This window comes from Taudactylus pleione, unplaced genomic scaffold, assembly GCF_031769625.1.
Source record: "Taudactylus pleione unplaced genomic scaffold, aTauple2 ptg000609l, whole genome shotgun sequence".
Taxonomy (NCBI): domain Eukaryota; kingdom Metazoa; phylum Chordata; class Amphibia; order Anura; family Myobatrachidae; genus Taudactylus; species Taudactylus pleione.
The window spans coordinates 14,944,142-15,232,499 of record NW_028285011.1 but is presented as its reverse complement, the minus strand read 5'-3'; the positions used below and the strand labels follow the sequence as shown (position 1 = coordinate 15,232,499).

General features: G+C 45.1%; 1 protein-coding gene, 1 long non-coding RNA gene and 1 pseudogene across 4 annotated transcripts; 2 read left to right on the top strand and 1 right to left on the bottom strand.

Moving 5' to 3' along the window:
* Positions 1–56,199: 56,199 nt before the first annotated feature.
* On the bottom strand, positions 56,200–122,530 carry LOC148480668 (uncharacterized). Of its 2 annotated transcripts, none has more exons than XR_015871957.1 (4): positions 122,339–122,530; positions 116,836–117,002; positions 80,340–80,439; positions 56,200–57,073 (listed from the first exon to the last, which is right to left on the bottom strand). It is a non-coding gene; the product is annotated as an uncharacterized LOC148480668 (long non-coding RNA). The 2 variants fall into 2 exon arrangements; XR_015871956.1 differs by lacking the exons at positions 56,200–57,073; positions 80,340–80,439 and adding exons at positions 109,719–109,844; positions 110,271–110,609.
* A 4-nt stretch (positions 122,531–122,534) lies between these two features.
* On the top strand, positions 122,535–272,183 carry LOC148480667 (uncharacterized). Of its 2 annotated transcripts, none has more exons than XM_088454077.1 (12): positions 122,535–122,639; positions 189,863–190,552; positions 200,845–201,027; positions 208,895–208,982; positions 218,078–218,253; positions 227,837–228,050; positions 228,386–228,464; positions 230,255–230,337; positions 236,220–236,342; positions 242,832–242,985; positions 268,339–268,569; positions 272,033–272,183. In XM_088454077.1, the coding sequence occupies exons 2-12, from the start codon at positions 189,923–189,925 to the stop codon at positions 272,088–272,090; spliced, it is 2,019 nt and encodes a 672-aa protein (XP_088310203.1). In that variant the 5' UTR covers positions 122,535–122,639; positions 189,863–189,922; the 3' UTR covers positions 272,091–272,183. The 2 variants fall into 2 exon arrangements, with proteins under 2 accessions (XP_088310203.1, XP_088310204.1); XM_088454078.1 differs by lacking the exon at positions 122,535–122,639 and adding an exon at positions 186,893–186,974.
* A 3,422-nt stretch (positions 272,184–275,605) lies between these two features.
* LOC148480666 (protein CFDP2-like) lies at positions 275,606–276,360 on the top strand (annotated as a pseudogene).
* The last annotated feature ends 11,998 nt before the right edge of the window (positions 276,361–288,358 follow it).

Below are 288,358 nucleotides of genomic sequence, written 5' to 3'. Positions count from 1 at the left end.
TGCTCAAAGCTCCAGAATGTTTGTGGGCAGATGACTTTCTGGATTTGTCCATCTTCCCTGAATGGTGTGACGACCTGTCACCGACCCCCATCCACGAAGACTGGCTTCTGCGGTGAGGAGCACCCAATTTGGAATCAAGAATGGATGACCTTTGTCCAGATGATCCTTTTGTAGCCACCAAGAGAGAGACAAACCTCCAGAACGATAAGGAGCCTCCGGTACCATATTAGATGATACTGTCCATTCCAACGGGAGAGAATCAATTGCTGCAGTGGCCTGGAGTGGAACTGAGCATATTCCACCATGTCGAAGGTGGATAACATTGACCCCGAGACCTGCATTGCAGATAGAATGGATACCCTTCAAAAATTAGGGCCGCAATCTTGTCCCCTGGCAGAAACACCCTTTTGGGCCTGAGAATCCAGAAGTGCCCCCAGATGTACCCTCCGCTGTGTTAGAGAAAGAAAGGATTTCTTCCAATTAATGACCAGCTGTGCATCTGTAGGCAGGCAATGGTCAGTTGGAGATGGTGTTGCAAAACAACTGGAGAATGTGCTAATATCAGAAGGTCATCCAGGTATGGAAGTATTCTGATTTCCTGACCACTGAGGCAGCCCATCATAACTGCCATTATTTTGGTGAAGACCCGAGGGGCCGAAGATAGACCAAAAGGGCAGTGTCTGAAATTGGTAATGTTGCTGCAGGACAGCAAACCGTAGAAATTGTTGGTGGGATGGCATAATGGGTACATGCAGGTACGCATCCTGAATGTCCAGGGAAGCCATAAAATCCCCAGGTTCCATTGCCAAAATAATTGATCGGAGAGTCTCCATACGGAACTTGGGTACATGGATAAACTTTTTGAGGGTTTTCAGATTTAGAATAGGGCGATAAGATCCATTTGGTTTGTGAACCAAAAATAGATTGTAATAATCACCCTTTCCTTGTTGAACAACAGGTACCAGGATTATCACTCCTGCTGCCAGCAGGGAGTAAATGGCCTCCTGTAGGGCCCAGGCCTTGATAGGCACCAATGGGGGAGTTGTACAAAAAAACTGCTGGGGAGGATGCCTCCAGAAAGTGAGAGCATACCCCTAAGAGACCACTTCTCGGACCCAGGCATCTGTTGTTTGATGACAGTAGTCCACAAATTGAAGAAGTCGGCCTCCCACCCTGTGATCCCCCAGGAGGAGGCCAGCCCCATTAGGCAGAGGGTTTGTTGTCCAGCTTAGAAGCTGGATGTCTGGCCAGCCGGGATCTTTTAGTTTGCTGCTTGATAGTCCTGCGAGAAATAGATGGCCTGGTGAAAGACTGTCTTTATGCTTGTCCCTGAGGACAAAAGGACCGAAAAGAGGACTGTCTAGACTTTGATGTACTGTAGCTGTTGATGGCAGACCTCCAGATTTTGAAGCTGCCAGAGTAGCCACTATCTTATCTAATTCTGCTCCAAAAAGTATATTTCCCCCAAAAAAGTAAGGATTCCAGAGCCTTATTTGACCCCGTATCTGCTTTCCAGGATCTTATCCAAAGGGCTCTACGAGCTACAACTGAGGCTGCCGATGCTTTAGAAGCTAGGAGCCCCACATCTATTGCAGCTTCTCCCAAATAGAAGGCCGATTCCCGTATGTGGGAGATATAGGTCAGCAGTTATCTGGTAGCATTTGGTAAAGTATCTTCCAATGCTCCCATCCATTCTTCAACAGCCTTGGATACCCAAGCCCCAGCCATAGCCGGCCGAAAAATGGCTCCAGACAATGAAAATATGGCTTTAAGACATGTTTCAATTTTTCTATCTGTAGAATCTTTAAGAGAAGATGCTGACAGAATAGGCAACGTAGCACTCTTGACTAAATGTGTCAGAAGAGCATCCACAGTAGGAGGGATTTCCCACTTAGTGCATTCAGTAGCTGGGAAAGGATACAAAGAAAGCTAATCTTTTTGTAACATGGAACAGTTTATCCGGGTTACTCCATGCCTCTTCCATAAGTTCAGTGAGCTGCTCAGATTTAGGAAACTCAGCTTTTACCACCTTCTGGTGTTTAAACTTTAAACACTGGAGCCTTCCATCTAGGAGCCGGCTCATCATCCTGTATATTTAGGATTGATTTGACTGCCCTTACCAAAGAAGGGACATCCACTGTAGAAGGATGGTCCTCCTCTCCCAAGATAGATCCGGAGAAGAACCCAGCACATCATCCAATTCCTCCGATGATGTGTCTGAATCTACATGCTGAGCAGACTGATAAAAAGAGAATGCCTGTTTAGGCGCCTTAATGACTACCAGTCTGTTTGCAACAGCCAACTGAGCCATATTCTGGGCATAAACATCCGTCCAGGAAGCATGTATAGGTGGGAGCAAACATAGCATGCTGAAACTGCTGTGGGTATCCCATTAAAGGAGGCTGTGTGGGAGTAGCGAAATGATCCACTAACTGCTTCATCACCTGAGACAAGGAGGACACCCAAGATGGCTCCTGTACAGGGGCTGGTAGATTGGACTGGTGAGGTGGTTCTTTATAACAGACAGCACACAAACCATCCTGTATAAAGTCCTGAGGGGACAAGCCCGCCAAACAGGATTTACATGAAACCAGCACAGGGGCCTCCCCATCCTGTTTCCCTTTATTTTTTGACATATGAATTATAAAGGTAACAATACAATGTAATGTGACAGCCTTCACAAATAACTAGTAAATGTTAAGTATAAGGAAAACACCTTAACAGAGGGATGAGGAGAAAAAGTGATAGTTATAACTGACAGTTTAGAAATAAAAGGCAGTATCAACACAGCATCTAGCAATTTAGTTGCAATGGGCTCTGAATCAACTACTCAAATCATGGTAGGATATAGAGCACAATATACCTGACCCAGGGGTGAGGTATACAGGAAGACTAACCCAAAACATCCTGAGACCAAACCGATAGTGGGCTGTGTGCACCAATAGTGGGCTGTGTGCATCTCATATGCACGAAGAGGGTAGGAGGAGTGACCCAGACACGCAAAAACCTTTGATGGATCGGCGTCTGAGTCAGGGGAGGAGCTGCCGGGGGAGACCCTACCTCGCCGAAACTGTGTAAATCGGCCAGGTATGCTGGCCTCATGGCAGCAGAAGCGTCTGCTGCCAATCCCCGGCATCGCATGATAAGGCCCCGGTGGTCTAGTGAGGGAGCGGATGGCCTCGGTCCCTCACTGCAGTGGCTTCCGGTGCGTCTCCAGTGCCGAAAGGAATTGCCTTACCCGACATCTCCGTACGTCCGGTTGCAGTCCAGGCCCTGGCGTCGCCGCTAGCAAGCTCTGTCGTGACCCGCCAAAATCACCAGAGACGTTACTGGTGTTGCGGCCCAGAGGAGGTAGACGGAGTCGCAGTGCAGGCGTCTTTGTACGCTCAGCACTGCTAACTCTAAGGGTTCTATTTACTAAGCAGTGTTAGGAGACAGAGTGAAAAGTGATAATTAAGTGATAAGGTGCCAGCCAATCAGCTCCCAACTGCCATCTCAGAGGCTGTGTTGGAAAAATGACAGTTGGGAGCTGATTGGCTGGCACCTTATCACTTTCACTCTGTCTCCTAACACTGCTTAGTAAATACACCCCTTAAACATAGAAATAAAACAAAACATAAAATGAAAGCTTGGGACTGCCTGAGCAGTCCCCTTGTTAAAAAGGTGCGTCCTGCCACACCAAAGTAACAACTCAATGCCTGTGGCCAGGGGCGGGGTATATGTGGAGGAGGACTTGGGGCATCCTGGGAGCTGAAGAGCTTAACTGTTTGGTGCCTGGATCACTCCAACCACATTATCCACATTGTATTCCTGTGGATCCATATGGACCCTGAAGAAGAAAGTTAAATTTGCACTGTGCAATGCCGCAAATAGAATGAACACATAAGTGTGAATGCAAAATAGCTTGCATCTGGTACTTGTGAATAATTATGGCTGGAGAGGTGGAATGGGGGAGGGAAGGAGTGAACACACAGGGGTCGATTCAGACCCAGATGCTAAGCCACGGACGCAGGCTATGGCCGATTGTCGCCCGTCTGTGCATGCATCGCAGTGCACGTGCGCGAACAAGTCAATGCGTTCGGGAATCATGCGCTCTTAACACAAAGTCTGAGCATTACTTTGAGTGACAGATAGTGCCATTTGTGGTGGTAAAGGGAAGGTGCTTGTGAACGGGGGAGTGGTGCTGTCAAAGCAGTTGTGTCTGGGCGTCAAAACGGAGTTTTATGGATGTGCATAATTAGCATGGAAGAGTCATTGTACACGTCACTTGGTTGTATTTCAGCCTGCAGTGGTCGCAGTTCTTACGGTGCGGTAGAGTCTACCTCAAGCACTGCGTGCAGCTCCGATGGTTCTGATTCTGGTTCTGATCATACACTTCCTGGAGATGACGTGTGCTAAGAAAGAAAAGTGGGCGTCGTTATACCGGTGTGCGTTCGCTCTGCTGTCTCTCTCTAAAACATAGAGGGCGTCCTTATACCATACAGTGCCATTGCGGAATTTGCATACCTGGCCCCTTTTGGCAGCGAGAGAGCGCAGCTTAGCGTCCGGGTCTGAATCGCCCCCACAGTCCATTAAGGGCTTTCTTTGCACGCAGATGCAGACAGGAAAGGACACGCAGACACACCTAACAGTAGTCATATCTTTGCCCTGTGTCTGGTGCAAAGATCATCATAAACACAGACCTTTACTTTGTTTAAAAAAAGTATGGATAAGGTTAGCTAGCATTCACCCCCCACCCACCCCAAAGTGCTGGCAGCACCAGCCAAGACTGTTGTTTGGGGCTACACACTTAAAGGTCAATCCGACGACTGATCTAGCGATTTGGCAAGGTTATGCACAAACTACCTTGTACATACACACTTACCAATCAGCTGCACAATATGTCTGGCCAGAAGAACCAGATATGATGTCATTATTGCTGGTTACTGTGGCCAGCATATGGGTTGGTCAGGTGTACACACAAGCAGATGTGAAAGATATATCAGAAAGCTATGCCAGGCTAGGCCACTGACAGTTTAAACTGACAGCTCTAGACTGTTCAACTCAGGGCAAAACTGCCTAGAGGAATCAAGCCCACAGTAATACGAGTCCCCTATTTGACACAGCCATTTTTTCTTTTCACTGCACCTCAGCACATACATGTGGCTACTAGCGCTACTGCAGAGCTGCCCTGACCGTCCAAGGGACGCTCTGGACAGGCATCTTGCAGCCTGTGGAGCTGCAAAGAGCATCCACTCCGGGCATTGCTCTACTTGCAGCCCCTCCATCACTGGTTTAGGGGCCAGGGCCAGCACAGGGCGCCATAGAGCCCTGTTACAGCACTTGTCTGCTCTCTGCTACCATTGTTGTGGTGACACCATGCAAGCTCTTCTTTTGTGCCACCTTGGTTGCTCCTCTGCTGCCACCTGCCTTAATATAGACCTGTAGCAATTTATAGTTTTTAAAGATATGGTCACATGAACAACCATGTAATGAGTCTTGTCCCCTTGTCCCTGGGAGAGCTATTTCTCTGTGCACTGCAAAGTTACCACAACATTAGTTTAGGTTACTCAGGTTCCTACAGGTCCTTTTGGCTCACTAAGGATTTTTTTTATGAAACTCTGCTCATGTCCTTCCTTACTCTGTTTGGTAGGGCTGACCTAGGGGCACGGAGTCTAATGAGAACTCTGGTGTTCGCCAAGAACTGCCATCGCAGCTGTGATATCACACGGAATGCAGCTGTGAAATTATGCTAATACCTGTCCAGCATAGCCGGCATAAAGATGCCCACTGCTGCTTTCTCATATCCATCCAATGTCGCACTCCTGAGTAAACATTGGTACCATTGACACACATCAAGCAGTCACACAGAATGTATAGCATGTCTGACTAGCCGCAAACACTGCAAGTCTTCTCGCTTAGAGAGCTCTCGTATGCAATCGCAGTGGCTAATTTATGCATGCCCATGAAACCGCATTCAAATGGACAGGTACACCTGCGTTTTTCTGACTTTGCGATAGATTACTCTGTGCATCCGTAATCGCAGTGTAATCGCTGCGTGTGCGGCTTATGCACAATAGCAAACAATCGCTCGATCTGTGCAAATCGCAGAATTGTGTCCACTACTGAATCAGGCCCTGAGTTAGTAGTAATTGGTGATGTGCTTGAAGAAGCAGTAAATGCAAAAATAGGTGGAATGCTGCAATCTGACTAGGCAACAACAGGAGCTGCAGGAGCAATGACTGGAGGAATACAGCACCAGCAACAATGATGTCATACAGCACGCCTCATACATTGTCTGGGGCCAGGCATGCCCTTTGCTGCCCTCACTGACACAGGCAAACTCTTCTGCAGCACAATGTTGTTCCTCTTTTGCTGCTACCTTTTCTGTTATAGCAGTGGGCAAGTGACAACTTTAAAGATACGGTGACATGACTACCTGCAACCCAGGGCCCACCCCTTCATTCTACAATAAGCTATTTAAACTCACTCTGTGCACTGTAAAGTTGCCAGAACTTTATGCTGGGTACACACTGGCCGATATATCGACCATTCAATTTAACAGCTGATATATATCGTGGGCACATCGGCGGGTGTACACCAGCGATATGTCTGTGAATGACATCGTTCACAGACATATCACATCGGCTGTGCAGCACAGCCGATAGGCGATATACAGGAACATTTAGCATACCTGTTTGCCACATTGTGCCTCCGTCACGGATCGCTCAGCCGTTCACCCCAGGACAGCAGTCATTGGCGAAACACTCCTTAGAATCATATGAGGGCTAATAGCATCACGGGGAAACACGAAGGATAGAGTCGACGTCCGCAAATACTAGTGCCAGGTGGCTACGCAAGTGCTGTTCACAGGACACAAATATATTCTGGTGTACCGGAGAATACTCGGATTTACAGTTTATACATTAAAGTTATTATGGCGTGTTAATCACTATTACAGCAACATTGCAACTTTCACTGGCTGCTTCTTTTTACCTTATATAGGAACACTGCTACCAAAGCTAAAAGGACAATCATTCTTATTCCTTCATTGAAGTGTATCTGTTTACAATATCATATAGGCAATACATTGTATAAGTGTTACTACAGAAACAAATATACGTTAAAAATGGGAGAATATAGTGTTGCAATATACCGGATTTAGGGCCCGATTCAGATCCGCTCGCTAGGATTCGTTGGCGAGCAGCCTGCCGATGTTTGTAATGTGCGCATGCATCGCAGTGTGCGTGAGTGAACCAGTCCATGTGATTGCCAAGCGATCGCCCCTTGTGCATAGACGCCTCGCTAGCTTGAGTGACAGGATGAGGCTTTTGTGGGTGGTGACAGGGGTTGGTCGATGAAAACGGGGGAGTGGTGGTGCGAACGCAGGCGTGCCGGAGCGTCGTAATGCCGTTTCAGAGGAGTGCATATTTAAGACGCAGTGTCATAGTACACGTCACATGGCTGAATTTTACACTGAAGCACTCGCAGTGCTTGCGGGAGGGTACGGTCTGCCACAAGTGCTGCGTATGCATCCGATGGTTCTCGATGTTACCGATTGTTGCATACACATCCTGAAGATGACATGCATAAGTGGGCGTCTAAATACACACCACGATCGCACGCTAAGACATAGTGGGCATGCTAATGCCTTGCCCGGCGATTGCAGGATTTGCATACTTTTGGTGCATACACACGATCAGATTTTTCCTTCAGATATGAACGATAACGATTTAAAAATCGTTCAGTCGTTCATATCTGAAGGAAAATCGTTCATATCTGACATGCCTGAACGATGGACGATCAACGATGCGCGTTCCCGATGGTCAGATAACGATTTCTGATATCTGATGTGTTTGCAGTCAGACTTGGACGATTCCATTCATTTTAATGCAGTCAAAAATCGTTCAATCGTTCAAAACTTTGGTAAAATCGTTCAAATCGTTCAAATCGTTCAATCGTTCAGTCGTTCATCTGACAAATCTGACAAGTCTGACAAATCTGACCGTGTGTACGCTCCATTTGGCTGCGTGCTAGCGGGTCTGAATCGGGTCCTTAGTGCAATGCTTATTTAATCCATTTCAATACTCAGACTTTTTATATACAGGTTTTTTCTGTTGCACTATGCAGAATGTTATTTACGGATGTTTCTTATATTATATCTTTGATTTTATGCAATTGACATATGATTGTATTAATAACTATTGAGACCTTAAATAAATGTTTTAATTGATTCATCTACTAAACTCAGGGTAAACGCTTCACTTTTTTCTTTTGTATGATTTTTTGTGGGGAGCAGACCCCACTGTGTTAGCAGCTACCTGGCTTAGAGGTATGTGAAGTTAATACTGTCACGGCCAGGGTATTTCAGCATGGCGCTAGGCGGGTGTTACCTGTGAGGTCATTGTGGCGCGGGCTGTCTGGTGACGGAGCTGGTGTCTGGCGGGGGGCTTTGGCTGCACGCGTTGTTGTGCGGGCCTGTTGTCACACTGCGCTGGTAAGGCCTGGCGGCGTCTCCATTCCGTTTGGCATGGGCGCCGCCATCTTGCCTTCTGGCCATGTGATGCGACTGGCCAATCCTGGTGAGTCACATGTTCCCTCCGGCCAGTAACAGCATGGCATGGGGTATTTAGGAAGGGTCAGTGCCTTCCTTCTTTGCCAGTGCAACGTGTATCTCAGCCTAGCTGAGAGGGAGTTTACTGTGCTTATCCTGTTCCTGTGAATTCGCTGTCTGCCAGTCTGCCTGTCAGCTCCTAGCTTCCGCTGGACTACCCCGCTTCCTCCATCACCCTTGCCCATACCTGAGTGCCTGAGCCTGCTGACATCCTGCTCATTGCCCTAGTTCACTACCTGCATACCTGGCTTATTATTTCCTGCATACCTGCTTGATTATTTTCAGTCTCACTACCTGCACAGCTCTAATTGTTTCTACTTGGACATTAACCCATTACTCCCACCACAGAACTTTAGTGCACGTTTATATATACCTGGACTTTTATTTACTGCCATACTTTATGTCTTCTCAAGCACTTATTAAAAAACCTAGGGCCTGATTCAGAGCCGTTCGCTATTTGCGTTCGTTCGTTCAAAAACAAGGGGTGGCTATTCAAATGATCCGTTCGCACATTGCAGTCTGTTCACACCTCTAAGTCTGAACGAGCGAGCAAAACATACGCTCTTTTATTTCTTAAAAACGCCCCCTGGCCGCTCGCACCATACGTCATGTCCGCTATTTATTAGATTAATCGAGTACATCGAACAGGATATGAACTGCTCGCTATTCTTGTGGTTGGTTTTTTCAACCGCTATTTTGCGAGCAGTTCTGAGTTAAAAAAAAACAAATGACGTGGTCATTGACGCTGCTATATTAATTATGCACACCCATAAAACGCCCGTTTTGACCTTTAAGCACGCCTGCGTTCGGATCTCCACTCCCCGTTTTCAAGCACCTTCCCCTGTTACCACCCACATACGCCTCATTCTGTCACTCAAAATAGCAGGCACTCGCTATATTGTGTACAAACGATTTTCGGCCGCACTGACTGGTTCGCGCATGCGTACTAAAAAACGTACGCATGCGCAGATGTGCGAACATCGCTCGGAACGAGCGTACTGCCGCTAGCGGGTGGCTCTGAATGAGGGCCCTAGTTTTATTTTTAAACCCGCTTCTGTGATCGCTCCTGCTTCCACCCCGGGTCCACAAACAACCCCGAACATAACAAATACAGAGCACACCATTACCTCTTGTACATTGGCACATCATGCAGTGTGTGTGTGTGTCTGTGTGGGGGGGGGGGGCGGGTGACTGCAGAGGCCGCCAGTGACTGACATCACAACTTGTAATTGCCCGCCCTGTTGTGACCTCAGGCAGGATACAACTTAATATTTCCAAAACAGAATTAATTATATTTCCAGCAGCCAAAAACAGTAACAAAAACGATCTCTATATCACTGTTGATAATGCGACAGTCTACCCCGCCTCACAAGCTCGCTGCCTAGGTGTCATCCTCGTCTCTGAACTGTCCCTTATTCCCCACATTCAATCTGTCTCAAAATCATGTTACATACATCTAAGAAACATATCCAAAATTTGACCATATCTCACTCAAGACACTGCAAAAACTCTAATCCATGCACTCATTATTTCCAGCATTGACTGATGCAATAGTCTCCTTACTGGTCTTCCCAAAAACAGGCTCTCGCCATTACAATACATTATGAATGCAGCTGCGAGGTTTATCTTCCTCGCCAAGCATTCATAGTCTGCTGCTCTGCTCTGTCAGTCCCTTCATTGGTTGCCGGTTTTGTACCGTATTCAATACAAAATACTGTTACTTACACATAAGGCTATTAACCAAACCACACCAACATACATCTCTTCACTCATCTCAAAATATCTCCCAACCCGACCTCTCCGCTCTGCACAAGATCTGCTTCTCTCATCCCCACGCATTACTTGCTCCCATTCATGGTTACAGGACTTTTTCGGGCTGCACCCACTCTATGGAATGCCCTACCACGCACAATAAGACTTTCCTCTAGTCTCCAAACCTTCAAGCGGTTCCTTAAAGCTCACCTCTTCAGGCAAGCTTATCAGATTCAGATTCACAGTCCACACATAACCTCACACATTGTCTTGCTTTCACATCCTCCTGACATTTGGCCGACATTCCTGTGTGAATGGATCATGCAGCCCACCAAGAAACTCTGCATTCTGGCTGGACCAAAATGTGTATTAATGCCTATTCCTATAGATTGTAAGCTTGCGAGCAGGGCCTTCCTACCTATATATCTGTCTGTCTGTCTATTACCCAGTTTTTATTCTATTAATGTTTCCAATTGTAAAGCGCAACAAAATATGTTGCGCTATTTAAGAAACTGTTAATAAAATAATAAATAATCAAATACATTAGGCCGAAGATTGGTAAGTATGTATGCACTTCCCAATTGTCAGATAGGACAGCGGATCGGCCCAAATGACTGATTCGTTCTAGTGTGTACCCAGATATAGTCTAGGTTACTAAGGTGCCTAGTCACTCCACTAGCAGCCTACTGGCTCATTGAGGAGCATATTTAACAATTATCAGGTTTTAAATTCTTATTTGCGGCAATAAGAAATTATTTGCCGACCAAATGTATAAGAATGTTATCAGTGAAGTAATCGCATTAGAGGTCACTTCACTACAATATTGGAAATTGAGGAACCCTCTCCTGGTAAATTTGTGAATCGGCTAACGCCATCTTTGGCATTCTGGAGCTTGGTAAATCTGACAGCTTTGCAGCCCCCATAAAAACCAATGGGGACTGTAGCTGCTGTTGGAGTGGAGAAACTGCACCAGATATGGATATATCTACTGTGGTACCTCTTTCATACATTTGGGGGGTCCTTAACATTTTGCCGGTAACCCCCAAAAATGTGTGTTTTCAGGGCATATGTCACAAATATTATTTGATGAATAGGCCCCTAATCTTTGTTCCAGGATTTTCTATTGTAATTTTGTCCTTGCTTCCTTTATTACCGGTTCGGCATCCTGACCCCCACAATCCTGAAGGTAAGAGGACGGATAAGTATGACACTTAGCCTGGGGATGGGGTGGTTAGCTTTAGGCACCCCAGGGAGGGTTAGACTAACGGGAGGGGGTATTAGGCACCATCTGGGGGAGGTTAGGGTTAGGCACCCCTGGTGTGAGGGTTAGGTTTAGGGTTAGGCACCACTGGGGGGAGGTTAGTGTTAGGCAACCCCCGGGGAGGCTATTGTTAGGCACCACCAAGGGAGGGTTAGGCTACTTACCACCCGTCGGGATTTCACTCTATCGGGCTTCCGACATCGGGATGCCGGCATATCATACCCAACCCCAATTTCAGATGCTCCCTGGGGATCCTTTAGGGACTGCATAGAAAACATCATAGTGCACTACACCACTATACAAAACCGACCTCCATACAATACAGCACAAGCACCCACACAAAAAAACTCAAAGCATTTGCTCGAATGAGTTCAATTATAATACACCAACAATAAAAAAAAATTCCAGACCAAAAAGGACCTGAAAACTGCTAGGAAAAAGATGAATACTGCTTCTCATCAAACTACAAGCAGGAATAAAACACAAACTAGCAAATTTATCAATTCCTAAATGGCCCAAAAAATGCACAATCAACCCAATCTTATGAAGACATGGTCATTTATTTAAGAAAAAAAAAGTATATTAAAATGACCAAAACAATTACAGCACACAACAAACTAATTTAGAAATTCAACGTACTCATTAGGATGGGCAAAAAATAGTAAATTAAATATATGGCAGGAGTTTTACAGGCAGATATTCTCAAATACCTATTCTATGTAACTGAAGGGTGATAAAAAATTATGTCAACATCCATTTAGTAGTATACAATATTCTCCTTCCTTTCATCCAGAAGGGGTATAGGATACCGATATATAGATCGTTAATAAACCTCAGTTTCATAAGTAGCTGAGAATATGAGTCAACAATTGCTGAGACAGAGGCCAGACATCCTCAATAATATTATCATTCTCACTTCTTTCTCACAGAAGAATAGAATGAAAATATGAAGATGGATAATAGCTTCAATTTCTTCAAACAGCAATAAATATAAACTAAGCTCAGAGGTAATAAACTAAAATATTTATCCATATCAGATTATTCAGGATAAGCAGCCCAATATAAAGAACATGTAGTAGTGATTCACAGATGTGCATGCGAATAGAGTATGTTACATTGTTTGATCCAAATCTCATGTTCAAGGTGTCCAAGGTTAACTCATGAGGGTCTTTAATTGGAGTATTAACCGCCAATAAGAGGGAATAACTAGAACAACAGGATTTGGAGGCAGTGCCGGATTAATAGGGCAGCCAGGGCCCCCCACAACCAGGGCCTGATTCAGCACGGATCGCAAGTTTGCACACGCATGTTGCAGAATTATGCAAATGAATGTGATCACCACTTTATAAAGCCGCCCACTTTCCATTACTTACATCCGCAATACCTTTGCAAGTCTGCGTAAATATCGGTAACATCGAACCCATACGCACAATTGTGGTTGAGCTGACTTGACTCAGAAACTACTAAACTACCTGTCGGTATCTAGAGCTCTGGCTGTGTATGCAGTGGCGGTGGCTTAATTATACACGCCCCTGTAACGGCATCCAAAAGCACAGGCACACCTGCGTTCCTCTAACCACCCCCCATCACCACCCCTAAAAGGCACTTCCTCTCAATCAATGCTCAATGGGTCTGTGTACATACTTTGATCCCTTTCCCGATCGCAGTGACTAGTTCGCACACTGCGATGTATACGCATGCGCAGAAGGCAAACATTGGCCGGTTGCGTGTGTGCAATCTTGCGTTCCAAGCTGAAACAGGCCCATAGTTCCATCACCAGCATGGGGGGCACTTTGGCATAATGTGAACTGAGGGCACTACCAGTGGCCGAAGTGGGGCGGTATGACATACCGCCACTTCCTGGCCCCACTTCATTTTAGCAGCAGAAGAGAATGTACCAGCATGTCCCAGTATGGGACCCCAGCGCTGGAACAGTGGCGGCAATGTGTAGAAATGTGCAGGGGACACATCTCGATTGGCGGAAAGGGAGATCGATAATAGTACTGAGGCTCTGATATTCTCCCCTCCTATATGCATTGCCAGCATATCATATTTTATTGGTAGGGGTCCCAAAAAGTTAGTTGTCCTGCGACCCCCACAAACATTATGGTCTCTACTTAATATCGGTCTAGCAGTTGCACATAGAGAGGAGGCCCCTCATAGCTCCCAGTGGCTGCTAGGTACAGAAGGACAGCAAAGAGGATGGGTCCCAGGAGAGAAAGGGGTTTATGTATCAAGCAGTGAAAAGTGTGGAATAGTGAACCAGTGGTGAAGTTGCCCTGAGCAACCAATCAGCTTTGAAATAGCACTTAAGTACAGTCTATAAAATAATAGGTAGGAGCCGATTGGTTGCTTTGGACAACTTCTCCACTGATCCACTTCTCCATGCTTTTCACAGCTTGATACATAAACCCCAAAGAAAGAAGGAACAGGGACAAGTTGACTGGGCAGAGAGGAAGGGTTCAGAGATAAAGAGATAGTGCTCCATTTACAAACGAGTTTTATTCAGGCTTGCCGACATCCTGGCAGCCCCCTCCAGGAGTGGGTAGCCAGGTCGGACAAGCAGGGGGATGTAGCGTGGTAGAATGGCTGGGGATACTACCAGACAATGGCACGTGGATACGGAATAGTGTCATTTTGGCCTCTCCCCTGCTACATAATACTGAGATTTTCGGCATTGTGAAGCAGGATGCGAGGCTACGATGACGCAATCCACTGCAGGGGTTTTATAGTAATCGCGGGGGGAGGTGGGGGCTGGATGGGTCGGCGGCCACGAGGAGGCTCGCCTGCCTTTCCGGGGGGCCAGGAGCGGCACCCGATTTTGGAGAGGGCAGGAAAGTATGGTTTTATTCTTGGTGATATTTTACATTTGCGCTCACCGTGGTGTTTTGCTGGTATTTAACACCCACCTGCTCGACGGCGAGCGGTAGTGTTAAAAACAGTCAGCGCTGTCTTTCTGTCCGAACAGTGCTGACGAAAGAAGGGGGTTTTTTTCAGTAAAGGGCACATGCGCAGTGAGAGCAGACAGCGACATTGTTGTTTGTTTTTATTTTTGTGGTGGGTTAGGTTGTGTGGCATGCTTCCCGGCTGTGCATGGAACCACTGCACTCTACGATCCATGCTTGGCAGCAGAAACAACCTCTCTTCCCAGCCCAGCACACAGTGTTGTTTGCTGTATCTGCCTTGCAGAGATGATGCAAGACGCGTTGTGTGCTGGACTGCTGCAGGAGGGTATAGGGGGGGGGAAACCACCGCCTGTTGTACACTGGGAGGAGGGAGGGAGGGCTGTCAGATGCTGTCCACAGCAGGGGGAGGGTTGCACCGGGTGCTGTACACTGGAGTGAATGGACAGGATGGACCACAGCTCTTGCAAGTGCTGTTTAAAGGAAGCAAGTGCCTGGAGAGTTAATTTTAGGAAAACGAGCAGTAAGTTTTCATTAGCATTCGATTATAAAAAAGTTTTACTATCTGGATTTCATTGGGAAATGTTAAAAAATAGTGTTTCTGTATCCAAACCTATAATAAATATCAGGAACACTTGTTTACCATCCAAAATGAGTTGAAACACCTGAAACTTGTTAGTAAATGGAGCCCATAGAGAGAGAGCAAGGTGACAGGGCAGAGACGAGGGTTCCGCGAGAGAGAGAGAGGAAAAAGGTGACAGAGCAGAGAGGAAGGGTCCCAGGAGAAGAGGGGACAAGGCGGCAGGGTACAGGTGTCCCTTGAAAGACAGAAACATTACACAATAGTAGGTACAGTGCTTCCGGAAAGTATTCACAGCACTTCACTTTTTCCACATTTTGTTAAGTTACAGCCTTGTTCCAAAATGGAATAAATTAATGTTTGTCCTCAAAATTCTACACACAATACCCCATAATGACAATGTGTAAAAAGTTTTGAGACTTTTGCAAATTTAATAAAAAAAAAAAATAAGAAATCACATGTACATAAGTATTCACAGCTTTTGCCATGAAGCTCAAAATTGAGCTCAGGTGCATTCTGTTTCCACCGATCATCCTTGAGATGCTCCTACAGCTTAATTGGAGTCTACCTGTGGTAAATTCAGTTGTTTGGACATGATTTTGAAAGGCATACACTTGTCTATATAAGGTCCCACACTTGACAGTTCATGTCAGAGCACAAACCAAGCATGAAGTCCAAGGAATTGTCTGTAGACCTCCGAGACAGGATTGTCTCAAGGCACAAATCTGGGGGAAGGTACAGAAAAATATCTGCTGCTTAGAAGGTCCCAATGAACACAGTGGCCTCCATCATCCGTAAATGGAAGAAGTTCGGAACCACCAGGACTCTTCCTAGAGTTGGCCGGCCATCTAAACTGAGCAATCGGGGTTGAGGTGCCCTAGTCAGCGAGGTGACCAAGAACCCGATGGTCACTCTGTCTGAGCTACAGTATTCCTCTGTGGAGAGAGGAGAACCTTCCAGAAGGACAACCATCTCTGCAGCAATCCACCAATCAGGCCTGTATGGTAGAGTGGCCAGACGGAAGCCACTCCTTAGTAAAAAGCACATGGCAGCCCGCCCGAAGTTTGCCAAAATGCACCTGAAGGACTCTCAGACCATGAGAAACAAAATTCTCTGGTCTGATGAGACAAAGATTTAACTCTTTGGCATCAATGCCAGGCGTTGTGTTTGGAGAAAACCACTCACCGCTCATCACCAGTCCAATACCATCCCTACAGTGAAGCATGGTGGTGGCAGCATCATGCTGTGGGGATGTTTTTCAGCGGCAGGAACTGGGAGACTAGTCAGGATAGAGGGAAAGATAAATGCAGCAATGTACAGAGACATCCTGGATGAAAACCTGCTCCAGAGCGCACTTGACCTCAGACTGGGGCGACGGTTCATCTTTCAGCAGGACAATGACCCTAAGCACACAGCAAAAAGAAATCTAAGGAGTGGCTTCAGGACAACTCTGTGAATGTCCTTGAGTGGCCCAGCCAGAGCCCAGACTTGAATCCAATTGAACATCTCTGAAAATGGCTGTGCACCGATGCTTCCCATCCAACCTGATGGAGCTTGAGAGGTGCTGCAAAGAGGAATGGGCGAAACTGCCCAAAGATAGGTGTGCCAAGCTTGTGGCATCATATTCAAAAAGACTTGAGGCTGTAATTGCTGCCAAAGGTGCATCAACAAAGTATTGAGCAAAGGCTGTGAATATTTATGTACATGTGATTTCTTAGTTTGTTTTTTTAATTAAATTTGCAAAAATCCCCCAAAAACATTTACACATTGTCATTACGAGGTATTGTGTGTAGAATTTTGAGGACAAAAATGAATTTATTCCATTTTGGAATTAGGCTGTAACATAACAAAATGTGGAAAAAGTGAAGCGCTGTGAATACTTTCCGGTTGCACTGTAGAGAGAGGAGGAGTAGAGAGAGATGGGAAGGCATTGGAAGAGAGAGGGAAAACACTTGCACAGCAGCTAGTGACCTGGAAAATGGTGTTTGGAGTATGTACACATTATATTTTTTAATAACCTCACCAGAATATCATATTGACAATTTTATTGGTAGGTGCCCCCACAAGTGACTGGTTTAAATTACTAGTGATTACAATAATTTTGTTGAGAGAGAGACCACCCACTACAGAAATAGTAGAATGGGTAGTTGTACAGTAGGTGCACAAGTCAAAGGAACAGATGCAGTAAATTTAGTTGATTGTTAAAATGTTGACGTTCATCATGTCGACATGAGAATATTGACATGGTCATAATGATGACATGTAGCATGTCAACATTCACCATGTCAACATTGTGCACTGGTGAACATGCACTGGTGACCTCCCACAATCGGCAATGTTGCAATGGACCAATGGTAAGTAGAAATGTGCACTGACCCCTGTGTTCTGGTTCTAAATAATAGTCTTATTTTGGTAAAATCACACTCAAGTGTTTGGTATTGGATCTAGATTTCTTTAAAAATTGATAAAAATAACCAAACAGCTAAAACCATGTAATGTGGACCTGTTTTTGTTCCTACAGTATTATCAATATCAGTCATTTACAGTGCATTTTGACCACCTCACAATATTGTTTTCACGCATATTGGTCAAAGGCTACAGCAAGACTTATATGCAATCCAAACACGCGAGATCCATTAATTCTGGGTAAATTATGTTTTGCCTCGTTTTGAGGCCCGAATTTGACTGTACAAACCGAGACATCCTTGGTTCGACTCGGCACTCAGATATTCTGTTCTGTCAGATTTCTCCAGATTCAAACTGCTCATCTCTAATGGCAAGTACCCTAAGCCTAACATAACCCTAATCCTGCGGCTGCCACCAATGTCCCGGTGTTTTCTGCAGAATTTCTGCTACATTATCCACATCCTGTGGTTACGGCAGTATGTCCCTATCCCTAATCCTAACATCGGCATTTCGCAAAATGAAGGAATTTCACTTATGAACACATTTACAATTTTTACATTGTGAACATGTCGACATGTCAGCTGCCGACATTTTCAACATCATAACTGTCGACATTATGATTTCGACATGGACAGCATTCCCAAAGAAAAAATAAAACATTTTGCGGTTCTTAAAAAAAAAAAAAAGGATGCAGTAAATTGCCAGTGAAGCTCATCAACAGCCTCGAAAAGGTGAAATATGGTTTTGTTCATTAACGGCCAGGATACTTGGCTGTATACCTTTTTTGCATCCAAGGCAGAACACTTCTTAGCATTATACATGTTAATCAGATTAATTGTTCTACTAGTCTACTATTATCTAGGTATTGGAGGCTAGAGGGTATATTTACTAAAGTGCGGGTTTTTAGAAGTGGAGTTGTTACCCATAGCAACCAATCAAAAAGGCCGATCTAAAATTATCATAAAAATGTGCCTAAAAAAATGTGTTTAGTGACCCATGAGATATTTAATGGGAGAGGAAAGAATCCGTGAGAGCGGTCAATCTCCAGAGTTAGAAGACTGGACTAGAATGCCACCAAATGTGGTTGAAGGAGTTATCTGTGATGTAGCCTGTGACCAACAACTGCTCCACATGAACAAAGAAAATGTATGTCATCTTCATTTCTGTTCATTGTACATCCTTACAGTATAAGTGCTACTGTTAATGTTCTCTCGCTATAACATATAGGGCCTGAATCACAGTTGTACGGTACTCCGATGTTCACGCAGTTGAGAGATTACCGGTGGTCTGCGCATGCGTCCCAGTCGCAATGCGCATGAGATGTGACTGAATTGTGATTACGGGTGCAGTGAGGATTCCATCACATGTGATTGACAGGAAATTAATGTTTTGTGGGAGGTAACGGGGAGTGACGGCTAAAACGGAGCCGTGTTCTGGACATTTTTGGGGCGTGTTTTCAGCAGTGTCTGCGAACATGGCTCCAGCGTCTCAGGTACGGCGGCAACGCTGCTCGACCATAGACCCACTAAAGAAGTCGATGTTTGCCTGACCTGCATCTGATGCTGCGTATGTGTAGGCTGATGCGGACAGCTACAAAGGCTCAATAAAAGTCTCGGCAGCTGTTGCATTGGCATATTTTCACACATCCACAGCCGCGAAAATCGCAGCTGCAGAAGCAATAGGGCACAGCTCTGAATCATAGTACGGTGTGTATGATACTGTTTGGTATCTGCCATTTCCTTTGAAATAAATATAAAGATAAAAACACTCTGCCCCATATTGGGGTAATAGACACAGACACAACAGTGAGAGATAGCTGGCTGCGTTGGGCAATAATAATATTATAGCGATCTTGAGAATCAGAAATGTATTTATTACCAGTTATTTATATAGCGCACACATATTCCACAGCGCTTTTCAGAGAATATGTGGCCATTCACATCAGTCCTTGCCCCAGGTGAGCTTACAATCTATATTCCCTACCACATGCAAACACACATACACACTAGGGGTAAATTTGGAGTGTGGGCAAGTGTGAGCAATCGGCAAACGTACGCTCGCTGCGCATAGACAGCCCCGCTGAATGAGTGACTGGAAATGCCATTGGTGGGTGGTTACATGTGCTGGCCAATAGAAACAGGGGAGTGGAGGTCTGAACGCAGGCGTGCCTGAGCATCTTAATGCTGTTTCAGAGTTGTGCATAAGAGGCAGCGACATAGTACACGTCACTTGGTTGTATTTCACACTGAAGTGATCGCAGGGCTTGTGGCAGGGTATAGTCAACCACAAGTGCTGCATTCGCTTCCGATGGTCCTCTATGTACCGATGGTTACAAACACTTCCTGGAGATGACGTGCGCAAGTGGGCGTCTTTAGACTGGCTGGTGGGCGTCTGCATACACAAAGCAATTGCGCGTCAAGACATAGTGGGCGTGCTAATGCCTTGCGATCGCCTGCCTTGCCGAATTTGCATACGCATCGAGCGAGCGGGTCTGAAACAGGTCCACAGTCTGACAGCAGACTGTCAGTGGTCGTCGTCGTTGGAGGAGAGACAAGAGGACAGGATCTCCATCAGCTGACGGAGATTTCCTGGCCTCTTTGTTGTATCTGCGATGGCCAGCTTGCGTGACCCCAGGGGTCGCTCAGCCAGCCGATGTTATGCCACAAGGGGGGAGGTTAGTGGAAGATAGTCAGATGTACTAAGGGGCAGGGCACTGTATATGCCCGGTGTTTGACTGAGGGGGGGGGGGGGGAGAAGGGTGTCAGTGGGCGGGGCTTCAGCTGGACGGGGAAAAAAAGATTCCGGTCAGCAGCACAGCAGTTTAATAGGTGCTGCGGACCCATTTTTCCTGTCTCTGACCCTTGGGGCCCACTATATGTGTCCAATCCCCCCCATCCGTCGCCAGGCCTGCACAGTTGGGATCAGACGGCTTAAGTGGGGTCTTTTTCTATTTACAAAACAGTATAAAAGTGGTGGTGTCATTTTCTTTGTGCCCTTACAGTTAATGTAAATAAATAAGATCAGGGCTGAATTAAGGGGTGTGGAAACAGGAGCGGTCGCCCTGGGGCCCCTATACACAGAGCGGCCCCACACAGGTTCAGTGTGACCCTGCAATTGCAGAGAACAGGCACCTGTTTCCGGACGAGGGCTGCCACTGCGCTGCATACAGCCATAGGCGTGCGTAGCATATTACATTAGGGTGTGCTCCACCAGAAAAACATTCCTAGCTCTGCTTATGTGGGTGTCTAGAACCAGTCAGGGTGCAAGTCTAGCATTATCTAATAGTCATCAACTCACTTCTTATTATAATTAAATCCAATCATTCAATCATCATGTCCCACACAATATTCCCACATTATTCCACATCTTGCTTACCCATGACCTTGCAAGCGGCTACTGCTCTCTTCTACAGTACTGCGACAGATGTGTACAGTACGCTTTGCATCTTCATCTCAGGCAGTTTCTTACACTTTGTTGAAATCACAAAGTGAATGTGAAGTAATGCTGAAGTGTGTGAAGTAGGCTTTGCTGATCTTTAACATACAAACTTGAGGATTGCAGTTCAGTTGAGAACCACTGCAGTTATTGTGGTCCTTTTATTATGTCGCTCACCAGCTGTCAATGACTTCAATTCCTCAATCACATCATTGTAATTTACTGACAAAGCCAATTCTTACAATGTACAACAACATGAGTAAATCAAGGTGCTGTTGGGACATTGGGCCTGATTCAGACCCGTTCGCTATATGCGTGCGCTCGCAAGCGGCCCGATGTTCTGCGTACGCGCATGTGCACACTTCGATCTGCGCGTGCGCGAACTACTCACTGCGATGGCAACCGCTCGCCCTGCAAAAGACAGCCCAGTGTAATGAGTGACAGGAGAGGCCGTTTGTGGGTGGTAACAGGGGCAGGACACTAAAACGGGGGGTTGGAGATGCGAACGCAGGCGTGCCTGAGTGTTTCAACCTCGTTTTAGAGGCGTGCATAATTAACAGGCAGCGTCATAGTACACGTCACTTGCCTTTTTTTTACACTGATTTCCTCGCAATACTTGTGGAAGGGTAAAGCAACCACAAGCACTGCGTTCACATCCGATGGTGCTCGATGTACCAATGGTTTAATACACTTCCTGGGGATGACGTGTTGCTGGTGGGCAGCTCTGCCTGTGCGATTGGGCGTACGCATACACAAAGTGGCCGCTCGCTAAGACATGGTGGGCGTGCTTATGCTTTGGCAAGCGATCGCTTCCGGTGGCGTCACTTTGACAAATTTGCATACGCATCCAACGAGCGTACGCAGATAGCGAACGGGTCTGAATCAGGCCCATAGTACATAACAGCAGTTTACTTACAGAAGTCACTCACACACACAGAGCCTGAGGCAGTGCACAGTACTGCTGACAGCTGCTGCCTGAGTCAATGCCGCCTTCCACTGCCAAGTAAGTGCCAGTGCTACGCAATTGAAGGATGTCTAATCCTCCTAAGAGGAGCAGCATGCTCCTGCACCTCCTCATAGCCTAGCACAGGAGGTGAGACAGCAAGCTGGTGAGCGGCCATGCCCGTGTCATCTCGTCACATACTCTGAATCAGAAGGCACTGGGAGGAGGAGCAACTGTGCCCATGTTTAGCCCGGTCAGTAATCAGTCCTAACCAGGCGCTGGGCGCAGTGGGGAGGGGGGACATTAACGGCGGCAATCACGCCAGGCACCACCCCATGCGCACGCCTATGCATACAGGGCAGAGCAGCTCCAGAGTCGTCTCATCAACGACACATCACGTCCATGACACTGTTGAGGGGACTCGGGAACAGCCCTGCTGTGCATGCATATGCAGTATACACTCACTGTGCAAGCAGAACACAAAACTGTCAGATTCACCCTCAGGGGCACTAAGGGTATTGAGAGGGGGCACGGGGGAGGGGGGGGGTGAGCAGCATTACTGTGTGGCATGCAGAGAGGGGCACTGTGGGGCAAGGTTAGGGGTATAGTGGCAGGGTGTAAATTTTATAGTGGGGTCCCCCACAACCAAGTTGCCCGGGGTTCCCACAACTAACATGCCCCATGGTCCACAAAATACTTAATCTGGTCCTGCTTAAGATACAAATCAAATAAAATACCTTTATTGCAGGATGTATGTTATGGTGTTGTGGTCCAAACTCCTCCCTCTTAGAAGAGAAGTCAAATATTAACACAGGTGACTCTGCACAAAAGATAAATAACTGTTGAACATCACTGACAATAGAGTCACTCGCTGGTAGACTGTAATCATAGAAACACATCTCCAATGTCCCTTGGTGATTAGATTGAAGGTTGTTAAATTGTGATAGAACAATCTAGATTATACATAAAAAATTATAATAAGCCATGTATATTAGAGGAGGAGGCGTTGATTGCAAAAAATCCAAAATCAAAACTGAGGACAGTGAAATGCTGAAGGTGGGGTGAGAGCTCCCTCTAGTGTGTAATGAACAAAATAACAGACTGAAGACTGCAAACATAGAGCCTGATTTAGCAAAGATCGCTGTTCTGCTAATACGCACGCAACGCAGTTGCCAATATCAGCAGTAATATGTAAATAATTGCATTCGTATTGCGATCGCAGCCTACTATAAGGACACCCACTTCCACTTACTCACATCCGAATTCTTTGGCAACATAGCAAAATAATCGGTAACATCGGACCCATACGCACAGTTAAGGCAGGTCAGACCTCACTCAGGAATTGCTTACTTCAGCGCACGTATGAGGCCACAGGCTGCATATGGTATTGCAGTGGATACTTTATGCATGCCCATGCAACGTCGTTCAAACATACTGGCATGTCTGCATTTCCCCAACCACAGGGCACCATTAAAAAGGCAGGGCCCAAGATTCACACTCCTGCCAATCAAAATTAGCAGCTGGGTTAACAGATCTAATTTTTTATTGTGTGAAATGAACGTTTAATATACTGTATAGCATGTTACAGTTTACCATGTAGTTGTAAAAAAATAACCAACTATAAGTCAAACCAGTGGTAATAACTTAAGATAAATGTACTTTTTTTTATAATGTCATACCTAGCAACTATCCCGCTTCTGGTAGGACAGTCCCGTTATTCAGTTACTGTCCGGTGGTCCCACCCATGCAGTGCTACATGGTGGAGGGAAGTTAAAGGAGAGCACTCTTACTACAGGGCACAGCATCTCTTTACTGTGCGAGGAGAGCCTGGGGTGTCGGTAGGAAGGGGAGTGTTATACAATTTACAGACTTTCCTGCGCTTGAAGTATATGTTAGCTGCTCAGTTAATTAAGATTCAGATTGTATATTTAAGAATGAGCGCTTTTATCTATGTATAAGCAATCCTTCAAAAACAATAATAAAAACAAATACTTAAAAATATTTTAAAATATATTCTAAAAACATATCAACATATAAAATGAGTATAGCTCTTAATAGAATGGGCGGTAGGACGGATGGATAGATGGTTATTGGCAGTGAACTTAAATTAATCTGTCCCCGTCTTACCCTATGTTGCTAACCTTTCTCCTCCTGGATGCGGTCCAGGAAGGTGAGTGTGTCTGGGTGCTGCTGGGGTTGGGGTGTTGGTAGGAAGGTGAGTGTGTCTGGGTGCTGCTGGGGTTGGGGTGTTGGAAGGAAGGTGAGTGTGTCTGGATGCTGCTGGGGTTGGGGTGTTGGTAGGAAGGTGAGTGTGTGGGTGCTGCTGGGGTTGGGGTGTTGGTAGGAAGGGGAGTGTGTCTCTGGGTGCTGCTGGGGTTGGGGTGTTGGTAGGAAGGGGAGTGTGTCTCTGGGTGCTGCTGGGGTTGGGGTGTTGGTAGGAAGGTGAGTATGTCTGGGTGCTGCTGGGGTTGGGGTGTTGGTAGGAAGGGGAGTGTGTCTCTGGATGCTGCTGGGGTTGGGGTGTTGGTAGGAAGGGGAGTGTGTCTCTGGGTGCTGCTGGGGTTGGAGTGTTAGACGGGGAGCAGTGTGTCTGTGGGTCCTGCTGGAGTTGGGGTGTTGGTAGGTAGGGAAGTGTGTCTCTGGGTGCTGCTGGGGTGTTGGTCGGGGGGTGAGTAACTCTCAGGATTTAAGAACACTATAATAACACACAGTACACTCTACACAGGTTGAGCTCTGTCTACAAAACCTCTTTTTCGTATGTGATTACTAACAGAGACTGGACATCTCTGGTACTTCGCTGCTCCTGCCCTCACACAAGTCCTATAGAGTGCTGTTCACACACAACTTTTGAAAGACTCTTCTTGAAGTAGCCTAGACATAGACACCCCAAAGGGTGCAAAACTGAGAGAAACTTTGGTATTGTATCTATGGAAATCCCACCTGTCAACATACACAGTGTTAAGGGGCACAAGTAACATCAGAGTTGATAGGAAGCTGGTGAATTGTTCTTTCATGTTACTGTTTGATGTTTGTGACCAACTTAATGCAATTTTAACAAAGGTAGTTCACTATTATCACTTTGTATTTGGTGGGCAATCCTCAAACCCTTCACTTTCATAGGAGACATTTTTCTTTGGAGACTACATTCAAGAAATAAAATTGAGCAATCAAGAGAGATGAGAAATTCCATTTATGAAGACGTTGCTATAACATTGCCTGATTTGTTCCATTAAGCAAAGTGAGTTGAACACAAGGGCTGGTTTGCTGTGCACACTTTGGTGTTTTTATTTTTATAAAATCCCTTTCACTTAGAAGAAAATCTATAGTCACCAGTGTGGCTAGGATGCCAGCTGATAGGTCCAACCCCACACAAAGTGGCAAGAGGACAGAGATCTGCAAATATGAGCCAAAGGTAGTGTTTAATGAAAATAGTCCAAACAGACAGTTTCAGCAAGCTGAGGATGACCAGAAGCTTTTTAGTGAGAAGAGGCATTTAGCAAATTGTATCCTTCATTATTGGTGAGGTTACCCCAACAGTTGTGCACGGAGCTCCAGAGTAGCACATATAACTGCAATGACTACCAGGCCGTGCTCTTTGCTTATACTATTTTAGCATTTACCAGGTTTTAAGAACATGTGTTAAGTGCAGATATTACTCCTGTATGTATGAGTACTAATAGGAATTTATAAGGTTTGAAGTTTTTTTTTCTGTTTTGTAAAATGAAAAAATAAATAAATAAAAGAACTTGTATATCAATAAGTTTTTCAATTATATATAGGTGTCCTATATGGTCTGTACAATAAAAACATATGATGTTTACTTACCGTAAAATCTCTTCCTTGGAGTCCATCTGGGGGATGCCTTACATCTGGGTTATGTATAGTGATGGGTGGAGTCAGACACTAGCTAGTTGAAAACTGGCTCCCACACCCTATATAACCCCTCCCTTTCCACCGTAAGCTCAGTCTAATGTTTAACAAAGCTGAAGGAGAGCCACGGAAAGGACTAAGAAACTAGATACCGCCAGGTATCCAGTATGAAAAACCAAACATGTGAGGGACTTTGATAACGTAAAATCTCTTCCTTGGAGTCCATCTGGGGGGTAAGTATAAAAATCGTATTTCCTTTTTCACGCATCTGGGGGATGACTGCTCTAAAAATTTTCAACCCAACGCTGGCATCCCTTGTGCCGAATGAATGGAAGCTGTAACATTTTGTGAAAGTGTGTACGGATGACTAGGTAGCTGCTTTGCAGAGCTGCTCAACTGAGGCACCATGTCGTACAGCCCATGAGCACGTGTCGATTTAGCTCAAATTGAGGCCGAAACAGTCACATTCGAGGACAAATATGCCTGCCTAATGGTGCATCAATCAACACCAACAAGGAATCCTTATGCCTCAAAGACGCAGTACGGTCCAAGTAAATGCGTAACACACGTACCACATCCAACAGTGCCAAGGAAGAAGCTTCACTACACACTGAATCCTGGCAGAAAGCCGGAAGGACAATATCCTGGTTAATGTGGATACCACCTTTGGCAGAAAGGAAGGTTTAGTGCGTAACACTATCCTATCCTCATGAAAAATAATCAACTGAGCTTTATAGGAAAGAGCCACTAATTCAGATACCCTTCTGGCTGAGGCAATGGCCAAAAGGAAAACAACCTTCAGAGTGAAATATCGCAATTCTACAGACTCCAAAAGCTCAAACGGTGCCTTTTGGAGTGCCTCCAAAACTAAATTAAAATCCCAAGGATGAACTGGAGGTATATAAAGGAGTCTGTATGCAAAGAACCCCTTGTAAGAAGGTCTGAACTTCTGGAATGGTGGCCAATATATTTTGAAACAGAATCGACAGGGCCGAAATTTGTCCCTTAAGAGTGGACAATGTCAGACCCTTACCTTAGCCCTCTTGTAAAAAAGACAAGAGGCAAGATACTTGGAATATTTCAGGCCTGAACTTCTGTTGTTCAACCAAGAAATTTATATCTTCCATATCTGATGATAAATCTGGGAAGTAACTGGTTTACGAGCCTGTATAATGGTTTTCAACACAGACTCTGAAATCCCTTTCGCCCTCAGAAGTTTGGATTCAAGAACCATGCCGTCAAAGCCAAGTGATGCAAATTGGGGTAACAGCATGGACCCTGAAGCAACAGATTTGGATGCAGAGGCAGATGATACATCTGCCAACATGGTCTGAAGAATTGCATACTAATGATGCTGTGGCCAATCTAGAGCCACCAGAATAACCGGCCAGCCTACCTGTCGAATCCGCTGAATTACCCTTGGTAACATTACCAGAGGAGGAAATATGTAACACAGCTTTGTAATAAGAAATATGTAACTAGGTGCTAACATGGCATCCACCAGAGATGCCTGAGGATCCCGGGACCGAGGTCCGTACCTTGGAAGCTTTTTGTTGAGACACGACGCTATTAGATCTATTTCTGGAGATCCCCATCTGGCAACTATTTCCGCAAACACCTCCTGGTGTAATTCCCATTCCCCTGGGTGCACACTGTGGCAACTTAAGAAGTCTGCCTCCCAGTTGTCCACACCTGGAATGAAAACTGCTAAAATAGCTGGAATCTAATTTCCTGCCCAATGAAGAATGTGAGAAACCTCCTACATTGCTTGCCAGCTGCGTGTGCCACCCTTTTTGTTTATGTATGACACTGCTGTGGCATTGTCTGATTGGATTCGTACTGCTAAATTCTTTAGATAGCATTGAGCCTGAATCAATGTATACCGAATTGCCCTTAGTTCCAGTATATTGATAGGAAGAGCTATTTCCTGGACGGACCCAACACTCTGTAATGGTCTGTCCAGAACAACCACTCCCAGCCTGTTAGGCTGGTATCTGTGGTGACAATGGTCCAGTCTCATGCTGACAATTGGCAACCCTTGTTCAGATTTGCATCCTGCAGCTACCACCAGCGAGACCGCCAGGTCTGTGGTGATAGCCTGAACATCTGATTGTTTAATCGAGGGTCTGGTTTTACCCATCAATGTAGCATTCGGTTCTGTAGAGGTTGGGTGTGAAATCTAGCAAAAGGAACAGCTTCGATTGAAGCTACCATTTTCCCCATTACCTGCATAGCCCTTAGAACCGAGATCTGAGACACCTGTAAATCTTGAATTTCTCCAGATGAAGATACACATTTAACCCACTGAGAATGGGTCGGAATGAGTCCAGTTTGTCTATTTAGAAAAGATTGGAGTAGAACCCCAGACCTTCCTGTAGTAAAGGAACCGGAATAATTACTCCGGATTTGGAAAGCGCAAAAATTGCCTGCATGACAGCAGTCTTTCTGCAACCATCCACAAGGAGAGGAGTGGAAAAGAACCTTCTTGGAACAGGACCCTCCAAATCCAAAATGTAACCCCTGGTGACTATTCGACTTACCCAAAAATCTGTATTGAATTAAATCCAAGTTTCCCCGGAATTTGAGGACGGGTCCCAGTCCCGTGACAGTCATGTGGATCTACCTGCTGGCTTAGCTGCAGGTCAACTGGTGCCGAGACGACCCTGTTCCCTAAAGGTCCCACTTCGGAGACCTCTAGGCGCACCTTGGAAAGCGTGAAAGCTTCCCCTGCTTTCATTCTAAAAGGAACTAAACCTATGAGTTTTTGTTTTAGGTGTAGTTACAGGAAGGTAAGGACTTTTATCTCCTGTAACCTGTAAAATAATTTTTGTTAATTCTGGACCAAACAAAGACCTTCCTTTAATAGGCAATGCCTCTAGAGCATGTTTTGATTCTATGGCCCGTATTCAATTAGCCACGAAAAGTCCCAGACTTTTGCCTGTTGTACTTTCCGTCCCATTGGCCTGTTTGGGACGCAAATTCGTGGCATGCGCATCTCCGCGTTTCGCCCTATTCAATTGCAAAACAGGCGAAAACACAAATTGGTGAATGCATAACAGTCGGAAAGTACTGAATAGAATGGGGGAATCAGTCTGTACCCCAAAATAAGATGTATTGACATTGGAAATCATTACAGATGTGTATCATTAGCCCTAATAAATGTACTTTGTGTCCTTAAGCTGTGTTAATTGCTTTCTTGAAGCTTTTTTGTAAAAGTGATGAAGAATGATAGAAAACAGTATTTTTGGTGAAAATAAACAGTCCAGTCAAATTTGGGGTACTTGAAAATGGGTGCTAGCATATTTTTGTGTCTATAAAGTGCACTTTTAAAAAAAAGTGAAAAATCTACCTGCAATCCTAAAAACACCTGGCCCATCCAAACAGCCCCCAAGAAACCTACTTTAGGGGGGAGGGGGGTTCCAAAGGGTTCTGAATCAATTCCCCACATTTGCACCCCAGAATAGAGATTTTGCATTTTTTTCCGCCTGCCATTCATGGAGATACTTTTCAGCCTGTTTCAGTGCATTGAGTTTCCGCATACGCGAAAACATCCTGGAATTTAATTTGGAGATAAGATGCAAATAAGCAAAACGCGCCAATAGGCAAAACTTTTTCGCAGATTATGGCTTTTCGCATCTGATTGAATCCAGCCCTATGTCTGCCTTCCATGTTTTAAGCCAAAGTAAACACCTGGCAGAAACAGCTATGGCTCAAATATTAGACTGCATCTGAATGGTATCTATATAGGTTAGAGCTTCTAAAATCAAGAGTTAGCTTCAGATTCATCCCCGGATTGAAAAACAGTAATCATCTGATTTATCCATGGGCCGATAACCTTAATCACCCTGGCGCTGGCCAGAATTGGGCGCAGCGGAACTCCTGACAAGGTGAATAAAGGTTTAGGAACAGCCTCCTTCTTTCTATCCATAGGATCTTTCAAAGTTACATACTGAGTAGTGGGAATAACCATATTCCTGACAGAGCTAGCAATAGGGGCATCCACCATGGGTGGTATTTCCCATTGGTTGGTATCTTCTTCTGAAAAAGGATAAAGGACATTACATTTTTTCAGAATGCGAAATTTTGAATCCAAATTTAGCCAGGCTTCTTTCAATATTTCCTCAAATGAGAAAATTCTGGGAAAACTGAAACATGTTTCTTCTTATGTTTGAAGAAAGAAACTGCACTAGTCCCTGGCATAGCTGCTGTAACTGCAGAGTTTCCCTGAACGCATCTATCAACATAGAAACTCCTGAATCTTACTGGGAGTCACCCTCCCAGTTTGAGGTGTCCTCCCAGTCATAATCCAATTCCCCTTCTTCCTGTGAAGTAGCTGAAGCCTCTTCTCCAGCAAAATCTAAAGAGGAATGTGACCAATTTTGAACGGCTCTGGCCCCTACAGATGATGCCAATTTATTTAGAGACTTCGCCACCTGACCCATATTTTGGGCCCATCTGGACTGAGAGATTAGCCAAAGGAGGAGCTTGAGCACAGGGTATCATATAATTTTCCTGAAAGTGACAATTCACCTATGGCATCCGCCATAGAGCTGGCCCAGTCAAGCACCATTGACTGTTCAGCCGAACATCCTGGTGATGGATTACCCTGTGAACAACCAGCAATGAGCAACCCTTGGTCCGTACCTATTGCCAATTTTTTCTCACACTTTGTACAAGTATAAACAATTATTTGTTTCTTAGAACCCTTGCCTGGCTTATCCATACTGAGAAAAAAAGACAAATCTACTCCAAAAACAAATAGCTACCTAATTTCCCATAGAAAAGGCATAGCCCTGAATGAATAGAAAAGACAGAGATAAATGTAGACTCGTATTTACCCATTTGTTTAAATGTAAAAAAAAATCCCTGCCCCAAAAGACCAAATTCTGTGCCATTAAACCAAAGTTAAATAAATTGTCATCCACACACACACACACCTGTAAGTTACTGCCTGACTATCAATGACAACAGTGCAGTAATTGTAATAAAAAAAAAAATTATATATATATATATATATATATACATACATACACACACACACACACACACACACAGGCAGGTGCATAAGTATTGATACATTGACAGAATTTTCATATTTTGGCCTCTATTCACCACCACAATGGCTTTGAAATAAAACAAACAAGATGTGCTTTAACTGCAGACTTTAAGATTTAATTTGAGGGTAATTACATCCAAATCAGGTGAACGGTGTAGGAATTACAAGTGTTTTTATATGTACCTCCCACTTTTTAAGGGGCCAAAAGTAATGGGACAAACTAAACAATCCTAAATCTAACTTTCACTTTTTAATACTTTGTTGTAAATCCTTTGCAGGCAATTACAGCCTGAAGTCTGGAATACATAGACATCACCAGACGCTGGGTTTCATCCCTGGTGATGCTCTGCCAGGCCTCTACTGCAAATGTCTTCAGTTCCTACTTGTTCTTGGGGCATTTTCCCTTCAGTTTTGTCTTTATCAAGTGAAATGCATGCTCAATCAGATTCAGGTCAGGGGATTGACTTGGCCATTGCATAACATTCCACTTTTTAGCCTTAAAAAACTCTTTGGTTGCTTTTGCAGTATGCTTCGGGTCATTGTCCATCTGCACTGTGAAGCGCCGTCCAATGAGTTCTGAAGCATTTGACTGAATATGAGCATATAATATTGCCCGAAACACTTCAGAATTCATTCTGCTGCTTTTGTCAGCAGTCACATCATCAATAAATACAAGGGAAACAGTTCCATTGGCAGCCATACATGCCCACACCATGACACTACCACCACCATGCTTCACTGATGAGGTGGTATGTTTTGGATCATGAGCAGTTCCTTTCCTTCTCCATACTCTTCTCTTCCCATCACTCTGGTACAAGTTGATTTTTGTCTCATCTGTCCATAGGATGTTGTTCCAGAACTGTAATGACTTTTTTAGATGTTGTTTGGCAAACTCTAATCTGGTCTTCCTGTTTTTATGGCTCACCAATGGTTTACATCTTGTGATGAACCCTCTATATTCACTCTTGTGAAGTCTTCTCTTGATTGTTGACTTTGACACATATACGCCTACCTCCTGGAGAGTGTTCTTGATTTGGCCGACTGTTGTGAAGGGGTTTTTATTCACCAGGGAAATAATTCTTCTGTCATCCACCACAGTTGTTTTCTGTGTTCTTCCGGGTCTTTTGGTGTTGCTGAGCTCTCCGGTGCATTCTTTCTTTTTAAGAATGTTCCAAACAGTTGATTTGGGCACACCTAATGTTTTTGCTATCTCTCTAATGGGTTTGTTTTGATTTTTCAGCCTAATGATGGCTTGCTTCACTGTGAGTGACAGCTCTTTGGATCTCATATTGAGAGTCGACAGCAACTGATTCTAAATGCAAATGTCACACCTAGAATCAACTCCAGACCCTTTACCTGCTTAATTGATAATGAAATAATGAGGGAATAGCCCACACCTGTCCATTAAATAGATTTTGAGTTGATAGTCCCATTACTTTTGGCCCCTTAAAAAGTGGGAGGCACATATAGAAACAGTTGTAATTCCTACACCGTTCACCTGATTTGGATGTAATTACCCTCAAATTAAATCTGAAAGTCTGCAGTTAAAGCACATCTTGTTTGTTTAATTTCAAAGCCATTGTGGTGGTGAATAGAGGCCAAAATATGCAAATTCTGGCAATGTCCCAATATTTATGCACCTGACTGTATATATATATATATATATATATACACACACACACACACACACATACATACATATATACCCAGAACACCAGGTTAACTACACATAGTAAAAAAGTAGAGATATGGTAGGTCCACAGGGTGACCATGGGGCAGAGTCATCCGGGCAACTTACGCAGTAAATTCTTCTCCCAGGATCCAACGGGTCTCCCTCTATACCCCACCCCCGGGCCAGAGGCTCCTCAGTTATGTAGCAAGCCAAAGGCCGGAGGATGATAAAAGAGAGAGAGAGAGAGAGAAGAAAGTCTGGAACACACTAGAATCACATTTTCACACAGAAGGAGATGGAACCTCGTAGAAAAAGAGATAACAAGGGTATGTTCTTACCGTATCTCTACTTTTCTACTTCAGGATCCATAGAAGGTCCACAGGGTGACCTTGGGGATTCCCAAAACAGTATCCTCAGGGGAGGGGATGCTCCTGTGCAGAAAGGAGAATCTGCCGCCCAAGGGAAGCATCCTGATTGGCAAAGGTATCAAAATAGTAATACCTCAAAGAAGTCTAAATATAAGACCACTTGGCCGCTTTACAAAGCTGTACAGCTGAGGCACCATGACGAGCTGCCCACAAAGGGCCCACAGACCAAGTAGAATGAGCAATAACAGAGGGCGGTACTGGAAGGCCCTCATGAATGTAATAGTCAGAGATAGTCATTTGAAGCCATCTAGCCAAAGTTTGTTTACTGGCTGGCCAACCCCTTTTGTGGAAACCATTAAGAACAAACAAGGAGTCAGATTTCCGAAGAGGACTGGTACGACCCACATAAATCCTGAGGGCACGTACCACATCCAATGAGGCCTCCCCTGCCGAGAGGTCTGGGGAATTAAAGGCCGGAACAATAATTTCCTCATTAATGTGGAAACTAGAGATCACCTTAGGAAGGAACCCAGGGCAAGTTCGAAGCACTGCCCTGTCCCTGTGAATAACTAGAAATGAGGAACGACAAGAGAGCACCTAAAATCGGAAACTCTTCTGGCAGAAGCAATGGCCAGAAGAAAAACAGTCTTGGCAGTAAGCCATTTGAGATCCACTGAGCCCAGTGGTTCAAAGGGAGGGCTCTGGAGAGCCTTAAGGACAACAGCCAAACCCTAAGGCGCTACAGGAGGGACAAAGGGAGGCTGGATACGAAGGACCCCCTGCAGAAAAGTGCAGATGTCAGGAAGAGGAGCAATCCTTTGCTGAAACCACACTGAAAGGGCAGAAATATGGACCTTCAGTGTAGCAAGGCGGAGACCAAGGTCCAAACCCACTTGCAGGAAAGCCAACACTCTGGCTATCCTAAACACTAGGGGGTCATAACTTCTAGGAAGACACCATTCAAAGTAGGTATGCCACACCCTGTGGTAAATCCTGGCAGAGGCAGGTTTTCTTGCTCTGAGCATGTTATTAACCACAGAGCTGGAAAACTCCTTGGACCTTAGGAGGGATGTCTCAAGAGCCACGCCGTCAAAGACCTATATCCGGGTGGAGGCAAGGACCTTGGGACAACAGGTCCGGACGTTGAGGCAACAGCCACAGAGTGTCAATGGAGAGACTCTGAAGATCTGAGTACCAGGGGCACCGGAGCCATGCTGGAGCCACCAGCAGGGACCATGTCTCCCTCTTGTTTGACCTTTTGAAGAACGCAAGGAAGAAGGGATAACGGGGGAAACAGGTACACAAACCGGAAGAACCACTTGACTGACAGAACGTCCACCAGGAAAGCCTTGGCATCCCTTGTCTGGGACTTGCACAGTGACAGTTTGTGATTTTGTCGAGAGACCATGAGGTCCACATCTCGAAGGCTCCACTTGTCCACTAGGAGCTGAAACACTTCTCGGTGAAGAGACCATTACCCAGGATGCACGTCGTGATGGCTGAGGAAGTCCGCTTCCCAATTTAGCACTCCTGGAATGAATACCGCCGATATGGCTGGTAGATGGCCCTCCGCCCATGTCAAGATGCGTGACACCTCTGTAATAGCCGCCTGACTTCGAGTTCCCCCTTGATGGTTTGGTTAAGTCACCGTCGTGGCGTTGTCTGACTGCACCTGCACAGGTTTTCCGTGAAGCAGCAGCCTGGCTTGCTGCAGGGCCCTGAAAACTGCCCGCAGTTCCAATATATTAATTGGTACTGCAGATTCCTCTGCAGTCCACCTTCCCTGAAAGGGGTGTGGACCTGTCGCTGCACCCCAACCCCGAAGACTAGCATCCATCGTCAGAAGGACCCAGTCCGATATCCAAATGGGAAGCCCCTTGGTGAGATGGATCGTCTGTAGCCACCAGGTTAGAGACAGGCGCACCTCCGGAAAGAGCACCTTCATTTGAGCCCATATATGATGGGGAAATCCATCCCACTTTGAGAGGATCGATTTCTGCAGAGGCCGGGAATGAAAGTGGGCATATTCCACCATGTCGAACACAGACACCATAGATCCCAGTAACTGCATCGCTGAGTGGACCGATACTCAGCAACTGTGAAGGCATATGCGTACCCGCATCTGCAAAGTGGAGATCTTTTCTGTGGTCAGAAAAATCCTTTGCTGTTGTGAATCCAACAGAGCTCCCAGATGGAGCATCCTTTGAGACGGAATCAGTGAGGACTTCTTCCAATTGACCAACAACCTGTGTACCTGGAGCACAAATATCATTAGCTGCAGGTGGTGGTGAAGAACCTCTGGGGACCCTGCTAACAGTAAGAGGTCATCCAGGTATGGTAACAGGCAGATCCCCTGCAGCCACAGATGGGCTGCCATTACCGCCATGACCTTTGTAAACACCCGAGGTGCAGTTGCAAGGCCAAACGGTAGAGCCTGTAACTGGAAATGTTGTTGTGACACAGCAATTCTGAGAAAACGTTGGTGAGTTAAACTAATCGGAATATGCAGGTATGCATCCTGGATATCCAAAGACACCATAAAATCCCCAGGTTCCATAGCCAGTATAACTGAGTGTAGGGTTTCCATCCTACAATTGGGTACCCTGAGAAATTTGTTCAGGGACCGGAGATTGAGAATAGGACGGTAAAAACAGTTTGGTTTCTGGACTAGAAAAAGGCTGGAATAATACCCTGTTCCTCTTTGGGACATTGGGACTGGTACAATGACTCCTGTCTGCAGCATGGATTGTGCCACCTGTTGAATAGCTAAAGCCTTGTCCGCATTTTTCGGCAGTCGTGGTCAAAACAATTGATGGGGAGGCCTTCTGCGGAAGGAGAGGGCATACCCCAGAGAGACCACTTCCCTCACCCAGGAATCCGTAGTAGTCTGACACCAGTACTGGGCGAACTGAAGAAGTTGGCCTCCCACCCTGGGTAACCCCAGCAGGAGGCCCGTCCCGTACCGTCAAGTGGAGGGCTTGTCATCAGGCTTGGCAGCCGGATGTCTGGTACTCCAGGGCTGCTTCTTAGGCCTGGCAGATTTTTTGGTGGTGGATGGCCTTGGAAAGGACTGAGTTCTAGCATTACCTGGGGCCTGATATGTCTGAAAGGATGGAGTCCGAGCCCCCGAAGAGGCTGTAGCAGAAAGCAGACAAGCAGACTTAGCTGCTGCTAAGGTATTCACAATTTTGTCCAAATCAGGGCCAAACAAGACTTTACCGTTATAAGGCAAACACTCCAACCCCTTCTTGGATTCCACGTCGGCCCTCCAAGAACGAAGCCACAGAGAGCGGCGAGCCGCAATGGCCGCCATAGAAATCCTGGCATTTAGTAAGCCCATATCCAATGCTGCCTCGTTTATATAGGTAGCAGAATCTCTGAGGTTTCCCACAAGATTCAGCTGCTCTCTGGTAGCATTTGGGCTAAGGACATTTTCCAGGCTATTAGCCCAGTATTCCATGGCCCAAGCCACCATGCAAATGGCCATAGCTGATCTGCACGCAGCCCCTGAAAGGAAATAAACAGATTTAAGGCAAACCTCTATCTTCCTAACTGTAGAATCCTTCAGGGACTACATGGAAGGCATAGGAAGCATTGCACTTCTTACCAAGTGCGTGACATCGGAATCCACGGCCGGTGGAGTCTCCCATTTGGAAAAATAATTCTCAGCAAAAGGATAAGTAGAGACTAGATGCTTCTGCAGTTGGTAACGCTTTCCAGGCATTTTCCAAGCTGCCTCCAAGTGATTCACCAGTTGGTCAGACAATGGGAATGTAGCCTCAGTCACCTTTTCTTCCATGAAATATGCATGCCTAGACTTAGGTGCAGGAGGCTCATCCTCCTCAATGATCAGGACTGCCTTTACAGACTGTATCAGACCTGGAATATGTTTTTGACTTGACCTCTGCCTCTTGAGGAGGGGGCTCAGAGTCAGACTTATCCAGAAGCAGTCCATCATCAGATGACACATCATCTTCATCCCATACAGTAGATTGCAATGACAGCAAGACCCTTTTAGCTGGTCTGCTGATGGGTGCATCAATCTGCCGTACCTCAGTCACACCCTGCAATATAGCAGGAACTGTATTAACCCACTGTAGGTGCAGATGGCTGCAGCAGGTTTGGAGCTGGCAAACAGTGCTGTTGAAAACCGAACTGTGGAAACACACGAGGGCCTGCCAAACGCCCCGCCATGGTTGTTGGCAGAAGTCGCAGAGGGACTCGGGGGAGTGTAACACTGCAAACATAACTCCTCAGAGGCTATGTCCCCTGCCCCTAACACTGCTGTACATATTTTACAGAGCAGCTTAGTAGGGGCTAAATTAGGCATATCACTCTCACTGCCAGACATAGTAAAGAGGATACTCTATAAATGTTAGTAAATTAGTAGGAAATGCTGGTTCTAGTAGTGCTAGTTGGAGTTCCCAGGGGTGACTCCCAGGTAAGCTGGCTCTCAATTTGGATGCATTTATGTATGTGCCTTTATCAGGAGGCCTTACATTTGACAACATTTATATGTGCCCTTATCAGGAAGCCTTATAATTGGTATATTTTACATTTGGGGTGAGCGTTTGGGCGTAGGGCCACCGGGGCTGGTCTGGCTGGGCCTCCTCTGGGCATCACCACTTAATACATATAGTTGCTTTTCACATCACCTGTTATGTTTGTATTTTATTCATGTAATATTTCACATATATTTTAACCACTTTTTTCAACACTTATTAATTAGTCTTACACATCTATACTTTACACTGCACTGTCACTCTTTTTCCATTTTTCGTGTGATGCCCTCGGGGGGACCTGGGCTGGACGTTTTTCGGGGTGCACTGCGCCCAGGACGTGAACCCTTTAGTGTTAGGGGCTGCTAGTGACAGAGAAGCCATGATGTGGCCTAGCGGCTTCCCATGTATTTGCAAATGCATGCAACTAATATCTCTGAATTTCTATGACCATATAGGGCTCAGTTCAATTCGACGTGATATTGCCGTTTGTGGGAGTTTGGAGAAGTTTTGTTGAGAAAACCAATTCCCACCAATTCAATTCTTGATGATGTTCCTATTTTAGTTGGAGAATTGTGATTCTAGTCGTCGATGTTTTGTAAACTCCTGACTGAACTTTTCTCCATAGGTTATAAGGGTGGAACCAATTCAATTAACTGTCTGTGTTTTTGCGAGTTAGAATTCCTGACAATTTATAAGTAAAAACTTTGCTGGTTTTTGTTTTAAACTCTCCAAATTTACTAAATTAAGTTTATATTAATAAATGTTGAAGAGTGATCCCCCTGATGCAGTGCCCCCAGTAGTAGCCCCCTATGCAGTGCCCCCAGTAGTAGTACCCCAAGTTGTAACCCCCTATACAGTGCCCTCAGTAATAGTTCCCTATACAGTTCCCCAGTTATAATCCCCCCTATGCAGTGCCCCCAGACGTAGGCCCCCTATGCAGTGCCCTCAGAAGTGGACAGCCCCCCACCTCCTATACAGTGGCCCCCCACAATACAGTGCCCATAGTAGTTTCCCCCCCACCCCTCCCTATAAACTGCACCCAGTAGCTCATAGGCTCTGCCAGTGCCCCCATAGTAGCGCCCCCACGCCATATGCTGAGACAGTGCCTGCTTAAACAAAAAAAAAAACTTACCTGATCAATGCTTCTGCCGATCACCGCCGCTGTCTAGCCGCTCCTCCACGCCCGCTCTCGCTCTGCACCATGCATAGGATGGGAGAGACGTCATGAAGTGACGTCTCTCCCATCACCCGCAGCAGAGGGAGCCGGAAGACGGAGCTCATGAGTGAGCTCCAGCCGGCTCCCTCCGTGCACAACGCAGCAGCCATGAGAGTCTGACTGACTCTCTTGCTGCTACAAACACATATGCCGCCGCTGGCAGCTGTGTGTTTGTAAACAGTGTAAGGCAGACCGCTCTCACTGCGGTCTGCCCTACACTTGTGGTGCTCGAGGGAGTAGCGGCGGTGCAGGGGCAGCTACAGAGCGGGCCCCGTGCTGCACCGCCGCTTGTTCCACCCCGGAGGCTGCTGATACAGGCTGCCGCTGTGTGTTACGCACGTGGCAGGAGGGAGAGAGAGCGCCTGAAGTAGCTGACCAGCATGCTGAAAATAAAATATACTTACCATCCACGTGTTTGCTCCGCTCAACTTCCGACTGCAGCTTTTTCTCCATCAGTCCCCCTTTATATCACATCGCGCATAGAGCACGAAAATAGGTCGCCGCCCTAAACTCCCCTACAATGCCTATTAAGGTGACTTAATTAAAATATAACGCCCCCAATTGAATACCAACTAAAAAACAACATTCCCGCCTACTGAAATCCCGCGATGAGCGCGAAGATCACTAGTCGGGGGGGGGAAAAAAAATTCGCCCTGAATTGAATTGAGCCCATAGTCTTCATATATTGTTGCAAGTATTATTCAGTGTGCTGAGGAACAATAGGGGGTTAAACCCCCCTCCTTTTTCTACTTAGTATCAGGGGCGTATCTACCCATTGGCCAGGATGGCACTCGCTAGGGGCGCCGACCAAAGAGGGGGCGCCGCCCAGCAGTGCCACCAGTAGCCAAGGGGTGGACAAGTCCCCCGGGCACCACAAGTGTAGGGCAGACCACAGTGAGAGCGGTCTGCCCTACACAATTTACAAACAGACAGCCGCCAGTGGCGGCTGTGTGTTTGTAATAGCAGCCAGCCAATGAGAGTCTGCCTGACTCTCATTAGCTGCTGCGTCGTCCGCGGAGGGAGCCGGCTGGAGCGCACTCATGAGCTCCATGTTCCGGCTCCCCCCGCAGCATGTGATGGGAGAGACGTCATACGTTATGACGTCTCTCCCATGAGAAGAGCGGGCCGGGACTCGGACAGCGGCGGTCGCGTCAGAAGCGGGGACCAGGGAAGTTTAATTTTTTTTTGTTCTTTGTGTGTGTGTGTAAGCCTGGCAAGGGGGGGGGCACTGAAATAGGGGTGTCCGCTACTTGGGGCACTTTATGGGAGGGTGCCCACTACTGTATTGGGGTGGCCACTACTGGGGGCAATTTAGGGGGGGTGGCCACTACTGGGGGCACTGTATAGGGGGTCTACAACTGGGGGCACTACTACTGGGGGCAATGTATGGGGGGTACTACTGGGGGCACTGTATAGCGGGGACTACTACTGGGTACTATTACTGGGGGCACTGTATAGGGGGACTACTACTGGGTACTATTACTGGGGGCACTGTATAGGGGGGACTACTACTGGGTACTATTACTGGGGGCACTGTATAGGGGGGACTACTACTGGGTACTATTACTGGGGGCACTGTATAGGGGGGACTACTACTGGGGGCAATGTAGCATAAGGGGATTACTACTGGGGGCACTGTTTAGGGGGGACTACTACTGGGTACTATTACTGGGGGCACTGTATAGGGGGGACTACTACTGGGGGCAATGTAGCATAGGGGGATTACTACTGGGGGCACTGTATAGGGGGGTTACTACTGGGGGCACTGTATAGGGAGGACTACTACTGGGGGCAATGCAGCATAGGGGGGATTACTACTGGGGGCACTGTATAGGGGGGCTACTACTGGGGGCAATGCAGCATAGGGGGGATTACTACTGGGGGCACTGCATAAGAGGGGTAGGGGGGCGCTAGTAGATTACATTGCCAGGGGCGCTTGGATCCCTAGATACACCCCTGCTTAGTATGTCCCCTCCCTTTCATGCACCTGATTAGTACTGCTAGATTGATTGAGCAGCTGCCATTTTTGTTTACTCTATAAATGTGATTGCATCACAGACTGCGACTTTAGAAGCACCCGTACAACACCAGTGCTATGGCTCAGAATAGCAGACTAGATACAGGCATAAAAAAAAAATGACAGTTTTAAAAAAGAAACCAGACAGACAGCGCTAGCTGGCACTTACTTAGGTCAACTACAGAGATTTAGCGTCTAGTAGGACAAAAGTGCTACATATACTAACCACCATCCAGAGGAGAGATATGTAGGGGGACCCGTACTCCGCACCTCCAGACGAGATCTGCGAGACACAGCCAGGAGAATGACAGTCGAAGAACTCATGGGGGGCGGAACTGGAAGAACTAAACTGCCAGACCGCAGTGGAAAGTAGCGCTAAGCAGCGGAGAGGAGCCAGCTGTTAGACAGGGAAGGCTGCCTCCCCATGCCTGCGTTTAACCCCTGGGATGCTGGAGTGTTCCAGAACTCCAGTCCCAAGTCCCAGATGGCTTAGTGTGGATGCAGGACTCAGGACCTCATTCAGAGTCGGTCGTTGCGGCCGCTCGGTCGTAAACCACCGATGTTCGCTAAACTGCGCATGCGTAAAATTCGCAATGCGCGTGCGCAAACTAGCTATTACGATCAGAAATTGCTCTCTCCTTGAACACAGCCAGGTCGTTAGTTTGAGTGACGGGATGAGGCATTTGTGGGTGGTAACAGGGGAAGGTGCTTGTGAACGGGGGAGTGGAGATCCGAACACAGGCGTGCCTGACTATGCAAACGGCGTTTTATGGGAGTGCATAATTAACTAAGAAGTGTCATGGCACATGTGACATGGGAGTTTTTTACACTGACTAGATCGTAGTGCTTAAGAGAGTGTATGGTCAACCTTAAGCTCTACGAGCAGCTCCGATGGTCTCGATTAATCCTTATATGCCCGTAGATGACGTGTAATGCGAACGAGAAGGGGACGTATTTTTAGTCTTACGGCCGCATCCTCCCCTCGCTCGTCCAGCTAACAATCCCATCTAAACAACGTAACTTGCGAGCGCTTCATTTGCATATCCGGCCCCTTTTACCTTACGACCGTCCGGCCGCAACGACCGACTCTGAATGAGGTCCTCAGTGTCTGGCCACACTTGCTGTCATCCCCAGGGTGTCCCCCAGTCCTGGAGGAAAAAGACTGCGACTCGGCACTCACCACCGTGGTGCATGTCGCTTACCGGTGTCCCCATAGCATCAGGCTGCAGTCTAGGGACCCTCCGGGGTCTCTCCTAGCCAAGACCCCAGAGGCCTGCCTTATACCCGGATCAGTACCGGCGTCTCAGCACCAGCGGGGTGATGACGCAGCAGTGCGAACTTCCACTGGACTGTTCGCGCTGACCGCATTTAGAAGAATCACATTTTCAGGGGCTGTTAGTAACAGCCCCACTGCACGTTCAGTGACACGACTCCGACCGGGCACCCAACGAAACTGAAGAGACTCCGGCCCTGGGGCGTGGTATAGAGGGAGACCCATTGCATCCTGGGAGAAGAATTTACTGCGTAAGGTGCCCGGATGACTCTGCATCACCTATTCCCCAAAGTCACCCTGTGTTACGGACACGGACCCCTAACCACATCTAACTAAGAGTCACTAACCCGCATTTCAGCTGCACTGACCGCGGACCCCACACATACAGATATCCTGATGCGAAGTGGGGACTACCAGTGTTAGATAACAGGAGTCACAGGACTTTAATCCATTCAGGACACAACAGGAACCCTTTACCGGTCTCTGCTTATAGCCTCTATACAGGGCGAGTAAAACGTGTTTTCTTACTAGTGTCTATGTTTTATGTTATGTGTTGTATTATGTATACCGGTATTAGTCCCGCTTTTGATTGATCGTGCAGTTTATGTGTATCCCATTTATCCAGCTGCATAGACTTCCTTTATTCACTATTTTTAAATATTTTTTATATGTTTATCATAGACTTACGGTATTATCCTTGAACGTTGATCCATATTTATTCTGACTGATTCAATAAATTGACTTGTACCAGGCACATATCGTGCATGTATTGTAATCTATTTATATGAGTGTATATTTTTCACCATATACCCTCAGCAATGCGTGAATACACTTTGCTCCCACTTATTTTTAGACTTCAGGCTAGTGTATGCGCTTAGTGTCCAGACCTACCCTTTCACTATATATATATATATATATATATATATATATATATATATATATTGTGATAGGATCACTGATAAAGTGGTCTGTGACAGGGACATTTATCCCAGATTCCTGTCCTATGTGTTTAAAATCCCCAGGAGAAAGTCTGCAGTGTAGCAGGCTTGAGTTTCGGCTTTTTGAAAAGCCGGTTTGGGACCTGGGGGTTGTGGGTGAGAGGAGAGGGAGGGCTCCACCCACGGCCACTCCATGTTTTGGATCTCGCAGCCTGGTAACAGGTTGTTAGGGTTTCCACCTGAGAGTGGCCAATATAAGCCTAGTGTGTTGAGGGCTGATTGTCTCACCTGGGAGAGCAGACAGGGAGTTTGCTCAGAGACACTTGAAAACCTAACTGTAAGTGTTGTGCTGTGCTTTTGTTGCTGGTGAGGGCATTAGGCCCTGCCAGGTTCTGGTAGTGAGGGAACTACCTGTGAAGTTAGTGCCCCGACAGGGCTAGGATTTAGGTTTATGTTTTCTTTATGTTATTGCTGACATTGTACAATAAAGACTGGCGCCGACCAGCTTGTACTTGCATCCAGACTGGTGTGCTGCTTCCCTGCTGCTGTGTGTGTGTGTAAGGAAGGAGTCCTCTACCCAGGAGAGGGACCCCCTAACCTAACTGTGTCACAATATGGTGGAGAATGCGGGCAACCCACACACACTGAAGTTGCAGCAAGAGGAAAACTTTCCATTTAAAAATTAAAGGGACAGACACCCAATTTGTGAGTGTGGAAATAACACTGTGTCCTTGGAGTCCCATAGAGGAGGCGTCAGCCAATGCTCAGAGAGGCAAGGTTCAGCTTCCAACCTACACCCCAGGACAAAATGGAGGACATTATTAAGGCCTTGCTCCAAGCTACAACAGCTCAGCAGGAATCTACCAGAGCTCAGCAGGAGACGAACAAACTTCAGCAGGAATCTACCTGGGCTCAGCAGGAATCTACCAGGGCACAGCAGGAATCCACCAGGGTGCAACTGTTGGCCTTGGAGACAGCCCAGAGGCAACAACAGGTCGCCATCGAGGAAACCTGCCAGGCCATAAAAGTGGTGTTACAGCACCTGGTCGCCCGGCCCAGAGATGTTGCTACTGGTCCTCCCACCACCACTCACTCCGTACAAGCCAGTCACTTCCTTCAAAAGATGAATTCAGGCGATGATGTGGAGGCCTATCTCGCCGCATTTGAAAGAACGGCCGAAAGGGAGAGTTGGCCCAAGGAGCAGTGGGCAAGTCTGGTGGCACCTTTTTTGTCTGGGGAGCCACAAAAAGCATATTTCGACTTATGCCTGGCTGATGCCAAGGACTATAAAAAAACTAAAACAGGAGATCCTAACTCGCTTGGGAGTCACCACCTTTGTTCGTGCCCAACGGGTCCACCGCTGGGAGTTCCATATGGACAAGCCTCCACGTTCACAGATGCATGACCTCGTCCATCTGTCCTCAAAATGGCTACAGCCCGAGACGCTGACGGGACCACAGATCGTGGAAAGGGTCGTGATGGACCGGTACCTGCGATCATTACCTGTGACTCTGCGCAAGTGGGTGAGCCATGCAGACCCTAAGTCCGCGGACCAGTTGGTCGAGCTGGTGGAGAGGTACGTGGTGGCTGAGGAGTTGATGAGTATGCCCCACCGAGCCCCGATGGCGCACCGTCGAACTCCCACAGACACTGGTAAGACTGTTCCAGGGGAGAAGGGTGCTGGGCGGTGGGATGTACCTAAGACTGAGGGTGTAGAACCTGGAGACAGGCCTGCCAGGCCAGGAAGGTTCTTGCCCCGTAAACGACCAGACATTAATATGATTCAGTGTTTCCGGTGTGGTGACTTCGGCCATATTTCCGCTAATTGTTCACTTACATCTGAACCTATGCAATGTGATACTGCTCATGTCTACCGCAGGGGGTCTTTCTTTGCACAGACAGCCTGTACGGCTGACCGGCAGGCTGAGACTGATAAGCACATGTGTGTACTCACTGTAGATGGCAACCGAGTAGAGGCACTGTTAGACTCTGGTAGCTTGGTGACACTTATAAAAGCTGAGCTGGTGAACCCCTTGAGGCATACAGGGAAAACTGTTGGTGTGACCTGCATACATGGGGATACTCGATATTATGTTACTGCCGAGGTGAACATCGAGACACCATGTGGTTCTGCTATAGTTTCTGTCGGTTTGGTGCATGGTCTGATGTGCGATGTAATATTGGGGAGAGACTTTGCTCACTTCTGGAAGTTGTGGGAAAGCCGTTTTGTTCCATAAGTGAACAACCCCGATCCATTTGAGAAGGTTGTCGATGTAGTGGAGGAGGGAGTTTCTTCTGAGTCAGAGGTACTCCCTTTTTCTACTATGATTGGCGAACTAGAGAATGCGGAGCATGACGGTGGCCCGCCAACTGATGTGCCTCCCATTGAGGTGGGACGTGTTGTTGGGCCAGTTGATCGTCTGCCTGATTTAGAGGTCAGAAGAGAGGTCTTTGCCATGGAGCAGTTGAAAGACCCTACTTTGGTAAAAGCCAGGAAGAATGTAAAGGTAGTTGATGGTAAACCCGTAGACCCTGATAGTCCTTTGTCCTATCCCCACATGGCAATGTGTCAGGATTTATCCTGCCCTGAGTGTCAGTATCATGCTCCCAGACCATGTTTTAAGGGTCCACTAGTTCCATTGCCTATTGTAGAGGTGCCAATAGTGAGAGAGCACCTGAAACAGGCTCAACAAGCACAGCAGAGGGTATACAACCGCAATGCTCGGTTACGCAGCTTTGCTCCTGGGGACAGAGTGTTAGTGTTGGTTCCCACTGTGGAAAATAAACTTTTGGCTAAATGGCAAGGGCCCTTTGAAATCTTAAAAAGAGTGGGACAGGTCAATTACAAAGTTTACCAGCCGGGGAAAAGAAAGCCGGAACAGATATACCATATAAATCTGTTAAAGCCCTGGAAAGATAAAACGGTACTGTCGGCCGTCCGAGCCCCTCCAGTAAGTCCAGGGCCCTTAGTTCCCAAAGTGACAGTGGCAAAAACCCTGTCGGCAATTCAACAACGAGAGGTCAAGGAGTTTCTGGTTAGAAATAGGGTGCTGTTCTCTGACGTACCTGGGAAAACCTCGGTCGTTAAACATGACATCATCACTGACCCAGGGGTTAAAGTTAATCTAAAGCCCTATAGGTTACCAGAAGCACCAAGAGCATCGGTGTCGAAAGAAATTAAAAATATGCTAGAGTTAGGGGTTATTGAAGTATCACATAGTGAATGGTCAAGTCCCATTGTGTTGATTCCAAAGCCCGACGGGAGTGTACGTTTCTGCAATGACTTCCGAAAGTTGAACAGTGTTTCAAAATTCGATGCCTACCCGGTGCCACAGTGGAGAAGGAGGCATTGGCCATAAAGTGGGCGTTACAAACTTTAAAATTTTCGGTGGAACACAGGCCAGGGGGCCTGCTGTTTAAAGCAGACGCGTTGTCACGCGTTCATTGTTTGGGGGCTTCAGTTGTTCCGCCCCATAGGTCGAAACAAAGGGGGGGGATATGTGATAGGATCACTGATAAAGTGGTCTGTGACAGGGACATTTATCCCAGATTCCTGTCCTATGTGTTTAAAATCCCCAGGAGAAAGTCTGCAGTGTAGCAGGCTTGAGTTTCGGCTTTTTGAAAAGCCGGTTTGGGACCTGGGGGTGGTGGGTGAGAGGAGAGGGAGGGCTCCACCCACGGCCACTCCAGGTTTTGGTTCTCGCAGCCTGGTAACAGGTTGTTCCACCTGAGAGTGGCCAATATAAGCCTAGTGTGTTGAAGGCTGATTGTCTCACCTGGGAGAGCAGACAAGGAGTTTGCTCAGAGACACTTGAAAACCTAACTGTAAGTGTTGTGCTGTGCTTTTGTTGCTGGTGAGGGCATTAGGCCCTGCCAGGTTCTGGTAGTGAGGGAACTACCTGTGAAGTTAGTGCCCCGACAGGGCTAGGATTTAGGTTTATATTTTCTTTATGTTATTGCTGACATTGTACAATAAAGACTGGCGCCGACCAGCTTGTACTTGCATCCAGACTGGTGTGCTGCTTCCCTGCTGCTGTGTGTGTGTGTAAGGAAGGAGTCCTCTACCCAGGAGAGGGACCCCCTAACCTAACTGTGTCACAATATATATATATATATATATATATATATATATACACACAGTCAGATCCATAAATATTGGAACATTGACAGAATTTTCAGATTTTGGCCACTATTCACCACCACAATGGTTTTGAAATGAAACAAACAAGATGTGCTTTAACTGCAGACTTTCAGATTTAAGTTGAGGGTAATTACATCCAAATCGGGTGAACGGTGTAGGAATTACAACAGTTTCAATATGTGCCTCCCACTTTTTAAGGGACCAAAAGTAATGGGACTATCAACTCAAAAGCTATTTCATGGACAGGTGTGAGCTATTCCCTCATTATTTCATTATCAATTAAGCAGGTAAAAGGTCTGGAATTGATTCTAGGTGTGACATTTGCATTTGGAATCAGTTGCTATCAACTCTCAATATGAGATCCAAAGAGCTGTCACTGTCAGTGAAGCAAGCCATCATTAGCCTGAAAAATCAAAACAAACCCATCAGAGAGATAGCAAAAACATTAGGTGTGGCCAAATCAACTGTTTGGAACATTCTTAAAAAGAAAGAATGCATCGGAGAGCTCAGCAACACCAAAAGACCAGGAAGACAACGGAAAACAACTGTGGTGGATGACAAAAGAATTATTTCCCTGGTGAAGAAAAACCCCTTCACAACAGTTGGCCAAATCAAGAACACTCTCCAGGAGGTAGATGTATATGTGTCAAAGTCAACAATCAAGAGAAGACTTCACAAGAGTGAATATAGAGGGTTCACCACAAGATGCAAACCATTGGTGAGCCACAAAAACAGGAAGACCAGATTAGAGTTTGCCAAACAACATCTAAAAAAGCCATTACAGTTCTGGAACAACATCCTATGGACAGATGAGACAAAGATTAACTTGTACCAGAGTGATGGGAAGAGAAGAGAAGGAAAGGAACTGCTCATGATCCAAAACATACCACCTCATCAGTAAAGCATGGTGGTGGTAGTGTCATGGCGTGGGCATGTATGGCTGCCAATGGAACTGGTTCCCTTGTATTTATTGATGATGTGACTGCTGACAAAAGCAGCAGAATGAATTCTGAAGTGTTTCGGGCAATATCATATGCTCATATTCAGTCAAATACTTCAGAACTCATTGGACGGCGCTTCACAGTGAAGATGGACAATGACCCGAAGCATACTGCAAAAGCAAAGAGTTTTTTAAGGCTAAAAAGTGGAATGTTATGCAATGGCCAAGTCAATCCCCTGACCTGAATCCGATTGAGCATGCATTTCACTTGATGAAGACAAAACTGAAGGGAAAATGCCCCAAGAACAAGCAGGAACTGAAGACATTTGCAGTAGAGGCCTGGCAGAGCATCACCAGGGATGAAACCCAGCGTCTGGTGATGTCTATGCGTTCCAGACTTCAGGCTGTAATTGCCTGCAAAGGATTTGCAACAAAGTATTAAAAAGTGAAAGTTAGATTTAGGATTGTTTAGTTTGTCCCATTTCTTTTGGCCCCTTAAAAAGTGGGAGGCACATATAGAAACCGTTGTAATTTCTACACCATTCACCTGATTTGAATGTAATTACCCTCAAATGAAATCTGAAAGTCTGCAGTTAAAGCACATCTTGTTTGTTTCATTTTAAAGCCATTGTGGTGGTGAATAAAGGCCAAAATCTGAAAATTCTGTCAATGTCCCAATATTTATGGACCTGACTGTGTATGTATGTATATATATATATATATATAGTGAGGTACGTAGTGCCCCCACTACACTCAGCAGCTACCAATATAACCTGCCATCGTGGAAGAGCACATTTCCTTTCCATCTGTTTTATGGTATAACATACCTTTGTTAACTCTTTTTCTTCGAGGTTCATAGGGTCTACAGGAATTACCTTGGGGTATGTGGTTGGAGTGATTCAGGCACCAAACGGTTAAAAGCTTTAGCTGCCAGGATGCACTGGGTCCTTCTCCATGTATACCCTGCCTCTGGCTACAAGCACTTAGTTACCAAGCCCAAGGCAGGAGAAGGAAGGACAATTGTACATCAGAAACACTCTCTCTAAATACAAAATAAAAAGATTACCCAATAACACCAGGTGCATTAGGGTGGGTGCCCCGTGGACCCTATGGACCTCGAATAAAGAGAGGTAAAAAAGGTATGTTATACCATAACTCTTATTTTCTTCTTCGGGTTCCACAGGAATTACCTTGGGGATGTCCCAAAGCAGTTTACTTAAGAATGGGGAAGGGATGCTCCTGTTTAACAGAAAGCAGAATCCGACGCCCAAAGGAAGCATCCTGAGAGCCAAATGTATCAAATGCGTAAAATTTGAGAAAAGTGTGGACGGAAGACCACGTGGCAGCCTTGCACAATTGTTCAGCAGAGACGCCACAATGGAACACCCACGATGGTCCCACAGATCGAGTAGAATGTGCTGTCACTGTGTTTGGAACAGAGAGATCAGCTTGTTTGTAAGCCTGAGAAATCGTAATATGAAGCCATCTAGCCAGAGTCTGTCTGTTAGCTGGCCAGCCTCGCAACACACACAAAAAAATAAATAAATCAGATTTTCTAATGGAGTTGGTGCGATCTACATAGATACATAGGGCCGCAACCACATCCAGAGAAGCTTCACCTACCGAGAGATCTGAAGACTGGAACCACAATTTCTTCATTTACATTAAGGTGGGATACAGCCTTAGGAAGGTAACCCACCCTGGTACGAAGAACAGCTCTATCCTGATGAAAAATCATAAAGGGAGAGCGGCAAGAAAGGGCTACCAAATCAGAGACCCTGCGGGCAGAGGAGATACTGTAGCAAGAAGAAAAACCTGTCTTCACTGTCAACCACTTAAGGTCTACTGATTTCAGATGTTCGAAAGGGGGAGCCTGTAGGGTTTATCATCTGACTTGGAAGCCAGACATCAGATTGCCCAAGATCTCTTAGTTTGCAGTCTCTGACGAGAACTGGATTGTCTAAAGGAAGACTGACCTTTCGCTTTTCCTTGTGGGCGATAGACCCAAAATGACGACTGCCTAGGTCTAGGGGTAGTCGTTGAAGGCAGACCTTTGAAGCCACCAAAGTAGCTACAATCTTATGCAATTCTGTGCCAAACAGAATGCCTCCCGTAAATGGCAGGGAGTCCAAAGCCTTTTTGGACCCTGCATCTGCTTTCCAGTCCCTTAACCTTAGGGTTCTGCGAGCAACAACTGAGGCACCTGATGCCAGAACACCAGCATCTAATGCCACCTCTCCTAGATAGGAGGCTGCCTCCTTCATATAGGAGCTGATCATCAGCTGCTCTCTGGAAGCCTCTGGAAGAGTATTTTCCAGTGCCCCTGTCCATTCTTCAATGGCCTTAGATACCCAGGCCGTAGCCATGGCCGGGCAGGTAACTGCTCCTGACAGAGAAAAAAAGTGCCTTGAGACAGGCTTCAAGTCTTCTATCTGTGGAATCCTTGAGAGAGGATGCAGATGGTATGGGCAATGTGGCGCTCTTAACCAGATGTGCCACATGAGCATCCACATCTGGCGTAACTTCCCACCTAGTGCATTCATCAGGTGGGAGGGGGTATAAAAATGTAATCTTTGTTGTAACATGGAATAGTCTATCCGGAGAACTCCATGCTTCCCCCATAAATTCAGAGAGTTGCTCAAATTTAGGAAACTCAACCTTTACGACCATCTGGTACTTGAACACCGGAACAATCCTAGGTTGTGGCTCTTCAATATCCATGTTTAAAATAGTTTTGACCACCCTAATTAAAGAGGGAACATCCATTGTTGCTAGATGGTCCTCCTCTCCTGAGAGAGACTCTTGAGAGAAGCCCTGTACCTTTTCAAATTCATCTGAAGATGCATCAGAATCTGCAGGCTATATTGACTGATAGGAAGAAGCCAACCGTCTGCTGGTTGTAGGCACTACCGGCATGCCTGCTTGCAGCATTTGCTGAAATGCTGCTGGGGATGGAGCCATTCTCTGGCATGAGTGGCCAAAAACATAGTAGGTTGTAGCTGCTGAGGGTACCCCATAGTAGGGGTCAGCATGGGTGTAGATAAATGGTTCACAACCTGTGCCATAATCTGAGAAAAAGAAGCCCAAGGGGGTTCCTGTCCAGGAGCTGGTAGGCAGGACTGATGTGGTGACTCCTTATAACAGCGACCACATAATCCATCCTGTATGAAATCCCGAGGGGACAAGCCCACCTGATAGGACATACATGAAGACAAAACTATGTAGAAGGTATGGGTGTCGAGGAAGCCAAAAAGGATGCAAAATGGATAAATTGTAACAAGATTTAATTCACAATATCATAAGACAAACAATATGAAGAAATATGTCCCCTTGGGGATGTATACATGTATGGATGCCTGCTGTTACAAGTCTCTCACCCTTCTCGGATGGTTGCTGTGGGCTGGAATAACAGTCAGGTCCCGGGTATCAAACCACGGCACCACCGCAAAAGTTCAAGTAATGAGCAGGTTTGCAATCAGGTCCAGATAAAATCATTCAGCATGCCGTCAAAACTACGCGTTTCGAAGCTAATTCTCCTTCCTCAGGCTTGGATCCAGCAGGCATCCATACATGTATACATCCCCAAGGGGACATATTTCTTTGTATTTTCTTCTTCTCCTTCACTGGAGTTGTGGCGCCGGCAGGGGTAGATGGAGCAGCAGCACGGGTGTCCATCCCTCTGGACACCTAGTGCTGCTTGCTCACAAAAAAATCTTGGGACCGCCTGAACAGTCCGTGGTTACAAGGTGCACTGATCCTACGCACAAAACAAAAAGCCTGTAGCCAGGGGCAGGGTATATATGGAGGACCCAGTGCATCCTGGGAGATAAAGCTTTTAACTATTTGGTGCCTGGATCACTCCAACCACATACCCAAGTTAATTCCTGTGAATCCTATGGAACCTGAAGAAGAAAATTCCAGTTTACTGCTTAGCTTGTCAGGCTTCCATCCAAAAGTGCATGCTCTGACTTCCACCAGACCTCAGCTGCTGTGGCTTTGCAGCAGCCTGTATTTTAATAAAAATAAATACTTGGGGGAGTGGAGGCGTGGCCGGCCACCGGGTCCTGCTAATTCAGGACACCTGTGAACATAGCCTCCGGCGTCCACGGCTCTGCCTGAAAATATCACCGCTGTGCAACTACACGTGCAGCGATAGCCTCCAGTGCTTGCCAATGACCTGGAAACTACTTGTTGCCCTACCTGATGACGTCACCGCTGTGCTCTTGCATGTGTCAGCAGTGCCCTGGAACCAGCAAAGCACCTCTCTCCTTTAAAAGCAGCATGTTGCTGCTTTTGTAACCCTCAAATCGAATGGCTAGAGCTGAAAAATGAAGCAGTATTGTGCTAAACAGCCCATGGACGTGCGAGACAAGCTGGCTCTACAGGAGTGTTCCGGGAAGCAGCATAATGGCAACAAGATTTATATATATATATATATATATATATACAGTGGTCGAAGTGGGAATTTTGAAGTGGGGGTATGGAAAAACTAAGGTTGTACTTATGTGCGTGTCGAAAAATGGGGGATGGCCACTCATCAGTGTAGTGTACCCTATCGTAGTACCCGTTATACGCATTATGCTACACAATAGTAGTGCCCCTTATACAATGCTCATAGTAGTAGCACCCCCTATACAATGCACACAATAGAACTGCCCCTTATGAAATGCCCACAGTAGTATTGTACCCTATAGTGCCCCTATGCAATGCCCACAGTACTAGTACCCCATATAGAATGCACACATTAGTAGTGCCCCTTATACAATGCCCAGACTGCATTGTACTAGCACCAGCAGCAGCTGTAGAGGGCACTTGTCCAGACAAAATTACAGTCACAGGTGAAGAGGTGGGCATGGAGTGGAGGCAGACAGGGAAGCGGGTGCGTAGGTGAGAAAGAACAGAAGGTGGGTGAAGATTCTGATATAGGCAAGGATGCATGGTAGTAGCTGGTAGAGGCCTGGAGGTGGGCAAGGACTAGATGCAGGTGAGCAGACGAGTGTATAGAAGGGAGTGGACTGGAGGCAGGTGAAAAGGCGGGCGAGTAGGCAGGAGACAACTAAAGGCAGGTGAGGAGGTGTCAGAGGAGTGGATGGGGACAGATGCAGAGGCGTACTGGTAGGCAGGAGAGGACTGGAGGTGGGTGAGTATTGGAGGCAGGCGGGTGGGTAGAAGGGAGTGGACTGGAGGCAGGTAAGGAGGCGGTTGGGTAGGCAGGAGAGACTAGAGCAGGCATTAGGCAGTGAGAAGGTGGCTGGGAGATGACTGGATGGAGGCAGGGAGACGGACGAGGAAGCTTGCTAGTAGGCAGTACAGTACTGGGGGTTGATGATAATTAGGGGCAGGTAAGGAGGAGGTGGGTATGAGGGGAGTTCAGCTTGTAAAGTGAAAAGTTTTAAAAAAAGTAAAATTTCCAGATGCTACAGTACCTGTCTGGATTATTAACACTTCGGATAGTCCGGATATCAGGTCCTCTGAGTAGTAATATTTACTCACCACATTGTGTCAGACCTCCATTGCAGCTCCCTGTGCACTAATAAGCTAATGCTGGTGACAAGCATTGGCTGCAGCTCCACCATCTCCCGCTCGTGGCTATACTCCTTCCCCCCTCCCCCCGCAGCCATACCCCCCCCCCCCCCGCTCCTGGCCCTACTCTTCCCCCCTCCGTGGCTGTACTCAGGAGTCCCGACTCCCCCCGCGCAGCTCGCGGCAGTACTCCCGACCCCCCGCTCCTGGCCCTACTCCCTCCCCCCGCGGCTGTACTCATGAGTCCTGAACACCCCCCCCCCCCCGCTCCTCCATGGCTGTGCTCCCGAGTCCTGACCTCCCTCGCTCGCGTCAGTACTCCCGATTCCCCGCTCCTGGTTCTACGCCCGCAGCTGTCCTCATGAGTCCCGAAAGACCACTCCCCCACCCTTTCACGGCTGTGCTCCCGAGTCCCAACAAAAGTGGCAGTACACTCTTGCGGAGGCAGTATAGCACAGGCTGCCTGCCCTGTCAGGATGCAGGTAGCTGTGGTAAGAGCAGCTGGCTTTAGGGGCTGAGGCTGTACTACACTGACACTCTGACAGCCTATGAGCAGTGTCAGTGTATCGGGCGGGCGGAGGCATGTAGCCTGCTGTCCTTTGAAGTAAAAAAAAAATGGTTTAGTGCTCAAAGTGCCGGTATACCATACCGTTGTATACCGGCACACTTCGAGCACTGTATATATATATATATATATATATATATATATATATATATGTAACAAATCTTACCTTTTTTGCCTGAGGCTCCCTCAGATGTGTGTCTGGATTGCAGAGAGACCCAGGGACATGTTAGTTTGGTGACTCTCTCAGGGGCAGTCTCTTAGAGTGGGGTACAGGTTCACAAAAACCCTCTAATCTATATAACTACAACTCTGTTGGTGCTTGTTGCCTATCTCCAGAAACTAAGCACCAAAATCCAAAACATTAAAATAAAGAAAGCAACCTAACTAAAAGCTAGGACCTTACTCCAAAGGCACTAAAAACAAGACTGAGTTTACGGTGGAAAGGGAGGGGTTATATAGGGGGTGGGAGCCAGTTTTCAATTAGCTAGTGTCTGACTCCACCCATCACTATACATAACCCAGATGTAAGGCATCCCCCAGGTGGATGAAAAAGGTAATACGTTTATGCTTTTTTAATAATCCAGTTATCTTGCTTTCACTTATTCATTTGGTTCTTAGTTAATGCACAAAAAGACAAAATATTGCATTAAAAAATCCAGCACAGACAGAACCTACTGAAATTACTACTGCACTATTCTGTATAGAAGCTGGACAGACTTTCTGTCGCGACATTGTATCATTGATGTAACCACAAGATTAACCTCTATTAATCTTGCGGCTACGATGTAGCGGTTCCCACCATAGACTTCAATGGGGATTTCTCACGATAGCAGTCTATGGGACACACAGCCTGGCCGCATTCAGCTAATCAGGGAGCTGCTCCGACGGAGATGCTCCCTGATTGGGTGGCGGCCCTTTCACTGATGGGGCACACGTGTGCCCCGGTCATTTACGCAGAGCAAAGGTATGTGTACACACATACCTTTGCTCAGTCCGGCATGGATCGGGTTTTTTGCATGGACGTGATCTACGCATAGGAGAGGTGAGTATGGATTTTTTTTTTTTCAGGTACACCCCTATGGATTACTTCGGATACTAGATGAGTATGTGTGAGTGTGCATGTATGTTTTAACAAAATTTTACATTCACGGTGTATGTTTATTTATGTATTTCTTTAGTTGTGGAACTACAAGTGCCAGTGGGCCCGTAATGCCCCGCATGCTGGTATTTGTGGTTCTCCAAATACCAGCATGCAGGGAAGGCTTGCTGGTACTTGTGGTTCTACAACTAAAGACAATATGGAAACTTCATTTTTACACTTTACACTAACACAATCAACCCGGCACCCACGGCCATAGGGTGCCGGGGATAGCCCCGGGCTATCAGTCTAGGCCTGGGGTGCCCTGGAGAGGGGTACCCCTTTATTGAGGGGTACCCAACTCCCCAGGGATCCCCGGCCTGGACTGACTAGCGGTCAGGGATAATGCTTTGGCCGGGGAAACCGGTGAAAGGTTTCCCTGGCTGTGGCATTATCCCCCCCCCCCCCGCTAGAAAGAGTTCGGTGCTGGTTCTGGAATTTTCAGGGGACCCCTACTCGTTTTGTCCCCTGATTTTCCAGAACCAGGACCAGCTCAACAAAGCCCTGTGCTGGTTCTTAATATACAGGGGCCCCCTACGCATTTTGGCCCCTGTATTTTTAGAACCAGAACAGGCTTTATAAAGCCCGAGGCTGGTTATGCTTTTGGGGAGGGGATGCACTTTTTTTTTTTTAAAACACACACAGAACCCATCACGGATCTTACTGATCTGTGATGGCTTCTCTAAAACTCGCACCTTTTAATGCTACTCGCATTAAAAGGTATCAGTTTACATAGTCCTAAACTCGCCTAAACTCGCAAATGCAGTTGCCTCGAGCTGAAAAGTTCGCAGGCTATTGAATTTGCGAGTTTCAGTACAAACTCACACTTTTTAAAAGTGCGAGAAAGTGCGAGTTTGTACTGTTACTAAAACAGACTACCTATTACATTTGGCCCTCTGTTTTTCAACAGCAAACTATACCACTTTTTTATTTATAGAGTCAATAAAATGCAAATCAAAAAGTCTGTTTGATGTTTTTTGCAGACTACCTTGTTGCTACTCTATTTCATTTTGTGAGATTGTTATAGATCAGTGAAAATTATGTTCTGTTTTAATTAGAAATGAGCAAGTTGTGCATACAAATAGTTCACAAAACAACTGACTGGAGGTTGCTAATTATATAGTAAGGAAAAAATAAATCAGTTTCTGTTGTGCAAAGCAGATACATATTGTTCAATTTTCTAATCATGCAAATTGCATTTTTGTCATTCATATACTGCTTATTTTGCAATTTCCTCTGTACTTTGGTGTCACATATGAATATGCAATGTAGTGGCTAAGCAGTATTTTAATACATTATCATTTCTGCAGACACCTACAGTATTTGATGATATTATCAAAGTGAGGATGGACTTCAAAGGGTATATTTACTAAAGTGCAGGTTTTTAGAATTGGGGATGTTGCCCATAGCAACCAGTCAGATTCTAGCTATTAACTTCTAGAAGGAGCTAGCTAAATGTTAAGTAGAATCGTATTGGTTGCTATGGGCAACATATCGACTTCTAAAAACCTGCACTTCAATAAATATACCCCCAAGAGTCATATATAACCTACACAAATATGGCCGTGTAGCAGTAATGCCGTTTTTGTCTTGAACCTATTTTATACAACAAATTTCTTGCATAGGTTTGTGCATGAGTTAGTGCATCATTATAATGAATGATAATGAAAGCGTTTCGTTTTCTCTAATGAAAAGAGCTAGGAAGATTGGAGGAATCTTTGTAAAAGAGCAGGAAAGTTTCTATGCTTTCTACTTTCTTTTTGTAACTCCGGCACGAAGACTTGGTGGAGAACAGCACAAAGAAAAAAAGGTGCTGTTGGGCAGGAGCGCGTCTAGCAGTTGAACAGACAATATTGGCCAGGTGTGGAAGAGCAGTTGGAGGAGCATTAGAAACAATGCTCTGGGAGTCAGAAGGAGAAGTCAGAGCAGCTGTCCACTTCTGTGGTCCCCACACAACATCACAGAATAGGAAAGAGAGGAACTGCAGGAAAGAGATAAGAAAGAATATTAGAACCTGAGGGCTGTCAGAGAGAGAAAGATACAATGTTCCCCTGATTAACCCATACAAGTACAGAGAGCGAAATATACTGTATATTGTACTGTGTATCCCTCTGTACACATTGGGAATTCACATATTTCAGACTTTTCCTGCAAGAGACTGCATTAACTGGAACATTACAACCCAAGTTTACCCTTCACTACCAAAGACATCTGTAGCCCATGTTAATGATATTAAGTGCACCAACGGTACCACTACAATCAGCAGTATTGCACTTTAAAATATAATGTATTTTTAGCTATGGAAGTGCGGAGTGGTGAGGCATGGGCCAGTACTGTATCCATATAGTACTAGTTAATTGCAATAATTATCTAGTAATGTTCAACTGAAATGGAAATGGACATATTATTCCATTCTGATGCAATTTGCTAAATGTATTACCCTCATCTTTTACTGAATGATCAATTTGTTGGTAAGCATAAGAACAATTTCATTTATAACATCCTACTTATGAAATAAACATACTGTAATGGATTGCTTTTAAGCATGGTCTGAAGATTTCAGTTGTAAACACAGAAGTTTATTTAGTATCCATGGTAAACCACAACAAAAAGACTACACAAATGAACAGCAATTCCGGTGCTAATCTACTAACTTATGTATATTTGATTGCTGTATCCAGTAAATCCTGTTACTTTTGATTATCTTTATAAACTTGGTTACATTTTGTCATACAGTAGCATACTGTGTGGTTTATTATGGTCTCAGTTTCACACATTAGAATCAGAATTAGTTGGCAATTCAATTCGAAACTGTCAGAGTAAGTGGAAGTAAGGGGACTGAACCAGGGTAATATAAAGGGAATATAATAGAAAGAAACAGTTTGACGAAATAGGAAGGGAGGAAGTAAAAGGGAAAAGAAAGGATAATAGAAGAGATAAAAGAAAAAAAAAAGGCTGTTAGAAGAGCCCAGAAAGAGGTGAGTATTGAATACGATACCACAGGGACCACACTTTATGAAAGGTAGCCAATGTGTGATTTTGTAAGCTCATTATTATTACATGGAGGCCACAAAAATAACATGAGTACGTAGGGCTGTTGATGTGGGTGCTGCTGAAGATTTCCAATTTTTGGCAATCAAGATTTTGTGGCATTAGAAATATGGACTGTGAGCTTGTCTTGATGTTTTCTAGTGGACTGGGGCTCTCAAGAGCGCTTCAGTAGTATCTCACTGCAGAAACATAAGTATAACCTGTGATATCAGGTTCCACACTTTTCCCCAATAAGTAACAATAATGGGGCAAGACCACGATGTGTGGAAACACATACCCTCATCACCATAATTTATTCAGTAGGAGCTAGGAGTCTATGGAAACAAGGTGTGAAGCTTAGACGGCACCAGGTACCATCTCATATATACCTTATAACACGTTTCCCTTACAGCCACACTAGCCTCCCAAGAAAATTCATGAGGTTCCAGGTCAGGAGCAGTTGGGGGCAGAATGGAGTGATTTAGTACGGAGATGTTGCCTTTCCAACCTACTGAGTATACACAAAGGCGTTCAAACAGAGACAGCATCCGTAGAGTACCTGCAATATTGGTAGTGACAAGAAAGGGATTGAGCAGCGAGTTTGAAGGTTCGCAAATAATAAGGGAGCAAATTTACCCTTCACCTGCCTAAACCTGTCAATCTGTATCCCCTGACAAGAGGAGGCCATAGAGCCGCCACAACCTGAAGGATATAAAAGGAGGATTCCAAATACTGTAGGTGACATAGGAGATGGGTGTGGATCTAGATCTTGGGATATACAAAGTCTGTCCCACACCTTGAGAGTGTACCTTACAGTTGGGATCACACAAGCAGAGGATGGTTTAAGCGATTTAGCTGGAGTTGGGCACTGCCAGCCTTACCTATATGGACCTTGGCTACTACCTTTGCAGATAAGCATTTTCTCTCTTCATATCTCCTATTAATTTTGTCTATATGTATCCATTGTATATTCCCCTTTAATAAAGCCCCCTGTTTTAAAATACACCACTGATGATGGGTCTTTCTTTGATTCAAAAGACCACCATCTAAAAACGTGGAATACTTTGGGGTGAGAGGAATACAGGAGTACAGACGAGTAAAGAACCTACCTTTATATTCCTATACAAGACTAATTGGTCCCCTGTGTGGCACCAAATATCCGTATACAGCTATAACCGCATCCGGCTGACAAGACCACTCAGATAAGCATTAAAAAGATACAGTGTTAGTATAATCCCCCCAAAAATTCAATGGACTGAGCCAATACCAGAACAGAAACATGGTGAAATAAAATACATTTAAAAATGAATAAATGGAGACAACAGGTGAAAATGGTAGCGCAACTGATATCTCACATATGTGAGCATGCCCACTACGGTGTACCTGTTCTCCTAGTGAAAACTGCTAGATGAAATCATGAAACATCTTACGCGTTTCTTTGCACAAAAGCTGTTTCCTCAGAGGTAAAATAAAAGGCTGAATACAGAGGCAAAACTGCAGTATTATTATAAGGGTGACAACAATATAACATTTATGGAAAGGTTAATCTAAACTCAAAAGTTCTTCTTGGGCGTAGGTGAACCAGAAATTATAAACATCTGTCTGTTATAAAGTAATTTCCAGCCATTAAGCGAGAAAAAGTTTTGTTTCTTATACCAAATGATTCGTAAATGTCATTCCATTTCCTCAAAAACATGATGCATTTTGCGGGTCACAGCCCACTTCATCAGATAAATTTTAGCATTATGATAAAATGTTCTACTTTTTTTTTTTTTTTTAAAAAGGAAGTATTACAAAAATAGAAATTAAAAATAAAAGTGGATAGCTAAAAACACTTATTTATTTTTTGTGGTAATTTTTTCTCTTGCATCTCAGTTTAGATAATTTATTCTAGCTTGTGTCAGGTGATGTTCCAGGGGTACGATAGCTGATGTGCATGGTGGGGGTCTTGTGTTTTACAGCCTATGTGCCTCAAACCAGAAAGCATACTTTGTTTAAAATGTGATAGCAATGGTCATGTGTAACATTCTGAGTGTTTAGAGTAGGACTAACCTGATGTGGGGGTGTGGCATGAAAAGTTCACAATCAGAACGTCAATATGAACTTCAAAAATGTCGATATGGTTAAAATGTCAACATGTTCAAAATGCTGACATACAGTTTTTTGCTTATTTTAGCCTAACCCTAACCCCCCAAAAAAAGCAAAAAATGGTATGTCAACATTCTGGTGTATGTTGACATTTCTGAATATCGACATATTGGTCATCGACCTTAAGTCCATATCGACATTCTGACTGTCAACATTCTAAATGTCAACATTGTGACCAGTTCCCAGATGGGGAATACTTTGGTGCAGTTGGTCAGCTTAACTGCAATATTTGGAACCAACATTCCCGGATTTGATATAGAACGCAGTTGTAAGTGTTCAAAGTATTCAGTATATGGTGAGTGCAGAGTTCCCATTATTTTTTATTTGCAAAAACTTTCACATGCTACATACACCCCAGATATAGTACTTTTGTCGCAAAATAATTGGTATTAATCATAGATTAAAAATAGCGAAGGTAAGGCATGGTACGGTTGCTCATATTGGAGCGGTTTTGCCTCATTTACCCATATTCACAACAGAGTAGCACAAAAAAGGAGACATGTCTTACCTGGTTAAGTCCCTTTCTTCAAACTCCATAGGGGACACAGGGACTACACTGGGATATAGACTGGCAGATGGAGGATGGGCACCAAACAATTAAATTCCTCAGACTTGAGCAGCCCCAGCTCCTCCACCCCTAGATCCCGACCAGAGCCCCAGGTAGGCCAGTCAAGTTAGCAAGCCCAAGGCAGGAGCGGTAAGAAGGAGAAGGAATACCGGCACACAAACAGAAACAAACACACAAAGAGACAGGGAAACCATAAAACGAGTAGAACTCAGAGTGGGTGTCCTGTGTCCCCTATGGAGTTCGAAGAAAAGACTTCACCAGGTAAGACAAAAGTCTCCTTTTCTTCATCGCGTTCCATAGGAGACACAGGGACTACGCTGGGACGTCCCAAAGCAATTACTCTAATGAAAGGGACACTCCTGAACTGCACTGAGTACCCGTCGCCAAAAGGGCCACATCCATGGAGGCGAAGGTAGCAAATGCATAAAAGTGGACAAAAGTGTGAGCAGAAGATCACGTGGCTGCCCTGCAAAGCTGCTCCGCAGAGACGCCACAAGGCGGATGGTTAAATGGAGCCATATGGCCAAGGTCGGCTTTGAAGGTGGCCAGCCGTACTTATGGAAACCATAGGAGGATGAAAAGGGAATCAGACTTCTGGATATCCCTGGTACATTCTACGTAGATCCGGAGGGCCCTAATAACATCTAAAGAGGCCTCCTCCGCTGAAGCCTGACTGAAAAGCCAGGACCACAATCTCCTGATTGAGGTGGAATCTGTAAACAAACTGAGAGTGATACGACAATCCTGGACCCCCTGAATGAAGACTGCCAACAAAGCTGGTACATGAGGCTCCGCCCAGCGAAGAATGCAACAAACCTCCTTCATGTCGCCGAGACTGAGGGCCACCCTGATGTTTTATGTAAGCGACGGCCGTCGTGTTGTTGGACTGTACTTGGACAGGGCGATGCCAAAGGAGCTACTGAGTCTGACAGAGAGCCCTGAAGACAGCTCGAAGTTCAAGGACATTGATTGGGAGGCGGCTCTCCTGAGCTGTCCATCGTCCCTGGAAGGACTGCTGGCAGGTCACAACCCCCACCTGCGAAGATTTGCATCCGTGGTGAGGAGTGGCGACCCTTGTCCAAATGGGAGCCCTGGAGCCACCGTGTGAGGGAGAGATGACCCTCCCGAGATACAGTAGGATGATTGTCTGCAGCTTGATCTAGAGAGGGGATCCATTCAAACTAGCCAGAATCTCCACCTGGAGAACCCAGAATCCGCATGCAGGCGTGTATTGACACCTGGCGATTGTCCACTGGGAGGAAAACTCTCTGGACCCTGGAATCTAACAAGGCCCCCAGATGGAGCATCTCCTGGGATGGAGTTAGGGAGGACTTCTTCCAATTGATGATCCACCCGTGCGATTGGAGAAGATCTATTGTCAGACGGAGGTGCTCCCTAAGCATACCCGGAGATCTGGCCAGTATAAAAAGATCATCCAGGTTTCTGATACCCTTGTGCTGCAAGTGAGCTGCCATGACTTTCATGAAAATATGAGGAGCCATGGAAAGACCAAAAGGAAATGCCCAAAACTGGTAGTGCTCCTCCCTTACCGCAAACCGGAGGAAGCGCTTGTAACTGTACCAGATAGGAACATGTAAATTGGTGTCCTGGATGCCCAAGGAGGCCATGAAATCCCCCACAAGTATGATCAAGCGCAAAGACTCCATGAGGAACCCGCAAATACTTGTTGAGGGATTTGAGGTTGAGGTTCGGACGGAAGGAACCCTTCAGCTTTTGAACCAAGAAGAGATTGGTGTAGAAAGCCTGAGCCCCTCTGAGCCGGGAGGACAGAACCTATTGCCTTGGAGGCTAGCAGAAAGTGAATGGGCTCCCGCTGTGCTTTTGCTTTTCCCAGATCCCGTGAAAGGTCTGTGGAAAAAACCTTGACACTTCCAGGTCAGAGCATAGCCCTGCAAGACTACACTGCGAACCCAGGCATCGGTCGTGGTCGCAACCAGGCCTCAGAGAAAAGCAGAAGCCTGTCTCCCACACTGGGGTCCCCCAGGGAGATATCCGCCCCGTCAATCGGCAGTCTTGTAGGCTGATTGCTCCTAGGTTTGGAAGTCTTAGAGGAAGAACTTCTGAACCTTGAAAAGGACTGTCCCTTGGCCTTCCCTTGCGGGCAAAATGAGCAAAAAATAAGAGTTATGGTAGAACATACCTTTATTAACGCTTTTTCTTCGAGGTCCATAGGGTAAACAGGAATTACCTTGGGGTATGTGGTTGGAGTGATCCAGGCATCAAAAAGTTACAAGCTTTATCTCCCAGGATGCACTGTGTCCTCCTCCATATATACCCCGCCCCTGGCTACAGGCATTCAGTTTGTTACCAAGCAAGGAGAAGGAAAAACAATTGTACCACAGAAACACTCTCTCTAAGAAGAGGGAATCATAGAATTACAAAAGAAAAAGATTACCCAATAACACCAGGTGCGTAAGGGTGGGTACCCTGTGGACCTTGAAGAAAAAGTTAACAAAAGGTATGTTATACCATAACTCTTATTTTCTTCTTCGGGTTCCATAGGGTCCACAGGAATTACCTTAGGTATGTCCCAAAGAAGTTCCCTTAAGGGTGGAGATGCTCCTGTTTAGTAGAAAGGAGAAACCGATGCCCAAAGGAAGCGTATCATTTGAGAAAAGTGTGGACGGAAGACCATGTGGCTGCCTTGCACAATTGTTCAGCAGAGGCACCACGACGAAACACTCCCACGAATCGACTAGAATGTTCTGTCACTATGTTTGGAACAGAGAGACCAGCTTGTGTGTAAGCTTGAGAAATCGTCATATGAAGCCACCTAGCCAGAGTCTGTTTGTTAGCTGGCCAGCCTCGCTTATGACAGCCATGCAACCTGAAAAACCTGAGACCTGAAACCGCCTGTTAGGAGCAGTCCAAGCTTCCACTAGCATTTCTTCAAGTTGTTCAGATTTAGGGAATTCTACTGAAACCTTTTTCTGATGCTTGAAAACCGGCGCCTTGGATCTAGGGGCCTGCTCCTCGTCCTCAATAGAAAGGACTGATCTATCCGCCCTAACCAAGGCGACAACAACGTCCACCTGACTGAGAGGCACTGGATAAATCCTCTTCCTGGTCGTCGGAGATTTCCGAATCCAAAATGGCCGCTCAGCATCTGTCTGAATGAAGACAGAGGAGTAACCCGATAGCAGGTAGCTTGCGTGAGGGATCACATCCTTATTTCATCCCCAGCATCTCCTGGCCTCCCCTATCTCTTCCCTGGCCCTTCCCCATGAGGCCATGGCCCTTTTTTGGGTGCATCAAGTCACTTTGAAAAATGAGGGGGGCCCCAATGCTCTTTCTGGCACAGGGCATCAAAAAGTCTGGTTACAGCTCTGCGGTACTGCATTCTGTCAGATCAGGCCCACCTTACCCGACCAATCAGCACTCTCAGCTCGCTGAAATTTTTTTACCAGCGGGCGCCCGGCTCCTTCCCCGTAGCGGCAGTCGGAGGCTGGAGCTCACTCCTGAGCTCCGGCTTCTGGCTCCGCCCACAGGCACTATGGGAGAGACGTCATGACGTCTCTCCCATAGTTACGAGGAGCGGTCGGACAGAGCAGATGGCAGCGGATGCAGGAGCAGGGCTTAAGGTAAGTATTGTGTTTGTAACATACATACATACACAAACACACATACATACATACATAAAGTCAGACAGAGATGTTCTGTTCTGGCACTAATAAACTTGCTTATGGAAATATTACCTTGGTGAATTTCCATATAAGACATGGAACTGTAGATGGGGCAGGTGGCGGTACTTGGGTATGACAAAAATGCTACAGCAGATGTTAGATCTAATATCTGCAGTGTTTTTTGTCAGACCCAAATGACGCCATCCGCCCCTTCTACATTTTGTACATGAAAACAGTGGTGTGGGATTGCATGCTTTATACAGGATGAACAAATGGATTGAAATATTAGAGATTTCTTTAATGTATTTTTACATTCTCAGCTCTTGTATTCTCAGATCTTATGTTAGCATACTGTATATCTCAGAGATACCTTCACCCCTGCATTGCTTGCAAGATTCCCAAATTAGGAGAAAACCTCCCCGGACTCCCAAGACAGCAGCAGATTCTACCTGGAGTACTTACCTGTTGCAAGATGGGTAGGGTCCTGATTTGCGGTCAAGTGAGGCAGAGCCTTTCCTATCATACTTAGGTACAGGGGCGTAACCAGATGTATTAGGGTCCCATAGCAAAATTTCCTCGGGCCCCCAGTCCCATAATACTTACCTCCTCCTGAGCACGGCTCCGCTCCACTGAGGCTGGGAAGAGGAATGGCCGTGGTCCGAGGATGTCATCATAGCCACTCCTCCTCCCAACTTCTAAGAGAACTGATGTCATTTTTAATCAGGTGCCGGTCGAGAGCCAATCGGAACCTGCAGACCAGCAGCCGCTGCTGATTGGCTGCTGGTCCGCGAGTTCCTATTGGCTGGCGACCGGCTCCTGATTAAAAATAAAAAAACACATCGGCGATTGCTGTACTTGGCAGGGTGCAGGGGGTTACTTGCTGGGTCGGCAGGCCCCTAAGCCGCGGGGCCCCATAGCAAGCGCACACTTGCACCCTCTATAGTTATGCCAGTGCTTAGGTATACTCCACAGTCTTGACTATAAAAGTTATAAGAAAAATGTTAAGAAAATATTATAAATAGTATCTTCTTTGTATTATTCTAATCCTTTTTATAGTCAAAAACTCTGGAGTAAAAAGTGCATGGCAAGTGAGGCTCTGCCTCCCCTGTCTACCTTTTCTGTACATCCCTGATCAAAATAAACCAAATTTCCAGCACTATATACTGCTGCACCTTTGTATAATGCCCATATGAACCCTCAGGTCCATATATGTATTTGTAAATCTGGCTCCGATACTAGCCAGTGCCTCCCCAGCTATTTACCTCACCGCACACCACTGGTCCTGATTCTCCTCTCCCGGGAAGGGGGGGACAGACTGTAACTTAATAGTACCTTAGCTCCACAGACAGCTCTTATCTCAACAAGTCCCATGTGAAAGGGAAAGTTTGAGATTTGTTGGATGATTGGCTTTCAATAGTATTTAGAGTTTTAGAGTTTCAGAGGCCTTGTCAGGCTGCTAGAAATATAATATTCTATATGTCAACCAGTTGCAGTTGGTCTAAATAGTACTGACACAGAAAGCCACTTATTTCACAGCAGGCACCGAGCACCATGCAGTTGTTTAAAATGTCTTGCTGCCAGGTAACTACAGGCATATGCACATGTATAGTTGACATCTCAGTCTTGCCAGTTCTTCACAGAAAATGTCCTAAGCCCTCAGATAATATACCTCATTCTCCATTGCTCATTCAAGACTGGATTAATACTGTATATTCCCCCACACATACTTCATAAATATTCCTTAGTGTTCTCTTTTTTTCTGGGAAGTTTAAATTGAAACACTTTGAAATTTCTTTTAAGAATCACAGCTGGATAAATGGTGTGATTGGCATTGTGGAACTCAAGGGAAATAGCCAACAGTGTCTGTTCCTATGGTTACCGGTCCCAGAGGAACACGGAAATGCTTTAGGATTGGAAAGACAGAGGGTAGATAACACACTCTGTTTCAACCACTGCTTCATACTGAATAGCATTTATTGTCAGTACTTGTAATTAGTGTGTGTCATTGCTCCATAATGTTTCAGTACCAACACAAATTGCAAATCTACACAGAAATGCGGGTTTTTATTTTTACTGTTATGGAAACTAATTAAGATGATTAATTTTGTTAGTACTTTTTCTAATATTAGTTAAAACACCCCTAAACCAAGGGAGGAACATGGCAGTGCAAGGGCCCACAGTAACATTTGTGGGATGGCACTCCAGAGGCCACCGGAGTGTATCGGGGGCACTGGAAAATCAAATTTAGATGTAATTAAAATTATAGTGATACACACATAGCGACCAGCCAATGCGACGCCTGATGGTGCTGATGAACGATATATTAGGCGGTCAGTAAACACTGCATGGTTCGGGGAACGGCTGCCCAATATATCGTTCACTGGCACCATTGACCTTGCCAGCGTTGGCAACTGGGTTGCTCCATCGGCCATGCATGCAGGCCGATGGAACAACCCAGACGAACGACTCGCAGGAGTGCGCACAGAGCCGTAACTAGACTTTTTGGTGCCCTGTGCCAGAAAGAGCATTGGCGCCCCCCTCATTTTTCAAAGGGACATAATGCATCCAAAAAAGGGCCATGGCCGCATGGGGAAGGGCCAGGGAAGAGATAGGAGAGGCCAGGAGATGCTGGGGATAAATAGGGACATAATATAGTGCACCTGAGAGAGGGCCGTGGCCTCATGGGGAAGAGATAGGGGAGGCCAGGAGATGCTGGGTATAAATAGGGACATAATATAGTGCACCTGAGAGAGGACCATGGCCTCATGGGGAAGGGCCGTGGAAGAGATAGGGGAAGCCAGGAGAAGCTGGGGATATATAGGGACATAATATAGTGCACCTAAGAGAGGGCCATGGCCTCATGGGGAAGGGCCAGGGAAGAGATAAGGGAGGCCAGGAGATGCTGGGGATAAATAGGGACATAATATAGTGCACCTAAGAGAGGGCCATGGCCTCATGGGGAAGGGCCAGGGAAGAGATAGGGGTGGCCAGGAGATGCTGGGGATATATAGGGACATAATATAGTGCACCTGAGAGAGGGCCATGGCCTCATGGGGAAGGGCCAGGGAAGAGATAGGAGAGGCCAGGAGATGCTGGGGATATATAGGGACATAATATACTGCACCTGAGAGAGGGCCATGGCCTCATGGGGAAGGGCCAGGGAAGAGATAGGAGAGGCCAGGAGATGCTGGGGATAAATAGGGACATAATATAGTCAGGCTTGCCTACCCTCCCGATTTGGCCGGGAGCCTCCCGATTTTCGGGTGCCGTTCCCGGCCCCCCGGAAAGGCAGGCAAGCCTCCCGGAAGTCTCACACCCTCCCCACCTCCCCCCTGAAAAAAACATAAATCCCCGCAGCGGGGGGCCCGGTGACGCGATTCGCGCAGAATCACGTCATTGTGGCCCCGCCCCCTGCTTCACAATGCCGAAAATCACGGCATTGTGAAGAGGGGGCCGAGTCACGATGACGCGATCGTGTGGCTCCGCCCCCAGTGTGACCCAAAATGTCCGCCCTGCCCCTGGCTCCGACCCCAATGGCCGGCCCCGCCCCCCGCTATTAGCTGACAATCAGCTCCCTCCCGGAAGGCTGGAGCTGATTGTCAGCAAGTATGAATATAGTGCACCTGAGAGAGGGCCATGGCCTCATGGGGAAGGGCCAGGGAAGAGATAGGGGAGGCCAGGAGATGCTGGGGATAAATAGGGACATAATATAGTGCACCTGAGAGAGGGCCATGGCCTCATGGGGAAGGGCCAGGGAAGAGATAGGGGAGGCCAGGAGTTGCTGGGGATAAATAGGGACATCATATAGTGCACCTGAGAGAGGGCCATGGCCTCATGGGGAAGGGCCAGGGAAGAGATAGGGGAGGCCAGGAGATGCTGGGGATGAAATAAGAGGAAACTACAAGTGAGAATGATAATAAACAGAAATTTGACAGGCCCAAACAGCGCCCCCTGCCCTGTGGTGCCCTGTGCCAGGGCACCGGCCGCACTAACCTAGCTACGGCTCTGAGTGCGCATAGTGGATACACACTAGACGATGTGCCTGATATGTCGTCCCAATCCGCAGGATCGGAAGACATATCGTCTACTGCAGGGATGTCAACCTCGTGGCTATCCAGCTGCTGTCGGACTACATATCCCTCAGCATGCTCTTATAGCAAAACTGTGCAGTGCATGCTGGGCTGTGTAGTTCCACTGCAAATGGAGGCCCACAAGTTTGACACCACTGGTCTAGTGTGTATCTGGCTATGAGGGGTATTCAATATGAAAGGTTAACTTCCCTGGCGAAGTTAACGTTTCATATCAGAGTTTTTTTTCTGCGTAAAGGTATGGTGCGCGCTCCCGCTTATCCCCGTATTCAAAATAAAATTAACGAAAACGGGAAACTCCAAAGTTGGATTTGCGCAAAGTTACGAATTTTTCCTTAAAATAATTGTAAGACCCCCTTAAAGTTGTAAAAACATGGGGGAACACTATGGATACCCCCGTTTTAGCCTTTAATTGAAAGTCGGGGATTTAAATAGCCGCAGCAGGTGCTTTTTTCCCGACATTGAAGAAGTGATGCAGAAGAGCACTTAGGTTATTTTTTTCGTTTTTTTAAGTGGTCCCATCAAATTTGGGGTACATGAAAATGGGTACTAGTATATTTTTAAGTCCCTAAAGTCAGTTTTTAAAAATTCTGCATTTGTGCACCTGCCGCTATAATTCTATTCTAGAAAACATCTGCCGCATACTTGCAGAATAGCCCTGAACCTATTTCCCTATTGTTTAACAATTTTTTCCCACCCCAATTTTTAAATAAATTTTTTGGGGTGTCGCTATTTTTTTTTAAAACTTTTTTTGACACAGTTCTTTTTTAAATGTCAATCTCAGGGGTGCAGGCTATTTTTTTTAAGCCTGCACCCCTAAACCCCAATTCTGCACTTTTTTTCGACACCTATTCAATGGTGAAAAGTTATCACCGTTTTTTATCAAAGACTTTTGAAAACTGCGATAAGTCTTTCAAATTGAATACGGTGTAAAACTAAAACAAGTGATATTAACGCAAAAACGTTAAAAAGTGCGATATTAACGCAAAAAACGATGTTATCGCACCCATATTGAATACCCCTATAAATCTTTCTGTAACACTATACTGATCAACAGGGCTGCTGACAGCTCTGCCTGGCCCTGGTACTGGGAGGGGGTGTGGCCAACTCAGGCAGGTGTGCAGGACCCACTCTTGCATAAAAGAAAAAGTAGCGGGCGCATGTGCAGTGCAGGCGGGTGCCGGTGTCCAGGGGTGAGGGCAAGTGAGATCGCTTCCCCCTCTTGCACACATCACGCAGGGAAAGTGAGGACTAACTGCTGCAGAGGCAGCTGCGTGTGTACTGGGCTAGGGAGAGAGGCTCCTGCAGCAGCAGTCAGTCCTCTCTCCCTGTCCAAAGTACCGCATACTCAAATGATGGGAGGGGGATCCCCGCCAGGCCCAGGCCCTGGCAAAGAATACCCACTCCCCCCTCCGTACCCCTGCTGATTAATAAAATAAACAGATTTTTTTATTTCTTTATTGAACGCTATACTGATTAGCTTTTGTTTTGTGTCTATATGAAACATACTTTATATGTGTGAAAAACGTTTCCATATTCTCCTCCACTTAGGAGAGCATAATATATCGGCATGTGTCGGATACGGTCACTGGACCTCATTCAGACTCGCTCGCAGGTGCCTGAGTGCTTGCAAGCGGGTCGATGTTGAGGCCCTGCGCTCGCTCCAGGGCTCACTACAAAAGGGGCGGCTGTTTTGTAGGCGTGGCGGGGGGTGGTTTCACAAACGTAGGCGTTCCCATGCGAACGCTTGCAGTTTGTGGGCGGCCCCACTGACATCACCAGTGATGTCAGTGGGAGAGCTTCCAGCTCTATAAGAGCCGAAAACTCTCTGGGGCTTGCGGCAGACGCAAGGGTCTCGTCGCAGGCCCAGATAGTCGCGATGGTCTCGACCATCGCGACCATCAACCTGGTCACTCGCTAAGGCTGTGGGTGGTAATCCACAGCCTAGCGAGAAGACCAGGAGGCCGGAACATTTTTGACATGCGGCCGCGGGAAGCTTCCACCTACAGTTCATGATTCTGTAGGTGGAAGCTTTCTGGTTCCCCCTCCACAGTTGTTAAAAAAAAAAAAAAAAAAAAATTATGTATATATATATATATATTATACATACACATACATTATATTACAATATATATATATATATATATATATAAATATATATATAATATAATCCATTGCGCAGTCAGTTAAGCAGCCAGCCAGGGGTTTGTCAGTCCCCAAAGGTATATATTATGAAAGTGATTAGAAACCAGCGCTATATGATGTTGTAGTTAAATGGACAATTAAATATGTATTAAATTAATGCACATCATTTAAATAGTATTTAAAACAATAGTAGCCTGGAAAAGCACAAGCAATGGGTGCTATCAATTTATTATTGATGTAAATGTTCCGCTGCTATGGGAGCTCATAAATCCATGGTTTGCATAAATGGACACTAGCTGTTAGGACCAATTGATAGTTCCGTGTGGATAAGCACAGCAAATATTTACCAAGTGGAATATTCGTATGTCACAGTCCTGTTAGCGATGATCGCAGATGGATTGACTGGATAGGTATTCACTTGTAGCTGTATCCTAGATAGAGTCGATGTATAGGTCCCAAAACAGCAATATCATGTGTCCAAAAGAGTCCAATAAAGGTGATATGAATGGGAGTCACCCCAGGTCAATGCAGCGGTGTTCAGGAGGGCTTGAACATTTACATCAATAATATATTGATAGCACCTATTGCTTGTGCTTTTCCAGGCTACTATTGTTTTAAACACTATTTATATGATATATGATATGTATTAAATGTGTTTTAGTTAATTTTACATCCGTTTCTGAGGTTTCATTTAACTGTCCATTTATGTACAACATCATATAGCGCTGATATATATATTTGTAAAGCTGACATCATGATGGTTACAAACAAAACCATTCCAAGTCATGTAATTTAATTTGATTATATGATCGAACAGAATGCCAACGACTAACCTTATAAAAAAATATAGGTTCATTTAGTGCTGGAGTGGGCAATAAGCGGCCCTACAGCTGTTGTTGAACTACAAATCCCAGCATGAATTGCAACATTTTTAGCATGGCCAAACAGCAAAAATGTGGCAGGGCATGCTGGGATGTGTAGTTTTATAAAATCTGCGGGCCGATTATTGCCCACCCCTGATTTAGTGTGTGTGTGTGTCTTTTAGTTATACAGGATTAACAACATGGATAAGAAACACAGTAGAAGTCAGGGGCGGATTGGGCCGCCGGGACACTGGGCCGGTTCCCGCTGGGCCGGTCCCTACATTGGCCGGTGGCCGCCCAACACTTATACTCACCCCCACTGCCGTGATCGGAGCTCATCTCCAATCGGGCAGCACAACAGCTAATAGTAAAAAAAAAAAAGGATGACGGGAGAGCCGCTGCGCGGGCGCAGCAGGTCCTCCCACAAGCCTTTGTGGAGCGGAGTCTGTCAATCTCCACTGACGGCTCTGCCTCCGTCCAGCTCCTCTGCAGCCCGCCCGACCCCCCACCTCTGGGACAGGACAGCAGCATGCACATGGATGCCGCGGTCGAGAGAAGCAGCGGGCAGCCAAAACAAGCAGCGGCAGGTAAGTTGCGACAGCGGCGTCTGCGCAGGGGGATGGGGGGGTAATGAGGCTAACACATTGGGGCTGAGGCACACAGGCTGAAACAGGTGCTGGGGGAATGAGGCTGACACATTGGGGCTGAGGCACACTGGCTGGGGGGAATGAGCCTGACACAGTGGGGCTGAGGCACACGGGCTGGGGGGAATGAGGCTGACACATTGGGGCAGAGGCACACAGGCTGGGGGGAATGAGGCTGACTCATTGGGGCTGAGGCACACGGGCTGGGGGGAATGAGGCTGACACATTGGGGCTGAGGCACATGGGCTGGGGGGAATGAGGCTGACACATTGGGGCTGAGGCACACGGGCTGGGGGGAATGAGGCTGACACAGTGGGGCTGGGGCACACGGGCTGGGGGGAATGAGGCTGACACATTGGGGCTGGGGCACACGGACTGAGACACTGGTGCTGGGGGGAATGAGGCTGATAGTGGGGCTGAGGCACATGGGCTGGGGCACACGGGCTGGGTGGAATGAGGCTGACACATTGGGGCTGGGGCACACGGGCTGAAACAGGTGCTGGGGGGAATGAGGCTGACAGTGGGGCTGGGGCACATGGGCTGGGGGGAATGAGGCTGACACACACTGGGGCTGGGGAATGGGGTTGGGACACACACCTGGGCTGGGGAATAGGGTTGAGGCACACACTGGGGCTGTGGGAAATGAGGCTGACTATCAGACACTGGGGCTGGGGAATGGGGCTGAGAAACACACTGGGGCTGGGGAATGGGGTTGAGACTATTAATACTCCTTAATCCTTATACCTAAATGTTGCTAAATAGCGCTGCAAGTCGCATAAGAAATAATTGCTTTCCAATCCAATTTTGGTTCCAAAGCACAAAAAGTTATATTATTCAATGAAAAGTATAACGCGCTATGAGCTAGACAATTAGCGCAAAAAGCAAGTAAATACAAAGGTACAAGCCGATACATACGCGTGCGCACTGGTCCCAGTATCCAGTCATCAATTCAGAAGCCTGTGGTCATCCAAGAAGAATGGCTGCATACTATAATCAGTACTCAGGTTATGTACCTTACAGACTTCAGCTCTAACAAAGAAACTAGTTGACGGATTTCCATTGGTTCTTGCTCCTGGACATTCTGGTACGATGCAGGTCATAGGTCAGTTCATATAGTGTCACTAAGGGTATGTCCCAGCGGTATACAATCGGGAATCCGGCTGCCCTAATACCGGCAGCCGGCTAACCGACTGTCATATCCCGGCGAGGGTGAAATGCCGGGCATCTAGATGTAGACGCCTGACATTTCCCCAACGCTGGGCGCCGCGAGCGGACAGCCACGGGGGGGGAGAGGGTTAGGTTTAGGGCACCCGGGGGGGACTTAGGGTTAGGCTAGGGGGAGGGAGGGTTACAGTTAGGCACCCCCCCGGGGAACTTAGGTTTAGGCAGCGGGGAAGGGGGGGGTTAGGGTTAGGCACTTAGAGGGGGATTACGGTTAGGCACTTGGGGGGAGGTTAGGGTTAGGCACCCCTAAGGGAGGGTTAGGGGGTTAGGTTAGTCAATACTTACTAGGGATGTGCGCCGGACCATTTTTGCCGGATTTGGATTTGGTTCTAATTCGTCGTCCGGCTTTGGATTTGGATTTGCCAAACTGCGGTGACTGGCTTTGGATTTGGATTTAGATTTGGATTTTTTTTACAAAACTTGACAAAAAAAGCTAAAATCACATAAATTGGTCTTTTTTTTCTTCCTAGAGTATTATTAACCTCAATAACATTAATTTCCAGTCAATTTAGACCATATCACAGCTTATAATATTGTTTTCAACATTATTGGCCAAAGGTTGCAGTGAGCTGACTGGTTACTAAGCGACGACACAGCGGCACAACGACACAGACACCACAGTATAAAGCACATCTGTGACACATTGCCACACAGCAGTGGCAGAAATGAAAAGTAGTGCACCCACCCAGTGGGGTACGGCCAGCAGAATCACAGTTCTTGTTTACATAGTGGGCTACGGCCCAAAGAGTCACAGTGCACAATCTTATTCACATTACACCGCACATAGGGCCTGATTCACATTACACCATAAAGTGTCTCTTATTTATGTTACGACACACAGTAGTGCCCCTTTTACACAATGCCCACAGTAGTGACCCTTTTACACAATGCCCACAGTAGTGCCCCTTTTACACAATGCCCACAGTAGCGGTGTCCCTTACACAATGCCCCCAGCAGTGGTGGCCCCTATGCAGTCCCCTTAGTAGTAGGGTCCCCTATGCAGTGCCCCCAGTAGAATGCCCCCCAGTAGTATGCCCCCCATTAGCAGGCCCCCCCAGTAGTATGCCCCCCATTAGCATGCCACCCAGTAGTATGCCCCCCATTAGCAGGCCCCCCCAGTGGTATGCCCCCCCCAGTAGTATGGCCACCCCAGTAGTATGCCCCCCCAGTAGTAGGCTGCCCCAGTAGCAGCCCCCCCAGTAGTAGCCCCCCTGTAGTATGGCCCCCCCTGTAGTATGCCCCCCCAGTAGTAGTAAGCCCCTCCCCAGTAGTATGCCCCCCCAGTAGTAGTAAGCCCCCCCCAGTAGTATGGCCCCCCCAGTAGCAGGCCCCTCAGTAGTATGGTTCCCCCAGTAGCAGACCCCCCCAGTAGCAGACCCCCCCCAGTAGTATAGCCCCCCCCAGTAGCAGGCCCCTCAGTAATATGGACGCCCAGTAGCAGACCCCCCAGTAGCAGACCCCCCCCAGTAGTATAGCCCCCCCAGTAGCATGGACCCCCAGTAGCAGACCCGCCCCAGTAGCAGACCCCCCCCAGTAGCAGACCCCCCCCAGTAGCAGACCCCCCCAGTAGTATGGCCCCCCCGCATCCCCAGTAGGGCCCCCGGCCCTTGCACAAGTAAAAAAAAACAAAAACAAAAAACATACCTGTATCCCCGCTCCCGCGCCGTCCGCTCTGCTGTCACACGCTGAGGAGGGAGCCGGAAGACGGAGCTCATGTGTGAGCTCCAGCCGGCTCCCTCCGTGCAGCAGCCAATGAGAGTCTGTGTGACTCTCATTGGCTGCTGTAACAAACACACAGCTGCCGCTGGCGGCTGTGTGTTTGTGTCTGTGTAGGGCAGAGCGCTATCACAGCGCTCTGCCCTACACAATAGGAGCCCTGATGTCGGATTGTCTAGTGAGAATCCGACATCAGGCGGCCTCCGTTCGGCCCCGAACGGAGATCCGAGTCAGGCAGTGAACACCCGAACAGGGTTCAGGTGGACTCGGATCCCCAATGTTCGGAACGGTTCGGATTCCACAGAATCCGAACCGCTCATCTCTAATACTTACCTATCGACGATTGGGATTTCCAGCGCTGTCAGGCTTCCGCTGCCGAGAACTCTGCTGTGGTTGGCCAGGCGCTGGGAATCGAACCGCCGGCCGAATCAATTCCGTCCCAGCTCCTCAGAAGTTTCTTTGTGTGGTTTTCACTCCGAAGATCTGGTTTAAACTAGCCAAAAGACACTACATACAGATGCACATTCTAACCACTAATTCCCTACAAATCATAACTTGCAGACGCATGATGCGATCTCCTTGCCGATAGAACCAGAGATCTGCGAATAAACAGTGATTTAGAATGGTACCAAACATGACATGTCTACTAGTTCCTGTACCTTAAATATCATATACATTACATTTCACAACATAAGTATTAGCTATTAAAACCTCTAATATTAACCTCAATGCTTAGGAACCTTGTTATAAGTGGTTGCATGTGTGGGTGTGAGAATATTGTGTAAATTCGCTAGTATACAGTACGTTGTGCGTCTATGTGTTTTCTACTTATCTGTGCTTTGATGTACAGCACAACTGTGCGTTTTGTATATTTTATATGTATTATCTGATGTGCGTATAGGTTTTGATTGGACTTTCAACAATATGCAGTAGTTAAGCCGATGCACGACGCTAATAACCAAGTATAGCGTCGTACCCAATGGTATTGTGCTGACGACGCAAAATGGAGTCGTCAGATATTAGTTTAAAAGATTTGGTCTCAGTCAATCATCCGGCTTTGACAAGACACACAATGGGGCTGGGGAATGGGCCTGAGATACACACTGGGACTGGGAGGAATGAGGCTGACAGACACTGGGGCTGAGACACACACAGGCTGGGAGGAATGAGGCTGACAGACACTGGGGTTGAGACACACATTGGGGCTGGTGGGAATGGGTCTGAGAGACACACACTGGGTCTGAGAGAATGGGGTTGAGAGAGACACTGGGTCTGGGGAATGAGGCTGAGACACACTGGGGCTGGGGGGAATGAGGCGGAGAGCTACATGTGGGCCTAGGTATGGAGAGACACAGGGGGTCCTGGAGAGAGACATGGAGGCCTGGAGATGGAGAGACACAGGGAGCTGGAGAACCACAGGGGGCCTGGGGATGGAGAGACGTAGGGAGGTCTGAAGTAACATGGGGGCCTGGAAAAACACAGAACTTGTTCAATCAGGGAAATTCACATTTTGCCCTGCACAAACACTTTACTGTTACTATACATTATCTAGTTATAATGAATATTTCTACGTAAACAGGCATCTTCCAGACAGTGTGATTTACATGAGTAGTGAATACCGGCTGAAGATGCTGTCCAGTGATGGTCAAACTATTTAGAGGTTCCCCTGTTGCAGAGGAAACACCATATCGGTAAGAAAAAAGGCTTCCAAACTGACTGCTTCCAAGGCTTCCTAGTGCAGAGGGATGGGGGGCCCCAAAAAGAGTGTATAATTCACCAAGATCTCTGTTGCCGACCCTGCTCCTCTCAGTGGCTTGAAAAAGCCACTCCAGGCCCTAAGAGGAGGGAGTATCCTGCCCTCCTCCACAGACCCCGCCCCTCCACCAACCCACCCCCTCAACAGACCCGCCCCCATAAGGGCTGCTTCCAGAAATTTCCCAGGCTGGTTTTCCATCCCAATCCACCCCTGGTAGAACTGAAAACTACACATTTAGTTACATGCTGTAGCATCCGCAGGAGCGCCGTGGACAACTGGAGCCGGCGCTGGTGGTTGAAGGGGGAAAGGGCCGGAGAAAGGGTGGCAGAAAAGAAGGGAGACCGCTCTTAGTTAGGCTCAGATGGGCCTGCCTCATACTCCCTCTCTGTTGGCTCTTTCTCCTCTTGGGCACGTCTTTCTGTGAAATACACCCCAAAATTTGAGTTATTGTAGGTGATACTCATGTAATATAAGCATCAAGTCAAATAGACGTCCAAGAATACAGAAATTTACCAATTATATGACAGGAGCCTAAAAATGAGTTATATACACACAGAATGAGTCCCCTCCTACAGGGGAGATGTATCAAACCTTAGAGAGAGATACAGTGCCAACCAATCATCTTCTGTCATTTTTCAAAGTGATTGGTGGTAATTTATCTATCACTTTGAAAAATGACAGAAGATGATTGGTTGGCACTGTATCTCTCTCCAAGGTTTGATACATGTGCCCCACAGTGAGGTGCAGGTTATATATTTGAAAAACATACATTGATATGTTGCCATAAGAAGGACCTGTTTGGTGTATGGCTTCTGCTTCATATACCTAACCGTATTTATTCTCACTATCATGACTCGACATTCACTATTGTAAAAGACCTAGTAAAATGGACACGCCATATGCTGAATCACTTCAGCCTGTATGTAGGCATTATGTCAACATATGTGGGCATATTATCGACAAGGTCATTAAGTCGACATTGTGAATTTCAACAGTCAGAATGTCTACATGACAAGTTTAGGATAGGTCTAGAGCTCTAACAGCAGGCAGATGTTGTGCAGACATGCTGACCGTTGACGTGCACAATGTCGACATAACATATATGTTAGCATTCAGACCATACTTGCCTACTTTTGAAAATGAGTTTCAGGGAGATTTTAGTCGGTTGTAGTGTGTGCGGCGCGCTATTGAGGGGTGTGCCATGCTCCACTCAAAGAAGTGTCTAGCTTCATTAGGGTGTGCCCTGCTGGAGTGGCATGTCTAGCACTGCCTATAGGGGGTCTAATAACACCGATTGGGCATGTCTAGCACTATTTTGTCTTTAATCCCCCATCTCATAATATTCCACCCAATAAATTAAATGTCCCTCATTATTTTACCCAATCATATCCCCCATCCCATGTTTTCCCCAGCCAGACTGTTTAATGTTAATGGAGCTCGTGGCAGAGCCTCTCCCACCCGACTCAAGACAAGGAGCCCTGCCTGGCCGTTAGTGTGGCCAGAACATTAGAGGGACAGTGACATGTGGGTCCGGCAGGAACACAGCCGGCATGCGCTGGGGGCGCAGTGGACCATAGGGAGCCCTGGATTGAGAGACTGACCGTGGCTGCGCTGCCGTCATTGCTGTGTTTTCGGAGGCAGCAGCGCTGCAGCTGAGCAGTGCGAGGGACCTCCGGTGTTTTAGTGACAGGCAGCCGCCGGTGAAGTAGGAGCCGGGGCGGACCAGGGTAGACCAGCGCCGCCCATTCCTCCAACACGTGCTGGAAGCAGGCAGTCTGGAGGCGGGTGTGGGGGCTGATCAAGGCGGCCCAGGGGAAGACAAGTGCATGCCTTCACTGCATACCCCTCAGTGCCAGTGGGAGGTCCAGAGGCAGGAGCAAAGACAGATCTAGGTGGACTTCTCTCTGGAGGTGGGACGGTTAGTACTCAGACCTGTCACCTGATTTCATATGAGTCAGTGGGGAATCCGGGGTTTTGTTAAACATTCCGGGGTAGCGGGAGACTCTGCAGTGAAGCGAGAGTCTCCCGCAGGATTCGGGAGGGTAGGTAACTCTGATTCAGACTGTGTTGACATTCTGGTGCATTTGTAGCACATCCCTTCAGTCTGCCCCTGCTTCACAGTGTCCCCCATTCCTCCTATCCTCTCCTGGAGGCTGGCTGGCCTGTCTCTGGTAGTGGGAGACATTGGAGGGTCTCCCACTGTGCACGTCAGAGACATAACTGCAATTCTACCCAATTATATAAATTACTGACTATGCAAAGTACTGTCGACAACGACATAAAAATAAGCATTTTACGCATACCTAAGTAATCTTACTTTGGAGCCTTTCTCGGGCTGCCTCACACTCAGGTAGCTTCAGCAACGTTCTAATTGTACAACTCTCCTACTATATGCGCTGCTTTGCGGCCCGGTATGCTGCTATTTTTTGGACGTTACTGAAATAGGACACAGCCATACCCAACTGCTGGTTTCTGTGGGCATCAGCAGCTTTCACTTGCTAAACCTTGCTGCTCTCATCTTTCCAAGTGAATGAAGGAGCGAATGAACATTTGCTCCACTGATTGGCTTGCTAACATGATGCCAGTTTCTCTTGCACTATGCAAGCAGTTGCAGAACAACCAACATCTCTACAGTAAAAAGGCCACTAGGAGGACTTTGTTATCCAATACTGTGTTACACTAGTGCACACACTAAGAATTCTATGCCATAATGAGTAAAATTGTGGAGGGAGAATTATTATTATTTTTTTTTACAGAAAACCACTATATAAAAGCTTACACACATGCTGCGCATTGTTTTGCATTCATAAATGGCATTAATGTTTCCAAGGCTCTTGGTACCATGTATAATATGGGTAAAACTGAGCATATTTCTTTTTGCTTTGATTGATTTTTTTTGTTTTGCCTAATGGATGTCTTTCCTGCTGTCAATCAAGGCTACAGTATATAAAGCCTTTGTGTGTGTGGTTCACATGCCAACCCTGGTCTAAATGTTATCATCTGTGTCTGAGACGTGATTACATTTTAACATAATGCTGTTTAAAAGATATATGGTAGTGTAAGACCATGCAGAAAATGAGGAACACAAGGCTGGGCTGCAAGCTTACATTTTTTGAAGAAAATACATTATGAACAAATTCTTCTTTCTTTTCCTAGATACACACAGATTTGCATTGGTGGCAACAAGCATCAGCAACAATTATCTTTCTATAATGTACTCTTGCTGCACATTGTTTCTGACCGTTTTGGCAAAATAAATAAAATAAGTCCCCATTTGTCACAGTCGCCAGGGACCAGTGCTCCTTAATCCAATGCTCCTAGACCCAGTGACTCTGGATCTAATACTGCCAGACCCTGCCGTTTCCCCACATAGTGACACCACCCTAATTTGGACACAGGAAGCAAGATGTGCTGGTGTTACCTGTGGTGGGACAGCTCCACGACACCAGCAGGGAGATGTAGGCTGGGCCAAACCATCCATCTGGGAAGGCCTCACTGGTGAATGCTGAGGTCCCACTGATCTAAAAAGTGATGCAAAAGATGAATTACCTTTTTAAAAAGTGGTCATATCATATATTAAATCCACAGAAAGAAAGGCAAGCAATATATTTCACAGTAAATCGTTAATAAAAAAAAAAATTATATAGGCCAGTATAGAGTGATCTATAAAAAGAATAAATCATTTTATACATATGCCAAAATGTAGGCTCACGAAACATTAGAAACTGCATATTCTACACCTATTTGGTGTCAGGAAAATGTTTTTAAAAAGCAATAATAGTTTTTGCAAATGTGAGCACCACAAAGCTTGCAGTTACACTATTCAAACCAAGAGTTACAAAAACATATATGGGTAACAATTGTTTGCTATGTTACAAAGTGACAATTAGCAATTCCTGTATACAGTTTTTAAAGTATAACCTGCCTTATTATTTTCTCAGTAAATAAAATTTTGCATAAATTCCTTTTGCTGTTGATAGCCATGCATACTGCAGGGGTCTTGTGGCCCGTGAAGCTGTTCCCTGTGGCCCACTGATGGCTAGTGTAGTACAGACCTCAGTGAGTGCGGTCCGCCCTACACAGAAACAAACCCCAGAGCCGGGTAGTACACTCGTATTACCCGGCGGCGGTGTGTTTGTTTTAGCAGCCAATGAGAGTCAGTGCTGGTGCTGCTGCACCCACGGCCGGAGCTCACTCTTGAGCTCTACCTTCCGGCTCCCGCAGTGGGTGAAGGGAGAGACGTCATGACGTCTCTCCAATAGCGCAGAGCGGGGCGGGAGGACGGAGGAACGGGCAGCAACAGGCGTGGGGATTCAGGTAAGTGTTGTTTTTATTTTGTGGGATTTTTTTGTGTCTTTGTCTTATATATGTAAGGGGCACTGCATAGGGGTAGGGTACTACATAGTGGAGACTACTACTGGGGGCACTATATAAGGGACACTACTGGGGCCACTACATAGAGGGGACCACTACTGGGGGCAATATATAAAGGGCATTGCAGAGGAGGGCAGTTATGGGACAATTGTTTGAGGATGGGGCAACTATCTGACATAATTATTGGAGGAGAGACAGTGTTATGGGGCATAATTTTAATTGTGGGAGGAGGGGGTTGTTCTGGAACCTAATTAAAAAATTGTAGAAGGGGCAGTTATGGGACATAATTGTGTGAGGAGAGGGCAGAGTCTAAATACCGCAGTATAACTTAGTGAATTCGTTGAATTTTTTAATATGGTCCACACTATCTTAAAGGTTGACGACCCCTGTTCTAGGGAGTATATTTACTAAAGTGAGGGTTTATAGAAGCAGAGGTGTTGCCCATAGCAACCAGACTCTACTTAGCATTTATCTAGCACCTTTTAGAAGAGAATAGCTAGAATCTGGTTGCTATGGGTAACATCTCCACTTCTATAAACCCACACTTTAGTAAATATACCTCTAGTAGTCCATTCAAACAGCAACTTCTCATATGCATAAGCACAATTAAGATTATAAAGCAAAATCAGGTCAAGTTACAAAATCTCAGTGGAATTTTTTTTTTTCAGAAAACACAGAAGTGCAACTCTAAGGACCACAGGGCATGTGCCATTGAGAATATCCATCTGGGCATAAGGGTTGGAATCGCACACTTTTGAGAATAAGGGGAGATTGATATTTTTGATAGGAAGTACCTGAACCTCAAGACCTCAATGAGAGTGTTAACTATTCAGCATTCCTGGTTTTAAATATTCTACAGGAGAATTCAGAAAATCCATTTATGGAGTGATGCTCTACAGAAGTTGGGTCTTGCAGAAACACATTGACCTTAACACAGAAGTCAATTTACCAAAAAATAGTTTAGGCAGAAGAAATCGGGGGCGATTCAATTGCATAGGCGGCCTTTTTTTTTTTAAAGCGCCCAACAGAGAATTTCAATTGTTGCTCCGCCTGAGCGAGATAGCCGCTAGCATTTCTGCTCGCCCCCACAGGAGGGTGTGAGCAAACATGTGAGATAAACCCCTTACTTAGGACTAACCAGAACTTTAGATGCCAGCGTTCCCAGTAATGCAGTGTGAGGGTGCGCTGGTGACGCCATGATGTGAGGAGCCTGCGCGCCTGCTGGATCCAGTTTGATCCAGTCAGTGGGAGCAGGAGCCCTAACAGCATGGAGTGGTGCCCAGCGTGAAGTCAGGTAAGTTCTGCACAGGGGTGTGGGGGCTGTTCTGCACTGGTAGAAGGGACTACTACTGGGGGCACTGCATAAGGGGCACTACTACAGTGTGCATTGCATTATGGGTACTACTACAGGGGACATTGCATAAGGGGATCTACTACTGGGGGCATTGTATAAGGGGCACTACTACAGTGGACATTGCATAAGGGGCACTACTGTGGGCATTGTGTATAAGGGGCACTACTGTGTTTTGTAAAGTGAATAAGGGACACTAATATGTGGTGTAATGTGAAGAAGATTGTGCTGCTGTATGGCATAATTTGAATTGTGGATACTATGTGTAATTTCGGAAGGACAGACCCCCAAGCCTGTTGCTGAGAGGTCATGCCCCATTTTTCGGGCTCAGTAGATCACAAAAGGATTTTAGCCTTAAAAGTAGATCGCCAATTCCAAAGTCTGGCCAGCCTTGGTTGAGAGGATTGTTAGCTCCCAATGGTGCCTTGTGTATATACTGTCAGATCGTCCATACACACTATTAACAACTTATCTTTCAGCTATATTGCATCCAGGGGCGTAGGGAGGGCGGTTCCACTGGAGTGAGCGCTCTAGGCCAGAGGGCGCCCTGCAGTCGGACTCCAGAGCAGCTGTCAAGTAGCTGACAGGCTGCCGGGCCCACAGCAGCAACAGCAGCTCCTGTCCTGCCTTCCTGCTCTAGTGAGAGACTCCTGGTCACTAGAGGAGCTTGTGCTGAGCCCTGATTGGTAGAGCTCAGCACATGTTCATCTGGCCCCAGCAGGGGGCGGGGCTACAGCAGCATGTCGAGGAAGAAGCTGCAGGATCCACATTAAGGTGAGAGAGGTTATACCCCAGTAGTTATGTCTATCACCCTCCCTGCCAGTATGTACTGTATGTGTGACCGTCCCTGCCTGTATGTACTGTATGTGTGACCCTTCCTGCCTGTATGTGTGTATGTGCTGTATGTGTGACCCTTCGTGTGTGTGTGTGTATGTATGTATGTGACCCTGCCTGTATGTGTCTATGTATGTATGAATGTGTGACCATTCCTGTATGTGTATATGTTTGTATGTATGTGTGACCCTGTATGTATGTTTGGACATACGTGTGTGACCCTGCCATATATGTATGTGTATATACAGTCAGGTGCATAAATATTGGGACATTGACAGAGTTTTCATATTTTCGCCTCTATTCTCCACCGCAACGGCTTTGAAATAAAACAAACAAGATATGCTTTAACTACAGACTTTCAGAATTAATCTGAGGGTAATTACATCCAAATCAGGTGAACGGTGTAGGAATTACAATGGTTTCTCTATGTGCCTCCCACTTTTTAAGGGCCAAAAGTAATGGGACAAACTAAACAATCCTAAATCTAACTTTCACTTTTTAATACTTTGTTGCAAATCCTTTGCAGGCAATTGTAGCCTGAAGTCTGGAACGCATAGACAGCACCAGACGCTGGGTTTCATCCCTGGTGATGCTCTGCCAGGCCTCTACTGCAAATGTCTTCAGTTCCTGCTTGTTCTTGGGGCATTTTCCCTTCAGTTTTGTCTTCATCAAGTGAAATGCATGCTCAATTGGATTCAGGTCAGGGGATTGACTTGGCCATTACATAACATTCCACTTTTTAGCCTTAAAAAACTCTTTGGTTGCTTTTGCAGTATGCTTCGGGTCATTGTCCATCTGCACTGTGAAGCACCGTCCAAAGAGTTCTGAAGCATTTGACTGAATATGAGCATATAATATTGCCCGAAACACGTCAGAATTCATTCTGCTGCTTTTGTCAGCAGTCACATCATCAATAAATACAAGGGAACCAGTTCCATTGGCAGCCATCCATGCCCACACCATGACACTACCACCACCATGCTTCACTGATGAGGTGGTATGTTTTGGATCATGAGCAGTTCCTTTCCTTCTCCATACTCTTCTCTTCCCATCACTCTGGTACAAGTTGATCTTTGTCTCATCTGTCCATAGGATGTTGTTTGAGAACTGTAATGGCTTTTTTAGATGTTGTTTGGCAAACTCTAATCTGGTCTTCCTGTTTTTGTGGCTCACCAATGGTTTACATCTTGTGGTGAACCCTCTATATTCACTCTTGTGAAGTCTTCTCTTGATTGTTGACTTTGACACATATACACCTACCTCCTGGAGAGTGTTCTTGATTTGGTTAACTGTTGTGAAGGGGTTTTTTTCACCAGGGAAATAATTCTTCTGTCATCCACCACAGTTGTTTTCCGTGGTCTTCCGGGTCTTTTGGTGTTGCTGAGCTCTCCGGTGCGTTCTTTCTTTTTAAGAATGTTCCAAACAGTTGATTTGGCCACACCTAATATTTTTGCTATCTCTCTGATGGGTTTGTTTTGATTTTTCAGCCTAATGATGGCTTGCTTCACTGATAGTGACAGCTCTTTGGATCTCATATTGAGAGTCGACAGCAACTGATTCCAAATGCAAATGTCACACCTAGAATCATCTCCAGACCTTTTACCTGCTTAATTGATAATGAAATAACGAGGGAATAGCCCACACCTGTCCATGAAATAGCTTTTGAGTTAATAGTCCCATTACTTTTGGCCCCTTAAAAAGTGGGAGGCACATATAGAAACCGTTGTAATTCCTATACTGTTCACCTGATTTGGATGTATTTACCCTCAAATTAAATCTGAAAGTCTGCAGTTAAAGCACATCTTCTTTGTTTCATTTCAAAGCCATTGTGGTGGTGAATAGAGGCCAAAATATGAAAATTCTGTCAATGTCCCAATATTTATGGACCTGACTGTATGTAGTGGTTATATTTTATAGCACACACGCTTTTGTTGGGGAGGGGGGTGCTCCGGGCACCCTGGCCACATGCTACACCTCAGATCGCATCTGCTGTGCAGACACAGCCGATGAAATATACCTTTTGTAGACGTCTTTGAAAAACGAAATTGGTGTACACACTAAAAGACGGTCAGGTTGATTTGTTGTTGATCGTCTATACACACAATATATTGTCTATTGTGTACCCAACATAAAACAAGATAAGGCAATTTATACAGTATATATAGATACAATATTTGTGTTATTACAGATCACTTCTTCCCCCACTGCAAACAGACCTGCATTGGATGCTCACAAGAGACCTTGTTAATGATTCTGATAAACATCATGTTTTACTTCAAGCTTGTCCAGCTTATATTCCTATAGCAGCATGGTTAACATGCACATGCTCCAGAATGTACTTTGGAAAAAAAAATGATGGTCTTTCTGGGTGTCTAGGTATAAAAGGTGTTACCTACATGTTCCCAAAGCTTCAGATTCATCAATTTCAAATGTGAATATGAATAATGTAGCCACAGTACCAAAGCACTCAATTAGTATACAAGCTCCACTGAATCGGAAAAATCCTTCTTTAAGCATCGTGTTTTAATGGCAACAGTTTCATTATACTGTATGTGTGCGCCAACGTGTGTAATTCCTGAATTGCATTCTAGAAATTCTGCAGAAAAAATTAATTTACTATTATTGGATTTCTGTTAAAAGGAATAGGATAAAAAGAACAAATTATTCTCATTCGCTTAGATAAAAATGTTAATATTGTTAGTATTTTCTTTTTGCCATTGACTCACATACACTGCTGAAAGGGACTCCTGCCTGTGATTCCCGTAGAGTGCTGAAAGGGACTCCTGCCTGTGACTCCCGTACAGTGCTGAAAGGGACTCCTGCCTGTGACTCCCGTACAGTGCTGAAAGGGACTCCTGCCTGTGACTCCCGTACAGTGCTGAAAGGGACTCCTGCCTGTGACTCCCGTACAGTGCTGAAAGGGACTCCTGCCTGTGACTCCCGTACAGTGCTGAAAGGGACTCCTGCCTGTGACTCCCGTACAGTGCTGAAAGGGACTCCTGCCTGTGACTCCCGTACAGTGCTGAAAGGGACTCCTGCCTGTGACTCCCGTAAAGTGCTGAAAGGGACTCCTGCCTGTGACTCCCGTACAGTGCTGAAAGGGACTCCTGGCTGTGACTCCCGTACAGTGCTGAAAGGGACTCCTGCCTGTGTCTCCCGTACAGTGCTGAAAGGGACTCCTGCCTGTGACTCCCGTACAGTGCTGAAAGGGACTCCTGCCTGTGACTCCCGTACAGTGCTGAAAGGGACTCCTGCCTGTGACTCCCGTACAGTGCTGAAAGGGACTCCTGCCTGTGACTCCCGTACAGTGCTGAAAGGGACTCCTGCCTGTGACTCCCGTACAGTGCTGAAAGGGACTCCTGCCTGTGACTCCCGTAAAGTGCTGAAAGGGACTCCTGCCTGTGACTCCCGTACAGTGCTGAAAGGGACTCCTGCCTGTGACTCCCGTACAGTGCTGAAAGGGACTCCTGCCTGTGACTCCCGTACAGTGCTGAAAGGGACTCCTGCCTGTGACTCCCGTACAGTGCTGAAAGGGACTCCTGCCTGTGACTCCTGTACAGAGCTGAAAGGGACTCCTGCCTGTGACTCACATACAGTGCTGAAACTGACTCCTGCCTGTGATTCACATACAGTGGTGAATGGGACTCTTGCCTGTGACTCCCATACAGTGCTGAAAGGGACTCCTGCCTGTGACTCACATACAGTGCTGAAAGGGACTCCTGCCTGTGACTCACATACAGTGCTGAAAGGGACTCCTGCCTGTGACTCACATACAGTGCTGAAACTGATTCCTGCCTGTGATTCACATACAGTGCTGAATGGGACTCTTGCCTGTGACTCCCATACAGTGCTGAAAGGGACTCTTGCCTGTGACTCCCGTACAGTGCTGAAAGGGACTCTTGCCTGTGACTCCAGTACAGTGCTGAAAGGGACTCCTGCCTGTGATTCACATACAGTGCTGTTACGATTCTCACTCGATGATAAGATCGCAGGACTGCTGACCTTGGACAAGACTAGGTAGAGGTGTAGCAGTCCTTCCACAACTGGAGCTAGCTGGAGTGAGGCTGCAGAAAGATGACAACAGAAGCAGCTGCAGGTCTGGACTAGATCGACATGGATAAAACAGGCATGACTGGACTGACAAGGACAAGACAGGCAAAATGGAACTGCCGGGAGGGCCATGGCGAGACAAGAACTAGATGATGCAGCCTTGAGGGCTGAAGTGCGACTTGAGACTGGACTTAAGTGACCTTGAGGGTCAATGTGCAACTTGAACAGGACGGAGCAGCCTTGAGGGCCATGATGACTGAAACTAGGTGCAGTGACTGAGACAGGACGGACCGGCCTTGAGGGCCGTGGTGACTGGAACTTGGTGATGCGGCCTTGAGGGCCAAAGTGCGACTTGAAATATGACGGAGCACCCTTGAGGGCTGTGGTGACTGGAACTAGTTGCGGTGTGACTGAGACAGAACGGAGCAGCCTTGAGGGCTGTGGCGTGGCTGGAACTAGGTGATGCGGTTGTGACAGGATGGAGCGGCCTTAAGGGCTGTGACGTGACTGGAACTAGATGAAGCGAATGAGACAGGACAGTAAACAGACGAACTTTAAATACGGCAGGAAATGTGACTGGAAGCAGCACGGATGAGAAAACTGCAAACATGACTCTGGTGAACATAAACAGACATGGCTTGATAGTCAATGGCTATGCAGGCTGTGATGCGGCCTAGCAGGCTGTGATACAGGAACCAGATGGCACACCGGTGCCCGATGCAGATGGCACCGTGCAGGAATACAGGCTGGATGACACACAGGCAGATCCAGATCAGACAAATGGGCACTGGGAACTGGAACAGCAGAACTTGGTAAACCGGCTAGAATTCAGGTTACTGAGTACATGACCACATACTCTAGAAGTTGGGCAGTATAACCAGCATGGAGTGAAGGGCTGGTTGCAACTTAACAGATGCAGGATCCAATCAGAGCAAAACCCTGCAAGCCTCCCTAGTGTGCAGCTGGGTTCAGCACAGAGAAACAATTAGTGTGCAGCAGAAATCTGCACACAGACAGGCAAGATGCGGCTTAGCTGAAAACAGACTAGACAGGATTTCCAGCTGCCTGCAACAGCCAGAACAAGGACAAGACACGATGCAGTGTCCCAGTAGTAACTATGACTGGGAACTGCCACCAAGATGATCTGCTAACCGCAGATCCTAACAAGTGCTAAAACTGACTCCTTCTGTGATTCACCACAAATTGCATTCTATGGTTCTACTTGGATTAGCTGTTCTGAAATGCATTACATTTTCCCAGGCTAGTTACAGCAGGAGATTGATCGATCTAGGGGCCTGATTAAGAGATGGACACTAATGCCACCACAGCTGTGAATTTGTACGCAGTGGCTGTGCGAAAATATGCAAATGTCACAGCCGTCTGGAGTTGTATTGAAGCATCCACCGGCAGCTTCGCAAATCCAAGCCACTGCATACCAAGACGCAGCATTGGACACAGATCAATCAATAATTAGATCTCTGAGTAATCTTATGGTTGCACAGAACAGACACAGGAATGGATATGCTGGAGCCATTTTTACAGGAGTACGGGATCGAGGTTGCAGGCTGAGACATGCCCCAAAAACGGTGGCAACACACTTGTGTTTGAGACGCCACCCTCTGCCTGTCAATCACTTTGCGAAGCAATCTTCACTGCAAGCAACAACAAAAATAAAACTCGACTTTGCACAGTGCAACTCAGATTACATATAATCGCCCCCTGTCAACAGTTGATGTGCGCCATCTACTGGAGCAAAGCACCTACCTTTTTTTTCTAGAGCTTTAGTTCAACTTGCCTTACTACATAAGATGAAGTGTCATATTCTTTTACATGTTTTCACCTCATGTACTGTAATAAAAATCTAATTTTACGGTTTTCTTTTTATTGGCTAGCTAGATTATATTATTATTAGGTAAATATGCAGACCATTCTTAAGTCATATGATGTTGTTAATGACCTACTTAAATCAATGATTAATTATTTTAATATTGCGCACGGCATCTCTTCACTATTCCGGGAGAGCATATTTTGTGGAAAGTATTTTCCGAACAAGTCACTTAGCAGTGTTACATAAGGTGCTCTTCAATAGATTATAGGGCATAGTTTATCAACGAGTTTTACCATTCACAGCCAGTGATAAAACTCGTTGCGTATGATAAATGTTGCTACAACAAATCAGCTCCCAACTGTCATTTTTTCAAACAAATGACAGTTGGTAGCGGATTGGCTGGAGCACCATTATCATATGCAACAAGTTTGATCGTTGTGAATAATAAAACTCATTGATAAATGAGGCCCTAAGTTTGTTAGGCAAATCAACCTCTTTGGATGTAATGAACTGTTAATACACTGGGAAACAGTCTTTGTCACCATCTTCATTTTACTTCTCCATAATAGTAACTTTTTTTCTGAAGGCTGAAACTTTTTCTGCAAGTTTTAAAATGTGTGTTACTTCCCTGCAGAGAGAGTCAGCATATAGAGTGTTTCAAAAAGATCGCACTGGTATGCTAATTTAGATAACAAATCTGTATCCAAGAAATATTTAGCACATTCATGTTCTTCTTCTTGAATATTAGAGTAGAATTCCTGACATAATTGGAACGGGATGTCAGGGGTATATCTAGGGATCCAAGCGCCCCTGGCAATGTAATGTACTGGCGCCCCCTACCCCCGTTATGCAGTGCCCCCAGTAGTAATCCCCCAGTAGTAATCCCCCTATGCTGCGTTGCCCCCCTATACAGTGCCCCCAGTAGTAATCCCCTCTATGCTGCATTGCCCCCAGTAGTAGTCCTCCCTATACAGTACCCCAGTAGTAGCCCCCCTATATAGTGCCCCCAGTAGTAATCCCCCTTATGCTACATTGCCCCCAGTAGTAGTCCCCCCTATACAGTGCCCCCAGTAATAGTACCCAGTAGTAGTCCCCCTATACAGTGCCCCCAGTAATAGTACCCAGTAGTAGTCCCCCTATACAGTGCCCCCAGTAATAGTACCCAGTAGTAGTCCCCGCTATACAGTGCCCCCAGTAGTAGTCCCCCCCATACATTGCCCCTAGTAGTAGTCCCCTATACAGTGCCCCCAGTTGTAGACCCCCCTTTACAGTGCCCCCAGTAGTGGCCACCCCCCTAAATTGCCCCCAGTAGTGGCCACCCTTATACAGTGCTCCCAGTAGTGGCCACACCCATAAATTGCCCCCAGTAGTGGCCACCCCAATACAGTAGTGGGCACCCTCCCATAAAGTGCCCCAAGTAGCGGACACCCCTATTTCAGTGCCCCCCCTTGCCAGGCTTACACACACACACACACACACACACACACACACACAAAGAACAAAAAAAAAATTAACTTCCCTGGTCCTCGCTTCTGACGCGACCGCCGCTGTCCGAGTCCCGGCCCGCTCTTCTCATGGGAGAGACGTCATAACGTATAACGTCTCTCCCATCACATGCTGCGGGGGGAGCCGGAACATGGAGCTCATGAGTGCGCTCCAGCCGGCTCCCTCCGCGGACGACGCAGCAGCTAATGAGAGTCAGGCAGACTCTCATTAGCTGGCTGCTATTACAAACACACAGCCGCCACTGGCAGCTGTCTGTTTGTAAATTGTGTAGGGCAGACCGCTCTCACTGTGGTCTGCCCTGCACTTGTGGTGCCCGGGGGACTTGTCCACCCCTTGGCTACTGGTGGCACTGCCGGGCGGCGCCCCCCCTTTGGTCGGCACCCCTGGCGAGTGCCATCCTGACCAATGGGTAGATACGCCCCTGCGGGATGTAGTCAGCATCCCGGCTGACGGGATGGCGACTGTCTAAATACCGGCGCCGGAATCCCAACAGCAGTCAGGGACCCGGCTCCAGAATACCGACCGTCGGCATCCCGTAGGGAAGTTTTGGGGGTAAGGGGAGGGTTAGGGTGCAGGGTTAGGTTTAGGCACTAGGGCAGTGGTCCCAAACTTTTCCGAATCATGGCTCCCTAGAGTATCAGCATTATTTCCACAGCACCCCTGGGCCAAAAGTTTTCTTATTGAGAAATTCAGCAAAAATTTAAAATGAAGTAAATTGTGCTTATATGTCACATTTAGGTTCAGTTATGTGTTGGTCGACAGGGCTGCGCTTCTTTTTGTCCACATATTTTTTGATTGGCAGCCATTAGCACTTGTTTTGCCTATTACACTGACAAAAAATTATTTTATTTGGTACTTGACCACCAAGCCGAGGCACCCCTGCAAGTGCCCTGAGGCACCCCATGGTGCCATGGCACACAGTTTGGGAACCACTGTATTAGGGGGAGGGTTAGGATTAGGCACTAGCGGGAGGGTTAGGTTTAGGGTGCGGGGAGGTTGGGGTTAGGTTCAGGCACTGGGGGGGGGTTTAACCCTGTCGGGACTCTGACTGCCGGCAACACATACTTAACCCATTGGACCACATGGGACAGAACATAGCCACGGAAGGGCCATTGCGTGCTACAGTAGTACAACATAGATGTGTGTTCAGATCCCATATCCTCTTACACATTTTTTTTTCTTCAGTGGCTGAGCTTTTATAAAGTTCACCATTTTTAATTTTGCAGGACTAGGTTTAGTGGATCACTCAGGTGCTTTTATGTGAAGGCTTCCCTGTGGATTATGCAGTGGGTCCACAGTGCATCAGGACCTTTTATTCATGAGTGCCTGCAAATTTACATAACAACCAGATATGCTTATGGGAGTCAGGTGCTCACTTCCTATGGGTGCAGGTCAAGGGATTGTGATTGGTGTGGTGAACCGTGTTGTGTAGAATAAAGATAGACTACACGGTTCATCACACAAATCACAACATCATGCCCTACACCCATAGGAAGAGCGCACCCGACTACCATAATCTACAAGATAGCAGCGCCGATAGTCTGGGCTATGTATGAACGGTCAGGTCGACTGACCGTTCCGCCCCCGCAGCCAGATATCGACAGCTGCAGTTTGGCGATGCCCTATCCCCACAGCAGGGACAGCGCATGCTCAGTGGAGCCGGCCAGGACTGAGAGACAGTGCATCAGCACTTGGCTGATGTGCTGTGGGCTCTAGCGGGAATCGCCGGAGGGAGGAGTTAACATCTCATTGGCTGGAGCGGGGGAGTGATAATACATCTCATCGTTAGTGCTTCCTGCTTCGCCTTGGTAAAGAGACGAAGCATGAAGGCTATAGTGGGACGTTATAGTGGGACGATAAATTTTAGATTGTGGCAGTGCTGGGAGAGGACAGGCCCACAGGTTGGGTCAGAAAATAAGAGAAGCACTCACTTGTGACAGTGCTGGGATGGGACAGACCCACAACAGAAGGAAGGATGCACTGACGACCGTGTTGGATAAGAAAGGCCTACAACAGAATGAAGGATGCATCGATGACAGTGGCGGGAGACGACAGACCCACAAGCTGGGTCAGAAAACCCATGGGCTCACGACTATGCTTTTAGAGAACAGGACATAGGCTATGTCAGATAACAGTAGAAAAACAGACAGTTATGGGCAAGTACAGACTCAAGGTCAGACTACAACAGGATGCACTTGTGCTGGTGTTGTAAGTTGAAAGGCCCACAGGTGGGGTCAGAAAATAATCGTGCACAGAAAAACAGTAAGGGCGGGATGAACTAAGCATCGCATACTGCCAATAATATCTCAGTAAGAGCTGTCCTTTGCTATAGAGGGACTTCCGGGTTTACGACCCAGAGGTTCCCCTGGCATCATTCGGTGCATGTGCAGAATGATGCGCATGCCGTGGGTGGTGCTGGGAGGGATCAGATTGGATATCTCTCAGAGGGCATTGCGAAAAGAAGACTATAAGCTTCTATTGGGTAACGCCATCTATTGTGTCTTCTTTCTAATGCCGATGGGCGTCCTACTGAATCTGACGATGTGCATACAAAGACACACTACCAGCGCACCATAGGACATTGCACCTGCCCTATGGCAGAAGCAGAATGTCCGACTGAACATGGCTGCAGGTGTCAGTGCAACTGTGTCTGTAGATGCAGTCACCGACACTAACACGACTTCATCTAGTAGCCACCCCCCAGTTACTATATACATATACGAGGGCTGACTGAAAAGAACAGAAACTGCCTCTGTTTTTGTCCCATAGGTAGACGTGGAAATGCTATGCTGGTTATCGCAAAGCTCATATATCAGCGGTTGGACTGCCGCAGTCTTCTCTGTTTGGTCACAGCGAGTGGAAGATCTTCGTACGTTTCGTCATGGCGGATGAGGAAAACCTGTATGAGATTACATCAGAGATGCGTGATTGAATTTTGTGTTAAACTTGGAAAAGAGGAAATTAAACTCATGAAATGTTACGGAAAGCATACGGTGGAGAAACAATTAGTCGTGCTGCAGTATTTCGGTGGTGGAAGCACTTTAAAGATGGTAATACGCGAGTGACTGATGAACCGCATTCTGGGAGACCATCCACTGAGGTTACAGATGTCAACATTGCCAAAGCTGCGTAGATGTTGCAAAATGACAGGTTAACTTTATGCAAATTTTCGGCTTCACTTGGCATCTCATTCGAACGGGTTCAGAATATTGTGACAAAGGAACTGAAAATGTATCGCGTGGATGCCAGGTGGGTACCCAGAAATCTCACATAAGAGTAGATGTGAAAACTAGTTGAATCGTGTAAGAACTAGGGGTGTGCACCGGCCACTTTTCATGTTTTGTGTTTTGGTTTTGGATCTGGATCTTTCTTCGTGTTTTGGATCTGGAATGGTTTTGCCAAAACCACCCTTCCGTGTTTTGGGTTCTGGGTTTTGTGTTTTGGATCTGTATTTTTTTTAAAAAAAGCATAAAAGCAGCTAAAATCACAGAATTTGTGGGTTTTTCTGCTCCTATGCTATTATGAACCTCAATAACCTTAATTTCCAGTCTATTCTGAACACCTCACAATAGTGTTTTTATGTCCAAAAGGTTGCACCGAGGTAGCTGGATGACTATGCTAAGCGATACGAGTGGGCGGCACAAACACGTGGCCCATCTAGGAGTGACACTGCAGTGGCAGACAGGATGGCAGTTTGAAAAACTAGGCCCCAAACAGTACATAATGCAAAGAAAAAAAAGAGGTGCAAGATGGAATTGTCCCACCCACCCTTATGTTGTATAAACAGGACATGCACACTTTAACAAACCAATAATTTCAGCGCCAGGGTCTGCCACACGACAAGGTTCCCAGCTGCACTAAACACTCTTACGGAGTACACACTGGAGGGGGGGCAACTCAGGTAAAATAGAGCCAGTTTGTACAGGGGCCTCCAAATTGCCTCTTTTTCCTGCCTGTACAGGTACGGACTGTCTGACATGCCTACTTGGATGCTGTCACCGATGTAATCCTCCACCATTCTGTCAATGGTGACAGTATCATATGCAGTGACAGTAGACATGTCAGAAATTGTTGCCAGGTCCTTCAGTCCGGACCAGATGTCCAAACTTGGTCCTGCCTGCCCTGCATCACCGCCAGCGGGTTGCTTAGGATACCTAAGTTTTTTCCTGGCAGCCCCAGTTGCGGGAGAAAATGAAGGAGCTGTTGACGTGTCACGTTCCGCTTCAGCTGGCAGTGTTTTCACCAGCAGGTCTTTGCACCTCTGCAGACTTGTGTCGGCCGGAAAGAGAGACACCAAACAGGCTTTAAACCTAGGATCGAGCATGGTGGCCAAAATGTAGTGGTCTGATTTCAACAGATTGACCACCCTGGAATCCTGGCAAAGCGAATGAAGGGCTTCAGCCACAAGTCCCACATGCCGAGCGGAATCGCTCCGTCTTAGCTCCTCCTTCACTTTCTCCAGCTGTTTCTGCAAAAGCCTGATGAGGGGAATGACCTGACACAAGCTGGCAGTGTCTGAACTGACTTCAGGTGTGGCAAGTTCGAAGGGCTGGAGAACCTTGCACAACACGGAAATCATTCTCCACTGCGCTTGAGGTGCATACCCCTCCTTTGCCTATGTCATAGGTGGATGTATAGGTTTGAATGGCCTTTTGCTGCTCCTCCATCCTCTGAAGCATGTAGAGGGTTGAGTTCTACCGCGTCACAACCTCTTGCTTCAGGTGATGGCGGGGCAGGTTCAAGAGTGTTTGCTGGCGCTCCAGTCTTTTGGATGCAATCGCTGAATGGCGAAAGTGGCCAGAAATTTTTCGGGCCACCCAAAGCGTCTCCTGCATGCCCCTGTCGCTTTTCAAAAAATTCTGCACCACCAAGTTTATTGTGTGAGCAAAACATGGGACATGCTAGAATTTGCCCAGATGTAATGCCCGCACAAAATTGGTGGCGTTGTCACAAATCCCCAGGAGAGTAAGTGGGGTAAGCCACTGGGCGATGATTTCCCTCAGTTTCACTAAGAGGTTGTCGGTGGTGTGTCTCTTACTGAAACCGGTGATACACAGCGTAGCCTCCTTGGAACGAGCTGGCGTTTCTGAGATGCTGCTACTGGTGACGCTGCTGTTGTTGCTGCGTAAGGTGATACATCTACCCAGTGGGCTGTCACAGTCATATAGTCCTTAGTCTGCCCTGTTCCACTTGTCCACATGTCCGTGGTTAAGTGGACATTGGGTACAACTGCATTTTTCAGGACACTGAGGACACTTTTTCTAACGTTTCTGTACAGTCTCGGTATCGCCTGACTAGTGAACTGGAATCTAGACGGGATTTGGAACTGGGGACACACTACCTCCATCAATTGTCTAAATCCCACTGCACTAATGGCAGATACCGGACGCATGTCTAACACCAACATAGCAGTCAAGGCCTCAGTTATACATTTTGCTTCAGGATGACTGCTGTCGTACTTCATCCTCCTCGCTAAGGACTGTTGGAGGGTCAACTGTTTAGTAAAAGTAGTGGTGTTCCTACTTCCTCTCTGGGATGATGAACGACTCCCAGCAGCAACAGCAGCAGCAGTAGGCGTAGCAATGCAGGATCCTCCAGAGGAATCCCGGATAGGAGAGTCAGTCATGCCAGTGACATGGCCTGCAGGACTACTTCCGATCCTGGCTAAGGAGGAAATTGACGAGGAAGGAGTTGACGGTGTGGTTTGCAGGCGCTTGGATACAACAGGACAAAGGGATTTAGGTGTCCCTGGACTGCTTACGGTCTTAGCCAAAGTTTCTGAACTTGACAGTAACTTTTTATGAACGCGCTGCAGGTGCCGTATAAGGGAGGATGTTCCTAGGTGGTTAACGTCCCTACCTCTACTTATTTCACCTTTACATATGGTACATATGGCAAGACAGTTGGATTTGGATAGAAATATTGCCAGACCAAAGAGGTGGAATGTTTGGTCTTCTGCCCAGGCATGACCGTGATGGGCTTTTTCATCCCACGGACAACTATCTCCCCTGGAGCCTGATTTAAACAAACCACATCACCATCAGAATCCTCCTCGCCAACTTCCTCCTCAGCGCCAGCTACACCAGTATCCTCATCCTGTTGTACTTCAACAGTGACATCTTCAATTTGCATATCAGCAAGTGGACTGTGGGCGCTCCTTTCAGCACTTGCAGAGGGCGTGCAAATGGTGGAAAGAGCCACCTCTTCCCGTCCAGTGCTGGGAAGGTCAGGCATCGCAACCGCCACCACACTTGGACTCTCCTTGGGGATTTGTGATATCTTCTTAGAACGCACAGTTCTTCGCTGTGCTTTTGCCAGCTTAACTCGGTTGATTTTTTTAGCGTGATGAGGGCTTCCATCGTCATGTGAAGCTGAACCACAAGTCATGAACATAGGGATAGACCTTAGCCGTTCCTTGCCACTCCGTGTCGTAAATGGCATATTGGCAAGTTTACGTTTCTCCTCAGATGATTTAAATGTTTTTTTAAGGTCATTTTCCTGAACTTTGTCATTTGGGATTGTATATGCCCTCTACTATGACATTGGGCATCGGCCTTGGCAGACGACGTTGATGGCATGTTATCGTCTATGTCATGACTAGTGGCAGCAGCTTCAGCACTAGGAGGAAGTGGTTCTTGATCATTCCCTATTTTATTTTTAATCGGAGAAAGTTTGGTCCTCCATTTATGTTATATTGATATATACGTGTGGCTAAGGCGCACACAAACACAGAAAATAATTTTTTAATATTGTTGGAGACTAGTGCACTTTGTGGGTTACACCGCCCTTTAAGAAATGAGCCAGAAAAAAAGATTTTTTTATTTTTTGTGGAGCGCACTTTGGAGGGTTACACCACCCTTTAACAGACAGACGCACGCTTGGCGCTGCTGCTTTGAGGATGCACATACAGTGCACACAATTCACAAACACAGAAAAAAAAATATTTGTTGGAGTGCACTTTGGAGGTTACAGCACCCTTTAACGGTTAAGCCAGCCGGCCCTTCACTTATGACACAGGCGCACGCTTGGCCCTACTTTGTTGATGCACGTGCGGCTACTGCGCACAAAATACACAAACACAAAAAAATATATATTTTTTGGAGTGCACTTTGGGAGTTACAGCACCCTTTAACGGACAAGCCAGCCGGCCCTTTACTTATGGGATACAGGCACACGCTTGGCGCTGCTCCTTTGTTGATGCACATGCGGCCACAGTGCACACAATTCACAAACACAGAAAATAATTTTTTATTTTGTTTGGAGTGCACTTTGGAGGTTACACCACCCTTTAACGGTCAAGCCAGCTGGCCCTTTACTTATGACACAGGCGCACGCTTGGAGTGCACTTTGGAGGTTACACCACCCTTTAACGGTCAAGCCAGCTGGCCCTTTACTTATGACACAGGCGCACGCTTGGGGCGACTTTGTTGATGCACGTGCGGCTACTGCGCACACAATTCAGAAACACAGAAAAACAAAATATATTATTTGGAGTGCACTTTGGGGGTTACAGCACCCTTTAACGGATGAGCCAGCCGGCCCTTTACTTATGACACAGGCGCACGCTTGGCGCTACTTTGTTGATGCACGTGCGGCTACTGCGCACACAATTCACAAACACAGAAAAAATATTTATTTTTTTGCACTTGGGGGGAGCACCCCTGATGGACAGAGCACCCCCTGGACAACACTACAGCACCCCTTTAGGACTGGGACACTGCATAGGACTTTGGAGTGGACACAGCCCCTATGGACAACTGACTGCACAACACAGCCCAGCCAGCCCCTATGAACTTTGGAGGAGTGGACACAGCCCCTATGGACAACAGCAGCACAGAACAACACAGCCAGCCCCTATGGACTTTGGAGGAGTGGACACAGCCCCTATGGACAACAGCAGCACAGAACAACACAGCCAGCCCCTATGGACTTTGGAGGTATATATATTAAAGTGCTACAGGATGCAGAGGTGGGCAGATACAGAGTGCAGAGGTGGGCAGTTACAGGGTGCAGGGGTGGGCAGTTACAGGGTGCAGACGCGGGCACTTACAGGGTGCAGAGGTGGAAAATATAGGGATCAGAGGTGGAAGGTGCATATTGCAGGGGTGGGCAGGTGCAGGGGTGTCAATTGTAGGGTAGGTAGTTTCAAGGTGCAGTGGTGGTTGTTGCAGTGAACAGAATCTGGGTTCAAGGGTTCACTTGCAGGGTGCACAAGATGGGTAGACACAAAAGGGGATGCATACAGATGTGCGGCAGTTATAGGGAGCCATTTAAATAATACCTTAGAGGGGGTGTAGAATCAAAGCTCCAGGCACCAGGCAAGGGCAGCATCCCAGGTATTTCAGAAGGACACTGCAGGAGGCAAATGCAGAAACATCCCAAAGCAGCAGCAGCAGCAGCAGCAGCAAGAGGCTAGATGGAAACCGCCAAAGGGAAACCAACGCAGGGCTCAGCCTCAGAGACAAGGAATATCCATGCAGTGCAGCAGGAGACCAAAGGGGAGATCAGCGCAGTACAGAGCCTGGGGGCGACTGCTATACATAGAGCAGGAGGCAGCCGGGATCCGCAGCGGCAGGAAGGATGCAAATGGAGCCACTCGTACATACAATAGGGGGGAGGATCAGACACAGGCAGAGATCATTCACAGATACTTACTGTCGAGACACCGCAGCAGCCCCGGCTTATACAGCAGCAGAAGACCACAAGTATCAGGCGGCCTTGACAAAGGTCCTTCCACACACCAGGACCCCGCGACCGCCTGGAAGATCAGGCATTGATAGAGGCAGCCTTTTGCAGTTCGGCAGGTCCACAGGGGAGCAAGTAAGCTCTACGTTCCTGCCGTCCACCAGCTGCAGCTGGGCGGCCTCGAGAGCAAAGTGGACCAGAGAGAGGCATCATTAGACAAGGGGAGTACTGTGCTGACAGCATCACACAGCTGGTGAGCGGGGGAGGCTGCATCACAACATGCAACAGATGTGTCAGCGCTGTTGTGATTGTCATCAGCCAGCCCAGAGCAGGGGAAAAGAGCGGGGGTCATCTTAATTTCTCTCCCAGGCTCAGGCAGTCTCCATGGGCCGCCCCTCAGGTCCTGGCGCCCATAGGCAGCTGCCTAAAGCTGCCTAATGGAACACCGGCCCGGCCTTGATGACTGGCCGACAAGCATCTGCACTGCAGCCTGCCATACAATTACAAATGGCACCGTAGGCCACGCCCTCCTGTTATAGGGGGCGTGACTACAAATCAGTGGGGCCCACCAGGGATTTCACCGAATCCCCGGTGGCCAAGTCCAAGCCTGGCTGTAGCTTAGATCAGCTCTGGGCCCTACCTGCCACATTTATAGAACATTACTAAAGGTTTGTGGAGGCTGGTGCTTCCTTGGTGACTGCAGGTGCTGCTGCCCATGGGTTATATAACTCCTGGCTCTGCATCCCACAACCAGAAGATGGAGACGCAGTAATATAAAAGCAGAGAACAGAAGTTTGGTCGAGTTTTGTTTTTTTAATTTTGATTTGCATTGCCGCATCTCTGGTGATTTTCCCGTTGTGAGTGAGTTCAGGAGTAAGTGAGTTTTCCGATGGTGACGCAGATCGAGATATCTCCCCCGAGTTGCAAGTTAAGATGAGATTACTCACCCGAGATTGCAGTGTCTTCTCACTGCAAAACTCTCCCAAGCAAGCAGCCTGCACATATCAGTGAGATATGTGAAGGCTGCATGTGTGGTCTACCTGTACCAACCCCCGAACTGCTCAGCCAGTCCTGGTTCCAAAAAATATGGGTGGGGGGGAACGAAAAAAGTAGGGTTCCACCGTAATTTAGGAACCAGCACCTGGCTGCAGGGCCAGTCCTGGTTTTAAATATAGGGGGAAAAAATTGCATAGGAGTCCCCCTATATTTTAAACCAGCACTGGACCCAAACCAACCGGGGTGTAGTAGTGCCACAGCCAGGAGACCCTATTATCAGGTCTCCATGTCCAAAGCCTTCTCACCCCAAGCCGGAGAGGCCAAGCCGGGGATCCCCCCTCTCCTGAGACCCCAGGCATGGACTGAAGCCTGGGGCTCTTCCCCCGCATCCCTGGAGCGGTGGGTACGGGGGTAATAAAGTGTTAATTAGTAGTAAACTATTGTATTTTACATTGGAACTACAGGTGCCAGCATGCCTGCCCTTTGGCACTTGTGGAACTACAAATGCCAGCAGGAGGCCGGCACCCGTACCTCCACTGTAAAATAAATAGTTAAACAAAGACACTACACATACACCGTATACAGTAAAATTTTATTACAATTTTATTACTATCCAATTCACACATACTTACCTGTGCCAGATGTCCGCGTCCACTTGTCCCATGAAGAAATCCGTTTGGAGTACCTGCAAAAAAGATCCTATACTCACCTCCATCCTCGCGCTGGTCTCCGTAGCATCCCGGGGGGTCTTTGCAAACAAAACAAACCGGCACCCGATCCATCTACTTACAGTTAGCGGTGTATATGTGTGACCACATACACCGCTAACCGGCTCCCGACTGATCAGTGAGAACTGTCAGGAGCCACCAGCCAATCAGCTGCCGCTAACTGTAAAGCAGCTGCTGATTGACTCCAGCCCCTGACTCAATGACCAGCCCACGTGGGAACTGTCAGGAGCTGGTGCAAATCAGCATCCGCTCTTCAGTTACCAGCCGCTGATTGGCTGGTGGCTCCTGACAGTTCTCACTGAACAGTCAGGAGCCAGTTAGCGGTGTATGTGGTCACACACATACACTGCTAATGGTAAGTATATCCCTCGGGTGCCGGTATGTTTTTTTGCAAAGACCCCCCCTGGATGCTACGGAGACCAGTGTGAGGTTGGAGGCAAATATAGGATCTTTTTTTCAGGTACATCCAAACGGATTCTACATGGGACAAGTGGACGCGAACATCTGGCAGCAGGTAAGTATGTGTGATTGAGGTAGGTGTGTAATAAATTTATACTATCTACGGTATGTGTTGTGTCTTTTTTTAAGCTATTTATTTTACAGTGGGGGTACCGGCTGCCTGCTGGCACTTGTAGTTCCACAAGTGCCAAAGGGCAGGCATGCTGGCACCTGTAGTTATGGCTTTTGATATTAATATTTACAGGCAGAAACATACACAAATCAAACTGATCTGTGTATGTTTCTGGCAAACTTGCAGCTCCGGAGGTGAGCGGTTAAAACTTCAATTTGGCAGAGAGTTTGCAGTCATCTCACCAGAGATTGTCATTTCGATCCTTGGTAAATTTGCGAGCTGTATATTTTAGGTGAAAAATACTTCAGAGTTTGCCCGATGGTGATAAGATTAGAGTTTGCCATCTCACCCGAGTTTTACGAGTGAGAAGAGAGAACTCTCCCAAGCTCACCAGAATTTGCCTTTAGCAAATTTGCAAGATGAAAATGATTTTTTGAACGATTATCGTTAAACGATATCGTTTAACGATAATCGTTTGTAAAAATCGTTCACTTTCTGAGTCAAACGAACGATTTTCGTTCATGCGCGTTCACGTTTGTAGTTCAGTCAGACTTGTCAACTCAACGATTTTCAGTAAGGGAATATGCAAAAATCGTTTGTAGTTCTAAAAAATCGTTCATTACATTTAAATGAACATAGTAAATGAACAATTTTAGTAAACGATTTTAGTTCATTTTTTCAAGGGAGAAAATCGTTTATTAACTAAATCGTTGTGTGTGTATGCAGCTTTAATCAAACAGCTGAACAAACATTGACCAACATCTAAGGTAATTTCAGTTTAAGAAACTAATTGCTTTAAAATGTGTCTAAAAATAACAAAACCTAAAACTCACCATGTACTACACATTTCTTATAATCAACACCCTCCTTTGTATTTTCTCTAAGGATATAAAATCCTTAACTCTCCCTGCATCTCCCCTCTCTGGGCACACTGCCGCCCTATTGATTCACTCACCTCCTCTAAAAACTAATGAACTTTCTTTTCTTCAGAAATCGACTATTACAGCCTATTATTTTACATCTGAACATCTCTTTACAATAACTACTTTCACCATTTTCTACATTTACCTGAGACTGCTGGTTCACACGTTAACCAAACTCTCTAAATAGCCCTTGATGAAGTGGCTTCAGCTATCCGTCAAACTTCACGTAAACTGAAATAACTACCGTGGCTTTCCACAGACACCTACAAAAACTGCCTCTTAAAGTAGAATGTCAGTGGCGTAAATCTTAAATCAAATGACTTCCACACATACTGTAAAATAGGAATCCAGCCATCTGTCATCCTAACCCTCTGTCCCAAGCTCACTGTCTACCCCATCCGTGTCACCCCTGTCTGTCTGCCCATCCCCTCTAGAATGTAAGCTCTCACGAGCAGGGCCCTCTTTCCTCTTGTGCTTATCCTTTCTTTACTTATATTATAAGCAAGCACCTAACCCGTGACTTTTGCCATCCTGCTACTGTTGCAGTAATGTTTATATACCATGTACTTGTCTTGCTTTGTCTTAAACTGTATGTCACTGTTTTCTTGTTCTGCTCAACTGTTTATGTACTGTGTTTATGTACTATGTAAGGCGCTGCGGAACCCTTGTGGCGCCATATAAAGGAGGATGATAATAATAATAATAAACAGACCAAAATGTATATGTGGAACAACAGCGACACTCGCAGGACTGAATAATAAAGACTCACGACTCCAGTAGGTCCAAGTTCAATGTTTCAGTCTGTTCCCTGTTCTTGATAAAAGTCGAATAAAGTGATGCAGTACATACCTATAAACCAAGACATATCCAATAGTGAAGGCACTTCGCCTGAAAAGGTACTGGACCCGGGTGCCCTCCGTGAATTTGATGCATAAAGTAGAAAAGACAGCGGCACTCTGGGGTTTGTAGTTATCAACGATGTGTATTCATAGCATGTAAAACCAACGTTTTGGGGCCGTGGCGCCCCTTTAGTATACCTTGACAAAGGAGCGCCACGGCCCCGACACGTTGGTTTTACATGCAGCGAATACACATCGTTGATAACTACAAACCCCGGAGTGCCACTGTCTTTTCCACACACACACATTATATTTATTATATATATATATATATATATATATATATATATATATATAAATAAAAATAAAGGGGTATGAAGTCCCGGTGGCTGAATAGTAATCATTTTTTCCCCAATTCATCCCTGGGTTATCAGATTTTCTCCCAATTCATCCCTGTGAGAGGCAGCTGGTCTGTTAAAGATTGGAAGAGTGTGTACAGTGACACATTCCTGTCAGCATATGGTTTCAGCAGACATAGGCCCTCATTCAGAGCCGCTCGTAAGCGGCCGTACGCTCGTATCGGTCCGATGTTGACAAACCACGCATGCGTCGGTGTAACAGTGCGCATTTGCGTACGACTGTTTGCGTTCATTTTTTCTGTCGTTCGTCGAATAGCGAACAGGAAGTGACATGTCAGATGTGATTGACAGAATTATCCGTTTTGGGGGCGGTGACGGGGGTGGAGATGGGAAAACGCAGGCGTGGCGAGTCGTTTTTTGGGCGTACATACATTATCTGCTGCGAATGGCCAATGTGAACGGAACAAGTGTTACGTCACTGTCTGATCAACTTTCCAGGCAAACTGCTCGCTCAGCTTGTGGTCTGGTATTCTCTACCACAATGACGATGGTCTCTTCGTTCTTCCCGTGGCTCATCGAGGGCTCAAAAACAATCAGTTTTGAATTGCAAAAATGCTTGTAATGTGTTAAAATAGCCTTTTTTTAGTAGCAAAAAAACGTACGCAGGTGAACTACTCAGCTGATAATTTCTGGGTTACACAATCAATTAGCTTACAAATATATTTTACATTTGCGTGTTTTTCCAAAATTAGTTTATTACTTTTTTCGTCCAACAATATTGTAGTCCTGTTTGTGATTTTTCTGCTGTTTTTTGCTAAGTGTTAATTTAAACTCTTAAATGGTTTTTAACCCTTTGTTTTTGTTTAAAAAAAATGTTTACATTTCCGTTGTATTGTTTGTAATTTTGTGTGTGGGATTACCTTTTAACCAGTTTTTGAATAAATTTACAATACAATTGTTCATATTTTCAAATTTTTTTATTTTTAAAACACAATTTTTTGTGGGTTTTTTTTTCCCAAATTAAAATATGGATAACTAAAAATAAAAAAAGAAATGTTTTTAGAAATGCGTAAACAAAAAAAGGGGCTTTTTGAAACCACTATCAAACAAACAAAATTTAAAAACAATTCACAAGAAAGGAGAGGGAGGTTTTGGCCATTAAGGAATATGGGGCAAACACAGAGAAGGAATGTGGGAAAATTAGCCAGTGCTGTCATCGCCTTTTGGCCCGTTTGGCCGGGGTAGGGAGGGAGCCTGAATGGGTCCGGCAGGTCCTTCGGCTGGCCTGGCCAGAGGCAGATGTTGGGGCCTCTGGACCAGGCATAGGGCTAGGCACATTTGGAGGGATGGCTGTTGTTGTGCCAGAGGTGGAGGGTCCTGATGTTCCGGCAGGAAGGGAGGCCGGTTCCAACATGTGCTGGCGAACGAGCTGCTCCAGGGCATTTGCAATACGGACGTTGGCCCCAGTATTTTCCGCTAGGGCCTGAGCAATGGTCACTTTGACCGCAGCACTTTGCTCCTGGGCCTCCGCCACCCGTAGCAGAGTGGCGTCCAGCCTCACCAGAATCTCAGTGTGCTGATCCGTTTTAAGATTGAGATCAGTGAGGAGGGCCACTGCCTGCGAGGGGGATTGCCCTGGACTGTCTACCACAGGGTCCCCATCCGGATCTACTGGTTCCTCCCCTGCAGAGCCAGCAGAAGTTCTGCGGCCAAAGCTCCCCTCTGGAGCAGACTCATCCGCCTGTGTCTCTGTGAAAATAAAGAGAAAAGAGTACCATTATAATCTAGATATTGTCCCAAACACATTTCTGAGTTATTAACATTACTACATTTACCTGAGGCAACATGAGGAGCCGCAAAGTCTGGCATGTCGGTATCTATGTTCGACACGCCAAACAGCTCCTCATCCTGCACACACCCCTGGGCCTGCTCGTCCAAATCGTTGAGCTCCAGTGACACAGGGGTGGGACCCCCACCTGTCCCCCCTGCATGCCTAGCCCTATCAGCCAGTTTTTGCTTCAGCCGATATTTGAAGTCGCTCCATCTGTGGGTTAAAAAGTTGGCATTATTCCTGCAGTATTTGGACCTGTAAACACTTTTTAATAAAATGTAGTTTGTACGTACCGGCGTTTGACATCCCGGGTTGCACGTTCAAACTCACCCACCCTATTGACAGCACTGGCTATGTCATCCCACATTTTCCATTTCTGGCTTGCACCCATATTCCTTGCTGCCTGGGGCAGGTTGTCAACACACATTTGGACCAAAATCTCCATCTCCTTTCTTGTGAATTGTGCCTGCCTTTTTTTTTTAGTTTGTTTAGTGAGCCTACTAGGACCAGCAGCCTCTTCCATTACATCCTCAACACCTTTTTGTAAATTGAAAATAAAATTTATAATGTAAAATGTACCTAAAATGTTGGTTCCACATAATCCTTTACGCCCAAAAAGACAAATACTTACCTGGCGCCTCTTGGCCAGTGCTTTGCTGCTCTGTAGCCATTTTTGACTTTCAGGTCTCACTACAGCAGACCAATTGGGGTTTTCAGTGACGTTTTTATACATGCGTCAACATTATTCGGCCGCATCATTGATTGTGCGCCCCTATTGTCCGTCCTTAATTTGTGCAGGAAAATAAACCCTATTTATGGCTTGGTGTGACTCGAGTCGAGGTGGCGGGTGTTGAATGTTGGAGGTTTTGCTTGGAGGAGTTGATTGTTGGCGTGTTTCAGAGTTTGAGGCAGTTTTTTGGGTTCTAATCCTTTTGTTTGTTTTCTTAGTTATTTATTTTCCGTTCGTTTTTTTTGGATTGGTTTTTTTTCTTTTTTGTTGCGTTTTTGAGTAAGTCTTTTTAAAAACCCTCGTAAAAATAAATATTAAATACTTTAAAAATGTTAGTACTTATGTTTTTTTTTACAGTTATTTTGGCATTGCCCCCGTGACATTTTTGAACTTTGTGTTATTTGTCTGATTTTGGTAAGTGTTTTTTGTTTTATGAAGTGACAATTTCGATGTGTTGGTCTTCGCATATGTTTTGCTAAGTAAAATTTTTCTTTTTCTTTAACCAATCATGTCTTAACACGAAATATAGCGTACTCTTTAGCGAAATTTTGTTTGAGTTGGTTTTAATGTTAAATGAGCAAACTATTTAGCGCACTAATGTCTGCTTATTAAACAGTAAAAATTGCGAACTATTTAGGGCACTAATGTCTTCTTATTAAACACTAATGTCTGCTTATTAAACAGTAAAAATTGCGAACTATTTAGCGCACTAATGTCTGCTTATTAAACAGTAAAAATTGCGAACTATTTAGCGCACTAATGTCTGCTTATTAAACAGTAAAAATTGCGAACTATTTAGCGCACTGTCTGCTTATTAAACAGTAAAAATTGCGAACTATTTAGCGCACTAATGTCTGCTTATTAAACAGTAAAAATTGCGAACTATTTAGCGCACTAATGTCTGCTTATTAAACAGTAAAAATTGCGAACTATTTAGCGCACTAATGTCTGCTTATTTTTTCAGTGTAAAATCATGTTTTACCACTAAATGTAGCGTGCGTTTATCCAAACTAATGTGTGCTCCCTTCTCTTTTTTTTTTAACGTCAAAAATGTCTTTACAATCCAAGTTTCGTCAATAAATAGTAAATATATTTTCTACGTTTGAAATGTAGGTTGGTCTACTCATGTCAAGACCCCGGCCTGTAAGCATCTTTGGATTTCTTTAAAAAGATAAGTTTATTTTTCTTTAGACATTTGTCTCAAACAATAACTACCTGGCTTACCATTTCAGGTTGATGGTGGTCGTATTATCTTGGCCATGGTTCCAGAACCCGACCAACCTCAACTTCGTCCCAGGCGTAGGCTTCGTAGGCGTGCAAGGCCCCAGATATATAGAACATGTGTCACCCTTTTTGGAATGCCAGATGATGAGGTCTTAAGATGATACCGTGTTCCTCCACAAATCATCATAGACACTCTCTCATTAATAGCAAGTGATCTTGAACGGCAAATTGTCAGTCCTACAGCAATACCACCACTTACGCAATTAATGTCGGCGTTACATTTCTGTGCCTCAGGATCCTTTCAAACCACGGTGGGAATAGTTGCCAGAATCTCCCAATCCTCCTTTTCAAGGATCCTGAGGGCAGTGATGGAGGCCATTTTAAGCACCTCCATCATTTTATTAAAATGCCAGTGGATATGGGTTCCCTTAGTGTGGCGAAGGCCAATTTTTACAAAATAGTTGGCTTCCCACACATCATAGGGGTTGTGGATGGCACTCACATACCACTTCAGCCTCCAGCAAGGCTGGAGGCTATTTTTAGGAACCGCAAACACTTTCATTCACTGAATGTAATGGTGGTATGTGATGCCTCCCTCCAGATCCTGTCCCTGAATGCCAAATTCCCCGGGAGTGCACATGATTCCTTCGTCATCCGGCAATCAGCGATTTGGCACAAATTAGACAACCTACAAGCTGGTGATGCATGGCTTCTGGGTAAGTTGACACCTTTTGTTGCAACCACTGCAAAGCTTGTTACACAATGGTCCTGATGTTTGTTTATTTATTTTCACAGGAGACAGTGGTTACCCTTGCACGCCCTGGCTGCTCACTCCTTATTTGGCTCCCACACCAGGGCCACAAAGTGAGTATAATTCCGCACTTACAGCCACCAGGCAGGTGGTGGAGCGCTGTATCTGCCTTTTAAAAGGCCGATTCAGATGCCTCCACCGCTCTGGTGGCGACCTCATGTATTTGCCGGATATGGTTTCGAAAATTGTGGTCCTGTGTGGGATATTTCACAACTTCGCCATAAGGAGTGGGGTCCCAATGCAGCCAGAGGATGCCTTGCCTGAAGACGGCCCCCCCGAGGTTGGTCGGAGGTCAGTATGTGGGGGGGCCATACGCGATGATGTGGTGGCCAGATATTTTAGGTAATTATTGTAAAACATTTAGTTAATTGACACAATGTAGACATGTAAGATTCTAATGGCCAATTTTAATATCTGTTTGTTTTTTTTGTCTTTTATTTCCTAAAATTACCCGAAAAAACGATGCCTACTACCTGATCCCCAAAATTGTCTTCATGTGGCCACATTGGATCTAACTTTGGGAACAATTATTTCTTCACCTCATTTGTGGATTCATGTTGGCCTGCTACTTCTTCAAACAGTTCTTGAGTGTTTATTTTTTTTTTTTTTGGGTGTTGGTTGTTTTTTGGCGTGTGTTTGCACTGTGTGAATTGTTTGTCACAATTCACTTTCTGTTTATTATTTGTGTGTATTAAATTTTTGTTTTACATTAAAAAGACTTTTCCTTGGTAAATTACAAGCACGGGTAACCTGGCCCAAAAAAGGCAAACTTTCTTAATGGCTTATCCTGTAATGTGTTAAATTGTTAAGTATTTTAACATGCTTTGTGGCTAAAAACAAACACCAAAGGTATTATGGTGAAACAGTATGTTTTCTAAACTAGGCCTAAGCAGGTTTGAATTAATATTTACATTACCCACCAAAAATATAAAAAAAAAAAAAATATGCTGGTAATTCTCCAAACCTATTGGTATTGTTAGGTGTTTAATGTGCCAGCTTACATACTTACTGGTGCTTTCTACAATCTGATTTACCTTACTATAAAAAACATGCTCCAATAGTCGACTTATGGAAAGTTAAACAATCTAATATTTACAGACAAGGAATGAGACTTTTTAAATAAAAAATATATTTTATTGATAACAAAATTTTTAGGGGGGTAAAAAAATTAAAAAATTAATGGCGCAGGACCGCCAACATGTGGTCAAGGACCACAAGCATGCCAATTACATGGCCCCGCAATGTCTGCAAGCCTGCCTGCATTTCTTGCAGTCGCCTCTGGTCCTCTGTGGGGGAAAAAAATGTGTGTATTAATAAAATGACACCTTAAATTATATGTTAGCAAACAAGTTAAAAATTAGACTCTACTTTTAAAAAAAAAAAACAATTTTTGTCCCCCAAAAAATTAATGGCAAACGCAAAGATGGTATAAATACAAACTATAAATATTACACATAAAAAGCCAACCAAAAAAAGGGCGAAGTACACCAAAAAAATTAATTTGTTGGTACCGTAAACTAGAAAGACACAAGTATGAGTGTTTGGACATGTGTGATATGTGTCAGGGGAAAACATCCTAGACATTGTTTAGCAAAAATATATAACCATAACATTAGAAATACTTAACAATTTGGAAATGCACAGGAAAAAGGACAACATCACCCAAAAACACAAAAATGCAAAAACAACCATAGTTTAAAAGGGAAACATACCGATCATCGGGATGCCTGCTCGTTGTGCCCCGACATCCTCCTCCTCTGAGGTGGGCCAGTGCTGGTCCAACGGAGGAGGGGATATCTGTCTCGGTGTGGAGGGGATGAAAAGAGAGGGGGGTGGAGGGGAGGGGGATGAAAAGAGAGGGGGGGTGGAGGGGAGGGAGAATTTGGAGGGATGGGCAAAATTGGAGAGGGAGGGGCCTCAGGGACTGGCCGGTCTGGGGTGGAGGAGGAATTTGGGGAAGGTTGGGGAGAGGAGGTTTGGCTGGGAGTGGGGGGATAGGGGACGAGGGCGACGTCGGTTTCGGACTCGACATTGGAGTCTGCGCTCAGCCCCTAAATGATGGATGAAAAAGGTTTAGCTTATTTTTGGTTTTTGGGGTTTGGGTACAAATTTACAACACCAAAAATGTGATAAAATTATAAAAACGGAAAACATGCACACGCTGGTATGTCCTAAATCAACAAACAGGGCTAGACTGGAAACATGCACACGCAGGTATGTCCTAAATCAACAAACAGGGCTAGACTGGAAACATGCACACGCAGGTAGGGCCGCAATAAACAAACAGGGCTATACCGGAAACATGCACACGCAGGTAGGGCCGCAAAAAAAGCAAAAAAAAAAAAAAACACTTACTTTGACTGATCTGCAACCGCAAACATGCCAGCAGGCGTGGCGTGCGGCAGTGCAGATCCGACCACCTGCGCTCCAATTGGCCGATATTTCGGCGATAGCCAAAGGAGCACAGGCGGCGGCGCACCTCCGCGTACGCCATACGCTTGCGGAGGTTGGTGATGGGGGGAGGCTGGCTAGTGATCCTCTGGTCCATGACCTCGGTGAGGACCATGAGCTCCCGCCTACTAAATGCGGAGGCTCTCATTATGGCAATGATTTTTTTTAAACAAAACAGTTTTAATAAAGGCCCTAAAAAAAATTTGATTGGCTAATGTACTTTGTAAATTAACAGGAACCATTCTATTGGTTATTGTATGAGTCATGTGACCTCCAGCCTCAGAAATATAATGTGAGTTATGATAGGCTTGATGCAGTGACATGCGTAAGCTAATTTAAATAAACAAATTAAAGTACTAAAATATGCCTATCACAAACAACGGAAAACATTAGTATCATTCCTAAAAACATTTAATTTTGAAAAAGAAAACATTGGTGAAACCGTACGTATTCTGCGGTACAAATGACACACACTGACAAGAATAAAGTTTATTGACAATGAAAAAAAAAAAAAAAGGACTGAAAACATGTGAAGAGCAATTAAGGTAATTAATCTATTGATTGGCATGAAACGATTAAAGTATGTTTGAAGAATGAAATAGCAGGCAATCGAAAACTGACAGGGCCATTTCCGGAATTGACTTGTGCGAGCGTCGAACGCAACCAAAGAGGAGATGGACGGTCACTATTTTGAACGGACGCTAGCTAGAGGAGGGGTTGGGAGACTATAGGGCGGAAATTTAGCAACGAGCGAACTTACAAGCGAGCGCTTGAATTTAAATATTTACGCTTGTACGGCGGACGAGCGAACGGCCACTTGCGTCCGGCTCTGAATCAGGCCCTGAGTTCTGCTGCAAAATTGGACAGGTGTGTAGGGATATATTGGGTGTTGAATCTGCGACCAGGTCTCCAGTAGGATTGTGTCAACAGTCTGGTCTGCATTTGGATCCCCGGACTATTGAACAAGTGAGTACACATCTAAATTTATGCATTACATCAGATGAATAATTCTCTGTATCCATGGTTTCTAAATTAGAAACATTTGCGGGTCCGGAGTTCTGAAATCCGAACACACCCGAGTTTAGGGGCTCCAAGTAGAACAGAATCTCGGTTCGGATCTGTTGCCAGTTCGGAACTCAGATTGAAATAGACCAGCTTCATTCTAGACCGGGCAACCGTCTGTGGTGTGTAGTGTACCAGGGATCCCAGGATACATAAGATTTCAGCACAGTGTTGGATTCGGACATTTTATCAGTTTTTATAGTTTATCAATTTTTAGCCAAATCCAAAACACATGAGGGTGGTTTTGCAAAACCAAAACACGAAAATGAACACAGACCCAAAACCAGAACACAGGGTGCCGGTCCATCTCTAGTTACCATGCAGAAATGGCCTTGGAAATTGCATGGATCTGTATGCAATTGCAAACTGCGTTCACCTCTGAATCACCCGCTATGTGACCTATTGTGGATCCCTTTACTTTATAGTGTAGTGTCTGGAGCACTGGCTTACACTGTGACCCTTGCTGCTGCTTGTTATACAGCTCTCCTACAAGTCATGTTACTGTATATTTGGTAGGTTGAGCCTTGTGCAAATTTAGACACAATTATAAAAGTTATTTGGTAGCATTCCGCAGAATTAGAACTTCCAGTACTCCGTATTCATTCCATGAATGGCAATGGGGCAGTCTTGGTGGCGGTCTCAGAAAATGACTGCATGAGTGCTACATGGGGGATGGAGAGGGCAGAGTATTGAAATGAATGTACTTCAGTATAACACACTATATGTAAACCGGTGTGGCCCTATAAGGGAGCAAATTATCTATCAAGTGCTGTGTTGTGGACAGTGATCTCCTACACATCTCCACTTAATACCAGTAAGCTAATTTGGGGGGCTTCTCAGGCTACCATTACTTTATGTATGCAATCATATATGAAACACAATCTGCAATACAATGATCAGTGTGGATCCATATTTCCATACTGCTATTAGTGCCATTGAGAGCGGGGACGGGCCCGGGTACTGGGGAGGTGAAGGTGTACTATGCGCCAGAAAGGGGGTTGATCAGTCCACCTCAGCCAGGGGCGGTTCTAGGGGAGGGGGCGATCATTGCAATCACCTCCCTACACCCTTCTACACTTGTTACCTGCCCATTACCTCTGGCCGCTGTAGAGCATCACAGCGGTCCTATGTGCAATTGACTCAGGCCCCTGCCGGGTCCTTCCAAAAAGTCGTACGACCCGTACCCACCCCCACCCTTGACACCTCTGATTGCTATAGCAGGATTCACTTATTGCATTTGAGTGGTTACACATTAGACTATATGCAACTCATTATTTATTTTATTTCTTTATTAATGGACAAGTTCTTGCACTAGTCCTATTCGTTTGTGTGAAATACACAGAATCCATCTGAAAACCAGTGTATTTTTACAAATGTACAACTCTACATAGCTCACAATTCTATTTATTTATGCCATTGCTAAAAACTTTGGCTACTTGCGGATGCCCCATTACCACACAGTTACGCCCCTTCAACTGCAAATTGAAACGTTGAGTCGGACACAATTCAGTTGCGTCGCCAATAGTTGTGTACGATCGGCACTGGAGCATGTGAATTGCGAAAATACGCAGGATCCGTCCACAAAACTTACTTTACGCTCTACTTTACGTTAACCCCAGGGAATTTAGCATATGTAAGAGAGTTTGGCTGGAATATAAACATTTTCAGCAATACCAAAAATTATTTTAGTATAGACTCCAAGGAACAATAATTGCATACTATTATTAAGTAAGCTACAGTACATATTTTTCTTATACATAATGCTGTATATAGTCTGCCGCTGGCTGTTGCACATTACAGTTTATAAATAGTGTACAGACCAGAAACAGCAGTTTCACCTAGAAATACTTCCATATGCTATTTTCCAAAATGTACATTACGACATTAAGCTTCAAGGGATCACTTCAGTTACGATCAGTACGTGATTCATTAAGCACACACAGTATTATTAACAAGATACTGAAATCAGCAGGGCTTGTAATCGGAGACCTACAATTCTCTCCTACAGCAGCTGAATACTTGATCCATAAATCAGGCACTCAGGGTCTTATAAGAATATGCCATTAAATAATCATCAAGAAGTGAATGGAAATAAAAAAGCAAAACAGACCATTAATGCATATATGTTTTACTGACTTGTCATTATGATATTTTGTTAAATGAACTGGAAAACAAATAAGCAAAAATGAAATGGTGGTTTAGAATATTAGAATATTGTATTTTGTGTCAATTATAATTTGTCAGGTTTTTATTCCTAATAAACTACTGTAATGTGGAAATCTGATTAATAAGGACATTACTAGTTTATTACAGATATATTTTCACAGTGGAATTTCAACCTTTAAATGAAAGAACTGCAGAATTAACAATGAATCTGCAGCCTAGCTGACTCATTGTAAATTAATAATTGTCAGGGTGGAAGGCACATGATTCTCCACCCACTTGCTGCTCATTTACACATGGCTAGGCAGGTAATCTTATTGTGATCATGTGACCATATTCAGATGAGTCATTATCTTTCTACAGGGGTTAGAGTCCTTGAGCCAATTGAATTATCCATGTTGGACTTTGTACATCACTGATAATTAGGGGCAAGCAACATCACTCATTTTACTGTGCACCACTATGAAGGTGCAAGTTAAAAAGTGATGTTGCAATACAATACAATACACCTCCATTAATCTTACTCTGTGATTGCTACCTGCCTTGATTTCAAATATTACCCCCATTACTACTTGCACTGACCTCTTCCTGGACACTGACCATTCTCAATTGCTATCTGCTCTGTCCTCATACTGAACTCAGGGCTTGATTCAGCATGGATCGCTATTGCGATAGCGCATGCAAACGTCCGATTGTTGCATACTGTTACCCGAGTTAGTGCTGCGATCACTCACGCAGATACAAAAAGCCATCGCAGATGAAGGGATGGGAAGGGTTTGGGGATAGTGACGGGGGAGTGGTCAGTGAAACGCAGGCGTGCCTGTCCATTTGAATGGCGTTGCATGGCCTTGCATAAATAAGCCAAGTTGTGATGGCATACACAGGTGGAGTACTCACTGCGTGAGATGAGGTTAGCAATTTCTGATTAAGGTAAGACCTGTTGTAATTGTGCATGAGGGGCCGATGTTACTCAATGTTCCCAATGTATACGCAGGATTGCAAGGTATTACACATGTGCGAGTGGGCGTCTCTATGCTGGCTTTGGGCATCTCTGTAATGGCTTTGCGATTGCAGTCATTAGCATATTTTCACAGCAGACCTGAGTGTGTAATCACAGCTGCAATCTCAATAGCGATTCATAGTGAATCAGGCCCTCTGACCTTTTTCGTTTGCCTTAATACTACGGTATGATCCCGTTTTTGCTTCCTTTTGGATAACGTGAATATCAACTACCAATTTGCACAACCTTTACATCATCATCTGGTGACGGGATTGATAAGCAACCATAGTGATTGGTAATTTGGTAAGCAACCATAGCGCCATCCTCAGATGGCGCTGTGTGTTAGTGGACAAGCACCTATAATACGACTTTAAATATATTTTGAGAACCAGTAGTAACCAGAAGTGGCGTAACTAGGGTCTTCGGAGCCCTGGGCAAGTTTAAGATTCCCTCCCTAATATAGCAAAACATATTTTGCGCGCCTTTGGTGCACACCAAAAATGGGCGTGGTCACATACCGGAAGGGACGTGGCTACTGAAAATAGGGCCGTGTCAACATGACATGCCACCCATTTTTTGTGCTAAAAGCACAATGCAGGAGATTCTCCACCCGCAACCTCCAGCCGGCTCCGGGTTCTAAAACTGAGCATGAACAGTATCATCTTGCCCCGGGGAAGTCTTTCACTTCTGTGAAAGACTTCTACAATTTGCGGGGGATATAACTCGCAGGGACAGCGGTTACGGCAACTGCTGTCCCTGCGAGTTCCCCTTGGTACATAGCGTGGATAATTTCATTCGAAAAAATTGAAATATGCCCTGCGAGGATAGATAACATTAGTACACAGACCCCATAATCGGTATCGAATACAAGACTTCGGCTTCCATAATCCTAATCTTTTTAGAGCAACTTCACTTTGCCCAGTACAAATTCACTAGGTGCAAATTCTTTATATCAAAATGAGGTCAATGTAAAACTGGAGAGATTCAAGTTATTCATCCAGGGAAGCAAAAATATCTGTACATCATGGCAACATACACATCCTGTATTGTTACAAATGCAATAACCAGCATGTTAAAAGTACATTGCATGTGGTACAACAAATAAGTATGTGATTAGTGTTGTGTGTTTAGTATGTCACAAGGTATGGCAAAATATTTTGCATGCACTCTAATTGCCCTACAAATATAGTTTAATGGCAAGAATAACAGACCCATATAACAGTATATAGGGCAATGATATTATATACAGCAGCATAGTAATTTTACCCGCCAGATGTAATATGTTTAATAGTTGACAAGATATAAAATGCAAACTAATATTTTCAAGCAGATGCAATACATCAAGTTCTAAGCCCAACAATATATAATGTTATCTGATATAATCCGATAAAATGTAATATATCAACTAATATGCACAGCAAGATGTAATATGGCAATATTAAATCCAGTAAGATGTCAGAAAAATGTCATGTAACATGCCCATAACTTGCCTGGATAAATGACAATATGTTACTGGACATTTTGTGAGGCATATATCTTAGCACTGTTGTACCTAGCAAGATGTCCAGAAAAATTTGTCGAGGAAAACACCACTTACGTACCTTCCATATCCAGTGCTCTTCTCACAGGTTCCACGAAGTGACGCAAAGACTCTGCTGGATACTTATGATGACCAACTACAATCTGCCTGCCTTCTCACCTAACTTCATGTGAAGTATAAGTGACCATATCACCGCAGCGGCAGGAAATCAGTCGTGGGACCCCCAGCCTTTGTTTGGATGATAACATTTACAGGAGAGAAAAAAAAAAGTAATTTTACTACAGATACATTGCAAATTGTACTGGGATCAAAGTAAGTAATGATTGAAGAACGTTGCTAGGATCAAATTTAAACAACACATCCTAGACCAGTGGTTCCCAAACTGTGCGCCTAGGCACCCTGGGGTGCCTCGGGACACTTGCAGGGGTGTCTCAGGTTGTTGGTCCAGCACCATGTCAAATTATTTATGATCATAGTAATGTAAATATGTGGACAAGCAGAAGCGCAAACCTGTCCACCACCACCACATAACTAAGCCTAAGGATGACAGGTCAGCACAATTTACTTCACTTTACTAGATTTTTTTCTGAATTTCTCAAGAACAAACTTTTGGCTTAGGGGTGCCGTGAAAACAATGCTGACACTCCAGGGTGCCATGATTTAGAGAAATTTGGGAACCACTGGCCTAGACTATTTCATAACTTCTGAAAGCAACAAATTAGTTCCAGTTTAAAATAGAACAATTAAAACATCCACATCACTACAATACAATATTAGGGAGATACAGTACGTGGTTATAGAGAGAAAAATGAAGTAAATTATACAAAACAAATATTAAAATATACCATTTACACAATGTTTACAACAACAAACATACCACATGGATTTGCTACCCAGCTATATAAGCTTAACACATATACTAATACAGAAAGGCCATTTAGAAGTGCTCTAGAATCCCCCATATTTGACACATACTAGCACAGAGCAGAAAACACCAGAGTTTATTTCTCACCACAAAAAATCTGCTGCTGAAAAATATAATGCCAGGGTCTGCGCATGCAGTGGACAAGGTTCTATTCAATTTCTAATCACACAGATTTGGAATATATATTCCAATGCTCTTCCGATGAGAGGTGTAAGAACCCACCAGGGGTAGAACAAAACAAAGGAGGCACTCCCTGAGATAATAGAAAAAACTTATAATATACTTAAGACATGTGAATTTCAGTACAGATGTGTCAATGTTTCAAGGTCCGCAGACCTTTTCGTCAGGACTGTACAACAGGAATCAACAGGATTCCTGTTGTACAGTCCTGACGAAAAGGTCTGCGGACCTTGAAACGTTGACACATCTGTACTGAAATTCACATGTCTTAAGTATATTATAAGTTTTTTTTATTATCTCAGGGAGTGCCTCCTTTGTTTTGTTCTACCCCTGGTGGGTTCTTACACCTCTCATCGGAAGAGCATTGGACTATATACTACCTGTTTAGGATTGCACCCCGCTATTTTGCTTTTTCAGTTTGAGTGCCGAACCTTTGCACATTAATTAATATATATATATATATATATATATATATATATATATATATATAATTTTTGTGAATACTTTTAGGAAAAAGATGTGCACTGTCCTGTCACCTGGAAATGTCTATCAAGGTTATACTCAGTGTCAGTTTACACCATACTTGCCGACAATCAGCTCCAGCCTTCCGGGAGGGAGCTGATTGTCGGCTAATAGCAGGGGGCGGGGCCGGCCTTTGGGGGCGGAGCCGGGGGTGGGGGCGGCCATTTGGTGGCACACTGGGGACGGGGACGGGGACGCACGATCGCGTCATCGTGACTCCGCCCCCTCTTCACAATGCTCTTATTTTCAGCATTGCGAAGCAGGGGGCGGGGCCACGATGACGCGATTCTGCACGAATCGCGTCACCGGGCCCCCCGCTACGGGGGTTTCTGTTTGTATCAGGGGGGAGGTTGGGAGGGTCTAAAGCTTCCAGGAGGCTTGCCTGCCTTTCCGGGGGGCCGGGAGCGGCACCCGAAAATCGGGAGGCTCCCGGCCAAATCGGGAGGGTAGGCAAGCCTGGTTTACACTTATTATGGTTGAAAATGAGTTTTTGATAGGAGGTGGAACTACCATCCCTGCGCATTTTAGGATTGTAGCGTTTACAAGGGTTCTTATATGTAAAGGAACCTGACAAAGTGCCTGCTTGACCTTAAATGTTTTTTGTTATTACTATAGTACTTACAGCATCAATAAATGTGAGGACCCTCCTCAGAACCGAATATAGCCATTATGCTTTATTACATTCCTGTGCACTACTGTGTAAAAATAGCCATAAATGAGATTTCACAAACTATTTCAAATATTGACCATTTACACAAAATAATTAAGTGGCTTCTATTTTTTTTTTTTTTTTAAATACTCCTGCTCCAAACAATAGCACTTTAGTCAGCAGTGTACTGTACTGTAGTATTTGAGCATACAGAAAATAAGTGACCATGAGATTAGCATCATTGACAATGCCCAGATATTTACTATTGGGGGTAATAAAATAAACGTCAGTTTTGCAAAACGGCTGATTTCCTGCAACTTTGCCAGACAGACGTACAGTATAAAAAGGTAAATCCTCCAGTTTTAGCTCTAAAGCACAAGGAGAACATACATTCTCCCCAGAGACAAGGCCTGGATAATGCCAGAGCCTTCAGTGTCCCACATTCCTACTTTGCTCTTTGTTTGGTACTGTGTTTATATGATAGCAGCCTTGTAGTGAGACGTCTTTGGGGTACATGACCTGTAGTCTCCAGAGTCAAAGGGAGGAATGTAATAGCCTCCAATTATGCTGAAATAGCAATTTTCCAGTGAGTTGCATTATCACTGTATATAAGAACATAGAAATCACATGAAGTAATAATTCCAGTAATTCACTGACAACACACTGGAAAAACACAATGACCAATAGAGTGCCCTCTGGCCAGCGAGAGAAGGCACAACCAATCATGGCCTAAAGGTGCATACACACACAACGATTTTTTGAAAGATTACCGTTTAACGATATCGTTTAACGATAATCGTTTGAAAATATCGTTCACTTTCTGAGTCAAACGATGAACGATTATTGTTCATGCGCGTTCACGTTTGTAGTTTGTAGTTCAGTCAGACTTGTCAACTCAACGATTTTCATTAAGTTAATATGCAAAAATAGTTTGTAGTTCATAAAAATCGTTCATTACATTTAAATGAACATAGTAAATGAACAACTTTAGTAAACGATTTTAGTTCATTTTTTCAAGTTAGAAAATCGTTTACTAAAATCGTTCATTAACTCAATCGTTGTGTGTGTATGCAGCTTTAGAGATAGAGAGATTACTTTATTTACTCATTGCATTGCTGGGGTTTTCAGAGCAAACCACTTTTTTTTATTCTCTCCATTAGATTACACCGGATAAAGGCAGGAACAGGGTGGGTACATGTACAGTAAGTAATAAGAAGCTAGGAAATTCATTTGGACAGACCCAATGTTGAATAGCCTGGACCTATTGACAGTGGTGATGAATCCCCCCCAGATAAAATCCAACACTGCTCTGCCACCACCAGTCAGCTCCGACTTCCTTACTAATGTTAAGGCTTAACTATGCATTTTAAGAGCGATTGTTCAAAAGATAAAGCTTGGTCTCAGATGCTGACAGGTGGAAAATGAATCCTATAACTTTACTAAGGAAAATTTTACAAAATTAAAGAGGAGATTATAGCAGCAGGGATCGTGCTGATATACTGTAGCTATTCCTGCTTTGCCTCTTTATCGAGGCAAAGCAAGAAGTAGTAAAGAGGAGATTTATGAAAGTCTCATCTGCCGGAGCAGGGGAGTGAAAACTCCCCCCCTCCGGCGATCCCTGGGAGCCCACAGATGTGTCTCACCTCCCGGCCGGCTCCACTGGGCATGCTCTCGCAAGCATCGCAAGATCTCCCGTGCACAGCCCGGAGCCCAGCAGCTGCTGCAGCCAGGGACGGTGTTGTCCCTTCTATGGTAGGGCAACGGCAGCTGCAGCTGTTAAAATTGATAGCTGCAGCTTTCGGAACAGTCAGTGCCACTGACCGTTCATACACTGGGTGGCACATCGGCGAGTTATCTTGTACACAGCAGCGCCGATAATGATGGTGCATGGCGCCCCTGTCATTTAACACCTAACCCTACATTAATACATGGGGGAAAAGAGGTATCACTAAACTCCATAATGCCTCTTCATACATCTCCCCAAGGGCCGGATTCAGAGGTGGATGCAGTGGCGTGGTCGCACGCAAACAGACAATATTTTCAGTCTGCTCATATGTCCGAGTCACATTGCACATGTATCCCAATGGTTAGCACATGGCGCAGAACGTTTTTGGATCGAGGGAGTGTGGATATTAGTGGTCTTCCTGGGGGATAACAGTCTACCCTCCAACATTACCCCCTTCCATCCTGTACACAATGCTCTGCTCTTGGACTTCCCACCTAATTAATGATTGCAGACACCTGTGTTGAGCTAGATAATAAATGAGGCAGGTGTATCACCACAGGTGGCTGCAATCATCAATTAAGAGAAAAATCCAGGAGCAGAGCATTTTGTACCGGGTGGAAGGGGTCATGTTGGAGGGTCTGTAACGGGGGTGGTTAGGCAACGTGGACAAGTCGCGGGCGCAGAACCGCTCACATAGGATGCCATGTTCAGATGGAGAAACTGCACCTGCCATTGGGCTGGTGTAATTCCGAGACAGATATGCGCAGCTGTAAGTAGGCGTCTCTGTGTGATCAGAATCAGCTGCAGTATTAGCATAAAGATGCAGGTGATGGTATGGTAAAAGACGCATCTGCATCCGACTCACAATCACCCCCAAAGTCACTGAGACAATATATATATATTTAATTTATAAAAAAAAGTTGGAGTTTGGTATACAGGGCTCAGACCATAGCACTCATTGATAATAATGGGGACTGCGATCTGCAGTGCCAAATGGCACCCTGCCGAAGCTTTCTATTAAATCTCCTGCATTGTGCTATTACATAGAAATAATTCCTACAATTATGCAGAAACTGCAGTTTTTTAATGAAACTAATGCTTGCTAAATAGGACCCCTAATCTTTTATATAGGGGGCTATGTCCAGTTACATGAAACAAATATATTGGCGTTTCACACTGCCAAATCATTGATCAAACTGCAAAAACTATCAAGCGCTGCAACAACATAAAAATACATATTTTGCTTTAATGCCCACTCAACACATGTACATGGAGGTGATAGATGGTCATTTCCTTTAATGCTACAGAAGAGATTCAATCAAGGGACATTTGTAACTATTTTGAAAACACAAAAATAATGTGCTAATCCCAATTTTTTCTACCCAATATAATAGGGGTTATTTAAGGACATATCTAATCAAAAGTAATTGCACTGGGCAAGTTTGCCCCTACAGTATCAGAAAATACTTCTGATCATTCCAGTTCAAGGTGGAAAAAAAAGAAACTCTTGTCAGGTCTGTATAGTAGTATGCATTATGATGGCTGCTGTAGTGTCCACTCACCGAGTCAGCTCCAGAGGGAGGGCGCACATAGTGGTTGCCTACTGCCCTTGTTTTCTACTGACTGCTCCCTCCCGGCTCCTTTATGTGTTGCTGACAGGACACCTAGACACGACTAAACTACAGACGCACCTCCTGTCTGGCCCCAAGGCTGGGGTAAGCAGCTAGTGTACTTTCCCACCTGCGGGCCGCAGGTGAGGGGACAGCGGTGAATGGATGACGTGGGCATGATGCACGCGTCTTCCACACTACGCAGGGAGAGGTTCGCAGGTGGGAAAGTGCTCGAAAAGCGGACGGGTGGTAGGTATGTAATACGGTAATACCCTCTGCTGTATGAATGTTGAGAATAGGAATTGGAATACATTATTACTAAAGATAGTTGTAGTATCTGTTGTCTCTTTTGCTGGATAAAATGGTGCTCATATAGATAGAGTAGCACACTTTTGTGCCCCATATGTATGTAGGAAGAGACGCACTAAAGGAAAAGCGCATTAGCAGCATCCAAAGATGCATCAAGCTGTATTTGACAGCATTTGAGCCAGTATATGCCAGTGTCAGGCACCCAACTCAATCCACAGTGTACAGGTGCGGCTGGCTGGCATATTGTCTGCCTGGTTTATAATTTAGAGGCTGCTCTCAGTAAATAATTCCTTGCATTATAGTGTTACAGAATAATGCTACTTTTTACTTAAATAAAACTGCATCGCCAACAATAAATAAATACACGTTTCCCATGTATATTACATGACTCCCATGTATATTACACGTTTCCCATGTATATTACACGTTTCCCATGTATATTACATGACTCCCATGTATATTACAGGACTCCCATGTATATTACACGTTTCCCATGTATATTACACGTTTCCCATGTATATTACATGACTCCCATGTATATTACACGTTTCCCATGTATATTACACGACTCCCATGTATATTACACGTTTCCCATGTACATTACACGTTTCCCATGTACATTACACGTTTCCCATGTACATTACACGTTTCCCATGTACATTACACTTTTCCCATGTATACTACATGACTCCCATGTATATTACACGTTTCCCATGTATATTACACGACTCCCATGTATATTACACGTTTCCCATGTATATTAACCATACTTGCCCACTTTTTAATTCTCTCTGGGAGAAGCCCAGAGAGGAGATGCAAATGAATACTTTGGGGTCGGGGATGATCTCTTTATGTCATTGGGCCACGTCCCCTTCGAGGCTCTGTGTAGAGGGGTTAGGACTAAAATGACTCCATTTTAAATATTTTAGCCTCGCCCCCTCCCTACGGAGTCACAATTCCCAGAATTATCTCCCCTTCCTGCCAACTTTGCTGGTGTATGGGGACCTTGAGTTTCATTGCAATTAGCATTACAAGGGTAGTGTCATCTGAGTTGCTAATTGCAATCAGTCTGACATAACAGGCTCACTGTTTACTGTTTTTTTTGTTATTGTTGACATTTTAAGCCTACAATTTAACTGTCAACATTATGACCCTGTCGACATTTCAACATGATGTAGTAAATTAGCAGGCGCACGGGATGCCAGCTGTCAAAATCCCGGCGCCGGAATCCCGACACACGGCCAGAACACTGGCACCAGAATCCCGACATCAGTTGAGATGCCGACTCCAGAATCCCAACGGCCGTCATCCCGAAAGTGAGTATAGTTTTTAGCCGTGGGGGTGTGTGTTAGGTTTAGGCATCACAGGGGGGTTGACGTGTTAGGGTTAGGCCGTGGGCTTGGTTAAGAGTAGGTTGCGGAGGGGGGGGTTAAGCTAAGGCACCTCCGGGGGAGGGTTAGGGTTAGGCACTAAGTGGGAGGGATAGGGTGCAGGGAGGCGAGGGTTAGGGTTAGGATGCAGGAAGGGAGGGTTAGCATACTTACGGAGCATTTTGGTTGCTTAAGTATTGTACCTGTTGACATTTTGGTGTCTCAGTTTTGACTGTCGACATTTAGACTGTCTAAAGGGGCCTATCCATTAGAAGATTTTTGTTTTGTGAAAGACCAAAGACTTTTCCTGCCAACAAAAATTCTTTCATGCAAAAAATCTTTCACAAACATGAAAGACTTTGTGAACTATGGGCCTGATTCAGACCCACTCGCGAGCGGCTGTACGCTCGCAAGTGGGTCGATGGTCTGCACTGAGCATGCGCACGACGGAGGGAGCTCCGTCGTGCGCATGCGCCAGACACGACGAGCGAAGGACTTTCCTTCGCTCGTTGTGTCCGATCAAAGGGGGCGTGCTGTCAATGTTGATTGACAGCACGCCCCCTTTGGTGGGCGTGCCGGGGGCGTGCCTCCCTGACGGGGGCGTTCCCACGGGAACGCCTCCCGTCAGAAGCCGGCCCACTGACATCACTAGTGATGTCAGTGGGAGTGATTTTGTCTCTGATAGAGCCAAAATCACTCCGGAGCTTGCGGTTGAAAACCTCAACCGCAGGCTCCGGCTCGCAATTTCGATGGTCGCGATGGTCACGACCATCGCGGCCATCAAAATGCACGCTCGTATAGCCTGTGGGTGGTGACACACAGCTATACGAGCGTCCAGGAGGACGCTCCATGAAAAAGGAGCCCGGCCCTCATGCAGAGCGTGCGCTCTGCTCAGAGCGTACGGCTCTGAATGAGGGCCTATATCTTTGAAGACCAAGGACTGTCGCTGAAGAGAGAAGGGAGTGGAAATTTTTAATGAATGGAGTGAATATTCATTAACCACTTAATTGACAAATTCTTTTTCCAAAAACCGCTCCAAAATTGTCAGTTTCTTTTATAATTGAATTAGGTCACGAACATAATTTTAAATATATCCATCACTATTTTATTTGAAAAAAATATTTTTTTAAAACACAGTATACCATAAAAATAGCAATTTTTATATTATACTGTAGTGATGGCCATTGACGGCTGTACCATCGATGGTGCAACCATCGTTAGAAGCCATCAATTGTTTTGCGATTGGTCGAGGAGATCTGTATACACCACAACTGCCGATGTTTCCTAAAGATTGATTGAGGGTTGCCATCGATGGTGCTATATTGATGGCCACCAGCAATGGCAAACAACTTGTTTTCAGTCAGACCATCGATGGTTTGCAAACCATCGATGGTCAGTTGCCATCCCTAATCAAAGGCTCTGCGATATTGATCCATCGATATATATATATCGATCAAACATTATATATATGGGTGAGCGGGTTCGGATTTCTGAAATCCGAACCCCCCCGAGCCCCCCCGATCCGAGTCAGGCTCGACTTTTCCCGCCTGACTCGGATCTGAAATCGAGGCAAAACATCATCATTCCACCTTTCGGGTCTCGTGGGTTGTGGACTCTATATAAGGTACCCGCGTCGGCGCCATTTTCTCACTTGGCTGTGGACAGTGAAGAGGGAGGGTGGGAGTTAGGGCTGGCTGGGCTTTGTAGTGTAGTGTAGTGTAGTGCAGTGTAGTGTTGTGCTGTGCTGCGCTGTGCTGCTGTTGTCCATAGGGGCTGTGTCCACTCCAAAGTCCTGTGCAGTGTCCCAGTCCTAAAGGGGTGCTATAGTGTTGTCCAGGGGGTGCTCTGTCCATCAGGGGTGCTCCCCCCAAGTGCAAAAAAAATAAATATTTTTTCTGTGTTTGTGAATTGTGTGCGCAGTAGCCGCACGTGCATCAACAAAGTAGCGCCAAGCGTGTGCCTGTGTACCATAAGTAAAGGGCCGGCTGGCTTGTCCGTTAAAGGGTGCTGTAACCCCCAAAGAGCACTCCAAACAAAATAAAAAAATATTTTCTGTGTTTGTGAATTGTGTGCACTGTGGCTGCACGTGCATCAACAAAGGAGCAGCGCCAAGCGTGCGCCTGTGTCCCATAAGTAAAGGGCCGGCTGGCTTGTCCATTAAAGGGTGCTGTAACCCCCAAAGGGCACTCCAAACAAAATAAAAAAATATTTTCTGTGTTTGTGAATTGTGTGCACTGTGGCTGCACGTGCATCAACAAAGGAGCAGCGCCAAGCGTGCGCCTGTGTCCCATAAGTAAAGGGCCGGCTGGCTTGTCCATTAAAGGGTGCTGTAACCCCCAAAGGGCACTCCAAACAAAATAAAAAAATATTTTCTGTGTTTGTGAATTGTGTGCACTGTGGCTGCACGTGCATCAACAAAGGAGCAGCGCCAAGCGTGCGCCTGTGTCCCATAAGTAAAGGGCCAGCTGGCTCATTTCTTAAAGGGTGGTGTAACCCACAAATGCACTAGTCTCCAACAAAAATAAAAAATTATTTTCTGTTTGTGTGCGCCTTAGCCGCACGTATATATCAATATAACATAAATGGAGGACCAAACTTTCTCTGATAAAAATAAAATAGGGAAAGATCAAGAACCACTTCCTCCTAGTGTTGTTGCTGCTGCTGGGAGTTGTTCATCATCCCAGAGAGGAAGTAGGAACACCACTACTTTTACTAAACAATTGACCCTCCAACAGTCCTTAGTGAGGAGGATGAAGTACGACAGCAGTCATCCTGAAGCAAAACGTATAACTGAGGCCTTGACTGCTATGTTGGTGTTAGACGTGCGTCCGGTATCCGCCATTAGTGCAGTGGGATTTAGACAATTGATGGAGGTAGTGTGTCCCCGGTTCCAAATCCCGTCTAGATTCCACCTGCATCCTCAAAGCAGCAGCGACAAGCATGCATCTGTCTGTTAAAGGGTGGTGTAACTCTCAAAGTGCGCTCCACAAACAATAAAAAAAAATCTTTTTTTTTTCTGTCTTTGTGAATTGTGTAGGCTGTAGCCACACCTGCATCCTCAAAGCAGCAGCGACAAGCGTGCGTCTGTCTGTTAAAGGGTGGTGTAACCCTCAAAGTGCGCTCTACAAACAATAAAAAAATTCCTTTTTTTTCTGTCTTTGTGAATTGTGTGCACTGTAGCTGCATGTGCATCAACAAAGGAGCAGCGCCAAGCGTGCGCCTGTGTCCCATAAGGCTGTTAAAGGGTGGTGTAACCCCCAAAGTGCTCCAAAAAATAAAAAAATATTTTTTCTCTGAGTTCGTGACTTGTGTGCGATGTAGCCGCACGTGCATCCACACAGTAGCAGATCCAAGCGTGCGCCTGTGTCATAAGTCAAGGGCCGGTTTGGACATCTGGTCTGGACTGAAGGAACGTGTAAACAATTTCTGACAAGTCTACTGTCACTGCATATGATACTGTCCTCAAAGCAGCAGCGACAAGCGTGCGTCTGTCTGTTAAAGGGTGGTGTAACCCTCAAAGCGCGCTCCACAAACAATAAAAAAAAAAAAAAAATTCTGTCTTTGTGAATTGTGTGGGCTGTAGCCACACCTGCATCCTCAAAGCAGCAGCGACAAGCGTGCGTCTGTCTGTTAAAGGGTGGTGTAACCCCCAAAGTGCGCTCCAACCAAAATAAAATAATCTTTTTTTCTGTGTTTGTGTGTGAAATGTATGCGCAGTAGCTGCTCCTGCATTCTCAAAGCAGCAGAGACAAGCGTGCGTCTGTCTGTTAAAGGGTGGTGTAACCCTCAAAGTGCGCTCCACAAAAAATAAATTCTTTTTTTTCTGTCTTTGTGAATTGTATTGGCTGTAGCCGCACCTGCATCCTCAAAGCAGCAGCGACAAGCGTGCGTCTGTCTGTTAAAGGATTACATCGGTGACAGCATCCAAGTAGGCATGTCAGACAGTCCGTACATGTACTGGCAGGAAAAAGAGGCAATTTGGAGGCCCCTGTACAAACTGGCTCTATTTTACCTGAGTTGCCCCCCCTCCAGTGTGTACTCCGTAAGAGTGTTTAGTGCAGCCGGGAAACTTGTCAGCAAAAGGTGTAGGAGGTTGTTTCCACAAAATGTGGAGAAGATGATGTTCATAAAAATTAATTATCAACTCTTCCAGGGAGACCAGCCTCCATAACATACAGAGGGACCTGTGGTGGTGGATTCCAGCGGGGACGAATTAATACTCTGTGAGGATGAGGATGTACACAACACTGAAGAGGGTGAGGAATTGGTGAATGAGGAGGATGAGGACGACATCTTGCCCCGTAGAGCCAGTTTGTGCAGGGACAGATTAATTGCCAGCTTGTTTTGTGGGTGCCCAAACGAACCAATCATTTCAGCCACAGTTGTGTGGCAGACCCTGGCGCTGAAATGATTGGTTTGTTAAAGTGTGCATGTCCTGTTTATACAACATAAGGGTGGGTGGGAGGGCCCAAGGACAATTCCATCTTGCACCTCTTTTTTTTCTTTGCATTATGTACTGTTTGCGGCCTAGTTTTTCAAACTGCCATCCTGTCTGCCACGCGTGTGCACTGGGCCACCATCGACCCGCTTGCGAGCAGGTCTGAATCAGACCCTCAGTTCAAATACACACAGTGGAGGTTAAAAGGGAAACAGTAACAGTGCAAAAAACCCACATGCCAGGTGCGTCAGGGTGGGTGCCCTGTGTTCCCTATGGGCTCCAAGAAAAGGATTTAACAGGTAAGAACATAAATCTCCTTTTCTTTATCATCCATGGGGACACATGCACCTTTTTACTTTCCATTATGTGCTGTTTGGGGCATTGCTGCCAGACATTTTTAATGTTATGGTTTATGAATGTCCAGAAATTGTAATGGCCACAGACAGCCTCTCCTGCATGCCCCTTTCATTTTGAACCAATTGCTGCTTGTTGAGTCAACCCGGCAGCACAAGTCGCACAACAGTGTCATTCAGCTAAGGGTTCTCAGCCCTCAAGTCTGCTGCACGACCCAAAGGCCGCATCCTGCTTCATGGTCCAAAGGCCTCCTGCCTTCACTCCTCACCAGCCCTCAAGACTGTAACGGCTGCAACTTGCCAAGAGTTCCAGCCCTCAAGGCTGTAGCAGGACTGGTTCCTTCCTAATCATAGCTCTGTATTCCACTACTACTCAGCCCGAAGCATGCATCAACAATTAACTAACAACTATCAATTCTTCAGCCAGTGGCTGCACCAATTATCAAGTATCAACTCTTCTTACTTCAGCCAGTGGCTGCACCAACTAACAACTATCAATTCTTTAGCCAGTGGCTGCACCAATTATCAAGTATCAACTATTCTTCAGCCAGTGGCTGCGCCAACTATCAACTATCAATTCTTTTACTTCAGCAAGTGATTGTATCAATTATCAACTATCAATTCTTCAAACCTCAATGGGTACCCCAACCATCATCTTTGCACAGGCCTCAACTCTATTTATCACTCAGTTTTGATTCCGCCCTAGGAATCGTGACAGCCAGCTAGCTGGATGCAACTTTTTGGCCCTTAACTAGATGAAAAAAAATCTATTTTGTTAGCTGTGAGGTGGTCAAAATTGACTGGGAACGAGTGAAAATAAATGTTATTGAGGTTAATAATACTGTAGGAACAAAAACATGCCCATTTATGTGATTTTAGCTGTTTTTATGATATTTTTAAGAAAAAATCCAGATCCAAAACCAATCCAGATCCAAAACTGAAACACGGGGGTCGGCGCACATTTCTACTTTTGCGTGCCTTCTTTTCTAAATACTAGTGTATATATAATAGAAGTGAAGAAAATGGCACTCAGAGTCAGCTTCAATGCAAAAAGACATTATATTGGTCAAACGTTTCCGGGGTAACTACCCCTTCATCAGGACCACAAGCATAACAGTACAAAGATAAAATGTGCACTTACCCCATACAAATACCCACCACATGTCGCCTATTTCCGCTCCATTCAGTCACCATCCACCGGAACAGCCCTCTGCCGCACTTCTGGATCTACAACCACCGTCACCATGGATACTGCAGGCATGCATTCCATTGGCCGGCTGCCTGCGTTCCATCGATGTTAAGCCAGGAACAAGTATCCGCGGGTTCACCACCTACCCTGAGAACCCCGGCTTGCACTATATAGCTTGGGCGTTGATGCTTTGGCCGGGGAGACTGTGGCATTACACCCCATTCCTTGGCTGTGGCATTACACCCGGCTAGAAATGAGTCCTTACTGGTTTTAAAAATAGGGGGAACCCCACACTTCCCCCCCCCCCCGTCTATTTTTAAAACCAGGACTGGCTCTGGGAGCCCAGTGCTGGTTTCTAAAATATGGGGGAACCCTACTCGGTTTTTTCCCCGTATTTCCAGGACTGGCTTAGGAGCCCGGCCCTGGTTATGCTTTGGGGGGGAAGGGGTGCTACATCATTTTTTGTATTTTTTTTTATTTAACCATTTTAAGCACCACAAGCAGCCTGCACATATATTTATATATGATTTGTGCAGGCAGCTTGTTCGGAAGGGAAACACGGTCAGGAAACACAGGGATTAACCATGTGCAGGAACCATCAAATACACCATCGGAAAACACAATCCTGACAAATATGGGAGCTAGGTAAATACCCGATTTTATTTTTGAAAAACTCCCAATTTTTGATCATTGCTATCCGTGTTTAAAAACAGATCCAACACGAATCTTAGTATATTTACCCCATATAGTGCACTTGAACCCCATCAGGACACACCCACCTGGTTCCCATTTGGGGAGGCCATACATGAATATATTGACCACAACATAACTCCTGAAACATTGAAACTCACTGATCATAAAATACACAAATGAGTTATTTGTGGGAAGCGTATTGAATTAGGTGCCTTCCTTAAGAAACAAAGATTAGGGCAAATGTAAGCCCTAAGAAAATCAAGGTCTTGAAGACTTCAGTTTCCTCTGAGCTGGCAGACCTGGTGGCAGCGTGCTCCGATCATACAGAAAATGCTGTAGCAGATACTTTCCTCGGGCAACAGTCCTGGTAAAATGTTAGCCTGTGCTCTAAGAGCTCAAAGGGCTTCTTCTTTTATACATTCTGACAAAGCTGACAATGGGAAACTCCAACATTTGCCCATATTAAAGTAAATTTTAAAATTTAGCTGGATATAGAGGTATGTTACACCATGATGAAGCTGTGAAACATCAGGCTATCGCCTCATACTGTACTTGGCACGGATCAGGTCTTCTGGAATTACAGCACACGACAGAGACAATGGGCCTGATTCACTACCATATGCAATAAGGATTATGCACGCATTTCAACTGCGATAGTATGCTAATTCATTGCGATCGCTATTCCCTCGCAGCACTACAGAAGGACGCAGGGCCGGATTGGGATGGAAAACCAGCCCGGGAAATTTATGGAAGCAGCCCTAATAGGGGTGAGGTCTTATGAGGTGGTGGGATCTGTCGACAGGGTGGGATCCCTCCTCATAGGGCCTGATTCTGAGTTGGACGCTGTTGTGGCCTTTATCTTTTGCAGCAGTTGCATCTGCAACTTTTTGCTAATGCCGCTTCTTTGCCCTTCCCTGGTGTACATCCAAATATGCAAGGACTAAGATGCCCACTGTCAGTCTCTACAGACGCTGCAATCATCGGTCACACCATTGAAACATTCACCTGCCCTATGCCAGCTGCAGATCATCTATCTGAGAATGGCCTCTAATGTGAGCAATTTAGCATCTGTATATGCAACCACCTTCAGCAACACGCCCATGTCACTCCAATAACACGGCCATACTATGTTACATCTGAACTGCAACTCCATCTGGACGTATGCGCGGTGCATCTCAGACATATGCACAGACAAAAAACATTGAACAAGAAAAAAATAAACACACTGGCCCCACAGGAAAAAAACAAACACAGCTTAAAAAAGGAAAAAAAAACATTGGACCACACAAAAAATAAACACTTTGGCTCCCACAGGAAAAAAATAAAACACATTGGCCCCTACAGAACACAGTAAAACACATTGGCCCCCAACAGGAAATAAAAAAGCACATTTGCCCCTACAGAAGTCAATAAAACACATTGGACCCCGACAGAAAATAAAAAAAAACATACACATTGGCCTCCACAAGAAAAAATAGGGTTTGGTTTAGCTGACCTCCAGCAGCGCCAGGGGTAGGCCTGACCCAACCCATGGAGATAGGGGATGGACTGGTGGTGGAGACTGAGGGAGGGGACCAGGGGCTAACTGGCAACTTTTAGTCTGGGGTGCAAATGCAATCAAGTGATCCTGACTTTTCAGCCCTGTCTGCGTGGCCAGGTCTGGTGTTTCGCAGGGTGAGAGAATCTGTGGTGCAGGTCTAATAAGTGACAGAGTGAGAAAATCTGCGGAGATTGGTCTGTTGGGTGACAGGATAAGAGTCTGCAGGGACAGGTGTGGGGGTTGACAGGGTGAGAGAGTCTGCAGGGACAAGTGTGCCTGGTGACAGGGTAGAGTCTGTGGGGCAGATGTGTCTCTCCAACCTCTAATAACCACTTCACAATAACCTTCCCCCCTTCAATAATCACCTAACACAGGACCCCTGCCCCGGCAGCAAACACCTGCAGTGGTGGGGCTGATGACGCGATTCTCGCTGAATCGCGCCATCATGACCCTGCCCCCAGAAATATCGGGATTGTGTAGCGAGGGCGGGGCCAAAATGACGTGTAATGTCACCAGTCATGCCCCTTTTTACTACCCCGTCCCCTGCTAAGCCGACCTGGCTGCTCCCTCCCGGAAGGGGCAGCCAGGATTTCGACAAGTATGGGTAAAATCCCTGGATGGGTTTACCATAAGCTATTACAAAGCCTTCTAGGAGAAGCTTGTGATACTCCTACTGGAGGCCTGCAGTGTAGTCTTGGACCAAACCCCAGTCTCCCACCAATCGTTAGAAGCCCATATTACCATCATAAGGTTATGAGCCCCTTCCTGTTTCCCAACTACCGGCAAATTTCAATCTTCAACGCTAATTTGAAGCTATCTGCTAAGCTAATAAACTAAAAACCTTGCTGCCAAAACTTCTCTGTACCAACCAAGTGGGCTTTGAACAGGGCTGCGAGTCTTGAGAGAACACTATCAAAGTTTATCACATATACCCTTGACAGGGCTGATTGGAGTTTTATGGCTGGTGTGAGGCGACACATGGGACTGGGTCCTGAATGCTACCAGTATATTTTCTCCCTGTATAACTTCACCTAGTCTAAAAATAAATTTCATGATTCTATAATCGCACTCTTTCACATTTGAAATAGTAGGGGGTGCCCCCTCTCCCATCTTTTTCTTCTAGATAGAGGCCCTTGCACAGTCTATTAGATTGAACCCCAAAATATCAGGGATAAAAAATTTAAAATAGGAGCTAAATGTTATAGAGTGTGAGCCTGCGCCAGCTGGATTAGCCTTTGACATGCTTGCTGCTTTAAAAATACGGGCATACTCACATGTATTCCTGCAGCAGAGCTGGCTCGCACTCTGGGCCTGAATCATTACCGATTGCTATTGCGATCAGGGCTGCGATTACGCATGCAGGTCTGCTGCGAAAATATGGTAATGAATGCAATCACAAAGCCATCGCACAGCTAGCATAGAAACAGCCACTACCACTATCTCACATCCATAATACCTAGCAGTCCTGCGTATACATCGGGAACATCGAACAACATTGGCCCCTCACGCAGAATTCCAGCAGGTCTGACCTTACTCGGAAATTGCTAACCTCGTTGCACGCAGTGAGCACTCAAGCTGTGTATTCCGTTGCAGTGGCTAATTTATGCACGCCCATGTAACAGCGTTCAAATGGACTGGCACGTCTGCGCTTCTCCGGCCACTCCCCCATCACCACCCCAAGCGCTTACCTCCCATCACTCACTCTGCGATGGCTTTGTATCTGCGTGTGTGATCGCAGAGCAATCTCAATACTAACTCACACGCACTGTTATGCATGCGCAGTACACACTATTGACCTATCTGCGTATGCTGTTGCAGTTGCGATCCGTAATGAATCAGGCACTACATTACAATTAGCCACAGGTCTTTTCTCAGATGATCTATTGGCCACTCCCCAAATACAGGGCTACTAACATATCACCATACTTAATAGAATACAATTGTGGACCAGAGGTGCTGAAGCTAAACAGTGGATTTGCACTGAAGAAGAACAGGCTTTACATATCTAAGCGAATATCCACAATCCACCATTACCCCCACCGTCAACTGCTGAAATCCCCTTAGAACTACAGATGTGTCCTTTTTAATGTTGCTTCAATCACGCCAAACAGCCCCTCTCCGCACATCAGGACTCTACATTTTTCTGTTCACTATTGCATCCTTTGGGACCTTTCTATTTGATAACTGACAAGGAATCCTACTGGTGGTTTGCTTTTGAATCTGGGTGATGTTCAGATTGTACAGGTTGTATATAATTATATTTGACGACTTGGGTGATTGGCATAAATAGCTATCACTGGTGGGTCATTTCTGTGTGTTTTTTTTTAAATTATTATTATTATCATTATTATTATTTAGCTTTAACGGCTTGTAGATTGGATCTGGTAGTTCCTTGGAAGTTAAGCTTTTAAAATAATTTTATCCTTTTCTGTATATGTAATTTGTAGTTACTTGAATAGCCACTAGGTGGCAGCAGAGCTCTATTGTTCAACAGCTTCAGCAAGAACTCTACTATTCACTAAGCTTTGGATGGAGATCAAGTGGACGGAGATAAAGTACCAACCAACCAGCTCTTAACTCATTTTTAAACACAGCCTATGACATGGCAGTTAGAAGCTGATTGGCTGGTACTTTATCTCTGTTCACTTTATCTCCATCCAAGGCTTAGTAAATAGACCCCTGAGTCTATAATGTGTATAAAGGGGCACTACTGTGGACATGTGCATAAGGGGCACTACCACTGTGGTATTATGTGTATACACATAATGCCACAGTAGTAGTGCTCCCTATACACATAATGCCACAATGGTAGTGCCCCTTATACACATGTCCACAATAGTGCCCCTTATACACATAATACCACCCAGTAGTGTCCCTTATACACAATGCCCACCAGTAGTGCCACTTATACACATAATGTACACAGTAGTGCCCCTTATACACGTAATGCCCATAGTAGTAGTGCCTCTTATACACATAATGCCCACAGTAAAAGTGCCACTTATACACATAATGTCCACTCGCTGCCGGCCTCGTGCTCAGCTCTATGGGATAAACGTCATGTTGTCAGGGAGAAGGCTGCGGCAGTACCTCCCCAGTCTGGCGCCTTCCTGCTGTGCAGGGCCGGCTTACAGCACCGCACCTGTCCTGTGTTCCAGTGTCACATACCAAGGACCAGGGCAGGCTCCAGGGGGTGGAGCACCCTGTGCCAGCCCTTAACAAGGTGCCCTTTAATCACACGCGGCTTCGCCGCGCTCAACCGAAATTTGGGATGTGGCCTAATTACCATAGGCCACGCCCTCTGTGACATTATTTGGAAGCGTGCCCGCATGGCACACCTCCAAATAACATCAGGCTGGGGGTAAAGCCCTGCCCTCCATTACTGGCTGGGCTTCCCCCAGCCCTCTCCCGTCAGTGAATGGATGCCGCGCGCACGGGGTCCAGCACGGCTGTGGCGTTGAGGGGTCCCCAAACTCCCGATTTGACCCCCCGTGGGCCATTTCGGGCCACGGGTGGAACAGCGGGACAGTATAGTCCCGCTGAAATCGGGATGCTGGGGAGGGGTGCGCCCGCTACGGGTTTTTTTGGAAATCCTCACATGCCTAGTCATTATTTTGAGTCTGCTATCCCAGTAGATACAAGAGAAAAAAATGTAAATTGTGGCTGGAAAATACCCCATGGAATGGAGTAAATTACAGACATTCGTGGGGTAATTTTCATGGGCAATTTAAAAAACTGAATTGACAGACATCTTTGTACCTTGGCATGAAAAGAAATTTGAGCATTTCTTAGACAATTAGACAAAAGTTTGACACAAAGTAAATTTTTTTGCTATATGTAAGAAACCAATGTTGCAGTAAACAGAATAGACCAGGGGTCAGGGAACTTTTATCCCTTTTACCCCAAACTATATTTAGATACGCCGACATTACCCCCTTGATTTGAAAGGAAGGGAATCATATAGTGCCCCCATATAATGCCCCTGTAGTAGTGCCCCCATAGTTATGCCCCTGTAATAGTGCCCCCATAGTTATGCCCCTGTGGTAGTGCCCCCATAGTTATGCCCCTGTAGCAGTTCCCCCATATAATGCCCCTGTAGTAGTGCCCCCAATGTTATGCCCCTGTAGTAGTGCCCCCATATAATGCCCCTGTAGTAGTGCCCCATATAATGCCCCTGTAGTGCCGCTTGTACAAAAAATCCCCAAAAAAACACTTTAATCCCCGCTCCTGCAACCACCACCGTCCTGTCCGCCCGGCTGCTCCTCGGAACTATGGGAGAAACGTCATGACGTCTCTCCCATAGTGCGCACGGAGAGACGGATGCTGAAGTTCAGAAGAGAAGTCCAGCGAAGTTCAGAAGAGAAGTCCAGCCTCCGGCTAAAGCAGCGCTGCAGGGAAGGAGCCGGGCGCCCGCTGGTAATAACATCTCAGTGGGCGTCCAGCTTAGAGCCTCCCCGCGGCACAGCCGGGCATGCCTATGAATCATTCTATATTATAGAATGATTCATATGCATGCCCGGCTGTCCGTCCGTTACCCCCAGGAATTTCATTTTATCCCATGTGGGGTAATTTACCCCTGTTCCCAGACCACTGGAATAGACAAATTATTTTTCACAAAATACATATAGATGTAGAAAAAGAACTGATCCAACAGAAAATAAAGGTTATTTGACAAAATTCAGTCTGTTAAGATTACTTTCATCTAGTTTCCATTGTTTGTAATTATTAATATATTGTATTGATACAGTACGTGGGATTGGCTGCAATTAAAGGGTCTCCAGCTAAAATCCTCTCACACAGAGTAAGATGTCGGAGCAATGCTGCTTTGAGGGGGCATCTATTTCCAGCATGGGGAGATGGCACCAACTAAAATATTTATCTTTCCTAGAGCACAAAATTGGTCAGGGCCGGCTCTACTGTCAGCAAGCTATCTGTGTATTTCCTGGATCACGATGTCTAGATCCTCATGATACAACATGCCTGACTTCATGCTTGCAACTGAATGAGAATTTAAAAAAATACACCAACACATAATTAGCTTATTTATTGCAACAAGGGCTGTAATTGATGACGTTATGACACAGATGACATGCTGTAGATTCAAAAATTCCTATACAAAACATGGCCACTCTGCTTCCCCAGAGTATCAAACCACCAAGAGAACTGTAAAAAAAAAAAAGGGTTGTTTGATTTTTTTAAAAACCCTGAATATATACCAAAAGTGACAAACAAATCGTCCTATAGTTATATTTGGCAATATATGCAAGACTGCATTCTGTGCAATTTCCAAACCAATTACAAAAAAAATGTGAAATACTGTGGCAAAAAATGTCCCAAGAAGCCAAAATCCTCCAATGGAAAAAAAGAGGCATCCTAACTTTAGCTATGGTAAAGTGTAGATCACTATCTAAAACATGGTATAAAGGTTTATTGCCACCACAATACAACTAACATCTGAGGCCAATTAAGCAATCTGGGAAAAAAAAATTATTGAAGCTTACTACGGTGGCACTTATACAGTGCTCTGCTAAAGAAATAAAATGACACGTGGCACTTAAAAGCTATGATCAGGGTCCCCCGCCATCATGAGGGCGTCACAGGTGTGCCAAGCGACTTTTTAGACTAGTCATCTCTGGAGCGCACTGCATTGCCCTGGTAAGATCCGCGAACAATGTGTGCAGTAGACTTCTCCACACATAACATGGTAAAGTCCATATTTTTCTAATATAAGTAATCACCTGCCTTTGTTTTCTACTAATCTCTTTCTAACATGTTAGGAACTACATTTTATAGTTTATATTAACCCTGTCAGCAGTGGTGCACCGGGGCCCCTGAGGACAAAGGGTCGCGCTGCTGCCCGACCTTTTAGAAGAATTTCAGACTGGCCCAGGTCAGGGAGGGGAGTATGGTTGGCCCCACTACCTTGAGGGACCTGCCTCAACATAGGGAGGCAGGGCTGACCGTGTGTGTGTGTGTTTGCGCAGCTGCAGCATTGCAAACCGTCTCTTGCCCCACCTGTCTCACCCAAGTACCCGGATCATACAGGCCACCTCCACCGCCCATAGAATGTGCTAGAGGTCCAGGAAAGATTAGCAGCCATTCATTCCCCAGCATTGCGCAGGACTTACAATGTGTGCTGGGCCCATGCCTGGAGAATGCCCCTGTCTCTCTCCTCCCATTCATTGGCATATTATATACTGTGAAAAAAGCTGCCTCCGCAGCAGCAGCAGCAGAGTTTAGGGGTGGACATTGGAAGCCTGGCATCGAATGGTTGCCGGGCTTCCACCATCAATTCCAGTGATGCGATGGCAATATGCATCGCAACAATTCTGTCACGCCTGAGGGTTGGTTTGGGCAGGAACATGCATGGGAGGCTGAAGAGGAGACTTGGGAACAGTGAGCCCGCACCGCACACATTGCACCAATATTTTTTTTAAACTTACCTGTTCAAGGTCCCGCGTCGGGTATCATTGCTGCTCAGAACACCAGAAAAATGGCCGCCGCGGCTAGAGTGTGCCCGAAGTCTACTGAACATGCACAGAATGCTGGAAAATGGCCGCCGCGGCCATTTTTCCGGTGTTCGGCACATGCGCAGTAGACTCCAGGCACACTGTAGTGCCAGGAGTCTACTAATGCTCCGGTGGCTGGCCAGCTGCGTCAGTCGGCTGCCAGCCACCAGGAAGAGAGGAGGGGGCCCCGCACGAGGAGTGCACACGGGTCCCTCCTCTCTTAAAACGCCCTCTGCTTGGGAAGTGTGAATAAACCTGGGAGGCTTGAGCCAGGACTTCCTCATGTATTGCTGTGAGGAGGTAGAGGAGCTGCAGAGTATGATGGGCCCGAAGGCGAGAACAAAAATGGAAGGTCTGTATTAAACAGCAGGTTGTAATGAGAGTTGGAGATGATAATACTGAATTAATGAGAAGAATCGGAATGGGACTGATGATGCTGGTTGAGAACTGAATCGGTTTGATGTCCTGATTCAGCAAGGAACGCAAGTGTGCGCACGCACGCACCTGGCTAATGAATGCATATGCATGGCAATCGCAGCAGAACAAGCAGACGCCCAGTACTACACAATACCATCCACTTCCTTTAACTTGCATCCTCTATACCTGGCAAGACAGCAAAAACATCGGTAACATAGAGAACCATCGGACCCAAACGCACAGTTAGTGGTTGACCTGACCCTCCCACAGACTATGCTACATCTCCTGCATGCAGTGAGAGCTCAGGCTGCGTAGGGTCTCGCAATGCCTAATTTATGCACACCTCTGCAACGGCATTGGAACGCACTGACACGCCTGCATTCGCACGACCACTAGCTGTCACCACCCACAAACGGTACTTCCTGTCAATCACTGGGTGGTAGGTCTGCATGCTGTCTGCACTCGCATTCCCATTCGCAGCAGCTGGTTTTGCGCATGCACACTGCATCTTATATGCATGCGTAGATTGCAAACATCGGCGGAGTGTGTGCGAATGCAGCATTGTGTTCCTTGCTGAATCAGGCCCAGAGACCGATGTTGATAATTTAAAAAACTTGATGAATTTGTATCTGATGTTAAAAAATTAATGAACTTGATCGGTTTGAGACTGATGTTGAAGAATTCAAGAACTTTAATTGATAAGAGTCCGATGTTGATGAATTGATTAACTTACTCTTTGGGACTGATGCTGATGAATTGAGGAACTTGATAGGTTGGGACCGATGTTGATGAATGGAGGAATCTAATTAATAAGAGTCCGATGTGGGAAGCATCAGATGAGACCAATGGTTTGAGGTATTGGCTGAAACCGATGATGGCTGTAAGAACAAGTCTCAGTGGTAAAAACCAGACTGATGTGCAAGATTGTATAGGAGACTTGTTTATCAGATATGGGAACTGGATATAACGGACTGGGACCGTTCAGATACAGAGTACCTGGGAGCTCAGCACTGGGCTGTAACTTCAGCAGGAAGCGACGTTGTACTGGCAACAGAGGCCAGTCTGGAAATGGAATTTATAGGGGAGGATCCCCGGGGATTGGATGCTGCGATCAGCTGATCTGGGAGCAGCGCTCTGAGTGGAGAAAGAGCATCAGGTGATAGAGTCCAACATGCCTGCGCAAATACTGTTGTTTAGGAGCGTGCAGCCTGTGGGCCATCATGCTGGGAAGACACGCTGTGAGCAAACTCAGTAACAGGACACTGGGACATCAGGGCCCTCCTACCTAAAATTGGAGTGGCTTCCTGGCCGCTCGCATAGCTGTGGGTGACCACCCACAGCTTATGCGAGCGGCCAAAAAGATGGTCGCGATGGTCAAGACCATCGCGACCATCGGGCTTGCGACGAGACCCTGCGGTAGGGTCTCGCTGCCGCAAGCCCAGGAGTGCTTTTGGCTCTATCAGCCAAAAGCACTCCCACTGACATCACTAGTGATGTCAGTGGGGCCGGCCCCAGATGGTAGGCGTTCCCATGGGAACACCTCCATCTGGGCAGCAACGCCCCCGGCACACCCACTAAAGGGGGCGTGCTGTCCTCACCATCGACAGCACGCCCCCTTTGGTGCGAGACCCATAGCGACAGCTTGGCTGTCGCTATGCGGGTCTCGCGCATGCGCACGACAGAGCTCCCTCCGTCATGCGCTTGCGCACTAGGGCACCATCGACCCACTTGCAAGCGCTCGCAAGCGGGTCTGAATTAGGCCCACTGAGCGGACGGATCAGGAGCAGCACAGACAGACCACACCACCAGCCGGGAGCGATGTGCAGCATGAGCAGACCTCTGTGCTATCCTCGACAGACACTGGAGCAATAAGAAAGTGGTTTTAATAGTCCAGAGCGTGACAAATTCGATAGTTTAGCCATCGCGATGGTTATACTTGCTTCCAAAAAAGGGGGTGGAGCCTGTGATAATGGGTGAAGCCTCGCAACTCCCACAAACCCTCTACGTTACTGTAGGGGCATGCCCAGCACTCACCGAGATGCTGGGCTGCCCCCAGGCTCCCACTCCACTGTGAATGCTGCATCTAGTCTCCTGCTGCCTACCCATGCTTTAGCTGAGCTGCGGACACCACTTCCCAGTATTCGATGGATAAAGTACTTCCATCGAATCAGAAACATCGATGGATTCTAACTATTGGCTTCCAATGTCCATCCCTAGTAGAGAAGGCTCCGTGGCCACTTTACACTGCTCCTCTTGTTGCCAGATCAGGGGGGCAGCACTGCTTCTAGGAGTGAGTCACACTGCCACTGGCTGTCACCAGGCCAGGTGCGTGATCATTATGTGCTAGGGAGGGAGGGACGGTGGGAAGGAGAGGCCAAGGCTAAAGCTGCTAATTACCGGTGCCATTGCCAGCAGAGGAGAGGAAGCAGAACTAACAGACATTCTGCTGGATTTCCTGCCCCTGCAATTGCTGACTAACAGTCAGCCAGCAGGGGCCAGGGTCCGACGCAGCCTCCCCCCCCCATCAGCAGCTCAGCACCTTAAAAAGTGGGAGGCACATATAGAAACCGTTGTAATTCCTACACCGTTCACCTGATTTGGATGTAATTACCCTCAAATTAAATATGAAAGTCTGCAGTTAAAGCCCTACTTGTTTGTTTCATTTCAAAGCAATTGTGGTGGTGAATAGAGGCCAAAATATGAAAATTCTGTCAATGTCCCAATATTTATGCACCTGACTGTATGTACAAGGTGGAAAATTAGGTATAGAGAGGTTCTGTACTCTGGCATATAAATTACTGTTAGTGGCCATATATCACAAAGTGGAATGAACATAAAACAAGTCATGTAAATGTAAATTAAGGATGTGATTAAGAGTCGCACACAAAGTGGCCGTATTGCATGCTTGAAAATAAATGCGGATCTTCGTCTGTATTCAGAGTTGGCTGAAATCAGCCAGATCTTTGTGTACGGTACATACTGGTAAGGCTACAATTCCATCACCATGTCCGCAACACACTCTTCCTATGTGCACATGCCCCATTTTCCCCCAGTTCCACCTATTTAGTGGAGATGTGGCTCACTTGCATGCAGCTCTGATAGCCCTACCGTAGCATGGTGTTTCATACGCGTAGCAAACACTAAACCATAATGGTGCCATAGACCATCTGACACTTGTGCACAGATTGCCTTGCCCGCCTCAGTCTTCTAGAAATACTGTGGAGTGGGTGGGATTACTGCAGTGTGATCGGATATGTCCTCTTCACTGTGAAAACCATTGCCCTGTGCCATTAGTCTGAACTAATAGAGCTTCATTAGTAAAGAGCAGGATTGCCTACTATCCCGATTCGGCCGGTAGCCTCCTGAAAATCGGGTGGTGCTCCCGGCACCCGCAAGAGCAAGCAACTCTTCAGGGTTGGCTGCAGCCCCCTGCTTTAAAATGCCGGAGGGGGTAGCCAGAAAGTCGGTAAGTATGGTAAAGGATCACAGAGACCTCTAATGTTCAGGGCCTGATTAACCACTTGCCTGGCATGGTCGTATCAGATACGACCATACCAGACTGGGCTTTCCCTGACATGGTCGCATCTGATACGACCAGGCAGAAACACACAGTGGGCGGCTTGCTGGAAGCGGCACCCCCCTAGAAGCAGCAGCCATGGCTCATGTAGCCGCTGCTGATGCTGTGACCCGATCACTGTGGCCAGCAGTGATCGGGCAGCCGGACCCGTCCACTTCAGTAAGAAGCAGTAGCGGTGGCTCTGGTAGCCGCTGCCGCTGCTATGTCTCCGGGCCGCTAGCGGGACACCCACCCGCTGTGGCTCTGGAACACAGTGATCAGTGAGATCACTGTGTATGAGCAGCAGCAGTGGCTCTGGTAGCCGCAGCTGCTGCTATGTACCCCGGCGCCCCCACCCACTCCTTTCTGGCCTCAGCTCCACCTCCCCAAGTCCCCATGTGTCCCGATCACTGCTGGCCACAGAGATCGAGCAATATATGTACAGTAATAAAATATATATATATGTGTATATGCAGACACATTTATACTTCATTATGTGGTTTCAGCGCCCATCATTAGTGATTAAGTGTGTGCGATTCTTCCCCCGGGATTTATATATATATATATATGTAGATATATATATATATAGATATATACAAACAGATATAATGACAGGCTTAATCCACGGCACTCAACCATCTGGGGTGCCCTTGGTATGTGACCACACCATCTACGTAATAAAATATCATACTAACTTGGCACTCACTTGCTTTTCTGACTGCAACTCCTTTGAATACAGGGAATGTTTGTTCCAAAATCTTGCAATAATTTGTTAAGCTGACCACCGCTTCACGGTCATTCCCATCTGGCCAGTCCCTACACTGATTCTCAGATAAATGATCTTGGTCTGCCATCTTGGGCTCAAGCTTGCATACATTTTAAACATGAATATGGGTCATGGCTTAAAGAGACAGGACCACCCCCAGGAATATCCGTTAATAAGCACCTGGATATAGACAAAAAAAGTTTGGTTAACTGCAGGTTAATTCTGATATATTGGGTTTGGAGAAAGAAATTGGTGAATGTGAGGCAAAGGGTGTTGACTCTCTTAAAGCTGCTGACACATGTGATTGGCTTACTAAGATAGAAAGCAATATATCTGCATGTAAAGCCAAGTTGTTGATGTTTAAAAAGAACAAATATAAAAGAGTCAAAGAGGATTATAGAGATCTTAAAGATTATCTCTAGGTTTTTTTCCAAGGTGGTAAACGACAGTGGAACACAGGACAGACCAATAGGAGAAGATTTGATAGAGCCCACACTGATGTTGATTCACATACATCAGATTCAGATCAGTCGGTATCTAGAGGACAGTCTTTTTTAAGAGGGGGTACAGTCACTCGCACAAGAAACAGAAGAGGCGGTGCAGGAGAGACAGAGGGGACCATAAACAGAGGTCAGGAGTTCCTGACAAGGGGGAGGAAGAAATAAAGGTGTTTAATATCTCCAATTATACCCTCACTTCAGCTGAACAATCTATCCTTTCAAGGGGATTATCTTTTCAGACACATAATCAACGTGCCTTCGATTGTCAGGTCGAACTATACAAATTCCATTGACAATTAAAATTACAAGATTTTTTCCACAAAACGAAAAAAGTCTCCATTTCCAAATCTCCATTTCTTGTCACCAGTACATTTGATCCACCTAGTACCAACCCCTCTACTGAAACATTTATGAGATTGGTCAGGCAGGACATTATACCTTTTATGGGTAAGCAGAAAATCTCGTACTCCAATATATCTATTCTTGAGAGATCAGCATTAAACAACTTAGAGATAACAAAGATATCATTATCCACCCTGCTGATAAAGGTAGGGTCACAGTTGTGATGAACAAGATTGACTACATTGAAGAGGTACGGAGACAGCTATCTGACGTCTCTTGTTATAAGGAACAAAGATTTGATCCTACGAGTTCCTTTAAAAAAGAAATTGACTCCATTATCTCTATGGGTTTCGCAAATGGTTGGTTGGATGAGAATACAGTCAAAGGTTTGACACAAGATTTTCCTTTGATTCCATTACTTTATGTATTGCCTAAAATACACAAATCTTTGAAAAAAACCCGGGGAGGCCTATTATTTCCTCCCGGGGTTCATTGTGTCAAACTCTATCCCAGTTTGTGGATTATATCCTCCAACCCATTGTTCGTGCAATTCCTTGTATATTAAAGGACACCACTGACTTTCTTCTTAAACTTCAAGAATTCAGCTCCCCTTCCCCGTATTGTTATTTGGTGACTCTCGACATCGTGAGTCTATATACAAATATTGACCATGGCGAGAGGTTAGCAGCTATTAAAAAAGCCATCATGAATAGTACAATTTACTCCGGTCCACCACGTGAGTTCCTACTTCTCTTGATTGATATTATTTTGCACAAAAATGATTTTCTTTTTGAAAATGTGTTTTATTTTCAGCTACGGGGTACAGCAATGGGGTCGAATATGGCCCCTTGCCATGCGAACCTTTACATGCACGAATATGAGCAGGTGCACATTCTAACCAATTGTCTTTTTTCAAAATATATTTTTTTACACAAGATTTATTAATGATATTGTTTTTATTTGGACTGGTGGACTGGATAGTTTACACCAGTTTATAGGTTTTTTTGAACAACTTGACCAGTTACATTAGAGTGACATGTTCCAGCAGACCCCATACATTAGAATTCCTGCATGTTTCTGTCCATGCTTCACAACAACTTTGTGACAAGTATTTTTAAAAAACCCACTGATCTCAATACAGTGCTTATGGCGGACAGTTTCCACCCTAGACCTCTTAAAAGGGGTCTGCCGTTTTCGAAATTGTTACGAGTAACCAGTATCACCTCTGCAACTGAAGATCTACCTCAAGCTCTCCATAAAATGGGAATGGACTTTATTGAACAAGGTTATAATTGGAATGAAGTTGATGATGCTATCAAGAAATGCCTTTCGTTGGATAGGACTAGTTTGCTTAAATCTGATAAAGAACCTAAGGCGAAGCCTGAGAGGTTAATTTTTCCCACCACCTTTTCCATTTCTTCCAACAAATTGAGACAATCTATTCTCAAACATTGGCATATCATCAGATCTGACCCCATACTTAAGAGTACATGTCAAAATAATCCACTGTTTGCATATAAATGCAGTAATAACCTAAAAGACCTGGTGACCAACGCTGACATCTGTCCTGGCCTATATGTGACTAACTGGCTCATGCCAAAAAATGGTGCATTTTGCTGCAGTGGATGTGTAAACTGTAAATTTATAGTGACAGGTGACAAGTTTGTCCATCCTAGGAGTGGTTATAAATAACATTTACATCAACGAATGAATTGTGAAAGCCGCTTCGTTGTTTATGCCATTACATGCTCTTGTCCAATGGTGTATATTGGAAAGACGACAAGAATGCTGAAGGAATGCATTGCAATGCACTGATCATCGATTAAAAAGGCCTTTTCATCAGTGGACCTGAATACTCCACCGGTGGCCAGACACTTTGTCGACCATGGACATGGAATTGGTGACTTCCACTTTATGCCTCTGTATCAGGTTAAACCCCCTAGGAGAGGTGGTGATCGGAGGAAGAAACTCCTCCAGAAGGAATGTGAGCTAATTTATCAGTTGGAGACATTACGACCTATGGGTCTCAATGATGAGCTATCACTCAACTTTTTTTGTGACTATTGAGGGACACGGACATGTATGGGGACTGTTGAGCATTGTCACTCTATTAGCTTTGCATTTCTATTGACTGTTTTTGGTTTGTTTATATTCATTTTCTAAATTTTGTATTTTTTAATTTAACAAATGATTTTCTTGTGTAAGATTATTATAATTCTTTTTTGGTTTATAAGAAATTTATCTCTGATGTGAATATTTTTTTGTGATTATTTTTGATTCTTTCTTTTTTTTTGGTTTATATTGCCTTGATGGAGATTTAGATATATGTTTATTAGAAATTATATTTCTGTATACTTTGATTCTTGGTTGCTATCTGGATTATAGGAACATTGGTGCCTGTCAGACAACAACATTGTTGTATTTCACCCAGGCCCGCATATGTGGGTTACCATGGTAACCACCGGAGTGATAACACTCAGCTGACCCCTGATACGTGACACAGGTACATCACGTGTCTCTGGCACTCAATTGACCAGACACATGTGATGCTTTGACATCACCCACCTCCCCCCACGAGATGTGCGCTGGCATTGGTCTTTTTGCAGCGCTACTTCCGGGATGGGCGTGTCTGTGTAAGTTTGGTCATGTGACCAGTTGGAGACGTGGAGTTTGCCGTTATGCCGCTTCTGGTATTTGATGACCAGCGTGAAGCTCGGTCCCCTGGCAGCAGGTGAGATCCATCTATGTGTGTCTGATTAGGTGCCTTTTTGCCAATTTAAACACCATGTTTTAGCAATGTTGTACTCTTGATGAAGGTGGTTGGACCACTGAAACGGCCGTCGGGCATGTGATTGGTCTTATTGCATATGGTCACCAGGCATTGATAAGTACTTACACTGCATTGCAGTAGTGACATGCACTATATACAACCCGATACAAACATGGCTGTATTCTAATATATGACTTTTGGATGATACAGAACTATGGTGTGCTGGCCTCGTTTTTGATCCACTATGGGGACCAATGCAGACACATTTATACTTCATTATGTGGTTTCAGCGCCCATCATTAGTGATTAAGTGTGTGGGATTCTTTCCCCGGGATTTATATATATATATATATATATATATATATATACACAAACATATATAATGACAGGCTTACTCCACGGCACTCAACCATCTGGGGTGCCCTTGGTATGTGACCACACCATCTACATAATAAAATATCATACAAACTTGCCACTCACTTGCTTTTCTGACTGCAACTCCTTTGAATACAGGGAATGTTTGTTCCAAAATATTCCAATAATTTGTTAAGCTGACCACCACTTCACGGTCATTCCCATCTGGCCAGTCCCTACACTGCTTCTCAGATAAATGATCTTGGTCTGCCATCTTGGGCTCAAGCTTGCATACATTTTAAAAATGAATATGGGTCCAGGCTTAAAGAGACAGGACCACACCCAGGGATATCCGTTAATAAGCACCTGGATATAGACAAAAAAAGTTTGTCTAAAATTTGAAAAACAGGGTGCCCTAGCAAGTGTGACCACAAGCTTGTCATTTTAAATGTTGTGGTCACACTTGCTAGGGCACCTTGTTTTTCAAATTTTAGACACACTTTTTTTTGTCTATATCCAGTTGCCTATTATTATTAACCGACATTCCCTGTATTCAAAGGAGTTGCAGTTTGAAAAGCAAGTGAGTGCCGAGTTTGTGTGAGATCTTGTTTGTTTCATTTCAAAGCCATTGTGGTGGTGAATAGAGGCCAAAATATGAAAATTCTGTCAATGTCTCAATATTTATGCACCTGACATATATATATATATATATATATATATATATGGAAATAGTAGTTCTTGGATCGCGCACAGTGTATTAGCCTGATTGTGACATTAAAGTGCAGGTGTCATACATATGAATAGTTAATCGACCACTTGAATCCTTCAAATAAGAGGAGGCAGCAGTCCTTTCCGTAGGTCTGTATGGCAGTCAGACGAAATAGTGATCTGGAAAATGGGGTGGAAAGGACAAGCGCCAAATAGTGTAATAAATTAAAAAATAATTGTGCCCGTGCTCAAATAATAATGTGCGTACCAAAAGATAATTCTTTAAGGCTTATTTGTAAATCTTGTCGGTCGATGGAATAAACAAAGCTGGACCCGGATTACTGGTGCCAAATAGGACCTTGATAAGAAGAGGCTCTTGGCAGAGCCAGGTGGAAAAGAAAAATAATATAGTGTAGTATTTTCAGAATAGTGAGTCTCGTAATAAATGGTTATGCGTACCCGATAAATTCTTGTGTAGATGCATATAGTGTTAACCTTGGTAACTTTATCCAGGTTTCTTCCTTATTTTTCAGCCCCAAAAGTACCCACATAAAGTGGTGATGGTCTTCAAATGAGATAAATAACCATCATCAGCACTGGTGTACTTAAACAGGGGGACTTTATTACATAAACAGGGTAATAGACAAAGTATAGAACAAGTTAACACAAAATTAAAAAAGGAAATAGCTTATCTGTGAGGTGGTGTCAAGTCTGTCAGAGAGGCTGGCAGTGCCCAACGCGTTTCGTCCTTTGGACTTCCTCAGGGGTAATGGTATAGGTGTAAATGTACAGCCTTATATACCCTATGGTGGAGGTAATCAATGAGTTTTGAATTGGCGCTAATCGCCATTTAGCACATGCGCAGTGCACCGCGGCCATCTTGGTGACATCATCCGTGATGTCAGGGGTATCCCAAGATGCCGCGCGTGATGCACCACGCATGCGCGACTCGCGGCAAATACATCGCGGCTTGTAATGACAAGTTCCGCCTTGTGTGCCGTGTGGTGAAGTGGGAACACCCGGCGGCAAGTAAACAAAAGGACTTAGTCATTAGGATGTGACACAGTGCTCCTAGAGCCTCATATAGGCGGCGGCCATTTTGTTGGTTATCCATAGACAATTAGATAGCTGGCGGCCATTTTGTTGGTTAGTAACAGGCTTCACTGGTGACATAATTTAAACGGTGGCCATTTTGTTGGTTTGAACAGATACACATTACTTTAAGGAGTATATTCTGAGCCTAAATGCATAATCCAAACTTATTACATACAAGTCTGATAATCATGGTCAATGTCACGTTGACATAATAAATTAATAAATAACCATATAAGTTAGGATATTACAAACAGATAACCAGATAAAATATGCAATATAAAATGTGAAATATAGAATAAAAAGTAAGTTTTTTTGTCCCAGTTAATAACACTTAAAAGAATAATATGGCAATAAAAGTGACCTGGAATCATCAGAAAATAGTGATAGATATAATAGAACATAAATAAATGTATAAAAAATATATATATATAAAAACATATATATAAAAAAAAATTTTATAACATTTTTTATATATAAAAATACCATCGGACGTTGCAGTATCACATATGGGGAATGGAAGTAAAAAGGGAATAAATATACAGAAACAAGTTTAAAAACCATTTAAAGAAAAGGAGCAATTTCATAATTGTCATTTAAGCCATAGGGTAGTAATGTGTTTAATTCGAAAATCCAGTACATCTCTCGTTGAGACAATTTTGTAGCAAGATCTCCTCCTCTTGTGCCTAATTTGACATGTTCAATGCCCCTAAAAGATAGATTCTCTGGGTTCGCATCATGTTGTATTTTGAAATGTCTGGATATCGAATGGCTTTCAACTTTATTCTTTATATTTCTTACATGTTCTTGAATTCTTAGTTTAAGATTCCTCTTAGTTTTGCCCACGTACTTTAATCCACAAGGGCATTCTAATAGATAAATTACTGAGCAAGTATTACAATTAATGAAATGCTTCATGTTAAACTGTTTAGAGTTATTAAAATTAAAGAAGACCTTTCTATTAGGAAGTAGATATCTGCACATATTGCAATGACCACATTTATAGGCCCCTAAGCACTTGAGAACTTGTTTAGTGGATGGGATTTGCTGAAGCATGCTCGGGGCTAAAATATCTTTGAGATTCTTAGCCTTTTTATAAATAATGGTGGGTTGATTAGGTAAAATGTCAGCTAAAATAGGGTCCATTTTGAGTATTCCCCAATGTTTGTTGAGAACATGCCTAATTCTTTTTTCTTCTTTATTGAATTGCGTTATGAAAGGTACCTGATCTTCTTTTTTAGGTCGAATCTTATATTCCAACAGTTCTTTTCTATTCAAGTTTTCTGTTTTAGAAATGGCTTCCGTAATCAATGGGTCTGGATAGCCCCTTTCCTTAAACCTGTCAGCGTAGATGTTAAGTTGTGTAAGGCAGACAGTTTCATCACTACAATTGCGTTTAATGCGATGAAACTTTTTACATGTCCGCTTTTATAATGTAGGTAGCTGTTAGTGTCCACTGATTTGATATATGTTCTGGTAGTAATTTCATCGTTGGATCCCCTCAAAACAATATCTAAAAACTCAATCTCATCTTTTTGTAGATTGGCGGTGAATCTCAAGTTAAAATCATTAATATTGATGAATGCAATAAAATCACTAAAATCCGTAGCACTCCCTTTCCATATAATAATAATATCGTCAATATATCTCTTGTAAAAATGAATAAAATGACTAAAAGGATTATTGTTAAAAATATGTTCCGATTCCCAGTGCCCCATTAATAAATTGGCGTAACTAGGTGCAAAAATAGTACCCATCGCTGTGCCACATATTTGTAGGAAAAAATCATCTAAAAACTTAAAATAATTATGTGTTAAAATAAATAAAATCACATCACAAATGAACTGTTGGTGGTTCGCATCAATAGATAAATCCTTCTCTAGGTATTTTTTACATGCCTCAATTCCTTTGTGGTGTTCAATACTAGTGTACAAAGATTGGACATCTATAGTGGCCCACATGAAACAATCATCCCACCTAATTTCTTGTATCGAATTTAAGAGACTAGTTGTATCTTTGAGGTATGAAGGAAGTAATTTCACATATTTATTAAGAAAAATGTCTACATATTCAGATGCATGTGACGTCAGTGAGTCAATACCCGCTATAATGGGTCAACCTGGTGGGTTTCTTAAGTTCTTATGGATTTTGGGCAGGTGGTAAAAAATGGGAATAACTGGATTGGACATCATTACGTATTGGTATTCATCTTTTGTAATAAAGTTTTTCCGTAAACCTTGCACAAGTAATTCTCTAAAGAGTTCAACGAATTCTTCTGTGGGGTCTTTGGTTAGTGGTATATATGACTTAGGATCATCTAAGAGCCGTACAGCCTCTTTAGTATAATCTAGCCTGTTCATAATAACAAGACCACCCCCCTTATCAGCCTGTTTAAAGACTAGATTTTTATTCTCTTGTAGAGCTTTAAGTGCTTGTTTCTCTTGATGCGTCAGGTTACTCTTTGGGGATATTTCAACTGGGGTATCCATTAGGTCCTTTTTAGTCATTTCATAGAACATTGATATGTTGCTACTCTTGGATTCTAGGGGGTAAAATTTGGACACAGGTTTAAGGCCTGATTTTGAACTATTCTCATAGTTGTGAATGATGGCTGTGTCTTTCTTCATAAAATGTCGTTTAAGTGTTAATTTTCTGACAAACTTATTTAAGTCAATAAACGTCTGGAATCTGTTATTTTTCTGTGTCGGTGCAAAGGTTAAACCTTTGCTAAGAAGAGAGGTTTCTGCCTGGGATAGGGGATGATCTGAGATATTGAAGATGCCTAAAGTAGAGGGATCTTTTATGGTCTGTAAGGGTTTCTTCTTTTTGGCTCCCTTTCTACATCCTGCTCTTCTTCCCCTATGTGTCTTCTTTTTAAAGGGGACGCTAATCTGAACTGTTCCCTGAACGTGGTTTTCTTTTGAGGTCGCCGATGGTATGGTGTGGGGGTAGGGGATAAAAAAACATTTTCACTATTGGATTCCAGTCTATCTAATGTACTGAATCTATTCCTTAGAGGGAGTTCCTGTTTTGCTACAGGGCTAGCCCTAGCTCTTTGTGCATATGTCTTTGGCGGGACTCTGTTCCATTTATTCCTAGATAGCTGGAATTGAGTATCTCTATGGCGGTTCCAATTTTTGATTTTATTTGTTTTGTAATCCACTTTATCTCTTAAGAATTTGTTATCTTTAATTTTGATTACCTCTTCCTCAGCCTTCTCAATTTTCTTAGCAAGTACCACCTCATTAACTTTGGTACTATACACCTATACCATTACCCCTGAGGAAGTCCAAAGGACGAAACGCGTTGGGCACTGCCAGCCTCTCTCAGACAGACTTGACACCACCTCACAGATAAGCTATTTCCTTTTTTAATTTTGTGTTAACTTGTTCTATACTTTGTCTATTACCCTGTTTATGTAATAAAGTCCCCCTGTTTAAGTACACCAGTGCTGATGATGGTTATTTATCTCATTTGAAGACCATCACCACTTTATGTTTGTATTTTTGGGGCTGAAAAATAAGGAAGAAACCTGGATAAAGTTACCAAGGTTAACACTATATGCATCTACACAAGAATTTATCGGGTACGCATAACCATTTATTACGAGACTCACTATTCTGAAAATACTACACTATATTATTTTTCTTTTCCACCTGGCTCTGCCAAGAGCCTCTTCTTATCAAGGTCCTATTTGGCACCAGTAATCCGGGTCCAGCTTTGTTTATTCCATCAACCGACAAGATTTACAAATAAGCCTTAAAGAATTATCTTTTGGTACGCACATTATTATTTGAGCACGGGCACAATTATTTTTTAATTTATCACACTATGTGGCGCTTGTCCTTTCCACCCCATTTTCCATATATATATATGTATGTTCTGTGTATTGTATGGCAGTAACTAGGGTACTTTGTGCAATGTATTGAAGCCACTAAAATAGTTTCAGTATTGTGGTTACAACATTTCTCTCTGTATTGTATAAGGGAAGGTTTCAAGAATCTGTATTGTATGCAAGTTACTAGGATGCTCTTTGTATACTATGACAGCTACTGGTATACTCTCTGTATTGTGGTCACAAGAATGCCCTCGACATTGATCATTAGGATGTTCATTGCATGGCGGTCACTCAGATGCTCTATGTATTGTTGGACAATCATTTGATGCTCATTGTATTGTATAGTATACACTAAGTGTCACGCGCCGGTCTCTAAAAACTACCTTTACACCTCTCCGGTGTCTGTCCAGGCTAGCACTGTGGTCTGCTCACGCTTGATGGTCACTGGGATGTTTTGTATAGAGTTCTCCATAATGTTCTTTGTATTTTATATCAGCCTTTATGATGCTCTGTGCATTATATGTCAGTCACAAGTATTTGACTGACATATAATGCACATCATAATGAATATAATGCATATCATAATGAAATATCTTGGGAATGGGACCCAAATATACATACAGAATGCATTTATGTGTTATATACACACAGCCTGCAGGTAATTTTATACAATATTTGTAATAATTTGTGCCTTAGACAAAGTTTGTGTACATTGAACCATCAAAAATCAAAGGTTTCATTTTCTCAGTCAAGCCAAAAAATTCCATATTTCGGAATATTTGGATGTGGGAGACTCAACCTGTAATAATAAATGTTGTAACCCAGTAGTTGGGCTGCCAGACCAATCGGGGCCATCTCTGACCTATAGGGGATGGCCTGGACAATGGAAAGACAATGAAAAACATCCACTGCTGACAGGCTGCAGAGCACACAGTCTTAAAAGATGATAATCTGCTCTTCACTATGTTCACTTGCTCTGCAAGACCCTCACTGACAGTAGGAGATACTGCAGGTAAGAAGGGAAATTACTTTGGGGTCGGTATGGGGAAGCATTAATACAGGGAAGCAGTTATGGTAGAACATCAATACTGTGGGGAGACAGGATTTGGAGGAGAGCCAAGACACCTGTAGTGACATAATTCGATGTGAATCAATACAGGTGGAACTATGATATCAGGAGAATTTATGCAGAGGCCATAATATGAAGGATAATCAATATGGAGGCTCATAATAAGTCACAATGTGTCACGGGAGGAAGGTTGGGGTGGAGGTGCACAATGTCTAATTATGGGATCTGTATTGTATATAGGTCCCTAGAATGCTTTCTATGTTTTGTGGCTGGCATTAGGATGCTCTCTGTTTTGTATGGCAGTCAATAGGATATTTTATGTATTGTATGGTAATTACAAGAATGGTCTGTGCATTGTATAATGATTCATAGGATCCTATGTGTACTGTATGACAGTCATTAAGATTGCATCTGTATTGTGGTCAAAAGAATATGCTCTGCATTGAATATCATTAGGATGGATTCTGTAATTAATGATGGTCACTGGGATGTTTTGTATAGAGTTCTCCATAATGTTCTTTGTATTTTATATCAGCCTTTATGATGCTCTGTGCATTATATGTCAGTCACAAGTATGTTCTGTGTATTGTATGGCAGTAACTAGGGTACTTTGTGCAATGTATTGAAGCTACTAAAATAGTTTCAGTATTGTGGTTACAACACTTCTCTCTGTATTGTATAAGGGAAGGGTTTCAAGAATCTGTATTGTATGCAAGTTACTAGGATGCTCTTTGTATACTATGACAGCTACTGGTATACTCTCTGTATTGTGGTCACAAGAATGCCCTCGACATTGATCATTAGGATGTTCATTGCATGGCGGTCACTCAGATGCTCTATGTATTGTTGGACAATCATTTGATGCTCATTGTATAGTATACACTAAGTGTCACGCGCCGGTCTCTAAAAACTACCTTTACACCTCTCCGGTGTCTGTCCAGGCTAGCACTGTGGTCTGCTCACGCTGTACATCACTCCCGGATAACACAGTGGTCCGCTCATGCTGCACATAGCTCCCGGCTGGTACTGAGGTCTGTGTCAGGATTCTGCCTGGGATCAGCTGTTACTTAATGCAGCTCCGGCTTCTCACTAGCATGAGTATTCTCCCCGGGGCCCAGGTGACTGTCACGCAATCCTCCATATCGGAGTTCCTGCAGTGATGGTCATGGGCGCAGCCATCTTGGCTGAATCACCTGATGGATCCTTATCCAGTGGTAGCTGTGTCAGTTCTCAGCTGACTTGCTCATCCAATAAACAGCTACCTGGGGGTATAAACAAGACTCCAGGTGAACAGTTAATTGCCTGATCAACCTTGTTATTCCCAGATGGTTGCTGTTTACTTCATCCAGGCCTCACATGCAATCTTCCAGGGACTCTTCCCAGTGGTATTTCCTGTATATGCTCTGTACATCTCTTATTTACTGAGTCCTAGCAATTATTTACAAAATGCTATATCCTTGTGCAGCAGTGTGATGGAACATCTTTGCCTGTTTGCTATTTACATATCCTTGTGCAGCAGTGTGATAGAACATCTTTGCCTGTTTGCTATTTACATATCCTTGTACAGCAGTGCTACAGAACACCTTGCCTGTGTGTGCCAATTCAAGTGCCTTTGCCTGAGTAATATTTAAAAAGTACCATATCCTTGTGCAGCAGTGTGATAGAATACCTTTCTCCTGTTTGCTATTTATAAGAGCCTTATCCTTGTACAGCAGTGCTACAGAACACCTTGCCTGTGTGTGCTAATTCAAGTGCCTTTTCCTGAGTATTATTTTTCAAACTGCCATATCCTTGTGCAGCAGTGTGATAGAACACCTTTATCCTGTTTTGCTATTTATAAGAGCCTTATCGTTGTACGGCAGTGCTACAGAACATCCTTGCATGTGTTTGCTATTTACCAGTGTCATATCCTCGTGCATCAGTGTACAGAAACCACGTCATCCAAACTGGTGCAATCACCACTCTCCTTCAGTGACTGCAGCATATCCTCACTTCCCTCCAGTGCTAGCTGCACAACCTACTCCTCAGTGGATTCTCTCCCTCTGGTCTGCCACAGCACCTCTTCAGGAAACATCTCCTGAAGCTAGTGGTACAGAGATTATATTTTCAGTGGGCCAAAGCGGTGTGTCTTTCTCTATTCCCACTCGCATTGGATCACTGACCTGGGGACCGCGACCTGCTTGCCGGGTGCAGCTGAAACCCATATCCCGCTTGGAGAATTCACTGGTGAACACATCCCGGCAGGTTAGACTCCGCACCCTAGGTCAGGTCTCACCAATATCTGATGCTTGTGGATGAGGAGACTGAACATCTAGGCCCCTCGCTCCTCACTCCTTCTTTGACCCGGATCCACAATGTCCAGCCCCTCAGTAGGGGACTCCAGGACACAAAACGTGACAGTTTGATCAGGCCAAATATGGAAGACGTGGGTTTTGAAGCGATTCAAGATCTCGCCTCCCATATGAAAGATCAGGAAGCAGCACAGTTACAACTAGCACAAAGTATTCAGGCACTTTCAAACCAATTTTCTACTATTAAACTCCTCCAGTTCTCTAGTATCTATAACTCCGAACATCTGACTACTTTTCAGAGAATATTGGAACAAGTACAAGATTTGCTCACAACATTTTTTCATTTTATTCTTGAGTTCCTTGGAATTACCTCTGATTCTCCTAAATCCTCCTCTGTGCAAAATAAAGTAAAGCATTGGAGTTTCCCACATCCGAAGCTCTCAGTGGCTGAATGCAAAGGCGTAGGGAGCATTATCTGTATTTATATTGTAGAAACTCTGACCACTTTATAAAATACTACCATTCGCCAGCCTTTTACTGATTCCAAGGGTCTGCATTCCAGTGATTATGGACCTCATTCAGAGTCGGTCATTGCGGCCGCACGGTCGTAGTCATACGATGTTTTTCTTTCTGCGCCTGTGCACGGCTAGCAGTGCGCATGTGCATACGAGCTCTACCGATCAAAAATACTGTCGGTCGTAGGGCGTCCGACACGGAAGTGGATTGCTAAAGTTGATTGACAGGAAAGACCGTTTGTGGGAGTATACGGGGGTGGTGGTCTGGAAACGGAGGCGTTCTTCAGCGTTTCCAGGCGTTTTAGGGGAGTGCATAAATTACCTGCTTCGTACGACCAAGAATTGCGGATGCATGAAAACGTCACTCTACGAACAGGCTGATCGTCCAGGCTAAGGTAGGCAAGAAGCGTCCGTAAGCCACAACAGTACAATCGTTAATCTGATGTTACCTGCGATGTTTCGATTTGGAACCACACAAACCAAGCCGCTAAGATTGCTGCATTGTAACTATTAACACTGCTAATTACCTTGTAACTCACTTCACTTGAGTGTGCATTAGGGAATTCATAACACAAATGTTTCTTTGTGCTTTTTAAACAGTTTTTGGATAAAACAGTTTTTAAAACATCTAGCATTGTGTTTTGCGTAGCAGCCTTTTCAGATACCATACTTTTTAAACCTTGTATACATTGATATAGTTAAAGATAAACATTTTTGGTATGAAATTTTTTTTTTTTTTTTACATTTGCCTTTCATCACAATGTAAATAATAATTGTTTTGGCAACATTTGTATATAATTAAAATAATGTTAAAAAAAAAACATAAATTTTTTGTTAAAAAATATAAAAGAGCTTGAGACATTGGTGACAAGAAATATGGGGACTGGACAACAGGTGAGGGAGGAGATATCCAGGGCTACTTGCGTCGTTTGGGCTGGCTCAGAGGAAGAGGTAAGCTACAGACAGCCGACTGGCGTGTAACACGCCGACTGGCCTGGCCAGAGGTAGATGGGATTTCCTCTGGCCTAGGCATAGGGCTCTCCATACTTGCGGGGGTGGCTGTTGGGCTGCCAGAGGTGGTGGTCCTGGGAGGAAGGGAGTCTCGCTCCATCATGGCAGGTGGGTTGGCCTGCTCCTGGGTATTGGCCAAACGATCTAGGGCCCCAGCAATGGTCTCCAGGGCCACTGCCACCCTCACCAGAGTGGTCTCCATCCTCAGAAGAACACATCTGTTCTCCTGAGTTTGGGAGACCAACCTGGTGAGGAGAGGCACTGCTTGGTCTGATGGTTGCCCTGGAGTAGACTCCACAGGATCCCCAGATGGAGTACTTGGATCCTCCCCAGAGTCTCCATCTGTGCTGGACCCAGACCTGACCTCAGGAGCAGGCACTACCTCCTCTGAGTCTGGAATATAACAAAAAAAAGTTATTTGTTTTTCCAAAAAAAAACAGACGTTTCAGCTTTATACTTTTTGTCTAACAAAATTAAATTACCTTCTTGCACGTGTGGAGCATTGAAGTCGGCCATGTCAGTGTCCATAGTGGACATGCCGACTATCTCCTCTTCCGTCACACATCCCTGAGCCAACGTTTCCAACCTTGTCAAGGCCAGCTCCTCAGGGATGGGACCACCACCTGTCCCCGCAGCATGGTCCACCCTACTGCGTAGCTTCCTCTTCAGTTGGTACTTGAAATCCATCCAGCTGTCAATGTTATTTTTGAAATTTAAAGTGTTAGTTTTTTTAAATAAGATCAAGCTTTGGATTTCAGTACACTCACAATATCATTTTCTTACCATTTTTTTACGACTTTCTGTGTTCTGTAGGTTGTCCCCACAGCATTAACAGCCCTGGATATCTCCTCCCAAATCCTGTCTTTGGCTCCAGCCCCCATATTTCTGGGTGCATTGACTAGGTTCTCCATTGACATGGTCACCAATGTCTCAAGCTCGATCCGTGAAAATGGATGGTTTCTTGGCCTTGGCCTGCTTGGGCCCGCCTCCTCCTTCTCTACTGGTGGACTTTGATTCCCAGCACCTACAACAATTTTTAAAATAGTAAAAAATTGTTACTTTTTTTTAGGGAAATATGACCAGTTCTTGTGTTGTGTAAAAAATGTGATTTGCACTTACCTGGCTCAGTTGGCCTCTGCTCACCATGCTCCTCGGTTGACATTCTGCTAACCTGTGAGAGAGCATGAAGAATACTGCTTGTGCAGACTTTTTTATAGATGTGATCGCATCCCTGGATTGGTCACCCGTGCATCCTTATTTCCTTAACTACAAATGCACACCTTTCCTGCATTCCGTAATTACTGCGTGGGTTGTGCTAGATGTGAGCGCATCCCTGGATAGGTTACCCGTGCATCCTTATTTCCCTAACTACAAATGCACACCTTTCCTGCATTCCGTAATCACTGCGTGGGTTGGGCTAGATGTGAGCGCATCCCTGGATAGGTTACCCGTGCATCCTTATTTCCCTAACTACAAATGCACACCTTTCCTGCATTCCGTAATTACTGCGTGGGTTGGGCTAGATGTGAGCGCATCCCTGGATAGGTTACCCATACATCCTTATTTCCCTAACTACAAATGCACACCTTTCCTGCATGTTTCAATAATTGGGGTTTGGTTTCTTTATTTAAGGCAAAGCCAAATGTTCCCTTACTTGTGGGTTGTAGTTGGAGTGTTTGGTGGTGCAGGAGGTGTTTGATAGTACTTAAATAGTTTGAAGTTGATTGAGAGGTGCTTGTGTGTGTTTGAGAGGTGCTTGTGTGTGTTGATTGAGAGGTGCTTGTTTGAAATTGATTGAGAGGTGCTTGTGTGTGTTTGAGAGGTGCTTGTGTGTGTTGTTTGAGAGGTGCTTGTGTGTGTTGATTGAGAGGTGCTTGTTTGAAGTAGATTGAGAGGTGCTTGTGTGTGTTGTTTGAGAGGTGCTTGTTTGAAGTAGATTGAGAGGTGCTTGTGTGAGTTGTTTTTTTTTTTTTTTTTTTGGGGGGGGGAGGTTTATTTAGTTTTTTTGGGGGGGTTGGTTTTTTTTGTGTTCCTTTCTTTTTGGTGTTTGTTTTTTGTGTTCATTTCTTTTTGGTGGTTCTTTTTTGTGTTCCTTTCTTTTTGGTGTTTGTTTTTTGTGTTCATTTCTTTTTGGTGGTTCTTTTTCGTGTTCCTTTCTTTTTGGTGTTTGTTTGTTTTTTGAAATTTTTTTTTGTGGTGGTGGTTTTTGTGTTCATTTTTTTATTTTTTGTTTTGTTTTAGGTGGTGGTTTTTGATTGACAAATTTGATTGGTTCGGACTTTTAACAAACCCCGTTAATTGTTCTGCTTGAGCCAGTTACTTGTTTGGTTTGGTTGGCCGGGCTTTTGTCTTCTTCCAAAAACCAACGTTATTCGAAGAATCAAGTAAGTATGTCAGCCTACTCCATTTTAATTTTGTTTTTTTTTGGATCAACAATCATAAAAAAATTACATTTTTTGATACTAATTTTTATATTTTTTAAAATATTTATTAAAAGTGTTTAACACTCCATTTTGGACTTGAATCAGGTAAGTGTCTATTTATTCAAACCTACACTTATTTATATTTTTGTTTTAAATTTTTGATAAAAATTTACTTGGAATATTGTTTATTGATCTATTTTTTAAATGTAAATTTGTACATTTAACAACAATTCATATTGGTGATTTTAAAAATTAAGCACGGTTTTAACACTAAAAGTAGTAATATTGGTTTGACCTCAAAAAATCTAATCTTTTTTTTATTCCCTCTAATTTTAAAACCGTACAACAAATACACATGTAGTGATTTCCGAAGATGGCACTGCCCGACCCTGTAAGAATATGCACCATTATTATAAAGCTAAGTATTTTTGCACAAATAATCAAAAAACACTCTATAGAACCAATTAAAAATATAAATTTAACTTTACAGAGCGATGTTGGACAGCTAATAGTGGCCATGTTGACACCCACCAACCTTCCTCAGCCTCCTCCTGGGCGTAGGCATAGGAGGCGTGCAAGGGCCAAGATATATAGAACACGTGTCACCCTTTTTGGAATGCCTGATGATGTGGTTGTAACCACTTATCGCCTGCCTCCAAATATTATCCTAGACACTCTTTCAATAATAAAGAATGATCTAGAAAGTCAGATTAACATTCCTACAGCAATCTCACCACTTACACAGTTGTTGGCGGTGTTACATTTCTGCACTTCAGGGTCCTTCCAAACCACTGTGGGGCTGGTGGGTGGCCTCTCCCAGCCCTCATTTTCACGGATCCTGAAGCGTGTGCTAGATGTATTTTTCAATCATCTAGCACATTTTATTAGTATGCCTTTGGATACGGAAGCCCTTGATGTGGTAAAGCAGAAGTTTTTTGAAATTGCAGGCTTTCCACACGTTATAGGGGTAGTGGATGGCACTCACATAGCACTTCAGCCCCCTGCATGCAGGGAACAAATATATAGGAACCGAAAACATTACCATTCCCCAAATGTAATGGTGCTATGTGATGCCTCCCTCCAGATCCTCTCCCTGAATGCAAAATTCCCAGGCTGCAGCCATGATGCGTACGTGATCCAGCATTCAGGGATTTGGACAAAATTAAGCACACTGCAAGCTGGTGACGCGTGGATTCTTGGTAAGTAAAAATCCAGTATGTATTTCTAGAAATAGTGTAAACAGGTTCTCATGGTAAATGTATGTATCTTTTGGTGTCCCATTTCCATCAGGTGACAGTGGATATCCTTGCACGCCCTGGCTGCTGACTCCTTATTTGACTCCCACACCAGGGCCCCAAACTCACTATAATGCCACGTTTACTGCCACCAGGCAGGTGGTGGAGCACTGTATCGGCCTTTTAAAGGGCTGGTTCCGGTGTCTCCATCACTCTGGTGGTGCACTCATGTACTCGCCGGATATGGTTTCTCGCATTGTGGTCCTGTGTGGGATTTTACACAACATTGCAATAAGGAGTCAAGTACCCATGCAGCCAGAGGAAGCCTTGCCAGAAGATGGCCCCCCGGAGGAAGGTGTTGTGATGCTGTCGGGGGGGCCAGATGCGATGATGTTGTTTCACTTTTTTTAGGTAGGCATATTTACATTTATTTAAATTAAAATAAAATTTTTCCGAATGTATTTTAATATGTACCTTTTTCTTTTGATTTCTTTTCATACCAACCAAATCACAACACTTTCCAAAACCTGCAAAAAAAATGGAACCCATTGGCAATACCCTGTATGTTTTTGGACCACTAACACATTTTGCACGGATATCCCCCAATATGTTTAGTTAATTTGCCTTTTGTTTTAGTAATTTCTGTTTCCCAATCAAAAATCTGTTTGTTTTTTACTATAGTTGTTTATGTTTGACTAAGCCAGATGTTTTATTTGGCCAAACCATGAGGACATTTGTTATGTGTGAAATTTTTTTTACCAGTAAAAGCCTGTTGGCAACATGTATGTTATTTAATAAATGTTTTAAATGAAATACAAATGTTGTTTTTTGTTTGTTTTAAAAAATGTAAAGCCATTTTGAGGTGGATAATGTATGCCAACTAGGGATGTGCAGGCTCGGATAGGTTCGAGTTTGCACGTGGAGTTCGGATTTTTCCCTCCAAAAAAACGGAACTCAGAAAGAGGCAAAACGTCATCTTACATGGACGAACATCATCATTCCTGGACAAAAGTCCAGGAATGATGATGTTCGTCCATGTAAGATGACGTTTTGCCTCTTTCTGAGTTCCGTTTTTTTGGAGGGAAAAATCCGAACTCCACGTGCAAACTCGAACCTATCCGAGCCTGCACATCCCTAATGCCAACCCATAATTAAAAAATATACAACATTACTGCAAATGTTCTTAAGGTTTACTAATACATTTTTTAAGTTCTTACACTATGGAAAGGCACCCACCTTTGCTCCAAAATTTTTTTACATGCAGAATTACACCCTTTAATGTGTGGCAAAAAAAGAGGACAAATGTTTGAAATACAAAAACTTTATTTTTTTTTTTAAAGTGTCATAAAAATGTAAAAAATTGAAAACAAACAAACTACACATCCTCCAAACCCCCCACTAATCTTTGTAGGCAGCAGTATGCCTGCATTAAATAGCCCGAGGTCTCTCTCAGCTCCTCCCGAATTTCCCTCAGGATGTGGGTTAGATCTGTGGAAAATTAAAAAATTGTGAGGATTAAATACTTCATTAAAATTAGAAATATTTGAACATTACACATTATTCAATGTACCAAAAAGTGTTTAAACACACTGATGTTACGGTGTGTTTGAAAGTATCAGACACACAACATTATTAATAGGTTCTACTTTTATGTTGTTAAACTAATTTGAAACCCTAACTATGTGGCATAAGCCAAAATCCACTATGATGATGTTACAAATAATGGGAGGTGTATTCTTAAGTCATGATGGCCATATCCTTAAAACACAATGCACGTTTTCACTTCTAGAATGTTGATAAACCAAAAATAGAATGTGTTTGTTTGCTATGGAAAACATCACTTTGCCTAAGTACATTAGTACATTTTAAACACAGTGTACACAACATCAATAAGGTTAGTCTGGTTCCTAGCACCTTGCCAAGTTTGGTGACATGTTTTTTTACATTGTAAAATACTAATCCAAATGTAATCATTATTTCCTAAAACTCCAAAACATTTTTAAAAAACCACTAAACCTATATTTTTGTGGTCCCCAATAAAAAAAAGGGCCAGCCACTAAACATAAGGTCGTAATTCTGAAAAACAGCATTACAGCGCAATGATGTTGAACCCCATACAACAAATTTTTAAACCAACAAAAAAAGGTCAGAAATTTGTACAAATACATGGATAACAACAACCCCCAAAAAAAAATAATAATAAAAAAAAAACATACCCTCAGAGTGTTCCGACACAGCAACAGATGGTGCCGGAGATCCTTCGGGTGAGGGAGAATATTCGGGAGTGGGGGGAATGGTTGAAGGGGAAATGGAGCAGGAAAGATCACAGGGAGGGGAGATTTGAGACATTTGGGATGAGTGGGCAGGGGAGGGAGGAAGACTTGGGGAGGATTGGAAGAGGGAGGGAGGGTTACTGGGGGAGTATGGTGGTGGGGAGGGAGGGCTGGGTTGAGGAGATGCAGGTGAGGGCTGCTGGTTTCCACCAGCATGTCTTTGCCTTCTGCGTGCCCTTCTCTGTCTCTGCTGTGCTTCTAAAATGTAAACATAAAATCCCAAATTAAAAATATTTTAGAATTTCGGCTACACAATACAAGTACACTTTACACATTCTGGACAATAGGGACAACATACAGGAGGGATTTTTAACATTGACTAAAATAATTGGCAAAGGAACATACATTTTTAACAGTCCACTAATTATTACTTTTAAACAAACGCATACTTACGTCTGCGTATTTGCGCCTGCAAATTCATGAGCGGAGGCGACCGGTGGCGCAGGTCCGACCAGCGCCTCTCTAACTGGGCAATATTGCGCCTATACCCCGCTGATCGGAGGGCTCGCCTCACCTCCGCATAGGCCGCCCGCTTTATGCGGTTGGAAATGGGCGGCTCTGCGGACGTAATCCGCCTGTCCAGTATGTTTACCAGGATAAGCAACTCTCTCATGATGGCAATGGCCGATTTTACAGAAAACATGAAATATAAATGGGGTACAAAAAATATGATTGGCTAAAATATTTACACTTTCCTCAAAAAAAACACTACTGGCCAATCCTTTAATCATGTGTCCCGAAAAATAAGGTCACATTTGATTGGCTACAACACACAGTGTGCAATTGCAAACATAAGAGTGCAAATGATCCTAACGCAAAATGCACACGCATTTATAAAGTTAACACAATTAGCAAACGTACATTTACAGTTAATAAACCTTACTTTGTTTTGAAAATTGTGTGAAAATAAAAAAACGGAGAAAACAACCACGAAATGAACAATAAAGTTTATTGACACATGATAAAAAACTCGTTTTAAAGAACAGCAAGAGTTAAACACTTAATTAGATAATTGACAACAAGCTAATAACAAGCTGATTGATAGTCCATGTAAACATGACATGTGACCATCAAAACAGCACATACGGCCGCAACCATCAGAACATAATTAGCATACAGCGACTGACAGCGCCCGACTACGATTGATTAGTTCATTCGTTCAGATCAGTCGGTAGCTAGAGGAGGTGCAGTGCTAACGAATGGGCGTCACTTTGTTTACGATCGCCCTTCCGTACGATCAGATTTCGCGGTCGTTGGTCGTACGACCGTGCGGCCACAACGACCGACTCTGAATGAGGTCCTATGTCTCTAGTTCTCATTCTCCATTTGCAGTCGAAGTTTCCTCAGTCTCAGACAAAGGGATCTACCATACAAAAGAAGGTTCAACTTTTCATCTGGGGTCCAGTAACAGGTCACTTTTTCTCCAGGTCTGGGAGCCAAGGGAAAATGCCCAAACTATCCATAACCAGGCAGATATCGGTACCTTCCTTTTCTGAGAAATATGCTCAGCCGACTCCAGGAGGGGCATCTGTATTCTCAATTCCTGGAGACTTGTCCAAGTGTTCTATACCAGTTGGAGAACTAAGTGCTAAGGAGGCAGTCATGGACTCTGATCAGAAACTTCTGGGGGGTACCAATATGTTGGTTCTCAAGGCAGCTCTGGTTCAAGAAGAACGTCCAGATTTAGGGGGTCATTCAGACCCGGTCGCAAGTGCTGAGCGCTCGCAACCGGGTCGAGGTTTCCCCACTGGGCATGTGCACGTCGGAGCTGGCTCCGACGTGCGCATGTGCGAGACCCGGATAGTGACGGGCACTCCATCGCTACGGGTCTCGCACCAAAAGGGACGAGCTGTCGATGGTGAGTGACAGCTCACCCCATTTGGGAGGCAGACAGGGGGCGTGGCCGGCCAAACGGAGGCGTTCCCGATGGAACGCTTGCCGTTTGGGGGTGGCCCCACTGACATCAGCAATGATGTCAGTGGGGAGCTTTCTGCTCGATCAAAGCAGAAAGCTCCCTGGGGCTTGCGGTTGACGAGACCCAACCTTAGGGTCTAGTCGCAAGCCCCAATGGTCGCGATGGTCTTGACCATCGCGACCATCACCCTGGTCGATCGCAAGAGCTGTGGGTGGTAACCCACAGCCTAGCGATCGACCAGGAGGCGGCACTTATAAAAGTAAGCGGCCTACCTCATTCAGAGCGATCTCTTGCAGCAAGCGATCGACTCTGAATGAGGTCCTTAGGCTCTACCGATTTGGACATCAAGCTCCATGAGAGGATTCCTAGTGCCACACCTCAGGTGGGCATCTCAAGTTTCTTCTCTTAGGGGGGGTTTCAAGTCTCGTACCCCAGGAGGGGGTCCTAAGTTTTTCACTCCAACAGGGATGTTATAGCCCGGGAGGGGATTTCAAGTAGTATACCCCAGGAGGAGTTCCAAAGTTTGTCTTTTCTAGAGGGGGTTACAAGTCCCACACCCCGGGAGGGACTTCCAAGTATAATACTCCAGGAGGAGTTTTCAAGTCTTGCTCCCCAGGAGGGGATCTCTAATTCTTCGTCCCAAGAAGGGAATTCCAGTTTCATTCCCCAGGTGGAAATTTCAAGTTCCGAACCCCAGAAATGGATTTTCGTTTCAAGTTTCACACCCCAAGAAGCTGACTCAGCTTAAAGTTCTACGCCCCAGGAGGGAGTTTCTATTTCAAGTTTTATACCCCAAGTCTCGTACCCCAGGAGGGGGTTGCCATTTCAAGTTTTATACCCCAGGAGGGGGCTTTCATTTCAAGTTTCATACCCCAGGAGGGGGTAGTCTTTTCTAGTCTCACACCCCAGGTGGGGGTTACAAGTTTCACGCCCCAGGAGAGGGTCTCAAGTGTTTCAACCCAAGTGAGAGTTTCAAGTCTCTCTTCCCAAGAGAGATATTTAAGTGCCATGCCCCAGGAGGGGGTTCCAAGTGTCACTCCCCAGGAGGAGTTTTCGAGTTCCATGCCCCGGGAAGGGGTACCAAGTCTTTCCCCCCTAGAGGAAGCTTCAAGTTCCACCCACAAGAAGGGACCTCTGATTTGAGTTTCAAACCCCAGGAGGGGATTTCAAGTGTCGTAACCCAAGAGGGGGTCTCACATTTTTCATCCAAAGAGGAGTTATTTGAAGTGGTACCTCAGGGTGGAGTTTCATGTTTCATGCCACAGGATGGGGTGTTTTGTGTGGCACATCAAGAGGGAGTTCTAAGTGACCTTTCTATCCCAGCTACAGAGTTCCATTTACCCACTTCTGAACATGCATTACAAGTTCCCATTACTGAGAACTCTTCCGATGTTCCTGAGTTTGATTTAGATTTGATGCAATATTTTGCATTATTGAAGCATTATGAAACCATTCTGAAAGAAGACCAAGCATGTGGTATCACTCCTACTAACATTGTTAAATTCCTTCTTACCAGCTTCAGAGGTGAGGCTTTAACATGGGTTACACCATTCATGGAGTCCAAAGATCCTATACTCTTGAATTTGTAATCATTCAGTAGTACTGTAGTTAAAATGTTTGCTCCTACGAATCCACCTTTGGACACCATTCCAAATGGATGGTCTACTTCTGACATTCTTCCGAAGCATCTTACTGATTCCACCAAGAATACAGCTACTTCTCAGTCCTCCAATTCATCTTGATCTAAGGAAAAACAAGTGGCTAAGAATCTGCATAGTAAAGATCTACAAACCACAATGAAGAATGTCACTTCTTTGTCTCCATCTCACATCACTTCTAAGCAAGTTCAACCTCGGTTAGAGTTAGACAGCAAGAATGAGATTATACCTATAACAGTGGGTTGTGTTCATCTTACTCCTTCTCACCCCTCTGGTCCTTGGTTACCTACCATATGTATTGGATCCTCTGCTTCAGCTTTTGATGGTGAACCTCAGGAGATTGGTCATTCAAAGAATAAGAATTCGATTAGAATGTTAAATTACAACACAGTTTCTGTGTCACGTCTGAGACTGGAGTAGGAGATATGGTGGGCCTAGGTTGTGGGAGGAAGCGGAGACGAGGGACCTGGATATATGTTCTCCTCATCCACAGGTCTTGAGTGTTGGCAAGACCTGGGCAAAGGTGCGGAATCTAACCCACAGGATGGTGTTCGCCAGCGACCCCTCCAATTGGGATTTGGGCTTAGCTGCACCCCGTGAGCAGGTCGCGGTCCTTTGACCAGGTACCCAAGCCCTGCGGGAATAGAGACACAACACCCGTGGCTCAGAGAGGTTATGCCTGGATAGGCACTAGCATAACCCTAACCGTACAGTAACTATACCTTGACACGTAGATCAAATATCAATAAGAAATTCAAGAGGAGAGAGACTCACGGTTACTTGAGAAATCACCAGAGATAGATGGCACACAGGTAGGGATGGTGTACACTGCTGCACGGATATTCACCAGAGACGGGAGGCACACAGGTAGAGATGGTATATACTGCTGCATGGATATTCACCAGAGACGGGAGGCACACAGGTAGAGATGGTATACACTGCTGCACGGATATTCACCAGAGACGGGAGGCACACAGGTAGAGATGGTATACACTGCTGCACGGATGTTCACTAGAGACGGGAGACACACAGGTAGAGATGGTATAAACTGCTGCACGGATGTTCACTAGAGACGGGAGGCACACAGTTAGAGATGGTATACACTGCTGCATGGATGTTCACTAGAGACGGGAGGCACACAGGTAGAAATGGTAACACTGCTGCTGTAAGGAAGGTTAGGAACCTGGACCGGGAACTCACTAAGGCACGCTAGGAGACAACCGTTGTTCAGGCAACTTCCTGTAACCTGTGGAACAGTTATATACCCAGGGGAACCCTTTGATTGATGCACAGCGTCAGCTGATCACTCACCTATCCTGGGAAGAAGATACTGTCACATGGGCTGACTGTCATGGCGGCGCCCATGTCCGGAATTGCAATGCCAGACACCAGCCCACCAGGAAGCCACTGCATGGGGGGAGAAGGCTCAGCTTCTCCCCTGCCGCCGCGCCAGCTGCCCGATCACCCAGGATGACAGGGGAAGCCGGCGGTGCGGTGAGCGGGAGCCAATCCCCGGCTGAGCCCTGACAGTACCCCCCCCTTTCAGGGTGGGCACTGAACACCCATCAGGCTTATCTGGAAATCTCCTATGAAAACTCTGGATTAGTCGCGGAGCGTGCACATCAGAGGCTTTGATCCAGGCCCTTTCCTCGGGGCCGTAGCCCTTCCAATCAATGACATATTGAAGGGTGTTAAATCTGTGCCGAGAATCTAGGATCCTCTCCACCACAAATTCAGTGCCTTGTAACGTCTTAACTTGAGGTAATTTAGGAGAACAACTCTGAAAACGATTGAGCACCAGAGGTCGTAAAAGAGAAACGTGAAAAGTGTTTGAAATCTTCATTTGAGGGGGAAGTTCCAATTTATAAGTTACTGGACTGATTACCTTAAGGACACGATATGGCTCAATAAAACGTGGGGCGAGTTTCATGGACGGTACTCTTAACCGAATATTCTTGGAGGACAACCAAACCCTGTCCCCAACTCTCAACAGTGGAACAGCCAAACGTCCCCTGTCCGCAAATTTCTTGTAATTTTTTGAAGATTACTTTAATGATTTATGAATTTTACTCCACAAAACTGAAAAGGATTGGATATCTTGGTTTACAGCCGGGACATCCATAGATGGAAGCTTTTGGAAATCTGGAACTCGTGGGTGTCTACCAAAAACTGTAAAAAAAGGAGTGGATTTAGAGGAAGAATGGTACTTAAAATTATGAGAAAACTTTGCCCAGGGTAGGAGGTCCACCCAATCATCCTGGGAGGATGACACAAAGAGCCTAATGAAGGTCTCCAGCTCTTGATTGACCCTTTCCGTTTGACCATTCGACTGTGGGTGGTAGGCCGAGGAAAAGTTCAGTTTGATTCCACAAGTATTACATAGGGCTCTCCAGAATTTGGCTATAAATTGAACACCTCGATCAGAGACTATTTCCTTTGGGAGACCGTGTAATCTGAAGATGTCTCGAATAAAAATTTTTGCTAATTGAGGGGCTGAACGAAGGCCAACCAGCGGGATAAAGTGTGCCATTTTAGAAAAGCGATCCACGACCACCCATACCGTGTTATGCCCCTTGCACCGAGGTAATTCAGAAATAAAATCCATTGAGATGTGGGTCCATGGAGCAGCTGGGATAAATAAGGGACGTAGAGGACCAACCATCTTTCTACGTAGAGTCTTATGTTGGGCGCATTTAATACAGGACAGGACAAACTCCCTGACATCCTTCTTCATGGTAGGCCACCAGTAAGATCGAAGTAAGAACTGGTAGGTTTTGGTGATTCCAGTGTGACCTGCGAACAAGGATGCATGAGCACAAACCAGTAGTTTTTTGCGTAAATTAGTAGGTACAAAAATGTTTCCAGGTGGTAGAGACACTACTTGAGTAGGAGCGAGATAATGCATCAGCTTTTTTGTTCAACACACCTGGACGAAACTGAAGTTTTAAATTAAACCTAGAAAATAAAAGTGACCATCGTGCCTGCCTGGCATTCAACTGGTGTGCAGTTTGCAGATAGATCAGATTCTTATGGTCTGTAATAATCGTGACAGGAAATTTAGCCCCTTCAAGAAGATACCGCCATTCTTCCAAGGCTAAACGCATAGCTAAAAGTTCTTGGTCACCTATAATATAATTCCTTTCTGCAGGAGAAAATTTACAGGAGAAAAATCCACAGGGATGTCTTCCCGTCTTCAGCAGTCTGAGATAATACTGCCCCTACTCCAACAGAGAATGCGTCCACCTCCACAATGAATGGTTTGTCTATTTGAGGCTGGCAGAGGATTGGAGCTCTAGAAAAGGCATTTTTTAGGTTTTGAAAGGCTTGTACTGCTGGAACAGACCATTTAGAAGGATTGGCTCCTTTCCTTGTGAGGGAGGTAATGGGTGCTACCAGCGTAGAAAAGTGTGGAATAAATCTCCTATAATAGTTTGCGAATCCTAAGAAGCGCTGAGTACCTTTTAAAGAAGTAGGCAGGGGCCACTCAGAGATTGCTTTTAGTTTATCAGGATCCATCTGGAGACTCCTCCCGGAGATTATATGACCCAAAAAAGGTACCGAAGTTTGATTAAACATACATTTGGATAGTTTTCCAATGAGGTGATGAACATGAAGGTGGGACAATACCTCCCGTACATGAAGACGATGGCTCTGTAAATCTCTGGAAAAAATTAAGATGTCATCGAGATAAATCACAACAAATTTATCAAGAATATCCCGGAAGACTTCATTGACATAACCTTGAAAAATAGCTGGTGCATTGCAAAGACCGAAGGGCATTACAAGGTACTCGAAGTGCCCGTCTCTGGTATTGAACGCGGTCTTCTACTCGTCCTCAGCTTTAATTCTAATCAAATTATACGCGCCACTTAGATCCAGCTTAGTGAAGATCTGAGCCCCTTGGACGTTGTCAAAAAGTTCTGAAATTAAAGGTAAGGGGTACCGATTCTTTATGGTGATTTGATTTAAGCCTCGGTAATCTATGCAAGGACGGAGTCCTCCATCCTTTTTCCCTACAAAAAAGAAACCTGCCCCTGCAGGAGAAGAAGAGGGCCGAATTAACCCTTTAGCAAGGTTTTCCTTAATGTATTCTTCCATGGCCGCGGTCTCTGGCACGGACAAGGGGTAAACACGGCCACGTGGAGGACTTTTCCCGGGAAGTAAATCGATAGCGCAATCCCATGGTCGATGCGGAGGAAGTTCATATGCGGCTTGTTCACAGAATACGTCAGCAAACACTAGATAAGCCTCGGGCAACCCCGGCTGGGGGGGGGTGTCTTGGAGACTCAGGACGGAGGAACTTCTTAGCTGAGTTGGAAACCGTTGCTTGGTTACATACTGGAATGACCTTGGTCAAACAATTTTGAAAACAATGTGAGCCCCAGGATAGGATTTGCATAGCATCCCAGTCGAAGACAGGATTGTGTTTTTTCAACCAGGGCAATCCTAAAACCAGCTCATAGGAGGATTCGGGTAATACAAAAAAATTACAGCATTTCCTGATGTAAACATCCAACTCGGACAGTCACAGGATCAGAGAGCGAAGAAATGGGTAGCCCCACCAGAGTTTTGCCATCTAGACCAGACAGTTACAATTTATTAGGTAGGGGAACAACTGGAACACCCAAAGTGTGAATCAATTTTTCTGCAATAAAATTCCCAGCGGCTCCTGAATCAATTAAAGCATGGACCTTTCTTGTCCTGGACTTATGGGAATGCTACACTACTAGAAGACTTTCTGATAATTCGGATGGCTTGAGAATGACCCCCAACTGAGTGCTCCCTTCTTCAGTCAGGGTCTCGCATTTTCCGCAAGTAGAGGACAATTCTTCAGAATGTGGTTAGGTGCAGCGCAATAAATACACAATTTATTTTGGAAGTGTCTATTGCGCTCTGCCGGGGTGAGTTTGGTTCTATTGACCTGCATCGGTTGCTCTTCACTAGCTGAGGTGGGCATAGGCGGAATGGCAGCAGAAGAAGGAGCTGGTAGACGTTCACCTCTTCCCCTACTAGCCCACCTTTCCCGGTGACGAAGGTCAATTTTGATGCAGAGAGAGATAATGTCAGCGAAGGATTCTGGCAAATCTCTGGAGGAGAGTTCATCCTTCATCCTCTCAGAGAGTCCATGAAGGAAGGATGCTTTAAGAGCTTCCTCATTCCATTTAAATTCCGATGCCAGGGTCTGAAACTGGACTTCATACTGCCCTACGGATCGTGTGCCCTGACGCACACGGAGAAGATCAGAAGATGCAGATGCAGAACGGCCTGGCTCATCAAAAATTCTCTTAAATGCTAAAACGAATTCCTCATAAGTAGATACAATGGGGTCAGCCCATTCCCATAGAGGGGAGACCGAGCCTAATGCTGCTCCTGTTAACAGTGATATCACATATGCCACTTTCGCCCGAGATGTGGGAAAATTCTGGGGAAGGCATTCAAATTGGATCTCACATTGGTTGATGAATCCGCGGCACCGCCTGGGATCACCGTCAAACCTATCCGGAGTAGCTAACTGGAGTCGGGGTTTGGGGGTAGGAGCCACCAGTGGAGGAACTGATGGAGAAGGTGCAGGAGCTGCAGCCAGAGGAGCCAGAAGAATAGAAGCCAACGTGGTTTGAATAGAAACCAGTTGCCTCGAGAGCTCCTGTAAATACTGAGCCACTTGTTGTTGGGCCGCCTCTTGGTTGTCCATCCGAGAGGTCAACTCTTGTAGTGACCCAGTACCTTGGGATCCTGCAGCCTCCATTGGACCTGAACAAACTGTCACGTCTGAGACTGTAGTAGGAGACATGGTGGGACTAGGTTGTGGGAGGAAACGGAGACGAGGGGCCTGGATATATGTTCTCCCCATCCACAGGTCTTGAGTGTTGGCGAGACCTGGGCAAAGGTGCAGAATCTAACCCACAGGATGGTGTTCGCCAGTGACCCCTCCAATTGGGATTTGGGCTTAGCTGCACCCCGTGAGCAGGTCGCGGTTCTTTGACCAGGTACCCAAGCCCTGCGGGAATAGAGACACAATACCCGTGGCCCAGAGAGGTTATGCCTGGATAGGCACTAGCATAACCCTAACCGTACAGTAACTATACCTTGACACGTAGATCAAATATCAATAAGAAATTCAAGTGGAGAGAGACTCACGGTTACTTGAGAAATCACCAGAGATAGAAGGCACACAGGTAGGGATGGTGTACACTGCTGCACGGATATTCACCAGAGATGGGAGGCACACAGGTAGAGATGGTATATACTGCTGCACAGATATTCACCAGAGACCGGAGGCACACAGGTAGAGATAGTATACACTACTGCACGGATATTCACCAGAGATGGGAGGCACACAGGTAGAGATGGTATACACTGCTGCACGGATGTTCACTAGAGATGGGAGGCACACAGGTAGAGATGGTATACACTACTGCACGGATGTTCACTAGAGACGGGAGGCACACAGGTAGAGATGGTATACACTGCTGCACGGATATTCACCAGAGACGGGAGGCACACAGGTAGAGATGGTATACACTGCTGCACGGATGTTCACTAGAGACAGGAGGCACACAGGTAGAAATAGTAACACTACTGCTGTAAGGAAGGTTAGGAACCTGGACCGGGAACTCACTAAGGCACGCTAGGAGACAACCGTTGTTCAGGCAACTTCCTGTAACCTGTGGAACAGTTATATACCCAGGGGAACCCTTTGATAGATGCACAGCATCAGTTGATCACTCACCTATCCTGGGAAGAAGATACTGTCACATGGGCCGACTGTCATGGCGGCGCCCATGTCCGGAATTGCGATGCCAGATACCAGCCCACCAGGAAGCCACTGCATGGGGGGAGAATGCTCAGCTTCTCCCCCGCCGCCCGCCAGCTGCCCGACCACCCAGGATGACAGGGGAAGCCGGCGGCGCGGTAAGGGGGAGCCGATCCCCGGCTGAGCCCTGACATTCTGCTTACAACCTTGATCATGATGAAATACCATTTTCAGTAGATCCCATTAAGGTGTTTTCTCAAACTGTCTTCTCCTCCTTCGAATGGTCCAAAATGATCCAGTAGAAGAAAGAAAAATCAATGAATTCCTTGCGTTCTTTATATTTGGACCAACCTTTCTGTGACAAATTGATTCTAAATCCCATTGTCAGTTTTCACTGGTTTTGGAAACTTCCTCGCATCTTGAGGTTTGAGTTTTAGAGATTATCTGGAAGATATTCACTTTTTGTGATAGATAGCTGATGTTTGTGTCTTTACGAGAAGTTCCAGCCGAACCTTTATGGGTGTCCGGAGTCCACCCTGAAAGGAGGGGGTACTGTCAGGATTCTGCCTGGGATCAGCTGTTACTTAATGCAGCGCTGGCTTCCCCTCACTAGCGTGAGCAGTGAGACGTCAGGTACTGCAGTGGGTGACTTACTGACTATTCTCCCTGGATCAGCTGTTACTTAATGCAGCTCCGGCTTCTCACTAGCATGAGTATTCTCCCCGGGGCCCAGGTGACTGTCACTCAATCCTCCATATTGGAGTTCCTGCAGCAATGCTCATGGGCACAGCCATCTTGGCTGAATCACCTGATGGATCCTTATCCAGTGGTAGCTGTGTCAGTCAATGGACAGCTACCTGGGGGTATAAACAAGACTCCAGGTGAACAGTTAATTGCCTGATCAACTTTGTTATTCCCAGATGGTTGCTGTTTGCTTCGTCCAGGCTTCACATGGAATCTTCCAGAGACTCTTCCCAGTGGTATTTCCAGTATATGCTCTGTACATCTCTTATTTACTGAGTCCTAGTGATTATTTACAAAGTGCTATATCCTTGTGCAGCAGTGTGATGGAACATTTTTGCCTGTTTGCTATTTACATATCCTTGTGCAGCAGTGTGATAGAACATCTTTGCCTGTTTGCTATTTACATATCCTTGTACAGCAGTGCTACAGAACACCTTGCCTGTGTGTGCCAATTCAAGTGCCTTTTCCTGTGTATTATTTACAAAGTGCCATATCCTTGTGCAGCAGTGTGATAGAACACCTTTATCCTGTTTTGGTATTTATAAGAGCCTTATCATTGTATGGCAGTGCTACAGAACATCCCTGCCTGTGTGCTATTTACCAGTGTAATATCCTCGTGCATCAGTGTACAGAAACCACGTCATCCAAACTGGTGCAATCACCACTCTCCTTCAGTGACTGCAGCATATCCTCACTTCCCTCCAGTGCTAGCTGCACAACCTACTCAGTGGATTCTCTCCCTCTGGTCTGCGACAGCACCTCTTCAGGAAACATCTCCTGAAGCTAGTGGTACAGAGATTATATTTTCAGTGGGCCAAAGCGGTGTGTCTTTCTCTATTCCCACACGCATCGGATCCCTGACTTGGGGACCGCGACCTGCTTGCCGAGTGCAGCTGAAACCCATATCCCGCTTGGAGGGGTCACTGGTGAACACCTCCCGGCAGGTTAAACTCTGCACCCTAGGTCAGGTCTTGCCAACATCCGATGCTTGTGGATGAGGAGACTGAACATCCAGGACCCTCGCTCCTGACTCCTTCATTGACACAGTGTGTCTCCTCAGCATGATGGTACACAAGCTGCACACCAGAGTTCCCTCCAAAACCACATTATGGACGCAGCCATATTGGACTCGGTCACCTGACGCTCTTCCTCCACTCAGAGCGCTGTTCCCAGACCAGCTGATCGCAGCATCCAATCCCTGGGGATCCACCCCTATAAATTCCATTTCCTGACTGGCTCCCATTGCCAGTACAACGTCGCTTCTGCTGAAGTTACAGCTTCAGCTGAGCTCCCAGGTACTCTGTATCTGAGCGGTTCCAGTCCATGCCATTCCAGTTCCAAGTCTGGTTGTACATGTCTCCTATTTCATCTAGTACTCCAGTCTGATTTTTCCACTGAGACTTGCTACTACCTTCAAACATAGGGCCTGATTCAGAGCCGCTCGTAAGCGGCAGTACGCTCGTTCCGAGCGATGTTCGCACTTCTGCGCATGCGTACGGTTTATAATATGCATGCGCGAACCAGTCAGTGCGGCCGAAAAACGTTTGTTCGCTATACAGCGAATGCCTGCTACTTTGAGTGACAGGATGAGGCGTATGTGGGTGGTAACGGGGGAAGGTGCTTGAAAACGGGGAGTAGAATTAAGAACGCAGGCATGCTTAAAGGTCAAAACGGGCGTTTTATGGGTGTGCATAATTAAACAGCAGCGTCATTGACCACGTCACCTGGTTGTTTTATAGTCAAAACTGCTCGCAATATAGTGGTAGGAAAAACCAACCACAAGAATAGCGAGCAGTTCATACGCTGATCGATGTACTCGATTAATCTAATAAATAGCGGACATGACGTATGATGTGAGCGACCAGGGGGCGTATTTTTCAAATAAACGTCCGCAAGTTTTGTTCGCTCGTACAGACATGGAGGCGTGAACAGACCGCAAAGAGCGAACGGTTCATTTGAATAGCCACCGCCTTTTTCTGAACGAGCGAGCGCTAATTGCGTCCGGCTCTGAATCAGGCCCAAAGGGCCTGATTCAGAGCCGGACACTATTTGCGCTCACTCATTCAGAAAAAGGGGCCGGATATTTAAATAGAGCGCTCGCTCTTTACAGTCTGTTGACGCCTCTATGTCTGAACGAGCAAACGAAACATACGCTCGCTATTTTTTTGAAAAAACGCCCCCTGGCCGCTCGCATCCTACGTCATCTCCGCTATTTATTAGATTAATTGAGTACATCGAAAGGCGTATGAACTGCTCGCAGTGCTTGTGGTAGCATTTTCCTACCGCAATCATGCGAACAGTTCAGGCTAAGAAACAACCAAGTGACGTAGTCGATGACGCTGCTTTGTTGGCACGCCTGCGTTCGGATCTCCACTCCCCGTTTTCAAGCACCTTCCCCTGTTACCACCCACAAACGCCTCATTCTGTCACTCAAATTAGCAGGCATTCGCTATTTTGCGAGCACATTATTTCCGACTGCAATGACTGGTTTGCGCATGCGTATTACAACCCATACGCATGCGCAGTTGTGCGAACATCGCTCAGAGCGAACGAGCGGCCACTTACGAGCGGCTCTGAATCAGGCCCATAGGTCACATCCAATATCTCAAAACATCGGTTCCATCCGATAACTCCAAACATCGGTCTCAAACCGATTCTACTCATCAGTTCAGCATCATCAGTCTCAAACTGACCATACTCATCAATTCAGCATCATCGGTCCCAGACCAATTCTACTCATCTATTCAGTATCATCAATTCCAGTTCTATTCTGTTCAGTTCATCATCAGTTCCACATCATCGGTCCCAGGACCTGATTCAGAGCCGGACGCTCTGACCAGAGCGCTCGCTCTGAATCAGGGCCCTCCTACCTCAACTTGGAGTGGCCTCTTGGACGCTCGCATAGCTGTGGGTTACCACCCACAGCTTATGCGAGCGTCCATGATGATGGTCGCGATGGTCAAGACCATCGCAACCATTGGGCTTGTGACGAGACCCTGCGGTAGGGTCTCGCTGCCGCAAGCCCTGGAGTGATTTTGGCTCTATCGGAGCCAAAATCACTCCCACTGACATCACTACTGATGTCAGTGGGGCCGGACCCAGGCGGTAGGCGTTCCCATGGGAACGCCTCTGTCTGGCAGCCACGCCCCTGGCATGCCCACCAAAGGAGGCGTGCTGTCACTCACCATCGACAGCACGCCCCCTTTGGTGCGAGACCCCGAGCGACGGCTACCCCGTCGCTCGCCGGGTCTCGCGCATGCGCACGACGGAGCTCCCTCCGTCGTGCACATTAGGGCTCCATCAACCCGCTTGCGAGCATCCTGCGCCTGCGAGCGGGTCTGAGAAAAAAGAGTAAAATTAAAATCGAGATATTTTACAAAACACATTTCTGAGTTGTTAACATTACAACATTTACCTGGGGCAACATGAGGAGCCGCAAAGTCTGGCATGTCGGTATCCATGTTCAACACGCCAAACACCTCCTCATCCTGCACACACCCCTGGGCCAGCTCCTCCAAATCCGTGAGCTCAAGTGACACAGGGGTGGGACCCCCACCTGTTCCCCCTGAATGCCTAGCCCTATCAGCCAGTTTTTGTTTAAGCCGATATTTGAAGTCGCTCCATCTGTTGGTTAAAAAGTTGGCATTATTACTGCAGTATTTGGACCTGTAACCACTTTTTAGTCAAATGTAGTTTTTACGTACCGGCGTTTGACCTCCCGGGTTGAACGTTCAAACTCACCCACCCCATTGACAGCACTGGCTATGTCGTTGCACAGTTTCCATCTCTGGGTTGCACCCATATTCCTTGTTGCCTGTGCCAGGTTGTCGTTGCACATTTGCACCAAAACCTCCATCTCCTTTGTTGTGAATTGTGGCTGCCTTTTTTTTTTGGCCCTAGTTTGCCTACTAGGCCCAGCAGCCTCTTCCATGGCATCCTACACACCTTTTTTTTAAATGGTTTAAAAAAAATTAAAGTTAAATGTTTCAAAATGTATGTTAAACAAAAGCATTTTCACATAATTTTAAAAATAATTACATGGCGCCTCTTGGCTAGTACTTTGCTGCTCTGTACTCATTGTCTTTTCTCAATGTAGCAGACCGATTTTGGCCTTCAGTGACATTTTTATACATGCGTCAGCATTATTCAGCCGCATCATTCCTTGTGCGCTTCTATTGTCCGTCCTTAATTTGAGCGGGAAAATAAAGACTATTTATGGCTTGGTGTGACTCCATTCGAGGATTGGATTTTTGGATTGTTGGATTGTTGGAGGTTTCTCGGTGTAGTGGTTGGTTCTTTGTTTGTTGGTTCATGAAGGAGTAGTTGGTATTTTTTTGAAGGAGCATTTTTTTATTACTTTCTTTGTTTACGTTAGCATTTTTGCGTTTCATTTTGTTTTTATTTTTTTTATTTTTAAGTAAGTATTTCAATAATTCCCATAAATATTTATTATTAAATTGTTTTCAAATTTTTTAATTTTTTTTTATTTTTTCTTTAACAGTTATTTTGGCTGTGACCAAGTGACCTTTTCTAACTTTGGGATATTTGTCTGTTTTTGGTAAGTGTTTTTGGTTTTATTAATTAACAAATTAGATGTGTTGGTCTTAGCATATGTTTCGCTAAGTAATGTGTGCTTGTTCTGTGTAAAATCATGTCTTAACTCTAAATGTAGCATACTATTTTGCTAAATAATGTGTGCTTGTTCTGTGTAAAATCATGTCTTAACTCTAAATGTAGCGTATTATTTTGCGAACTAATGTGTGCTTGTTCTGTGTAAAATCATGTCTTAACTCTAAATGTAGCGTACTATTTTGCGAACTTATGTGTGCTTGTTCTGCGTAAAATCATGTCTTAACTCTAAATGTAGCGTACTATTTTGCAAAATAATGTGTGCTTGTTCTGTGTAAAATCATGTCTTAACTCTAAATGTAGCGTACTATTTTGTGAACTAATGTGTGCTTGTTCTGTGTAAAATAATTTCTTAACTCTAAATGTAGCATACTATTTTGCGAACTAATGTGTGCTTGTTCTGTGTAAAATCATGTCTTAACGCTAAATGTAGCGTACTATTTTGCGAACTAATGTGTGCTAGTTCTGTGTAAAATCATGTCTTAACTCTAAATGTAGCGTATTATTTTGCAAACTAATGTGTGCTTGTTCTGTGTAAAATCATGTCTTAACTCTAAATGTAGCGTATTATTTTGTGAACTAATGTGTGCTTGTTCTGTGTAAAATAATTTCTTAACTCTAAATGTAGCGTACTATTTTGCGAACTAATGTGTGCTTGTTCTGTGTAAAATCATGTCTTAACTCTAAATGTAGCATACTATTTTGCGAACTAATGTGTGCTTGTTCTGTGTAAAATCAAGTCTTAACTCTAAATGTAGCGTATTATTTTGCGAACTAATGTGTGCTTGCTCTGTGTAAAATCATGTCTTAACTCTAAATGTAGCGTACTATTTTGCGAACTAATGTGTGCTCCCTTCTCTAATTTTTCGACAACTATATTTGGCTTAATTCCTAGTTTATTAAATTAATCATAAAAATATTTTCTACTTTTGAAATGTAGGTGGATTTTCACATGACACGACCCAGGCCGGTAAGAATCTTTGGTTTTCTTTGAAAAGATAAGTATATTTTTCTTCACACATTTGTCTAAAACAATAACTACCTGGCTTAACATTTTAGGTTGATGTTGGTCGTATTATACTGGCCATGGTTCCAGAACCCGACCAACCTCAACTTCGTCCCAGGCGTAGGCCTCGTAGGCGTGCAAGGCCCCAGATATATAGAACACATGTCACCCTTTTTGGAATGCCAGATGATGAGGTGTTAAGGCGCTACCGTCTTCCGCCACAAATCATCATAGACACTCTCTCATTAATAGAGAGTGCTCTTGAACGGCAAATTGACAGTCCAACAGCAATATCACCACTTACGCAATTAATGTTGGTGTTACATTTTTGTGCCTCAGGATCCTTTCAAATCACCGTGGGAATAGTGGCAGGAATCTCCCAATCCTCCTTTTCAAGGATCCTGAGGGCAGTGATGGATGCACTTTTTAAACACCTCCATCATTTTATTAAAATGCCATTGGATATGGGTTCCCTTAATGTGGTGAAGGCTAATTTTTACCAAATTGCTGGCTTCCCACACATCATAGGGGTTGTGGATGGCACTCACATACCACTTCAGCCTCCAGCAAGTCTGGAGGCAATATTTAGGTACCGCAAGCACTTTAATTCGATGAATGTAATGGTGGTATGTGATGCCTCCCTCCAGATCCTGTCCCTGAATGCCAAATTCCCAGGCAGTGCACATGATTCCTTCGTCATCCGGCAATCAGGGATTTGGCACAAATTAAACAACCTACAAGCTGGTGATGCGTGACTTCTGGGTAAGTTGACACCTTCTGTTGAAACCAATGCAAAGCTTGGTACACAATGGTCCTGATGTTGTTTTTTATATTTTCACAGGAGACAGTGGTTACCCTTGCACGCCCTGGCTGCTCACTCCTTATTTGGTTCCCACACCAGGGCCACAAAGTCAGTATAATTCCACACTTACAGCACTCCACCACCTGCCTGGTGGCTGTATCGGCCTTTTAAAAGGCCGATTCAGATGCCTCCACCGCTCTGGTGGCGACCTCATGTATTTGCTGGCTATGGTTTCAAAATTTGTGGTCCTGTGTGGGATATTTCACAACATCGCCATAAGGAGTGGTGTCCCAATGCAGCCAGAGGATGCCTTGCCTGAGGAAGGCCCCCCCGAGGTTGGTCGGAGGTCAGTATGTGGGGGGGCCATATGCGATGAAGTTGTTGCAAGATTTTTTAGGTAATTATTTCCACAAATTAATTTAATTGACACAATGTAGACATGTAATATTTTAATGTACACTTTTAACTTTTTTTTGTTTTTGTTTTATTCCCTAAAATGACCATACAAATACATGCATACTACCTGATCAACACAAATTACTTTACGTGGACACATTGGATATAACTTCGGGAACAATGATTTCTTCTCATTTGTGGATTCATGTTGGCATGCTACTTCTTCAAACAGTTCCTGATTTTTTTTTTATTTTGGGTGGATTTTGGTGTTGTTTGGACTTTTGTGTGTGTTTTCAATGTGTGAATTTATTGTGTCAATTCACATGGTGTTTATTATTTGTGTGCATTAAATTTATTTTTTACGTTAACCAACCATTTCCTTCGTAAATTACAACCAAGTGTAACCTGTTAAAAAAAATGCAAACTTGCTTAATGCCTAATACTGTAATTTCATAATTTGTAAACTTTTGTACCCTGCTTTGTTGCTAAAACCAAACACCAAAGGTATTATGGTGAATCAGTATGTTTTCAATTCTAGGCCTAAGCAGGTAGCTTTAATTTTTACATTACCCCCCCAAAAAATAATCGATTTTTGAGGTTATTTCTACAAACCTATTGGTATTGTTATGTGTTTAATGTGTAAGCTTACATACTTACTTGAGCTTTCTACAAACAAATTTACATTACTTAAAAACTCAGGGACAAATAGTAGACTTATGTAAGGTTCAACAATCTAACATTTACAGACAAGGAATGAGACTTAAATAATTCTAAAAAAACCTTTATTTTTGGGATAATTTGTTTTTTGCTATTAAAAAACTTAGTGGCGCAGGATCGCCAAAAGGTGGTCCAATGCCACAAGCATGGCAATGACATGTCCCCTGAGATCCAGCAATACGCCAGCAATTGCCTCGTTACGCCTCTGGTCCTCTGTGGGTTAAAAAAATTTGCGGATTACTAAAATGACACCTTCATTTAGATTTTAAAAACCAACAAAAAATTCAGACTATCCCAAAAAAAAAACATCAGTTACCAAAACATGTCCAAAACAAAAGGAATGCAAAACGAAAAGATTTAAAACAAATAAGGGCCCAAAATGAAGAAATAAAAACGCAAAAAAAAAGATTTAAAACTAAGCAAAACTACGACATTTGTTGGTACCGTAAACAAGAAAGACACAAGTGTGATTGTTTGGACATGTGTCATATGTGTAAGGGGAAAACATCCTTGACATTGTTTCCCAAAGATATATATAAAAAACATTTGAACTACTTTACTATTTTGAACTGCACAGGCAAAAAGATAATATCAACCAAAATATAAAAATAAAAAAAAAAGCATAATTTAAAATGTAAACATACCGGGCACACTGCTGACTGGGCCTGGAGCCCCGAATTCCTCCTCATCTGACGTGGGCCAGTGGCTCATGGAAGGAGGAGGGGAAATGTGGGATGAAGTGGAGTGTGAGGAAAAGAGAGGGTGGGTTTGAGGGGAGGGGGAAGTTGGAGGGATGGTAATGTGAGGAGAGGGAGGGGACTGACGGTCGGCAAGTTCTGGGGTGGAGGGGGAATTTTGGGAAGAGTGGCAGAGGATGTTTGGGTGGGGGATAGGGGACGAGCCCCACGTCGGCGACGTCTGAGTCTCCGCTCTGCCCCTAAATGATGGTGAAAATCATTTTTAATTACAAATTAACTTTTTTTTTTATCCAAAAATAAAAAAACAACAACAGGGCTATACTGTAAACATGCACACGCAGGTATGTCCAAAATAAACCAACAGGGATATACTGTAAACATGCACACGCAGGTATGAGCCAAAATAAACCAACAGGGCTATACTGTAAACATGCACATGCAGGTATATCCAAAATAAACCAACAGGGATGTACTGTAAACATGCACACACAGGTATGTCCAAAATAAACCAACAGGGATATACTGTAAACATGCACACGCAGGTATGAGCCAAAATAAACCAACAGGGCTATACTGTAAACATACACACGCAGGTATGTCCAAAATAAACCAACAGGGATATACTGTAAACATGCACACGCAGGTATGAGCCAAAAAAAATACAAAATGAAAAACATACACAGAAAGACTTACTTTGGGCAATCCGGAGACGCAAAAGGGCCAGCAGGCGTGGTAATCTGCGCCGCAGATCCGACCACCTGCGTTCCAATTGGCCTATATTTCGGCGATAGCCGAGGGAACGCAGGCGGCACACCTCCGTGTAGGCCCTCCACTTCAGGAGGTTGGCGATGGGGGGCGGATGATCCATTATTCGCTAGTCCATCACCTCAGTGAGGACCAGTAGCTCACGCCTACAAAAAGCGGTGGCTCTCATTATGGCTATGATTTTTTTTACACAAAACAGTTTTAATAAAGGTCCTACAAAAAATTTGATTGGCTAATGTACTTTGTAAATTAACAGGAAGAATTTTATTGGTTATTGTATGAGTCATGTGACCTACACCCTTACAAATATAATGTGAGTTATGATAGGCTTGATGCAGTGACATGCGTAAGCTAATTTAAATATAAAAATTAAAGTAGTAAAATCTGGCTATAAAAAAAAACGCAAAACAATAGTAGCATTCAAACAAACTTTTAATTTAGAAAAACCATCCCCTTGGTCAAACCGTACGTATTCTGCGGAACAAATGACACACACTAACAAGAATAAAGTTTATTGACATTGAAAAAAAAAACAGGATTGCAAACATGTGAATAACAATTAAGGTAATTAATATAGTGATTGCCAGTAATCGATTCAAGTATGTTTGCAGAATGAAATAGCAGGTAATCGAAAACTGACAGGGCCACTTCCGGAATTGACTTGTGCGAGCGCTCCATGCAACCAAAGAGGAGACGGACGCTCGCTATTTTGAACGTTCGCTAGCTAGAGGAGGGGTTGGGAGAATATGGGGCGGAAGGTTAGCTACGAGCGAACATGCGAGCGAGCGCTTGAATTAAAATTTTTCTGCTCGTATGGCGGGCGAGCGAACGGCCACTTGTGTCCGGGTCTGAATCAGGCCCAGAGACCAAGGGGAGAGTGTGCCATAACAGGAGAAGGACAGAGACTCAGGAGAGAAAGCGCCATCAGAGGAGAGGTACAGAGACCCAGAGAAGAGAGTGCCATCAGAGGAGAGGGACAGAGACCCAGAGAAGAGAGTGCCATCAGAGGAGAGGGACAGTGGCCCTCATTCAGAGTCGATCGCAAGAAGCGATCGCTCATTCTGAATGAGGACGGGCACTTCTTGTTTTGAAGTGCTACCTCCAGGTTGCAAGCTAAGCTGTGGGTTAACTCCCACAGCTTAGCTTGCGATCAGGGTGATGGTCGCGATGGTGATGACCATCGGGGCTTACGACCAGACCCTAGGGTTGGATCTGGGCACTGGTAAGCCCCAGGGAACTTCCTGCTCTGTTTGAGCAGGAAGTTCCCCACTGACATCATCAATGATGTCAGTGGGGCCGCCCCCAAACGGCAAGCGTTCCGACTGGAACGCCTCCGTTTGGCCGGGCACACCCCCGGCCTGCCCAGCAAACGGGGCGAGCTGTCACTCAACATCGACAGCTCGCCCCGTCTGCTACGAGACCCCTAGCGACTGAGCGCCCGTTGCTAGCCGTGTCTCGCGCATGCGCACGACGGAGCCGGCTCCATCGTGCGCATGCTCTGTGGGGTCCATCGACATGGTTGCGAGCGCATTGGCGCTTGCGACCGGGTCTGAATGAGGCCCAGAGACCCAGGGGAGAAAGTGCTATCAGAGGAGAGGGACAGTGACACAGGGAAGAGAGCACCAAAGCAGAGGTGATGGGATGGGGGGACCTTTACAGAGTGTAGAAGGTCCCTGGATGCTGCATGAGGGGTTTATTGATCAGCAATCAGATTTTGATATTTTTCAGTCTTAAATGTAAAATGGAAGGAATCTCTAATTCCATATTTTACAACAGTAGAGACGATTCTGTACAAGCTATTCAAACAATATGTACATTGCTGTGATACAATGGGCCTGATTCTGAGTCGTCTGCAAAGTGGCTGTATTTTTCGGGAAACCACAGAAGCGAGTCTTTATACCTTATGCTAATGTCAATATCCGTAAGGCTAGTGCCTATTTTTTCTTCCAAAGCGACATTAGTATCGGCACTTGCACCTGACCCATGCATGGGTGTAAGAGAACCATCAGAAAGAAGCTTTCTTTTGCTGTGTGTGCAACTCAACACAGCACGGAACTCTAGCTACATGCCAACAGCACTCCAGGACAAATCTCTTGCATGCAACTGCATCGCTCAGAGAAGCCCATTTCACGCAAAGATAAATCCGATCAAAATCCGTCTTCTCTGAATCGCCCAGAAACACCACAAACGAGTACATTTGCTTCTGTGCACACGCAGTTTTCTTAAGCTTGCCATTTGCGGCCTTATAATGAGCTGCGTCCGACTCAGGCCCTTTGTGTGTATGCTAGGTCTGCACATGGCAGCAATGTATACAGAAATGTTTATACTCTTTTTAATATTTATTTGTTGTAAACTGACTGCAGGTGCACTAAGGTTATGCTTGGTATAAAGCTCACATGAATATCTGAGCACAGAAAATAAACAGAACATTTCTGGAGACACACCCATGTGCATTGCAGGTATACAGTAGCTTGAATAAACAGATTTAAAATAAAAAAAAACATAAAGAACAGTATAATAAATGACAATAGGCTTGATGCCCCAGGGTGTTTACTTATGCCTGAGTATTGTTGACCACTCAGGTCAAACTTGTCTTGCCGCCTGGATTGCAGCTCCTTCCCTCTGTTTCTGTGTGTACATTTATAACATCTAAACACCGGCTTACAGGTAAGGACTACAGCCTGGGCCAAGTTTTTTCTTTATACCTGTCACTCAGGAGCTTTTCAGTTGTTGTAGGAAGGAGCAGTCGGCCTAATGGACTTACTGGCATCAACTGCAGCCTGGAAAATAAGAAAGCCCAAGTAAATGGATTGTTATTAATGAAAGTGCAACTGATTTAGAATTCCACTCTCCTAACTTTTCTGCAAACAAGTCAATGCATAGGTATGTTGTTTGTACTTTATTAAATAGTCTAAATAGGCATATAGTTATTTAATAGTTTTTTTTTACTTAAAGGATGCGTAACTTGTTTAAACTTGCACCTACATCAGGTAAATAGCAATAAGTACATTTATGAATTGTATGCATGGTCATTTATACCACTTTATAGCTGTATGAGCTCGTGTTACATTTAGGAAAGTTAGCTATTTATAGACAAAAAAAATGTTGTAATTGTTTTTTTGGGATTTTTGTATGTTCTATAGCAAATTCACATATGTATAGCAAATAATTCTTTACTATTACAGTATATGCAGCTGCCATAGTGTTGCTATGTATAACTGACTGTATACCCCTCCCCCCACCACCACATTTTTTGTCACACACTGCTTTACTTTGTCACAAATTAGAACAATAATATTTGTATTACTTGAATATGCTAGTTGTATATGATTCTTTTGTGGCATTTGCAGATCATAGTGCAAATCTATTACATGTTACATTATTAACATTAGAGAAATGTATGCATATAAACTGTTTGAGGTAATATGGAATTGACATCACCCACCTCAGTTTCTAATTAAGTTCACATAGCCTGGCACAAACTAAAAGGAGATCAAACAGTAATGTACAGCGCACACACATTTGTGGAAGGGACAAGAAAACACACAATTTAAATACACTAAAAAGAGATTGCAGCAAAATTGCGTAATACACTTGTAAATAATTTGTCGTTTGTTACATGTGATGAAGTTAAATACTGCAGAATGTTTTAAGATAAGAGACCGTCCATGGAGACTGTAAATAAGTAAAAAAATACTTTATTACTCTTAATTATATACTTTTATTTATTCAAGAAGACAAGCTGGTGCTACTGTTTTCATCAGTTATGTCTGGCATTATTTCACCTGCCACAGCTGTATGTCCTGCTTATTATTCCTGTATGTAAGAGACTGAGCTACAGTTGGACATTTGACCAAAGGGCATTGACACCTGATTTTAGGGAGGACACACTATCATTTCACACATCCAAGCAAACTGGGGTTGTGTTTTTGTGTTGTTATTTTGTAACATTTTGTATTAGATGGTTTACTGTTTTGTAGACATAACATAGTATATACCGGTACTTTACTACATTTTTTCAGAGTTACTTTTTAAAGTAAAACAAGTAAATAAATTGTATATAGCCTAGCTCTCTGGAATACGGGAATGCAAGAACTATACATACCTTTTGCAAGGAATGATGTAGATATAAGGCTAAGATCAACTTAAATGAACAATTAAACAAATAATGTAACCAAAACAAAAAATCATGTAAAATACTGCTTAACACGGATAGAAAGGATTCGTTTGGAAACAGGATTATATTATTAAAACAAATAACTTTTTGGTCCTTACATGTTGTAAAAAGTAGCTACAGTTTCTCTTTCTCAATTCAGCAGCTAAAATCACTGTTTGGATAGAGAAAAGGGGCATGGTAATAAAAGCTTAGCAATTAAAAGAAAGAGAGACAATAAGTTACCTCAAATAAAAGTGTAATGAAATATAAATTTTATATGTATTATAACAAAAATCAACGAAAATGTTAAACATACAAAATTACAATTTGACAATTGACAAATAAGGGGTTTAAAAGGAAGGTTTTACTTGGCACAAGTATATCATATATTAATATCCTCCTTTTATATTATATATTATTCTGCTGTTTGATAGAATGTATTGCTATTTATTTATTTTTCTTTTGCTGGGATCTCTTTGTTAGTACTGTACAGAACTAAAGTACGTCAACCTTTAATAAAAATATATGTAAGGAAACTATTACAGTGATTGCGATCATTCAAAATCGTGGTGGTGATTACCTGATTCGACTATTATAGGGGTGTGCGAGCGGTGCTGTTCCAGACATGGACACCGCAGCCTATATAGTCCCCCGAAGCACCTTGAGGATGCTCCGGGCACTGTTGCTCTTCCAGGAGCTGGCGTCCCTGCCACCATGCCTCCTTAAAAATTAAAAAAAAAAATATTTGCTGTGCCTTGAAGCAGCGCAGCGATCTGCAAGGGGTGGCGCCCTTTGCCCCTGAGTCAGGATTGCTCCCCCCTCTCACACAGCCAGAGGAGACTGCTTCTACTGATCAGCGGCATCAGCCTCCCTTGTTCCACCACAGCCCAGCACACAGCAGCGTGTGCTGGGCTGGGGAGGCACAGGCTGTTCTTGATGACAGGTAAGGGAGGCGGGGGCAGGTTGTAGACGCAGGCTCCTGCCGACCCCCTCCATCAAGCGCGGGCCCAGGTAATTAGTTCCCACTCCTCCCCCCCTCCCCTTTCGGCATACCTTTGTGTTCCAATGGTTCAGGGACTGGGGTGAATGATTTAAATATTCTCTGTACAGCACTGGGTAATATGTTATATATCTGCTAATAAATATAAATATGACAAATCAAATAAACAATGAGTATATAAGACCTGGCACCTCTAACCATAAGTAATTACGCTGGCAGTAATATTGCTGTGCACTACACTCTGAACCAAATACCCACTAGTGTCTTGGTCCTCAAGAGCTACCAGCGGTGCATGTTTTCCAGGTCTCTTCACAGAATCACAAGTGATATAATTAGCTCCATCTGTGGATCTTTTCAAATGTGTTAGTTAGTAATGAATACACCTGTGCACCTGCTAAGTGGTCTGGAAAACGTGAACTGTTGGTAGCTCACGAGGACCGAGGTTGGCTACACCTGCTCTAAACTCACTTAAAATCATTATTCATGTGGACTCATCTCAATATTTTTGACTTCAGTATTCCCTAGTCTAGTTTTTAATCACACTAATTATGTTAACATGAAAGACTATATACAATTGTATGGTTTATGAAGATGTTTTTTCTTTTTCTTTTGCAGTGTTAATAGCCATTACATTTTGAGGCAGATTGTTACATCGGCTAACACTGAGGACTGAGAATGGACACAAATACAATTGTGAGTCAGCCTTTTATGAATACAGAGGCTCCCAATGCCCAGTGTCTATCACTGGATATAGCTAGTCACCCTGAAAAAAAGATTTATTTAGACAATGAAAGTGCCAAGAACATATTTATGGGAAAGAATGCCCAAGAATTCATGAACATGCAAAAGAACCAGGGGCACAAAGACAGAATGAAAGTGGAGTCTAAATACAGGATAGGAGGCTCAGTTGAAAGTATATTTTCTCACGTGTCAATCCAGAGTCCTGGATGGACAATACTGAAGTCAAGCAAATCCCAAGATGCCATAGGGTGTAATGCAAGCTTTATACAGAATCAGAAATGGCCAAGTCAACAAATTGAATTCAAAAGACCAGAAATTATTGATGATATTGTTGGAGATGAAATTAACTTCAAATTTCCCAGGCAACAATTACAAGAGAAAAAAACAGATTGTTGTCTCAACATCGCCAATGTTCCTCATTTCTTATCCCATAGTGATTTATCAACTTCCAAACTGTCGGCATCAGAGTTATTACCAGGTACTGAAGGCCTAGTGTATCAGTGCAAATCAGCTGCAGACCTCAGTCCTGTCCCCTCTGAAGAAACAGAATCGGACCATTCTCAGGTACAACTTTCTCCAGAATGGTTTGAGACTTGGGGGTCTATTCATTAAAGCTAAAATAATGTGGAAACAACATTAGTATGCCCAGCACCTTAAGTAATGCCTTAACAAAACCTGCTCAACACAGTATGGGTCAGTTTACTGAGCTTTGAATAGCGTAGACCTGATAGCTAATAACATCACATAGGGCCCTATTTACTACAATCTGCATTAAAATGCAGATTGTAGTGTGATATTACCGACTGAATTCGCATTGTGAATTCGCGCAATATCACAAGGATTTATCAAAATCCCCTGCAGGGACAGAGTTTGCGATAAAGCTCTGTCCCTGCAAATCCCATCCACAGCCATATCACTACTTTTGATGTGCCGACCGGCCGCCGCTACCCCCCCACGCCCCGCGATCGGGTCACAATGCAGGAGCCTGTAGACCATCTGACCAGAGGGAGGACATCACCGGAGCTCCGATCACCAGCCCTGGACTCAAGTAAGTTTGTTTTTTTTTTTTACTTTTGTTTTAGCAGTTATCAGCTTGTGGTCTGTTTAGACTACACAGCTGATCACTGGGGCCGGCTCTGGGCTCTGCTCTGCCCGTTAGAGCAGAGCAGGAGTCCGGTAACTGGGGGAGACCCTGGATAACGCCACCTCCAGGTGGTGTTATCACAGGGCTTCCCCAGTATTTTTTCACTTTTTTTTTTTTTTTTTAAGTAAAAGCCCGGGCAGATCGCATTTCCCATTACAATTATTGGAAATGCAATCTGACTACTGAAAATATGTGATAATTAGGGCTTGGAGTAGAAGTTTACGAATTCTACTCCAATTGCCCTTTAGTAAATAGTAAATACAGATGATACTAAAATAATGTGAAAAGGGTGTGAAAATACCCTTTTTCACTTTATTTTAGTAAAAATAATGTTAATAAATAGAGCCCATAGTGTTAGCTACTATTGGAAGAGCATTGTCATAGAGGTATCTTCTGATCTCTCCCCAGCAGGCTTGAAGCTTGTGTGGTACTCCACCAAGGTGAGGATAATTAATGGAGTGGGTGTAAGCTGGAGTTACCTCTGTAGTGGAGACACCTCCTCACTTCTTCCTTCTGTGGCAACTCTTAGCTAAGACCACACCATGGCAGAGAGGCAAGGACCCCACCATTACCCCAAGCTCAGTGACCGACAATTGTTATGAGCAAAAAGAAAAGTTTATTTAACTCCTGTTCAGGACTTCAATGCTGGGATACCTGTTCTTTTTAAATGTTGTATTTCAGTTAAACAAATATACAAACTACCTCCACAGTTCTGCAGTACAATGTATAAATTAATTAACTACACTACTCTCTATTGGTTTTTATATCCTTGGCTGCTAACTTTTATAACTGCTCCTTTTACCTTTACTTACTCACTATATTAGTTACACTTTGCAGCACATGTAAAACAATACTAGCAATACATTTTGTTTAGATCCTTATAAGCTTATATGCTGTCTTGAAAGTCCAGATCACCATTTATCACAATAGTCCTATTAGCTGCAACTAAATAGCTGATGCGGTGGTGCACATACTTTACTATCATTTACTTTTTGTTATTGTCACATGCTGATAACTGGCTGTGATTCATAAGTTGCTGCAGTTCCTTATTGAAACAAAGTCACTGTTGGGATACAGTTGTGTCACTATCCACTTTTAATATTGAGGTGAAAACTTTGCCTGTAAACTACAGCCTTCCCCCACTGCCAGTCACTGGGGCACTGCACTGTATGGATGGGACAATTTACCTCAACTCTCACAGAATAGGATGAAGCCTCAGATACAATGAGGGGTGGAGCGGCTCCTGTGATCAATTCTCTGGCCACTCCCACCTTATGGTGCGTACACACTGGGCGATTAAAGTGGACGACTGAACGATAACGATATCGTTATCGTTCAGTCGTCCACTTTATCGTCCATTTTTAACACAAAAAAGATGAACGATGATGACGACGCGCGTTCCCGCGGGTCGTTCGTCATCATCGTTCATCGCGCTGACATGCAGGCCAACCTGACGACCTCGTCAGGTTGCTGCATGTCAGGGAATGGGGGAGAGAGCCCGGTGCTGAACGATATCGCTAATGATATCGTTCAGCGGCTGTGCTCAATGTCATGAACGACATTGAGCACAGCCTGCCGGGGACACACTAGACGATATCGCTCAGGGAGCATATCGTCTAGTGTGTATGCACCTTTAGACTTTGGGTCAGCCTCAGCCCTCCGTTCCTCGGCAGCTCTAGTATCCCTCAGATCAGTTGCCTGTATCAAAGTCCTGATCTCTGCAGACCTGATAGGAGCGCTGTTGAACACAGATGCCTCCGCCTGAGGTACCTCTTCGAAAAACTGTCCTCAGCACCAACTCACAGCATCGCTGTGGCCGGACTAACTGCCACTAGCTTCAAACTGTCACTTCCCTACCACCTGACCCTGATCATGTGACCTGCTCCTGTCCTCTTGACCAGCTGCTGAGGTTGCCGACATGACAGGCACATGCAGTGCAGAATTGATGCACATGGTCAGGTGTAATATTTCACATAGCAGGGCATTACACTTGTGCTTGTGGTGCATCCCCAGTATTTTTGTACATGTGTAGTGCCAGGACCCAGCAGTAAAGTGATAGTGATTACGATATAACTGACATTTTGCATGGACAGGCTCTTGTCAGAGACACTGGGATCTATATAATAAGCCATGGGGCCAGATGTACTAAGCTCTGATAAATGATAAACTGGAGAGCGATAAACCACCAACCAATCAGCTCCCAACTGTCATTTTTTAAACACAGCCTGTAAAATGACAGTTGGGAGCTGAGTGGTTGGTGGTCTATAACTCTCCAGTTTATCACTTTTCAGAGCTTAGTACATCTAAAGTACCAACCAATCAGCTCCTAACTGTCATTTTTCAAACAGTCTGTAAAGTGACAGGAGCTGATTGTTTGTTTGGTACTTTATCTCCGACGACTTTATCTTTCTCCAAGGCTTAGTACATAGACCCCTATCTTTGATAAATTTCCCTAAATATCATATGTGTTCACTGTGTTTAATAGCGTAAACAGATTAAATTTATCAGGGTAAAACTACTTTGCACCTTAAGTAGAACTCCTGGTCCATTAGTTGATTTAATGCACAGTATGTACAGTACTTTCTGAGTTCTATAAAGCAACTACAGTAGGTCCAATGTGCAAATGGGATGTTGTGCCATGACAATGTCATTGTGGCTCCACCCACCCCGCTGATCAAAGCTGAAATTTGCTGCATTTTACAGTAGTGGGTGGGACCACCATTTAATGTGAATCGTGTAATTACACTATCTGGGCTGCTCACTTCACTCATAAAGTGGATAGCATGTGAGAGTCTGGCACAATCTTTTGAGAGTACGGGAGAGCCCCCAAAATTCGGGACTGTCCAAGACATTTCAGGAGAGTTGGTCAACATGATGTAGTTGTTATTAAAATAGAACATACAATGATTTGGAGTATGGATTCTATATTTATTCTAATATATTGCGAAGTTTAGCAAAATCTATTTCCAGTCAAAAAATATCTTACTGGATTCTTACACTGTAATGATATTTTTATATAGTAATGTATATTTAGAATACATTACAGTGTCACAAAATGTATGATTTGAGGTGGTTCTCTGAGCAGCCATTAATGTGGGTATGTGACCTATATTTGCAGAGACTTAATGCTAGGCCACAGTCAGTTGTATTCTGTAGCAGCAGCACAGAGCTCTTTGTGCCAAGTATATATTCAATTCAGCTATACGAGTATGCTGAACAATGACACTGCATGCATGCTGACAAAGAGCGTGTACACTGCACGAAGCAGGCAATGTGCAAAAAGAATGACTCTTATTTATTTATTAACAGTTTCTTATATAACGCAGCATATTCCGTTGCACTTTACAATTGTACACATTAATAGAAAAAAAACCGGGTAATAACAGACAGATATATAGGTAGGAAGGCCCTGCTCGCAAGCTTACAATCTATAGGGAAAAAGGCATTGATACACAAGGATAAGTGCTATATATTGCATTTTGGTCCAGCCAGAATGCACAGTTTCTTGGCTGGCTGCATGATCCAGTCACACAGGAATGTCGGCCAAATGTCATGAGGATGTGAGAGAAAGACGATGTGTGAGATTGTATGTGGACTGTAAAAGGGGATGCAAATAGATATGGAAGCTATGAAGGTTATATGGGAGGTTCTGGAATCTGATAAGCTTGCCTGAAGAGGTGAGTTTTCAGGGAACGCTTGAAGGATTGGAAACTAGAGGAAAGTCTTATTGTGCGAGGTAGGGTATTCCATAGAGTGGGTGCAGCCCGAAGAAAGTCCTGCAATCGTGAATGGGAGCAAGTATTGCATCGGGATGAGAGACGCAGATCTTGTGCTGAGAGGAGAGGTCGGGTTGGGAGATATTTTGAGATGAGTGAAGAGATGTATGTTGGTGTGGTTTGGTTAATAGCCTTATGTGTAAGTGAAAGTATTTTGTATTGAATACGGTAGAAAACCGGCAACCAATGGAGGGACTGACAGAGGGGGCAGCAGACGATGAACGTTTGGCAAGGAAGATAAGCTTCGCAGCTGCATTCATAATGGATTGTAATGGCGATAGCCTGTTTTTGGGAAGACTAGTAAGGAGGCTATTGCAATAGTCAATGTGGGAAATAATAAATGTATGGATTAGATTTTTTGCAGTGACTTGTGTGAGATATGGTCAGATTTTGAATATGTTTATTAGATGTATGTAACATGATTTTGAGACAGATTGAATGTGGGGAACAAAGGACAGTTCAGAGTCAAGGATGACACCAAGGCAGCGAGCTTGTGGGGCGGGGTGGATGGTTGAGTTATCAACAGTGATAGAGATATCAGGTTGGTAACTGTTATTGGCCGGTGGAAATATAATTAATTCTGTTTTAGATATATTAAGTATAAGAAATATTTAGACTCTTGTACATCCTGCCGATTATATATCTGATGAGACCTGAGACTGATCTTTTCAGACTTGAAAATGTCCTAGTTGTAAATTTCATATAAAGGGAATGTGTATACAATGTTGCAATTAATACTACTATATAAACCTAAGGGGCCTGATACAGAGCTGTACGCTAATGCAATCGCAGCTGCCATACTGCACTCAGCTGCTGTGCACAAATATGCTAATGCTGTAACCAACTATACTAGCCAAGTACGTACAAATACGCAGCCGCCGTCACAGATCATTCCATAATCGGTCATCTGAGTATCCCTATGGTCACGCAGAATTGGCCCCTGAACTGAGACATCGGAACCACATTATCTGCTTACAGGACCGCAGATGCAGTCTACGGCACGCCCCAAAAACGGCTGTAACACGCCTGCGTTGTTTGCTCCCACTTCTCGTTACTTTCCCCAAATAGTTCCTGACTGGCAATCACTTTGTGAAGTAACCCTCACAGCAAGCGGCATCGCACAGGTACCTTGGCGCTTGTGCAGTGCGACCGTGACGCATGCGCAGACACCTGATCGCTCAACTGCGTAAATATCGGAATAGCGTACATCTTTGAATCAGGTCCCAAGTACCAATATTATATACAGATAAAGGATTTCAGGAATATAATTGATTGCATGTCTGACATAACTTTAGATTTTCTGTTGCTTCCAGTCTGTTTTGCCCCATAAGTGATAATCTTGGCACGAAAAGAATAATTTAATGCAAAGAAAGTACTTCTTCTGTGGGGCTCTCGTAAAAAGTGTGGGGCTTGGTGAGCAGGTAAGTTGGAAGTGAAACTAGAAAAAGTTTGTCAAGCTGTATTCTGCAGCCCTAGGCTGGTGTCCTGGAAAGGGCACACTATATCACAGAGCTAATGGGGGCATATAAACACTGCCAAGAGTGATTTGAATTGCCTGGTATGTTTGTAGCCACCCAGCATAAAAGTCTGTATGTGTGCTAGCCTGCCAGGTACTAACTTTATTCAGCAGATTACCTGGTGGCTGGACACCTGCCGCGCATAATAGCCAGGTGTCATCCCATCCAACTATTCACTTTTAATTAATTAATGGTGGCAGTGTTTATAGGACTGGAAGGTTGGCAACAGTCTCCTCCATTATGCCAGTTTTATATTCATTTTATAGTGGAAGTTACACTTTTTATATATTTTCACTGTCCCAGAATCTTCTCACAACCCCCAGTTTCATCCAAATGATTAAACTACTGTACCAGACATTCATTCTAGATTTTGAACAAGGGAATTATAACAATTAAAAATATATATTTGGACAGGACAGGGGGTGGGGCATCAATTGGTGTGTAAACCAGTTTAAAAATTCTCAAGTTTGGGCTGTGGTGGTGGGTGTTATTATAACATGTCATTCTATCATATAATGGGTTTCTTATAATAGATCTAAATGAACATTACAATATCTACATAGACCCCACATGGTAGATAGTCAATAGGTCGATAGGAACAAAATGTCGACACACAAAAGGTTGGCATGGATGAAGATAGACAGGTGAAAAGGGTCAAAAGGTCAACACAAAAATGGTTGGAACAAAAATTAGAGGAGCAAGCTGACAGTGCATGGTCTCTACCGATGGGGAAAATGACAGGTGCCATCGATTTTATGAAACTATGATGTGACACCGCCTCCATCATAGGTTTGCACATGCGCTGAATAGACTTGGCCCACGTCAGAGCGCGATAAGTTTCCCATGCGCATGTGCGGTGGATAGTGATGCCACTTTGTGTGTTTGTTCTCTCTGATCTTAGTGACTCTGGGCCTGATTCAGACCCGCTCGTGAGCGCTGAGTGCTCGCAAGCGGGTCGATGGTGCCCTAGTGCGCATGCGCACGACAGAGGGAGCTCCGTCGTGCGCATGTGCGAGACCTGAATAACGACGGGGTTGCCATCATTATGGGTCTCGCACCAAAAGGGGTGTGCTGTCGATGGTGAGTGACAGCACGCCCCCTTTGGTGGGCATGCCGGGGGCGTGGCTGCCAGACGGAGGCGTTCCCATGGGAATGCCTACCGTCTGGGTCCGGACCCACTGACATCACTAGTGATGTCAGTGGGAGTGATTTGGGCTCTGATAGAGCCAAAATCACTCCAGGGCTTGCGGTCACCGAGACCCTACCGCAGGGTCTCGTCGCAAGCCCGATGGTTGCGATGGTCTTGCGATGGTCCATCATCATGGACGCTCGCATAAGCTGTGACTGGTAACCCACAACTATGCGAGCATCCAAGAGGCCGCTCCAAGTTTAAGTAGGAGGGCCCTGATTCAGTGCGAGCGCTCTGGTCAGAGTGTCCGGCTCTGAATCAGGCCCACAGTCCAAAAGACTCTGAGTCCTCTTGAGCAGTGAGTGAGCACATGAACAGAGAGGGGCTACTGACTGACAGCTGAGCCTGTCAAGTCTGCAGCTAGCTTAGGGTAGAGAACGAAGGTGGGCTATCCATCCTGGGACACTCAGTCACTGGTGAGTTGGAGCTGGGGCTGGTCTGCTTGACTGACAGCTGTGCAATCCCGGCACACAGTCACACTGACTGTTTTGTATATTGTAATGTGTGTAAGCCGGGGGCGGCGCATGGCTGCTGGCTGACAGCCTAGTAGCTCTGTGTTGCAGTGCAGTTCAAAACCATTGGGGACATGGCTACCATCAATGGCAGGAAACTATCTGAATATCTGCCATCAATGGTAAAACTATTGACCATCTGTGGTTTTCCGTTTATGGTTTCTAACCATTAACGGCTGATGGCCAACCCTACCTTACAGTGAGATGAATAATGGCTTGGGTTTCTCCTCTGTCTGCACTGAAGAGAGATGATATTGAGCTCAGCTATGTGCTGTTGGGAATTGTCAGGCAGAGCTGAGGAACAGCAGGAGAGGGGGGATGTTATATCACTTTCTGAGATATCTCCTAGAGTGGATTGTAACTCTCAGGTTACTCAGGATGTCTGGCAGAATCACGCTGCTGGGGCCAGTGAAGCTGCCTCTAAGGATGTAGCCAATGGCTTCGGCACACCCAGAAAATGGGGCCAACATGCCACCGTTGTCTGTAACGTTCCCCGTCGCTGTCCACAAACGGCAGCAGTATGTCAATCATGCTGCGACTTTTGGAGCACTGTAACCGACGTTGCAGGACCAGATCTGCACATGCACAGTGCAGCTCCTGTGCAGATCAGAACACGTTGGAGATTTAAGTAAATATAAAATTTGCGTAAATCTCTCGATGAGGACCTATATTATTTGCCATCAATTATTTATTTCTGGCAGATAGAATTGGAGTAGGGGGCAGGGCTATTAATAGCATAGGAAAAAGCAGAGGAGGGTTCCAGTTTCCCAGAACCTTCCCTCTATAGCCAGTGACTCAAATCATTACCACAATAACAGTAGTATATTATATGATTTTGAGCTATGGCCACAACATGCAGTTTATGGGCCAGAACGGAGCTGCTGCACAAGCCCAACAGTTTTGTTTTTTAGACTCTTTACTCTGTAGCTTATACTATCAATCATCTACTGTTAATTGTTACTACTGTATTGCATACACTATCCAGTGTATAAGGAGACCAATGTGTACATACCCAAAGAATCCAAGACTTGCTCCAGTTCTCCACAGAGAGTGGACTTAGGTTGTGGAATTGTGCTCAATTCCGTAAAAAATATTAATTCAATATTCAATAAACCTTCCCTAAAAATCCTGCGTTTGTCTCTGAATAGTGTGGTGGGGGGTTTAATCATTTAATGTAATGGGGGTGGGGGATTTGTCTATGAATTTAATGGTGTGATGGGGGTCAATCATTAAATGTAATAAGGCTGAGGGACTGGGCCGCTAATTTAATTTTATGGTTTATTGATGGTTGGGAAAAACAAATTTATTGGGGGGGTGGAAATTTACTCGATGGTGGGAGCAGTTTAATATAATTGGTAAGGTAATGGCACTATACATTTTTATATTGGAGTGATTTGTGGGCTATTGATTAAATCTGTTTGGGGAAGAGACCTAGTAATTGAATGCGAATACCTGTACTAATTATTTAATGTCAGTGCTGTTTAGGATGTAAATACATCATACTTGCCTACTCTCCCGGAACCTGCAGGAGGCTGCTGATTTTTCGGGTAGCCCCCCGCACTCTCGGAAGAGTAGGCACTCCTCCCGCACCCCGTCCACTTCCTAGTGAACTGCAGAATCTTACCAGAAATCCACTGACTTTGGCTCAACCCCCTGTTTAAGTATGCTCAAGTCGCATGTGGCTGGGTCTAGTGTCGCAAATAGTACGGCACCGCCCACCTGCATCTCCTCTTCGGGCTTCTCCTAGAGAGGAAATTATTAAGGTAAGCAAGTATGAGATAGGTTTATTTATAGATTGTGCATATTATTACAGTTCTACATGTGAAGTTGTTGCACATAGAGTTGCCTGTGTGTTTGAAGGGTTTTGGAGGGGGGTGCTTCAGGTTTCAGGCTCTGGCTGTGTAATATGTGTGCGCTATATAAATAACTGTTAATAAATAAAAAAATATTTATTAGATGTTTACAATTTGTTTGCAGCACAAAAGTAGGTTACAACTGATATTTTAATGAAAATAATGGATGTTTGTATTTAATTGAAACTTAATACAATTAAATATAAATGTAAAATTAAAGTATTGGACATGGTAAGTGCTCCTTTATTTAGTAATTTACTCTATCAGTATTGAGTAAATATATACATTTATTTTCACAAAGCACAAAGGAAGGGGCTGTCCTTTTATATTGTTCATTACTAGGATTTATTTAATCACTCTCACATACTAAGCCCACTGTTATTAGTAGGAAATGCCAGCATTCATGGGAAAATGGACTGTATGATATATAATTATTTGATATGTACTATTGAATGACAGTGTTTATTTATTGTGAAATGTACTCTTTATAGGGTAAGAGTGTCTGTTATTACTTTTGTCTTACCAAGTTTTATTCCTCCGACCTGGCAACTTTACTTATGTGTCTGCTTCGCTATACTAAACTAATTATGAATATGTTAAGTCTGACACCAAAAATAGTGATCTTGCAGAAAGTAATTACTGTATACAATTTGTTCATCTATTAGAAGAAATTATTGGTGTTGTTAATATACTATAGATTAGAGTTGGTAATTGTTTTTCCTTAATTAATTACATTATTGGTCAATAGAACAATGCTTTTAAATGTTTTGCTCTGGTGAATAATGTCCATTCTATGCCTAAATTGCTGTACTCGTACAATACATAACACAGTACTGATTAAAATATACATTTCTGTTTGTTCTAGGCTGCAGAATCTGATGGATCTCAGGGAATCTCTAGGTCACTCCTGAAATCAATACTCATGGAGAAGGATTTTAAATTAAAAGACCTCAGCAAAGAAATTAGGAAAGTACAGGCTGAACATCCACATTTGCAGGAAGAAAAATTTTTTTTTTCCAAAAATGAAAGGCTTCGAAGAGAATATGAGGTAGACATTAACATGTCTCAATGTATCTGTAATTTTCTATTTTTTAAAGTGAACAGCAAAAATTACATTAGCTTAAAGCAGTAAAACACATCTTATAAATTAGCTATGTGAAAGTCTTATTTTTAACAGTCACCATTATCCCACAGAACTAGAAAATTAAAATTTGAATACTCATTTTAGGAATTGTGGGCTAAAGCATGCAATGCATTCCTTTGTGGTCCTTTATGACAATTACTAAATGCATAGAGAACCACAATTTAATATGACAGATCCAGTACAGCTAGTATTGCTGATGGCTGTTTTGATTTTACCATATCTCATCAGTGTAAGATATGGGCCAGTTGTTTATGCAGTGTAAGGAGCCCATCCACTAGAAGACATGAAATCGACTGCATGATTACGACATTGTAATCGTGTAGTCATTTGTCAGTCTATGCTGTGCCTACACTGAATGTTCAGTCATTCAGTGTAGGCACATCAATCATCCACTACCATTCTGAACCTGACGTTGAAGTGGATGTGTGCCTTAAGGCTTGAAAAGAATCCAATACTGTTAGGGATCAGAGGATTAGTCAGGAAGTTTTTGGAAGACAGTGACCTGTAGGTGGCAACCACGGTGCGGCTTATAATTCGTGTAGCAACCTTGAGGGTTGGACTCTTGGCTAGCTGCGGCTAGTGAGCCGTAAGTAAGATGTGGCCTTTGGGCCATGTAGCAACCTTGAGGGCTGTTATGTCTTGGCTGGTAGTGGCCTGTAGACCGAGAGCAAGATGCAGCCTTTGGGCTGTGAAGCAGCCTTAAGGGCTGGTAAGTCTTGGCTGGTAGCGGCCGAGTTGGCACAAGCGTTGGTGCGCTGGGTTGCGCATTGAGGACGCAGAGGTGCAGCCTATGTCGCTGAGTTGACACAAGCGTTGGTGTGCTTGATTGCACACTGATGACGCAGAGGTGCGGCCTATGTTGCCGAATTGACACAAGCGTTGGTGCGATGGATTGCAAAATGAGGATGCTGTAGTATGACCTGTGTCGCCAAGTTGACACAAGCCCCCAGACCCTGGTTTGCGCACTTTTAGGGTGTGCAATCTAGGGCTCCTCTCCCTATGCACTCTGGATTGAGAGTGCACCCTGTGCCGCCAAGATGATACAAGTGGCAGGAGGCTGGAATGCTGGCTGTGCTGCCTAGATGACACAAGCGGCAAACAACTGCTGTAAGCGGAACGTGCCGCCTCGATGGAACAACGGCAGGCAAGAAACACAGCAGACTGGATATCAGGAACTCGACTGGTAACAACAGGAGACTGACCACAACCGGAAACACGTGTAAACTCTATCACCGGCATCTGAGCAGCGTTCACAAAGGGAGGAAATAGAGACAGGAACCAATCAAGGTCAGTCCCAGCATGACGGACAGGAGTTAGGAGGAGTTTCAGTGAACATTCGTCCGGTGTTCACCTCGTCCTGAAGACGCAGTTCGGCAGCTTGTGACAAATACAAAGTATTTATAATTGTTATAGTTCGATTCAAGAAGCCCTTTCACTTCTGTAAATAAATAGATAGAAGAATTTATGAACAAATTATATTGCACCAGTAAAATCCACCACCTCCAGTGAGCCAGTTGTAGTCCTTGTGGGAAGCCAATCCCCTCAGCTGACTCCTAGGGGCTGCAGCTGATGCAGTCCCTACAAGCCAGGCTTGTGCGCCGGTTGTTTGTGTGAATGCGCCAGTTCCGCCGCCTGTCAGGTCCATCCCACCGGAAAGCAGCACAACGGGCAGCCCCCCCTCAAGAAAGCTAAGAGCCGTCACTGCTATAGAGCCCACATATAACTAGTTGCGCTCCTAGAGAGGAAGTATGTAAGATGAATCTTAACACTAGGAATTTGTGTACAGAGATGAAAGACACCCCTTATTTGCTGTTACAGAGCAACTATTAAGGTTATAATGGGCAGGGGCGCCGAGAGTGGGGGGGAGCGGGCACTGATTACCCGGGCCCGGCTATGTCAGGGGGCCTGGGCCGCAGCACACCAATAACCGCGTGTTGGGGGTTTTTTTGTAACCTTTTTATTTAAAAAAAGGGTAATCTTTATTACAACCTGCGTCGGTGCAGTATGGTACAGTATGTAACTCCCAGCCGCTGCGGAACTAATGCCATGGTTTCCGAGCCTGCTGAAGAGTGAAAGCCTCGCGAGATGATGACGTCATCATCTCGTGAGGCTCTCACTCTTTACCAGGGCAGGCTCTGAGAAGTGGGCGGGGACAGTCTGGGTGGGAGACACCACACAGACAGGAAGGCTGGGCTGGGTGAAATATATATATATATATATGTCATATTTACATTATATATATATATATATATATATATGATAGTTCTATCCAAATGTGTATGTGTGTAATATATATATGTGATATGCATATGTTTTTGTTTGTTTATATATACACATATATGTGTGTGTGTATATGTATATATATATATAATCATACAGAGTGTCCGCACTTGCAGCACCAGAATCAACTTGGGGGTGCTCAATTAAGGACAAAACAGCCCATGAAATATAAAAAATGAGAAGAATTGGCACTCACCAGGTAGCTGACAAGAAAATTGGTTTTTAATTACCCATCTTGAGGGAGAAAGTGCATAGAGCCATAAAGTGCAATAGTCATAGTCTACGTTTCGGTCCTATGTAGGACCTTCTTCAGGACATCACAGCAGACATGTTTCAGCTTGAAAACCAAAGACAGTCTTTGGTTTTCAAGCTGAAACATGTCTGCTGTGATGTCCTGAAGAAGGTCCTACATAGGACCGAAACGTAGACTATGACTATTGCACTTTATGGCTCTATGCACTTTCTCCCTCAAGATGGTTAATTAAAAACCAATTTTCTTGTCAGCTACCTGGTGAGTGCCAATTCTTCTCATTTTTTATATATATATATATATATATAATATATAAATTATAGTGATTGCATAATACATGCTATAGCACATCCTGTACCGATTACGAATAGACACCGTGCGCGTGAGGGGTGAGCTTGGGGGAAGCCCAACACCGATGTAAGTGCTGGGCACGCCCCCAAGTGTGACGAATTGGGGCGTTTCACAAGGACACGCCTCCTCCCTTTTCGGGAGCATGAGTGTCAAAGGCTCCCTGCTTGCAAACCTCAGTGCCCTGCCCGCGGTCTAGCGGGAACAGTAATCTGGCTGCTATGCACTGCGGCCAATTAGATCTTACCGTGTCCCCCCTCCAATAGGCGCAGAAATGTCATGTTCTATGTATGGCCAGGGGGCCCCAGGAACTTGCTGTACCGGGGCCCAGAATTTCTCTTGGCAGCCCTGATAATGGGCACTGTGAATTTAATGTTTTAACAAAATACAAATCAAGAAATGTGCAGAATTACAGTTCTGACTGTCATAGGTGAATGAGTGAGAATAGTAATAAAGGAATAAAGGAAAGGTCAAGTAACGGGATGCGGTCAGCATGTTGACGGTCACAATGCTGACATCCATAATGTCGACAGAACAATGTCGACATTGTTGAAATGTTGACAGCTAACATGTCAACTTCCGCAAAATGTCGACATTGCAAATGTCGGCAAGTGAAATACAGCCATTTTACGAAATGCTGTCATGATGAATGTCAACATTCTAACTGTCGACAAAACATTCGGAACCCATATACACTTATATTGTGAGGGGCTATTGATAGGAAAGCAGTGAAGCATCAACTAGATTAAGGAGGGGATTCAATTAGCCACGAGCTCCTTACTGTGAAATGCCACTTTACATTAATGCACATTTAGCGTGATATATTCATGAAGTGCGCTCTAAATTCCCCTGAAATGGCACTGCGCCCACGTCACGTGTTACCTCAGCAGTGTGTAAAGTGCATGAACGTAGTGTTGGGAATAATCCTGAACCAACAAAAAAGTGGCAAATACTGTAAAGGTGCCCATCCACTAGCAGACGTGAAAACTACTGCACGATTACGACATTGTAATCGTGCAGTCGTTTGTCAGCCTGTACTGTACCTACACTGAACATTCAGTCATTCAGTGTAGGCACATCAACCATCCACTACATGCTGACCTGACGTTATCCTCAGGTTGACCAGCATTTTCGTGCGATGATTGATGTCGGAAACGAACAGCGGGAGCGCGCATCGCCGGTCGTTTCCAACATAGAAGTGCATGGTTTGTGCACAATTACTGAGCGATTGCACGATTACGATGTTGTAATCGTGCAATCGCTCAGTATTATCGCTAAGTGGATGTGTGCCTTAAGATAGCAGGACAGTGTAGAATTCTGTTAGTGGCCTTTAGCAAAGTATCGGAGGCAGTTAAATAGCATCAAATGATTGATTTTTGCTACTTTTAATAATTATGTAAAAATAATAGCAAGCAAGTATATTTCAGCAAATAAACATGTTTAGAGTATTTTGAGGTGCATTAAAATGTCTCTATATTGACATTTAAGTGATATTTAAGAGTGTACACACAAGTTTGTAAAAAGTTGGATAAAAATACTTGCACCTGCTATCTGTAAGTACATAAATCCCTTTTCCATCTGCTTTTTTAGAGTAAATGACATGAAAAATGACATGGCTTTAATGGCCAGATTTTACTATTTAAAATCCTCCAAATACAGTTTTATTCATTGGAAGTGATATCACAGGGGTACTGCACTGTCATAACATTTCTGCTTTAAAATAAGGATTTTGACCTACTTTTCAGAGGTGCAAGCTAAAATCTGCATTCATTCCAATAAAGACCCGTGTTAATCTAACTCAGATTTCTAATTGTATAGCAAAATCATTTGGCCTCAGCAGGGCCGTACCTAGGGTGGTGTGGCTGGTGCGCCCGCACATGCCATGTGGGTGGAACCGGGCGCCTCCACCCGCGATCATTTCCTTTTAGTTTGCCTCTCATCTACTGCGACTGCCCGCTGCAATGTATAATAGTAGCGGTGTGCCCGGCTGGTTCTCTGCAAGGGCACACCACTACTAATACACACATTACAGCGGGCAGTGCTGCAGCTGCCTTTCCCCTGTGCACCACCTCCTCCCCGTCTTGTGTAGCGTCTTCCAAGGCTGGAGGAAAGTGTGTCCCTGACAAACAAGACCTCCCCACTGCTGTAATGTCACTGCGGCCACTGACCCTGGAGACCTGACGGACCTCCCCTTGTAACTTGGATGATGGATCGTTGCTTGCAGCCGTTTTCATGAGGAGTGGATCTGTGGAGGAGGAGGAGACAGGCAGCAGCATCGTGGATGAGAGGAGGACAAGAAACAACAGACAGGAGTCACTGTTACTGTAACTGGCTCTGGTGTCTGGCGCTTCACTATAGTGATAAAACTCAAAATAAACTACAGCTCCCAGCAGCAAGGGGAGGTGGGGCTGCTGCCAGGGCCATAACTAGGGCAATGCGATATATGCCACGGCACAGGGCACCGCAGGGCACCTGTCAATTTTCTGTTTATAATCATTCTCACTTGTAGTTTCCTCTTTTATCCAGTGCATTTCCTGGCTGCCCCTATCTCCTCCCAGGCCGACTCCCCATCCATTTGGCCACCTCCCCAAGCAACTTCAGTCACGTCCCCTTTTATTTAACATACAGACAAGAAAAGCTACAGCTTCTCTGATTCTCCTGAGCTTGGGCTGCAGGAAGACAGTCCTTTTAAGATCGCCCCCCCATACTTAAGCCTTCTGAGGAGAGATTGCCGAGGGCCAGTCGGGTGAGGTAAGCGCGGCAGCTGCTGAAAGATTTGCTTCTAGCAGCCGCTGGCAAGCTCCTCTGACATCAGATGCAACCGTGTCAGGGAAAATCCAGCCTGGCGTGGTCGCACCTGATTGGTTAATAAACCATCAGTTACTTAGTTACTTTCTATAGAACCCCTCAGCCACAATGGCAGACCCTCCTCTTATATTATGCAGAACTCCTACCTACATTCCATATACCTGCATGTATTCACCAGTTACATTAAAACCCACTCCCTAACCAGGCCAGGCATCCAGCCAATAGTCAAAATCAGGCAATCTCCAAAAGCAGAATATGTTTTTGTGGTTAAAACATAGGGGCCCATTTATCAACGAGTTGTATCATACGCTATGAATTTGAAAACTCGTTGCGTATGATAAATGGTGCTGAATCCAATCAGCTCCCAACTGTCATTTTCAAACAAATGTCAGGAGCTGATTGGCTGGAGCACCATTATCATACGCAACAAGTTGTAAAACTTGTTATGTATGATAAAACTCATTGATAAATGGGTTCATGGACTGCATCCGGGTCATATTTATTATCAGGACATTTATCATGGCAATAAGTTATTAAGAATCGCCAGCATATGCAACAGTTCACATTCAAGGATAGGGCCCATTCCCTGCAATGTGTAAAAGTAAAGTGATTGCTAAGGATCTTTCTCTTGGTAACTTGCGGAATGTAGCCCATTGGCTACAGTGGCTAATGCATTTCGGAACATAGTAAATTCTGCATTTTAGCAACTCCCATTATGCGATAGTAACTGGGAGACTGCATTAGATATCTCCAATATCTGCGGGGGTCTCCCATACCTACATCCATTGTATCCTAAGTATTTGCAGGTACCCATTTTTGGGGTATATTCTCCAAATATTGTTTGATAAATATGCCCCTTTGTGTTTTTCTAATGTCTAGTGATGCTGTTGATGCTCCCCCAGATCACTGAGGACAAAATAGAGCAACACATTTCCCATCATTACCATAAAGAACCAGTAGCATTGAGAGTGACACCCTCCGCTTCTGCTTGGGGAGAAGGCACAGCACCTAGGGGAGGCATTTTGAATGGGGGGAGGGTGCATATGAGCATCTATTACAAAGACCCCCAAAAGTGCCCTCATTCTTGGAAGGAAAGGAGAGCAGTACGTCCCACTACAGGAATCATTTTTTGATCATAACCGCACACATGACCAGTACATTGATTACATGGACACATTCAGGCCATTCACTTCTATTAGTATCTCTTTGCTTTAATGTATGAAATGCCTTTTCAAATTTCAATTTTAGTAAGGTAATACAATGCCCCTGAAACAGGTAACATACAATATGAGTCATGATAAATTATTTCATCCATCTCTATTTTCTAGTGTCAGTTTACAGAGTTGATGTACAAATGAATACTTGCAGAAGTCACATAGGGCCTGATTCAGTAAGGAGCGCTATTGCGATTACAATAGCGATTACGCATGCAGTTCAACTGCGATAGTATGCTAATTCAGTGCAGCACTACACAAGGATGCCCACTTTACCTTACACACATCCGTAATGATTAGCAGGACTGTGAAAACATCGGTACATTCGAGTACCATCGCAGCCTTACACACACTTGCACAAGGTCAGACCTTACTCAGGAATTGCTAACTGAATCGCACGCTATGAGGCCCCAAGCTGCGTATGGCATCGCAGTGGATAATATATGCATGCCCATGCCATGGCGTTCAAAGGCACTGGTACGCCTACGTTTCCCCGACCACCCCCCCGTCACCTCCCACAAACGGCACTTCCTGTCAATCACCCTGCGATGGGTCTGCGTAGTCACTGCAATCACAGTCCCGATTGCAGTGGCCGGTTCGAGCACTGCGATGCATACGCATGCGCAAAATGCAACAATCGCCAGATTACGTGCGTATTAGCAACTGCGATTCAAGCTGAATCAGGCCCACTATCAGTGTGGAATGGCAGTTCCATACCCAAAATTGTTTTCTAATCCACAATTTTTTAATTTATGCTTAAAGAAGGTAAATTAAACAGACCGCTGAATGAATGCTTGGTTTTAGTCAGTTACACAGTTTCTGTAAAGAGCATTTATCACATATTATCTGACACTTCTCTGTTTTACTTAAGGCTGTGACATTTGAGAAAGAAAGCAATCAACAGGATGTTTTCCATTCATTTGATCCCAACGCTCCCTTGGTTCTTCAGAGACAAATAAGTATGTTATTACAATCCTGCATAAACACACAACCACTCATTATTTAGTACCATTATTGTAATATGCTATTGCTTTCCTTCTATATTACAATTCTTAACAAATCCTAAAACCTGAAATGATTCTGCTTTCTGTGTAGAGGTTACTGTGTAGAAGTTACACTTTGATGATCTTAAAGATGAGTAGACTCCAGATTTTATATTTACATGTAGTATACAAACAGGTACAACCATGAACATCCAGCATACAGTATGACAAATGGGTGAGGTGACAGATTCCACACATAAGGACCAATTCCATCCTGTGCATAGATAAAAACGTCTCTCATATGTGAAACATTGCGCACGTTTTTACATTAAAAATTATACTTTGTACCCAAAGGATCTCTTCTTTCCATTATGTTGCCTGCTGGGCAGGCCATGACAAAAACTGGGGGACTTGGAGAGCAGGTAAATTAGATTGCAACTAGAACATTTTGTATGTTTGAGTCTGTGGAGAGGCGAGTGCCCCTGCTTCTTCCCAAATATTGGTAGCATAATATTTAATTGGACATAAATAAATTTGCACAACATAAACATGCAACTTGTCCTAATTTGGGGCACTGTATTTTGAGTTGAGCGTATTTTATACTTGCGCCCACATGAAGAGGTAGGTCAGGAGTGTCCACGTGTAACTTCAACACAGTTGAGACATGGAGATGCCGTTTAGAGATTGTCACTAATTTTTCACTTTTATGTTTAACTCCAAATCAGTCAACATTTGCAACATAAATCTCAGTTTTATGTATACATCATCCCCTTAAATTATGGACCTTTCTCAGGGATGTGGTGTGCAGGCACTTGTAGGTGTGGTGCACTAGCTATTTTAGAATAGTTTTCAGATGCTTTATGGGAACATGTTAAGGAGGTACTCAGCCGAGCTGGTATAGTTGTTCCCCTCGCTGTCGTGGGACATGATGGAGAAGTTCTCCCAGTTGTCCACCACGTGCCTCACAATAAGCTCATGCACCTCCCTAACCATTTGCTAAGTGTCATACATGAGATAGCAAAGGGATCAGAACAGGCAGGCTCCCTCTCCTGCTAGGAGGACTATGGTGTGAGGCACCATCTCCCCATTAACATTCAAAAACTCAATTGCCATGTTCGAAATCCAAATTAAGTTAAGTTTTCAATATCCAAATACAAATCAAGTGACTTTCTAAAAATAAAAAGCCTAGTCACAGTCTTTAGTGGAGGCTCCAGATGTGGGGCTCAGCACAGTCCAATATTCAAATAGGGGAGTCACACCAACTGCCACTTCAAATGCTGCCAAACATCACTGGCAGCTGGTGTGTCTCCCCTATTTGAATATTGGACTGTGCTGCAGCCCCACCTCTGGAGCCGCCACTCGACCCAGACAGTGAGCTTCCACCGCCCCCTCTCCCTCCCACTTACCTGTCAGCAGCCTGTGTCTTTGCAGCCCAGCACAGCTCCCTTGTGTCTTTGCAGCCCAGCTCTCCTGTGGGGGGGAGTGATAGCAGCACCCCTCCCCCATCATTGTGCAAATAATTGTTCCTTTTTTCCTAAAAGGCCGTGGCCATGCATCCCACAATTAGGCAATGCCCACGAAAGTAAAGGGGCCTGGACTGGCTCTCTACCGACCTGAGTGCGAGAGAAAATAAGAGTTATGTTAACTCTTTTTCTTCGAGGTCCATGGGGTCCACAGCCAATACATTGGGGTATGATCCCGGTCACCAAACAGTTAATACAAACGAGCTCTCTGCTCCCAAGATGCACCGGGTCCCTCCTCATATACCCCACCCCCTGCCTCAGGTAGCCAGTTCGTTACTAAGCTCAAGCAGGCAGAGACAAAACAAAGGGTAAGAAAGAAGAAACCCATATTCATGAGTCCAGACTCTCAAGAGAAGACATTTTCCGGAAACCCCCCCCGGAACTACAGGTGTGTCTGGGTGGGTGTCCTGTGGACCCCATGGACCTCGAAGAAAAAGAGTTAACAAAGGTATGTCAAACCATAACTCTTATTTTCTTCTTCGGGGTCCATGGGGTCCACAGCCAATACGTTGGGGATATCCCAAAGCACTAACCCTATGGGCAGGGACACTCCTGACTCTCAGAAGAGAGGAGAATCCTACGCCCGAAGGTGGCATCCTGAGAGGCAAAGGTGTCAAAGGCATAAAATTTGACAAAGGTATGGCTGGAAGACCATGTGGCTGCCCTGCATAATTGCTCAGCAGAAGCACCCCGACGGGCCACCCACGACGGACCTACCGCCCTAGTAGAATGTGCCGTTACTGAATCCGGCACCCGCATGCCAGCCTGTGTATAAGCCAATGAAATTGCCATGTGAATCCACCTGGCCAGTGTCCGTTTATTGGCTGGCCAGCCACGCTTATGATAACCATAAAGCACAAAGAGTGAATCAGACTTCCTCCATTTGCTCGTGCGTTTCACATAAATTCTCAATGCACAGACCTGTCGAAAGACTAGTGCCCTGAAACGCTGGAACTATTTCTTCATTAATATGAAATTTAGACACTACTTTCGGAAGGTAACCCTCCCTAGTACGTAGTACTGCTTTATAATGATGAAACACCAAGAACGGCTCACGGAAGGAAAGTGCAGCTAAATCCGACACTCTGCGTGCAGATGCTATAGCAAGAAGAAATACTGTCTTCTCTGTTAGCCACTTGATGTCTATTGAATTTAAAGGCTCGAATGGAGGAGCCTGTAAAACCCTCAAAAGTAGAGTCAAATCCCACGGAACAACTGGGGGAACGAAGGGAGGCTGAATCCTCAACACCCCCTGAAAAAAGGCCCTTATACCTGGTCTCAGAGCAATTTTTTGAAGAAAATCAAGCACTCTGGAGATCAGAAATTTCTCTGGGTCATATCTTTTCAGTTCACACCACTGAAAGAAAGTATGCCAAATTCTATAGTATATATGAGCTGAGGATGGTTTCCGTGCCTTCAGCATCATCCGTATAACAGACTCGGAAAACCCTTTCTTCCTCAAGACGCAGGCCTCAAGAGCCATGCCGTCAAAGATAGCCGATGAAGATCCGGGTACCAGCAGGGACCCTGTAGCAACAGACCCGGTCTCAATGGCAGAGGCCATGGAGTGTCTATGGAGAGAGACTGTAGATCTGTGAACCAGTGCCGTCTCGGCCATGCCGGGCCTATTAATATCATGGTACTGCCCTCTTGTTTAATATTTCTAACGATTCTGGGAAGAAGAGCAAATGGGGGAACATATATACCAGCTTGTAATGCCACTTTACTGCCAGTGCGTCTACAAACTCGGCTCTCGGATCTCTGGTCCAGGATCCGTACCTGGGAACCTTGTTGTTCCTTCTTGACGCCATAAGATCTATTTCTGGTAGACCCCACCTGTCCACGAGGTTCCAAAAAACCTGTGGATGTAGGGCCCACTCTCCTGCATTTATCTCCTGCCAACTGAGAAAGTTGGGCTCCGAATTCAGGACCCCCGGAATGAACATAGCAGATATCGTGGGAAGATGACCCTCTGCCCACATCAGGATTTTTGATACCTCTGCCCAGGCAGCCCGACTCCTTGTGCCCCCCTGATGATTTAGGTATGCAACTGCGGTGCGATTGTCTGACTGTATCTGCACCGGCCTGTCCTTTAGGATTTCCTGAGCCTGAACTAAAGCTTTGAATATAGCTCCTAGTTCCAGGATGTTTATCGGTAGCTGGCTTTCCGCCACTGATCACTTTCCTTGGAAAGTGTGTGACGCCGTCATTGCCCCCCAGCCCTGAAGACTGGCGTTGGTTTTGAGCAACGTCCAATCCGACACCCAAAAGGTGCGACACTGCTTGAGATGCTTTGTCTGCAACCACCAGGACAGGGACAAACGCACCTCTGGAGAGAGACGCAGCAACCTGATCGTGCGGTAATCCTTGTTCCAGCGAGACAGAATTAATTGTTGAAAGTGGCCACCATCGACCCCAGGACCTGCATGGCCACTAGAGCAGATATCTGTTGCGGAGCAATCTGCATATTCGCGATTGTAAGGCAAGAATCTTCTCCTCCGGCAGATATATTTTCTGCACCACGGAGTCCAATCTTGCTCCCAAGTGACACATCTGTTGTACTGGACAGGGTGACGACTTTTTCCAGTTTATGATCCAGCCGTGACTGTACAGACATGATACTGTCAGCCCCAAATGATCCTGCAACTGCTGCGGGGACTGTCCTAGCAACAGGAGAACGTCCAAGTAAGGCAAGATTCTGATTCATTGGCGTCTGAGACATGCCATCATCACCGCCATCACCTTGGTGAAACCCGAGTGGCTGTGGACAGGCCAAAAGGTAGGGCCTGGACTGAAAATGTTCCTCCCTTAACGCAAAACGAAGAAATTTTTGATGAGCCTGTGTGATTGGTATGTGGAGGTAGGCATCCTGTATATCCAAGGATATAATATAGTCCCCCTGCTCCATTGCCAACACAATCGATCGCAACGTTTCCATCCTGAAACCGGGGGCTCGAATAAATTTGTTGAGCTCTCTCAGATTTAGAATGGGCTGGTATGACCCGTTCGGTTTTTGAACCAAGAACAGATTGGAGTAAAGCCCCTCTCGGAACTGATTCTTTGGCACCGGAACCACTACCTCTGATGCTAGTAACGCAAGAATTGCTTTCTGAAGGGCCAAAGCCCTTTCTGAACCCTCCTGTGGTTTTATACAAAAAAATCTTTGAGGAGGAGTCCTCCAAAATGTCAAGACATACCCTCGGGAGACGACTCCTCGAAGCCAGGCATCCTTGGTCGTGAGGTTCCAGGGCTCTGAGAACCAAAGCAGTCGGCCCCCCCACCCTGGGATCCCCCAGAGGGAGGCCCATCCCATCAGGCCACTGGTTTATCCTGGACCCTCGAACCTGGCCGATTGTTCTGCCAGGGCCTCCTGGGTCCCGCCTTTTTAGGTGGAAATCTCGCCGAGGGCTGACCCTTGGCCTTGCCCTGTGGCTGAAACCCCCAAAAGGACACCCGTCTAAGTTTAGACGAGGCTGCTGATGGCAGACCTGCCATCTTTGAGGCTGCCATGGAGACTACAATTTTATCCAATTCCGGACCAAAGAGAACTCCCCCTGTGAATGGAAGAGATTATAGGGCCTTCTTGGACCCAGCATCCGCCTTCCAATCTTTTAACCAGAGAATCCTATGTGCCACCACGGATTCCGCCGAAACCTTAGAGGAAAGGATCCCTGCATCCAAGGTGGCGTCTCCCAGATAAGACGCCCCTTCTCTAATAAAGGAGATCATGTCCAGCTGCTCCTTAGAGGCATCTGGTAAAGACTTTGCTAGAGTTTTAACCCACTCCTCAATAGTTCTTGCTACCCAAGCAGTCGCCATAGCTGGACAGGTGGCCGTTCCCGCCAGTGAGAAGATTGATTTGAGGCAAATCTCCAGTCTCCTATCCATGGCTTCCTTCAGTGAAGCCGCTGGGATTAGCAGAGTTGTGCGCTTAATCAGCTGCGCCACATGCGCATCAACTGACGGTGGATTCTCCCACCTAGCACAGTCCTCTGCTGGAAAAGGATATAGAAGCGCCACTCTTTTACAAGGATGGCTTTTCTTATCCGGACAGACCCACGCTTCCTCCATAAGTTCTGATAAATGCTCAGACTTTGGGAATTCTGCCTTTTGATAAAGCTGTGGTTCTAACACAGCGAAACGCATCAAACCCTGGTTGTGTTTCCTCTCCACCGCCTTTTATACCAAGGGAGTGCTATTTATATGGTTTATTGACCTATCATTGGAATTATACCAGCTCATCGCCATACCTGTGTCCAGGGGACCGGACCTTTTGCGGAGGCCTGCCAGCACTGCTAATTGGGACCCCTCATTCAAGTTGGACATTGGACTTGGTAATTATTCTTGTCTGGACTTATCCTAAACAATTGAGTAAAAAACTCTTGGAACCTTATTCAACCTATAAGCACCCATGGAACATTTCTATATGGTGGATTGGATGATGCTTTTTTAATTGTGGTTATATTGATTTTATTGGTACATGTTTACATGTTATTAAATTACACTTTGTGAAAATGTCAGAATAGCGCTGTGATTTGTGTATTTTTGTGTGTTTAATATAGAGGTCTGACTAACATCTTCATACAGCTGCTTTCATTATAGAAGTCTCACCTCACACTAGCGCTCCTTCAGTATCAATACTGTGTGGTTTTTTGGGGAATTCTGCCTTGACCACTTTCAGGCGTTTGAATAGGGGTGCCTTCCTAAGCATAGGATCCCCTTCCTCGATATTTAATACCGATTTCACAGCCCTAATCAGAAAGGGGACATCGGCTACTGGGAAATGATCATCACCCTCCTCAGAGCTAGACTCCTGAGAAGAGTCCTTTGCCTGCTCCTCAGAGGAGGAGGCGCTGGAGACTCACCCATGTGAGAAGGTAGATGGCGCCTGGATTTAGGCTGCTTTGGTTTGACCGCCTGAGGAGGCTTAAAAACCCCAGAGGATGATGCCATAACCTTACCAGCACCAGGGTCCATCCAAGGCGGCCACATCATGGGCATAGGATGCATCTGCTGAGGCAAACCCCAAACCGGTGGTGCCATAGCCATAACCTGAGAAAATGATGCCCAAGGGGGCTCAGGGCCTGTAATTGGCAGATTTAATTGGTGTGGTGGCTGTCTAAAACAGTTCCCACAAAGCCCATTTTGTAGAAAGTCCTGTGGGGATAAACCAGCCTTGAAGGTTATACAGGATATCAGCAACGGGACTCCAGCCACCTGACCATCAGACTCCTTAGACATGTCAACTATGCCAAGGTTCTGAGAGTATATGTCCTGACTTTCTACTCTCAACCCACACACCTGTAGTAAGGGATAAGGGGAGAGACAGTGACAGTATACAGGAATTACAGTTCTTTTAACATAACAAACAGTATCCACAGGCAACAGTCACATGTCATGCATAAACACTTCTGTGAGTCATACGCATATAAGGTCTCACTACCATAATCAGCGCTAGGCTTAAGCTGGCCACACAACTAAAGATTATCTGTTCAACCAGCCAACTAGTTGATTGGTTGGAATTAAAATCTGGTAACATATGGGAGTAAATGATGATCAGCAATTTGCTCCTAAATGCCAGAAAACGGATGAAAATGGTCGTCAGACAAGTTTGTTAAATGTTTGATCTAAACTATTTGTTCAAACAACAGTTTTTGTCTATTTTCCAGCATTTGGGAGCAAATTGCTGATTTTCATTTGCTTCATACCTTACCAGATTTTCATTCCAACCAGTCAACTAGTTGGCTGGTTGGATAGATAATCTTTAGATGTGTGGCCAGAGCCGTGTAAAAAACTGAACCAGTAGTAGTAGGAAAGGTATACAGGGAGACTGCCCAGCGTCCTGAAGGAGCGGCGTTCAGAGAGCAACTGACATACACGCTGGCTGCCCTATATGGAGGCTGGGAGGAGCAACCCACCCCGCTGCGCCAGAGGACTGGACTAGCGTGTGGATTGGAGGAGTGGCCGCCGTGGAAGCGGACCTCCCCTATGCTGCTTGGACCTGCCCGGTAAACTGACATGGCCGCCACCACAAGCCCCGGCTTGTCAGGAACATCACATCACGGCGGTTTAGTGTAGGCGACAGGCTGTTCTGCCCCTGACTGCAGCTGACCTCCGGCCAGTCTCACCACCGGAGGACGGACCGCCACGTGGTCCCGGCGTCAGTGGCCGCCGTGACCACTTGCTTACCTGCCATCCCCTTGATCCAGATCCATCCCCTTGATCCGAAGCCCTAGCCATGGACCTGCCAAGGCTAGCGGTGCAACGCCGGAGGAGGTAGTTGTAGCGGGTGGCCGGTGCGTGTCCAATCAGACGCGAAGCTGCTTCCAGGACAGCTCAGACCACCCGCCTAGATGGAGAGTAAACCTCTCTCTCTCTCTTTTTTTTTTTTTGTTATACTCGTCTGTGGGACTGCTCCTGCAGTCCCACTGTCTATGTGGCGTACTCACCAAACAGGAAGAACTGGCTACCTGAGGCAGGGGGTGGGGTATATGAGGAGGGACCTGGTGCATCCTGGGAGCAGAGAGCTCATTTGTATTAACTGTTTGGTGACCAGGATTCATACCCCAACGTATTGGCTATGGACCCCGAAGAAGAAAAGGGCTGGTCCTAAATTACATCAAAATAATACAATAACTCTAAAAAAAAGACTCATAGGAAAATGCAGGGGTGGGGTGGGGGGATTACGGTTGCCTGGAACCCCCCCCCCTCCTCAGCAGACACTATGACCACAATAGAGATAGTAATATAATAGAAATTTACTAGTGCTGCATGTTCTTCTCAGTACCGCAAATTAAATAATTAGCACCACCTGTAGATTTTTAACATGTGTCAGTAATAAATACACCTGTGCACCAACTAGGAGATCTTGAAAACATGCACTGTTAGGGGTGCACCGCTACAGATCAATATGTACATATATGTCCAGGGTAGTGCTAGGTTACTCTGCTGCTCCCCCAGACTCACAAACTTGCTCCAATACCCAGAGCAATGGAGCCTACATCTGAAATAATTACATTCAGCGTAGGCAGAATGTCTTACTGTGATCACTGGTCCTGTATATGCTGGAATTCATACACACAATACACTTTGTATTACACATATTAAAGCTGGTAAAATGCTAATTATGTCCTCTTCATGGACTGGCCGCACTCATTCTAAAATCAAGCATTTGGTAACCCCCCACTAGAAATCCTGAGCTTGCCACTGAGACTGGTCTCAGAAGTGAACAGGCTAATTTAGTAATTACTCTTAGCCTGTCTAACACCATTTAACAGTTTAGGATTGCTCCCTGGGAAATACTCTACATTGTTGTCTGTATGGGTAATGTGTTGCACACTAGTAAGACATATTGTAGTATGTTAAGTCCTCCTACAGACACCTGTAAATATTCTATGACTGAGTGAATACTATATAGCAGACTGAATGGGAAAAGAGAATTTAAATCCTATGATCATACTGAATCAATATTGTAGTTTTGTAGAAACCAGTAGCAAACATGAGATTGTGCTTCTCTCATCCATGTGCTATATTAAATTTGTGTTACAGTGAACCTTAAAATTCAGATTAACGACCTCCAGGAAGCCAATGAAAGTGCCGTTTTTGAACTATCAAAAGCTGATGATGAGATTTCACAGCACAAAAAAGATCTGTCTAAGCTCAAAGCTGAATATAGGCAAAAACTACAAGATTCCCAAGAAGAAGTAAAGGTCCTCACAGAGAAGGTAACATGTAGACCAATAAAATGTAAATCAGCAAATGTAAAACAGCGCTTATATATAAATAATAATTACTGGAAAACAACCCTGGTAGGGCAGAGATTGTGATCAGGACGTAGTAAACAATGAATTATATTTTCCAAATATTTATTAATATATAAGATCAATATCTAAAAAGTATAATATGTACACAGATAACAATATAAAATATCCAGATTCAAAGCATTCAGCTTTCATATGAACAATATTGTAATTAATCAGTATTAAACTGCAAGACAAGTGAAAAATTCCTCTCAGGTAAGTCCCTAAATTAAAAGTCCACACTTGAGGAATACAATGTCCCAAAAGTCATGTAACTGACACATAAGCTGGGTATAATTACCAGAATGTCCAGCTGTACAAACAATGCCAGAAATAGACTATGATGGGGTGGCCACCTGGGTATGGAGAGACTCAGTCACCTGCTGCAGCCGCACTACTTCCTCTGACCGACGTCGGATGGAAGCACAGGCGATCCTGCATGCTGCTTCCCATAAACCATATTCCAGATATATGAGCTTGTCTTCAGGATTTTACAGCGGCCCAGGTAAGTTGTTAGAGGAGATCACAAGAGACCAATTTAGTTGGGGATCCAGTAAAGGTGCCGGTCTTGACGCGTTTATCTCTTTGATGCCTCCATTGTGAGGGGCGAAATACATCATTGTTTACTGCATCCTCATCACAATTTCTGCCCTACCAGTGGTACAATTTTTTTACCAGTAATTATTATTTATATATTAGCACTCTACTACACATGTTGCTTTCTTTGTGTGTTTTTGAGCATATATGCGGACCTCTCTAATCCGCTAGAAGTAGCAGCTTTATATGTATATGTCCCCTTTATATGTATATGTCTTTCACATATTTAATTTGGATTAACTGCATATATTTAAGTAATTTTTCTATGAGATACACTTGCACTATAGCACCGGGTTTTTCTCCTTTTCTTTAATAAAATGGAAATCAGTTACTATATATATATATATATATATATATATAACCTTTATCAAGAACACAACAAACACAAGAAAACATACCTTATATAGCTGTACATCTAAGTACATCCACCTGGGAGGGAGGGAGCGTGATGCTGGAGTGATGTCATCAGCCACAGGGGGGTGGGAGGGTTATTTTTAGGAACCCCAAGGGGGACTTAGGGTTAGGCACCCCCCATGGTGGGTTAGGCTAGGGGAAGGGGAGGTTAGGGTTAGGCACCACCAGGGGGAGGTTAGGGTTAGTGGGGGAAGAGGGCAGGGTTAGGGTACTCACCAGCCCCATTTGGGATCCTGGCATTTCGGGCTTCCAGTGTCGGTATTTAGTCCACTGGCAATACATCCAGCGGCATTACATACCGATTCCAGCAGTCGGGGTGCCTGCTGTCAAAATAGCGACATCAGCATCCTGATGCTCGATATCCTGACAGGTAAGAATACTAACCCTCCCCCTTTTACCCCTAACCCACCCTTCTTGCACCCTAACCCTACCTGTTAGTGCCTAAACCTAACACTCCACCCTTGGTGCCTAAACTGAACTGTCCCCTCTTAGTGCTTAACCCTAACCCCCCCCCAGTGGTGCCTAACCCTAACCCCCTTTGGTGCCTAACCCTAACCCCCCCTCCAAAGCCTTACCCTAACCCCCCCTCCAATGCCTAACCATAACCCCCCCGTGGTGCCTAAACCTAACCCACAGCTAACAGCTAAGATGCCCCAGTTTAACAGCCATGGCCAAAAGTTTTGACAATGACACAAGTATTGGTTTTCACAAAGTTTGCTGCTTCAGTGTTTTTAGACCTTTTTGTCAGATGTTACTATGGTATACTGAAGTAAAATTATAAGCATTTCATAAGTGTCAAAGGCTTTTATTGACAATTACATTAAGTTTATGCAAAGAGTCAATATTTGCAGTGTTGACCCTTCTTTTTCAAAACCTCTGCAATTTGCCCTGGCATGCTGTCAATCAACTTCTGGGCTACATACTGACTAATGGCCGCCCATTCTTGTCTAATCAATGCTTGGAGTTTGTTAGAATTTGTGGATTTTTGTTTGTCCATCCGCCTCTTGAGGATTGACCACAAGTTCTCAATGGGATTAAGGTCTGGGGAGTTTCCTGGCCATGGATCCAAAATTTCGATGTCTTGTTCCCCGAGCCACTTGATGGCAAGGTACTCCATCATGCTGGAAAAGGCATTGTTCATCACCAAACTGTTCTTGGATGGTTGGCAGAAGTTGCACTTGGAGGATGTTTTGGTACCATTCTTTATTCATGGCTGTGTTCTTAGGCAAAATTGTAAGTCCCTTGGCTGAGAAGCAACCCCACACATGAATGGTCTCAGGATGCTTTACTGTTGGCATGACACAGGACTGATGGTACCGCTCACCTTTCCTTCTCCGGACAAGCATTTTTCAAGATGTCTTGGCTTCTTTGCTGCCCTTCTTGACACCAGGCCATCCAGTCTTTGCCTCACTGTGCATGAAGATGCACTCATACCTGCCTGCTGCCATTCCTGATCAAGTTCTGCACTGGTGGTGCCCCGAACCCGCAGCTGGATCAACTTTAGGAGACGGTCCTGGTGCTTGCTGGACATTCTTGGGCGCCCTGAAGCCTTCTTCACAACTATTGAACCTCTTTCCTTGAAGTTCTTGATGATGTGACAAATGGTTGATTTAGGTGCAATCTTACAAGCAGCAATATCCTTGCCTGTGAAGCCCTTTTTGTGCAAAACAATGATGGCTGCATGTTTTTCCTTGCAGGTAACCATGGTTAACAGAGGAAGAACAATGATTTCAAGTTCCACCCTCATTTTAAAGCTTCCAGTCTGTTATTCTAACTCAGCATAACAGAGTGATCTCCAGCCTTGTCCTCGTCAGCACTCTCATCTGTGTTAACGAGAGATCGCAATGATGTCAGCTGGTCCTTTTGTGGCAGGGCTGAAATGCAGTGGAAATGCTGTTTTTGGAATTAAGTTCAATGTCATGGGGACTTTGCAATTAATTGCAATTGATCTGATCACTCTTCATAACACTCTGGAGTATATGCAAATTGCCATCATAAAAACTGAAGCAGCAGACTTTGTGAAAACCAATACTCATTCTCAAAACTTTTGGCCGTGGCTGTACTTACGATCAGGATGGCGGCTGTCGGGATTCCGGCATTGGGATCTAAATTGGTGTTGGGATTTTGACACCTATGTTTAGTCCCGGGTCGGTGGTCCGATGCCAGGATTTCAACAGCCGGCATCCTGTCCGCCGGCAAACTGACTACATCCCGATGAGTACATGTAAATTGAAAGTGAAATACCAAGTGAAAATTAAGGTAGACCTATAAACAAGATACAACATCACCTCAAGTGTAAGAGATAATAGTAAGAAAAGACAAAACATGAAACACTGGAATAAAATAAATGTAGTGGATAAAAAACATGCCAATATGCAAATTGGCTAAACAGGGAAATCCAGAAAACAAGATATAAAAGTCTCGGAAGGAAACAAGTCCAGAACAATCTGGTTCCAAATAGCAATATGAAAAAATTAGCAAAATAAATAGGACAAAAATATGTAAAATTGCAAGTGGGCAAAACCAAGGAATTCCAAACAACATGCTGGAGTGTCTGTAGTAATGCAGGATAACAACCATGGTCAGTTTTAATGAAACAAATGTCCACCGTAGCAAAACTAAAATGGTCAATACCAGCGGGTGCTAAATTCAGTCATCTCCTGTATAAGTTGGCGGTGTGTCCAGCCTGTGGCTGCATTCCCAAAATAATACATTTTCTTTGATAGATTTGTCTTTATTCTGCAGTGACCATTTGAATTCGTTAGGAAACATTATAAACTCAATGAATGCACAATATAAGTCATGGCAGGATATATTAACCTTAACAACTGATTATACATGTACTGTACAGAGCAAACATAAAAAGTACACAGTAAATATAGAAATTTGGCATTAATTATAGATTGCGGACTGAATGTAGAACCTTTCATATGACCTAATATACCCTACTTAATTAATGAATACATTATTTATTTGAAAGATAATAAATTAATTAATGTAATATCATGAATGCCATTCATATAACCAAATCATCTGTGGATTGTAGTAATCATATTTAAAAAAAAAAAAAACTTGGAATGCTAAAAAGAAAACTGATTTCCCAAAATAATATAAATCAGTGTATTCCTAAGGTCCCAGAAAGTGTGTCAAAACACAATATAAATGGTGGTCTTTCCACATTTTCTCTAATTACATCCTCATCATCTTCACTCCTCATACTCTCAATGCTTTCATGTCATAAACTGTCTCTCTGGCTATAAGATTTCTCCATTGTCTCCAACTATGTTACTGTACCAGCTACATACTATGTCTTCACATCTACAATGAAATCCTGCTGCAATAATATATAATAGTATACATGTACATCCAGGCTTAACATCACATTATTTTAAATGTATAAATAGTATATGGCATGAAATAAAAAGAGTTTATATCAAAAAGCACTAAACACATATAACTTTATAAAATACTGGTGCAAGATGCATACTGTAGATTGATCGATAAAAGGAAGTTTCCCTTTTGTAACATCAGAAGCCGGTTGCCGTAGCATGAAGACAAATTAAGTGCACTTAAATATCTCACAACCTACAGCAATCTGCAGGGATGGAATTCCCATAAGTTCAAGGAGTTTTGAAGCAAATAATTCAACCCAGACAGAGAAAATACTTCTGATCAGCAGCCACCAGCCATAGCAAAGGTGGGGGGGAGGGTCAGATACAGGCATGGGGAAGGGATCATAGGCACACAAGGGAAAGGTGGGCTGAGGCACATATGGGGATATGTGGAAGAGGCACTGATTTTGAGGGGGGGCAGAGGCATACATTGGGGAAAGGGACAGAGTTACTCATTTGGGAAGGTGGGGCAGAGGAACCCATGCGGATGGTGGCAGAGGCCCCCATGGGGATGGGAGGCAGAGGTACTCAGGCAGATGGGGGGCAGAGGCACCCATGGGCATGGGGATATTGGAGGATGGGGAAGTGCAGGGTAGAAGCAGGGCCATATTATTCATAAGATTGACCATGCTAAAGCCTAGGGGCACCGCAGGAAGAAGTTGCAAGGCACACTCAAAGTCAGCTGAGGTTTGTTTTCAGACAATGGGGAGGGGGCAGAAAGCATCCCAATAGCGCACTAGCGTCAGGGTTGTTACACCTCCATGGGAGGATACGTGACCACTACCATCACAGCGGCCGTCGCCGCTGCTACCTGGAAGAAGTTCTCTCTCCCCTAGACCTCAGCACACACAGGGACAGGGAATTCTGTAGGACTTCAAAATATTACAGTATTGAACAGTGATACCCCGAAAAGTGCTTTCCTGGAAAAGATCTATCTATATATATATATATATATATATATATATATATATATATGATATAAAACAGTAAATCTTTTGCAATCGACAATAACAATAATATACTGCAAATCTGGATGTGTAGCAAAAAACTGTATATATACACTGCTCTAAGTCACAACTTAAGGAAGTGTCATCATGTATAATCAGTATATAAGCTCCACAGATAAATAATGCACACACTTCATATAGATATTATAATATGAAACAATATTTTTACTATTGAGATTGAAATACAGACGTGTAAATACACATGAACAAAAATATTACATAGTATACAATAAAAAGAAACAAACATACAATGTTGCTGTTTAAAGTTAGGTAAAATCTTCAAATGTGCCTGTTGAGCACCTAATGAATATCTGAGATCTGGAATTGTGTTGAAAAAATAGCTTATAACAAAAAAGTTCCCAGGTGTGCTTTAAGGTCTAGAACCCTGTATATATATATCCAAATACAGATCCATATTGAAAATCAAATTGTGGCAGACTTAATAAACAGTACCTGTATTTAAAATGGATCCTGGTATCTGTGCTGGCGTCCCAGTACAGTTCCTGAATGTTTAGTTTGGCCGCACCTTGTGATTCATGGGACCTCGGGATGGGTATCCCGGGTGTAGGTACTCCTGTCTGAATATACGTCCACCAGCCCATTGCTGTTGATAGCGGCTGGTTACAGTGTCACGATAGCCTGTTACTTGTTTGCCTGAGGGGCTTGTGACGCTGTAACCAGAAAGTGGAGCTCACTCTTCACGGGGCCAATTGATCATCCACGTGTAGCGGCATTGCTACTTCTAATGCACCCCTGAGAGACACAACGATTGCTATACCAACCGCTATGAACAGCATTTGCCTTATAATGAATGCAGGGAAATTTTACTAATGATCCCATTTATATATCTCTGTTTTTATGTAACAGCTATATAATAGGGGTAAGGTGTAATCAGGGAGCTTGCTAGATTCTTCAGGGAGTCAGGGAGATTGCTGCCATTTCAGGGAGTCTCCCTGACAATCAGGGAGAGTTGAGAAGTATGATTGTAGTGCAGCATTCTGACTCATCCTCACTAAGCAGTACAGCAAGGAAAGAAATCCTGCCAGTGGGACGTACATAAAGTAGAGTCCCACAAAATTGGGATTGCATTACCAGAATCTGCATGTTCTTGCAGGTTTCACTATCTGTTGCCGGTGTTGAAAGTTGTTTAGCTACTTGTCTGGATCCTGGAATGTTGGAGCTCAGTTTGGAAAAGTAATAAGTACTATTTCCTTACTAAAAAGCAGAGTACTAAGTGACCACTGCTTCCTACACTCAACCAACCCTGCCATTAATTCAATAACAACCACATTTAATAAATAAAGCTCCTTCACACAAACTACCCTGGTCATTAAACTACAAGCTCCCCCATTTAGCCCCTTGTATTATTAGCCCTAGCAATATATTAATCACTCCCAATCAACCCCACATCACATTACAAAGGCAATTTCCTTGGGTGCCTAGACCTAACCTGGCCTGCACTTCTATAACATAATCTTATTCAACCATTTTCTCTCTCAACTTCGATAATTGACAGAACTGCCTCCAATGTTGCGTATTTGTATGCAAGCACTTGGAATTGCGAAGTCGCCGATGGGCATCTCATTACAAATCCTGGCGGCTGTAACATTTGCATATTTTTGCACAGTTGCTGCGTACAAGGGTGTAGTTGCAATGGAGTTTGCACCCAACTCTGAATCAGGCCCTATGAGTCTAAGCTCGCTCTCCCCCTCCCATCGCTAATTTTCCCTTTATATTTTTACATGCTTATTTCTAGCTTGGTCGTGTTCCCCTTTCACAAATCTTCACTTGTTCCAGGGTCATGAATATCTGCCTAGTTCAAATAATAATATTTGTGTCAAAGCGATTCCATGCACAGTAACCTAGTTATCTTTGGGAACTAGATACAGTTTAGCTCTTCAACATTATAGCACAATCAGGTAAATGGACGTTAGTGCTCTGTGGTTCTCCATGACAATAGGTTTTACACTAGTTGGTTCTTTAGTAACAATAACCCATAAAACTAGATAAATGTCAGCACTTCAGTACTCAATTGTATTACCATCATTGTTGTACATGAATTGCATTGCAGGGGGTAAATGGGAGGATTCAGATATCATACCCATTCAGCTTAATGTTAATACACCAAAGGTATGTGCCGCATCTGGTTGCCCTGAATCATTGTTAGCAAATTAGATCAATTGGATAAAGAGCCATATAACTGAATTAACTAACTATTCCAGAAGTGATGATTTTTGTTGGCATGAACAATAGAAATGTTTGAATTTTGTGCTACACAAACTAGGGTACGTCCATCTTTGCATCACCACCTAAATTTATATGTTTCCCATTTTAACAGAAAATCAGGTCCCATTTTTGTTTGAGTAAATGGCTCATTTTAAATTTGATGAAATATAATATTTTTTTAATGTTTTAATGCTCTATACACAAACTATAATCTTCCAAAGATGGTGTCTAACATTGATGCCATTATCCATGCTATCAGGGATATAGTTACCATCTCGGAGGTTGGGATGCCGATGCTCAGAATACCTGCACTGGAATCCCTACAGCAATCGGAATCCCAGCTCCAGAATCCCGACCGTTGGCATCCCAATGGTATGTATTAGGGTTTGGGGCAGGGTTAGGGGATAGGGCTAGGCACTAGGGGGAGGGATAGGGTTAGGCTGTGGGGGGAGGGGTTTAGGCTTAGGCTGCGGGAGGGGGGGGGTTAGGATTAGACTGCGGCCAGGAAAGGTGGGTTAGGGTTAGGCTATTTACATTCAGGCATCGGGATTCTGATTGCCGGGATGCTGCTGTCAGTATTCCGACCGCTGGCACACCGACCGCCAGGATCCCGTACCCAACCCTGCTAGCAACATCATTGTAATCAATATTAACAAGAGGAATAGTACAAAATCTTAGGGTCCCATTTAACAATAAACCTTATTACCAGCAGCATATTTTGTTTTGTATCGCGGTGATACTAGTGAACATGCTGCTGGTATCTAACATTACTTACCCCTCCAGCGAGGTCCAGCAACGATACCCTCCTCGGCGGCATCCTCCTCACTGTTGCTAGTAGCCTACCGCTGCCAGCGACGGGCTGTTGTGTCATGCGCACAAGTGACGGCCAGTCTATGCATGCACATTACACTTTCACCCGGTGGGGACACGGCAATCTGAAAGGTTTCGCTGAAGGTGGACAGCTGGAAAGGCTGTTGTTGGGTCCCTGCCGGCAATGGGGACCATAACACCATATATAGATGGTGTAAGTGATACAGGGACAAACAGTAGTAATCTTAATGCGAACATCCACATGCCGACTAGGGAAAGACAGTACGATTACAACATCGTAATCGTACCGTCGTTCCCCATCCCCTGCAGTGCCTACACTGAACGATCAGTCATTCAGTGTAGGCACACTCCATCATCCCCGAACATGGTCAATCTGACGTTATTGGCAGATTGGCCGGCATGTTCGGGCTATGATTGATATCGGAAAAAACCAGTGGGAGCGCGCACCGCTGGTCGTTTCCGACATTATAGTGCACGATTTGTGCACGATTAATGAGTGATTGCACGATTACTATGTCGTAATCGTGCAATTGCTCATTAATATTGCCTAGTGGATGTGCCTCTTTAGTTTATCACTGTTTGTTAAATACTGAAAGGAGGGCATAAACTCTTTAGTGAGTTGTTAAATAGGGCCCTTAGTCCATAGGTATTGTGTACTATAAATATAAAATTAATTGTCCACATTTCCCTTATCTAACAAGGGTGTGACACTTATACCAAATTAGCATAGCTTCATTAGAGTATTATCACTCACGTCAATAGGTTCAAACACAACTAACCAGGATAGCCTGTGAAGTGCATTTGGGATGAAATTTCAAAAATGGGCCTATTTTCCTCAGAGAATGCATGGATCACATAGATGAAATTATATTATTAACACATCAACACCAATTAACACATCAACACCATGCAGAGGTATTCTACACATGACAGATGTCATAGACAAGAAAGACTAACCTTCTGCATGACTGATTCCTGATCATTTTCTCATTCATATGAATTTTGTATCAAATTTGTTTATTTATTTTTTTTAAATTAAAGATGAGCCAGATTTCATTTAGATTAACTCAACCTGATAATTACCAAGAAGACCTTCTAAAGGAAATTACCCAGCTGAGAAGCGAATGTAGACGGTTGAGGACACAAAGTCACCAGTTAAGTGAGGAAAACCACCGACTAAAAGAAGACTTGTGGGATCTTAAAATGCAGTATCAACATTTGCTTGCAGGAAAAATGGATGGGGTTGGCACTGAGAGTAAGTAGGAATCAAAACACGTAGCAAACATATCACTTGTCAGCATACATAGCATTGCCATGAAATAACATTAAGTTGACAGTTAAGACAGGCACATCATAATATTAATGCAATAAGTAGTACATCACTGTGGTTTAACATTTGGTAAAGTGGTACATTTTTAGAAGCACTTTCAATTATTCTACAGTTTTCATTATATAATCCCAGTGTAAAAATGCAACTACTGTAGATTAATTACAGCAATACAGTATGAAATAAAAGTGCAGCAGAATATTATATCAGGACATCTAATTTTTGGAAATATTGCTGCTGATGTGAACGTCTCATCTTTGTAGATGACTGGCCTGCAAGTCTCTTCACTGGTCCCTTTGTCGAGAAACTCCAATCAAACAGCTGGCACACAGAAAGGAACAGGTACATCTAATGTTGGAACCTGTGGATTATATATCACCATTATATCGGTGGACCAGTTATATATGTTGCCATTTGATCTTCTACTATTCTCCTTGCCACCATTATTTCCCGCTGTGATTATATTCATTGCTACTAAGGATCCATCCAGCAAGCTCTAATAACTAACAAATAATGCTATGATCAAGTATACCTCTTATGGACAAGAGGGTAAAGAATATAGAATGTAGCTGTGTGAGGTTACCGCCCTGATGTCTGGAACATTCCATCAGTTCCTGTGCAAGGGATACATTTATTTCCTAGCAGTATCTCTGTTATGTTGTAGACTCCACTCTGAATTCTAGAGCACCGAAAAAAACAGAATTTCAGGCAAATCTTTAATTGGTGTTATGCCGCGTATCCACTACGTGACATTACTGAGTGATTGCACGATTACGACATCGTAATCGGGCACAAATCGCGCACATTAATTTCAGAAACTACCAGCGATGCGCGCTCCCGCTGGTCGTTTCCGACATCATTCATCGCCCAAACATGCTGGTCAATCTGCCGATAATGACAGATTGGCCATGTTCAGGGATGAGGGAGAGTGTCTGCACTGAACGACTGCACGTTCAGTGTAGGCACAGCACAGACTGTGAAACGACTGCATGATTACAATGTTGTAATAGTGCAGTCATTTCACAGTCTGCTAGTGGATGTGCCCCTTTACATTAAATTGTTATCTATGAGCTATTTACCACACTTAATTGTCTGACTCTGGCCTCCTAAGGGTGCAGCTGTGTGTCCCATAACACACCCATGAGACAGATTTTCTTTTGCCTTCACTTCCACCTATCTCCAGGTCAATGCCCAGTAACACCCATCACTTTTCTGCCCCATTTTCTATACCATCTGTCCCAATCACCACAACTTTGTCCATATATTCTGTTTCAAGCATGCGCAGTAACAGCCTTTTTTTATAATTATCACACATGCGCTGTGCTAAAAATCGCTCAACTACAGATACATCGGCTTTGTGTGCGGATCGCGTGTGCTAAGACAGGGGCCTGTTCATCATCACTTATTTTTCACAAAAGCATGTGAAAATGCACATTCTCACCTGCAATTGTAAATATTAAGTTATCGGGTCATTCATCAAGAAGGTAAAGCAGGAGATATCACAGATATCGCCTACTTACCTTCCTCTCTCGGAATGGCCCGCTGTCACCATACACTAGTATGGGGACAGAATTCATCAAGCTCCGAAAATATAATATGTTTGGAGCTTGACTGCTGGAGCATTCGCCATCTGAAGATGGCGAATGCTCCTGCTCCGGGATCACAACCCTTTCGGATCCCTCCGCCCCTGTCCGGCTCCTTCCGCCTGACGTCGGGGCTCTTGTGCGCAAGCGTGACATGTAGGTCATGCATGCGCAGTCCCATCAGTGCTCCAACAGGAGCAGTGAAAAGATTCACTGCTGAGAAAAGGAGCAGTGAATTGCTCCAGTAAACGTGGCGAGTAAGAATGTTAATTATCAGCCCCTATAGGGCCCTAGATCAGAAATTATGGCACAATTAAAGATAGTAATGTATGATTTATCATTCCGTTAACACTTCTCATACTATAATAGTTTCCAGTCTTGTGTTTAGGGCTGCTTATAGTAACCAAAGTCTTGTAACATTCAAAAGCTCATAAGAAGAATTATTAAAATAAAAATGTACCTTGCAGTGACCATAATGATACATCTGTACTAGGCTGTGATAACTAAGTGCCACTTTGACTCCCGCATCTCATCTTTTAATCTTTACAGGAATGATACCATTAATGTTGATGGAACACTTTCAAAATGCAAAGCAGCCTTAGGTTCTATGAACATTAAAGAACCCTGGGACAGTAAGTACTAAGAGTCATTTTGTTTTACATGCACCAATGAGTAAAAGTGAGACTCAGGTCTCAGGCTACTGCTGCTGTAATTATATTTATTCTACCTGTGCTGAATAAAGTCATTACTAAGCTGGCCTAAGAAATGTTAACCTTTTCATACAGTATAATACATATATAAAATAGCTTATTTAAGTGTACTAAAACACAGAAATTAACAGTAAGTTGTTAACATAATGGTCTTGGAGGTGGCTACTGAAGTTTCTCTCTGATTGTTGCAGCAAGCTTCCATGGCACTTCTGCAAAATGCTAAATACTGCATATTAATTACCATTATTCTGATACCAGATTGTTTGTCACATGTTGTATACCCCTGAGCTAAGGCATTATGAACGCTGTGCATGAATCCATCAATGCAGACAATGCATTTCTGTAGAATAAAAGGCTGAGTCACAGTGCATTCAAGTTAGCCGCATTGCATGCTTGGAAATAAATGTGGATCTACAGAGTTTGCCACCTCTAAGGTATCTGAAGACTGTATAAGCCTAATGCTACATAATTGACTAGTCCAGGGCCATTGAGACATCCATGAGGCCCGGTTATTGAGCGGGGTGTGCTGGGATTCATGACCACACCAAAAGGAGTAAAATATATCCGCTGCAAAGGGAAATATTTGTCCCCATCAGCAGTTGGTCTGGGTCCCTCCAAATGAGTAATTAGTACCTGCTTTCCCCCCACCACCTCTCGGTACCCCTGGACTAGACTTGGAGCCGATAGGTGAGTTAGTTGTTCGAGTTTAAATGGGTTATTATGTGTAGTTGGGACCAGTTAGCCTATTGTAGTGTAGCAGGGTAGTTCATATAAGGGAGGGTCAGGTTACTCACTTCCTCTTTTCTTCAGGATTCCCTGTCCACCTTTCTGCAGGGGCGTAGTTAGGGTTGATGGTGCCATGGCAAATTACATTTCTTTTTAAATAGTTGATCTTCAAGGCATATTATTAAGAAAAAAGATGATGAGAGAGAGAGACAGGAAAGGTGGAGGTAAAGAGAGGACGAGAGAGAGGTAGCGGGCTAAGGGGGTGAGAGGAGGGAAGAGAGAGAGAGATGGAATAAGAGAGGTACAGAGAGAGACAGGGTGTAGAGGGGGTAGAAGGTGAAGGGGGGAGCTGCCATTCCCAGCTCATGTCCGCCTTTCGCTACCTGCCATTCCTAGGTCACATCCCCACTTTCACTGCCTGCCATTCCCATCTCATGTCCTCACTTTCACTGCCTGCCATTCCCATCTCATGTCCCCATTTTCACTGTCTGCCACTCCCATCTCATGTCCCCACTTTCACTGCCTGCCATTCCCATCTCATGTCACCACTTTCACTCTCTGCCATTCCCATCTCATGTCCCCATTTTCACTGCCTGCCATTCCCATCTCATGTCCCCATTTTCACTGTCTGCCACTCCCATCTCATGTCCCCACTTTCACTGCCTGCCATTCCCATCTCATGTCACCACTTTCACTCTCTGCCATTCCCATCTCATGTCCCCATTTTCACTGCCTGCCATTCCCATGTCATGTCCCCATTTTCACTGCCTGCCATTCCCATCTCATGTCACCACTTTCACTCTCTGCCATTCCCAGCTCATGTCACCACTTTCACTCTCTGCCATTCCCAGCTCATGTCCCCACTTTCACTATCTGTCATTCCCAGCTCATGTTCCCACTTTCACTCTCTGCCATTCCCAGCTCATGTCCCCACTTTCACTGCCTGCCATTCCCATGTCATGTCCCCATTTTCACTGCCTGCCATTCCCATCTCATGTCCCCACTTTCACTGCCTGCCATCCCATCTCATATCCCCACTTTCACTCTCTGCCATTCCCAGCTCATGTCCCCACTTTCACTCTGCCATTCCCAGCTCATGTCCTCACTTTCACTCTCTGCCATTCCCAGCTCATGTCCCCATTGTCATTATCTGCCTTTCCCAGCTCATGTCCCCATTTTCACTGCCTGCCATTCCTAGCTCATGTCTCCACTTTCACTCTCTGCCATTCCCATCTCATGTCCCCACTTTGCCTGCCATTCCCATCTCATGTGCCCACTCTCACTGCCTGCCATTCCCATCTCATGTCCCCACTTTGCCTGCCATTCCCATCTCATGTGCCCACTCTCACTGCCTGCCATTCCCATCTCATGTCCCCATTTTTACTGCCTGCCATCCCCATCTCATGTCCCCACTTTCACTGCCTGCCATTCCAATCTCATGTCCCCACTTTCACTCTCTGCCATTCCCAGCTCATGTCCTCACTTTCACTCTCTGCCATTCCCAGCTCATGTCCCCATTGTCATTATCTGCCTTTCCCAGCTCATGTCCCCACTTTCACTGCCTGCAATTCCCAGCTCATGTCCCCACTTTCATTCTCTGCCATTCCCAGCTCATGTCCCCACTTTCACTCTCTGCCATTCCCAGCTCATGTCCCCACTTTCACTCTCTGCCATTCCCAGCTCATGTCCCATTTGTCATTATCTGCATTTCCCAGCTCATATCCCCACTTTAACTGCCTGCCATTCCCAGCTCATGTCCTCACTCATGTCCTGCCTGCCATGCCCAGCTCATGTCACCACTTTCACTCTCTGCCATTCCCAGCTCATGTCCCCATTGTCATTATCTGCCTTTCACAGCTCATGTCACCAATTTTACTGCCTGCCATTCCCAGCTCATGTCCTCACTTTCATTCTCTGCCATTCCCAGCTCATGTCCCCATTGTCATTATCTGCCTTTCCCATCTCATGTCCCCACTTTCACTGCCTTCCATTCCCATCTCATGTCCCAATTTTTACTGCCTGCCAATCCCAGCTCATGTCCCCACTTTCACTGCCTGCCATTCCCAGCTCATGTGTTCACTTAACTATCTTTAATTTTCAGCTTATGTCCTCACTTTCACTACTTGCCTTTGCCAGCTCATCCACTGCCGCAGTCGCCTGGCCTGCCTTTAAGACACATTAAATGGATGATCCATAGTGCCACAATAATGGTCCAGAATGACCTCTGATCCTCCCCCAAGTCTTGTCAAAGCTCCGCCTCCATGTCTGGAACTGATCCTGTCTCCTTGAGTCCACACCTGCTTCAGCTTCCTCCCACTCTCATATCTGTAGCCAGTGCTCGAAGTGGTAATTTAGAGGTGGGGGTATGAAGATTGAATCTCCCCCCGTATGGGCCCCTGCTTCCATATCACCCCATTGTACTTCTAACCCCCCCTCACACTTCTCCCTGCCTGCTCCCCTCTCTCACACCCTGCCCTTACTGATTCCCTCTCTCTTTCACCCCCTACAATAGTTAGCCTGCCTCTGTCTGCCCCTCTTTATTCCCTCTCTCACACCCTCCCCTCTCTCTAATTCTCTCTTACCTGCGCTGCTGGAGTGGAGCCAACGGGATCCTCGGGTCTTCACTACAGTTTATCTGGCGCAGCTGCGAGCCAATGAGAAGCTGCCATTTGGCAGCTTCTCATTGGCTGGCGGCTGCGAGCCCTGCGATTGGCTGGCGGCCACGAGTCCCGCGATTGGTTGGCAGCTGCGAGCCTCATGATTGGCTGGCAGCCGCCCAGTGCGTGGTGCTTACAGTGCAGCCGGGACCAGGTACTTTGCCCGGCTACATGTCAGCGCCTCCACTGCCCCGATTGAGATGTGTCCCCTGCGGGACACATCTCTACACAATGCCGCAGCTGTTGCCATACTGGATCCCAGCGCTGGTGCATTCTCTTCTACATCTAAAATGAAGTGGGGCCGGGAAGTGGCGGTATGTCATACCGCCGTATACCGCCCCACTTCAACCACTGTCTGTAGCCCAAAGGGGGGATGCACTATGTAGATGGGATGGGCATGGCTGCACCCATTTGTGGGTGGGTCTAGCATGTGAGATGCACCCACTCACAGGAGCATGGCATTGCACCCAGCAGCTGGGATTAAAGTAGTCACTACTGTATCCGGATGGCAGGACAGTCCCATAGTAGCTGCATTTTTGTCAGGATGTATTTAGATGCTAAAATGTAACACACAATAATTAAAGCGCTTCTACTTTATTTTGTACATCTCTCATGTAAATAACACATAATTAAAATCTATTTTCGTTCATAGAGATAGATGAATGAAGGACTTAATTTTGACATAACATCAGGTCATCTTATACACACACACTCCGCAGCACATATCCTAACCCACTGCTCCATGCTCCTTCCTCACTATCTACCCCATCTGTGTCACCCCTGTCTGTCTGCCCCTCCCCTTTAAATCTAAGCTCTCACGAACAGGGCCCTCGTCCCTCATGTGCTTCTCCTCCCCCTACTTATAGTATAATTTATTCCTAACTCCCCACAACGGCACCTAACACCTGGTTGCTGATGTCCTGCTACTTGTGTTATGCAGCTATGTTTATAAACCATGTCCTTGTCCTGTATTGTTTTGTATTACTTTTAACTGTTTTTCTTGTGTGCTCATTTATGTACTGTGTAAGGTGCTGCGGAACCTTTGTGGCGCCATATAAAGGATAATAATAATAATAATTACTACAGTGAGAGGCTGAGCAGCTGCGGTAACTCTGCAGATGACTACAGCCTCATTCCCACACAGTAGAGTACAGGGCTCTGAGACAGTGGGCGGGGGTTCAGTCCAACACAGATAGAAGAGATCTCAATACCTGGCAGGCTACACAAGTGCCCCACAGTGCTGCCACCCGGGGCACATGCCCTACCCTTGTTAGGCCTCTGACCTTCCCTATTGATTTTTTGATGTGTTGTGTGTTGCAAGTGGTAGCTTACTTGTCTGAATTCAATTTCTATACTAGCAAAGACTCAGCTTAGCGGGAAAGCATTGCTTCTCAGTGGCCAATAAAGGGCACAAGCAGCAGCTGTGGAGCACTCTCCCTTTTGCTGGGTGAGCTGTCTCTGCTCAAAGGGGGAACCTGGTCTTATATGTTAACATTGGGCCCCAGTAGTGAATGCCAATAGAGAGCGGAGTGTAGGCCTTTGCAACTCAGTTTGCGTCAGAAGCATACAGCCGCCCCCATTGTTAGTGAAGTACTTCTTGTACAGGGCTGAGTTTCTCAATACTTTCTTAGACCACCTTTATTCTATCTATATATCAAATGAATAAAAGCTGTGACCCCATTTAAATCCCAATACTTGTGTCTTGTGTTTTTATTTCTAGTTACAAGTTCTCAGATAATAGACAGCTTTTGCAGCACCCCTATCCATCCGTTCTGAGTTTGCATCACCATCAGTGCACATCTACATCAGCCCTATACCTTGTGATCAGTCTGAAATCAGATGGATCTTGGCTTATGTTCAACTCTGAGCATCGTGCAATTCTGCCTACATGCCCATAGAACACTAAGGGGTATATCTACTAATGTGTGGGTTTTTAGATATGGAGTTGTTGCCCATAGCAACCAATCAGATTTTTGTCATTTATCTAGTACATTCTAGAAGATAATAGCTAGAATCTGATTGGTTGCTGTGAGCAACGACTCCACTTATAAAAACCTGCACTTTAGTAAATACACCCCTTAGTGTGCGGGAGCCAAATTGCCACCCAGCTACATTTACTCAGCCACAAGTAGAGTTGTATATGACTTTGAATCAGCCGTAGTTGCTCAAAGCAGCATATGCTAGGCTTGGACACTTGTGGAAAGTCTTAAGATCTGTCCCCAAAACAAACGTGCATGCAACTCTGTATCAGCCCCTAAGTCTGCATGCCTGACACTCTACTGGCTCAGATAAAGAGAGATGAGAGAGAGATCGCTATGTATACATATATATACATGTATAGAATCTATCCTATACCACTGGAGACGGTACCAGCTTTCTCAGATACTTCTAATAGAGAAAACTTTGTGATTGTTGTTTTAGGCAGACATGAAGAACATTTTAAACGTCACAGTTCTCCATATTCGTTGACCAGTGAAAATACAGAGGTCCTTATCATGGCTTCTGAAGATGGCTTTTGCAAAACTCCCCATGCAGACACCAGTGGTGAGATGGAAAATAATTTATGAAATGTCAGATGAACCATTATATGTAAGATAATACATATTTACAGTAAACGGTAATAATAATATAATGATAGAATGGCTGGGGAGGCACTGGCTAGTGTCAGAGCCAGATTTACAGATACATATATGAACCCGAGGGTTCATGTGAGCATTATACAACGGTACAGTAGTATGTAGTGCTGGAAATTTGGTGTGTTTTGATCATGGATGTGCGGAAAAGGTAGACAGGGGAGGCAGTGCAGCATTTGTACTTGGTTGCATGGAAGCTGATTTAAGTGATGTCTAGCCCAGGGTTGAAAGAGGGGGCTGTCATAGCACCAGTAGCGTCAGTGGCGGAACTAGAGAGTGGTGGGCCCAGGTGCAAGAATATGCTTTGCCCCTCACCCCCACCCCACCCCACCCATTCCTGGGACTCCAACATTTTTTCACCACCCCTCACCCATCCCCAGTAATTAAATACAGTGTCTATCCTGCTGCCCAGCCTTGTGTTTTCACCACCCCTCGCCAGTAATTAAATACAGTGTCTGTCCTGCTCCCCAGCCTTGTTTTTCACCACCCCTCACTACCCCCCCAGTCAGTAAATTCAGTCTGTCCAGCCCCAGCGTGTCAGCCTCATTCTCCCTCAATCCCCAGCATGTCTCTGCCTCATTCTTCCCGCTAGCGTGTGTCCCAACCCCAGCGTGTCAGCCTCTTTCCCCCCCAGCCCCAGTGTGTGTGTCAGCCTCTTTCCCCCCCAGCACGTGTCAGCCTCTTTCCCCCCCAGCCCCAGTGTGTGTCAGCCTCTTTCCCCCCCAGCCCCAGTGTGTCAGCCTCTTTCCCCCCAACCCCAGTGTGTGTGTCAGCCTCTTTCCCCCCCAGCATGTGTGTCAGCCTCTTTCCCCCCCAGCCCCAGTGTGTGTCAGCCTCTTTCCCCCCCAGCCCCAGCATGTGTCTCAGCCTCTTTCCCCCCCAGCCCCAGCATGTGTCAGCCTCTTTCCCCCCCAGCCCCAGCATGTCTCAGCCTCTTTCCCCCCAGCCCCAACATGTCTCAGCCTCTTCCCCCCCCAGCCCCAGCATGTCTCAGCCTTTTTCCCCCTCAGCCCCAGCATGTGTTTCAGCCTCTTTCCCCCCCAGCCCCAGCATGTGTCAGTCTCTTTCCCCCCAGCCCCCAGTGTGTGTCAGCCTCTTTCCCCCCAGCCCCAGTGTGTGTGTCAGCCTCTTTCCCCCCCAGCATGTGTGTCAGCCTCTTTCCCCCCCAGCCCCAGCGTGTGTCAGTCTCTTTCCCCCCAGCCCCAATGTGTGTCAGCCTCTTTCCCCCCAGCCCTAGTGTGTGTGTCAGCCTCTTTCCCCCCAGCATGTGTCTCAGCCTCTTTCCCCCCCAGCCCCAGCATGTCTCAGCCTCTTTCCCCCTCAGCCCCAGCATGTGTGTCAGCCTCTTTCCCCCCCAGCATGTGTCAGTCTCTTTCCCCCCAGCCCCAGCGTGTGTCAGCCTCTTTTCCCCCCAGCCCCAGCGTGTGTCTCAGCCTCTTTCCCCCCCAGTGTGTGTCAGCCTCATTCTTCCCGCTAGCGTGTGTCCCAACCCCAGCGTGTCAGCCTCTTTCCCCCCCAGCCCCAGTGTGTGTGTCAGCCTCTTTCCCCCCCAGCATGTGTCAGCCTCTTTCCCCCCCAGCCCCAGTGTGTGTCAGCCTCTTTCCCCCCAGCCCCAGTGTGTGTCAGCCTCTTTCTCCCCAACCCCAGTGTGTGTGTCAGCCTCTTTCCCCCCCAGCATGTGTGTCAGCCTCTTTCCCCCCCAGCCCCAGTGTGTGTCAGCCTCTTTCCCCCCCAGCCCCAGCGTGTCAGCCTCATTCTCCCTCAATCCCCAGCATGTCTCTGCCTCATTCTTCCCGCTAGCGTGTGTCCCAACCCCAGCGTGTCAGCCTCTTTCCCCCCCAGCCCCAGTGTGTGTGTCAGCCTCTTTCCCCCCCAGCATGTGTGTCAGCCTCTTTCCCCCCCAGCCCCAGTGTGTGTCAGCCTCTTTCCCCCCCAGCCCCAGTGTGTGACAGCCTCTTTCCCCCCAACCCCAGTGTGTGTGTCAGTCTCTTTCCCCCCCAGCATGTGTGTCAGCCTCTTTCCCCCCCAGCCCCAGTGTGTGTCAGCCTCTTTCCCCCCCAGCCCCAGCATGTGTCTCAGCCTCTTTCCCCCCTAGCCCCAGCATGTGTCAGCCTCTTTCCCCCCCAGCCCCAGCATGTCTCAGCCTCTTTCCCCCCTAGCCCCAGCATGTCTCAGCCTCTTCCCCCCCAGCCCCAGCATGTCTCAGCCTTTTTCCCCCTCAGCCCCAGCATGTGTGTCAGCCTCTTTCCCCCCCAGCCCCAGCGTGTGTCAGTCTCTTTCCCCCCAGCCCCCAGTGTGTGTCAGCCTCTTTCCCCCCAGCCCCAGTGTGTGTGTCAGCCTCTTTCCCCCCCCAGCATGTGTCAGCCTCTTTCCCCCCCAGCCCCAGCGTGTGTCAGTCTCTTTCCCCCCAGCCCCAGTGTGTGTCAGCCTCTTTCCCCCCAGCCCTAGTGTGTGTGTCAGCCTCTTTCCCCCCCAGCATGTGTCTCAGCCTCTTTCCCCCCCAGCCCCAGCATGTCTCAGCCTCTTTCCCCCTCAGCCCCAGCATGTGTGTCAGCCTCTTTCCCCCCCAGCCCCAGCATGTGTCAGTCTCTTTCCCCCCAGCCCCAGCGTGTGTCAGCCTCTTTTCCCCCCAGCCCCAGCGTGTGTCTCAGCCTCTTTCCCCCCCAGTGTGTGTCAGCCTCCTCCCACCCCCAGCCCCAGCATGTCTCAGCCTCTTCCCCCCACCAGCCCCAGCGTGTGTCTCAACCTCTTTCCCCCCCAGTGTGTGTGTCAGCCTCTTTCACTCTCCCCCCTCCATACCACCACCACTTACCTTATTTCTTCCTCTTCTGCTCCTCTCGATCCGCGGCTCCTCTCGATCTTCTTGCTCCAGCAGCCCGCCCCTTGTTATGACACGGCACGCTTGACTTCATGACCTCACGCGCGCCGTGTCATAACAAGGGGCTGGGCTGCTGGAGCAAGGGGCTGGGCCGCGGTGGGTGTCTCTCATGTTGGAGCCGGAGCGGCCGAAGCGTGCCCGCTCCAGCTCCAACCATTTAGGTAATGGGGACCAGGTCAGCGGGCAGCGGCTCTGTTGGATGCAGGCGGCCCCCGGTGCAAGGCATCGGCTGCACCGCCGCTAGTTCCGCCCCTGAGTAGCGTCACTAGGGTTGGTGTCACCCTCCATGGACCTACTCCCATATCAAACCATATAGACTCCTTAGCAATGTTTTTTTCCACTAATGTTACTCTTTAATCATAATTCCCATATATCGTTGAATGTAATGGTAATAGTAGTCACATAAACAAACAGCAAAATAAATAGATACCTTAAATTACAATATCAAAAGCACAGACTAAATGTATTTACATTTACATAGGTCAGGGCTGTAAAGAGCCAGCCCGGCCTAATCGCGGGAGGCATGGCCATGCCCCCTTAGAAAATATAGAAATAAACCCTATTTCGCGGCACTGGGGAGGGGGCCCGATGCAAATCCAGGGGGGGCGTGATCTGTGTGATCGCTTCTTCCCACAGGCAGAAAAGAGCAGTCTCCCTGGTCTCTCACTAGATCCCAGCACACAGAAGCTTGTGCTGGGCTGCAGACAAGAGGAGGGGGGATGGTGTCATAACCGGGCCCCAGGGGTGTGTCTAGGGATCCAAGTGCCCCTGCCAATGTAATGGACCGGTGCCCCCCCTATGCAGTGCCCCCAGTAGTAATCCTCCCTATGCTGCATTGCCCCCAGTAGTAGTCCCCCCTTTACAGTGCCCCCAGTAGTAGTCCCCCTATGCTGCATTGCCCCCAGTAGTAGTACCCCCTATAAAGTGCCCCCAGTAGTAGTCCCCTTATACAGTACCCCCAGTAGTAGTCCCCCCTATACAGTGCCCCCAGTAGCGGCCACCCCCCCTAAAGTGCCCCCAGTAGTGCCCCCCTATACAGTGCCCCCAGTAGCAGGCACCCCTCCATAAATTGCCCCCAGTGGTGGCCCCCCCTATACAGTGCCCCCCCCTCTTGCTGTGCCAGGCTTCCACACACACACACACACACAGAAGAAAAAAGAATACAACTTACCTGATCCTCGCTCCTGACACAACCGCCGCTGTCCGCTCCAAGTTCCGGCTCTTCTCTTGCACTATGGGAGTGACATCATGACGTTTGTCCCATTACATGCTGCGGGGGGAGCCGGAACATGAATCTCATGAGTGAGCTCCAGCCGGCTCCCTCCGTGGACGATGCAGCAGCAAATGAGTGTCTGTCTGACTCTCATTGGCCGGCTGCTATAACAAACACACAGCCGCTGCTGGCGGCTGTGTGTTTGTAAACTGTGTAGGGCAGACCGCTCTCATTGCGGTCTGCCCTACACTTGTGGGGCCTGGGGACTAGCGGGGGTAGTCCACCCCTTGGCTGCTGGTGGTACTGCTGGATGGTGCCCCCCCTTTGGTCGGCGCCCCTGGCGAGTGCCATCCTGGCCAATGGATAGATACGCCACTGCCGGGCCCCTCCAACAAGCTTCGGCATGGGTAAATAGTACCCGCTCCCCCCCCCTCTCAGCACCCCTGCTGTGGTTCTGAACCAAGTCCCAACATTTTTACCTTAAAACTTTTCACATGCTCAGAGGCTGCAAGAAAAAAGCTGCATTAAATCCTATGGAAAGTTAACGTGGCTTCATTTGCACAGCTAATTAGATACAAATAAACTTGCGCACAGCTGCGTTAATTGAATATGCCTATACGTTTATGACCTTCTCTCTTCTAGCATGAAAGCAATATATATCATGTACATTATTAGTCTCCATAATTAATCCTTCCTGCTACAGGAGGGGATAGGGTCGGTGGCTATTGTCAGTCCCCATTTTATAGGCTGCCTACACGTACATTTTTTGAAGGCTGATGGGAATTATTTATTTGATGGGTTTCCAGCAAGTGGATAAAATACATCTCTACAGTTGAACTCTCTCTTCTTTTCAATAAAAGATATGTGATGAATTAAAAATCCAACAGTGCGTCTGACCACTGCAGCTGTAGTAGGGGTCTGTAGATGACACTTGGCACCTTATAAGTGATTGAATTTATCTGAAAGTGATTCCTATTAAACTCTGGGGGTTGTGTCCTCACGATGACATAATAGTATTTTACATTTATCTCTTTCCAAAGCATAGTACATAGACACCATAGTTTAAAACTTTATAAAAAGTCTACCCATTGTGTAGGGAAACACATTTTAGTGACTGCAAAATATCCTATCCCAGAAGAAAAAGTATATATCAATTAGTGTAAATACCGCTATCCATTCACTTATAGTATGCCAGCAACCTGCTCCAGCTTCACAATAGAGCAATTTCATCTCACCCAAGCCCCCTGCATCTCACTATAACCCCATGCTTCTTATTCCTGCCCCCTGCATCTCACCAGTGTCACCACAACCCCAACTTCTGCTGCTGCCCTGCAGCTGGCTGTGGCCCGTCCACTGGGATGTGCTGGGAAAAACAGGAGGATCATGGATGAGAGATTTGTATTGCAGCTACCGTAAGCATTGTCATTGTCCCCAGGGCTGGGGCACCTGTGCATATTTCCACAGCCTCCATGCGCACCCCTCCCCAGCTGTCGAACATGTGGTTGAGCAATGTCCTCTTTGCACAATGTACCTTGTATTTCCTGGGCTTCCTTTTTAGCTTCCTCTCTATGGTGTCACTGTCCGAGAAAAGAGGTGCCTCCTGTTCACCGAGGGCGTGTGACTGAGTGGGAACATCACGCTGAAGAGGGAGCACTTCATGGTGGAGAAGTGGTGGCCCGGAGTCCGCCTGCAGGTTCAGAGTAGGGATGGACAATGGAATCCGATAGTTACTTACCATTAATGTTTTTGTTCCCATGGAAGTGTTTTTACCATTTGATTGTAGCGGTCCGATGTTTGCCACCATGAAATGGACATTTTTAGATGATTTTCAAATGGTTGTTGTTGTTTTTTTAAGTTCCTGATATCTATGCCTCCCCCGGCTCCTTCCTGGCTACTGTGTCTGCATCAGGGCATCTTCATGGGTTCATTGGAGGCTGGCTCTCACTCTCTGCCTCAGATGTGACCCTGCTCTGTCCCTGGTTCCCTTCCCTCTCTAGGCTGCTGCTAAGCAACAGGGCACATTGCTAGCTTTGACTGTCTCTTGCTATTGGCACTGTGACCCAGACCAATATCCTGGCAGACTGAAGAGGCAGAAGTGGCATAAAGTACCTGGGCAACCATAACCATCTCTAATTTACAAATAGTCCTGGGATTATGGAAGATTACTAAACTATAAAAACATGCCCTTTGTTAATTTGTATGTTATCCAACTAAAAATGTCCCTGTTTTCTGTTTTATGCAGCCTAAAGTGTCTAAAGGCTCTCTTAGCTTTAGCAAGTGTCCACTGAATAATGTTGAGATTATTGCAGTTGGTGAATGTAAAGAAATACATGGGCTGTATGATGATGATGATGACTTGACCTCTATAAGTCAAATCAGAGACAGCGTCCTACCAAATTCTTCACACAGCGCAAAGACTTCCATACACTCTGCTGCTTCCAGCAAGACAGGTGCTGGCAGAAGGTAAATAATCTGGGAATCTACATAATCTAATGATATATGACAATTTAAAGCAGCTTTAACATCTGATAATAATATATAATTAGTTTATAAATTAATAATAGTTGCAGTCAAAGAATTTATGGCACAGCATTTATTTATCATGGCATCAAATTATCACTCATTTCATAATAATAAATTTAAATCATCAGTTGTGTCAGTTTTTTTCTATTGGTATCTTTAGGATGTATGGAAGTTACTTGAAAATCCACATTCATTCAGTGCGTATGACATTAGTGCATACAGTATGACATGAATGTATTAATTCAGTGCATATGGCATTAGTGCATTCATTCAGTACATAAGGCATTAGTGCATTCATTCAGTGCATATGGCATTAGTGCATTCATTCAGTGCATATAGCATTAGTGCATTCATTCAGTGCATATGGCATTAGTGCATTCATTCAGTGCATATGGCATTAGTGCATTCATTCAGTGCATATAACATTAGTGCATTTATTTAGGCATATGATATTAGAGCATGCTGTATGATATGAAAGCATTTATTCAGTGAATATGGCATGAGTACATTCATTCAATGCATATGTAATTTGTGTATTCATTCAGCACATATGTCATTAGTGCATTCATTCAGTACATATGACTTTACTGCATGCTATATGACATGAGTGCATGCATTCAGTGCATATGATGAGTGCATGCATTCAGTGCATATGACATTAGTGCATTAATTCAGTACATATGACTTTAGTGCATACTATATGACATGAGTGCATGCATTCAGTGCATATGACATTAGTGCATTAATTCAGGGCATATAACATGATTAGTGCATTGATTCAGTGCATATGATATAAGTGCATTCATTCAGTGCATTTGACTATAGTACATTCAATCAGGGCATATGATTCCCACTATGGCCCTAACTGTGTGGAGTTTGTATATTCTCCCTGTGCTTGCGTGGGTTTCATCCGGGTACTCTGGTTTCCTCCCACGCTCCAAAAATATACTGGTAGGTTAATTGGCTCCCCACAAAATTGTCCATAGTGTGTATGTTTGTGGGCATGTGGTAGGGAATATAGGGCCTGATTCAGAGCCGTTCGCTATTTGCGGTCGTTCGTTCAAAAACAAGGGGTGGCTATTCAAATGATCCGTTCGCAAATTGCAGTCTGTTCACACCTCTAAGTCTGAACGAGCGTGCAAAACATACGCTCGTTTATTTGTTAAAAACGCCCCCTGGCCGCTCGCACCATACGTCATGTCCGCTATTTATTAGATTAATCGAGTACATCGAACAGCGTATGAACTGCTCGCTATTCTTGTGGTTGGTTTTTTCAACCGCTATTTTGCGAGCTGTTCTGAGTTAAAAAAAACCAAGTGACGTAGTCAATGACGCTGCTGTATTAATTATGCACTCCCTTAAAACGCCCGTTTTGACCTTTAAGCACGCCTGCGATCGGATCTCCACTCCCCATTTTCAAGCACCTTCCCCTGTTACCACCCACATACGCCTCATTCTGTCACTCAAAATAGCAGGCATTCGCTATATTGCGAGCACATGAATTTTGGCCGCACTGACTGGTTCGCGCATGCGTATAACGATCCGTACGCATGCGCAGATGTGCGAACATCGCTCGGAACGAGCGTACTGCCGCTAGCGAGTGGCTCTGAATGAGGGCCATAGATTGTAAGCTCCACTGGGGCAGGGACAGATGTGAATGGTAAGATATTCTCTGTACAGCGCTGCAGAATATGTGTGCGCTATATAAATAACTGGTAATAAATAATAATAAATATAAGTGCATTCATTCAGTGCATGTGACTTTAGTACATTCATTCAGGGCATATGACCTAGATTGATAATGCTTAATTACCTGAAATGGCAATTTGTCTAACAACCATCAATACTGATTTGTGTAATTGTGCTTATCAGCAAAATGACTAGTAAATAAAGCTTCAGTGACACATCACTGGGCCTTTATCATGGATCGCAATTGCAGCAGCATACGCGGATTGGTCAATGGTGCGTACTGCGCATGCATGAGTTAGAATTGCGATCACCATGCAATCGCCTATGCAGATACAAAACCATTGCAGAGTGAGTGACGTCAGGTCAGTGTTTGGGGGTGGTGACAGGGGAGTGGTTGGAGAAACGCAGGCCTGCCTGTCTGTTTGAGCGCTGTTACTTGCACGTGCATAAATTACCCACTGCAGCGGCATACGCAGCTTGTGTACTCACTGCGTGCAAGGAGGTTAGCAATTTCTGAGTAAGGTCAGACCTGTTGTCATTTTGTGTGAGGAGCCGATGCTACTCAATGTTCCTGATGTATACACAGGACTGCAAGGTATTACGGATGTGTGAAAGCGGTAGCAAGTGTCTCCATGCTGGCTATGGGCGTCTCTATACTAGCTTTGCGATTGCAGTCATTAGCATATTTTTGCAGCAGACCTGCGTGCGTAATCGCAGCTGCTATTGCAATAGTGATCTGTAGTGAATCAGGCCTATCTTTGTAGACATCAATGGAGGAAGCCTGCTACGTAAATAGTGAGATTGCTAATGCATCTTAAACCTTCATGCACATCCACCAGATTGTGAATGATCTTTCCTAACCTTGTTTTTCATCAGGGGTGTAACTACCCATTGGCCAGGATGGCACTCGCCAGGGGCGCCGACCAAAGGGGGGGCGCCGCCCGTCAGTGCCACCAGTAGCCAAGGGGTGGACAAGTCCCCCGGGCCCCACAAGTGTAGGGCAGACCACAGTGAGAGCGGTCTGCTCTACACAATTTACAAACAGACAGCCGCCAGCGGCGGCTGTGTGTTTGTAATAGCAGCCAGCTAATGAGAGTCTGCCTGACTCTCATTAGCTGCTGCGTCGTCCGCGGAGGGAGCCGGCTGGAGCTCACTCATGAGCTAGTTGTTCCGGCTCCCCCCACAGCATGTGATGGAGAGACGTCATACGTTATGGGGTCTCTCCCAGGAGAACAGCGGGCCGGGACTCGGGCAGCGGCGGTCGCGTCAGAAGCGGGGACCAGGGAAGTTGAATTTTATTTGTTCTTTGTGTGTGTGTGTGTGTAAGCCTGGCAAGGGGGGGGCACTGAAATAGGGGTGTCCGCTACTTGGGGCACTTTATGGGAGGGTGCCCACTACTGTATTGGGGTGGCCACTACTGGGGGCAATTTATGGGGGTGGCCACTACTGGGAGCACTGTATAAGGGTGGCCACTACTGGGGGCACTGTATAGGGGACTACTACTGGGGGCAATGTATGGGGGGGACTACTACTGGGGGCAATACAGCATAGGGGGGATTACTACTGGGGGCACTGTATAGGGGGGCTACTACTGGGGGCAATACAGCATAGGGGGGATTACTACTGGGGGATTACTACTGGGGGCACTGCATAAGGGGGGTAGGGGGCGCCAGTACATTACATTGCCAGGGGCGCTTGGATCCCTAGATACACCCCTGGTTTTCATGTCTGTATTTTGTATACATTTTAAATTCCTGTTTTACATAATCTCCATTTTCACCACCAGTTATTACTAGGGGTGTGCACCGGCCACTTTTCGTGTTTTGTGTTTTGGTTTTGGATCTGGATCTTTCTTCGTGTTTTGGATCTGGATTGGTTTTGCCAAAACCACCCTTCCGTGTTTTGGGTTCTGGGTTTTGTGTTTTGGATCTGTATTTTTTTTTAAAAAAGCATAAAAACAGCTAAAATCACAGAATTTGTAGGTTTTTCTGCTCCTATGCTATTATTAACCTCAATAACCTTAATTTCCACTCATTTCCAGTCTATTCTGAACACCTCACACCTCACAATAGTGTTTTTATGTCCAAAACGTTGCACCGAGGTAGCTGGATGACTATGCTAAGCGACACGAGTGGGCGGCACAAACACGTGACCCATCTAGGCGTGAAACTGCAGTGGCAGACAGGATGGCAGTTTGAAAAACTAGGCCCCAAACTGTACATAATGCAAAGAAAAAAAAGAGGTGCAAGATGGAATTGTCCTTGGGCCCTCCCACCCACCCTTATGTTGTATAAACAGGACATGCACACTTTAACAAACCAATCATTTCAGCGCCAGGGTCTGCCACACAACTGTGGCTGAAATGATTGGTTCGTTTGGGCCCCCACAAAACAAGCTGGCAATTAATGTGTCCCTGCACAAACTGGCTCTATGGAGGCAAGATGTCATCCTCATCCTCCTCATCCACCGATTCCTCACCCTCTTCAGTGTGTACATCCTCATCCTCACAAAGTATTAACTCGTCCCCACTTGAATCCACCACCACAGGTCCCTCTGTACCTTCTGGAGGCTGGTCTCCCTGGAAGAGCTGATAATTCATTTTGATGAACATCATCTTCTCCACATTCTGTGGAAGCAACCTCCTACGCCTTTCGCTGACAAGGTTCCCGGCTGCACTAAACACTCTTTCGGAGTACACACTGGAGGGGGGGCAACTCAGGTAAAATAGAGCCAGTTTGTACAGGGGCCTCCAAATTGCCTCTTTTTCCTGCCAGTACAGGTATGGACCGTCTGCCATGCCTACTTGGATGCTGTCACCGATGTAATCCTCCACCATTCTGTCAATGGTGACAGTATCATATGCAGTGACAGTAGACATGTCAGAAATTGTTGCCAGGTCCTTCAGTCCGGACCAGATGTCCAAACTTGGTCCTGCCTGCCCTGCATCACCGCCAGCGGGTTGCTTAGGATACCTAAGTTTTTTCCTGGCAGCCCCAGTTGCAGGAGAAAATGAAGAAGGAGCCGTTGACGTGTCACGTTCCGCTTCAGCTGACAGTGTGTTCACCAGCAGGTCTTTGCACCTCTGCAGGCTTGTGTCGGCCGGAAAGAGAGACACCACATAGGCTTTAAACCTAGGATCGAGCACGGTGGCCAAAACGTAGTGGTCTGATTTCAACAGATTGACCACCCTGGAATCCTGGCAAAGCGAATGAAGGGCTTCATCCACAAGTCCCACATGCCGAGCGGAATCGCTCCGTCTTAGCTCCTCCTTCACTTTCTCCAGCTGCTTCTGCAAAAGCCTGATGAGGGGAATGACCTGACTCAAGCTGGCAGTGTCTGAACTGACTTCACGTGTGGCAAGTTCGAAGGGCTGGAGAACCTTGCACAACACGGAAATCATTCTCCACTGCACTTGAGTCAGGTGCATACCCCCTCCTTTGCCTATGTCATAGGTGGATGTATAGGCTTGTATGGCCTTTTGCTGCTCCTCCATCCTCTGAAGCATATAGAGGGTTGAGTTCCACCGCGTCACAACCTCTTGCTTCAGGTGATGGCGGGGCAGGTTCAAGAGTGTTTGCTGGCGCTCCAGTCTTCGGCACGCAGTCGCTGAATGGCGAAAGTGGCCAGAAATTTTTCGGGCCACCCAAAGCGTCTCCTGCACGCCCCTGTCGCTTTTCAGAAAATTCTGCACCACCAAGTTTATTGTGTGAGCAAAACATGGGACGTGCTGGAATTTGCCCAGATGTAATGCCCGCACAATATTGGTGGCGTTGTCAGATATCACAAATCCCCAGGAGAGTCTAAGTGGGGTAAGCCACTGGGCGATGATTTCCCTCAGTTTCTCTAAGAGGTTGTCGGCGGTGTGCCTCTTACTGAAACCGGTGATACACAGCGTAGCCTGCCTTGTAACGAGCTGGCATTTCTGAGATGCTGCTACTGGTGACGCTGCTGCTGTTGCTGCGTAAGGTGATACATCTACCCAGTGGGCTGTCACAGTCATATAGTCCTTAGTCTGCCCTGTTCCACTTGTCCACATGTCCGTGGTTAAGTGGACATTGTGTACAACGGCATTTTTCAGGACACTGAGGACACTTTTTCTGACGTTTCTGTACAGTCTCGGTATCGCCTGCCTAGTGAAGTGGAATCTAGACGGGATTTGGAACCGGGGACACACTACCTCCATCAATTGTCTAAATCCCACTGCACTAATGGCGGATACCGGACGCACGTCTAACACCAACATAGCAGTCAAGGCCTCAGTTATACGTTTTGCTTCAGGATGACTGCTGTCGTACTTCATCCTCCTCGCTAAGGACTGTTGGAGGGTCAATTGTTTAGTAAAAGTAGTGGTGTTCCTACTTCCTCTCTGGGATGATGAACGACTCCCAGCAGCAGCAACAGCAGCAGCGGCAGCAGTAGGCGTAGCAATGCAGGATCCTCCGGAGGAATCCCGGATAGGAGAGTCAGTCATGCCAGTGACATGGCCTGCAGGACTACTTCCGATCCTAACTAAGGAGGAAATTGACGAGGAGGGAGTTGACGGTGTGGTTTGCAGGCGCTTGGATACAACAGGACAACGGGATTTAGGTGTCCCTGGACTGCTTACGGTCTTAGCCAAAGTTTCTGAACTTGACAGTAACTTTTTATGAACGCGCTGCAGGTGCCGTATAAGGGAGGATGTTCCTAGGTGGTTGACGTCCCTACCCCTACTTATTTCACCTTTACATATGGTACATATGGCAAGACAGTTGTTGTCCGGATTTGGATAGAAATATTGCCAGACCAAAGAGGTGGAATGTTTGGTCTTCTGCCCAGGCATGACCGTGATGGGCTTTTTCATCCCACGGACAACAACTGTCTCCCCCGGAGCCTGATTTAAACAAACCACATCACCATCAGAATCCTCCTCGCCAACTTCCTCCTCAGCGCCAGCTACACCAGTATCCTCATCCTGTTGTACTTCAACAGTGACATCTTCAATTTGCATATCAGCAAGTGGACTGTGGGTGCTCCTTTCAGCACTTGCAGGGGGCGTGCAAATGGTGGAAAGAGCCACCTCTTCCCGTCCAGTGCTGGGAAGGTCAGGCATCGCAACCACCACCACACTTGGACTCTCCTTGGGGATTTGTGATATCTTCTTAGAAAGCACAGTTCTTCGCTGTGCTTTTGCCAGCTTAACTCTTTTGATTTTTTTAGTGGGAGGAGGGCTTCCATCGTCATGTGAAGCTGAACCACTAGTCATGAACATACTAGGGATCGACCTTAGCCGTTCCTTGCCACTCCGTGTCGTAAATGGCATATTGGCAAGTTTACGTTTCTCTTCAGCTGATTTAAATGTCTTTTTCAAGGTCATTTTCCTGAACTTTGCCATTTGGGATTGTATGTGCCCTCTACTATGACATTGGGCATCGGCCTTGGCAGACGACGTTGATGGCATGTTATCGTCTATGTCATGACTAGTGGCAGCAGCTTCAGCACTAGGAGGAAGTGGTTCTTGATCTTTCTCTATTTTATTTTTATCGGAGAAAGTTTGGTCCTCCATTTATGTTATATCGATTTGATATATATACGTGCGGCTAAACACAGAAAATAATTTTTTTTTGGGTTTGGACTGGAGTGTACTTTGTGGGTTACAGCACCCTTTAACGGTCAAGCCAGCCGGCCCTTTACTTATGACACAGGCGCACGCTTGGCACTACTTTGTTGATGCACGTGCGGCTACTGCGCACACAATTCACAAACACAGAAAATAATTTTTTTTTGGTTTGGACTGGAGTGTACTTTCGGGGGTTACAGCACCCTTTAACGGTCAAGCCAGCCGGCCCTTTACTTATGACACAGGCGCACGCTTGGCACTACTTTGTTGATGCACGTGCGGCTACTGCGCACACAATTCACAAACACAGAAAATAATTTTTTTTTTGGTTTGGACTGGAGTGTACTTTCGGGGGTTACAGCACCCTTAACGGTCAAGCCAGCCGGCCCTTTACTTATGACACAGGCGCACGCTTGGCACTACTTTGTTGATGCACGTGCGGCTACTGCGCACACAATTCACAAACACAGAAAATAATTTTTTTTTGGTTTGGACTGGAGTGTACTTTCGGGGGTTACAGCACCCTTTAACGGTCAAGCCAGCCGGCCCTTTACTTATGACACAGGCGCACGCTTGGCACTACTTTGTTGATGCACGTGCGGCTACTGCGCACACAATTCACAAACACAGAAAATAATTTTTTTTTTGGTTTGGACTGGAGTGTACTTTGGGGGTTACAGCACCCTTTAACGGTCAAGCCAGCCGGCCCTTTACTTATGACACAGGCGCACGCTTGGCACTACTTTGTTGATGCACGTGCGGCTACTGCGCACACAATTCACAAACACAGAAAATAATTTTTTTTTTGGTTTGGACTGGAGTGTACTTTCGGGGGTTACAGCACCCTTAACGGTCAAGCCAGCCGGCCCTTTACTTATGACACAGGTGCACGCTTGGCACTACTTTGTTGATGCACGTGCGGCTACTGCGCACACAATTCACAAACACAGAAAATAATTTTTTTTTTGGTTTGGACTGGAGTGTACTTTCGGGGGTTACAGCACCCTTAACGGTCAAGCCAGCCGGCCCTTTACTTATGACACAGGCGCACGCTTGGCACTACTTTGTTGATGCACGTGCGGCTACTGCGCACACAATTCACAAACACAGAAAATAATTTTTTTTTGGTTTGGACTGGAGTGTACTTTCGGGGGTTACAGCACCCTTAACGGTCAAGCCAGCCGGCCCTTTACTTATGACACAGGCGCACGCTTGGCACTACTTTGTTGATGCACGTGCGGCTACTGCGCACACAATTCACAAACACAGAAAATAATTTTTTTTTTGGTTTGGACTGGAGTGTACTTTCGGGGGTTACAGCACCCTTAACGGTCAAGCCAGCCGGCCCTTTACTTATGACACAGGCGCACGCTTGGCACTACTTTGTTGATGCACGTGCGGCTACTGCGCACACAATTCACAAACACAGAAAATTATTTTTTTTTGGTTTGGACTGGAGTGTACTTTCGGGGGTTACAGCACCCTTTAACGGTCAAGCCAGCCGGCCCTTTACTTATGACACAGGCGCACGCTTGGCACTACTTTGTTGATGCACGTGCGGCTACTGCGCACACAATTCACAAACACAGAAAATAATTTTTTTTTTGGTTTGGACTGGAGTGTACTTTCGGGGGTTACAGCACCCTTAACGGTCAAGCCAGCCGGCCCTTTACTTATGACACAGGCGCACGCTTGGCACTACTGTGTTGATGCACGTGCGGCTACTGCGCACACAATTCACAAACACAGAAAATAATTTTTTTTTTGGTTTGGACTGGAGTGTACTTTCGGGGGTTACAGCACCCTTAACGGTCAAGCCAGCCGGCCCTTTACTTATGACACAGGCGCACGCTTGGCACTACTTTGTTGATGCACATGCGGCTACTGCGCACACAATTCACAAACACAGAAAATAATTTTTTTTTGGTTTGGACTGGAGTGTACTTTCGGGGGTTACAGCACCCTTAACGGTCAAGCCAGCCGGCCCTTTACTTATGACACAGGCGCACGCTTGGCACTACTTTGTTGATGCACGTGCGGCTACTGCGCACACAATTCACAAACACAGAAAATAATTTTTTTTTTGGTTTGGACTGGAGTGTACTTTCGGGGGTTACAGCACCCTTAACGGTCAAGCCAGCCGGCCCTTTACTTATGACACAGGCGCACGCTTGGCACTACTTTGTTGATGCACGTGCGGCTACTGCGCACACAATTCACAAACACAGAAAATAATTTTTTTTTGGTTTGGACTGGAGTGTACTTTCGGGGGTTACAGCACCCTTTAACGGTCAAGCCAGCCGGCCCTTTACTTATGACACAGGCGCACGCTTGGCACTACTTTGTTGATGCACGTGCGGCTACTGCGCACACAATTCACAAACACAGAAAATAATTTTTTTTTTGGTTTGGACTGGAGTGTACTTTCGGGGGTTACAGCACCCTTAACGGTCAAGCCAGCCGGCCCTTTACTTATGACACAGGCGCACGCTTGGCACTACTGTGTTGATGCACGTGCGGCTACTGCGCACACAATTCACAAACACAGAAAATAATTTTTTTTTTGGTTTGGACTGGAGTGTACTTTCGGGGGTTACAGCACCCTTAACGGTCAAGCCAGCCGGCCCTTTACTTATGACACAGGCGCACGCTTGGCACTACTTTGTTGATGCACGTGCGGCTACTGCGCACACAATTCACAAACACAGAAAATAATTTTTTTTTTGGTTTGGACTGGAGTGTACTTTCGGGGGTTACAGCACCCTTAATGGTCAAGCCAGCCGGCCCTTTACTTATGACACAGGCGCACGCTTGGCACTACTTTGTTGATGCACGTGCGGCTACTGCGCACACAATTCACAAACACAGAAAATAATTTTTTTTTGGTTTGGACTGGAGTGTACTTTCGGGGGTTACAGCACCCTTTAACGGTCAAGCCAGCCGGCCCTTTACTTATGACACAGGCGCACGCTTGGCACTACTTTGTTGATGCACGTGCGGCTACTGCGCACACAATTCACAAACACAGAAAATATATTATATTTTTAGCACTTGGGGGGAGCACCCCTGATGGACAGAGCACCCCCTGGACAACACTACAGCACCTCTTTAGGACTGGGACACTGCACAGGACTTTGGAGTGGACACAGCCCCTATGGAGAACTGACTGCACAACACAGTCCAGCCAGCCCCTATGGACTTTGAAGTAGTGGACACATCCCCTATTAACAACAGCAGCACAGCACAACACAGCCAGCCCCTATGGACTTTGAAGTAGTGGACAACAGCAGCACTACACTACACTACACTACACAGCCCTAACTCCCACCCTCCCTCTTCACTGTCCACAGCCGAGTGAGAAAATGGCGCCGACGTGGGTACCTTATATAGGATCCAAAACCCGCGAGACTCGGAAGGCGGGAAGATGACGTTTTGCCTCGATTTCAGAATCCGAGTCAGGCGGGAAAAGTCGAGCCTGACTCGGATCGGACTCGGATCGGGGGGGCTCGGGGGGGTTCGGATTTCAGAAATCCGAACCCGCTCACCCCTAGTTATTACTAGGGGTGTGCACCGGCCACTTTTCGTGTTTTGTGTTTTGGTTTTGGATCTGGATCTTTCTTCGTGTTTTGGATCTGGATTGGTTTTGCCAAAACCACCCTTCCGTGTTTTGGGTTCTGGGTTTTGTGTTTTGGATCTGTATTTTTTTTTAAAAAAGCATAAAAACAGCTAAAATCACAGAATTTGTAGGTTTTTCTGCTCCTATGCTATTATTAACCTCAATAACCTTAATTTCCACTCATTTCCAGTCTATTCTGAACACCTCACACCTCACAATAGTGTTTTTATGTCCAAAACGTTGCACCGAGGTAGCTGGATGACTATGCTAAGCGACACGAGTGGGCGGCACAAACACGTGACCCATCTAGGCGTGAAACTGCAGTGGCAGACAGGATGGCAGTTTGAAAAACTAGGCCCCAAACTGTACATAATGCAAAGAAAAAAAAGAGGTGCAAGATGGAATTGTCCTTGGGCCCTCCCACCCACCCTTATGTTGTATAAACAGGACATGCACACTTTAACAAACCAATCATTTCAGCGCCAGGGTCTGCCACACAACTGTGGCTGAAATGATTGGTTCGTTTGGGCCCCCACAAAACAAGCTGGCAATTAATGTGTCCCTGCACAAACTGGCTCTATGGAGGCAAGATGTCATCCTCATCCTCCTCATCCACCGATTCCTCACCCTCTTCAGTGTGTACATCCTCATCCTCACAAAGTATTAACTCGTCCCCACTTGAATCCACCACCACAGGTCCCTCTGTACCTTCTGGAGGCTGGTCTCCCTGGAAGAGCTGATAATTCATTTTGATGAACATCATCTTCTCCACATTCTGTGGAAGCAATCTCCTACGCCTTTCGCTGACAAGGTTCCCGGCTGCACTAAACACTCTTTCGGAGTACACACTGGAGGGGGGGCAACTCAGGTAAAATAGAGCCAGTTTGTACAGGGGCCTCCAAATTGCCTCTTTTTCCTGCCAGTACAGGTATGGACTGTCTGCCATGCCTACTTGGATGCTGTCACCGATGTAATCCTCCACCATTCTGTCAATGGTGACAGTATCATATGCAGTGACAGTAGACATGTCAGAAATTGTTGCCAGGTCCTTCAGTCCGGACCAGATGTCCAAACTTGGTCCTGCCTGCCCTGCATCACCGCCAGCGGGTTGCTTAGGATACCTAAGTTTTTTCCTGGCAGCCCCAGTTGCAGGAGAAAATGAAGAAGGAGCCGTTGACGTGTCACGTTCCGCTTCAGCTGACAGTGTGTTCACCAGCAGGTCTTTGCACCTCTGCAGGCTTGTGTCGGCCGGAAAGAGAGACACCACATAGGCTTTAAACCTAGGATCGAGCACGGTGGCCAAAACGTAGTGGTCTGATTTCAACAGATTGACCACCCTGGAATCCTGGCAAAGCGAATGAAGGGCTTCATCCACAAGTCCCACATGCCGAGCGGAATCGCTCCGTCTTAGCTCCTCCTTCACTTTCTCCAGCTGCTTCTGCAAAAGCCTGATGAGGGGAATGACCTGACTCAAGCTGGCAGTGTCTGAACTGACTTCACGTGTGGCAAGTTCGAAGGGCTGGAGAACCTTGCACAACACGGAAATCATTCTCCACTGCGCTTGAGTCAGGTGCATACCCCCTCCTTTGCCTATGTCATAGGTGGATGTATAGGCTTGTATGGCCTTTTGCTGCTCCTCCATCCTCTGAAGCATATAGAGGGTTGAGTTCCACCGCGTCACAACCTCTTGCTTCAGGTGATGGCGGGGCAGGTTCAAGAGTGTTTGCTGGCGCTCCAGTCTTCGGCACGCAGTCGCTGAATGGCGAAAGTGGCCAGAAATTTTTCGGGCCACCCAAAGCGTCTCCTGCACGCCCCTGTCGCTTTTCAGAAAATTCTGCACCACCAAGTTTATTGTGTGAGCAAAACATGGGACGTGCTGGAATTTGCCCAGATGTAATGCCCGCACAATATTGGTGGCGTTGTCAGATATCACAAATCCCCAGGAGAGTCTAAGTGGGGTAAGCCACTGGGCGATGATTTCCCTCAGTTTCTCTAAGAGGTTGTTGGCGGTGTGCCTCTTACTGAAACCGGTGATACACAGCGTAGCCTGCCTTGTAACGAGCTGGCATTTCTGAGATGCTGCTACTGGTGACGCTGCTGCTGTTGCTGCGTAAGGTGATACATCTACCCAGTGGGCTGTCACAGTCATATAGTCCTTAGTCTGCCCTGTTCCACTTGTCCACATGTCCGTGGTTAAGTGGACATTGTGTACAACGGCATTTTTCAGGACACTGAGGACACTTTTTCTGACGTTTCTGTACAGTCTCGGTATCGCCTGCCTAGTGAAGTGGAATCTAGACGGGATTTGGAACCGGGGACACACTACCTCCATCAATTGTCTAAATCCCACTGCACTAATGGCGGATACCGGACGCACGTCTAACACCAACATAGCAGTCAAGGCCTCAGTTATACATTTTGCTTCAGGATGACTGCTGTCGTACTTCATCCTCCTCGCTAAGGACTGTTGGAGGGTCAATTGTTTAGTAAAAGTAGTGGTGTTCCTACTTCCTCTCTGGGATGATGAACGACTCCCAGCAGCAGCAACAGCAGCAGCGGCAGCAGTAGGCGTAGCAATGCAGGATCCTCCGGAGGAATCCCGGATAGGAGAGTCAGTCATGCCAGTGACATGGCCTGCAGGACTACTTCCGATCCTAACTAAGGAGGAAATTGACGAGGAGGGAGTTGACGGTGTGGTTTGCAGGCGCTTGGATACAACAGGACAACGGGATTTAGGTGTCCCTGGACTGCTTACGGTCTTAGCCAAAGTTTCTGAACTTGACAGTAACATTTTATGAACGCGCTGCAGGTGCCGTATAAGGGAGGATGTTCCTAGGTGGTTGACGTCCCTACCCCTACTTATTTCACCTTTACATATGGTACATATGGCAAGACAGTTGTTGTCCGGATTTGGATAGAAATATTGCCAGACCAAAGAGGTGGAATGTTTGGTCTTCTGCCCAGGCATGACCGTGATGGGCTTTTTCATCCCACGGACAACAACTGTCTCCCCCGGAGCCTGATTTAAACAAACCACATCACCATCAGAATCCTCCTCGCCAACTTCCTCCTCAGCGCCAGCTACACCAGTATCCTCATCCTGTTGTACTTCAACAGTGACATCTTCAATTTGCATATCAGCAAGTGGACTGTGGGTGCTCCTTTCAGCACTTGCAGGGGGCGTGCAAATGGTGGAAAGAGCCACCTCTTCCCGTCCAGTGCTGGGAAGGTCAGGCATCGCAACCACCACCACACTTGGACTCTCCTTGGGGATTTGTGATATCTTCTTAGAAAGCACAGTTCTTCGCTGTGCTTTTGCCAGCTTAACTCTTTTGATTTTTTTAGTGGGAGGAGGGCTTCCATCGTCATGTGAAGCTGAACCACTAGTCATGAACATACTAGGGATCGACCTTAGCCGTTCCTTGCCACTCCGTGTCGTAAATGGCATATTGGCAAGTTTACGTTTCTCTTCAGCTGATTTAAATGTCTTTTTCAAGGTCATTTTCCTGAACTTTGCCATTTGGGATTGTATGTGCCCTCTACTATGACATTGGGCATCGGCCTTGGCAGACGACGTTGATGGCATGTTATCGTCTATGTCATGACTAGTGGCAGCAGCTTCAGCACTAGGAGGAAGTGGTTCTTGATCTTTCTCTATTTTATTTTTATCGGAGAAAGTTTGGTCCTCCATTTATGTTATATCGATTTGATATATACGTGCGGCTAAACACAGAAAATAATTTTTTTTTGGGTTTGGACTGGAGTGTACTTTGTGGGTTACAGCACCCTTTAACGGTCAAGCCAGCCGGCCCTTTACTTATGACACAGGCGCACGCTTGGCACTACTTTGTTGATGCACGTGCGGCTACTGCGCACACAATTCACAAACACAGAAAATAATTTTTTTTTGGTTTGGACTGGAGTGTACTTTCGGGGGTTACAGCACCCTTTAACGGTCAAGCCAGCCGGCCCTTTACTTATGACACAGGCGCACGCTTGGCACTACTTTGTTGATGCACGTGCGGCTACTGCGCACACAATTCACAAACACAGAAAATAATTTTTTTTTTGGTTTGGACTGGAATGTACTTTCGGGGGTTACAGCACCCTTAACGGTCAAGCCAGCCGGCCCTTTACTTATGACACAGGCGCACGCTTGGCACTACTTTGTTGATGCACGTGCGGCTACTGCGCACACAATTCACAAACACAGAAAATAATTTTTTTTTGGTTTGGACTGGAGTGTACTTTCGGGGGTTACAGCACCCTTTAACGGTCAAGCCAGCCGGCCCTTTACTTATGACACAGGCGCACGCTTGGCACTACTTTGTTGATGCACGTGCGGCTACTGCGCACACAATTCACAAACACAGAAAATAATTTTTTTTTTGGTTTGGACTGGAGTGTACTTTGGGGGTTACAGCACCCTTTAACGGTCAAGCCAGCCGGCCCTTTACTTATGACACAGGCGCACGCTTGGCACTACTTTGTTGATGCACGTGCGGCTACTGCGCACATAATTCACAAACACAGAAAATAATTTTTTTTTTGGTTTGGACTGGAGTGTACTTTCGGGGGTTACAGCACCCTTAACGGTCAAGCCAGCCGGCCCTTTACTTATGACACAGGCGCACGCTTGGCACTACTTTGTTGATGCACGTGCGGCTACTGCGCACACAATTCACAAACACAGAAAATAATTTTTTTTTGGTTTGGACTGGAGTGTACTTTCGGGGGTTACAGCACCCTTTAACGGTCAAGCCAGCCGGCCCTTTACTTATGACACAGGCGCACGCTTGGCACTACTTTGTTGATGCACGTGCGGCTACTGCGCACACAATTCACAAACACAGAAAATAATTTTTTTTTGGTTTGGACTGGAGTGTACTTTCGGGGGTTACAGCACCCTTTAACGGTCAAGCCAGCCGGCCCTTTACTTATGACACAGGCGCACGCTTGGCACTACTTTGTTGATGCACGTGCGGCTACTGCGCACACAATTCACAAACACAGAAAATAATTTTTTTTTTGGTTTGGACTGGAGTGTACTTTGGGGGTTACAGCACCCTTTAACGGTCAAGCCAGCCGGCCCTTTACTTATGACACAGGCGCACGCTTGGCACTACTTTGTTGATGCACGTGCGGCTACTGCGCACACAATTCACAAACACAGAAAATAATTTTTTTTTTGGTTTGGACTGGAGTGTACTTTCGGGGGTTACAGCACCCTTAACGGTCAAGCCAGCCGGCCCTTTACTTATGACACAGGCGCACGCTTGGCACTACTTTGTTGATGCACGTGCGGCTACTGCGCACACAATTCACAAACACAGAAAATAATTTTTTTTTGGTTTGGACTGGAGTGTACTTTCGGGGGTTACAGCACCCTTTAACGGTCAAGCCAGCCGGCCCTTTACTTATGACACAGGCGCACGCTTGGCACTACTTTGTTGATGCACGTGCGGCTACTGCGCACACAATTCACAAACACAGAAAATAATTTTTTTTTTGGTTTGGACTGGAGTGTACTTTCGGGGGTTACAGCACCCTTAACGGTCAAGCCAGCCGGCCCTTTACTTATGACACAGGCGCACGCTTGGCACTACTTTGTTGATGCACGTGCGGCTACTGCGCACACAATTCACAAACACAGAAAATAATTTTTTTTTGGTTTGGACTGGAGTGTACTTTCGGGGGTTACAGCACCCTTTAACGGTCAAGCCAGCCGGCCCTTTACTTATGACACAGGCGCACGCTTGGCACTACTTTGTTGATGCACGTGCGGCTACTGCGCACACAATTCACAAACACAGAAAATAATTTTTTTTTTGGTTTGGACTGGAGTGTACTTTCGGGGGTTACAGCACCCTTAACGGTCAAGCCAGCCGGCCCTTTACTTATGACACAGGCGCACGCTTGGCACTACTTTGTTGATGCACGTGCGGCTACTGCGCACACAATTCACAAACACAGAAAATAATTTTTTTTTTGGTTTGGACTGGAGTGTACTTTCGGGGGTTACAGCACCCTTAACGGTCAAGCCAGCCGGCCCTTTACTTATGACACAGGCGCACGCTTGGCACTACTTTGTTGATGCACGTGCGGCTACTGCGCACACAATTCACAAACACAGAAAATAATTTTTTTTTGGTTTGGACTGGAGTGTACTTTCGGGGGTTACAGCACCCTTAACGGTCAAGCCAGCCGGCCCTTTACTTATGACACAGGCGCACGCTTGGCACTACTTTGTTGATGCACGTGCGGCTACTGCGCACACAATTCACAAACACAGAAAATAATTTTTTTTTTGGTTTGGACTGGAGTGTACTTTCGGGGGTTACAGCACCCTTAACGGTCAAGCCAGCCGGCCCTTTACTTATGACACAGGCGCACGCTTGGCACTACTTTGTTGATGCACGTGCGGCTACTGCGCACACAATTCACAAACACAGAAAATAATTTTTTTTTGGTTTGGACTGGAGTGTACTTTCGGGGGTTACAGCACCCTTTAATGGTCAAGCCAGCCGGCCCTTTACTTATGACACAGGCGCACGCTTGGCACTACTTTGTTGATGCACGTGCGGCTACTGCGCACACAATTCACAAACACAGAAAATAATGTTTTTTTTGGTTTGGACTGGAGTGTACTTTCGGGGGTTACAGCACCCTTAACGGTCAAGCCAGCCGGCCCTTTACTTATGACACAGGCGCACGCTTGGCACTACTGTGTTGATGCACGTGCGGCTACTGCGCACACAATTCACAAACACAGAAAATAATTTTTTTTTTGGTTTGGACTGGAGTGTACTTTCGGGGGTTACAGCACCCTTAACGGTCAAGCCAGCCGGCCCTTTACTTATGACACAGGCGCACGCTTGGCACTACTTTGTTGATGCACGTGCGGCTACTGCGCACACAATTCACAAACACAGAAAATAATTTTTTTTTGGTTTGGACTGGAGTGTACTTTCGGGGGTTACAGCACCCTTTAACGGTCAAGCCAGCCGGCCCTTTACTTATGACACAGGCGCACGCTTGGCACTACTTTGTTGATGCACGTGCGGCTACTGCGCACACAATTCACAAACACAGAAAATATATTATATTTTTAGCACTTGGGGGGAGCACCCCTGATGGACAGAGCACCCCCTGGACAACACTACAGCACCTCTTTAGGACTGGGACACTGCACAGGACTTTGGAGTGGACACAGCCCCTATGGAGAACTGACTGCACAACACAGTCCAGCCAGCCCCTATGGACTTTGAAGTAGTGGACACATCCCCTATTAACAACAGCAGCACAGCACAACACAGCCAGCCCCTATGGACTTTGAAGTAGTGGACAACAGCAGCACTACACTACACTACACTACACAGCCCTAACTCCCACCCTCCCTCTTCACTGTCCACAGCCGAGTGAGAAAATGGCGCCGACGTGGGTACCTTATATAGGATCCAAAACCCGCGAGACTCGGAAGGCGGGAAGATGACGTTTTGCCTCGATTTCAGAATCCGAGTCAGGCGGGAAAAGTCGAGCCTGACTCGGATCGGACTCGGATCGGGGGGGCTCGGGGGGGTTCGGATTTCAGAAATCCGAACCCGCTCACCCCTAGTTATTACAGGTGCTGTCGAGCATGGGTCCTTACAAATAAACAATAATAACAAATTGAACATGCCAATAAATCAATGGATTGCTTTTATAAGTGTACTTCTCAGTAGACTCATCAAAATTAGAAAAACAGAAAATGAAATACCTAAATTCTGCTAAATACCACAACACTTACAAATAAAATGTAGGGCATAGCCGCCCCCTCCCTGCCCCCAAACGGCAGCAGAATGGCAGTCACTGACAGTCTGCTGCCAGTTTACGTGCGGGGGCTCGCAGACCCGTTCTGCACATGCACAGAACGGGTCTGGCGCCTGCGCAGATTCCCGATGTTCGAGAATCTGCATTCAGCAGTGCACTAGCGTGCACTGCTGAATTAGGCCCTGAGTACAGTGGCACCCTGGGGTTCCTCGGGACACTTACAGGGGTGCCTCAGGTTGGTGGTCCAGCTCCAAATCAAACTATTTATGGTCAATGTAATGTAAATATATAGACAAACAGAAGCGCAAACCTGTCCTCCAGCACCACATAACTGAGCCTAAGGATGACAGGATAGCAAAATTGACATCACTTTACTACTTCACTACATTTTCTTCTGAATTTCTCAATAACAAACATTTGGCTTAGGGGTGAAAACAATGCTGATACTCTAGGGCGCTGTAATTCAAAACAGTTTGGGAAATACTGGCTTAGGCACATGGTCTATAAGTTTGTACCGTAACGTGGCCAGACAATATTTGGCATTTTTAAAATGCCTGGTTACTGACTGGTTGAGAACTGCCTTATGGTCTTCGCCACATAGAGGAGACAACAAAGACAGAGGATGAAATAAAATGCAAATTTAGAGGTGCAAGTGAGGACGTGCTTAATCTGGATATGTTGACCAGAATGCAGAGGATGGTGGACGGGGGTAAAGGGACACCCCTTTGTAAACACCTGCACATAGTGCACCCAGTACATTTGTAACAATCTGGTATCCTAGTAAGAATATTTCTAGTGCTAGATGGATGGCAAGCTGATATATCATTATGGACTAGCCAGTCCTTAAGTTTCCATCCCCTAGAGTAAAGGCCCCCATACGCGGGGCAATTTTTCACCCGCTATGGCCGTTTTCGACCGATCATAACGACCAATTGTGTAAAAAATTGCGTTATCTAGATGATTACGACGCCGATGCGCGTCCCCGCAGTCATGTATAGGCATCGTAGATCAAATGGTTTTGCAGAAAGATTTTGACCTATCGAGTACGATGTGACACATAATACATCGGATTGTATTGTCGTTTGTACAATCGTACCTTTTCTCAACACAAATCATACAGAATGTCAAAGGTAGAATTTTCAAGGGAAATCATATGCCTTAAGAGTGCATCAGGGAAGTATCTTTAAAACCCGGGAAATCTGCATTTGTAGCTATCATAACCTTTTGGCAGTGTTGCTTGCTTGATCACTGGAAGTATGGAAGTTTTGTGCGATGAACAGGCCTTCACGGTGACTTGGGGGTGTGTTGGCTTGAGTGGCGCGGTGGCTTAGGGGCAGTATTTATGCAAATTCTGCATTGGAATCTGCTGAAAATGTCCCTCCAAAAATGTCTGCCGCCTAAAAGGAGACAGATGCTAGAGGTCCTACTTGACTTGTCAGGGAAGCGCAGCTTGCCTAGCTTTACCCGGAAGTGCCAGAAGCTGCATCTTCTACAGTGAAACCCCTGACAATGAGCATGAGACCCCTGACAATGAGCACGAAACCCCTGGCAATGAGCATGGAACCTCTGACAACAAGCAGGTAATTTAAAAGTAACTAGAAGCCTTACTGTGGGGCATAAAATGGTGTCAGGGGCATAACTGTATTTGGGGTAATTGGCATTATGGTGTGTGGCATAATGTTTAATGGGCATTACAGTGTGTGGAATGTGTAATGGGCATTACGGTGTGGAATAATGTAATGGGCATTACGGTGTGTGGCATAATGTGTATTGGGCATAAGGTGTGTGGCATATTGTATAATTGGCATTACGGTGTGTGGCATAATGTGTAATGGGCATTAGGGTGTGTGGCATAATGTGTAAGGGGCATTACTATAAGGAGAAAAAAATACACAATGTAGACTGTCTATGGGGGGTGGGGCACATTTTTAACTTCACACTGGGAGCCAAATTGCCTATAAATGGACCTGTATTCGTTTTACCAAAATGACACTTTTTTGGCAGAGGGAGCAAAATTTATAGTTACGCCACTGGCGATGATACTTTTTTTTTTAAGTCTACTATCATTCTTCTGTGTGTGTGGGAAACCAGGGAATTTTCTCTGGGGATAGCCAGTAGTTTGATTTTTGGCATGAATAAGGTCTCTGTAACTGTATCCATTGCCAGAAAATCACTTTATCTATTTGCTGAGTGGTTTACTTCTATATCATCAGAGATCCTACAGCATCTGCTCTTAAAAACTGAGACTACTGAAGTTCTCTTTTTGTAGATGTAGGATGATAGTTTGCTGCATGCAGGATGGTGTGCCCGTTGCTAGATTTCTGATATATGTTGGTATGAAGCATATTACCCTCTAAGGCAGGGATTCCCAACCACGGTCCTCAAGGCACACTAACAGTCCAGGTTTTAAGGATAGCCATACCTGAGCACAGGTGATTTAATCAGTACCTCAGTTATTTTGATTTAACCATCTGTGCTTAATGCATGGACATCACTAAAACCAGGACTGTTAGCGTACCTTGAGGACCGAGATTGGGAATCACTGCTCTAAGGAGACCTGAACATCCAAGTAGTGTACAAATATATAACTGATCTGGCAGGTGAATTTTATTGTTTCATCCAGGCTATTGATTCTGGCTTCATGTTATCAAATTCCACTTGAGAACCTATCCAGACAACAAAGAGATTATGTACCTCGTGAGGAAAAGATTTTACTTGCTATGTCAGGATCCAGAAAAAACATGTTTTTTTAATTTTTATTTCAAACATGTATGCATTAGCAAAAGCCAGAGCTACACGGGAACTTATGGCACAGCCCTGCAATTGCATGAAAACATTATTGTTGAATAAAAAAGTAATTTCTGGTGTCAGTTTGTGTAGTTTCAAAATGAATGATATATCAGGTCCTCCATATTTGATGTTATTAGTAAGTAGTCTGTGTGTAGGCTCCAACCCCTTCCCATCGAATATGTTGATGTAGAGGCTATGTACATAGGGGGTCATTCAGACCCGCTCGCGAGCGGCAGTACACTCGCAAGCGGGTCGATGTTCCCCACTGTGCATGCGCACGACGGAGGGAGATTCGTCGTGCGCATGCACGAGACCCGGGGAGCGACTGGCTTCCCATCGCTCCGGGTCTCGCACCAAAGGGGGCGTGCTGTCGATGTTGATTGACAGCACGCCCCCTATGGTGGGCGTGCCAGGGGCGTGCCTGCCAGACGGAGGCATTCCCATGGGAACGCCTACAGTCTGAAGCCGGCCCCACTGACATCACTAGTGATGTCAGTGGGAGTGATTTTGGCTCTGATAGAGCCAAAATCACTCCAGGGCTTGTGGCAGGGAGACCCTACCGCAGGGTCTCCGTCGCAAGTCCGATGGTCGTGATGGTCAAGACCATCACGACCATCATCATGGATGCTCGTTATAGCTGTGGGTGGTTACCCACAGCTATACGAGCGTCCAGGAGGCCGCTCCATTTTCATGGAGGAGGGCCCTGATTCAGAGCGAGCGCTCTGGTCAGAGCGTTCAGCTCTGAACCAGGCCCATAGTGCATAGGGGGCAGACTGGGGGTAAGGGAGACTATTCCTGTAACTTCAAGATACGCAATGTGGTGTATTTCAGTGTATTATCTCCTACAGCAGTTTTAAGCAGCATCCTTTTTAAACGTGGGAGTACGATCAGATGGTCTGTCATTATGCTTACCGTAGTTTCAGGGGATGTTTTTCAGCAGGTTACCCTGTTGGGTAATTATATGCAATAGTTTACTGCAGATAGATACAAGATTATTATGTTAATCTTTGTGGCCATAGTTCTTCTTTTTACCTTATATTTCTGTGTATGTTGGAGATGGGTTGTATTCACATGATTTAGATGACTACTGGGTAGAGTCATAATCGGTGCATTGCTGTCACCAGGTCCTGTCTAGTGACATGCAGTGCACTTGGGTGAAGTACAGAATAAGGGTAAGGTGTTTTTCAATGTATTTCTCGTCCCTGTTGAAGTTTACATAAAACAGAAAAATTGGATTATGGGGGCATGATTGCCTGAATTTCTTCCTTGTGTCTAAGTTCCATGAATTGGAGGGCACCCAGGAATTGTTACAGAAAGGAATACTGGTTTACTTTCTACTCTATATATATATATATATATAGAGAGAGAGAGAGAGAACAGACATGTGGCTTGTATAAACAAAATAAATCTAAGACGGCACTCATAGGCTTTTAAATAAATGTATTAAGATTTAACCTCTGCCATCAACATTTCTGGGCTACTTAGAGCCCTGTCTTCAAGATGTGATGAAGACCTATGAGTGCCATCCTGGATGTCTATTATTTATACAAACCTCCTACAACCTCATTCTCCCAATTTCCATTAAGAGGATTGGCACCAAGGAGTAGGATGATATTATACTAAGTGAAGTTGTGATGTCGTCCAAATCCATCCAGTGGAAGGCCCAGAACAGGTTCCCTGGGTCAAAGTTCTGCCCGGTGAACTCTGCCGTGAGATCTGACCAAGACCCCAACCACTCCATTACGCATCCCAGACCAATTGCCACCCCTCTGTGGAAGGCCCAGAACAGGCTCCCCAAGTCAAAGTTCTGCCCAGTGTACACCAAAGGGAGATTCGACCGGGACCTCAATCCCCTAGTATGTCTTCTGGGAGCCAATGTTACCACTCTATGAAGTTTTCATCCAAATGCATCCAGTGGAAGGCTCAGTACAAGCCCCCTGGATCAAAGTTCTGTCAACGAGAGGTCCGACTGGGACCCTAACCCCCCTAAAACCTGGCCAGGATCCAACTGGACCACCTCACATTGGTTTCATCCCAATCGGTGCAGGGGTGTGCGAATGCATAACTGGACAGACAAACAAACATACCAATGAATTTTATATAGAAGATTTGTTGCTCTGTTGCATTGTCGCGTTGTCACTATGTGGTCTAATAGCTTACTTTTTCAATACTAAATAACTATGTAGCATTTGCCAGCTTTACCTTGAGAGCTGTGGAAGATATTGACCAACAAACAAAGAAACAAACAAACTTCTTTTATTTATCTATACAGTGGCTATTCAACCCTCTAAACCAGGGATGTCAAACTCTCGGCCCGCGGGCCGCATGCGGCCCAAAGAAGCTATTTATGTGGCCCAACCATGTGGGCCCAAATACATATATTATACGGCCAAGCCACCCCTGCCACGATCGGAGCTCATCTCCGATCACGGCAGGAGTGACTGGGCCACATAATTTTTGTGTTGGAACGCTGGTCTCTGAAGCGAGAAGCCTCTGATCGCTTCATAGGCCAGCATTCCCAGAGATGCAGTTCACGGGTGACGTCACCTGCGTCACCCGCTATGTGAGCGGCCTGCCCTGCTGGATGTAGTTAGATCCAGTGAGTGGTGCCCAGCGGCCAGCGTGAAGAGAGGTAAGTAAGATAGAGGTAAGTGGGGTCTGTTCTATACTGGGAGGGGGCACAGCATAAGGGGCATTACTGGGGCTGTGCATAAAGGGGCATTACTGGGGGCACTACTAAGGGCATTACTGGGGGCTCTGCATACAGTGGCATTACTGGGGGCTCTGCATAAGGGGCATTACTGGGGACTCTGCATAAAGGGGCATTAATGGGGCACTACTGAGGGCATTACTGGGAGCTCTGCATAAAGGGGTATTACTGGGGGATCTGCATAAGGGACATTAATGGGGGCAGTACTAAGGGCATTACTGGAGACTCTGCATAAGGGGCATTACTGGGGACAAAACTTAAGGGGCATTACTGGGGGCTCTGCATAAGGGGCACAAATTTAGGGGGCATTGCAAAAGGGGCTGTAATACAGGGTAGAATTGCATAAGGGGCACTTCTACAGGGGGCAATGCATTGGTTTTTATTAATAATAAATCTTTAAATTTGCATATAAGACTTTTTTTTTTTTTTTTTTGGTGGCCCACTCACTCATAGACCTTGAAACTTTGGCCCGGTTGGTATTTTTAGTTTGACATGCCTGCTCTAAACAGTCTACAGATTTCTCTGTAATACAAATGACACACTTATTGTTCCAGATATTTTTATTGCGAACCACTAGGCTCTTCTCTTAGTGTAAGTTCATTATTTGTCTGCAGGCTTTTTTTTTTATTTTAGTTAATAAAAACTGAAAAATGCTCCTTACATAAATATTTAGCTCCGGTGCTTTGGAAGCTCCAAGTTTACATCGTTGAAAAATATTGCTCTAACAATGTGCTTTAAACTATCTGCAATCTGTATGTAGTAATATATTTTTAAGGTTGTCATTAGCAAATCATTGTTTTTGGTTGTTATTGTAATTATAACCATTATGACCATTGATAAAAATTATCTCATTATCAAAATGTCAAAGGCTTATAATATTTGGTATTTCATCATGATTTAAAAAAGGAGCAAAACATGACAAATATTTTTGTGTTTTATTCATATTTTGATTGCAATTACTTGTAGTCATGTGACTGTACAACTCATTTATTATAAAGGATCTTCTTTAATTTGATGTTAAATTAATGTTAAACTACAATGTTAATATTGTTGTATTCTATTTACTTTTTCCCATGTTTATAGACCACATTTAGCAGTGCTACCGCGGCGTCCATTTGCTCCTAAAAGTATTGCTGATTTAAAACTTGGCGATTTTGTGAAATTCTCGCGTCCAGGTGGTAAAATAAGTAAAGGCACAATCCAGTACAAGGGCCACCTCCCGGGGAGGGAGGAGTTGTACCTAGGAGTTGAGCTGGAAGGTGGTGAGCTTGGGAAACATGATGGCATTTTCCAGGGAGTTCGATATTTTGTTTGGTAAGAGAAGTAATATTTTGCTTTTTCATTTTTTTATTCTTTGCTAAGAGCCTCATGTATTCATGTATTTTGTAAAGTGTTGCACATTGCCTATTTTCCCTACAAAATATGATATGCATAGTGTAGCATACTTGTAAAATAATGTATACTTTATTAAGTGATACATGTATGTCTGCATACAATTGGATTAATTAAACACATGATAATAGCACTGGATAAAGGTTTAAGGGTCTATGTACTAAGCCAACCAATCAGCTCCTAACAGTCACTTTTCAAACACAGCCTATAAAGTGACAGGAGCTGATTGGTTGGTACTTTATCTCTCTTCAAGGCTTAGTAAATAGACTCTTTAGTATGTAGTAGACTTCCAAGGTGTCTTCATGTCTGACTTTGTATGTTTCTTTGTTTTCCAATAAAGAATTTAGCATTCTGCCACATAATAATCCTGGGAGCACTTTAGCGCAAATGTAATGACTTGTGGCCAGAGCAAGCTAGTAGAAGGCTTCAATACAGAAATTATGATTTTGCCTTGACAACCCAGAGGCCTTATCCCATATGTAAACAAAATGGCGGCCATTTCTGATGAATATTACAAAGAAAAAATTTAACGTTATTCATAGCGACCATGCAGATATTTGCTTTCATTTTATAAACTGCACAAAAATAACTGAATTGGATTGGCTGCTATGAGTGACCACCAGTTTCCTTTGCACTAGTCTTGCAGAACATATGTTAAAGTTAAAAAGAAATCGATAGAAGTAACTGAAATTTAGAATACATAATACAGTATAATGTATTTTACTGACCATAATCAGACCCTTATCATGCAGTCACAACATACCATATAGTCCAGTATGTTATGTAGCCACAATTGCCACCAATCCTATAACCAGAGTATCCCTGTACTGGTATTTCTATTAATTGTACTTGCTAACATGAAATGTAAAATCGAACCCTTCATAATAATACCAGTAGTAAGCTCAGCAGTAGCAATATGTTCAGCAAAAGTATATTAAAATACTAGTAATGTATCCTTTAGTTGTATTATGTATGTCACCAGTAGTAATGTCCAGTAATACATCTTTTGGTAGTAATATGCCAGCAATACACTTAAAAATAGAATTACACTAATATGCCAATTAGTATTAATGTCCAGTAATATATTCATTAGTAGTAATATACATATCTCGGTATGCAGTCAAAATGTTGACATTCAGACACCAGAATATTGACATGGTCTGAAGTTGATATTCAGAATGTCGACAGTCAAAATGTTGGCCATTATTAGGCTATTCAGCGTGAATCACATTATCAAGCTGCCCAGAACGCCCACTTCAGTAGTTTTCGAGCCAACTTGGAACAAACAGACAGACACAACGTTCTTATAATATTAGTATATATTAGGGATGTGCAGGCTCGGATAGGTTCGAGTTTGCACGTGGAGTTCGGATTTTTCCCTCCAAAAAAACGGAACTCAGAACGAGGCAAAACGTCATCTTACATGGACGAACATCATCATTCCTGGTCTTTTGTCCAGGAATGATGATGTTCGTCCATGCAAGATGACGTTTTGCCTCGTTCTGAGTTCCGTTTTTTTGGAGGGAAAAATCCGAACTCCACGTGCAAACTCGAACCTATCCGAGCCTGCACATCCCTAGTATATATCAGTGTAAAATTGGTCCTCAGGACCCCAAACAGCTCACGTTTTCCATGTCACCTAGCAGGTGCACAGATGTACTCATTACTCACTGACACATTTTAAAAGATCCACAGGTGGAGCTAATTATTTCACTTGTGATTCTGTGAGAAGACCTGGAAAACATGCACTGTTTGGGGTCCTGAGGACTGAGTTTGAGAACCCGTGGTTTAGATGATGCATGGCAGCAAAAGAGGGTTTCATATGATTAAAAATACTGTGAAAGTATTTGTGTTTTACAGCAAAGCACACATAGTAAATTACTAATGGGGTTTTGAACCAGCCTGCGAGGATAAAAACACACCTAGGTGGGTTAAAGTTGCCGTTTCCAGCCCCCTGGCCTGCTATAGGTCTTGTTTATATATAGAGAATGGACCATAAAAGGGAGTGATGAAGAAATGAATTACCGGAGTGTATATATATTTTTTTTTACTTAGTCCAGCATAGCCTTGACTTTGTCCCAACAGCATAGTTGTTATCCTTGTAGCCTCACAGCCCTGGGGTCATGGGTTAAATCAATACCCTATATGTGTGGAGTTTGTATGTTCTCCATGTTTCTCTGGTTCATTCAAAAAAATATGCTGATAGTTAATTAGCTTCTGCCATAAAGTAACCCTAGAGTCTGTGTGTATGTGCTTGTGTGTTAGGGAATGTAGACTGTAAGGTCCACTAGGTAGGGTCTGATGTGAATGACAAATGATCTTTGTAAAGCACTGTGATATACTGTACTCCAATAAGCCATAACATTAAAACCCCCCGCCTAATATTGTGTAGGTCCCCCTCGTGCTGCCGAAACAGCTCTGACCCGTTGAGGCATGGACACCACAAGACCCTTGAAGGTGTTCTATGCTATCTGGCACCAAGATGTTAGCAGCAGTTCCTTTAAGTCCTACTAATTGTGACGTTAGGCCTCCATGGCTTTGACTTGTTTTCCTAGCAAATCCACAGATGCTCAATCGGATTGATATCTGGAGAATTTGGAGGCCTAGTCCACACCTTAAACTCTTTGTAATGTTCCTCTAACCATTCATGAACAATTTTTATTGTGTAGCAGGGTGCATTATCCTACTGAAAGAGGCCACTACATCAGTGAATGTACTAGGTCTACAACAATGTTTAAGGAGGTGGTACATGTTAAAGTAACATCCACATGAATGGCAGGACCCAATGTTTCCAACATTGCCCATAGCATCAAACTGCCTTCGCCGGCATGCCTTCTTCCCAGAGTGTACCTGAGTCATACACACTAATCAGGGAAGAGTGTAGTGGGCTGGTTGATAACAGTACTTGTTAAATTACAGTCACACCCCTTGAACTGGCTGAATAACACCTCCTCAGCATGTAAACATTTAGAAATGTGCCTCTAGAAACCCTACGTTTGTCTCTGCACATTTTCTATTCTATGCAATGACTCATGTTTTTATTAACATTTAGGATATTTCAGTAAGAAAGTATTGAAAAAAGTCATTATTTGGTTCAGAATTACTATGTTATTGTCTGCATGCCTCTGTATTTGGGGGTGCAAATACATACTTTTTTTTGACATGTGGGGTAAATACTGGCTGCTTTCCCATGTAGCCCACAAATGCTGGATAGCTTTATTATTACACTGCAATTTAGATTCCCCCCCCTGCAGTGCAGCATGGTTTCACCAAGAGGCATAGTTACTTTCTCTTTCTTACTTTATTCCACAATCTGAATGAGGCCCTGCGTGCTACTGTATGTTCTGTAACACCAGCTAACTATGTTTTAATTCTCTTCTATCAGCAAACCCAACAAAGGAGTATTTGTCAACTTCAGAAAAATTATCATGGCCTGGACTTAAATGCTGAAGACAATTGTGACAAAAAATGCCAAGCAATTATGAGCAGACAACAGCAATTAGTGTTCTTTGCTCAGCTAAATTAATAATATTCATTCGGTTATTGATCATTATTGGTAGTCTATACAATATTTATTTGTGAATATGAAAAGTGTATTTATTTATTTTAATAAAATGCCAAATTTGCTTATCTTTGTGTATTTCTCAGTGATTCATTATATTGAATTTTCCCTTTGCATTCATAATTTTCTGGTTGTATTCATTAAGTACATATCACTTTTCAGACACTAACAAACTAAAAGGTACTCATCAAACACGTACTGAATTTGAAAACATAATATTGCAATTGTCAGCAAGCATACATATACTGTCAGTTACAAAACGAAACCGTTTTTCTTTTTTAATCATATCATTAATTTATAAAGCACTGACATATTACATAGTGATAGTGCTATACATGGAAGGGATCACTTTATATAGAGCCAACAGAAATTATACACGATAGATAGTAAGAGAAGACATAATGCTAAATCCTAGCAAATGAGGAAACTTGTTTGCAAGATAATTAGAAATGCAGAACTTTAATGCCAGTGTATACAGGGCCCTACTGTCTCACCCACTCCTGACATTAGGAAAGAAAGAGCAGCCAATAGGTGTGGGGTGCTCCTGGTATGCAGTGGTTAGTACCAAGGAAGGACAACCAGTGAACTGGTGACCAGGTCATGGGCGCCTAATGCTCATTGATGCGCGTGGTTCTATACCACAGAAGAGCTACTGTAGCACAAATTGCTTAATGCTGGCTATGATAGATATGTGTCAAAACACATAGTGCATCAGAACTAGACCATGGAGCAATGGAAGAATGTGTCCTGGTCTGATGAATCATGTTTTTTTTTACATCATGTGGGTGGCCAGGTGCGCATGTGCCATTTACCTGGGGAAGAGATGGCACCAGAATGCATTAATGGGAAGAAGGTAAGCTGGCAGAGGCAGTGTGATGCTCTGGGCAATGTTCTGCTGGGAAACCTTGGTTCCTGACATTAATGAGGATGTTACTTTGACGCATATCATCAACCTAAACAGACCAAGTACAACTCTTCATGGCAACAGTATTCTCTGATGACAGTGGCATCTTTCAGCAGAATAAGGAGCCCTGCTACACTGCAAAAATTGTTCAGGAATGGTTTGAGGAACATGACAGAGGTCAAGGTGTTGACATGGCTTCCAAATTCCCCAGATCTCAATCCAATCATGCATCTGGGGGATGTGCTGGAAAAACAAGTCTGAGCCATGGAGGTCCCACCTCACAACTTACAGGACTTAAAGGATCTGCTGCTAACGTCTTGGTGGCAGCTAACACAGGACACTTTTGTTCATGCTTCGACTGGTCAGAGGTGCTTTGGTGGTGTGAGGGGTCATGTAGGAAGGGGCATCTTAGCATGAGCTTGCTCTGGGCAACAGGGCTCAATGAACCTCTTTGTCCATGGTTCGGAGAGTGGGGGGCAGGGGAGATTGAGGGGGTGCCTAGTCTGCTTCATCTATACTGGGCCTTAAAAATACCTTAAAATACAAGCAGGAGGAGCTGTCATGGCCACTGAAATTTTTACAAAATAATAGTTACTGTTCTTGAAAAGTCAGTAATTCCTGCTGTTATAGTCAGATTACTAATTGATATGTGTATTTTCATTTCTAGTTCTTATAACTTCTAGAAAAGTAAAATAAAGTAGAATTTTTTTAATTATAAAGGTGCACTATTTTAGCAAGCTCACATTTAATTGATTAATGGAAGTTAAAGTGCCTAATATACATCATAAACTCATTCTTGTCTATGTAGATATGTCAAAAAGTTTATATCAAGCATTGCTTTTAAACAAGATTGCAGGTCCCCCGCTCTCTCATTCCTGACTCACCTGCCCCATCTCTCATCTCTATCCAGCTTTCTCTCCTTTAGGACAGCTCTGTAAAGTATATTGTACTCTCCCGGCATCGGTGATGGATTGTACAATATTTGCATTTTGTGACTTGTTAGTGCAACTTATGTGGTCATACAGTAAGAGCCCATCACTATACATAATGCAGGAAGTGGGCAGCCTATTACTCACACTTACTACTACTGTACTTTTTAACAACCAGCATTATCTCGCAGAAACAAATAGTGGAAATACTGTATAACCAGTCACTATGAATTGAGAGACATGAAAAGCACCCCTCTTTATCACTGCTTGTCCTCTATATATGCAATGTTAGACATGTCATTTTGATATTACAACCACTAGTCTCAGCTGTGCTTATATTGCACATGCCCATGATATCAGTATTTAGCTGCTGATCAAGTTAGATTTAAACGAAAAAAATAGAAGGTAGCTAGGGGGTGTCCTCATCCACACTCTGATATAGATGTGTGTTCCTTCTTTCCTTTCCTCCATATTGAAAACAGCATGTTAAGTTTGCAGCATGTGTTTGTTCCTGTTTGTTTCACTTTGGGACCAGGCATCTAATTCAGATCCAACTGTGGAAAGCCAGAACTGAAACAGACACAAGTCATAGTACAGGGAACACCTTATAGTTACTAAAGTCAGGTGATCCCCCCCAGGGCCGGCTCTAGGGGTGTTCGACCAATGCGGTCGCACCGGGGCGCCTCCCGTTTTCAGCTGTTCCACCCGTGGGCCGAAGCGGCCCGCGGGTGGTCAAATCTGGAGGTTGGGGACCCCCACCGCCGCAGCTGTGCGGCGGTGCCGGACCCCCGGAGTGTGAATGGATGTCGCGCGCATGCGTGCGGCAACCATTCACTGACTGGAGAGGGCTGGGGGAAGCCCAGCCAGTGACTGAGTGCTGGGCTTTACCCCCAGCCTGATGTTAGTTGGAGGCATGCCATGCGGGCACGCCTCAAAATAATGGCACATGGGGTGTGGCCTATGGTAATTAGGTAATTAGGCCACACCCCCAAATTTGGATGTTAGGGCACCTTCTCGAGGGCCGGTACAGGGTCCTCCGAATCCTGGATACCCCTTATAGTACATGAAGACTGCATTGGTATGGATGGCAGACACTGTCGATATGGCAAGTGCTTTAGGCAATTTTGGCAATACAGCAGGGCGTTGTGACATGCATGAAGTGCGCACGTCAGGATCCTCTTAGTGGCATGCGACCAGTCACTGCATCCTCTCTTTCTAGTCAGTTGGTATCAATGGAGCGGAAAAAATGATACAAGAATTAGAGGACGAGAGAGTGGACCTTGTCCACTATAATATATTCCCGCGCTGATGACCCCTGGCGAGATCTTTGGACTATGCGTGCAAGCCCTATGGCAATGGAGCATTGGTGGGGGTAATATGGACTTTGGTAAGTCTGGTTCCTAGCTGATTCTCTGCACGTAGGTGGTCCGACAAGAGTGGTTGCTCCTGGAATCGATAGAAGGGATGACAAAGCAGCCCTATTTAGGACCATTCTGCTTTCCCCACTCAGGGGAGGGGCCTAGAAAAGGTGTCCTAGACATAGTCCATCTAATCTTTCCCCAGATGGCAAACCGCGGCCATCTGGGCACCAACCTATCGCAGTCGAAAAAGAAACATAAGAAGGCACAAGCTCAATCCTTGATAATAGCGACCTGGAACATAAGATATTTACTTGATAGTGACAGCAACTTGTGTCTTGAAAGGAAAACAGCATTAATTGCTAGAGAACTGTCCCACTATAACATTGACATTGCTGCAAGTAGTTAAATACACCTGGTGGATAGTGGGGAGCTCTGTGAGGCTCTCTACTAATGGGTTGAAAAAAAATGCGACAGAGATCATCCAGTGGTGTTGGTTTTGCGATCCGGAACAATATCACTGGATCTTTTTCGGAGCCCCAAAGGGAGTCAACGACAGGCTCATGACAATGCGATTTCACACAACCCAGAGACAACACCTCCACTTAATAAGTATTTATGCTCCCACCCTGATCTTGTTAGAAAAAGATAAGCTCCAATTCTATGATGACCTACGTAAAGTTTTGCAAAGCATCCCTTCCAGTGACAAAATTATTCTGCTTGGTGACTTTAATGCACATGTTGGAACTGAGCACGATGTCTGGACTGATGTGATAGGATGGCATGGCGTTGGGAACTGCAATGCGAATGGCATTGCATTGCTAACCCTGTGAGCGGAATTCAACAGTATCACCAACACATTTCCAGCTACTTGATAAATACAAGAGGCACCCTCGATCTAAACACTGGTACCTTCTTGATTATGTCATTGTCAGATGAAAAGATCTCAGGGACGGGTGATAACTAGAGCCATGCGTGCTGCACAAGGTTGGACATATCAATGTCTTATACGATCTAAAATGTGGCTAAACTACAAGCCCTCATGCAGAGCAGAACATAAAATTCCATCTAGACTGGCGTTTGCTAAACTTGCCCATGATGAGGAGACACGGCATAAACTGGACGCTGAATTTGGTAATATGATGACACCCATACCTGAAGAGGGCGCATCAGTGTTACGATCCTCTAGCAATTGCTAGGACCGAGATGGAGGTGTTGGAGATACGTGGCACATCAAAGAACAGACACAAGAAGAATATTTAAATCATGGCAGTTTACTAAATAAATTATATGATGGACCAGTGAAAACACAACATGTCAATGGTGCAATAAGGAGCTGAAACCATAGGACAGTTAATAGAATATACTGTAGGTTTACAGTCCAAACTAAAGTTGTTAAATGGCCAGGAGGCCTAGTAGACAGCAATGCTTGAAACGTGGTGAAGAAGCAGGATAGCTGGATGGCCTGGAGGGCCTAGCAGACAGCGATGCCTGAAACCTGGTGTAGAAGCAGGATTGCTGGAGGGCCTAGCAGAAAGCGATGCTTGAAACCTGGTGTTGAAGCAGGATTGCTGTATGGCCTGGAGGGCCTAGTAGACAGCGGTGCTTGAAATGTGATGTTGAAGCAGGATTGCTGTATGGCCTGGAGGGCCTAGTAGACAGCGTTGCTTGAAACGTGATGTTGAAGCAGGATTGCTGTATGGCCTGGAGGGCCTAGTAGACAGCGATGCTTGAAACGTGGTTTAGAAGCTGGATAGCTATATAGCCTGGAGGGCTCTGTAGACAGCGATGCTTGAACCGTGGTATAGAAGCAGGATAGCTGTATGGCCTGGAGGGCTCTGTAGACAGCGATGCTTGAACCGTGGTATAGAAGCAGGATAGCTGTATGGCCTGGAGGGCTCAGTAGACAGCGATGCTTGAACCGTGGTATAGAAGCAGGAGAGCTGTATGGCCTGGAGGGCTCAGTAGACAGCGATGCTTTAACCGTGGTATAGAAGCAGGAGAGCTGTATGGCCTGGAGGCTCTGTAGACAGCGATGCTTGAACTGTGGTATAGAAGCAGGATAGCTGTATGGCCTGAAATCTCAGTAGACAGTGTTGCTTGAACCGTGGTATAGAAGCAGGCTAGCTGTTTGGCCTGGAGGGCCCTGCAGACAGTGTTACTTGAAACGTGGTATAGAAGCAGGATAGCTGTATGGCCTGGAGGGCCCTGGAGACAGCGTTGCTTGGACCCAGGGTACTTGGGTCACTTAGAAGCCGGTGAGCAGAATACACGCAGCACGTACAAATTATAGCTGGAAGTCTGGATGCACAGAGAGCAGGTGCATAACCAAAACTTCCACATGAAAACTCTATAGACAACAGGGCGGCGACAGTCCAGGAAGTTCAAATAGGATCAGCTGCCAATCAGGCAACACTAGGAGGAAACATGTGAAATCCTCTGATGTCTGGGTCTCCTAGCAACCAGCAACCTAGAAGCATGGTCAGAAGCAGGAGGAATACTGGCAGGAGACAAGTCCTGGACTGGACTTGTAACAATCAGTCGATGAAGGATGGCTTATTTATGCGAAATCCCTACATACAGTTTGCCAGCGAGTAATTGGTAGACTGCAAAAGAAAAAACAGGATTGGTTTGATGAATATGATGTTGAAATACCGAAGCTTGTTGAGGAATCAAGGTGCATCTTAAAGAATTCAACATATAATGAGCAATGCAGAATCATCCAGCAGGAACTCAAATTGAAGGTGCGAGAACTGAAAATTCTGGTGGTGGCTTGCAAAGGCAGAGGAACTACAGCATTTTACAGATACCAACCAGACTGCAAAGTTCTTTGAAGGGCTCAAAAGTGTCTTTGGACCCAGATGTGAGAAGACAGCCCCAGTCTACTCGCGTGATAAAACCAAGTGACTTACTGATCCCGAGGACATTTTTGCACGATGGGCCAAATACTTCAATGAAGTGTTAAACCCTGGCAGTCAGGGAGTAGACCTTCCTTACATAAGCTTGCTTGAGACTCTACCAACAGCATCAGAATTTGAAGACCCACCATTTTTCTAGGAATTCCATCAAGCAGTGAACCGACTTAAAAATATTAAAACACCTGGCTCAGCAGAAGTCTTTAAGTATGGCAGTACAAATATAAAAGAAAACAGACTATACGAGCTTATACTGAATATCTGGGAGGCAGAAGCCATACCTCAGGAATGGAAAGACACTTCTATATGTAAACTGTACAAAGGTAAGGGCAATTTGTCGGTTTGCGGACCATGCTGGGGCATAGCGCGTCTTAGTGCAGCTGGTAAAGTTCTGAGTCATATCACTAACAAACGACTGAGCATGCTGACAGAGCGACTTCTTCCAGAGAGTCAATGCGGGTTTCGTCCTAATAGAGGCATGGTTGACGCAATCTTTGTTGTTAAGCAACTTCCAAGAAAAAAGCCTGCAACATCGGGCTCTCTATATGTGCTTTGTTGACCTTGAGAAATCTTTTGACAGGGTACCGCGGACTGTTCTCTGGATTATGCTTGAGAGGATTGGATGTCCTGCGAGGTTGATTAACTTAGTTAGCCAATTCCATGATGGCATGATGCAGAGCCGGCCCTAGGCATAAGCAACATAGGCAAATGCCTAGGGGCATTCCAAGCATAGGCCCAGACCCGGCAGAGGTTTGGGGTTATCTGGATGGCGGCTCTGGCTACCATGCAGCTGACAGCAACTAAAATGGTCCATCTGAGCTAGCGGTGGTACAGCCGGTGCACGGTCCAAGCGCCCGCCGATATGAAGGGGCTCGCAGCCCCGGCGCGATAAAAGAAAACAGAGCAGGGAAGAAAAACACTGCCAGCCCAGCACAGTCAAACCAGCCCTGTGACCTGTCTGCCTGCCTTGCCTGCTCCTGGTAAATATCTATCGTCCCAACAGTACCATACCTGCAAAGTCCTGTGGGTGGGGAGATAGGGGGGCATTCTGTCAGCAGATAATGTGTTTGAATAATTTCCTCTGTGGGGCAGTGTTTTTTTTTTCTGTGTGGGACAATGTATTTTTTTCCTGTGGGGGGTAATGTATATGTTTTTTTCTGTGTAGGGGCAATGTATAAGTTTTTTTTCCTGTGTGGGGCAATGTGTTTTTTTTCCTGTGGGGGTAATGTATATGATTTTTTTCTGTATGGGGCAATGTGTTTTTTTTTCCTGTGGGGGTAATGTATATGTTTTTTTTCTGTGTGGAGGCAATGTATATGATTTTTTTTTCTGTGTGGGGCAATGCGTTTTTTCCCTTTGGGGGCAATGTATGTGATTTTTTTTTCTATGTGGGGCAATGTGTTTTTTTCCTGTGGGGATAATGTATATGATTTTTTTTCTATGTGGGGCAATGTGTTTGTATTGTTTCTTGTGGCAACAATATGTTTGAATTTTTCCCTGTTTGGGGCAGTGTTTTATTTTTCTTGTGGGGGCAATGTATTTGGCAGCCACCAAGCACAGGACGGACTAGGAGCCAGGAAACAACTGCTGGGGCGGACGTACAGCAGCTGCATTCTCATATTGTGCTTCAGCAATCAGCGTCACAGGTAGCCTGGCAACATAATTCCATTGGTTCTTGGTCTTTGTAGTACGCTATAGTTCATAGGGCAGTTCATATGTTGTCACTAGGGGTATGTCCCAATTCTCTAACAATGTCTTGAGATTACATTGTCTTTCTTTAACTGGTTTAAGACAGTATACATACAGAGTATACATTCTAACCAATAATTTCCTATAATCCATAACCACTTAATGCAAGATGCGACTCCCTCACTGATAGATTTGAATATCTGGAAATAAACAGGGTGTCAGTATAGTACCAAACATGCCATGTCTACCATGTTGTATATCTTAAATATCATATATGCACACTTTATACCATAATAATTGTCTAATAAAACCTTTTCTATATGTGCTTGCATAAGTAATAGAGAGATATTTACAGAAATGCATAAGTATGCGTTGCGCGTCTGAGCACAGCGCAAATGTTGCGGTGCGTGTATGTATTGTGCACAATGCAATTATGCCGTGTGTTTGTGCATTTTATCTTACATATGCTAATGTGCGTTGTGCGTCTTCATATTAAAATAGTTACAGGGTATGTGCGTAAGAGCGTCTATGCGTTCGCATTGTGGAACACATACAATTGTCTGTGTGTGTGCAAATGTGCATTAGTGTTTGTGTCATGGATTAAAATATATATATATATATATATATATAGCTTTATCCAGTAACTGGTATTTTTGATATTATATCTGTCTGAATCTAATTACAAAAGGTCATATAAAATGAAGTTTGTCCTGCTCACAGGTGGGGCAAGCCTTGGCCATAGTTAAGAAGTCTGATAACTTCAACAAAGGCTTTCTCATGCTTATTTAGAATAATTGTCAGTATTTCTTAACCACATCAGCATTGGACACAAGGCACACAATTGCAAATGATGGTCAAACTTCTGATAATTGTTTTTAACTCTACATTCAGAACACTTCCTCCGAGCATATCAGTGTCTGTGTTACACTTCAATTGCCACAGACATACTGTATCTGTATGCGGAGCTTCTCAATATATATGCAAACACTCACAGTATCTTTGTGTATTTTTAATTACTTGTCCCAGACATACTCCTGCTTCTCACACACTTGACTAAACCTTGAATGACATATATATATATATATATATATACATACACACGAATTTGTGCGCATCGGCTTGCTTCCGATGCAGAGTAGCGTCCGATTTACTCTTTATCAGCCCATAAACTACTAGATAGTCAGATAATAATTCTAAACGATCATAACCAATTATTTGACTTCGACATAGGCGATGACAATCGCCTCGAGTCCGAAACTGCTGCACGTATTGGCAAAACGACAATTGCCTCGAGTCCGATATTGCTGCACGTATTGGCAAAACTACAATCGCTTCGAGTCTGAAATTGCTACATGTATTGGCAAAACGACAATCGCCTCGAGTCCGAAATTGCTACACGTATTGGCAAAACTGCTGCTGCCTTCAGCAAACTCAATCAGAGAATATGGAAGTCTCACGATCTCCAGCTGCAGACTAAACTTGCTGCATATAAAGCAATCATGCTACCCTTATTGCTGTACGCCTCTGAGACCTGGTGCCTCTACAGGGAAGACATGGACAGCCTCCACCTGAATTGCCTTCGGGCAATTCTGCATGTGAATTAGCAGGATCATGTCCCGAAGTCCGAGATTCTTCGTCGGACTAAGATGAATGGCTTGGAGTGTTTGCTTATGAAGGGCCAATTGAGATGGTGTGGACACCTAGTGTGCAATGACTCGAGGTTGCCAAAGTGGGTTTTCTACTCTGAGCTTTCGAGTTTAAAGTGCAAGGCTGGGCGTTAATACCTGCGGTAGAAGGACATCCACCAATACCATCACCAGCTTCTTTAACTTACTTTTACTGAGCTGACTGTGGATGGAGGCAGCTGGGTTGGACCTGGGCCACATATGTTCCTTCCTTCTTCTCCTTACAGCTCCTCTTTGTGCTGAGCTCTCTTTTCTTAACAGCCTCTGCACACACATACCACAGGAGGTGGAGCAAGGAGTTGGGACAGCAGGGGCTGGGTGCCACTAGTGTATCACACAACATAGCATGCTCCAGACATCTAGGTTTGTTGCTGTGGCAGGGGAAAGCCCCATCCCCCGTTCGCGGCCCGCTACGCCCTGCCCCTTTCAGAAAGGGGCATGACCTAAAATACGTGGGGCCCACCAGGGAATTATCGACTCCCCGGCGGCCCAGTCCAAGCCTGGCTCTTATATCTGGTATATATGATTTGAATATTGCCCATGAAGCAGAAGAGATCACAAAACTAAGTAAAAGTCTAGACTCACACTTTGATACTAAATACCTTGAAGAGGAGACATACAACCTAGGATTCCACATACAGTGAGATGAAGATGACAGTTTTCTACTCAGTCTGCTAAAATTGGTACAATTCTCAATCAGTTTGTAATGTCAGAAACAAAAGGTGTGACGCATCATATCATATAACACCAATGGATGCATCATATCTGAAATTAGAAGATGATTTCTTACCAAATATTGAACAGTATAAAGAACAAAAAAAATACCCGCACCAAACTTCTTATTTTCCATACGATCAATACTGATTATTTAGTATATTGTTTACCAACATAACTTAATGATTTTTAATGGAACAATGCCAGGTTGTATATTAAAGTGTTGGTGGTGCTCCCCAGGGCTTATATTAGTAGATTATAAGGGTGGGTTTTGTCAAGTGAGAAAAACACTTTTTGTTTTGCTCACTTGACAAAACCCACCCTTACAAATATTGAACAGTACAGACAAGCAATGGAGACACTTTTATATGTGGCAGCTACTACAAGGCCTGATATTTCAGTAGCTATGTCTCATAGGAATGCAATTAAGAGAGTAATATAGTACCTTAAACACATGCAGGACTTGTACCTGATATTATCATCAGGAGGTAGACCTGAATGGCAAGGATATGTAGATGCAGATTGGGCAGGTGACACAGGACGAAGACTTTTGGAGGATGGCTTGGTGTCAAGAAGGGCAGCAAAGAAGCCACTTCTCTCCTGGAAAAACATCAGGGACAGACTGACATTCAGCAAAAGGTACAGGGATTGGACTGCTGAGGACTGGGGTAAGTTATTTTCTCTGATGAATCCCCTTTCAGATTGTTTGGGGCATCTAGAAAAACGCTTGTCCGGAGAAGGAAAGGTGAGCGCTACCATCAGTCCTGTGTCATGCCAACAGTAAAGCATCCTGAGATCATTCATGTGTGGGGTTGCTTCTCAGCCAAGGAAGTGGGATCACACAATTTTGCCCAAGAACACAGCCATGAATAAAGAATGGTACCAAAACATCCTCCAAGAGCAACTTCTCCCAACCATCCAAGAACAGTTTGGTGACGAACAATGCCTTTTCCAGCATGACGGAGCACCTTGCCATAAGGCAAAAGTGATAACTAAGTGGCTCGGGGAACAAAACATTGAAATTTTGGGTCCATGGCCAGGAAACTCCACAGACCTGAATCCCATTGAGAGCTTGTGGTCAATGGACAAACTCCAAGCATTGATTAGGCAAGAATGGGTGTCCATCAGTCAGTATGTGGCCCAGAAGTTGATTGGCAGCATGCCAGGGCTGTCAATAAAACCCTTTGATACTTATGAAATGCTTGTAATTTTACTTCAGTATACCATAGTAACATCTGACAAAAAGGTCTAAAAACACTGAAGCCGCAAACTTTGTGAAAACCAATACTTGTGTCATTCTCAAAACGTTTGGCCACGGCGGTAAGCCTGAGAGTGAGCCAGCAGAGTGTCAGAGCTGCAGGCATGTACCTCCTCTGCTAACTATGGGCCTGATTCAGAGCCGGACGCAATTTGTGGACGGTCGTTCAGGAAAAGGGGGTGGCTATTCAAATGAACAGTTCGCTCTTTGCGGTCTGTTCACGCCTCTATGTCTGAACGAGCGAACAAAACTTGCGGTTGTTTTTTGGATAACTACGCCCCCTGGCCGCTCACATCCTACGTCATGTCCGCTATTTATTAGATTAATCGAGTACATCGACCAGCATATGAACTGCTCGCTATTCTTGTGGTTGGTTTTTCCTACCACAATCTTGCGAGCAGTTCTGACTATAAAATAACCCAGTGACGTGGTCAATGACGCTGCTGTATTAATTATGCACACCCATAAAACGCCCGTTTTGACATTTAAGCACGCCTGCATTCGGATCTCCACTCCCCGTTTTCAAGCACCTTCACGTTACCACCCACAAACGCCTCATTCTGTCACTCAAAATAGCAGGCATTCGCAATTTAGCGAACAAACGATTTTCGGCCACAATGACTGGTTCGTGCATGCGTATTATGATCCGTACGCATGCGCAGTTGGGCAAACATTGCTCGGAACGAACGAGCGGCCGCTTACGAGCGGCTCTGAATCAAGCCCTATGTCAGTGTAATTACCTCTACAAAATGCTTTAACCCTTGAGGCACTGGCATCACTAATATTATGCAGCAGCACCCTCCTATCATGGGTGGACCTAGTCAGGGGTTTATGTTAAACATTGGAGGACATCTAAAAATAAGAGGCAGTCTTCCCAGTGGCGGGTGTCAAGTGGGCCCTATGTGACTGCCTAGTGACTAATCCGCCCTGGTTCGTACTTATGTACATCTGCTAATCAGGGGTGTAGCCAGAACTTTGTGGACGCCATAGCAAAATTTTGAAGGGGCCAACACACCATTGCTTCTATAGACAACGCGCTCTGCAGTGGTTGTTCATTTAATGCCCCATAGTAGCCCTCTAGTTAATTCAATGCCTCATCTTAGAGTCCTACTTCACATTGTCCCCAGTTCTCAATTTGTAGTGCTGTCAGTACACATTATGCCACACAGTGCCCGCAGTTCACAATATGCCTCATTGAAGTACCCATGGATCAAATTATGCCACATTGTAGTGGCACCAGTTCATACTGTGCAAAATTACAGTGCCTTAAATTCATATTATGGCACATTACAGTGCCCCCAGTTCATATGCCACATTAGTTCCCCCAGTTCAGATTACACTGCCCCCAATTCACATTGTACCACATTACGGCGGCCCATTCATTTTATGCCATGCTATTGTGCCTCCAGTTCATATTGTGCCACATTGCAGCACCCCAGTTCATATTATGTAACATTACAGTGCACCAAGTACCATGTAACATTCACTACACACATACCCTTACCATTATACCATCCGCAATACACACACATCACTGAAAATGTAATGTCAACCCAATAGGCAGCCTTATCCTACATGGAAGTCTGGTAAGAGTTTACGTAAAACCACTTTTACATGTATCATGTACAAATAGTGGGATGTGAGTGCAATGAACCAACTTTCAGGTCGTCTACATCCAGTAGTAACTTCAAACTTTGTTCTCTCTTCGGCAGTGAGGCAAGGGTTCCCATTCCCCAAACACAATAAGTAGACACTTTTAAAAAAAATGTATCGCCGTTTTATTTTCTCTAGTGATGGACCAGGAAATTCCATTAAGAGGGGTCAATCAACTCAAGGGTATAGTTTTAGTCTTTCCTTTCTAATTATATTAGAGTTGGCACATACGTCGTGCTTAAAAATTTAAATGCAACAACATCACATTCACTTAAGCATCTCTACCTGTTATTACCATTATATCATTACATATGTATATACAGGTTGAGTCTCCCATATCCAAACTGCTTGGGACAAGGGGGTATTTTGGATAACGGAATATTCCTTATTTCCAAATATTTGCATATCATAATGAAATATCTTGGGAATGGGACCTCGATATACACACAGAATGCATCTATGTGTTATATATACCTTATACACACAGCTTGCAGGTCATTTTATACAATATTTTCAATAACTTTGTGGCTCAAGCAAAGTTTGTGTACAGAAATGAAATGCATTTATGTTTCATATACAGGTTGAGTCTCCCATATCCAAAATGCTTGGGACCAGGGGTATTTTGGATAACGGAATATTCCGTATTTTGGAATAATTGCATATCATAATGAAATATCTTGGGAATGGGACCCCAATATACACACAGAATGCATTTATGTGTTATATACACATTATACACACAGCCTGTAGGTCATGTACAATATTTTCAATAATTTTGTGGCTCAAACAATGTTTGTGTACATGCATGAAATTCATTTATGTTTCATATACACCTTATACACACAGCCTGAAGGTAATTTTATACAATATGTTTAATAATTTGTGCCTTAGACAAAGTTTGTGCACATTGAACCATCAAAAATCAAAGGTTTCATTATGTCAGTCATGCCAAAATTATTCCATATTTCGGAATATTCTGTATTTCGGAATATTTGGATATGGGAAACTCAACCTGTACACCTTATACACAGAGCCTGCAGGTCATTTTATACAATATATTTAATAATTTGTGCCTTGGACAAAGTTTGTGTACATTAAACAATCAAAAAGCAAAGGTTTCATTAGCTCAGTCATGCCAAAATTATTTCGGAATATTTGGATATGGGAGACTCAACCTGTATAGCTTAAAGTCTATGACCGGCACTAAAAACCAGCGCAGCATATCTACCTTGGTACCATCACAAAGATAACCCAATTAATTCCAATGTTACAAATAATAAACGTGTCGCTCCAAGGACTTGCAAAAATCGAAAAAAAAGGAAGTGTATTTTCGAAACATTATAGCATTCAGAGTCGATACAGGAAGGCAGATGTTTCAGGATTCAATACCACTGACTTACGTTCTTGAGAACAGGATGCTCAGCCGTACTTAAAATGTTAGCCTTCCTTGTGTAGATATTAAGCCATACAACTATGCTGTATCAAGCCTGAAGGTTGAACTGTAATGTTTTGAAAATACCCTTATTTTATCTATGCTTGCACATTCTCCGAGTGCCATGTCTGTTATTGTATGCTCATTCAGCGGTTAACAGGGGTTAGTATGGGCTCTCTGCCCGATCTGTGGCTATACAGCCAAGCTGCGATGTGTTTTGACACCTTCCTATCATAGGGAAAGCAGACAAGGGAAGAGAGAAACAAAGGTAGTCCTATTGGAGGGGCAGAACTATTTATACAATAAAACACATATTTATTAGTCAATTTAAAATTGGGGTAGTAGAGACCACATTGTTAGATATTTCTAGCACATGAGCCAGAAAAAAAAATATATTGCACAATTGTTCATGAATAGATATGCATTTATATAACAGTTAATACCATATTGATGCAAATATTATATTTAAAAAAAATGGTGTAAAAAGGTTTAATCCTAAAATTATAAAGGGAGAAAAAAATGGTGAGGGATAGAGGTGAAGTGTACCTAATAGGATGAAATGTGTGGCAGTGAAAAGGTTAAATAAATGAACAAGTAATATACAATAAATTACTGGATCCTGGGTGCTGACCCCAATATTCTAAAGGGAGGAGGTGGGAATAAAGGAGATAATAGAGATGGCAGCAAGGATAGCAAACAATATCTTCCCTTTTTCTGGTGAATCTTTCCTCTGCACGTTTTGTGAAGTCATGCACATGGAAAACATAAATATGATTCCAAATAGTGTAAAACGTAACAACAATTTATTTCCAATCATAAAACATAGCACCAGTTAAAACATATATCTCCTATCATTGGCCCATGCCAGGAGACATCTTCTACTTGAGTGTGAAAGTGGTAACGCCATAGCGGAATCATGCGGAGTGAGCAGTGCTCTGAGGTTCCGGAGCCTCCGGCGATATACCATCTACATGCTCCTCAGGCACATCATTCTGGTAAAGCCTCCATTTTACCATTGTGCGCGCAAAGGTCCCTGGGAAACATCCAATGCGAGTTTCACCTGGGGCTTTGTCCCTAGATTATATTAGAACCCAGGTTCACTATACTTCAAGGATTTATTTATAGCTCCAGCATACTGACTGGCTTGGTGACAAGTGTCTAAAGTTCATTTCCACAGTTAAACTAGCTGTGTTTTATATGATCCCATCCTATGGATTAGCCATCAAGTGGACAAGAGTAGTGATATTATGTAAGACTCTTGAAATCTATGATATTATGTAAGAACTCCTGAAATCTATGATATTATGTAAGACTCCTGAAATCTATCCTATGTCTAGCCATGGGTTACATATTTGGATTTGTTTTCTTAGCTTATTCACAACATTTAGCTGGATATGGATTATTTGAGAGGAGGTGGCCATTAGCAAAACCTGTCAGCAGGTATTAAGGTCAGGCTCAACTCCATATCTTAGTGGACAATACATCTGTCTTGTGATTTATTCATTGGTACTACACTGTCAGTGTTTTGACTATGTATACTCACTGCTGTTCTAGTAGTACAGGACAGCTCAAAATATCTCTTTGTTATGGCACTTGCTTCATAGAACACTCC

What these genes read in the sequence shown, in the direction of transcription:
- LOC148480667 (XM_088454077.1), top strand. Translation starts at nt 189,923, where the DNA reads ATGGACACAAATACAATTGTGAGTCAGCCTTTTATGAATACAGAGGCT. An exon ending in TAAAGGTCCTCACAGAGAAG is followed by an intron (nt 218,254 to 227,836) that starts GTAACATGTAGA and finishes TTTAAATTAAAG; the next exon opens with ATGAGCCAGATTTCATTTAG. An exon ending in AAGACAGGTGCTGGCAGAAG is followed by an intron (nt 242,986 to 268,338) that starts GTAAATAATCTG and finishes CCATGTTTATAG; the next exon opens with ACCACATTTAGCAGTGCTAC.